This window comes from Lutjanus erythropterus, chromosome 15, assembly GCF_056507025.1.
Source record: "Lutjanus erythropterus isolate fLutEry1 chromosome 15, fLutEry1.hap2, whole genome shotgun sequence".
In the NCBI taxonomy this organism is placed as follows: Eukaryota; Metazoa; Chordata; class Actinopteri; order Lutjaniformes; family Lutjanidae; genus Lutjanus; species Lutjanus erythropterus.
Genome location: NC_139331.1, coordinates 37,390,657 through 37,677,788, shown reverse-complemented (window position 1 = coordinate 37,677,788; position 287,132 = coordinate 37,390,657). Strand labels below are relative to the sequence as shown.

The 287,132-nt window shown below is 41.0% G+C and overlaps 16 protein-coding genes, 1 long non-coding RNA gene, 1 other non-coding gene and 3 pseudogenes across 25 annotated transcripts in view; 13 read left to right on the top strand and 8 right to left on the bottom strand.

The window, feature by feature from the left end:
* Positions 1–11,860: 11,860 nt before the first annotated feature.
* On the top strand, positions 11,861–13,179 carry LOC146314906 (transcription factor Sox-11-A-like). The gene has a single exon (XM_084736796.1). The coding sequence runs from the start codon at positions 12,005–12,007 to the stop codon at positions 13,082–13,084; it is 1,080 nt and encodes a 359-aa protein (XP_084592922.1). The 5' UTR covers positions 11,861–12,004; the 3' UTR covers positions 13,085–13,179.
* Positions 13,180–27,131: 13,952 nt separating this feature from the next.
* LOC146314905 (piggyBac transposable element-derived protein 4) lies at positions 27,132–29,513 on the top strand. Its single transcript, XM_084737117.1, has 2 exons — positions 27,132–28,453; positions 29,068–29,513. Exons 1-2 carry the CDS (start codon positions 27,132–27,134, stop codon positions 29,504–29,506), a joined length of 1,761 nt encoding a protein of 586 aa, XP_084593243.1. The 3' UTR covers positions 29,507–29,513.
* Positions 29,514–31,223: 1,710 nt separating this feature from the next.
* Positions 31,224–36,652, top strand: spint1b (serine peptidase inhibitor, Kunitz type 1 b). Its single transcript, XM_084736812.1, has 10 exons — positions 31,224–31,821; positions 32,593–32,753; positions 33,155–33,296; positions 34,245–34,415; positions 34,529–34,564; positions 34,693–34,821; positions 34,917–34,967; positions 35,050–35,220; positions 35,419–35,481; positions 35,574–36,652. Exons 1-10 carry the CDS (start codon positions 31,419–31,421, stop codon positions 35,753–35,755), a joined length of 1,509 nt encoding a protein of 502 aa, XP_084592938.1. The 5' UTR covers positions 31,224–31,418; the 3' UTR covers positions 35,756–36,652.
* Positions 36,653–52,071: 15,419 nt separating this feature from the next.
* LOC146314903 (pleckstrin homology domain-containing family G member 3) lies at positions 52,072–73,929 on the top strand. Of its 2 annotated transcripts, XM_084736807.1 has the most exons (18): positions 52,072–52,392; positions 53,571–53,633; positions 55,290–55,750; positions 57,776–57,876; positions 59,172–59,241; positions 59,468–59,514; positions 60,005–60,155; positions 61,812–61,943; positions 62,405–62,587; positions 62,930–63,022; positions 64,789–64,875; positions 64,956–64,989; positions 65,726–65,827; positions 66,170–66,202; positions 67,913–68,298; positions 69,690–69,788; positions 70,546–72,067; positions 72,966–73,929. In XM_084736807.1, the coding sequence occupies exons 1-18, from the start codon at positions 52,215–52,217 to the stop codon at positions 73,862–73,864; spliced, it is 4,641 nt and encodes a 1,546-aa protein (XP_084592933.1). In that variant the 5' UTR covers positions 52,072–52,214; the 3' UTR covers positions 73,865–73,929. The 2 variants fall into 2 exon arrangements, with proteins under 2 accessions (XP_084592933.1, XP_084592934.1); XM_084736808.1 differs by lacking the exons at positions 53,571–53,633; positions 67,913–68,298 and having other exon boundaries at positions 52,081–52,392; positions 66,170–66,219.
* A 16,272-nt stretch (positions 73,930–90,201) lies between these two features.
* LOC146314902 (protein NLRC3-like) lies at positions 90,202–93,381 on the top strand. The gene is made up of 2 exons (XM_084736780.1): positions 90,202–90,484; positions 91,558–93,381. The coding sequence occupies exons 1-2, from the start codon at positions 90,208–90,210 to the stop codon at positions 93,348–93,350; spliced, it is 2,070 nt and encodes a 689-aa protein (XP_084592906.1). The 5' UTR covers positions 90,202–90,207; the 3' UTR covers positions 93,351–93,381.
* Positions 93,382–98,740: 5,359 nt separating this feature from the next.
* On the bottom strand, positions 98,741–111,211 carry LOC146314901 (protein NLRC3-like). The gene is made up of 10 exons (XM_084736810.1): positions 111,087–111,211; positions 109,793–109,909; positions 109,526–109,604; positions 108,950–109,178; positions 102,310–104,113; positions 102,045–102,218; positions 101,608–101,781; positions 101,349–101,522; positions 100,112–100,158; positions 98,741–99,913 (listed from the first exon to the last, which is right to left on the bottom strand). Exons 1-10 carry the CDS (start codon positions 111,152–111,154, stop codon positions 99,348–99,350), a joined length of 3,432 nt encoding a protein of 1,143 aa, XP_084592936.1. The 5' UTR covers positions 111,155–111,211; the 3' UTR covers positions 98,741–99,347.
* Positions 111,212–111,525: 314 nt separating this feature from the next.
* Positions 111,526–117,203, bottom strand: LOC146314900 (uncharacterized). The gene is made up of 4 exons (XM_084737116.1): positions 117,068–117,203; positions 114,947–115,063; positions 113,653–113,769; positions 111,526–111,646 (listed from the first exon to the last, which is right to left on the bottom strand). Exons 1-4 carry the CDS (start codon positions 117,133–117,135, stop codon positions 111,526–111,528), a joined length of 423 nt encoding a protein of 140 aa, XP_084593242.1. The 5' UTR covers positions 117,136–117,203.
* Positions 117,204–122,995: 5,792 nt separating this feature from the next.
* LOC146314899 (NLR family CARD domain-containing protein 3-like) lies at positions 122,996–130,367 on the bottom strand. Of its 2 annotated transcripts, XM_084736778.1 has the most exons (6): positions 130,063–130,344; positions 127,807–129,610; positions 127,548–127,721; positions 127,202–127,354; positions 123,864–123,910; positions 122,996–123,753 (listed from the first exon to the last, which is right to left on the bottom strand). In XM_084736778.1, the coding sequence occupies exons 1-6, from the start codon at positions 130,337–130,339 to the stop codon at positions 123,167–123,169; spliced, it is 3,042 nt and encodes a 1,013-aa protein (XP_084592904.1). In that variant the 5' UTR covers positions 130,340–130,344; the 3' UTR covers positions 122,996–123,166. The 2 variants fall into 2 exon arrangements, with proteins under 2 accessions (XP_084592904.1, XP_084592905.1); XM_084736779.1 differs by lacking the exons at positions 122,996–123,753; positions 123,864–123,910; positions 127,202–127,354; positions 127,548–127,721 and having other exon boundaries at positions 127,803–129,610; positions 130,063–130,367.
* A 4,238-nt stretch (positions 130,368–134,605) lies between these two features.
* On the bottom strand, positions 134,606–143,157 carry LOC146314898 (NLR family CARD domain-containing protein 3-like; annotated as a pseudogene). Its single transcript, XR_014771889.1, has 10 exons — positions 143,033–143,157; positions 142,786–142,920; positions 142,300–142,326; positions 141,648–141,746; positions 141,370–141,448; positions 140,116–140,311; positions 138,211–140,023; positions 137,400–138,119; positions 137,176–137,222; positions 134,606–136,334 (listed from the first exon to the last, which is right to left on the bottom strand). The product of XR_014771889.1 is annotated as an NLR family CARD domain-containing protein 3-like (transcript).
* A 3,514-nt stretch (positions 143,158–146,671) lies between these two features.
* LOC146314896 (stonustoxin subunit beta-like) lies at positions 146,672–149,250 on the bottom strand. Its single transcript, XM_084736803.1, has 3 exons — positions 148,880–149,250; positions 148,704–148,750; positions 146,672–147,412 (listed from the first exon to the last, which is right to left on the bottom strand). Exons 2-3 carry the CDS (start codon positions 148,711–148,713, stop codon positions 146,868–146,870), a joined length of 555 nt encoding a protein of 184 aa, XP_084592929.1. The 5' UTR covers positions 148,714–148,750; positions 148,880–149,250; the 3' UTR covers positions 146,672–146,867.
* Positions 147,947–148,554, bottom strand: LOC146314897 (uncharacterized; annotated as a pseudogene).
* Positions 149,251–150,496: 1,246 nt separating the features above from the next.
* LOC146314895 (NLR family CARD domain-containing protein 3-like) lies at positions 150,497–155,955 on the bottom strand. The gene is made up of 7 exons (XM_084736777.1): positions 155,792–155,955; positions 155,518–155,679; positions 155,110–155,229; positions 153,204–153,317; positions 152,955–153,033; positions 152,558–152,786; positions 150,497–152,298 (listed from the first exon to the last, which is right to left on the bottom strand). The coding sequence occupies exons 1-7, from the start codon at positions 155,914–155,916 to the stop codon at positions 150,497–150,499; spliced, it is 2,631 nt and encodes an 876-aa protein (XP_084592903.1). The 5' UTR covers positions 155,917–155,955.
* A 4,703-nt stretch (positions 155,956–160,658) lies between these two features.
* LOC146314894 (uncharacterized) lies at positions 160,659–162,695 on the top strand. The gene is made up of 2 exons (XR_014771892.1): positions 160,659–160,785; positions 162,593–162,695. It is a non-coding gene; the product is annotated as an uncharacterized LOC146314894 (long non-coding RNA).
* A 1,634-nt stretch (positions 162,696–164,329) lies between these two features.
* On the top strand, positions 164,330–169,642 carry LOC146314893 (protein NLRC3-like; annotated as a pseudogene). Its single transcript, XR_014771888.1, has 5 exons — positions 164,330–164,502; positions 164,584–166,695; positions 167,892–168,065; positions 168,237–168,283; positions 169,063–169,642. The product of XR_014771888.1 is annotated as a protein NLRC3-like (transcript).
* A 2,953-nt stretch (positions 169,643–172,595) lies between these two features.
* asap2b (ArfGAP with SH3 domain, ankyrin repeat and PH domain 2b) lies at positions 172,596–200,146 on the top strand. 2 transcript variants are annotated; one of them, XM_084736775.1, is made up of 29 exons: positions 172,596–172,748; positions 180,125–180,197; positions 184,264–184,409; positions 184,507–184,581; positions 185,127–185,176; positions 185,617–185,746; positions 186,291–186,376; positions 186,905–186,980; positions 187,184–187,270; positions 187,530–187,633; positions 188,578–188,647; positions 188,863–188,967; positions 189,784–189,871; positions 189,953–190,001; positions 190,099–190,265; positions 192,767–192,900; positions 193,315–193,409; positions 193,494–193,683; positions 194,039–194,124; positions 194,910–195,025; positions 195,636–195,703; positions 196,199–196,306; positions 196,379–196,613; positions 198,156–198,260; positions 198,618–198,891; positions 199,075–199,133; positions 199,279–199,343; positions 199,530–199,649; positions 199,755–200,146. In XM_084736775.1, the coding sequence occupies exons 1-29, from the start codon at positions 172,623–172,625 to the stop codon at positions 199,827–199,829; spliced, it is 3,162 nt and encodes a 1,053-aa protein (XP_084592901.1). In that variant the 5' UTR covers positions 172,596–172,622; the 3' UTR covers positions 199,830–200,146. The 2 variants fall into 2 exon arrangements, with proteins under 2 accessions (XP_084592901.1, XP_084592900.1); XM_084736774.1 differs by lacking the exon at positions 188,863–188,967.
* A 2,086-nt stretch (positions 200,147–202,232) lies between these two features.
* LOC146314891 (cleavage and polyadenylation specificity factor subunit 3-like) lies at positions 202,233–211,753 on the top strand. Its single transcript, XM_084736783.1, has 17 exons — positions 202,233–202,424; positions 203,748–203,811; positions 203,961–204,058; positions 204,312–204,440; positions 204,723–204,900; positions 205,091–205,180; positions 205,298–205,448; positions 206,970–207,145; positions 207,227–207,385; positions 207,726–207,872; positions 208,755–208,907; positions 208,996–209,104; positions 209,446–209,544; positions 210,484–210,578; positions 210,993–211,080; positions 211,327–211,393; positions 211,536–211,753. The coding sequence occupies exons 1-17, from the start codon at positions 202,354–202,356 to the stop codon at positions 211,708–211,710; spliced, it is 2,049 nt and encodes a 682-aa protein (XP_084592909.1). The 5' UTR covers positions 202,233–202,353; the 3' UTR covers positions 211,711–211,753.
* Positions 211,754–215,270: 3,517 nt separating this feature from the next.
* On the bottom strand, positions 215,271–223,726 carry adam17b (ADAM metallopeptidase domain 17b). The gene is made up of 18 exons (XM_084736811.1): positions 223,318–223,726; positions 222,755–222,887; positions 222,535–222,668; positions 222,359–222,447; positions 221,871–222,051; positions 221,259–221,389; positions 220,314–220,400; positions 220,094–220,204; positions 219,093–219,237; positions 218,903–218,994; positions 217,986–218,138; positions 217,703–217,902; positions 217,394–217,497; positions 217,173–217,307; positions 216,932–217,062; positions 216,627–216,794; positions 216,426–216,482; positions 215,271–216,214 (listed from the first exon to the last, which is right to left on the bottom strand). The coding sequence occupies exons 1-18, from the start codon at positions 223,409–223,411 to the stop codon at positions 215,819–215,821; spliced, it is 2,541 nt and encodes an 846-aa protein (XP_084592937.1). The 5' UTR covers positions 223,412–223,726; the 3' UTR covers positions 215,271–215,818.
* Positions 223,727–227,862: 4,136 nt separating this feature from the next.
* taf1b (TATA box binding protein (Tbp)-associated factor, RNA polymerase I, B) lies at positions 227,863–240,163 on the top strand (the record flags this gene model as incomplete). The annotated part of the gene is made up of 14 exons (XM_084737115.1): positions 227,863–228,111; positions 229,173–229,260; positions 229,610–229,707; positions 229,786–229,878; positions 231,637–231,736; positions 232,076–232,244; positions 232,460–232,559; positions 233,216–233,363; positions 233,823–233,997; positions 234,135–234,172; positions 235,134–235,221; positions 236,011–236,081; positions 236,894–237,122; positions 239,927–240,163. Coding segments are annotated over 14 exons (1,836 nt in total), but the record flags the coding sequence as incomplete, so codon positions are not given.
* Positions 240,164–264,026: 23,863 nt separating this feature from the next.
* Positions 264,027–272,630, top strand: klf11a (Kruppel like factor 11a). 3 transcript variants are annotated; one of them, XM_084736787.1, is made up of 5 exons: positions 264,027–264,233; positions 266,736–266,861; positions 268,842–269,063; positions 270,066–270,951; positions 271,439–272,630. In XM_084736787.1, exons 1-5 carry the CDS (start codon positions 264,201–264,203, stop codon positions 271,732–271,734), a joined length of 1,563 nt encoding a protein of 520 aa, XP_084592913.1. In that variant the 5' UTR covers positions 264,027–264,200; the 3' UTR covers positions 271,735–272,630. The 3 variants fall into 3 exon arrangements, with proteins under 3 accessions (XP_084592913.1, XP_084592914.1, XP_084592915.1); XM_084736788.1 differs by lacking the exon at positions 266,736–266,861 and having other exon boundaries at positions 264,029–264,233; XM_084736789.1 differs by lacking the exon at positions 266,736–266,861 and having other exon boundaries at positions 264,029–264,396.
* A 7,718-nt stretch (positions 272,631–280,348) lies between these two features.
* The window catches only part of LOC146314886 (ribonucleoside-diphosphate reductase subunit M2-like), a 6,953-nt gene continuing 169 nt past the window's right edge, over positions 280,349–287,132 (top strand). The window contains exons 1-10 of the mRNA XM_084736801.1: positions 280,349–280,515; positions 280,757–280,825; positions 281,740–281,886; positions 282,399–282,515; positions 282,969–283,102; positions 283,190–283,284; positions 283,394–283,527; positions 283,630–283,734; positions 284,166–284,279; positions 286,860–287,132. The exon at positions 286,860–287,132 is cut by the window's right edge and continues 169 nt beyond it. Of these exons, the coding sequence (XP_084592927.1) occupies positions 280,426–280,515; positions 280,757–280,825; positions 281,740–281,886; positions 282,399–282,515; positions 282,969–283,102; positions 283,190–283,284; positions 283,394–283,527; positions 283,630–283,734; positions 284,166–284,279; positions 286,860–287,012 (1,158 nt within the window). The 5' untranslated portion in view covers positions 280,349–280,425 and the 3' untranslated portion in view covers positions 287,013–287,132. The remainder of the gene's footprint in view (positions 280,516–280,756; positions 280,826–281,739; positions 281,887–282,398; positions 282,516–282,968; positions 283,103–283,189; positions 283,285–283,393; positions 283,528–283,629; positions 283,735–284,165; positions 284,280–286,859) is intronic.
* On the top strand, positions 284,776–284,914 carry LOC146314887 (small nucleolar RNA SNORD94). The gene has a single exon (XR_014772001.1). It is a non-coding gene; the product is annotated as a small nucleolar RNA SNORD94 (small nucleolar RNA).

The following is a 287,132-nucleotide window of genomic DNA, read 5'->3' as shown; positions in this document are numbered from 1 at the left end:
ACAAAATGGCCCAGAGAATCTCGTAAAAGAATTCTAGGACCTTCTTAAGAAACACTAGAACTTTCTCTGTGACCAGTAGAACCTCCTACAGGACCCCTCAGAACTAGTTGACCATCAAAACTCCTGCCTTATAAACAGGGTTTCCAAAAACCTCCTGTCGGACCTCTAGAACCTCCTCAGTGATTACTTAAACCTCTGAAACAACTCCTAAAATCTCTAGAACCTTCCCAACAGCAACCAAAAGTCCTGCAGTATCCTAGAACATCATCCATAGCACTAAAATCTGTAAAATGACCCCTAGAACCCTCTACAGGACCAGGAACCAAGAATAGAGGTTTGGAACTGTGCCTCTGGATGGTGGATCACCGCAGGGTCTCCCAGCTGAACCGTCCCCCTTAATCCAGATCCTGAAGAGGATGATGAGGGTGACGAAGAGCCTCTCTGGCCTAAATCCACATCCTTCCCCCTCCCTCACCCCTCCACTATAATGGAGAGGGTCTCACAGAGACGGGGGGAGGGGGTCTGACAGCTTGGTCTCAGTTTGTGTCTTTAGAAAAGCCAGCTGCTCTGCTCTCAGACCAGAGGACAGATCCATGTCCAGTTTGGACTCCAAATCAGAGGACGTGTTAGAACCAGTAAGACTGTGTTTATCCTGATGGTGGCGCTGCACACAGGAAACGTCATTAAGAACTGTCAGTTAAATGTGACTCAGTGATACCAGCCTGCTGTCCTGGGTTAATCCCTGGTCTGTCCAGGATAATCTCACATTAATGTCTGGTTTATCCTTGTTTAAACTCTCTTTTCTATATCCTGTTATTACACCCCTGTTAATCCATAATCTGTCCCGAGTTAATCCCTGATCCGTCTCTGGGTGACCACTGGTTTGTCCAAGTTTAATCCCTGATCAGTTTCCTGTTAGTCCACAGTCTATCCTGGGATAATCTTTGGTCTGTATCTGGTTTCTCTTGGTTTAATCCTTGATCAATCTTCTGTTTGTCTACAGTCTAACCTGGAATAAATATTTGGACCATCTCAGGTTACTTCATAGGTTAATCCCTGATCTGTAACTCATTAGTCTCTGTATAATCCCTGTTTTTTACCTAATATTGGCCGGTTTGTTTGTGTTTAACCTGGGAAAGACCTGAAGAATGAACAGGAACCAACCTGGGACAAATCAGGGATTATCCAAGTGAGGAATGTGGATTAAGTAAAGTAGTATTGACAGGATATAGACATGAGAAGATTAAAGACTGGTTTGTCTCAGGTTAATCTCTCGTCTGCCCTGGGTTAACAGCTGGTTTGTTCTGATCCCTAATCACTAATCTGTCTGCTGTTAGTTCACAGTCTATCCTTGGATAATCTTTGGTCTATCTTGAGTTAATCCCTGGTTTATCATTCTTTAATACAGATTTTCCGGATTAATACCTTCTTCATCCTGGTTTAATCTTGGATCAGTCCTGTTAATCCATAAATTATTCCTTGGTCAGCAATTCCCAGACTATCCTGGGATAATGTCTCTGGTTGCTTCCTGGTTTAATCCCTGATTTAATCCCTGGTGTATCCTTCTGTCTTTAGTCTTTTTGGATTAATGCTTATTTTGTCCTGGTTACACCAGGAATTAATTTGAGATGGCCCAAAGATTATCCTAGGATAATCTTGGAACTATCATAGACATAGATCAGGAAAGACTAGATTAGAATAATCCAGTACAGACTATGGATTAACAGGAGATTCGTCAAGGATAAAATAGGTATTAATCCAGAAAATCTGGATTAAAGAAGGATACAGCGGGGGTTAGGTGGGACAAATCAGGGATTGAACCAGGAATTAACCTGAGACAGACCAAAGATGATGGCAGGATAGACTGTGAACTAACTGAGCATAGATCAGGGATTAAACCAGGACATATCAGGAAGAAAGAAAGATTAGGTTAGAATAATTTGGTACAGACTGTTTTATCAGAATTGATCCCAGATTAAATCCCTGATTTGTCCAGGGTTAATCCCTGCTTTATTCTTCTGTCTTTCTGGATTAATACCTACTTTATTCTGGTTTCATCCTGAATCAATCCTGTTAATCCTGTCTGTATCAGATTAATCTCCCTCTCAGGTTAATCCATTTGTCTTTCCTGGGTTGGTTGATGTGAACATTGATTTTAGTTTAAAATCCAGCTAAAGAAAACAATAAAGACTTATTTTATGTATTGAAACAGAAACCAGATGATGTGAGAGAACAAACACGTCCTTCATTTCTGTTAGTGGAACATTTTTACAGAAGCAGATTAATTATTCTCCTTATATGAAAAGAGGAACATTTACTCGCTGCTCAGACACTCCTAAAGTAATTCATACATGTCAGTTTGGTGAGACACCTCCAATTTTCTTGATTTATTTAAATCACACACACCTTCTACCCCCAATCTCTCATTCTCCCCCGTTTTCCCGCCACTTAAAACTGACATGTCACCTCCAAAAATATCCCATCTTGTTGCAGCTGAGCAGACGGATATTAATCAGATTTTTTTCTATTTTTTCTCCTTGTGTGGTGATGGCGGCCACTGTACGGAGGCGTTTCCCGGTGTGGTTGGTGGTTAATTACAGCAGGATGAGGTCGCTCTGTCGGCGGCGTCCGTCCGGCTGCAGAAATAGATTCCGACAGCCGAATCCATCAGCGGTTCATCTGGAAACGTGGACGCTGTTCCAGCTTTGACAGCTTCTGTTTGGAGCCTGTCAGAGCTCATCATTCTGCCCTCAATCAGACACGACCACCAACGTCCTCCATCTTATTTAAACAGACACCTTTCTGATTATTGGTGGAGACTCCTGAAGGTGCTTCAGAGACGTGTGGACGTTCCAGAACAGGAACAGACTTTCAGACCTTAATCTTGTTCTCTGGTGGTTCAGATGATATCAGTTTTATTTGTCTCCAAAAAGTCTTTTTCACTTCCAACAAGTCCAAGTCTGTCTGGCATCAGGCTGGATGTTGTTCGATAACATGCTAGTCACCAGTCTGTTCCAGTCAGCTGACTAACAAGTCAGTCTGAAGCAACTGGAGCATCTTAAATTCAGAAGCTAGCATCAAGCTAACTGGGCCTTGAAGCTAGCATCAAGCTAACTGGGCCTTGAAGCTAGCATCAACGTAACTGTAACCCCAGAGGACCTAGATGCTAACTCTAAACCCAGTAGACCTTCAAGCTAACTCAAAGCTAACTGGGCCTATGTGATAACTCTAACCCCAGAGGATCTAAAAGCCCAAGTCCAGTGGACCTTGCAGCTAACTTAAAGCTAGCTGAGTCTTGAAGCTTGTTGGACAGAGACTACATGTCCCTGCTGTTGGACAGACAGTGAGTGAATAAAGGTCTGTGCTCAGCGGGGACTCGTGGCTGTGAAGGATGTGTGGGGACGAGGGGAAGTGACTTCTCCCAGCATGCCTTTGAAAGTGGTCACATGACCCTTTTGATGGTGATCCAGAGCGCAGCATCAGAGGAGCAGTGACGCAGGACACGTCCATCTGTGACGCCGCAATCAATTGATTTCATCCACATGAAGACTTTGACAGGTCATCACTCAGCAGGAGACAGACAGAGACAGACAGAGACAGACAGAAACAGACGGAGACAGAAAGAGACATACGGAGACAGAGACAGAGACAGACAGAGACAGACGGAGACAGAAAGAGATAGACGGAGACAGAGACAGTCGGAGACAGACGGAGATAGACAGAGACAGACGGAGACAGACGGAGACAGACTGAGACAGATGGACAGAGACAGAGACAGATGGAGACACACAGAGACAGATGGAGACACACAGAGACAGTAGGAGACAGACAGAGACAGAAGGAGACAGACAGAGACAGACGGAGACAGAGACAGTCGGAGACAGACGGAGATAGACAGAGACAGACGGAGACAGACGGAGACAGACAGAAACAGACGGAGACAGACAGAGACAGACAGAAACAGACGGAGACAGACAGAGACAGACGGAGATAGACAGAGACAGATGGAGACAGACAGAGACAGACAGAGACAGATGGACAGAGACAGATGGAGACACACAGAGACAGATGGAGACAGACAGAGACAGACAGAGACAGACGGAGACAGAAGGAGACAGACGGAGATAGACAGAGACAGAAGGAGACAGACGGAGACAGCAGCAGTTTTATCAATTAATTTAAACTGTAGAAACAGGAAACACTCTTTATCTGACTGAGGAGGAGAAGAACCAAACAAAAGAACTCATCATGAAACCAGAACCTCGCCACGCCACACGGGGCTCTGTGGTCGGCGAAGATTTTCTTTGGTTGATTCTGGTTTAAAGGATCAATAATTAATGTAAATCCTGAAACCAACATGACATCAACAGGAGCCACATGCAAGAACCACTTGAACAAATAGATTTTGTTTGAGTCACCAATAAATTACTGTTTGTATTTATGTTGACATCATAATGTTTGACTGCAGATCAGATGATAATATAATTCTAGATCTACACATAAACCTCTCATCATTAATTTAGTGATGTATTATTATTATTATTTTCATTTTGTTCTGTCCTGTTTTTTGTTACCATTTGTTCTGTTTCTTTTATCTTTTAGGTTTATTTTTGTCTTGTTACATCTTTTATGTTGTTTTACGCTGTTTTCATCTTTCGTCATTTTAATTTTGTTATTTCTTGTTATGTCCTGTTATGTAGCTTTTGTCTTTCAGATTATTTTTAAGTCTTTAACGTCGTCTTTGTTTTGTTAAGTCTTTTAGGCCGAAAATGAAAAATATTCGCATTTACTGCAGAGTCATGTGACCCTGGAGTGAATGCTGATTGGACCATTTCACACTGCAGACATTACTGTTTCTTTGTTGGGTGCAAAAAACAGCTTCAGAGAAGTCTTCAGTCTTCAGTCTTAATGTATCGACACATATTCATTCATACACTACACACACGTCTGTATACAGTGTGTGTGTGTGTGTGTGTGTGTGTGTGTGTGTGTGTGTGTGTGTGTGTGTGTGTGTCATCATGTCAGGTATCTGCTGCTGAATTTCAATGATCATATCATCATCCATAATGCATGATGGGGATCTCGTTGCCATGGTGACACAGATTCAAGGTTACCCAGCCCCTTCCTCCCACCTCCCCTTCCAAAAGCATAATTGGTCGCTGTGGAAACCAGACGGCTGTGATGGAGGACCACACCCCTCAGCATCCCAGTGTTCCCAGTGTGATACTGGGAGGAGTGGAGACAGTGGGAGAGACAGAAAAGGAGGGGACAAGTGAAGGCAGACAAATTTATGATTAATAATAATAATAATAATAATAATAATAATAATAATAATAATAATAATAATAATAACAACAATAATAATAATAATAATATTTTGTATTTATTTTGATTATTCATTGTGTAAATGATGATCATCTGAGAACAGTTTCAGAGATCTGCACATTTAAGGGTTTAAAGATGAGACATGAGAAGGAAAGTCATGAAATTATTCAAGATTCAAGTTGACTTTAATATTAGAATTATTGCAACTTTTATAAGTTTATAGATTTTTTCTTTATTCTTATAATATGCAGTTTTAAACCAGCTGTTAGTGACCTCAGTGACCTCACACTGAACAGGAAACAAGTCCTGACAGAATTCACTTGTTTCCTGTCACAGATCTTCTTCTTCTCCTTCCTGTCACCTTGTGTTGTCATCCTCACGGGTTCTTATTTGTTGGTGTCAACAAGTCTCTACAGTAAACAACCAAAACAATCGAGTCCCCCTGCAGGTCCCTGAGGACACCAGAACAGCTTCTGCCCCCGTCTCTCCTCCTGTCTCTCCTCCTGTCTCTCCTCCCGTCTCTCCTCCCGTCTCTCCTCCCGTCTCTCCTGAGAGCGTTCTGCACTTTATGTGACCAGTGGACTGAGAACAGTGAATACAGTTTTCCCTCTCTGCTCATCACCCCAGCAGTGGGGGAGTGGCAGGAGGGAGGAGACCAGCTGCTGTCGTTCACAACTCCTCACCTGAACAAGCTAAAGGATGCAGGGAAAAAAGCAATTTACCACGTCTGCGTCAAGGTTCTGAACCTGCAGTCTTTGGCAGGGTTGAAGGAGTCGAGGTGGACTGAGTTCTTTGGCACAGATGTTTCCCCGAAAGGCAGCTGGCGGTCCCTGTACAAGCTGCCCGTTGAAAAGCGGACAGCAGACCTCCAGTGGAGGGTTGTACATGGTGCAATAGCTACAAACATGGATCCGGGGGGGGGAGGAGTGTCTTTTCTGTGGTCAGACTGAAACTTTGAGACATTTGTTTGTACAGTGTCCTCGGCTGTCAGCTCTTTTTGAACTATTAAGAACGTTGTTCCAGGGGTTTGGTGAAGTTTTTTCTTTTGGTTTATTCATCTTTGGTCCGAAATACTGTGCCAAGAAGAAGAGTGTTCATTCCATGATAAATTTTCTCTCTGGTTCTGCTAAGTTGGTCATCTGGCTGACACGTAGGAACCGCGCTCAGAATGTCGGCAGTGTGGAGCCGGTGCCGGTTCTGGAGGGCCTGTTAAAGGCCAGACTGAGAGTGGAACATGACAGACAATATGTTTGCTTTTTGTCAAACATGGACTGTTGGGAGGTTCTGTGCTCTGAGGGAGGATGAGGATTTGATTATAAATTTCTGATTGAAGATTTTTGTTTTTCTGGTTTAATGGTGGCTGTTATTGTTGTTCATTAGGCAAAACCAAAAAAACCCTGTCTCTCCTCCTGTCTCTCCTCCTGTCTCTCCTCCTGTCTCTCCTCCTGTCTCTCCTCCCGTCCTCCCAGTCTGTGTACCTGGAGCAGACAGACGTTGACTCAGCAGCTGTCTGAACCTGACCTGGGATCAGTTTTCCGGTCTTGATGTCATCACGAGTCTGTTAATAATCTGATGTGTCAGCACTTTTTAAAATAATCCAACACAAACTTTATTTTCAGTGAAGTCTCCGTGTTTTGATTCTCTGACTGTAAAAATTAGGGCAGCATGATTTGGATCTTTTCCAGCCAATAATCGATTTAATATAAATATTAAATGTGGCGGCACATCGAGACGCAGCAGCTCTGTGCTCCTCTGATAGTGATTCTCATTGTACATGTACAGTTACAATAAAGATATTTATATTCAGATATTCAAAATCCAACTAAGATCACAATCATTTTCCTCAGACACAATAAAACTAATGAGTTTTGAATTGTAGTTCAGATATTTGTGTTTGGATATAGGGAGGAAAAAATAAAAAGTTAACACAAAAAGTAAATATTCAGGTACAGATACCTGAAAAGTACAGTAACAAAGTATTTGTACTTAGTTATTTCCCACCTCTGTGTAACACGGCACAGGGAGAACATCCAAACACAGACAGGCTGTGTGTGCGTTTGTGTTTGTGTTTATGTGTTTATGTGTATTTGTGTGCAGTCGCAGGTGAAGGTCACTGAGTTTTATCTCTCTCCTGCAGACTGCGGCTCTATCAGCTGATCAGCTGATCAGCAGTATCGATCGGTCTGATCAGAGCTGAACTGTGTGACCTCGTGCTGCTCATTGATCCTCAGGCTGCTGCTGCTGCAGGTCGCAGGTCAGAGATTCTTTAGTTCTTCAGTAAACAGACCTGAGGACAGCTGGAACACCTGGACCTCACCTGTCCTCAGCCGTCTTGGATTTTGAGGTCAGGCTCAGTGTCTGACTTCACAATCAGAAATCCAACTTCAGGAGGTGTTCAAGTCCAAATTTACAACTGGGAAATTCTGACTTCACACTTCAGATGGAACAAATTAGTTTATTATGTTTATATTAAAACTGAGAAAAGGATCATGCTGCTGCTCATACAGTGTGATATATCTGTGAAAGATATCACTCACACACACACACACACACACACACACACACACACACACACACACACACACAGCTTCAGCCAATCAGCTGGCAGTCTTTTCATATGCGAGCTGCTGCTGATAACATCTGAACTGCTACTCTGCACATGAATGCATCTCTCTCTCTCACACACACACACACACACACACACACACACACACACACACACACACACACACACACACACACAGGGATTATCACACCTTGTTGTGAAGTCAGAGCTGCCTTAAAGGCTTCAAGTTCACCCAAATTACAACACGTTTCCTGTCATGATCAGCTGTTTCTCAGCTCACAGACACAGACTGAGTTTTATTTATCCAGGATTTTGAGGGTTGTTTAACTGTATCAGTGTCCTGAAGTGTCCCCGAGGAGACAGATCTGTGCTCTGATTGGCTCCTCTTCTGAGGTCGTCTCATGTTTCCCAGCAGATGTTTAGCTTCAGGTCCAACAAAGACAGTCCTCCTCGAGTCACATCACCTCCTCTGTTTGGTCTTCATCACTCGTCATCACTCAGAGACCTGATGATCACCTGAGACCAAACTACCTGTGGAATGTCAAAATGCTGGAACCAGACCGTTACCTTAGATACCAGCAGGTGTCAACAGATGATGTTTGAAGAACACGCCAACATCACGCCATCACAACGACTTTTCACGCCGTTCAGTGCTGACTGATACTGAGACGGTGTGACGATACACACACACACCACAGGGAAATAAAGGTCAGGTGACATACAGGAGTAACAGATTACATGTAATGGGATTAAATTATTAGCATATAAAAAAGGTGAATTCAATTACAGTTGTGTAGCTAACATTAGCTACACAGAACAACTGCTAACATCAACTACACGGAACACCTGCTAACGTTAGCTACACGGAACAACTGCTAACTTCAGCTACACGGAACACCTGCTAACGTTAGCTACACGGAACAACTGCTAACTTCAGCTACACGGAACACGTGCTAACGTTAGCTACACGGAACACCTGCTAACTTCAGCTACACGGAACACCTGCTAATGTTAGCTACACGGAACAACTGCTAACGTTAGCTACACGGAACAACTGCTAACTTCAGCTACACGGAACACCTGCTAACGTTAGCTACACGGAACACCTGCTAACTTCAGCTACACGGAACACCTGCTAACGTTAGCTACACGGAACACCTGCTAACGTTAGCTACATGGAACAACTGCTAACTTCAGCTACATGGAACACCTGCTAACGTTAGCTACGCGGAACAACTGCTAACATTAGCTACACGGAACAACTGCTAACGTTAGCTACGCAGAACAACTGCTAACTTCAGCTACACGGAACACCTGCTAACATTAGCTACGCGGAACACCTGCTAACTTCAGCTACACGGAACACCTGCTAACATTAGCTACGCGGAACACCTGCTAACTTCAGCTACACGGAACACCTGCTAACGTTAGCTTCACGGAACACCTGCTAACGTCAACTACACAGAACACCTGCTAACAGTGGAGGTAATCCAAAAGTAAGTGGAAGTAATCGATTTACATTACTTGCATTGTTGCATTTTTAACAGGTAATTAGTAACTATATCTGAATACTTTTTTAAAGTAATCCTTGTACTCTGATTGAGGAGACTTTGAACGAGTATTAAGTTTGTTGTCTGGTGCCTGAAAACTGAAACAGAAGCAGGAGGTGATTTCTGAGGCTTTAGGACTTTAGATTTTAAAGATTTTATTGACATGTTGTGTCCTGATCGTCTGACAGGACGGACTTCCTGCTCTGCTGCCTGAATTAAAGCTTCGTGTGGAGGATCCAGCTGCAGATGAAGCAGCAGTTAACAGGAAGACAAAAGAAGAAGAGCTGATTGTCGACGGCTAACGAACCAAAACAGAGAAACACTGAGCTGTTAAATGTGAAAAGAAGTTTTGTTCGTGGGGTCAGGAGAACATTTAGGAGAGAACACGGCTCCTTTTCACGTGTAAACTACAACATGTGACTCAAAGCAACCTACTCAGGATGCTAAGCTAGCTGCTAAATACTGTGCAAGGTGACTCTAAGTTTAGTTGTATATTAGTAGTATATGAACATTTATCTAGCAGTCAGTGCTACACGTTACACAGATGACAGATGTGTTATTATGTTGTGTTCACTTAACATCTGGATTTCTGCACTCGTCTGGAAAACATGAGTTCACTGCAGCTTCTCTGAAATATTGTGATGCATGTTGAAATGTTTTTATCTGTTTGACAGAACGAAACTACAGACTTTTTAAAGATCAGATAAGATGATCCTGTTAAAAGAGCAAAGTGGACAGAAAAATGCACCAAGCATCACCAAAAATGATAAATAATAAACAAGTAAACAAGCAGTGTAAACAAGAGGAAAATATAAACAACGTGAATAATTTAAATGAGGAAAATCTAAAAATGTAAACAGAAAAACAGAGTTTTTATTGTATAATTTATTAAAAACTAAAATGATTTTGTGAATGGAGTTTGGTTGGTTTGTAGACAGAGACATGTGTTAAATGTCCACAGACTGTTGATGTGTCTCTGAGGACTCAGCTGCGTCTCACAGTTTTCATGTTTTAATAAAACTTAAGGACAAAAATAAGAAGAATCCGTCCTGCAGCTGCAGTCTGACTCTCTGAAGTCAGAGCTCATTAAAATGCAGCCGCTGTGTTTGAGGGTTCAGGTGTCGACAAGAAGCTTTTTGCAGATGCAAATATACCCCCCCCCCCCCCCCCCACCCACCCCACAGCCTCCATACACATGGTAAATGGTTAATGATGGGGGGGCAGAGCTCAGTGGGGTTCTAACACTGAATGTGGTGAAGAGAACAACGAGCTGCAGAACAAACCTCAATAACAAACCCACAGATAACTGACGACCAGGGTTCCTGTTAATATTCAGGAGAACCTTATTTTATGTCACACAGGGACGTTTGCAGCAGCAGAACGACCAACATATTTTATCAGTATTGTAGGTCACTCTAGGTGTGAATCTCAGGTGTCGTCCTGCTGTCGTATGAACATCGACGATCTGACCAACCGTTTCATTTCACATGATGGAGAAAATCTGGAGGGACATCAGGACATATTTCCTGTTTCCTGTCTCTGTCTCTGCCGCCGTCACAAGTTCATCTCAGAGGAACTGAAACCTCCTTCAAGATTCCTGGAACTTCCTCAAGGACTCGCAGTGTTCACTGGAGATCACCTGGAACCTCATCAGTGACTCATGTCGTCCTCCAGGAACCCTCTTCAAGGATCCCTGGAACGTCCTCGAGGACACTCAGAGGTTCCTCGAGGACACTTAGAACCATGTCAGTGATCCCTGAAGGATGTGAAGAGCACCTACAGAACGGACGAGTATTAAAGCCAAACATGAGGAGAAATAAATCTTCAAAATTTTTCTTTTGCCCCGACCGTCTTCTGTTTCCTGGAATCTGTTCTTTTTCATTTTGACTTTTAACTAATAATCCCTTAATATCAACCATTTTTCTCATATTTATGAGTTTTTATGTCATAATTTCAACTTTTAACTCATAATTACAAGTTTAATCTAATAACGATGAGTTTTTATCCCAAACTATTGACTTTCTCATAATTTTCACTTTCATTTCATAATTATTTGTTTTTAGCTCATTACTTTGCCTTTAATCTCTCATAATTTAAATTTTTATTACAGAATGAAGAGTTTTTATCCCAAACTATTGACTTAATTTCTCATATTTTTTATTTTTCTCTCATAAATGTATATATTCGACTTGTTTCACAATCATTCATTCCATCCCATGATTTTTTTTTAAATGTCACAATTTTGATTTTTATGGTGTTTTTTTTCCTCACATTTCTCGGGCCAGACGGCAGTGGGCGTGGTGGGCACGCGGGCACTGAAGGTTTTGGAGTAGCAGAGTGCTGATGGCTGAGGGCGGGACCGTCGCGTTGTGATTGGCTGAGCGCGGTAACGTCAGCCGGTTAATAAGACGCCGGTTTGGAAGTTTAAACCGAGTGAGAGATGCTGCGGGACTGAGGACGGACCCCCGGCTGAGAACACGGTAAAAACACGGATAAAAGTGACAGAGAGTCGGCGGGGCTCCGGTCAGTCCGCTCCAGTCGGTGTGACTCAGTAACTCGGATCATGGTGCAGCACTCGGAACATGGCGGACCGAGGAGTAACAGCGGCTCCCGCCAGGCGGCCGAGCCGGAGGACGGCGCTCTGCTGGCGGCCTCAGCGTGCAGCTCGGTGGCGGTGAAGCCGGACTGGTGTAAGACGGCGTCCGGTCACATCAAGCGGCCGATGAACGCGTTCATGGTGTGGTCAAAGATCGAGCGGCGGAAGATCATGGAGCAATCCCCGGACATGCACAACGCCGAGATCTCCAAGCGGCTCGGGAAGCGCTGGAAGATGTTGAAGGAGTCCGAGAAGGTCCCGTTCATCCGGGAGGCGGAGCGGCTCCGGCTCAAGCACATGGCCGACTACCCGGACTACAAGTACCGGCCCAAGAAGAAGCCTAAGACCGAGGGCGGTGTGCTGCCCGCGGGGAAGACTGCCGCTCAGTCCCCGGAGAAGAGCTCCGGAGGAAAGAGCCGGAAAGTGTCCAAACTGAAGCCGGTGAAGGCGGCGGTGTGTCCGCCCAGAGCGGGCAGCCACGTCCCGCTCAACCCGCAGCTGGACCCGCGGTACCGGTACGTGTTCACCGGCAGCTTCAAGGCCAGCAGCCCGCTCCTCAAACGGGACTTTACCGACGATGAGGAGGACGATGAAGAGGAGTCCACCGAGGAGGAGGAAGAAGAAGAGGAGGAGGAGGAGGAGGAAGGTCCCAGCTCCGCAGACCCGGAGGGGACCGAGTCCTCCGGCCGTCTCTTCTACAGCTTCAAGAACATCACGAGACAGGGCACCGGGTCCGGGTCCAGCTCCCTGTCCCCGGCCTCCTCTTCCTCCTCCTCCTCCTCCTCTTGCTGCGGGGACGACCTGGAGGAGGACTTCACCCTCAGCCTCCTGGCCGGATTCTCAGAGCCCTGGAACTCATCCCTGTCCAGCTCGGCCCCGGGGAACCTGAGCCTGTCCCTGCTGCTGGACAAAGACCTGGACCTGGACTCGTGCAGCAGCCTTGGGTCGCACTTCGAGTTCCCGGATCACTGCACCCCGGAGCTCAGCGCCATGATCGCCGGGAACTGGCTGGAGGCCAACCTGCAGGACCTGGTCTTCACTTATTGATTATCGACCCGGATTATCAGGATCCAGCTCTGAGGTGGTGTGTGTAGGGGGGGTGGGGGGTCCGGAGCTCCAGAGCCAGTCAGGGTCAGGAGTGACTGGACAGAGGGCTGTTTGTGGGGGAACCCCGGACTGAAGACACGCTGGTACTCCTGGATCCACTTTACTGTAACATTACCTTATATGGTCAAGAGTGAGTCTATTAATTATTGATTAGATTGTAAACAGAGCAGGACAGATACTGGGAGGTTAGAGACCGATACATCAATATTTAGTCATCAGATCTCATTTATACCTCATTAAATATTTAATGAGTTACAACATCTAATTAACATATTTAAATGAGATGATTTATCACTTTAATGTCCTTTAATACAAAATGATATCAGGACACTGAAACAGTAAGTTGTCACTGTAATTTTTAATAATTAATAAGTATGATTGGAATTATACATAAAGGAAAACAGAACATCTTGAATTAAGAAAAAAAGTATAGAATAAGTGCAGTTAATATAACAGATATATCCAATATATATACACACATTTATTCATCTTTTTTCTTTATTCAGCTTTAAAAATGTACACAGTTGTTCTATATTTGTTTTATTTATTATTATATTATAGTTATTCAAATCATAATTATAATATAATTATTAAAAGTTCAGGTGAAGTTTGCTGTTTCAGTGCTCTGGTTGGTTGGTTGGTTGGGTGGTTTTGGACAATAAAGTTTATTATTAAATAGTCTCCATTACCACGTTTTAGGGACAAAAAGTGTCTCTTTATTCATATATTCTGTTTATCCAAATTCTTTTATACCCCAATATCAGTATCAACATCAGCCCTCTGAATCCAGTATCTGTCTCGCTGCACAATCTGAATTTTTTCTGTTAGAAAAACATCAGATAATGAAAATATCTGCCTGGTTCTCTTTATAATTGGCTAATTAATTCTGTTGTAAACACTTGATAAATAATTAATGAGCAGTTAATGAGATATAAAGATCAGCCTCATCACATATTTAATGAGTTACCAACAGATAAGTTTAATTTAGCATCTAATTAACATTAAAGGAGCAGATTCGTGTCTGAGAGCTGTGGAAACGTTGACGAGACGTTTTCAGCAGCAGCAGTCGATTAATCGATTAGTTGTCAAGTAGGAAACGATATTTTAAAAGACAGACATGTCCAGATTTTCTTATTTTAGGTTCATAAATGTAAATATTTTCTTGAGAGTCTACAGAGCTGTAGGGCTACAACTAATGATTATTTTCATTATCAATTAATCTGTAGATCATTTTTAAGATCGATCGATTAGTTGTTTGCCTCCTAAAATGTCCAGAAATGGTGAAAATCTGATCTTGTCTCGATCGTCAGTTGAAAAATATTGGACCTATTTTTTAACTAGAGATCAATCTGGCAATAATCTTTTTCACTGATCAATTAGTTTGTTTGGTTCAGAAAATGGTGAAAAATCTTTTAAAAATGGGTCCAAACAGGCGGAGCGAACGTCTCACCAGTTTCCTGTCAGAGACGAGGACAGAAACCAGGAAATATTCACAGGTAAGAAGCTGGAATCAGAGAATTTGGGCAAAAAAAGATCCAAACTGATGAATCATTGACGACTAATCAATTGATCGGCTAATCGGTTGCAGTTTTCATTCCCTCTAATATTGTAAAGTGTTTACAGCCTAATTAATACTGAAGGCGGGTCGAGGTTACTGGATTAAAGTGGTTCCCTGAATGAACGAGCTGAGTTTCATGGACTCAGTTTTCTGTTGCTCGGGTCTGAACCAGGACCTGAACTATGCATCCCCATCCAGAAAAACAAAAAACAAAATCCAGACTGTGATGAACTGAAATCTGAATTATCAGGTTTATTTTCTTCCAAACAGCAGGACTTAAACCTTCAGGACTCACGCAGTTAATACGTTTTCTATTTTCAAGGTTTGACTCCTCAAACTGACGCAGGTATGAAGCATTATTATTATTATTATTATGTTTTTTTATATATATTTCCAGAACCAAACGTACCTCATCTTTTTTTAAAGATATAAAACTATTTTTGTACAGTTGAAAGGGTTCTTCAGGCACTTGTTCTTCTACCACTGTTCACTCCGACTGATGGATGATCTGATTTGAGGATTCCCGCCTCGCTGCGATGCCTTGCTGTTGTTTTAAACACGTGTACAGACGGACAGACAGACGGACGTTTGTTGTTCCAGTTGTTTGTTTGTTTGTTTGTTTGTTTGTTTGGGAGGATGTGTGCTGCAGATCCAGCAGGCTTGTTGTTGTATATGTTGTGTAAAATAGTTCAAGTTTAGGAGTTTCTGTATATTTGGTGTGAATGAGTCTCTGATCGCAGGAGAGAAACTGGATTCTTTCTGTTTTTTATATATCATCAAACGGCACATATTTGTTTTTTGCTCATTATTTTTGTGCAATATAAAAGAAAAGAGAAAAAAATAAAAATAAAGGACCATCCCTATGTTTTTTTTTTTTTTACTTTTGTTTTTGTAGCAGAAGGGAAACTTGTCCTTCATGATGACGTCTGTTTGTGACAACTGAATAAATCAGCTGGAACTGAGTCAGGTCACCTGATCTGTTTGGTTATTGACACTGCTTTGATTTGGAGCGCGCTTATGTTGTTGTGTGAGGTACTTCTCACTTTGATTTATTTATATATATGTGTGTGTGTGTGTGTGTGTGTGTGTGTGTGTGTGTATACATACATATAACCCCCCTAACCCCCAACCAAACTCCATTCATAAAATCAGTGATTTTTATGTCGTTGGTCTGCTGCTGCCTCCATCTGTTAGTGTGTTTGTGTTGTTGTGAGACTTCAGTGATTTGAAGGTTTAGTTCAGATTCACTGAATCTGAAGGCAGCAGCAGACCAACAACTCCTGAGTTCACTGAGATAAAAATCACTGATTTTATGAATGGAGTTTGGTGGGTTTGTACAGAGTGAGATTTGTCTGATATGACGGTGGTTTCCTGTCAGAAAGGTCTGTCTGACAGAAAAATAAAGAGGTGAAAATATTCTAAAAATATTGTACACTATAACTGAAGTTGATTTGAAAGCTCTGGAAGCTTCAGTGGCCCTTGAGTCTCTGGCTTCGTCTCTGTCTTCATTTTGTTTGTGTTACCCAGAATGCAAAGCTGGGGTGTGATTTGAAGTCTCAGCTCCATCACAGCAAAGCCTCAAGGGGTCAAAGGTCAGGAGGTCAGTGGGTCGACCAATCAGAGCTCATCGGTCTGAGAGTCTATTTTCTCAACTTCTGCTGCTCATCAGGAGGCTGATCAGAGATCAGCAGTCAGAAAAATACTTCAGACTTATTAAAACCAACACTTTATTTTACTAGAATTGATTCTGTAAGGATTTATATGTCTCTGTCTGCCTCTTGTCCCTGACAAGAATTCATAACTTCAAACAATTTAAAAATGTTTTAAAATCATTCAAAATCTCAGACTAACAATCAAGTTTAAATATAGTAAAGTAAAAAGTTTGTTTAAAAGTCACATTTATAGAAAAAAAAGTCATATTTATGGAAAAAATAGTGTGAAAAGGTCGTCATGTTTACAGAAATGTCGTCAAAACAGTCATCAGACTACAGTCTTTACTGCAGTACAAGTACAGATACTCGAGTAAAAGTAGAAGTACTGATTCAACTTGTTTACAAGTGAAAAGGTTCAGGCTCTGAAATGTCCTCAGAGTATAAAAATAAAAAGTCGTCCTCCGAAGGACATTTCTACTGACTGTTTGTGTCCAAAGACAACTGAACCTTTTCCCACAGAGTCTCCGTCTGTCTCACTGTCTGAAGACTTGTTAAGTCTTCTATAATCTTTTTTCATCTTTTACGTGTTTTTTGTTACATCTTGTCATGTTATAATGTTTTTGTATTATTGTGTCTTTCATGTCTTTCTCGTCGTGTCTCTCTTCTTACATCTTTTTCTTCTTGTATGATTTTTGTCTTTACAGCTTTGCATCTTTCACATCATGTTTGTCTTGTGTTTTTCATCTAGTTACATCTTCACATTGCATCATTTTTGTTTTTTAAAATCTTTTCCGTCACGTTACATCTTTGACATCGTCTTCGTCTCCCTGTGTATGGTACGTCTTGTGGTGTTTTTGTCTCGTTGTGTCTGCGGTGTGCGTGTGCCTGTGCGTGTGTGTGTGTGCGTGTGTGTGTGCCTGTGCGTGTGTGTGTGTGTGTGTGTGTGTCTGTCCTGGTGCATGTTCATGTTGTTGAAGTGGATCTTTACTGACTGAGAACATTAAAGACTCGAGTTCTGCAGGTCTGTGCAGGTTTGATCATACTGATACTCGAGGATTTGGATTTTATGCTCAGCTGATTTAGACTCCAGATAATAATCTGTTCTGTATTTTGACGACACAAAATATAAATCAAACCATGAAGTTTGATATATTTTTATAAATTAAGTCACCCAGCAAAGCAAAGTAAGTAGAAGTTTTATTTTTATCCGTGGGTTCATTCGTCCACTGAGAATCATCGAGGCTGCCATGGAAACCAGACGGTCACACACACACACACACACACACACACACGCACACACACACACACACAGGCACAGGCACACACACACACACACGCACAGGCACAGACACACACAGTTTGTGGTAAACTCAGACGAGGTCAGACGAGGCCAAGCGCCTGTTTCCTGTCCCTCATTTCCCACCTTCCTGTACTGACCTCAGGCTGTGTGTGTGTGTGTGTGTGTGTGTGTGTGTGTGTGTGTGTGTGTGATCCAGTCCTCCCAGTTCATTAGTTCATCAGTGTGAAGCAGAACCGAACAGGAAACTGACACACACACACACACACACACTCGTTGGGCTGAAGCAGTTCTCTTCAGCCTGATGTTGCTTCAGTTTCTTTTCTGCCTCAAACATTTTCAGAAATATATTTTGATGATTGTTGTAACACGAGAAACTTTGTAGCCAAACGGAGCTCCGCCCCCGTCGCAGTATGTCACGCAGTATGAGCTCCACGCTCTCGACGGTACTGAGCATGCTCTGGTTGCAAAAAACCAAGATGGAGACTATGTGAAGTTGAACTTGATGTTTATGTTCAAACAGCTGCAGAAGTGATGATGTTCAGCCTCAGCTAATGTTAGCATGCTAACACGGAGAACATGTTACATGTTCTACATCATCACAACATCAGCATTAACTGACAGACCAAAAGAAAACTAGTTACCAACTATTTTGATGATTTATTAAAGTTCTCAGTCAAAAATATTAATAGTTGTCTGATTCCAGCTTCTTAACTGTGAGGATTTTATGTTTGTCATTTCTGACAGAAAATGAAAAGAGGTTTTGGACTGAGGTATGACCCTTTACTTTGGGTTCTGGGTAGAACCCTCTAAAAGAGTTATAAAAGGTTCTATCAGAAACTAAAAAGGGTTCCTTTCTTACTCCTTTTACATATCAGTGTGTATGTTACTGTTAGTTTTGCAAAAACAGGGAACATTTGTGACGAAAACAGAACATTTGTAACAGCAGATGATTCAGATGATTCAAGGGGCCACCATCAGGGGCCAACACTCCCATCAGGCTTTGCTTCACACCCCAGTGAGGGGTGGAGGGGATGTTCTCGCAGATAACACGGCGATATCTTCACAGACAGCCGTGGATGAATAATGCATCCTGGGTAAGAGCACCAGGCAGGGCTTGATAATGAGCGGGGCCCCTGGGGGCCACAGGACCCCACCGGCCCCTCATAGCTGCATCCATCTATTGTTCTGATTTCATTTGATCCTCAGAAGGATTAAAGCTTCATCGAAACAGCAGTGGTGCGTTCAGGTGTAGTGGGAGCACAGAGAACTGATTTAACTGAAGCTTCACAAAGACGAAGACAGAACTTACAGAACCCATACAGAACACAGTGATGTCACACATCAACCCATGTTTTATTAACCCAACATAAAGAGTTATACCTACCCTGAACTCTTTTATCCTTTTTTAAAGATTTCATCTAGAACCCACCCAGTGAGTTCTACTGAGAACTCTTTTATATTCCAGACAGAATGGAACCCACCTGGGGGATTTGTCTGAGAACCTTTTCATGTTATGGTATAAACACTTGATGAAAGAGTTCTTGAAGGATTTCAATAATCTTTGAGGAGCTTTCTTCCAAAAAGGGTTCTTAATAGAACCTTTAGTCCTTGATGAACCCTGACTCCAAAAAAAAAGGTTCTCCAGGAGAAAATGGCTGGACGTGGACAGGATTTCCTGGGTTTCACAGTGGAATCAGTCATGGGCGTCGACGTCACGCGACGCTGCTGCTGCTAATGAAACCTTCATGGTTGGATGAGGAGGAGGAGGAGAAGGAGGAGGAGGAGAAGGAGGACGAGGAAGAAGAAGAAGAAGAAGAGGAGGAGGAGGAAGAAGAAGAGGAGGAGGAGGAGGAAGAAGAAGAGGAGGAGGAGGAGGAGGAAGAAGAGGAGGAGGAGGAGGAGGAGGAGGAGGAGGAGGAGGAGGAGGAAGAAGAAGAAGAAGAGGAGGAGGAGGAAGAAGAAGAGGAGGAGGAGGAGGATGACTCAGTGATGATGATGATGATGATGATGATGATGATGATGATGATGATGATGATGATGATAGAGGAGTTTGTGTTCACTGACTTGTTAATTGATGAAGCTGCTCAGACAGCAGATGGAGAACAGAGCTGAACTCCTGCTGTGTGTGTGTGTGTGTGTGTGTGTGTGTGTGTGTGTGTGTGTGTGTGTGTGTGTGTCTGTGTGTGTGTGTCTGTGTGTGTTTCAGGCTCTTTGATGTTTTTCATTGTTTTACTTTCAGTGTTTGTGTCTGTTATGATTTCATACACATTGATCGATCGATCGATTGATCAATGTGTATGTTAATATGAGTTTTGCCAGAATGGAACAATGTGACTTCAGTGATTTAAAGGTTTAGTTCAGATTCACTGAAGTCTCACAACACAAACACACTAACAGACCAACAACTCCTGAGTTCACTGAGATAAAATCACTGATTTTATGACTGGAGTTTGGTTGGTTTGTACAGAGTGAGATTTGTCTGATGGTGGTTTCCTGTCAGAAAGGTCTGTCTGACAGAAAGACAAAGAGGTGACAATGTTCTAAATATAATGTACTTAAAGTGATGTTAAAACAACACTACATGAAAAACATATAAACTATTCCTTAAAGGACTGGACTTTGTTTGTTTGTTTGTTTGTTTGTTTGTTTGTTTGTTTGTTTTACATGTTCACTGATCATTTTCATAAAATTAATTTAACCTTTCTTTTTTTTTTTAAATGTAGTTGATTGTCCTCATGAAGCTGACTCAGTTCTGGAGCTCTCTATCACGTCACATGAGCCTCACATGAAACATCTCTGATGTGGATTTTCACAAAATTAGTTGCAGAATTTTCCCATAAAATCAAACTCAGTATCAGGAGAGTGAACAAAAACCTAAATAACAATATTTTGGATTTGATCAAAACTTATTTCTAATAATGTTCGACCCTGAGATCCTAAATGACACAGACTCAGATTAATGTCTAATCCAGGATCAGTGACTCTCTACTGTTGGATTTATAAGAATTTTGTGAATCACAGTTTGAGGAACTACAGAGAACTGAGAAACCCCACAGACCTCAAACTGCTCCCAGAATTCTCTCTGCTCACTGTCATTTATTGACCTCCTCCTCCTCCTCCTCCTCCTCTGTGACTCCCTGCTGTTGGCTTTGTGTTGATAATTTGATGCTGGGCTGCATCATTTCCATATTTTGAAAAGGCGTTTCCTGTTTTACAGCCGAGCAGTAAAATCAGCTGCAGAGACGAGTTAACGTTTGACAGGAGCGCTCACTCCTCCGACTTCTGTGACCTTTGACCTCGGATTCATCAAACACTCAGTGTCTCCTGATTGAAACTCTCAAATCAAACCTCTGCAGAAGAGGGAAGTAACTGAGTACAAATACTCACATTTTCTAAACAGACTCGTTACTTTAGTTTGAATGACTCTGAGGTGAAATATTGATTATTGTCATTTTGCATCTTTGTGCGCCGCCTTCAGACATCAAGACTGATTTTAAACTAAAGGGACGAAACAATAAGACATATAAAAGACGATTCACTGGAGGATCCATCAGAGGACATCGCACAGGACAGACGGGACGAGACGGAAAGTTACATAAAGAATGAAAAGAACACACGACAATGACGAAAGACAAAAACAACACATGAAGATGCAACAAGGCAAAAATGATGCAAAAGACATGAGACAAAAATGATGTAAGAAGACACCAGTAACATTACAACAAAAATGCCATAAAATTATATAACAAGACAAAAACAACAAAAAAGACAACAAAATGATAACGACAAAACGAGACTATTACAATCAATAAAAATGTAAGAAGATGAAAACTGTAAAAGGTGTAAGAGGAAAACAAGGTTAACAAGATGTAAAGATGATGGGACAAAAACAGTGTCAAAGTCTTCAAACTGTGAGACGGACAGAGACGGAGACTCTAATTTTATACGCTGAGGACATTTCAGAGCCTTTTTCACTTTTACTGCAGTAAACAAGTTGATTCAGTACTTCTACTTTTACTCGAGTATCTGTACTTGTACTTGAATGTGCAGTTTTGTCTCCTCCGTCTGCTGGTAAAAACACATTTCTGACATCATCTCTTACCTCCATGACTCCTGTGTAACCTCACACTCCCATTACCCAGAAGGCCCAGCGTTGGTCTCAATTATCCGGAGCAGAATCCACAGATTTATCAGACTGGAGAGGATCCAGCTGAGAGTTAACGCCGTGTTTGATCTGCTGCCAGACGTGTGATCAGAGAGCAGCAGAGCATTTCCTCAGATATCAGGCTGATACGTGTGATTACTGAGAGAGAAAACCCAAAAACTCTGTTCCTGCAGTCCTCAGAGAAGTCAAACACATGTCATGGAGCAAAGGATTGTGGGTTTTACTTCAAAAATGTCAGTTTGTTGTTGGAGAGAAGAAAAGACATCAAACTTCCAACAGGACGCCGTTTCAACAAAAAGTGGTTATAACTTTTATTCCACGTTGTTAAATCCCACAAGAGTTTTACTGCAATCAACAGGTTCGTTTGAGATGAAGTGCGCGTCGCCTGGAGAGACGAGATCAGCAGCAGGAGGTGGAGACGAAAAGCTGCAGTCAAGTTGGACAGTTTTCAACAGACTTATGAGAGAGTAGAGGAAGAGACACGAACATCCTGTCAGATCACCTGTAGGTCACCTGTAGTCTGCAGGTCATGATCATACCTGAAGAAATAAAGTGCGTTCTTGATCGTTGATTGAAGTTAAAATAGAAGAGATCCTCCTTTTGACTCATCTGTTCTTTTATCTGCCTTGTAAAGAACCAAACTGTTCTTTTGATCAGTCATATATATAGAACCTTTATTATTATCAGACACTAAATATCTGCTTGCGATCAGGTGACAGTCAGGTGTTTGCAGTCGGTGGAGAGCAGCTGCGGCGCCTGGCTCTACAAACTGCGGCCGCCTCGATCTCGTGAGGTCATCGTTGCCCACGTGTGCATGACATCAGAGTAAGTCGGGATCAAGTCGGACACAGATCTAACCGGCATGCATTGTGTGCCGACTGCCTCTGATCGATTCTGCACAGCCTGGATCATCTCGAACGCACCTAATGACTGCTTTACACCATATTCATACGGTGGCCATTTTCTGTGATGTCACCCACAGAGTGTGAAGCTTAAAGCTCGTATAAACATAAAGAATCACATGATAACATGACCTGGGACCTGTTAGCTTTAGCATCAGTCCGTTAGCATGGTATCATGACCTGGGACCTGTTAGCTTTAGCATCAGTCCGTTAGCATGGTATCATGACCTGGGACCAGTTAGCTTTAGCATCAGTCCGTTAGCATGGTATCATGACCTGGGACCAGTTAGCTTTAGCATCAGTCCGTTAGCATGGTATCATGACCTGGGACCTGTTAGCTTTAGCATCAGTCCGTTAGCATGGTAACATGACCTGGGACCTGTTAGCTTTAGCATCAGTCCGTTAGCATGATAACATGACCTGGGACCTGTTAGCTTTAGCATCAGTCCATTAGCATGATAACATGACCTGGGACCTGTTAGCTTTAGCATCAGTCCATAAGCATGATATCATGACCTGGGACCTGTTAGCTTTAGCATCAGTCCGTTAGCATGGTAACATGACCTGGGACCTGTTAGCTTTAGCATCAGTCCATTAGCATGGTAACATGACCTGGGACCAGTTAGCTTTAGCCTCAGTCTGTAAGCATGTTATCATGACCCAGGACCTGTGATCTTTCGTCTGAGTGTAGTATGATGAACAAGCTGAGGCTAAAGCTAACAGACAGATTGATTTAGCTTTATTTTGGCTGAATTTTAAAGCAGTCTCTTCAGCTCCTAAAAAGGAAACACAGCTTCAGATTTTCCTTCCTTTCCTGTCTGGACTCAGTGAACTTGAACTTTCAGGCAAGACCTCAGAAAGCTGTGTGTCCTGGTTGTGTTTAGCAACGTTAGCTAATGGTGTTGCTAATGACGGAGCTGAGCAGCTGTGCTGCATTTTAATCCTCCCTCTCATTTCTGCCTGTTATCCTCCATCTCTGTCTGCTTCCTCTCTCAGTGATTTGCATATTTTCAGTGTACCTTAGAGTCTCTTATCTGCAGGCCGGGATGTAAAAACACAGCAAGGAGGTCGGCAACATTTTATTTGTAGAGGTCAGTTTTATCTGAAGCATCAAATCAAAACAGCAGGATGGATTTTTATTTTTAGCTCAGACAGGATGAGTTCAGTGTGTGTTCACTGGCATTAGGACAGTGATGCCTTCACTTGCTGTTGTACATACTGAAGTGCATTTGATGGTGATGCATTCACATAACCAGTTTTATCTACGTCAGACTGACTTCCTACATTTCCCATAATGCTTTTCAGCACCCTCACCCCCCACTGAACGGGTCTAAACCTGTTCCTCAGGTTGAATATTTGAATAACTCAAAGTGTCATGTCACGAAAATCCAATCTGTCCAGTGCATTCTGGTCTTTGGAGGCTGCTGCAGTGCATTGTGGTCCGTCTCCTGTCCCTTTGAGAGGTGGACAGGTATGATCCTGCAGGAACACCTGATGTCAGATCAGAGTGGTGGTTTCCTCTGCTGATGTGACCTTTACATCCTTTAATTTATGCAGGAGAACATTTTACATGTTCTTCTTTTGTCTCAACAGTTTAAATGATGTTTACATGACGACAGATCGAGACGAGCCGCTAACATCTGATCAGAGGTCAGCAGAAAACTACTGAAAAATTAAAGAGGCCGCTCCAATGTGTGTATGTGAACATCACAGGTGTCTCATTACCTCTTTTTTGTTTTGTTACACCTTGTTGTATATTTAGAAAAACATGAGGACAGGAGGACGAGTGTAAGTGCAGTGGACAGATCGATATGACCGAGGGTCACATGATTAAAGCTGCAGTGTGATTAGGAACAAACTGATCAGATTTATTGATCAGCCTGCAGTCAGACAGCAGGGATTAGAGAGCTCAGACACATCTGACTGCTGCAGACTGCAGGAGGACAAGAGACAGAGAGAGAGGGACAGACAGAGACATCAGGTTTCTGCAGCCTGGAGGTTTGAATATCCTGACTGACTGTGAACGCAGCACTGTGGGGAGAAATCAGATCCACAAGATGCTGCTTTGAAGACCCGCTGCTGCTGCTGGAAATGTCACCGCTGGTGGAGGGAGGGTTAATAATTCAACAGGAGGGAGCAGGAGCACCGCCCACACTTCCTCTGAGGTGGGGGGGGGGGGGGGTATTCTCAGGTCCTCCTGTCCACATGTTGTCCAGTGTCTTAGGGCTATTCGGTTAAAATAAATAATAATCGTGGATCACTGGGATTGATTGAAGATTGAAGTCACAAATTTATGGGAAAAAACTCTCAGAGGATATCAGTTTTTTTTTTTTTTACTTTGACAGGATTAATTAATGCTTTAATCATTTGAAGTTCTTTTTAATTTAATTAAAAAAAAAGAAAAAAGACAAAAATTCTCAGATTTCTTTTTATTATGAACCTTATGGCCCTAATATGTCATCATATATTTTTCTGGATATTTTAAAAATGTTTCATATATTACTTTTTGACTTTATTTGTCCTCATTCTTTCCCCTGTTGACCCTTTCTTTGGACTGACTCGTCATTTCCTGTCCATGTGACGCCTTCTTTAGTAACACACATCATATTTATACAGTTTTTTATTTACTGATTTTTCCACTGTTATTATTTATTATGTTACAGATTTTCTCTTTTTATGCTCCTCATATGACTCAACAACAACAACAACAACAACAACAACAACAACAACAACAACAATAATAATAATAATAACAATAATAATAATAACGGTTGATGTTAGCTGGTCTGTGTCGCCCCCTGGTGGAGAGCAGAGGTGGAGGAAGTAAATCTAAAAGGTTGAAGTCCTGTTTGGAAATATTACTTCAGTAAAAGTATGTAACTGTAATCATGAACATGTACCTAAAGTATTCACAGTACAACAATGTGTTAAAAAAAAAAAAAAAAAAAAAAAAAGTACTCTGTAGTACTCTGAGACCGTTCTTCTGTCTGATCTCATCAGAAAAAGCAGATGTTAGTGTTGGAGTTTGTTGAGCTGGAACCCATTTTCAACAATTGATTATTTTCTTTATGGATTAATCAGCTGATTGATTGATTGATTGAGTGAGTGATTGATTGATTGATTGATTGGTTTGTAATAGTTCTGCGTCACAGTGAGCCCTCAGTGACACCTTCACTACCAACAGTCAGATACTTTACATTTACAATAATAATTCAAAGGAAGGACTCAGATCCTGTCGATCGATCAGATTGATTACTGGCCTGATGATGTCAGCTGTACTTGAATAAACATCAGTTTGTTTTATGAATGAAAGATAAATGTAGTGGAGTAGAAATAGATTAACATTGTGAATGCAGTACTTTAACTTGTAACAGAGTACTGTCTCGCGAGATCTTTCACATATCTAGGGTTACCTTCTATACACGGCTTCTTCTATAGCCCGCACGCTACGCCACAGCAGCCAATCAGAGTCCTCGTTGACAGGAAGTGCCCGCCCTCCTTCTCCCCTTGACGCTTCGTGTAGCCAATGAAATCACGAGAACGAGGTCACGTGGGTGCTGCGGGCAGCTTTAAAGGTACAACAAGGAAGGCCGGGCGGAAAGCGCGCCAACGGCCTGTCGCCGGTTCTCCGGTCCCGTCTGCGGGTTCTGTCAGAGTTCTGCAGACTTCTTGAGAACACAAAATGGCGACAGAGACGCTGACGCACCTGGTGGGTTTAGAACTGCCGGAGGAAGGCAGGCGGAGAGAAAGCGACCAGTCTGAGGACGAAGAGCCGGAAGAACAGAGCGAAGTGTCATCTGAGGAGGAGGAGGAGGAGGAAGAGGAGGAGGAAGAGGAGGAAGAGGAGGAGGAGGAGGAGGAGGAGGAAGAGGAGGAAGAGGAGGAAGAGAAGGAGGAAGAGGAGGAGGAGGAAGAGGAGGAGGAGCAGAACATGTTCCTGGAGGGTCGAGACGTCACTGTACACAAGTAAACCGTTTTTATTAGTACTATTATAGCAGTTATATCTGTGGACAGAAGGCAGGTTTAGTTTGAATTATGATAAATATTTAAAATGTAATACTGACTCTGATTCCGGAAGTGAATCTCCCATCATTCACTGCGCTGATGCTTCAGAGCTTTAATCCTGGAAGTATCAAGTCATTTTACAATTTAAAAACAACAACAACAACAATATTCTCAGCTTCTTATATGACACAAATAAAGACAGAAGTAGAAGAAAAAAGTCTAAATTCTCTGATTTCAGCTTCTTAAATGTGAATATTTTCTGGTTTCTTTATTCCTCTCTGACAGTAAACTGAATATCAACATTTATCAACATTTACTGATATTTTATGGATCAAACCACTAATTGATTAATTGAGAAAACGATTGACAGATTAGTCGACGGTGGAAGTAAGCCTTAATGACAGCATGTATGGAGACGACCGTGACCTGCTGTCAGTAGATAGAAAAGTTTTGTCAACGTCTTTATTTTCACGTCACAGGCGTTCGTCTGACGGAGATGATTGGGCGCTCTGGGAGCCGGACAGTCCCGTCGGTAAGAGACAACGTACGGAGGAGGAGGAGGGGGACGGGACCCTCTCAGGACAGAAGCGTTCTGCCAGCAGGAGGACACCTAGAGGACATCAGAGTCGAGCTGAGTTATCCGGCAGCACATCTGGAGAGAGATGGAATGACATCACCGTGCCAGATGTGATGCCGCTGCAGCCCACCTTCAGACCGTGCCACTCCCCCGGACCGCGGCTCGCCCGGATGGCCGTGTACTCGCCGCTGCAGCTCTTCCAGCTGTTCTTCTCCAACTCTGTTCTGCAGACCATCGTTCAAAACACCAACGACTACGGCTCCGCCCGCCGCTCCACGCCATCCGTCCCGTGGACCGAACTCACCCTGCAGGACATGTTTTCATTCCTGTCCCTGGTCGTCTACATGGGCGTGGTCAAGTGCGCATCGCTCAGCGATTACTGGCGCGGCGGAAAGCTGTATGGCCTCCCGTTCCCCAAAGCAGTGATGACAGGCGGGAAGTTCCTGAGGATCTGTCGGAGCCTTCACCTCAGCAGCCCGGCGGTGGACGCCGACAATGAGAAGAGGAGAGGAACGGTGGGCTTCGACCGTCTCTGCAAAATCAAACCGCTGTACGAGGAGATGAGGGACGCCTGCAAACGGAACTATCAGCCCGGCCAGGAGATCTCTGTTGATGAGCGCGTGGTGGCCTCTGACGCTCGCGGTGGACTCAGACATCATGTGAAGCACAAACCTGTGAAGGGTGGCTTCAAACTGCTCGTTCTGGCCGACTCCAGCAACGGGTACGTCTGGGACTTCTTCGTCTGTGAGGGGAACGGCTTCGACTCCGAGTCGGTGACGGAGCTGCTCAACACACGGCGGCTGGGCACCGGCTACAAGCTGTTCGTGGACACCTTGTACACAAGCCCCGCCCTGTTCTGCGACCTCCTTCAGAAGAGGATCTGGGCATGTGGAACCAGCAGGAACAAGTCTGGATTCCCAAAAACGACAGGCAACGGTCTGGGCTCGAAGTCTGCCCGCGGCAGCATTCGCTGGATCAGAAGGGACTCGCTGCTCTTCGTCCAGTGGCGAGACACGAGGGACGTGTCCCTGTGTTCAACCATCCACACAGCGCACAGCGACGACACGGTGCAGAGGAGGATCAAAGGTCCAGACGGACAGTGGACGCAGAGAGACGTCCCAGTCCCGCCAGCGGTGAAGGACTACAACCGGTATGGACCTCGTGTTTAACCACGTTTGACGTCTTTGAAATGTAACAGTCTGTCTGCTTGTTCTGTTTCTACCAGGAAGCTGGAATTTCTAATCTCTGATTTCTGTCCAAGATGACGTCCTCAAATGTCTCGTTTCGTCCACAACTCAAAGATATTTAATTTACGGTCAGAGAGGAGTAAAGAAACCAGAAGATATTCACATTCAGAAGCTGAAATCAGAGAATTTTTATTCAAAAATGACTCATTAATTAATGTCACAATCTTGTCAGATGAAAAATATTGTGTGCAAATATTTGATCCATCGTGCACTTCAATTAATTTACTCAGTGATTTTTTTTTTATTAACTTTTTTGGGTTTCTAAAACTCAAAGATTTAAGTTTATCAAAAGAAGAAAACTTTTTCAAAACTTAAAAATCAGCACGTTTCCTTTCCTGAGTTTTCTCAACTCTTTTGTTTTTACAGTGTAGAACTTACAACAATGAAAATGAAAATGTAAAAATCCGGAGCTGCAGAGACGATCACCAATCAGTTCTGTGACAAAAACACACCCTGATGGGACGTCATGACCTCATGGTATATTTGTGTCCGTGCGGTGTCCTTCCTGTCCGTCCAGGTGCAGTGGTGGCGTGGACCTGTCTGACACCCTGGTCGAGTCCTACAAAGTCCTCCGGAGGACACAGAAGTGGTACAAGGCCTTCTTCTATCACCTGGTGGACGTCGCCATCGCCAACGCCTTTCTGCTGCACAGAGAACTCGCCAAAGGTAAAGGAGAGGCGCCGCTGTACCAGAAGGCATTCAGAGAGACCCTCGCCGAGCAGCTGGCGGCGGTGGGCTCCGGCTCCACGGCCCGCTACACGCCCCCCGGGCCTCCCCCTCCTCGCGGCGCTCATCACAGAGCGGTCCACATCAGCGGACACAGCACGGCCGGACGGCTCAAGTGCAGGCAGTGCCACGCCAAGACGCCAGTGAAGTGCTCGTCCTGCGATACGCCGCTGTGCTTCATCCCCGGGCGGGACTGTTACAACGAGTGGCACGTCTCCAAAAACCTGTGAAACCATCAGTCTGTAAATAATGACGCTCACAGACGAACCGTCAGCGCTGATGACACGTTTATACAAAGTACTTTTACAACGTCTACCTCTGACTTTTATTCAGTTTAAAGAAGGCAAAGTGTCAAAGTACAGATACTCGAGTAAAAGTAGAAGTACTGACTGTTTACTGCAGTAAAAGTGAAAAGTTGAGGCTCTCAAAGTAAAAAGTCAAGGACATTTCTACTGACTGTTTCTGTGCAAAGACACCTGAACCTTTTCTCCTCCCTCTCTGTCTTTTATGTCATTTTCATCTCGTCATGTCTTTTTGTCTTCTTGTATCTTTTACGTCATTTCTCACCTGTTAATTTTTCTTTGTCTTGTTACATCGTTTCATCTCATTTTGTCTTTTACGTCTCTCGTCTCGTTTGTCGTTTTCGTTGTATATTGTTACGTTTTCAACTCGTCTCTTTTCATCCTGCATTCAAACAAACGACGTTCTGAAAATGTGTAGAACGTTCAGAATATTTGTGCTCAGATTTAGAGAGGAAAAGTAAAAAGTTGTCAGAAAAATAAATATTTGAGTAAAGTACAGACACTTGAAAACTCTACTTAAGTACAGTAACAAAGTATTTGTACTTAGTTACTTCTTATCTCTGGAGAGAAGCACCATCTGTGTAGAGCTGCAACTGTCAATCAGGTTACTTAATATTAAATTAATCAACTATTTTGATAATAGAGTCATTTTTTTTTTTAAGGTTATTTTTTGGGCATTTTTGCCATTATTGACAGTGACAGCTGAAGGTATGACAGGAAAGGGGGGTGAAGAGACGGGATGACACGCAGCAAATGAGCCACAGGCGGGATTAAAACCGGCAGCCGCTGCAGAGGACTAACAGCCTCGATACGTGGTGCACACGCCCTACTGACTGAGCTATAGTGGCGTCCCATAGAGTCATTTTTTAAGACAAAAAAGTGTCCAGATTCTCTGATTTCAGCTTCTTAACTGAATATTTTCTGTTTTCTTTCCTCCTCTCTGACAGTAAACTGAATATCTTTGAGTTGTGGACAAAATAAGACATTTGAGGACGACATCTTGGACTTTGAGAGACATTTTTCAACTGGCAAGATTGTGACAGGATCAATTTTTCACCATTTTTAAAATGTTTAAATAGTTTGAAGTTGTGAATTCTTGTCTGGGATGAGGCTGTTTTCTGACAGACAGTTTAGAAATTTAGATTTTTTTTCTCAGTTCCACATTCACTCATAAAAACAAATAAAAACTGATTAATTTAATCACATATCAATAAATAAGTTTATAAATGTGTTGCAGACAAAATGCAGAATTTACAAATATCATCTGAAGTGTTGAATAATACAGACTGTCCACACACACACACACACAGTAATATTAGTATCAGTAAGAGTAGAAGTATTCCGTGTTTAGGTTTGACTGACTTAAATAAATAAAGTTTATTTCTTTAAAATCAACCAAACAAAAGTAAAGTAAATCTGTAAAGTCAGTTTAATTTATTTAACCTGGAACACAGCACTGAACGTCCCATACGTGATGTAAACATGTCAACAATAAACAGACAGTATTTGTGGGTTTTTTTTTTCTTTTCTGCTCCTCCAGGTGTCACCACACCTGTGTGACGTCAGTGTAATTGTCCTGTCAGAGGAGTGTCCTCGTGCACTTCCTGTATGTGAGCAGGTGAAGCACACCTGAGTGAGGAGCAGCACAGAGAACATCAGAACACTCACACACACACACACACTCGGTTTGTTCTGTTTTTAACTCGTTTGTTCTCTGTCACCGGACAGACGCTCGGTTCTTCTGCTGCCGCGGGAGCGTCAGACGGAGCGGTGAGACGCGGCAGGACGCGGTCACTCAGGTGTTTTCCTTCTTCTACGTTCAGTCTGACAGCAACCAGAGATGCCTCCATCTTCCTCCCTCCTCCTCCTCCTCCTCCTGCTGCTGCGCTCCGGCGCAGCGGCAGACGACGCGGCGTGCAGCGGAACTTTCCGCCCTGGTCAGGAGAACTTCGTGCTGGACGTGGAGGACGCGGTGAATGAGGGAGCGGCTCTGCTCTTCACCGCGCATGTGCGCTCCGAGGAGGCCTGTGAACGCGCGTGCTGCGAGGATCCGCGCTGCAACCTGGCGCTGCTGGAGCCGCGCGGCACCGCCGAGGAAGCGGCAGAGAACCGCACCTGCGTCATGTTCAACTGCGTCCACAGAAACCGCTTCGTGTGTAGGTTCGTGAACCGGGTCGGATACCGGAGCTACATCAGAGAGAACGTGTACCTGAAACACCTGCAGGGGCCGCAGGGGCCACCAGGTGAGTCTGTGTCGTCACTACAGGATCAATATGGATCAGTATCAAACCAATGTCAGTCAATACAGGCTATCAAATCAATATGATCAGATGATCTTTACTGAGAGAATCATTAGACTGTTTAATCTGATATAATCTCAGATTAGTTCTGATCTGAGTTTAGTAAAATCAAGTTTAAATGAAATGAAATGCTGCACAATTTAAAACTCAGTTCAGTAAATCTGAGTTTACTGATGTAAATTAAAAGTAGAATTCAATCAATATGTAGATACTGATGACTAAAACAAATAAATAAATAAATCTGAGTGCTGTCACTCAGATTTATGTTACATTGTTTGCTAGCTAGCTGGTATTTTTAATTTATTCTTGGAAAATAATTAAATTTAAGTAAATTTAAAAATTTAGTTCCACTGAAGTTCCTCATTTTATTCTTTATTTTCTGATTTTGGTGAAAGTTTCCTGATGGTCAGACAGCTTTAGTTTGGTTGTTAAAGGAGCTAATGGTTCCTGTTAGCTGTTAGCTGTTAGCTCCTCTGTTACTGTCTGTTTCTACAGAAAACACCTAAATATGCAGAAGCAATTTTTACGCTGCTCTCTGTTTCACGTGGCGGTTTATTGTCATGTGACCGTCGCTGGTCTCCAGTGGTCGTTCTGTTTATCGTCTGTGATCAATGTGTTCTGTTGTTTTGACGACATGTTGGTGAATCACATGATCAGATTGACTGAGGCTGTTTATAAAAATCGTTCTTCTGTGACATCACTGTGCATCTCCAGGTAAGCAGGCTCCGCCCATCGCCATCGCAGGTCGTGATGTCGTCGTTCAGCCCGGAGAGACGGTGACACTCAACGGCATTGAGAGTTTGGCGCTGGGTGACGCCCACATCACCGACTACAAGTGGACTCTGAAGAGCGGAGACACCCGCGTTAAGTTGGAGGTAAAAACTACTGAGTCACAGGGGGGCGGGGCTGAGCACAGGTATGGACAACCAATGGGATATCAGCTGGACGGAAACAGCTACTCTGATTCTAACAAAGTCAGGAAAATTATCTTAATGGTTTATGTTCAGTGGATCAGCGTCCATTAGACCAAAGTCTATTCAAAATTCCTCACAGTTTTTGTCTGCTTCACTTTTTGACTAAAACATTTGCTGGAATATAAAACCTGGACCGTTAATTCTGTACAGGTGAGTGTGCAGGTACGTTCAGCATGTATGTGATCAATGACAGAGCTGAGGGAGTTTTTTTCTTTTAATTTGAATGTATCTCTGAAGCAGACAGACATTATTTGGCGTCCAGCTTAATAAAGTTTTAAATAAAGTTCAATGTGACCTTTCAGAAAACAGATCTACCTGACCAGGTGCGACTCTCCGACCTGCAGCAGGGCTCGTACGTCTTCCAGCTGACCGTCACCGACTCCAACGGCCAATCACACACTGCCAAGGTCAGCGTCCTCGTCCTCAGCCCGGAGCTGTCCAGCTGTGAGTACTCATGGGAAACATTAGAGTTTTATTTAATGTTATCAGTGTTATTGATCAGTTCTGCTTTATTGACAGTTTATTAATCAGTTTGATTCTGTCTTAATGACAGTTTATCGATCAGTTAAACAGAATCAAAGTGTGTCTGTGTTCTCTGAAGTGATTCACACTGAGGATCCACACCTCGACTCAAACTGGTTAAACTGGAATACTGCACACGTGCACACACACACACTCACACACACACACACACACACACACACACAGTCTCACACACACACACACACACACACACACAGTCTCACACACACACACACACACACACACACACACAGTCTCACACACACACACACACACACACACACACACAGTCTCACACACACACACACACAGTCACACACACACACACAGTCTCACACACACACACACACACACACACACACACAGTCTCACACACACACACACACACTCACACACGCACACACACACACACACTCTTCAGCTCAGGTTGTAAAACTGTTGACGAACATGTGACCGTCTGCAGCACTGACACACTGTAAATACTACACGTTACCATGGTTACCAGACACACCCTGTGTGGGTTAAAGTTTAAATTCATCATGTGGAGAAGGATTATTCTGCTCTGAGCAGCTTCTGCATCTCATTTGTGCAGTGCATTGTGGGAGATGACATCATTACTATATTAAATTAGTTCCCATCCAAATTTGTGTGTGTGTTTGTGTGTGTGTGTGTGTGTGTGTGTGTGTGTATAGTATAGTAACTCAAGGGACACTCACAAGATTCTCCTGGAGCTTTCAGTCAGATCATGTGATCTTCATCAGTGGATCAGTTCTGTTTCTGTCTGTGTGTCACAATCAAACATGATGAAAACTTAATATACTGTCTGTCTTCTTGTCTCTCTCTCTGCCTGTCCACCTGTCTGTCTCACAGTGTACTGTCTGGCTCCAGTGAAGGTCGGCCCGTGTCGCGCTGCGTTTCCTCGTTGGCGTTACAACACTGAGACGGGCAACTGTGAGCAGTTTGTGTTTGGAGGCTGTAAACAAAACAACAACAACTTCCTGTCAAAGAAGGAGTGTGAGTCTGCCTGCAGAGGAGTGACAGGTAACACACACACCTGAACACACACACCTGAACACACACACCTGAACATACACACCTGAACATACACACCTGCAGACACACACACAGTAATGTTTGTGTGTTTTTGTCTGCAGCGTTGTCAGAGAGGAGCATCGATCCGCCTGCTACTGGTCAGTCCCACAATGCACCTCTTCATATCAGCTCTGCAGTATGTTCAGGATGTCCAGGATAAATGTGTGTGTGTGTGTGTGTGTGTGTGTGTGTGTGTGTGTGTGTGTGTGTGTGTGTTTGTGTTCAGAGGTGTGTGGCGCTACGTGTCGTCCCGATCAGCTGACCTGTGGCAGTGGCTGCTGTCTGGACAGAGGTCTGGAGTGTGATGGTGTGAAACACTGCAAGGACGGAGCGGACGAGGAGCACTGCAGCAAATGTAACACACACACACACACACACACACACACAGTAAACCTCACATCTTCCTCACGTGACCTTCCTTCTTCTCTTCCTCCTCCTCCTCTTCCTCAGTGAACCAGACCTTCACCCGGCTGCTGGACATCGACGTGAACCAGAAGAAAGGTCGGCCTCTTTGTTTATCTGAGCGCCTGCTAACACTCAGCGCTAACATGCTACATGCTAACATTGACCCTGCCCCCCTCAGCTCGGTGCTCAGAGCCCCCCCACACCGGACCGTGTCGGGCGAGTCACACCCGCTGGTACTATGACCCTCTGAACAGGAAGTGCTACCGCTTCACCTTCGGCGGCTGTGATGCCAACGGGAACAACTTCGAGGAGGAAAAGAAGTGCAGCAACACGTGTGATGGAGTCACTGGTACTACACACACTACACACACTACACACACAGTACTACACGGGACTACATATAATACACATATTACTACATACTGTACAAATGCACACTTTCAAATATACTACATATTATATTCCATGGAGTCCCATATATTTGTGTGTGTGTGTGTGTGTGTGTGTGTGTGTGTGTGTGTGTGTGTGTGTGTGTGTGTGTGCGCAGAGCAAAGTGTGTATTTCAGAGGGCTGTTTGATCGTTTTGAGAAAGAAGAAGAAAGTGACTCAGGTAAGAAAAACTCTACCCTTAAAAGACAAGATGGCTGACAGTTTGTTGTTTCTTCCTGACAGGAAGTGACCTCACTGTCTCCTCCTCCTCAGGTAACATAGCGTTGGCCGTTCTGCTGTCGGTGGCCATCTTGGCTCTGCTGGCGATCCTCACCTACTGCTTCCTCAAATCCAGAAAGGAACGCTCCCATCGGCCTGTCGCCACAGGCCCCGCCCACGAGGCGCTGTCGGAGCAGGACACGCTTGTTTATAACAGCACCACCAAACCTATATGACATCATCACTGCTATCACCATGACGACATCACCAGCTGCTGCCTGACATGCTGTTTCTCCTGTCTGTCTGCCATTAATTTAAAAAAACAGAACCAATATTTTAACTTAGAAAATTACTTCATTAATTCAGAAAAATGTTCATTTTCTTTGCCTGAAAAATGATCTTATTTATTCAAATACATTAACATATTTTTTAAACATATAAAACTAATTAAATCCAGAGAAGGAGAAGTGATTTTGTCCCATGAATTTTATCTAGTCCAGAAAAATAACCTTTTTTTTTTCACACATAAAAAATCTGATTAATCCAGAAAACAGAACCTTTTTTTCTCGGATGAATGCAAAGAGCTTCTGACCAAATACCTGCAGGACTACAGACATTCCCATCAGCCTCAGCTGCACTCACTCACTGTGTTCACTGATAACTAGCTAATGTTAGCATGCTAACATGCTAAACTGAGATGGTGAACATCTCACCTGCTAAACATCATGTTAGCATTACTGGTGTTAGCATTTAGCTCCAAGTTGTTTTCATGTAATGAAATGAATCTTTGCTGCAGTTTTTTTTTTTGTTTGTTTTGTTTTCTTCTTGTTTTCCTGATTTTTTCAGTTCAGTTTTTTTTTTTTTTGTTACTTTAACAGTGTTGGAGAAACCGTTAATAAAAGAGGCCAGGTTGAATTTTATTTTTAAAACGAGCCTCACTAACATCCCATCCTTTAAGTGGTGTATCATCATGTTTTTACAGTGCGTCGGGGTTCTGTTCTCATATATTTGTGTTGAATATATTTATGAACTGTGTGTTTGTGTGTTTGGGTCTCAGGTTTTCAGCTGTTTGTCTGTAAATATGAAGTTTTATTTGAATGATCTCAGGTTAATAAAGTGGGAACTGACTCAGACTGTTTCTACCATGTGACAGCAGCCAAGTCGTCTCCATGACAACAGAGGAAGCGGACAAACCGAGAGAGGAAATAAATTAAATTGCTGATTCATGAGAACAAGGAATGTTTGATTGATTGATTATCACTCATCAGCAAAACTCATTGATTATTCAGGTGTCACATCCCAGATTCTTTACACTAAAAACATAGTGTGTGTTTGGAGTTGAATTAAAAAACCTTTTGAAATGAAGTGATCATAGGAAGAATATGATATAACGAACATGTGACATTAATATGGAGCTGATTTCAGATGGATGGAGGAGCAGAAGCATTAATTCACACTACATGTTTGTTTTTTTAATGTAAAAAGTAAATGAAGTAGTACTCGAGTAAAGTACACGTACCTCAGACAGGTTCTTCAGTGTGTTTTCAGTCGGTGTTTGTTGTGGGACTGACAGGCTGAAACTTGTTTTCTGATGAGCTCATCATGTTCAAACTGGTTCTGTGTTTACTGACTGTCCTCTTCCTCATTCTCCTCCTCCTCTCTTCTTCCTCATTCTCCTCCTCCTCTCTTCTTCCTCCTCTCTTCTTCCTCCTCTTCTAATTCTTCTTTTTCTTCTTCAAACACATCAAACCTGAGACAGATTATGTTTTAACATGTTTGTCTCTAAACTTGTGTTGTTTTTTTCTTCTCTCATGGCAGTTTTCTTTGTGTCCAGCAGGCGGAGACAAACACACACACACACACACACACACACACAAACACACACACACACACACACACACACACACATTGAACACCACTGAAAACCCACATTTCATCCTGTTTGTGACATGATGTCACACTCGGGTGGAAGTAACTAATTGCAAATACTTAAGTTACTGTAATTAAATAAGATTTTTTGGAACATACTTTGATGAGTCGATTTTCAAATCTGTACTTTTACTTGTAGTTAAGTATCCATTACACTATGTAATCTTCTTAGTTACTTCCAAAATCATAGTTGAGTATTGAGTACAATTTGAATTAATATCTAAACCTTTCAAACTAAACACTGCGGCAGCAGCAGGCTCGGAGTGAGGATGTTAATCATTAATCATTAATCAATTAATCTGCAAGAATTTAACCAATTAAAACTGTATCCATGGATATTTAATCAATAGTCTGTAAATTAAAATAGAGTAACTGCACCTCACTTGACATTGTTTTGTCTTATGGAGCCATTTGTTGAATAATAAAACTAAAACTTTAAATGATAAAAAAAAAAAAATCAAAACAAAAAATGAAAATGAGGAAAACATGTTTTCTCTCTGATACATTATTAATGATTAATTGATTAAGCAAAACCATCAATTTGTAACCCTTGGAGTGTTGACTGTGAACCCTGAGTAATTCAGACTGAAGATTTGAAGAAACAGAGATGAATACTTTGTACTCTTACTTAAGTACTTTTCTAGCATCAGTACTTTTATTTTTAATTGAGTAATATTTTAGCAATGTAACAGTACTTGTACTTGAGTACAGACTTTCAGGACTCTCTCGTCACATTATTAAAATTTACTCGAGTACTCTACTTTACAAGTACTTTTACTTTACTTGAGTCTTTTTACTTTTACTCCACTACATCTCAGAGGGAAAGTATTGTGCTTAAGTTACTTTACAATGTCAGTGATGTCTTTATAAAGGCACAGCTGAGACGACATTTACGAAACACTGAGTCACTGATTTACTGTTTTATCCTCTGTAGGATTTACTCACAAATATTTCTCATTGTTTTGCTGCTCAAGATGTTTTACCAACAAAAAACATCAGTGTTTGACATCCTGTAAAATAACACTCAGCAAAATCTACAATAAATATAAGATGAAATACCTTTCTGGTGCATTTACAAACAGCTCAGACAATCAGCAGAACATTTTGTTCTGCTGATTGACAGAAGTTTTTACTCCTGGATGTTAAATCTGTTGGTTAATGTCATGAAATATTTATATTGATTTCAGTTTCTCAAACATGATGATTTGCTGCTTTTTCTTCATTTCATTGACAGAAAACCAAAAATGTTGATGTTGATCAGAATGTCAGCTGTGGAGCTCTGCTGCCCTCTAGTGAACAGACAGGGATTAATGCACCTTTAAATTTAAACCAAATACCATTCATCATCATCATTATTATCATTGTTCTGCCTTTCATGCACAGTGCTCACTACAGTGAACATGACTGTCTGCTCATACGCTAATGTTTGACTGCTAACATTAGCTACACAGACTATGTTAAATGTACATTATACCTTCATTAATGTGCATTCACACAGAACACGTGAAAAAATATTTGGATAAACAACTAATAAACTTAACAACGGAACATAAAAGAGTATATAGGATACAGAAAGTAATCAAGTTACATTACTTTGATACTTGTGAACTGTATCTGAATACATTTTTACAGTAACCTGCTTTAGTTACATCCATCACTGATGACTGAATCTGTAAACTAGAACCCTCTGCTGGTTTTCAATGGAACCTTCAGTCTGAACAAATTCTACTGTTCTATTGCAGTCAGTTTTTTTTCCTACTCGTTTAAATGAGGCGCATGCGCAGAGTGTTGGAGTGTGGCAGCGACAGGAGCAGTCCTGCAGACAGACAGACAGACAGACAGTGTGATGGTGTGATGCACCTATATGTTGGTTTACTGTAAATAAACCGCGAAGAAAAAGAAAAACAAGAAGAAGAAGAAGAAGAAGAGGAGGAGGAGGACAGTGTGGATGTTACTGAACACAAACTGATTTAACTTCTCTCAGGTGAGTTTCACACTTCACTCTTCATGTTTCACATCAAAAACACACGTTAAAGTGTTTGTGCTTATAGAGACAGTCGGTGTAAATGTTCCTTTAATGTTCTCGTAATGTTTCCTTTATGTTTCTGACGGTTCAGTGGCTGATGAACTGTTTGTATCTCTTGAGTTGAATCACGGAAGTGTGATTTTAATCTGCTTCACTTTCTGCTCCTGACTCTTCACACAGTGAAAAAGTTGAACTGAGGCTTTGGTTTATCTTGTTCTGCTTCTCACCGACCGTCAGTTCTGTTCACTGTCAGTTAAAACGCATCACAGAACCACAACTCAAAGTAAAGTTCGCTGCTCTGGTAATCTCAAAGGTACTGTAGGTGGGGCTGCTAATGCAGAACTCCGTTAGGAAATCATACCATTTAAGGGTTGCGTGCTTGTCTGAAAAAAATACCAAAACATTATAACATCACTGAAAGATTTTTATACTCAGATTAAATCTATGTTTAATTCGGCATGCATATTATTCACAAGAAAGCGTTTATTTTTCGAATATTTAAACTGGTTTCTCTCGCAGCCGCTCGCCACCAAAACACACCCTGAGAGCGGCAGCGAGCCAGACAGCCAGACTGAGGAGGAGGGAGACAAGTCTGAACTCTTCTATCAGATAAAGAGCAGCACGGTGAAACAGACACTGCCGAAATGAAGAGTGAATTCAGCTGATTCAGAAAAGCCAGTAAGACATGTTGGGGGATGTTTGTACCTCACATGAACAGTTAAAGAGCCTCAAATGAAGTAATTCTTAAATGGATATTCGTGTAAGAACATTAAAGGCTGCAGTAGAGAGATCACTGACTGCGGTAGTGTGTGTGTGTGTGTGTGTGTTTTATTTATCTTCAGTGAATCCAACAGACATGCGCACAACAGTCACATTAAAACAGTCTGGAGAGTTTAAAGTTAAAATAAAGTTAAATAACAAAGTTTAAACACTGACCAGAGTCACAAAATAAATACAAGTAGGAACAGGAAGTCATTCTGTGTCTGCGTGTCAGTACGTTAATGTGTTTCCATGGTAACCAGATCAGATTCCTAACCTGATCAGGACAGGCTGCACACTGAGCATGCTCAGACAGACTGCTGCTCACTGACTTCTGTCAGAGCTGTGGTTACTACGGCAACCAGAGCTGGACCACCTCCAGCCGGTGAAGAGACACTGACCGATTAGTTGATCGACAGCTGACAAATGAGAGTATTGATTTGACCATTTTCAGACTGGAAACAAAAAACATCCTGTTAAAGGGACAGTCTGATGTTTCTTTTTGCATTGTGGGCGTAGGTCAGGAGGGTCTGGAGCAGCAGGAAGCTGTCAGTCTGGTTTACAAGCTGCTGTTTTTGTTTTGCCCTCATCGTCGTCTGTCAGACGCAGACAACTGCTCAGGTGTCATCACCTGACAAACCACAGGCTGTGTTTACTCCAACGTTCTCAGCAAGAACACTGCAGTACAACCACTGAAGGACAGAAACCCCAGTTTTGACCCTTCAACAGACTGACAGTTAGCGAGGGGAATCCACCGGGTCTAAATGGTCCGATCGATCACAGTCGATTGCCTCTGAGCTCATCAATTCCTTTTACTGATGTATTTCTGACAGCTGCTGGTTGGAAAACACTGATGTCAAACTGCTAGAAACTGTCCACAGAAGTTTTCCTTCATCACTCACAGAAAAGTTAACATACTTCAGTCATCTGTTGATATGAGAGACATATATGAGCACTAATTAATTTCACATTGGTATATTTTCAATAATAAGGACTAAATAAAGACTGTAATATTCAATTTTAATATAAGAAGTCAAAGTGTTGCAACTGCCCCTGTTGCGATCACTCCTGGTTTCCCCCAGTTGTAAAGTAGTTGACAGTAGCTCGACCTTCATGTGTCTGTAGAGCAGACAGACTCGTCAGTGATCGAACCAACAACACCAAAACTCTGCATGAGACGTTCACTGACTGCAGCTTTAAATTGGAAATGTGACCTTCCAGAGCCGAACTGTGGGTCGGATTTATTAACGTGTCATAACAGACCTGTTCATCCTTCAGTAATACTGCTGCAGCTGCAGTGTCCCTGAACGCATCGCTGCCTGATGACCTGCTATAAAACACCTGCAGAGGACGAGGACACACACACACACACACACACACACACACACACACACACACAGAGTCACATTGTGTGTATTAGTTCCAGAGGAAGAAGCTTCTGCTGTTTTATTCCTCTTTATGTGTCTGTTTTTAACTTCATCTTTTAACTAAACACAAAATGTCAGATTTCACAGCTTTACTGCACTGAGCTGAAATAGTCCCAACTTGTTTACTGCAGTAAAAGTGCAAACTCTGAAATGTAATCGAGTAGCGTTCTTTCTCTAGTGCGTCACTTTCATCTTGTTACGTCTTTGCTAACTGGCTAATTACTGACACAGGTCTTTACAGACGTTAGCTCGGTCCAATAAACACACTGAATATCAACGAGTCAGAACTCCAGGTGTTGAGCCACATGATCCTGACTTCTAGTCCACAACAAAGCCAAAATACAACAGACAGCAGAGCGACAGGAAGGAAGGAAAGTATAAAAACATATAAAAATGAAGAATTCATTCAGAACAATGGTCGGGAAAATTTAACTGCTTTGGGGTCAATTCTTAATGTAAACATGATTTTTAATAATTTACCAGGTTAGAGGGGTTTTGTACAGTTTCCAGCTTGAGTCCTCTGAGAATCTCTTTTACATCAAAGAAAAATCATCTGTAACTGAAATATCCCAAAATATTTTTTTTTGTTATCAACTGTTTTATTGATATAAAGTGAAAAACATACAAACATACAAGTATGAATACAAACATTTTTACTTTTATACTCTGAGAACATTTCACACAGGTGTCTGTACTTGTACTGCAGTAAAGACTGAGAGGACGTCTGTCTCCTCTGTGTCTGCAGGTGACAGTGTGATGCCTGAAGGGTCTCACTTCTCCTCTGATGACGTCCCGATGGGTGAAGGTAAGACACTCATCTTCATCATCATCACAGACACGTGTATCACAGTTTGTTACGAGGGCGTTGTGTTTTACGAGCTCATTGAACACATCAGCAGGTCGGCTGTGATCAGTATGAAGGTGCTGATCTGGAAGCAGTTTTCTTTTTTCCAGGTGTGTTGGCTGCTGAAACATTTAGAGCTGGTCTGAGATCAGGCCACAGACCAAACAACTAATTGATTAATTTCAATAATGAAAATAATCAGTACAGACAAGACTTGAAAAATAGGACCCAACGTTTTTCAACTGACAAGCTTGTCTGTCTGTGTGCGTCCCATCAGTCTTTGTTGCTGTCTGTCTTCATGTGTGCTGTCTTTGTCTCTTGGCGGTGGAGGGAACGGCCAGCTGTCACATCACAAACACAGAGGACAATAGACATCTGTCCGTCTGTCTCTCTGTGAGTTTGTGTTGGACACGACGTCACACTGCAGTCAGACGTGTTTCCTGTTTCACACTGAGAACTGTTCTGGGGCCAGTTGTACCAACAGGACTCACACCTGGTCTTATTTTAATTAGAAGAAGTACTTTCTTTCTATGGTGGAAGCTAGTGGAACTGCATCAACACAGACCCACTGCTAATGTTAGCTACAGAAACCAACAGCTAATGTTAGCTACAGAAACCAACAGCTAATGTTAGCTACAAAAATCAACAGCTAATGTTAGCTACACCGATTTACTGCTAACTTTAGCTACACAGACCAACTGCTAATGTTAGCTACAGAAACCAACAGCTAACGTTAGCTACACCGATCTACTGCTAACTTTAGCTACACAGACCCACTGCTAATGTTAGCTACAGAAACCAACAGCTAATGTTAGCTACAGAAATCAACAGCTAACGTTAGCTACACCGATCTACTGCTAACTTTAGCTACACAGACCCACTGCTAATGTTAGCTACAGAAACCAACAGCTAATGTTAGCTACACCGATCTACTGCTAACTTTAGCTACACAGACCCACTGCTAATGTTAGCTACAGAAACCAACAGCTAATGTTAGCTACAGAAACCAACAGCTAATGTTAGCTACAGAAACCAACAGCTAATGTTAGCTACAGAAATCACAGCTAATGTTAGCTACACCGATCTACTGCTAACTGTAGATCCAGAGAAATCCTGTTAGCTAGCAAACCTGTCAGTCTCACTCCTGAAACATATTTTGTCGGTGATGGTGAAGAGTTCAGTTGAAGTCTGAATAAATGACATTTAAATATTCATAATTACTGTTTTTAATCTAAAGATTCATTTGTGGCCAACAGAGGAGGAGAAAGCTGCACAAACAGATTAATAAACCCACAACAAACATGAAATATTATATTTGTGAAAAAAAGCCAATATTTCAGCATATTTGGTGTATAAAATCATGGAAAGTAATCAGGTTACATTATTGTAATATTGTGATACTTTGATTAAGGACTACTTCTTTTTAACATGTAATTAGTAACTTAATGTGAATCGTCCCTGGTCGGAGAGACGTTGATGAGAGCTGCAGTGTGATGAGACACACCTAATCAATCAATATTAGTTTAGTTCCTCTGTGATGATGTCACTGAGTCAACAGTTTGTCACCTGGCGGCGTCCGTGTCCTCCACATGTTTAGACCTTATTCAGCTCTTTCCTGTAATGATTATTTTTCCTATCAATCAATTATCAATTAGTTGGTTGGTCTGTGTGTGACTGAATGATGTCACAGGTTCAGTCTGTTGACAAGTGTGAGTGTGAGTGTGTGTGTTTGTCTGAGACGGGAAGCAGTCGGGGGGGGGGGGGGGGGTTGTCACTCCCTCTGCTCCTTACAGTGAGGAGGCTAATTGGATTAAGCCCCGCCCCCTCCTGTCAGAGCTGCAGGTGGACTGTCTCATGCCTGATCGGTCCTGATCAGTCGAGGTCTCAGGTGGACGCTGGTCTCTTCTGTCTCTGTCCGCGCTGTGTTTAAGGTAAAATGGGATTTTACAGCTTCTAACCATCAGGTTTATTTAGTCTTGTTGTGTTATTGATCTGTCTGGTAGGAGTGTGTGTGTGTGTGTGTGTGTGTGTGTGTGTGTGTGTGTGTGTGTGTGTGTGTGTGTCATGTTTTGTTTGCTCAGGGTTGTGTGAAGAAAGGAGTGAATATCAAACTGATCAAACACTTGAATCAGCCAATCAGAAGGCTTCATGTAGGACAGTCAGTCCAGAGACGTGCTGCTTAAATGTGCTGTTTTTTGTTAGAGGTTTGGTTGGTGGTCACCCTGCAGGTCAGCACCACTTTGATCTGATCAGAGGTCTGTTCCCTCTAAATGTCATGGCTCTGGATGGTCTCCATAGCAACAGAGCCTGAGGCTCATGGGTAGTTTGCAACCCCGATTCTGAAACAGCTGGAACATTTTTTCACCTCTACTCAACTGAATCCAGCACAAAGATATTTAATGTTCTGACTGATAAACTTTATTGTTTTTTTTATAAATATACACTTACTGTATTTTCAAAAACTCCAACAACAGCTAACATTAGCACTCAACAGCTTCCTAGCTAATGCACTGGATGCAATCAAGCTACTGTAGGCTAACGTTAACGTTACCTGTCCTGCTGTCTCTTGTCCAAGTCTGTAAGGTAAGCAGCTAGAACGCAGTTAGCGGTATGTTAGCTTAAACATAAAAAAATAACATTTTTCCTCCTCAGACTTAAAGTAGTGCAACAGTTTAAGAACATTTCAACACAAAGCCAGCCGCTAACGTTAGCTACACAGACAACCACTAACAGACAAACTGCTAACAGCTGCTAACATTAGTGACACAAACTAACTGCTAACTTTAGCTACACAGAACAACCGCTAACATTAGCTAGCAGTCCTGTCCTTGAAAAACAGAAGAAACGTGGAGCACACGGACATGTTTGAACCTATTATTCAAGTTGTTTCTGTAACGATTACTTTCATTATCGATCAATCTGTTGATCGATGAGAAAGAATTTCACTGACCTCAGTTCACAAACACTGACTGATGATGGATCACAGAGAGAAACATGATCCTGAAACACAGTGACTGGAGATTTACAACAAAATACAAAGTTGAACAGGAAATATCTGCTCTTTGTTCTGGATTCAACTGAATATACGTCAAAAACTTTTTGCAGTAACCTGCAGTCTGAGGCTCCGCCCACCACACACCTGGATTCTTCTCATGGTTCAATATCGATATGTGTGTGTGTGTGTGTGTGTGTGTGTGTGTGTGTGTGTGTGTCTTCACTTGAAGCTAATCTCTGGTCACATGACAAGGCACTTATCGCCATGGAAACCAGCTGACTTTAACTGTGTTACATAAGAGATGATGTCACTCTGCTGACTTCGTCGCCACCACAGACTGTAATGGTTTATATGATGGTTTATACTGGTCTATGGTACAATTTCATTGTTCATACTGGACATACTGGACTGGACCAGTTTATGGTACAGACATAGTGCTCTATACTGGGTTATACTGGTGAATTATGATGAGGTTTTACTGGTTATGCTGGTAAACAGTGGTTTATGTTGGTTTGTGGTTTGCACTGTAGGTTTAATACTGGTTATAGAGTTGAGTTACTGGTTTATACTGGTTTATTTTGGCTTGTAATTACTTCTCATTAGTTCTGCTGGTAAAAAAAACCTAGTTAGTATTGGTTTGCATTGATCATGATTGGGCTGAAGGACCAATGCCTTGTTGCTATGACAACAGCTTCTGATGAACTTCAGCTTCAAGGAACCAAAACATCAAATGATCAGCGGTGTGATCTGATAATGAGGCCTGTTACTGATCGGAGCATCTGATTGGTCAGATCTGAGGGAGGGAGGTGTTGTGTTGTTGTCTTCTGGTTCTTCTCTCACTGTGCTGGATTAACAAACTGCTTAATCCTCATTATTACAGATTACACACACACACACACACACACACACATATTGATTACTACTACAACATCAGACAGGAAGTAGGTAATTTTTTCAGTTACATTCACCACATTCTCTGTCGCCCTGCTGTCGTATGAACATCCTGATTGGTCAGAAACTGAAAACACAATGATAGAGAAAATCTGGAGGGACTTCAGGACACATTTCAAGATACAACTCCAGACCTAAAGACACACTAGCTACCATAGCTTTTTTTTTCGGGGTGGGGTGAGTGAAACTCTCTCTCTCTCTCTCTCTCTCTCTCTCTCTCTCCATATATATATATATATATATATATATATATATACATATATATATATATATGTATGTATGTATATATATATATATATATATATATATATATATATATATATATATATATATATATATATATATATTTATTATTATTATTATTATTATTTAAGCAGTGGAACACTGTTTTTTTTCATTCATTTATTTATTTATGCATCCATCCATCCATCCATCCATCCATCTATCCATCCATCATCCATCCATCCATCCATCCATCTATCCATCCATCATCCATCCATCCATCCATCCATCCATCTATCCATCCATCATCCATCCATCCATCCATCCATCTATCCATCCATCATCCATCCATCCATCCATCCATCATCCATCCATCCATCCATCCATCCATCATCCATCCATCATCCATCCATCCATCCATCATCCATCATCCATCCATCCATCCATCCATCCATCATCCATCCATCCATCCATCTATCCATTATCCATCATCCATCCATCCATCCATCTTCATTAATCAATTCACTCAGTTCGCTCTTGTCCAGCCATGTGGAGTATCTAAAGTCTGACAGCCATGCTCGATCAAAGCCAGACTGGTGACCCGTCTGCAGCTTTTTACTGCGAACTTCGGTGGGGAGGCTGAACAGGTGTGTTTGGAGTTAGAGTTTTTTGATAAAAAAGAACACCTGTTATGGGCCCTTTTGATTAAAATAAAAATTAAATAATGGAATTATTTTAAGTAATTTACTTTAGATACTAACTCAGTATTTTGAAATGCTAAGACATTGCTTTAGAATTTAACAAAGTTTCTCATTATAATGACGTACAGGATTTTTTTTATCATATTATCATATCATATATTTTATTGTCAGAAATGTGTTTCCATAGATACAGACATTTGTAGATGAGTGTATAAGGTGGATCTGTGTGTTTGTCACTGTGAACAGACTCACACACTTTACTGATAAACTACAGAATGATAAACATTATGATCAAATACAGGTTTTATATCACGTCGATGCTTTTGTCCATATTTACTCTCTCTCTCTCTGCTGATAAGTTATTAAGTTAATCTTTTCTGTAATACTTTACCCATGTTGGTGCCCTGCACACAGCGTGTGATGCACAGTTACAGTTACAGTTACACAGTTACAGTTACACAGTTACAGTTGCACAGTTACACAGTTACAGTTACACAGTTACAGTTACAGTTGCACAGTTACAGTTGCACAGTTACACAGTTACAGTTACACAGTTACAGTTGCACAGTTACAGTTGCACAGTTACAGTTACACAGTTACAGTTGCACAGTTACACAGTTACAGTTACACAGTTACAGTTGCACAGTTACAGTTACACAGTTACAGTTACAGTTGCACAGTTACACAGTTACAGTTGCACAGTTACAGTTACACAGTTACACAGTTACAGTTACAGTTGCACAGTTACACAGTTACAGTTACACAGTTACAGTTACAGTTACACAGTTACAGTTACACACCTGCAGTGCTGTTGTTGTGTACAAAAAAAGAGTCCACTTCCACAAGAAAAGCACAGACGTGGCAGAATCAGGAGAATCTGTGCTCACACTATATGAATATATTTAAATGACGTGTAGGGCTGCAACTAATAATTATCTTCATAGTCGATTAATCGGTTGATTATTTTCGTGATTAATCAGTTAATACTCGTTTGCCTGTAAAATGGCTCCACATGTTTTTAAATAATAATTTTATTGACCTCTGAGGTGATCAACTGGTCTGTGAGGAATTCTGGGAATTCTGCACACCGACAACAACCCTGAGCGGGCTGCTGGGAGACGAGGGGTTAATTAATCCTCCCACAGCGAGGCATTCGAGGCACGCAGGAACTCTGACACTCCCTCTGATAATCCTCCTCCTCCTCCTCCTCCTCCCACAGAGGGGAGGTGAAGCAGGTAAACAGGGGGAGACACTGAGCAGCTGATTACAGGAAGTGATGCGTCAACATGTTCAGCACTGAATGTTCCTTCCTGTCTGTTACCGACCAATCATGAGTCACCGCAGAGGAGAGAGGATGAGAACTCGTGAAGACTCACTATGCGGCCATAAGTCTGTGGACGGTCCTGCTTCATGGTTCTAAACGGTACTGAAGATCTGGACTCAAGTACAAGTACTGTTACATTACTAAAATACTACTCAATTTACAAAAGTAAAAGTACTGGTGTTACAAATACACTCAAGCAAAAGTACAAAGTATTTTTTGCAAAAACTACTCAGAGTATTAGTTACTTTTTAACTGTTGATGTCACAGTCACCTCTCCAAACCAATAGTTGAAACTGATTATTAATTATTAATAATTTATAAGGTACAAAACACGTTTCTCTCCTCATTTTCATTTTTTTCTGTTTTGTTTAAGTTGAATTGTTGATGAAATTTCAGGTTCCACTGCCCTGACTTTTGATTGGTTCAGTTTTTCACAGCAATTAATCAATTAATGATTAATGATTAATATCCTCACTTTAAATGTGTGCTGCCGCCTCTGTCCCTCCCTTTGTCCCTCCGTCCGTTCCTCCGTTTGTCCCTCCCTCCGTCCCTCTGTCTGTCCCTCCCTCCATCCCTCTGTCCCTCCATCCGTCATCCCTCTGTCCCTCCGTCCATCCCTCTGCCTGTCCCTCCCTTTGTCCCTCCCTTTGTCCCTCCGTTTGTCCCTCCCTCCGTCCCTCCCTCTGTCCCTCCGTCCGTCCCTCCCTCCATCCCTCCCTCTGTCCCTCCGTCCCTCCGTCCCTCCATCCCTCCATCCATCCCTCGGTCATCCCTCTGTCCCTCCGTCCCTCCATCCCTCCATCCATCCCTCGGTCATCCCTCTGTCCCTCCGTCCATTCCTCCCTCCGTCCATCCCTCCGTCATCCCTCTGTCCCTCCGTCCGTCCCTCTGTCCGTCCGTCCATCCCTCTGCCTGTCCCTCCCTTTGTCCCTCCCTTTGTCCCTCTGTTTGTCCCTCCCTCCGTCCCTCCCTCTGTCCCTCCGTCCGTCCCTCCCTCCATCCCTCCCTCTGTCCCTCGGTCATCCCTCTGTCCCTCCGTCCATCCCTCCCTCCATCCATCCCTCGGTCATCCCTCTGTCTCTCCGTCCATCCCTCGGTCATCCCTCTGTCCCTCCGTCCATCCCTCCCTCCGTCCATCCCTCCGTCATCCCTCTGTCCCTCCGTCCGTCCCTCTGTCCGTCTCCAGGCTGCAGCTTCACTGAGCCGTCTCTCATGTTGTCTGTCTGTGTGAAGTCACAGCATGAATGTGTTGCATCAGGATGAGACGTGGCGGTTACAGAACTCTGTTGTCTCCAGAACAGGCGGCCATTATCCTGCCTCATAGCCCCGTCCTTCTGAGACGCTCCCTGACACAAACAAACAAACCCACAATCAGTCTGATTCACAGTCAGACTGACAGAGTTTCACTGTGACACACAGCTGCATAACCAAGTCTGATCATCATTATTATTAACATTAAATTAATGTATATCATTATTATTAAACATAATTATATCATAATTACTAAATATATTTATATTATCATCATTTTTATTGAATATATTATTATTACGCATCTGTATCATTCTTATTAAATATATTATTTTAAAATGTTTAAATCTGAAAATATTGTTTATTGTTTCATGAATGCATTTAATGATTGATTTCTCTGTGTGGAGAGAAACATCCACTTAATCATCGTCTGCTGTGAACATTAGAGCATCACGGGGCGGAGATTGTCCACCTCGCCATCACAGCCTCATATCGTCCCAACAACACGAACTGTGAAACACAAACCATATCAGACAAATCGCTGCAGACGCCATCTTTGTTTACACTCATGTTCCTGTCAGCCTCATGAGGAGGTGGGTGTGGTCAGCCGTCAGCTGCAGGAGAGACAGAGGTGTTGGGGGGGGCTCATAAGAGAGCTGCTTGGCTCAGCTGGTTTTCCTGATTCCGTCTCTCCCCTGGTCCTGCAGTCGTGTGCTGGTTCTCAGATGACTGCTGCTCACACTGCCTGAGTTTTGTGTTGAACGTCGCAGACTGGAGGACGAGCAGCTGCAGACACATAGTGATTTATGTTACTGTGTTCTGAGCTGTCTGACAGCTGAATCTGTGCGTCTCTGCTGGGGGAACTCATGGTGGTAGCAAGATGACCATACCAATTTTTTCCTCCAGGATGGTGAAGTCATGACCCACCCTCCTCTGCCTCTGATTGGTTAGCACTCGTGTCCTCTGTTGGTTTGTTTGGTTAGGTTTAGTCATGAGGAGTGGTGATTGGTTAGGGTTAGAGAAAGAATATCAGGGTAAGCCAATCAGAGACAGAGTAGGGCAGGGCATGCCTTTGCTTTGCCATCCTAAGAAAAAAAAAAACTTCCTAGCCCCTCCTTCCTGATGACATCACACAGGTTGGGAAAGACGGAGAGCTGTGATTGGCTGGAGGCTAACACGCAGTCTGTCATGTCTGACAGAAAGAGAGAGAAACATGCTGATGTTAGCATTACGCTAACAGCTGTGAGTCCGTTACTTTTCTCTTCGGGTTCTGTAAGGGTTCTCCCTGAAGGGCTGAGCTTCCACCCAGAACCTTTTGCTTCTGAAGAACCATTTTTATGAAGAAAGTCTTCATCACAGGCTTTCTGTACAACTAAGGGTTCTGTTGAGAACCCTTTTCATCCAGAGAACCTTTTTTAGAAGACAGACTTCTTCAAGAATTGTTGAAATCCTTGAGGAACCCTTTCTTCAGGGGTTCTTTGTACCATAATATAAAATGGTTCTCAGGAGAACCCCGTGGGTGAGTCCTAGATGAAACCTTTGGAATATAAAAAGGGTTTTCCTTAGAACACCATCAGTGGGTTCTAGATGAAACCCTTGGAATATGAAATGGATCTTGGTAGAACCCCGTGGTCAGGTTAGAGATTAAATCCTAGGAATAAAAAAGGGTAAACAGAAGAACCCCATGGGGGTTTCTAGATGAAACCCTTGGAATATGAAAAGGGTTCACAGCAGAACCCTGTGGCTGGGTTCTTGTTGGCAACCACTTAGGGTTTTCGGTGGAACCATTACACCATAGGGTTCTCCATAGAACCTCTCACAGGGGTTTCTATTTGAAACCTTTCACAGATGGTTCTAGATATAAACCTGTAATGTGGAACATTTAAAGGTTCATCCAGGAACCTGAGTGGACAAGCTGTAGAACGTACACCTTTATTTCTAAGAGCGTTGTGTGTTCTCCTGTTCTTTTCCTTTTCTTTAACAGCTCTTCATCCTGTTTTGTCCTCTGTTATCCTTGACTGACTCCTCCTCTTCCTCCTGTCTCCTCCTCCTCTTCCTCCTGTCTCCTCCTCCTCTTCCTCCTGTCTCCTCCTCCTCTCTGCAGTTTAAGGAGGTGTGTGTGTTTGTGTGTGTGTCTCAGTCTTTTCAAACCCGTGGAGCCTTCAGGTGTCTGCAGAGCTGCAGGAAAACTGGTCGTCTTCTCAGATTTTCTTCTTTTTGAATCAGTTCATTTAAAGTTGGTGTTGAGGGTTCAGAGTTGGGGTTGATGGGGTATCAGAGGAGCGGCTGGCGCAGTCTGGCCGGAGGAGGAGGAGGAGGAGGAGGAGGAGGAGGAGGTGATGCTGTGGTGAGGTGTTCATGTTCAGAGGAGGAGGTGAAGATCTCCTTCAGGAGGGTCGGGGAGGAGCGGCGGCTCAGGCCCGTCTTCGTCCGCCGCTGGTTCGGTGAGTCGCCTTCAGAGCGCTGATGATGATGTTCTTACACTTCACTTCCCTCAGAATCCTGGTTTGGAGTTTCGGAAAAAGTTCTAAGTTGATTTTAACAGAGCTGCAAAAAGTTGACAAGATTGTGACGAAAATCATTAATCAATTTTCATTATTTTCTAACATTTTATAGACCAAACAACTAAACACTTAATCAAGAAAAGATTATTCAACTATGAAAATAATCTTTTTTTTTTTTAGATTTCTTTGTTTTCATCTGTTTCTCATGATTTTTATTGTCTCTGTAACCAACAGTGGGATATTTCTGACAGTTTTTTTGTCTCTTATTTATGAATTTACATATATTTTTAAACCTTATTTCTCATATATTTTATCACAAAAAGTGACAAAGTTTAAACAGTATGAATTTTAATCTTAAAAAACATGTGCAGTTTTTCTTCTGGTTATGAAGAAAAAACTTGCTGTGATGTTTGCGTTAACGGCTGCAGAGGTCAAAGGTCACCGGCGTGTGTATTTGAATGTAACACTGAGTTCTGACTGGTCCGTCTTATCATGGTTAAGTGTCTGGGGTCATAAATTCCCTTCCTGCTGGGTCCGTGAACGCCTCGCTGACTTCACACTGGCAGGAAGCCAAACAGCTAACGGACACAGTGTGTGTGTGTGTGTGTCCAGTCTGCAGTTTGAAGTTGTTTTCATTCAAACAGCACACACACACACACACACACACACACACACACACACACACTCACACACACACACACACACACACACACACACAAACCCAGTTCCAGTAAAGTTGTTTGAAACGTAAATAAAAACAGAATGCAATGATTTTTAACTTTATTCAGGAATCCAGCACACAGACAAGATATGTAATGTTCAAACTTTATTGTTTTTTGTACATTTATAGTCACTCTGTTGGGACAGGAGGATGTTTACCACGTCATACATCAGCTTTTCTTTTAAAGTCTGTATGAACACTAACGTGCTAAACATTTTCACAGGTTAACAGCATAAATCAGTGAATTAATCCTGTCACAGTCCTGACAGTCAGAGAAGTGAACTGATGAATGCTGTTGTTCTGTAGTGTTTGCAGCTAACAGAAAAAACATTTCACAGCAGTTCTGTTTTCTTTAATAATTGTATAATTATTATGTTTCTGTTTTTTTCTGTCTCAGGTGGACTGTCAGTGTCTCTTCTGTTCAGATATTTAGCTAAGCCCTCTGAGGAGTGGTTAGCCGGTATGTTTGCTAACACCGACCCGAACCACACAGCGGCTATTTTGGAGCAGTGGGGGTGTGAAACTGCGGCGTTTTTCCACCGTGGGCAGTCAAAATGGCCGCCGTGTGAATCCATAAAATCACAGCAGAAATCAAAAGGCTGAATGTGATCAAAAAAAATTGATCGATGTTTATGATTTGATCTGATCAGCTGATCTGTGTTGGGTGGAGGGAAGCCGCCGCTTGCATGTGATTGAATGTGTGACGTGATGAGCTGTGATTGGCTGATGGGACAGTGATAAGAAGGTTGTGCGCTCAGATCCTCAGGATGTGTCTGCTGCTGCTTCTTCACGGCTCTCAAACCTGCTCTGATGGATTCTTGACATTCCTCAGGTGTTCTCAGCAGATAAAAATAACCAGATGTTTACAGATGTGGTGATTCACTGTCTGACTCCATGACTGGTACGAGGATCGCCAGTTTGAGTCATATCGGCTGTTAGGACACATTTATTTTTAGCTCAGTTTTTGATAACAATAATCTCATCATCAGTCGGTTACATCACACCCTGAAACTGACTCCAGGAACAAAAAACAAACTCCCTGAACAGCTGTTATAATATCTACTCTGCTCCAGTGTCTCTTTACTGAACTTTTATTGTGAAAGTTTACCCTCAGTGTGACACAAGAAGCAGCTCAGTGACCATAATAGGACTCTTATTGTGAAAGTCTATCCCTCAGTGACCAGTATTTTGTGTAATGTCCGACTGTATGTGCAGAGGGAAGTTGGTTTACTCACTTGATCACAGCAGCTCCTGGTGGACGTCAGAGGAACTGCAGAGTAAATGTCAGACAATGTCAGGTTTTATTTATTATTCTGTATAAAAACATGTTTTGTGCTGTTTTTGTTCAAACAATATCAGTATCAAAAGATGGAACAAGAGAAAAACGATGTCATAAAAAAAACAACACAATGAAAAAGACAAAACAACAAAAAAGACAGAACTTTTTACTTTTCCTTCTGTACTTTGAGTACGTTCCAAAGTCTGTACCTTTGCATTTTTACTGTAGTAAACAAGTTGAATCTGTATTTCTACTGCAGACTTTTTCGTCCTCTGGTGATTGGCACATGGCGTCTACATGTCACCGCGGCAACAGGAAGAGCCGCCATTAAGACTAATTTTTCTTTAAGTAAATAATTGTTTCTGTTTGTCTCAGTCTGAGTGAAGCGTTAAGCGTCTGTAGCCTCAGTGATGTGTTCAGACTCTTGTTGTTGTTGTTGTTGTTGTTGTTGTTGTTGTTGTTGTTGATGATGTGGTCTCTGTGGACTATACTGGTCTCATCACTGACTCTATCTGCTGTATGTCCAGTTTTATTCTGTTTTTATTGTCTTTAGCCTCGTAGCAGCTGCCTTGCTAGCTCACTTTATATACGGTTGGGTTTAATCTACAGCAGTGCATCATGGTCCATAAAATCATCATGTTTGGACTATTTGAGAATTCACAGTGTTATTTTAGAGTAAATATGTATATTCATATAGATCTTGTATGTCGTGTAAGAGCCTAAAAATATCTAGATATAATTTTTGAGCCGTCTCGCCACGCACTGAGCTGCTTTCATTGGTCAGTGAGCAGTGACATCATTGTGATGTAATCTTAACCTTCCAATCTTTCTCCTCAGAGTCTCCCCGCCTGTCCACCGCCTCCATCAGCAGCAATGAGCGCGCTCCCTCTGCCACGCCCTCCGACTCCTCCGACCGCCGCCCGGTGAGCCTGATCTCCACGCTGTCCTCGGGCTCCGGGTCGTCCCGAGACGACAACCTCGCCCCGCCGCCGTCCACCCAAACCCCCGACATTGACCTGGACCTGAGCCCTGCGGGGGGCGCCGCAGAGGGCGAGGAAAGGCCGTGGCCACACCCAGAGCCTGACAGGAGGGGGCGGAGCCTCGGCCTCGTACTCAACAACAACAACAACAACAAAGAGTCGACGCCGAGTCGAGCTTCCAGCCGCCGCCAGCAGACGTCGCCGTTCATCGGCAGAAGCATGGCGCCAAACCCTCAGCTGACCTACCTGGACCGCGTTGTCATGGAAATCATCGAGACGGAGAGGATGTACGTCAGAGACCTGCGCATGATCGTAGAGGTGAGTCACCGCGTCGTTTCCGGTCAGGCCCTCGTGTGTTTTCATCCAGTACAGGAATGACGGACTCCGCCCCTAACAATGACAGCTAATCATTACACGATTCATATATATATCACCGACAAGTAGTGAAAAAATCATAAACAGGATCTGATTTCATTCAGATAATTTTACTGTCACACAACAAAAACACTGAAAATGTGTTGCTTCACAGGAAATAGTCCCGAACGAGACAAACTTAAGTTAGAGGAAGTTTATTTATTTTTTATTTATTTTTATTTGTACATTTTTTTAGTTAGAGGAAGGTCATTTGTTTATTTATATATTTATTTAATTAATATATATTCTGGTAAGTAAAGTTGGGTGAATTTTATTGTTCATTTATTAATTTTGTATTTGTTTTTCAAAGTAAAATTAGAGGAAGTGTAACAGGTACAAAACAGTCAGAACTAACTAACCTCTGAAAAACAAACATGTAATAATAATATAAAAAAAAAATCCAAAAATAAACAGGAAACATAACAAGAGTAAAACTATATCCTTCAAAATAAAAGCCTCCACAAATGCAACATGTATGTATTGATTTACATTTAATTATCTGTGATTGATTAACTGAATCTGTTTCCATGAGTTGAGCCTGATGAGTTTATGGAGGCGGACGACACTGAGTGATGACTGGAGGACAGAGGACGCCGTCTCTAAATAACGCCGCTGTCGTCGTCCGTCCGTCTGTCCATCACGCGCTATAATTAAACTGGTTAAGACGATGAGGATTAGCTGCTTATGTAACAGTGAGGAGGATCAGAGTGAACCTGCAGGCTGCCGTACGAACTGAGAGGAACTCAAACATCGAGACAGAACGTTCTGGAGCAAAAAACTTTATTGACAACACAGAAGAATTAAAAATTAAAACATCAGATAATCAACAATAATACAAAAATAAACTGGAATAAATGATAAATAATGAATTGATCATGTCACAATCTAGTCAGTTGAAAAATATGTCTAAATATAGATCCAAACAGGTGGACCTATATTATATATACATATATATATATATATATATATATATATACATACATATATGTGTGTGTGTGTGTGTGTGTATATATGTATATGTACATGCGTATATTTCACTTATTTTCAGTATCAATCAATCATTTTTTTCCATTAATCAATAAGTTATTAGTTAATTTAAAAAATTACTCAAAATATTTAATCAATTAACAAAATAGTTGGTGATTAATTTAATAATTAATCTTTTTTATCAATTATTAAATATTTATATATATTTAATATGTGAAAATCTGTATAAAGTGTATTAAAAATCAATAATTAATAATTAATCTATGTGAATATATATATTTTTTAAAAACTATAAAGTGTCATGAAATCAAACATCATAACAAGTTCAGCTGTGATCACTAGTGGAAAGTAATCAGATTACTATCAGCTGCACCACAGTAATGTCAGTCTGCCCCCTGCTGGACAAACTGAGACAAAAAAACTTTATTTATACTGAGAGACAGAAAATATTTAAACTTTGAATTTCCTCATTAATTTGTGTCACTTCATTATCTTTCATTTTATTTTTAGCATTTGGATGTGATATTTAATAACAAGTGTGTTTCTCCTTCTCTCCTCCTCTCCTCTCCTCTCCTCCTCCTCTCCTCCTCCTCATCTCTCCTCTCCTCTCCTCCTCCTCTCCTCCTCCTCCTCTCTCCTCTCCTCTCCTCCTCCTCATCTCTCCTCTCCTCCTCCTCATCTCTCCTCCCCTCCTCCTCCTCTCCTCCTCTCCTCCTCTCCTCTCCTCCTCCTCTCCTCCTCCTCCTCTCTCCTCTCCTCTCCTCCTCCTCATCTCTCCTCTCCTCCTCCTCATCTCTCCTCCCCTCCTCCTCCTCTCCTCCTCTCCTCCTCTCCTCCTCCTCATCTCTCCTCCCCTCCTCCTCATCTCTCCTCTCTTCTCCTCCTCTTGTCCCCTCCTCCTCTCCTCCTCTCCTCCTCCTCCTCCTCCTCCTCCTCCTGCAGGACTACCTGGCTCACATCATTGATCAGTGTGATCTATCGATCCGTCCTGAGCAGGTCTGCGCTCTGTTTGGAAACATTGAGGACATCTACGAGTTCAACAGGTGACTCTCAATTACTGTTAATATCATCCATAAACAAATTGATCAGACAGAGTGAAGATCAATAACATACAGAGAAATGGAACAGAGACAGACTCACTTCTAAACTTTATTTATCTTCTGTGTTATCTGGAACGTCACCAACATTAAGTGTTGAAGAAGTGGAACAACGTACATGTTTAAACAACATCATATGATTTTATTTGTGGTAAAAGTTTATGGCTGTGAATCAAAATATGTCCACAGACGTTTCCATCCAGTTAAGATAAATAATGCAGTGTTTCCTCGAGGATTTTTTTCAGCAGCGTTCCGTTTCTCTTCTTAGAGAAATATTTCAATAAACTCATCTGAAAAGTGCAGTCAGTTGTTACATAATGGTGTGTACATATTAACGTTAGCCTAATACTATCAGTTTACTCACGTTAGCGACACTGAGTTGGCACCGGGCCAAATTAACTTAAACTACCGATAAGTTACGTAACGTTAGCTGGTCATCAACATGTTGTGAACGTCTGTTTAACTTGTAAAATCTATGTCCAGTTATCTCAAGCTAATAACTTACGTCTACCTCTTCTCCGGCCGGTAATTCGCTGCTTTATTGTTTATTTGTAATTCGGGAATTCGCTCGCCTAGGTGCTTGACGTGCTTGACGACCGCGCCCCCCAAACAACGCTAGCATCATGCAAATGAGCACGCGCAAGTATATTTCCATACTGAGCAAGATAGTTATCTGCAGTTTACCTTAGTGCTCGCAAGTAACCGACAGGAGTCTGTTTTGAAGGTGGAGAGATGCGGCGGTGGTGTGTTTGCGTCAACAATAAAAAAAAAAAGAAAGAAATTTGAAGGAGTGGCGGCTAGGATTTAGGAGTGGCGGGCCGCCACTCCTGAATGAATGTAGAGGAAACACTTAAGGTATAAATTACATAAAATGATTAAAATAACAATAATATTGTATAGTATTAACTTAATAAGTTGATAGTATTGTATCATTGTGGTGCATGAACATTTTTCATGAACGTCTTCTTCAGGTCCATTTAGTTCTTCAGTATGAAACAAAGATTTTCAGATTTTTATGAACAAAGTTAAAGAGCCTCACTCTGTTCTGGAGCTTTCAGTCACATGGTCTTCATCAGCAGAGACAGTCCTCATGGAGTCCGTGGTGTTTACATTGAATTCCACCTGCTGATGAAGACTGTGAGAGGAAGTCCAAAGCTCCACAGTGGTTGTTTAGTCAGCCTGTTGACGTGCAGGCTTGTTGTTGCTGTCGTCATGGTGATGGCGTTCTCGTCTCTCGACAGCGAGCTGCTTCAGGCTCTCGACCTGTGTGACAACGACCCGGTCGCCGTGGCCAGGTGCTTCGTCATGAAGGTGAGACAGAGAATTTAATCATAAAAATAAAAATAATAAAAGTTTTTTAAAACATGAAGACATTCATTAAAATATGTTTTTACTAATTTACTAATTAATTTTACTAATTAAAATGTGAAACTTCTTCTGCAAGAATCTAATGAAGCAGTCGTTAAACATGAATATTATTATAACACACTGCAACGACATCAGCTGTCACTACAGTCCTGACTTTGTCTTATTTCAGAGTGAATACTTCGAGATCTACACACAGTACTGCACCAACTACCCAAAGTAAGTACTGACACAGTTCATGATGTTCATCCATGATGTTTGTCTGGTTGTCACTGAATTCTAGATTTCAACATTTCTTTTAGTCTTGTCCATTAAAATGTTGTTCATGCTGTCTTTTGTTTCTTCTTCTATCTGTTCACACCTGGTTCTGTCTGCTCACACCTGGTTCTGTCTGCTCACACCTGGTTCTGTCTGCTCACACCTGGTTCTGTCTGCTCACACCTGGTTCTATCTGTTCACACCTGGTTCTGTCTGCTCACACCTGGTTCTATCTGCTCACACCTGGTTCTGTCTGCTCACACCTGGTTCTATCTGCTCACACCTGGTTCTATCTGCTCACACCTGGTTCTGTCTGTTCACACCTGGTTCTATCTGCTCACACCTGGTTCTGTCTGCTCACACCTGGTTCTATCTGCTCACACCTGTTTATCACCTGTTCTCACCAGTTTGTGTTTGTTCCACCTGATAACACCTGAATTGTTTCTTGCAGTTCGGTCGCAGCGTTGACGGAGTGCATGAGGAATAAATCTCTGGCGAAGTTTTTTCGGGAGCGTCAGGCGTCGCTGAAGCGTTCGCTGCCTCTGGGTTCATACCTGCTCAAACCAGTTCAGAGGATCCTGAAATACCACCTGCTGCTCCAGGTACATCTCAGCACACCTGACTGACATCACTGCCCACTGACCCGAGTGACGCCTGTCACTAAAATGTTTTTTTGCTTCTTGAAGATACATTTTAGTCACCTGACACCTGGAACAAAATGTAGCACCTGCTTAAAATCAGCACTCTTAAATCTTTTGGACAGTTTAGGAATCAGATTTCAGATCTTCTCTCCTACAAACCTAATGATCAAGGCCCAAACACATTGGATTTGCTCTGATTATTATTTTTAATAATTGTTATTTTCTGATTATTATTTATTAATTATTATTTATTCTTCTTTTCTTTATCCTAAACATGCTTGAAAGTGCATGAAATTTGGCTTAAATTTCAGTTGTGGTGAAAATTTACATGTGATGTAGATTTCAGTGATGGGCGTGGCAAAATATGTTGGCCACGCCCCCAGGAAGCAGCCCCACTGGCTCGTTTCACCGACGTGCATGAAATTTGGTGGGCATATGTGTCATGGCCAGAACAAAACAAAGCAAACAAAAAAGTCTCTTGGACCCATCGCCAAACCCAACAGGAAGTCGGACATTTTTAATTTAGTGGTCAATTTTGAGCAGAACAAACCACAGAATTCATAACAACTTCAAAACTGATGTGTGCCATCTCGGCTTGGTTGTGATCAAAAGTTCTGAAAAGATTTAGCTCCTGTTGAAGGGCGTGGTCGGGACGTGGCACTGAATTTTGATGTCTTACCTTGAAACACGAAATTGCTAGAAATAAATAATCTGATCTGCACCAAAATTCACAAGATAAGAGTCCTGGTCTGAACACATGACAACAACAAGACAACAACAAGACAACAACATGACAACAACAAGACAAATATATGACAACAACAAGACAACAACAAGACAACAACATGACACAACAAGACAACAGCAAGACAACAGCAAGACAACAACATGACAACAACAAGACAACAGCAAGACAACAACATGACAACAACAAGACAAATACATGACAACAACAAGACAACAACATGACAACAACATGACAACAACAAGACAACAACAAGACAACAACATGACGACAGCAAGACAAATACATGACAACAACAAGACAAATACATGACAACAACAAGACAACAACAAGACAACAGCAAGACAACAACATGACAACAACAAGACAACAGCAAGACAACAGCAAGACAACAACATGACAACAACAAGACAACAGCAAGACAACAACATGACAACAACAAGACAAATACATGACAACAACAAGACAACAACATGACAACAACATGACAACAACAAGACAACAACAAGACAACAACATGACGACAGCAAGACAAATACATGACAACAACAAGACAAATACATGACAACAACAAGACAACAACAAGACAACAGCAAGACAACAGCAAGACAACAACATGACAACAACAAGACAAATACATGACAACAACAAGACAACAACAAGACAACAGCAAGACAACAACATGACAACAGCAAGACAAATACATGACAATCAGGAGTCATAGTCATAGCGCCCCCCAGTGAAGACCTGAAGTGACATCGAAGTATTTGATTATTAATGATTCAGGAACATTTAGAGACTGAACTCTTAAACTTACTGTGAGGAAGAAGAAGAACATGATGAAGGTGGTGATGATGACGATGTTTGTGCAGGAGATAGCGAAGCACTTTGACCCGGAGGAGGAGGGTTATGAGGTGGTGGAGGAGGCCATCTACACCATGACGGGAGTCGCCTGGTACATCAACGACATGAAGAGGAAACACGAGCACGCCGTCAGACTGCAGGTCAGTCACATGTTCTCTACTCAAATACACATATACTTACAGATGTACTCTTTACTCCACTACATTTATCTGACAGCTTTAGTTACTTTACAAATTAAGACTTTCATATACAAAACACTATATGATGATGATGATGATGATGATGATGATAATAATAATAACAATAATATACAGTGTACTTCTGCTACTATAGTCTGCCGTATTATGATATACTATAGAACATATGATTATGAGAGCGGGCTAACAGCAGGCTAACAACAGGCTAATAGCAGGATAACAGGAAGCTAACAGTGGGCTAACCACAGGCTAACCACAGGCTAACAGCAGCCAACATTTGGATAACATCAAGGTAATAGCTGGCTAACAAGTCATGTTGCTAACAGCAGGCTAACAGCTCATGATGCTAACAGGCTAACAGCTCACAAAGCTAAGCCCAACTGAATTTGTTGTGTTTCATGCAGGAGGTTCAGTCTCTGCTGCTGAACTGGAAGGGTCCAGACCTCACCACGTACGGAGAACTGGTTCTGGAGGGAACCTTCAAAGTTCATCGAGCTAAAAACGAGAGAACGCTCTTCCTGTTCGACCGCATGCTGCTCATTACAAAACGGCGTGGAGAACACTACGTCTACAAGACGCACATCTCTGTGAGAACCAAACACATCAGACACAGAAGCTGATTTTCAGTTTGTTCTAAAGTTCTAAACTCACTGTGGGAACTTTAACTGGCACAGAACACAGTGATAATAAACCAGAGATTCACACGACCAAAGAGTCTGAGCTCATCAAACACGCCGAAGGTCAAAACGTGTCTGACAGGGTTTTGATGCAGGATTATTGATTATTGATTAGTGAATTAATTAGTCAGAGAATCTATGAAACACTGCAGAAAGCAGAAAGGTTTGTTTCCTCCAGTCTGACTGTTATAATTGATTGATGGATTGATTGATTGATTGATTGATTGATTGATTGATTTCTCTGTGTTTCAGTGCTCCACTCTCATGCTGATTGAAAGCGCCAAAGACTCTCTGAGCTTCAGTGTGACTCACTATAAACATCCCAAACAACCTCACACTGTCCAGGTGAGACCACCTGTCCTCCACCTGTCCTAAACCTGTTCTCCACCTGTCCTCCACCTGTCCTAAACCTGTTCCTCACCTGCCCTCCACCTGTCCTAAACCTGTTCCTCACCTGCCCTCCACCTGTCCTCCACCTGTCCTAAACCTGTTCTCCACCTGTCCTCCACCTGTCCTAAACCTTTTCTCCACCTGTCCTAAACCTGCCCTCCACCTGTCCTCTACCTGCCCTCCACCTGTCCTAAACCTGTCCTCCACCTGTCTTAAACCTGTCCTCCACCTGTCCTAAACCTGTCCTCCACCTGTCCTCCATCTGTCCTCCACTTGTCCTAAACCTGTTCTCCACCTGTCCTCCACCTGTCCTAAACCTGTCCTCCACCTGTCCTAAACCTGTCCTCCACCTGTCCTCCATCTGTCCTCCACTTGTCCTAAACCTGTCCTCCATATGTCATCCACCTGTCCTAAACCTGCTTTCCACCTGTCCTCCACCTGTCTTAAACCTGTCCTCCACCTGTCCTCCACCTGTCCTAAACCTGCTCTCCACCTGTCCTCCACCTGTCCTAAACCTGTCCTCCACCTGTCCCCCACCTGTCCTAAACCTGTCCTCCACCTGTCCTAAACCTGTCCTCCACCTGTCCTAAACCTGCTCTCCACCTGTCCTCCACCTGTCCTAAACCTGTCCTCCACCTGTCCTCCACCTGTCCTAAACCTGCTCTCCACCTGCCCTCCACCTGTCCTCCACCTGTCTTAAACCTGTCCTCCACCTGTCCTCCACCTGTCCTAAACCTGTTCTCCACCTGTCCTAAACCTGCCCTCCACCTGTCCTCTACCTGCCCTCCACCTGTCCTACACCTGTCCTCCACCTGTCCTAAACCTGTCCACCACCTGTCCTCAACCTGTCCTCCACCTGTCCTCCATCTGTCCTCCACTTGTCCTAAACCTGTCCACCACCTGTCCTCAACCTGCCCTCCACCTGTCCTCTACCTGCCCTCCACCTGTCCTACACCTGTCCTCCACCTGTCCTAAACCTGTTCTCCACCTGTCCTAAACCTGCCCTCCACCTGTCCTCTACCTGCCCTCCACCTGTCCTAAACCTGTCCTCCACCTGTCCTAAACCTGTCCACCACCTGTCCTAAACCTGTCCTCCACCTGTTCACACAAAGAGACACAACATACAATAAAAAATGAAAACCAGTGTGTCTTTACAGAAATCATGACCTGGTTTCTCATGATAATCCTCACACCTTCCATGAATGAACTACTTTCTTTCTGAATGTACTGGAACTATTTTCTCTCTATATTAGCGCGTGAGTCTCTGATTGGTCACAGGGAGATGTTTTTTTTTTGTCCACATCTCTTCAGTTTGGATGGATGTTACGAAACTTAATTCTGAATAATCAGTAAAACAGTTTAAATATCATCACTTAATTGACTGTGGTTCCACTGACAGACTTTGAGTGTTTTGTTTCAGTCAGTTCTGTTTAGACTGTCCTAAACTAACAGAACTGTAAACTAATCATGAGAAAATAAATAGATGAACATTCATCAGAATGTGTTTCAGGACAACTCAACCCATCATTTTACTTTATTTCAGTCATTTTCATGATTTGGTTCTTTTCTTTTGGTTGAAACCTTTTTGTATTCTTATAGATCATTTATATTCCGTCGTTTGATGCGGGACGTGATGCGTTTAATGTTCTCTGGAAAATAAAAATCTGATGATCAGACTGAGTCTGACTGATGAAACGTCTCTGTTGTTTTCCTGTTTGCAGGCGAAGACGGTGGAGGAGAAGAAGCTGTGGGCTCATCACATCAAACGCATCATCCTGGAAAACCACCACGCCATCATCCCACAGAAGGTCTGAAACCAGTACAACCAGTGTAACCAGTGTAACCAGCAGTATGAGATGTTTGATGTTTGTCGTCTTGTGTGTTTCAGGCTAAAGACGCCATCTTGGAGATGAATCCCATCTGTGAGTGTTGTTTTATGTTCAAACCAGTAAAAATGTTTTCGCCAGTTAGAACCAGACGACAGGAAACAATTTGACTTTTACAAAGTTAAATTTGTGTTTGTCATCACAACATCGACTTTTATTATCGCGTGATATTTAAAGAAACAGTTCACCCCAAAATGCAAACTACATATTTCTCCTCCCACCTGAATCCAGCATGATAGTTTTGTTGAATCAGCTGTAGACGTCTGACTTCTCTGCAGTATGATGGAACTACGTGACACTGGAGCTCGAAGAGACAAAAATACATTTAAAAAACTCAAAACTTGCATCTCTTAACAGAAATCATGACCTGGTAACTTAAGATAATCCAAACATCTTGTTGTGAGCAGTTTCATGAAGGAACTAGTTTCCGTCTGCAGTAGAATAAACCAACTGGAACTACTGTCTTTTTTCTAATTAAAAGAAAATAGTTCCTACATGAAACTGGACTGTGGGTAATCTCGAGGTCATGTACTTCCTTCATACTGTAGAGAAGTCAGACGTCTCTACTGCTGATTTGACTGAGAACAGGCCTGAGCTGAGATCAGTGGAACAGCTGATTATATCAATTATAAAGCTGATTAGTTTCATGTCGATCAATAAATATTGATCATATGTTTGATATGAAAGTCACCAGTAACCAGATGAAAAGTACAGTGACACTCAGTGTTTGTTTGTGTTTTTATTGTTGTTGTTGTTGTTTGTTCACCTGTAGATCATCCCAGGTATCGTTACAGTCCAGAGCGGCTGAAGAAAGCTCTGTCCTGTCAGTCTGACGAGTTTCCACGAGACGGTCGCCAGGGACGACGGCAGTCTGGTAAACAAACACAAACACACACAACATGAACTACTTCCTGTTCATAGATATGTGTGTGTTTCTTATGTTGATATTTTAAATACAGCTGATGTTTTATTCCTCTTCTGCTTCGTCTTCTTCTGCTGCTTCTTTTTTGTCTTCTTCGTCTTCCTCTTCTTCCTTTTTTCTTCTTCATCTTCTTCTTTGTCATTTTTGTCTTCTTCGCCTCTTTTTCTACATCTTATTCTTCTTTGTCTTCTTTTTTGCCTTCTTTGTCTCTTCATCTTTTTCTTCTTCTTTGTCGTCTTCTTTTCTGTCTTTTTCGTCTCTTCTTCTTCCTCTTCATCTCTTCTTCTTCTTCAGAACCGATCAAACAGACAGTGAAGAGCAGCAAAGGTAAACATGATGTTGTTGTTGTTGTTGTTGTTGTCACTGATGTCACTTCCTGTTTCGTGTTAGATTCACTGACCTCACTGTGCCTCAGATCCTCTGTATTTTAAATGTGTAGTTCAGGTAGATCAGGTAAATCCTGTCCTCTCCATCAGTGTAGGTTTCATCAGTTTATCTTCATGTCTGTGAGAAAAGAACCTGCAGACTGAGAATCCGTCTCCGCCACGTTTACCTTTTATTGATACTGATTGAAAAAGCTGAAAGTATTATTTGACAGGTTTTCAGGAATCACAGCCGCCATGTTTCATGGTGAGGTCACGGCCACAAACTGGCCCTGAAGGGGTGAAAGTGTTGAATATGTTGAATATCTTTCTGTGATCTGACTCACAGATGATTTTAATGATCTGCCAGTGTTTAACCAATCATCATGTCTGCTCTTCTTCTTCCTCTGCTGCTGATTGTCCTCTTCACCACACAGCCATCTTAAAGGTAAGAAACAAGACATTTATTTAACTCGTGGACTATGAGCCAGTGTAGGTCCTTGAACAGTTATAAATTCTGTTTGTGAAGGCGTTGTGTTATTGATTTATTGACCGCTGTAAACATGCTCTGAAATTTAGTCCGAACCTGAAACACCTGGACATTCAATCAATGAAAGACGAGCTGTAAAAACTGATGGATCAGTGATCAGTCCAGTCAGCATGAGGAGGATGATTCCATTCATTCTGACAACAGACCGTCTGTTGGCTCAATCCATAAACTTATTTGAACAAACGTTCTCGAACTGTCATTTTGCCCCGTAATATCGAACTGACAGTGTATGAACTCAGAGGAGGACATCTTTATTTTCACATTTGATGTTCAGCTTAATTGCTAAATGGGTCCAGGATTTAATGAAACAGTGGCATTAAAAAGTCTTGGATTTAACTTGCTGATACACGTGCACACCTGTAAAATACTGAAGGTATTTGAACTAGATATCATGACAGATTCCCTCACAGGGGCAGGTGGAGGATGAAACCCTCACTGAGCTCCAGGATGTTATTGTGATCCTGGTAAAACAACAGGAAATGGATAAAAAGATGAAAGAGAAGAGTAAAGTGTCCTCAGGGGGGCGACAGAGAGTTGAAGGGGAGGCAAAGATTCTGAAAGAGATGAGAAGACAGCCTGAAGCAAAAACACTTATTTAAAAATGATAACATCCTCAACATTCTTTCATTATTGATTTAAAAGCATTTAATGAGTTTAATTCTTTGAGTTTCTTTGAGTCACTCGGCAACATGTTTCAGCTGAAGGGACACAAAACCCAGAAGCCCTTTTTCCAGTTTCTGTCTGAGCATTTGGTACAGAGAACACAAAGAAGTCCTGAGAACACAAAGAAGTCCTGAGAACACAAAGAAGTCCTGAGAACACAAAGAGTTTAACAGCAAAAAAAAATAGCAAAAACTCATGTTTAGATTATCTATATAATAATGAATGAAAGTGGGCCTAATGTAGAGCCCTGTGATAAACCCCTGCAGACGAATGCAACGTTACAAAATAGACCATCATACTTAAAGCACTGGGTAGTCTGATGAGGTAGTCTGAAGGCCAAGAAACCGCTTGATCTCTGAGTTCAGAAGTTTTAAAACTCTCTAGTTTTGGAGCCACTGAGGGACTGAGGAGCAGCACTACTGTTACATCAACACTACATTAGTCATAGAAACCACCGATCAGCAGTGTGTGACGTCCTGCAGCACTCAGACAGTGACGGCGTGTTACCGGGGGACAGACGCTCTCTGCAGCCCACCGCCAGCAGCAGCACGCTGGGCTCCGGCCGGGCTGCTGAGGAGGAAGAGGAGGAAGAGGAGGAGGCAGAGGGGGAGCTCAGCAGCAGGAAGGACTCACTGGAGCGACTGATCTGTAGCGAGGAGGAAGAGGAGGAGGAGGAGGACGCAGCAGGGAGGGTGTCTCATCAGACGGCAGCTGAGGACAGCGAGCCGGATGAGATTCTGCTGGATGACGACCAGGTAGACGACTTCGCCAGCTCCGTGCTGGCCGCCATCTCCTGCTGGCACGACAGGGCACAGGCTCTGCTCTCGGTGGGGGTTACCATGGTGACGGTGAGGCTTTCTGCCGCCAGCCAGGGCTTGATCTTCATGTTGTCTCTAACATCTGATCACCTGCCCTCCACGCGTCCCACTCCGGCTCCATAACATATTAAAGTAGTGGATAACAGCTCATCGATAACTTACTGCCTCTCCAGAGCTCTCAGTCATCTGCTGCATGACCTTCATGTGTGAAACTAACCAACACTGAGCTGCATGTCAGGGGTCGACACGCTACAGCAGGGTGGCAGACAGAAATCTGCAGAGAGGTCAAAGAAGTCAACAGTGTCAGAAATAGAAATAGAGTGAGTGTATATTCACAATAAAGTTTATCAGTTTGAAATGTAATATCTTTGTATTTACCTGAATTTTGAAATCATTGTCATCATCGTTTTGATCTTCTTTGATCTACCATCCCAACTTTAGTTTTATTTGAGGTTTGTAAACTGACCTGGAGACAGAGAACAGGTGGATTTACTAAAACGCTGAACTGTTCCTTCAGTGTAGCTCAAACATATTCAAAAGGACCTTCAGCAGTAAACAGACCCACTTTTTCACATCATTTTTTCTTGTATGTTTTGCTTTTATGGAGCTTTGCGGGACGTCTGACCTGCAGCTTTGGCAGCATTTTGTTTGGTCCAGCTTCACTGCTGTGGGACTGAACACTGAACGGAAGTGAACGTCTTCAGGTTGTGTGTGAATGGAAGCAGAAGTTTGCTGCTGCCTCTCGCTCGGTGTTCGGTTGCTGTGTTGCTTCTTTTTATTTGCATGTGTGGTTTCAGAGACTGATCCATGAATTAGTTTGTTTGCTGATAACCAGATTTGCAAACCTGCTGCACAAAATTCATGACTTGGCCAGTGGTTATTGTCCTGTGTCAAATAAAGGGTCACTTCACTCAATAGAAAAGCAAACTTTCCTGATTCACCCATGTGGCACTTATGACATGTTATTAGGGTTAGGGTTCCTTCCTCTTCAAACTAGCGTACTGGCGTCATGGTTTCATGTGATTTTAACAACACATAAAAACATCACTGTCTTCTTCTTCTTCTCACACCACAGTACAACTGATGTGATGTGAAGTATCAAAAACTACATCTGAAAAACTGATCAGAGTTCTGTTTTTGTTCTGTGGATCATCCAGAAAAAACACAAGATGCTGATTCAGTAGGGAAACATGATTTTCTCTGGTTTGGATGAAGTGACCCTTTAAAAAGTGAGTGGATGAGTTTTTATTTGAAAGCAAACACAGCAGAGGTACCAAGAATAACATGACTGCAGTCACAGTGTGTTATTTGTGGCCTTCACTTGATGATATAAAGTGTTGAGACTCATTTGATCTGCTGATATTAAAGATCTGGTTTCATTTGAAGGTTTGTTTGACATTTTGTCCTGTTCTGTGTTGAAGCAGGAGGAAGACAGCGTCTCTTCTAACAGATGTAACAAAGAAAATGGACAAATTGCTGAGGAGGACGAGCCAGGTGGAACTAAACCGACATGTGAGCAGGTAAATTACACCTGCAGCCCTAATTTCAGTGTTTACTCCAAAGTTCTGACGAGGGATGGGAATTAGCCTGTGCCGTTATCAATTCTACTTATTGGTCCGATTCGTTATTGATTCCCTTATTTATTCCTGATCAGTTTTAGCAGCAGTCTTCCTGTCATCCAGCCTGTGCACACCTGGTATTAACATGTACCTGAGCGATCTGATCACGAGTGTTCAGTTCACACCAGGCATTACAAGGTCTCTCCAGATACATCTCATCGATGACCTGTGATGAAACAGCTGCTAAACAGCTTAATGTGTTGAATTTAATGCTGCCCAAATAATTAAGAATTTGCTGTATTTTTTTGTCCCAAATGTAAAAACAATAAAGAAAAGTCCATTTTAACATGGATTAATCTTTAAGTGTGACAGTGTGAAACTGTCGGCACACATCAGAGGATGTTGTGATGATGTGTCAGATTCTACACACTTAAACTCCATTAACTCACACGTTTTGTGTTTGTGGTTCTGCTGTAAGGATCGTGTTAGCAGTTGGACAGATCTGTAGCTGCTGGAGACTAGTTCTGTTCACTGTTTTTAGAGAACGTTGAACTAAAAGGTGTGAAGGTATGAGAATATTGGTGAATATTGATGTTGTGCTGGTGAAGGCTCTGAAGTATGTAGATAAAATTAGGCCATCAGGCCCTGGTTAATGTTGAATCCTGGTTTGGTTCCAGTTCTGATTATTTCTCCTGTATTGGACTTTCGTCTTTTCTAGGCCTCCACAGACAAGCTTCCACAGGAAAAGACATCAGAGTCTGAACCTGCAGAAAACACTGAACCACAACCCTCCTCTGACCCGGATAGTTTGTCCGCTTCGCCTCCCAAGATCTCAGGGTCTCCTCAAAGGTCCGTAGAACTGACATCTGAAAGAGATCCAGGACCCACAGAGATACCATCCTCTGCCACACCTGATTCAGATTCAAAAACTCTGAGCAGCGAAGAATCCTCTGAGGATGAGGAGGATGCAAAGGAGGCAGCAGAGAAAGAGGGGGAGGCCACCAGCATCCTTCCTTCCTCTGTCCTGGACAAAGCCAGCGCCATTGCTCAGCACTTCACCAACAGCATCAAACGAGGCAGCCTGGCCCAGGAGGACGCCCGCTCCCACGGTTTTGCCTCACCACGGCTACCCAGCAGGACCGGCAGCAGCCTCAGCCTCAGCGCCGAATCTGCCGATCGACCTTTGCAGCACAGCAGTGTCTGCTCTGATCCTGCAGACACCTTTGGTGTGACAGATCTGAGCCAGCTGTCTCCTCGGGAGGACAGCCTCTTTGACACCAACCGGAGCATTCGGCGGAGGCGGGACTCCACTCTATCCAAACAGGACCAGTTACTCATCGGCAAAATCAAGAGTTACTACGAGAACGCTGAGAACCAGGACGCCACCTTCAGCCTCCAACGCAGAGAGAGCCTGACATACATTCCGACCGGGCTGGTCAGGAGCTCCGTCAGCCGGTTCAACAGCATCCCAAAAGATGAAACCGCCCAGACACAGGCCTCCACCTCAGCCACATCCTCCAGTCTGGGGTCAAACTCAGCTTTACTCACAGATACCCAGGGTCACATGGTCTCCAGTGACTCGTTGGACTCTTTGAAGTCTGATCAGAGAAGCACAGATCCAGAAGATTCAGTAGAAAGCCAGAGGTCCAGATCTCAAAGCATGCAGGACAATCTCTCTGAGGATGAAGAGTTCAGACCTTCATCTGAAATGATCAAGATCTGGCAGACGATGGAACGAGAGATCACCAGATCGCAAAGTGAAGACAAAGGGCATGAACGATATCGAGAAGCTCTGAGAAACTCCAGAGCGACCGATATCAGCCTTTCTGACACGAGGAAGACCTCAAACAAAGATTTAGACCAAGAGAGTGGAGCATCTGACCTCAGCACCATCACAGAGGAATCCACAAGTCCTTCGCCCCTCAAGCACAAAGCCTCCACTGTGAACCAAACAGGAAGTCTGAAGGACTCTCTGAAGGTGTTCGGGGAAGAGTCCGTTGTCCTCAGGGCTCCGGTTCCTCGGGTCGCCCAGCTGAAGGCCGAGGCAGAGGGGGAAAGACCTACCGAGGATTCAAGCCAGCTGAATGAAGTAGACAAGACGAAGAGCAAAGTGCTTCATCTGGCACGTCAGTACAGCCAGCGAATCAAAACGACCAAACCGGTGGTCCGACAGCGAAGTCAGGGCCTCCTGATCAGCAAGAAGAGCTTAGCCTGTGTGGTGGAGGAGAAGGAGAGTGCAGGTACTGTCTTGTCCTGTTTACCTTCAGATTTCAGTTTGTCTTTGTCTCTTCTATTCCATCAAAGACCAACAGTCAGAGTCCGAAAAAGAGCAGAGTGACTCGCCAGTATCTGTAGCATAAGTGTACAAATTCAAACATTTCCAACTTGTATGGATGTGTCTTGACGAGGGCTGGGACGGTGTCCTTATCTCCCAGTTTGATACTTTCACAATACAGGACTGCTGATTCTATATGAGTTTGATTCTTAAGTGTATTAATTCGATCTTATGATTCATTATGATTTGTCTTTGATTTCAAACACTAGACCATGAGGAAAAAGTTGAGCCATACACTTAGAGACTATATATCAATGGTCATATTTCCAAAAACAATGCACATCACATGTCAGCCAGTCAGAGTTTCAGCAGCATCATTGTTACAGTATACTTTAGTAGTAAATAAGATATTTTTTAAAATAATCTGATGCATTTAGTTGTTCCTGCTCAGCAAACTGGTGGCAGAAGAAAATCTGTAAAATGAACAGAACCCCTGAAACTGCACATACCATAACTGTTCCAGACATCTCTTTCCACGGCTACATTAGCCTGGAGGTCAAAGTACAAAGCACGCTCCCTCTCATTGGTTTGGTCCATTGTGTACCTACAGCTGTGGATCTCTTTTTACTGCCAGAATATTTGATATATGAATTAAGCAGCAAGCAACAAATCTACCAGACACAAATGTATTATGCTGTTATTTATTTCCATGCTGTAATCTTAGTCAGCACTGCTTTGGCGGCAGCAGAGCGCCTCTCTCCGTCTGTCCTCCTGATAATGTTGGGTTTACTAACAGAAATGAATCTAATTCTTAAAAAACTGTAATCATCCTTTGAATCGATGATGTGTTTTATGTTTTGCAGGTAAACCCAACCTGACTCTGCCGCTGGTCTCTCGTAACCAGTCAACCTCTCTACCACTGAGCCCTGTGGACCAGGTCCGATCTCTGACCACCGGCCTCACCTGCAGCTCGAGGGGGTTGTCCCCAGGCCGGGCTCGTTCCCGCAGCCCCCTCAGTCCCCTCAGTCCTCTTCAGCCCTCCTCCATCGAGAGCTTCAACTGGCCCGACGTCCGAGAACTCCGCTCCAAATACTCGGACCATGCTCGCTCCCAGCAGAGTGCTGTGAGCCGGAGTCGCTCCGTCCCGGAGCAGATGTTCGACGGCGGCCTAAGGAGGCACTCCAGCTGCTCCTCCAGTCTGCATCTACCTGACGGAGCTTCAGGATCAGGAGAGCTTCCTTCACACAAGCCTGACGGTAGCCGGGATGCCGGCAGAGAAGAACGCAGAAAACGCGTTCACAGAGCCAACTCTCTGGACCCCCGGCTGAGCGGAGCACAACTGACTGAGCTGCAGAAGCTCCAGGACCAGGCTGTCAACAGCAACCACGACGGTTACTACATCACAGCTGAGGCGGCGCTACCAAACGACCCCGAACACAAGATCATTGTCATGGAGATGCTCCCCGAGCCTGAGTCTGCAGACACAGCTAAAGAATCCAAAGAAGAAGAAGAAGAAGAAGACAACTATGTTCAGATCCGTTCGCCAACCAGCAGGGAGAAGATCTCCATCATGGCCGTCATTGACCGCTGCCGCGTCTATCAGGAGTCTGACGAATATAAACAGAGGGAGGAAGCGAAGGTGCCCACAAACGATCAGGACGACGAGTTGCAGAAAACAAGCTCAAACTCTGGACAGAAGGCTGAGACCGGTCAGCAGAGCATCGTGAAAAATCTGAGAGAAAAGTTCCAGGGCCTGAGCTGAATTACCAGCTTCATAAAACTTCATGTCAACCTGCAGATATGTGATGAGAGAAAAACCAGAGTGTTGGACTCTTCACAACAAAAACATGAATTCTTCTACAGCAGAGACAACGAACAACAGCTAGAGAGGATGATTTCTGCTTCATCTCCTGTCTGTATGAAAGAATTATCTGTAATTATTCTAAAATTTATTTTCTATTGGCAAATGAAAAATGTGGCAATCATGAAAAACAACCCAAATTCTCATGGTTACATAATCATATGTAAATATAAAATAATCATTCATGTGATTTAAAGGAAACAAGCATTTAGAAGACAAAAAGTCTCTTGTTGTTACATAAAGATCCAGATCTCCTCCCAGCATCCTCTCTGGCATTTTGTAGATAAATATCTAGAAATATGTAAATATCTTTATACAGTCAGAATATTTGTCTAAAGCACCTTTTTGTACAGGATGTTGTCATGTGTTGCACAGTTTCTCCTCTTCAGTGTGTGTTGGGTCTCGTTGGCTCGTCTGCGTGGAATCCTGCTACAAGACGACTAACCACTAAATCTGACCTCCCAGAACGTCACTTTGTTCAGTCGCATTTCTAAAAACACCTCACACATTCTACAGTGGCACAGTATTAAAGGAACAGTCCAACATTTTGATCAACTCTCTTGTTCTCTGTCGGATCAGTTTCATCTCTGTGTGCATGACAGAGGTACATCCACAACATGTTTAGCTTAGCTTAGCACAAAGACTGGAAGCAGGGGGAAACTGTTAGCCTAGCTCCATCAGAGGAGAAAAAATATACCTTCAAACGGCCCTAAACAGGTTACTGACTTGAGCGAACACGATTAGGTTCCCAAAATGTTGTACTGTTCCTTTTAATCTCCAGCAGAAAACTGTGTCTGACTTTTTTTTTTTTTGGTGTTTAACATTTTGAGTGCAGCCAATCAGATTAAAGTGTGGAGGACCAAACCTGCTGTACGGGGAGAAAAATGACAAATGATTAGATTATTAAAAAAAAATACAAATACATCATGCAACATACAAAAACAGCAGTAATCTAAATAATTTTACTCTCAGCAGAACTGAAACAATAAATTGTTAATCGACTGTTAAAATAATTGGTAACTATATTGATCATCAATTAATTGTTATATAGTTGTCCTTTTGTAATATGAAAAAGTCCAAATGCTCTGATTTCTGCTTCTTAACTGTGAATATTTTCTGGTTTCTTCACTCATGAATATTTTTGAGTTGAACTGACATTTTATGGACCAAACAACAAACTGATTAATTAAGAAAATAATGACCAGATTAGTTGATGATGAAAATAATTGTTAGTTACAGCCCTAACTCTCAGTATACACGTTATGATTAATTCATTTATTTAAGTTAATAGATGTATTTTGAGATTTTGTGCCTTTTATTTTTTCTAATTCCTGTTAAGTTCATTGGAACATTTTATTTACTCTCATTATTTATTTAATTCCCAGTGAGGCAGGTTTTGTTCTCCATACACACATCAGTAATATGAGTGTTTTTAACTACTTATCAGATTTGGGACTTGAACGTGTGACTTCCCTTTAACCACTGGTCCAGGCTGCACATCGTGTTCCTCCCTCAGTCCACACTGTTAACAGTCAGGTTCTCTGCTGTTCTGTACCTCCTATTTATTTGATCTGATGTCAGTAGAAACAAATATTCTGTCTGTCTCTCTGTAACTCTGGTTATATGTGTGTGTGTGTGTGTGTGTGTGTGTGTGTGTGTGTGTGTGTGTGTGTGTGTGTGTGTGTGTGTGTGTGTACAAACATGTTTCTCTGACCTCAGTCTGTTCTGTTCCTCATTAAAACCAAACATGCACCGTCAGCACAGTGTGTGTGTGTGTGTGTGTGTGTGTAATTATTATGCATGTACAGTATGCCTTCATATGCTTTATACACACACTGTCCTCATGCAAACAATTTATTTAACAGGAATGATGGACAATCATTTAATGTCAATCAAATCTACAGTTCAGACACAGTTACTAAGATTAAAACATCATATACTTATAAAAAAGAAAAGTGAGATTGACATTTCATGCTTTAAGGTTAACGGCCACATGACTGGTTACAACAATATCATGCACATGTGTTAAATATTAAATACTATCAAACTTTTTATGATAAAGTGTGACACTGGACAGAAATAAGCAGGTTCACTCAGATGTCGTATTGATGATTGATTGATGATGGAGAGTCGGACCGCTGTGTAAAGTCTTCTCAGTGGGGTTCAGGTCTGGACTCCGTCATCTGGGAAGAACAAATGTAAAAACGATGATGTAAAATGATGTAGAAACCTGATCACTCAGTATATTCAGGTGGTGAACTGAACTCATGTTTCTGAACCTCGACCTGAGCGACTGAAGCGACCCCGGATCATAACTCCGCCCCCACAGGCTGGTACTGTAGGCACAAGGCATGATGGGAGCATCACTTCAGCACTTCAGCACTGGATTCACAGCTGCAAGATATAATATGAGGGGGTCCTGGTTTTGCTGAATAGTTGGAGCCTTTCTGTCTTTCAGGGCAGATTTTATCCTGGACTGTTAGTTAATTCTTCCAGCTACGTCTTAGAGCTGGAAACAGTAAGCAAAAAAAAAAACACTGCTGTGTCACATTTAGTTTTCTAAAGGTCTTAAATCAGCTGAGGCTCTGATGATGATGATGATGATGATGATGATGATGATGATGATGATGATGATGATGCTCTGGCAGACATAATGTTACAGACATTAATCCAGAAAGACTGAACCTTTGGACATAAAGCAAAATGATCAAGGAGGGTTTCCACAGTAGACTGGCGTTTATCACAGTGTCTCACGGGGGTTTCACCCCACTCAACCCAAACGACTGTCGTTAGGCCTCACAATAGGGAGTGAAACCATTCTTGGTCTGGAGGCGGCCTCTCTTACAGGATAAACTACTGTTCATCAGACTAGAGCTGTCCTATCTAGTCTGATGAGCATGAACTGATGAAACCTGCTCGGATGAGAGGTGAAACGTCTTCTAAGACAATTTTTCCAGTCCAGTTGCGATCGATTTAATCCCTTAAGATAACTATGACCTGGATGAATGAGAATATTCACAGGCACTTATCACAGTGAGTAAATATTCTGTAGCTTCTCCTTAATGGAGGCTGAAGATAATTTTACATTAGATAAGACAATGTTTTGCATCATTTGAACAGATATCTATGTTCTCAATGCTTCCCATAAATCATCTGGAATTGGTTCGCCAAATTCTTCTTCCCACTTGCACTTAAAATTGTCAAAGGAAGGAGACTTACTTTACTTTGACAGTTTTAAACAGTTATCTATTTTCATCTATTTTCAATTTTGTTTCAGTCTCAAAATCTTTTAAGCGTTTCCGTATGTAATCCCTAACTGGTAAACAGTGAAAAAAGTTATTATTCCTCAGTCCATATTTCTTCTATAGTTGTGTGAATGAAGCAAAAACATCTCTGCCCTGTTTTGGATTATTTTTTATTTGATCTAGATGATAAAAGTAAGATAACAGACACTGGTCAGAGAAGCCTTTCATTGTGAGGGTGAGGTTCAGACTGATACCTGAGACAGTGGAGGGAAAGGTGAGCCTGTCATCCTGGGAGAATATGTACAGAGACGGCGCTGAAAATTCACGGTTCAGGTTTGAGTACGTTAGTGAATAAAGGCTGCATTTCTCCTGCGTGTGTCGCCCCCCAGCTGTGGGAATAGTACTGCTAGTACTGCTAGTACTGCTAGTACTGCTCTGACAATCAGCTCCACCTATATTGTGGGAGTATTAAGTACTGTGGAATACAGTGTAGTTCAGCCATTTTTATATGTTTTTCACAAATACTGCCTTATATTCCTCTTAATTCTGTTCAGAGGAGGAAGCAAGTTTGAGTTAGGAAGCATATGGATCCCATAGATCTTACTGAGTGGAAATACTCATTCAAAAAAACTTAATTTTCATATTGTCATTTTGTGCTAACTTTGTGATTTTGTTATTTTTTACAGTGTATTTTGCTGACCATAATATAATCTAAGGCATTACTTAAAACATCTATCTATTAACTGATTATTAACATTAAATATACTAAGTTTCTGCTGCATTCTTCTGTCCAACAACAAGGACACTACATTTGGGTTTCCTGGTAGCTCAGTTGGTTTCATTACAGCACTCAGACCTGTGCTGCATGTCTCAACCCGTCTTTCCCCCATTTCCCGTCTCTGCTGTCCTGTCAAATGGAGTCTAAACGTCTTTTACAAGGTTACTTCAAATGTGCATCCTTCTTTTTGTTACATATTTGGTTCGTATGCTCTTTGGGTAACTGTCAGAATGTTGTGTGCTTTGCTTTGACTGACTTTGACTTTTTGGTCTGATCTATTTTCTCATGGGGTTCACCGCCCACTTGAGGAAATAAGGTGCTTCCTGTAGAGCTGCAGAAAGGAGGGACGGAGGGAAGGCAGCACTGTCACTGACCTGAACTCTTTTATTCCCTTTTAACCCTTTTATTCTCTGTTGAACACCCAGTTCTTCAGTGCAGCTACAGAGAGTCAGCCCGATAGAGGAGGATGTGAGGCAGTCATCAGGAGGCTCGGTCCATCCAAGGCTCCGGGACCCAGCCTCATTAAAGGGAGGTGAAAGACTGTACAGATCAGCTGGTCAGCGTTTCTGTCATTTCTTCAACTGCTCTCTCCAGGAGAACAGTAACCCTACACCAGGGAGGCTTTTTTAGGTTAGGCCCCAAAATCACCCCACAGCGATGAACTGAGTCGCCCCGCCTCCTCTCACAAATAATCTCCTAACCCTGTTTTTTCCTGTGAAGCATCTATTTTTCAGATTATAATGTATGTAATCTGTGTCATTACAAATGCAAAGCAAAGTAAATAATAAGCAACTGCAGATTTAAAAATTGCATGATAAATGTTTTGATATGAGGTTTTATGATTCTCTGTTCAGATCAAAAATTCTTTTTTTCATTTGAACGTCTGAAGTGAAGAAAGTTTTATGTACGAGCTGAACACAATTCAAACTGAATCTGTTGGTTAGACTGATCTGAGAACAGTTCATGTTGGTTGATACAGATGAGTTTCGGCCCAACAAATCGAGGAACACTGCTTCATGTTGAACACGTTCTTATCCCAACTCATCACCAACACTCGATTTATCACCATGCCTTCCTGTCTGATACTCAAGCAGAAGAAGTCTTTAGCAGAGCCAGAACACCATTTTTAATCTGTCATTAACCCTCTAATCTCGAACTGTAACTGTCACAGGTTTGTTTGGTTTAGGCACACAAAAACTACTTGGTTAGAGTTAGGATATGACCATGTTTGGGGTTACCATGACTATGCTACGTTAGATAGAAATCTACACGGGTTGATGTGGCAGCTCGCAGTGTTTCTCTCCGTCTGTGTCCTGTGACCTGACAGCATGGATGAACACCAACTGCAGCCTGTGCACAAGAAAAGAAAGAGAAAGAAAATTAGAATTAAAAAAAAGAATAAATCCTTCAGATGTGTCTGATGATAAACTGCTGCTGTGTTGTGTCTTTTTCTCTCCATCAGATTTCTGTGAACTCACACTGGACACAAACACAGCAAACAAAAACCTCAAACTGTCTGATGACAACAGGACGATGACACGTGTGGAGGAGGAGCAGCCATATCCTGATCATCCAGACAGATTTGACTTCTGTCAGCTGCTGTGTAGAACTGGTCTGACTGGTCGCTGTTACTGGGAGGTGGAGTGGAGAGGATGGGTTGATATAGCAGTGAGTTACAGAGGAATCAGAAGGAGTGGAAAGACTGAAAGTTGTGTGTTTGGAGGAAATGATCAGTCCTGGAGTCTGTTCTGCTCTAATGGTCGTTACTCTGTCTGGCATAAACACAAAAGAACAGTCCTCCCTGTCTCCTCCTCCTCCTCCTCCTCCTCCTCCTCTTCCTCCTCCTCCTCCTCCTCCTCCTCCTCCTCCTCCTCCTCCTCCTCCTCTTCCTCCTCCTCCTCCTCCTCCTCTTCCTCCTGAATGTTGGTGGACGAGGCTTCACTTTGGTTAACATTTGACTCACTGATTGTACCTTTAATGTTTTTTACTTACAAATGTTGAAATGACGTCTTCAGGACTGAACTTGTGTTCAAACTGTGTTGACTTTAAAGTTTTTTCGAGCAGCATCTTCTTTGTGGCAGCTGTTAATGACTGTAGAGTTGTTGAGTTCAATAAAGGTTTAAAAACAAAGAACAGAGTCGATGTGTACATGAGTTCAACACATACACTTGTTTATCAATGTAAAGCTCGACACATGAAATACCTGCACGAAAATTCTTTTTTTTTTTTAGCTGAAGTGTTCATTAGATCTTTTGACAAAATTAAAAAATATATTTTCTATACCATTTACATGATATTTTGTGTATAACATAGTTTATATGTCAGCTGTTTATGAAAAAAAACATGTTTTGATGGGTTTCTGGATGCATATTATACATAAATATATTTGTTTGTTGTGGTTTATTTAATTTTGGATTATTTAACTACTGGACTACAGTGAAACAGTTAACACTAACCTGACTGAGTAACTGGCAGCTGGGCAGCCAATCCAGAGTCAGGGGCATGACCTCAATCCACTTACAGCAGTTACAGATACAGATTTCAGACTTTAGAACTTTTTGCTGTGAGGCTGCAGGACTGAGGAACAGAGATCCACCCTGCTGCTTCAGTCCATCTGTCAGTGCTGAGCTGCTCTTTAGTTCAGTAGATGGTCAGTCAGCACCATCTAGTGGACAGACAGTAGAACTACATCATGTGACTGGGTTTGTGCCACAGGTTGGACTGGTTTTGATGTCACTCTGAAGTGTTTGTAGACTTGGACTGTGATGTCATGAGGGTGTGACGGCGTCCTCAGATCAGATGTTCACAGACAGCAGGACTGATGAGGAAGAGATGAGCAGCTTCTTCTCTCCCAGTGTTTCCTCCACACATGAAGCTGGAAAGTGTCTGTAAGTTGACCTGAAGTGACTTCAGCAGGTGAGAATCCTACCAGAGAAATCTGGAACTGTTTGATCATCACATTGATCACTTTGATCACATTCTGCTGTGTCACTGTTTAACTGTAGAAATGTTTCTGGATGCTCATTGGCTGTTTCTAAATATCTATTAGAAAGTTAAAGTTAAAGAACAATGATTTTAGAAAGAGTTACACGTCTTATTGTGAGTGTTTCTTCAGTAGAATCAGCAGCAGTTTGACTGTAATCTGAGCTCACGTCTTCAGTAAAAACTGTGTCTGAACTGGTCTGAACTGGTCTGAACTGGTCTGGAAAGTCTTACCTTCACATTGTTTCTGTATCACATAAACTATAGAAGTATTTCTGGATGCTGACTGGTTCATTTGTTTATTTGTATTCCTTTTAATTTAAGATCAGTCTCCCCACAGTCCATATTTAAATCACAGTGAAAAATATTTCCTGAAATACTACATGGAACAAATAGACATCATATACATATGATAATAAATACCTGCACACGTGGAGGGATTACTGAACGGGCCTCGGCGCTTCCACAGGTCCACGGGGGTCAGAGGACTGTGGGTCAGACCCCAGACTGAAGTGACTGGTATCATATCAAAAACCACAAAGAGACTTAAAAGGATGATAACAATGCTGGACTGTCTTATTTGGACATGTCTGTCCCCAGAGGCCCACAGTCTCACTTCAAGTACACACAGGCTCGGGGAGTAATGGATTACATGTAACAGGATTATGTGATCTAGATATAAAAAGTAACAGTATTTCATCACAGTTACAGATTTTAAAAAAGACATAATCAGATTACAGATGCATTTAGTAAAAATGATTAGTAGGATCACAGTTTTAAAAAGTATCATTGATTTGGTTTGTATCCTGTTACGTCTCTGCTGTGTTTGTTGCTTTAATAATAACTTCTCCTCTTTGGTGAATAAAAGTTTTTCTTTGGCAAGATACTCTACAAACAATGCTTTGTAGTCATTGTGTTTTTTTCTGTTGTAGTTTTATGTCTCTGTGTATAAATGTTAATGTTAACAGCAGTGGTGGAAATTGTACTGAAACTTGTGCTCAAGTACAAGTATTGTTACATTACTAAAATATTACTGAATTACAAGTTAAACTACTGGGGTTAGAAAAAGACTTCAGTTACAGTACAAAGTATTCATGTCTAATATTCAGAGTATTAGTTACTTTTTAACCAGTGATGTTTAATACGTTATCTATAGCAGTGTTCAGAGGTTTCTTTAAATCCTCCTGCTCTGTTCTGCTCAGTCACGTCTCCAGATGTTCTGCATTTCAGTTAAAATTGCTCACAAGTGATTAATCATGAATTATTTATCATTTATATTTTTTTATATTTATATTCTTTTCTCATTTGAGATCTGCTTTTTTATTTCTCATTTTAAGTTTTAATGTCCTTATTCAACAAACAGCTGTCAGACAAAACAGTCAAATGAGGTGCAGTTGCTGCCATTTCTAGACTATTGATTAAAAGTACATGAATTCATTTTTAATTGGTTAAATTCTTAATGGCGATTAATAATTAACATCCTCACTCCAAACCTGCTGCTGCAGCATTTATTTTTTTGTCCATATGTCCTGGTTTTCATTGGCCTGTTTGTGATCAGATCACCTGATTGGCTGTTAAAATGCAGATGAAAAGTTTGGATGTTAATTCAAATTACTCAGTATTTAATTATGATTTTAAAGGTAACTAAGTAGATTATATAGTGTAATTCATTGGTTCCCAACCTGGGGTCCAGGCCCCCCTTATGTGGGCGCCAGATGTCACAGGGGCTCCTCGAGACTCTGTTTGCTCTCAGGTCATCAAAATTACATTTCCACATGTCGACTAAAATCACAGTTTATACAAAAGTCTGTATGCAAAGCTTTTTAAAAAGATACATTTCATTGTCCTCCATTAAAAATAGTGGGTTTCTTTGTAGTCCACAAGTCTGTGAGCTGTGAAGATCTAAGATAATAAATCATTATTGTTCTTCTGAGTGTATCAACTCTGTCAGGTTGTGAACAGAAAAACATGATTCTGGAAATGATACATTTATCAAAGGTAAAGTTTCTAAGAGAGGAAACAGTGTTTGTGTTGGACAGTAAAGCTTTGGAGTGAATCACTCTTTGTTTTGGTGTGTGTTCATGTGTGTGCAGGCTGGAGGGGTTCAGCTTTTCTTAAACACAAACAGGCGGAGCTCTGAGGAAAACAGCTTGGGAACCACTGGTGTAATGCATACTGAAGTATGAGTGAAAGTAAAGACTTTAAAATCTACTCAAATCTACTCATAAAAGTACAGGTACCCAAAAAAAACTGCTTCCACCTCTGGTTAACAGTCACTGAAAACAAAAGTTCTGGTCCCTTTAACTTAAAAAGAAATGGTTTGCACTTTGCCAACGAAAACACATCAGAGTAACCATCTTCTTAGCAATAGAGCAGCTCTGTAGCTTCTCCAGCAGCTGGTCAGAGGTCAGTCGGTCGGTCGGTCTGTCGGTGGTTTTCTGCTGTTGAACGTGTCGGGAGGCTGGCTGGGTGTTGGCGGGTTGTTGTTTGGAACAAATGCAGAATGAGAAAGTCTGACTTCGTACCTGTGGACAGGTGTTTGTACCTTCTGTGAGAAGGTGAGTGGTGACACTGGATTACACAGAGCAGGTGAGTACTGCACGGAGAATTAAACCAGAACCGCCGAGAAAATATGAAACAAAACCATTTTATATAATAGAGTAGAATAAATTAAAACGACACATAATAGACACAAACAGACTCAGATGTGTTTGACAGCAGAGTTTTGGCTTTTCATGCTTTTTCTTAGAGGACAGAACCGTTTCTCACACGGTATCAGTGTGTATCATTACCGCTGAAGCGTTGCTGATTCTTTTCCACCTTTAGACCTCTGAACATGAAAAATCATCTTACCATCAGTTAGATGTAATAAACTCCTCTTGGAGTTACTTCCTGGTTGAGTGGAATATTTACTTTAGCATTAAAACTTATAATTCATGTCAGTAAACAATATAAATTATTTGTTTGTATCAAGGGTGTGATGTCTGCTGGACATTTAATAGAACGAAGAACAACTTTGTAAGTTTGAATCTCCAGTGGCGTTTATTGACCAGCTGCGGCCGCCATGAAAACCGCTCCTTGTTCACTGAGCTTGTAAAACCTCACGACATCCACATTGATGCGTTCATGGTCACCTATCACTGTAGGAATTTCCATACATTGCAAAGGGTTGTCGTAGGCAACTGGACTTGAAGATGTTTCATCTCTCATCCAAGAAGCTTCTTCAGTTCTGACTGACTGGTTTGAGAGTTCAGGTATTAAACCTCTGTGGGGTCGTTAACACCTGGAGGGTCATGTGACTCATGATCCCGCCCTTCCATTGTGTGACCCTTCAGTTTCACCTGAGTGAAGGTGTGAATGGGAGTCATTAAGGTCCCTGCCATCATGTGACTTGTTAGGGTCACATGATTTCAGGTGGGTATCCAGCTGTAAGTGGCAGATAAATTGTGCCTCAGACCTCCTCCTCTGTTGAGAGATGGTCGTTCCAGGTTAACAAAAATGGCCTCTTTCACTCCTCTCTCAAACCATCTGTCTTCCCTGGCCAAAATACGGACATTGTCATCTTCAAAGGAGTGTCCTTTGTCTTTCAGGTGTAGATGGACTGCTGAGTCCTGACCTGAGGAACTGGTTCTCCTGGTTCTCCTGTGTTGTGTCGTGTGTTTATTCAGTGGTTGTTTGGTCTCTTCAGTGTTCAGGTCTGAGTTCTCCTCACTACACTGGACTGAATACACTACGTTCTCCAGCTTGTCTCTGGGTGTTCTGTCCTTGGGGTGGATCAGTTTTTGCCTCAGGGTGTTGCTGGACTTGAAATGGACAGAGATGTGATGTTTGTTAAAAATCCTCCTGTAATGTAAGAACTAACAATGTTTTTCCTTTGGATGTAGTTTTCTTCTCTCAGACGTGTTTCTTTTGTTGGTTTTGATGAAGGTCCAGTTTGGGTTTCCACAGGTTTTGAGAGCTGCCCTGATGTTATTTTGTTCCTTATCCTTCATGCTGGATGACTGAGAATATTCACAGACATAAATTATTTATTCTCACAATTCTGAACACCCATCTAGGTTGTTCATAATATTCATCAGTCAGCTGCTGCTTTCCTTAATACTGCGTTTTATTTGACTTTCTGTCTTTGTCCCTCACAGTGTTTATGTCATTTCCTGTTGGATAATTCATATGAAATAAAAGCCACCACTGTCATTTCACACATCAGCCTAATTAATTTGATTGGGTGAATGTATCGTCTATCGACGACTGGCTGAATTCATCGCAGATTGCGTTTTTGGCTGATTTTTAGGGCGATATTTGTCATTTTATTCTGCTAATGTAAGAGTCTGCAGAGTGACGGCCTCTTTTCTGCACCGCGTTCTCATCCAGCGACGCAGTTCACACACAATCAGCCAACCATGAGTTTTACATGATTTTCTGTCGAGTTTGAATTAAGTGTGTTTTCTAAGGAGTTAATGAGCCAATTAAGGTCATCTTAGTCATCTTAGTCATCTCAGGAGGTGTACGGTTGTATTTCTCTGTTTAAATTGGAAAGTAAGTGTGAGAACATGTCATTTCTAGACAGTTTGTGAGTGTATTTTGTCTATTAGATGTAGTGAGCGCACACAGTTACATGTGTAACATAGTGAAGTCGCTGCTTGTGCACATCTCCCAGCTGAGACCCGGCAGGATGGGAGGAGGTGGGAGTGGGGGAAAGATATCGCCAACCGACCATGGATGGGCTGACAATGATCATTTGGAAAATTTTGACATATCACCCGACTCTATTGCTATTTTCACTTGTTCCCAAAATTTCTTAGCAGTAAACACCTAAGAAAATCACAGCATGCATTGCTTTTTTTTTTTTAACTCTTTCTGTGGCAGCATTTTTTAATAAAGTTGCCAGCCAGCACCAGCATTTCTGACAAAATTCACTGATATTTCAACACCCACAGAATATTCAGTTCTATGAATATGTTTACATGGAAAATAACCAAAGAAAGAACAGATCTTGTAGTTTCAGACACAAAAAGGCATTTTGCTCTAGCTTCATTCATTCTTTTTTATGAGCTCATGGTTGGTGGTTAGTTGGTCGCATCCACTTTTCAGACAAAAAAACAGAAAATGACGTTTTTGTGAAAGAGACATTTTTAGGCATAATAGCAACATCACATTTTTGTTATTAATAATAATAATAATGCATTTTATTTATAGGCGCCTTTCTTGACACTAAAGGTGACCTTACATCATCAAACATAAAAGCAGACACAATATTAAAAGAGACAATAAAAAAATAAAATACAATTTAAAATTAGCCAAAGCAGTTGTGATCAGAGGGAGTAAGCCAGTTTAAACAGACGGGTTTTGAGTTTGGATTTGAAGTGTGGGATGAGTCTGTGTTACGGAGGTCAGGTGGGATGAGTCTGTGTTACGGAGGTCAGGTGGGATGAGTCTGTGTCACGGAGGTCAGGTGGGATGAGTCTGTGTTACGGAGGTCTAGTGGGATGAGTCTGTGTTACAGAGGACAGGTGGAGTCAGTCTGTGTTACAGAGGTCAGGTGGGAGTGAGTCTGTGTTACGGAGGTCAGGTGGGATGAGTCTGTGTTACGGAGGTCAGGTGGGAGTGAGTCTGTGTTACGGAGGTCAGGTGGGAGTGAGTCTGTGTTACAGAGGACAGGTGGAGTGAGTCTGTGTTACAGAGGTCAGGTGGGATGAGTCTGTGTTACAGAGGACAGGTGGAGTCAGTCTGTGTTACGGAGGTCAGGTGGGAGTGAGTCTGTGTTATGGAGGTCAGGTGGAATGAGTCTGTGTTACGGAGGTCAGGTGGAATGAGTCTGTGTCACGGAGGTGGGAGTGAGTCTGTGTTACGGAGGTCAGGTGGGATGAGTCTGTGTTACGGAGGTCTAGTGGGATGAGTCTGTGTTACAGAGGACAGGTGGAGTCAGTCTGTGTTACAGAGGTCAGGTGGGATGAGTCTGTGTTACGGAGGTCTAGTGGGATGAGTCTGTGTTACAGAGGACAGGTGGAGTCAGTCTGTGTTACAGAGGTCAGGTGGGAGTGAGTCTGTGTTACGGAGGTCAGGTGGGATGAGTCTGTGTTACGGAGGTCAGGTGGGAGTGAGTCTGTGTTACGGAGGTCAGGTGGGAGTGAGTCTGTGTTACGGAGGTCAGGTGGGAGTGAGTCTGTGTTACGGAGGTCAGGTGGGATGAGTCTGTGTTACGGAGGTCAGGTGGGAGTGAGTCTGTGTTACGGAGGTCAGGTGGGAGTGAGTCTGTGTTACGGAGGACAGGTGGGATGAGTCTGTGTTACGGAGGTCAGGTGGGAGTGAGTCTGTGTTACGGAGGTCAGGTGGGATGAGTCTGTGTTACGGAGGTCAGGTGGGATGAGTCTGTGTTACGGAGGTCAAGTGGGATGAGTCTGTGTTACGGAGGTCAGGTGGGATGAGTCTGTGTTACGGAGGTCAGGTGGGATGAGTCTGTGTTACGGAGGTCAGGTGGGAGTGAGTCTGTGTTACGGAGGTCAGGTGGGATGAGTCTGTGTTACGGAGGTCAGGTGGGATGAGTCTGTGTTACGGAGGTCAGGTGGGATGAGTCTGTGTTACGGAGGTCAGGTGGGATGAGTCTGTGTCACGGAGGTCAGGTGGGATGAGTCTGTGTCACGGAGGTCAGGTGGGAGTGAGTCTGTGTTACGGAGGTCAGGTGGGATGAATCTGTGTCACAGAGGTCAGGTGGGAGTGAGTCTGTGTTACGGAGGTCAGGTGGGAGTGAGTCTGTGTTACGGAGGTGGGAGTGAGTCTGTGTTACGGAGGTCAGGTGGGATGAATCTGTGTCACGGAGGTCAGGTGGAGTGAGTCTGTGTTACGGAGGTCAGGTGGGATGAGTCTGTGTTACGGAGGTCAGGTGGGAGTGAGTCTGTGTTACGGAGGTCAGGTGGGATGAGTCTGTGTTACGGAGGTCAGGTGGGAGTGAGTCTGTGTTACGGAGGTCAGGTGGGAGTGAGTCTGTTACGGAGGTCAGGTGGGAGTGAGTCTGTGTTACGGAGGTCAGGCGGGATGAGTCTGTGTTACGGAGGTCAGGTGGGAGTGAGTCTGTTACAGAGGTCAGGTGGGATGAGTCTGTGTTACGGAGGTCAGGCGGGATGAGTCTGTGTTACGGAGGTCAGGTGGGAGTGAGTCTGTTACAGAGGTCAGGTGGGATGAGTCTGTGTTACGGAGGTCAGGCGGGATGAGTCTGTGTTACGGAGGTCAGGTGGAGTGAGTCTGTGTTACGGAGGTCAGGTGGGAGTGAGTCTGTGTTACGGAGGTCAGGTGGAGTGAGTCTGTGTTACGGAGGTGGGAGTGAGTCTGTGTTACGGAGGTCAGGTGGAGTGAGTCTGTGTTACGGAGGTCAGGTGGGAGTGAGTCTGTGTTACGGAGGTCAGGTGGGAGTGAGTCTGTGTTACGGAGGTCAGGTGGGAGTGAGTCTGTGTTACGGAGGTCAGGTGGGAGTGAGTCTGTGTTACGGAGGTCAGGTGGGAGTGAGTCTGTGTTACGGAGGTCAGGTGGAGTGAGTCTGTGTTACAGAGGACAGGTGGAGTGAGTCTGTGTTACAGAGGACAGGTGGAGTGAGTCTGTGTTACAGAGGTCAGGTGGGATCAGTCTGTGTTACAGAGGTCAGGTGGGATCAGTCTGTGTTACGGAGGTCAGGTGGGAGTGAGTCTGTGTTACGGAGGTCAGGTGGGATCAGCCTGTGTTACGGAGGTCAGGTGGAGTGAGTCTGTGTTACGGAGGTCAGGTGGGATCAGCCTGTGTTACGGAGGTCAGGTGGAGTGAGTCTGTGTTACAGAGGTCAGGTGGGATCAGCCTGTGTTACGGAGGTCAGGTGGAGTGAGTCTGTGTTACGGAGGTCAGGTGGGATGAGTCTGTGTTACGGAGGTCAGGTGGGAGTGAGTCTGTGTTACGGAGGTCAGGTGGGATGAGTCTGTGTTACAGAGGACAGGTGGAGTGAGTCTGTGTTACAGAGGTCAGGTGGAGTGAGTCTGTTACGGAGGTCAGGTGGGATGAGTCTGTGTCACGGAGGTCAGGTGGGAGTGAGTCTGTGTTACGGAGGTCAGGTGGGAGTGAGTCTGTGTTACGGAGGTCAGGTGGGATGAGTCTGTGTTACGGAGGTCAGGTGGAGTGAGTCTGTGTCACGGAGGTCAGGTGGGAGTGAGTCTGTGTTACGGAGGTCAGGTGGGATGAGTCTGTGTCACGGAGGTCAGGTGGGATCGGTCTGTGTTACGGAGGTCAGGTGGGATGAGTCTGTGTTACGGAGGTCAGGTGGGATGAGTCTGTGTTACGGAGGGGACGGGTTATTTGAGCTGTGTGATTTAGGAGAAGTTGAGAGTGAATTACATTTTCTTTTGTATTGTCCTTTTTATGATGAGTTAAGAAAACCTATATTTAATGAAATGTCTGTTCAAAATCCAGAAATGTTCTGGTGCTCTGATGATGACAGAATGGAATGGCTGTTTAATTCTAATGTTTATAAGTTGGCCAATTCTGTTTCTTGGAAAAAGCGTCAGGAAAGGTTATTTAATAACATTAACATTAATTGTGAGCTATGCTGTGTTCTTGTTTTGTTTTGTTTTTGTTTTTCTGGTTTCTGGTCTGTTTTATCTAAATAATGCTGTCTTGTAAGCCTGTTTGGGCTGGACACTTGTTGGTGCATGACGATTTACATATGCTTTTGTAAGCATATGTAAATCGCCGATGGAGGGGGACGCCATATAAAATCTCGCCTAGGACGCCACATTGGGTAGGGCCGTCTCTGAGTTGAAGCATTTCACAGTTATGGAGGTCAGTACAACAGAGCAGTAGTCAGGACAAGCAGGTAGGCACTCTAGCTTGTGCCAAGGACTCACTGAAAATCCCAGAGTGTCTTTCTCAGGTTGTCAAATACAGGCTCTTTGGGTCTCCTGTCACAGGTTAGATGTGAAGTACAATATGCTGAAAGGTTGTTAGGGACTTTTTGCTCAATGATACCAAAAATAAACTTCCTGTCACAAACTTTAATAATCAAACAGGACTTGCACCATGTCTCATTTTACACTCCTTTGAGTTAATGATAATGTCTAGTAATTATGTGCAGCATACAGGATACTGTTCTTGCTCTTATTTTCTTGTCACTGACTACGATTTCATTAAATTACTATGATTTCATGAAATGATTACAATAAATACCGTTACAGAATGTAGTATCTTTAAACAATCTATCTTTTGTGTCTTGGCAGGAGGGGCAGATGGCGACACCTAAAGAGGTCCTCCTGGGAACTTTGGAAGATTTGGGAGCTGAGGACTTTGAAACTTTCAAGTGGTACCTGCAGCAGCAGGAAGTCCTCGAAGGCTTCCCAGCAATCCGAAAGAGTCGACTGGAGAATGCCAGCAGGGTGAACACAGTGGATCTGATGGCACAGACCTACTGTATAAACAGTATTAAAGTGACCAGAATGGTTTTGGAGAAGATGAATCAGAATAATCTAGCGAAAAAATTATTTGATGTCACCCCAGAACCTACAGGTAGGTCATTAAAAAGGAATCTGACAAAGACATTGCAAATTACACAATCGTACAACACATAACATTTTTATACTGCAATTAAGTTATTTACATGACATTGACAGCAGATACAGTAGAAATACTGATCCACCATCTAGGGTTGGGTAGTTGGACGAATATATCATGTATCGGCTATGAGCTGCTACCTAGCTGGTTGTTTTTTGGCGTATTTTTGGGGTGGTATTTGGTTTATTATTTTGCTAATGTAATGGTGTGCAGATTGATAGCTGCTGCTCTGCAATGTGCTTTCATCCAGCAGTAGAGTACAGACCCAGTCAGCACGAGCCGAGTGCACTGAGCTGGACGAGGACAGATGGATAAATAGCTCTCAACTCTTTGCACTCTCTTCATGCAGTAAATTAAGCATTTAATTTGACCAAACCTAAGAGTGGATAGGCTAACAAAGACAGTTTGACATGTTTTTTTGTGTTGGTTAAATGAATTCTGATTTATGATGCATTAATTAACCAATCAAGCTCACTTTAGATTGGTTTATTTTATTTACTGAATCTAGTGAACGTAAGTTACGAGCGTACGTAACATAGTGATTTCACCGTTTGCACACATCTCCCAGCAGAGACTTGAGAGGATGGGAGGTGGTGGGAGGGAGGGGCATTTTAGCTCGTCGCTCATAATACTTACCAGTTTAGCAGGATAGGGTTATACTACAGGAAGGATCACACTAAACATGATCTCAGAGTGAGATCTGAAGACGAGCAACTTTGATAGTAGGCTACTCCTCCAGAAATACACACAGATACAGATTGTATCTTACCTTAAGATACAGTGTTTTGCACCAAGGACATGGATTACTAGATTTTGCTTGGAGGCAGCCACTTTTGCTGAGTCGAGGATCAAGGAATATTCCGGGTTGCCTTAAGATATATTTTGTATCCATATAAACAATATCTTGATCTGAGGCAAATTAAATGAAGGAAGAAATTAATTAGGAATTTGCACACTGATCTGCTTTTGATAACTTATATTTACTGAGACATCCTCTAAATTATGACATCTCATTTTCATTCATTCAGAGATTCTTGCTGAGTGCCAGAATAAACTCAAATCCAACCTGAAGAAGAGGTTTGAATGTGTTTTTGAGAAAATCACAAAAGCTGGAAATCCAAAACTGCTCCATGAGATCTACACTGAGATCTACATCATGATGGAAGAGACAGGAGAGGTCAACATGGAACATGAGGTCAGACAGATTGAAACATCCTGGAAACCAGCAACACTGGAAACAACAACCAAATGTGAAGACATCTTTAAACACTTGTCTGTCACAGATGAACCAATCAGAAGAGTGATGACAAAGGGAGTGGCTGGCATCGGGAAAACAGTCTTAACACAGAAGTTCACTCTGGACTGGACTGAAGACAAAACCAACCCGGACATACAGTTCATGTTTCCATTCACTTTCAGAGAGCTGAATGTGCTGAAAGAGAAAAAGTTCAGCTTGGTGGAACTTGTTCATCACTTCTTTAGTGAAACCAAAGAAGCAGGAATCTGCAGGTTTGAAGAGTTCCAGGTTGTGTTCATCTTTGATGGTCTGGATGAGTGTCGACTTCCTCTGGACTTCCACAACAATGAGATCCTGACTGATGTTACAGAGTCCACCTCAGTGGATGTGCTGCTGACAAACCTCATCAGGGGGAAACTGCTTCCCTCTGCTCGCCTCTGGATAACCACACGACCTGCAGCAGCCAATCAGATCCCTCTTGAGCGTGTTGGCATGGTGACAGAGGTCAGAGGGTTCACTGATGAACAGAAGGAGGAGTACTTCAGGAAGAGATTCAGAGACAAGAAGCAGGCCAGCAGAATCATCTCCCACATCAAGACATCACGAAGCCTCCACATCATGTGTCACATCCCAGTCTTCTGCTGGATCACTGCTACAGTTCTGGACAAAGTGTTGAAGACCAGAGAGGGAGGAGAGCTGCCCAAGACCCTGACTGAGATGTACATCCACTTCCTGGTGGTTCAGTTGAAACTGAAGAATGTCAAATATCATGGAAAATGCGAGAGAGACCCACACTGGAGTCCAGAGAACAGGAAGATGATTGAGTCTCTGGGAAAACTGGCTTTTGATCAGCTGCAGAAAGGAAACCTGATCTTCTATGAATCAGACCTGACAGAGTGTGGCATCGATATCACAGCAGCCTCAGTGTACTCAGGAGTGTTCACAGAGATCTTTAAAGAGGAGAGTGGACTGTACCAGGACAAGGTGTTCTGCTTCGTCCATCTGAGTGTTCAGGAGTTTCTGGCTGCTCTTCATGTCCATCTGACATTCATCAACTCTGGAGTCAATCTGCTGTCAGAAAGACAGTCAACATCCTTGTGGGCTAAAGTATTCAAGAGGAAATGTAAATTCAAACATCTCCACCAGACTGCTGTGGACCAGGCCTTACAGAGTCCAAATGGACACCTGGACTTGTTCCTCCGCTTCCTTCTGGGTCTTTCACTGATGACCAATCAGGATCTCCTACGAGGTCTGCTGAAGCAGACAGGAAGTATCTCAGAGGAAACAGTTGAGTACATCAAGCAGAAGATCAGTAAGAATCTGTCTCCAGAGAGAAGCATCAATCTGTTCTACTGTCTGAATGAACTGAATGATGGTTCTCTAGTGGAGGAGATCCAACAGTACCTGAGTTCACGAAGTCTGTCCACAGATAAACTGTCTCCTGCTCAGTGGTCAGCTCTGGTCTTCATCTTACTGTCATCAGAAAAAGATCTGGACGTGTTTGACCTGAAGAAGTTCTCTGCTTCAGAGGAGGCTCTTCTGAGGCTGCTGCCAGTGGTCAAAGCCTCCAACAAAGCTCTGTAAGTGGATCGATCACTGGATTCATTTATTGACCTTATAAAGAAAAGAGAAACAGTAAGTAACAGTAAGTTTTCTTCATCACTAAATTTTCTCCAGGCTGAGTGGCTGTAACCTGTCAGAGAGGAGCTGTGAAGCTCTGTCCTCAGTTCTCAGCTCTCAGTCCTCGAGTCTGAGAGACCTGGACCTGAGTAACAACGACCTGCAGGATTCAGGAGTGAAGCTTCTCTCTGTTGGACTGGAGAGTCGACACTGTAAACTGAAAACTCTCAGGTCAGAATTCAGCATGTTTGTTAAACAACTGTCCTTCTAAATCCTGTTCATCCAGCTTTTGGATCATGTTAGTGAAGATGTTCAACATCTGTAGGGTTTTTCTGCTGACATGATTTTCTGAATCACTGAGTTTATGATGTTTTCCTAATTCCAGTCTGTCAGCCTGTGGGATCACAGAAGAAGGCTGTGGTTCTCTGGCCTCAGCTCTGACCTCCAACACCTCCCGTCTGAAAGACCTGGACTTCACTGACAACGACCTGCAGGACTCAGGAGTGAAGCTTCTCTCTGTTGGACTGGAGAGTCAGCACTGTAAACTGGAAACTCTCAGGTCAGGATTCAACGTGTGTTAAACAGTTGACCTTTTAAATCCTGCTGATCCAGTTTTTGCTTCATGTTAGTAAAGATGTTCAACATCTGTAGGTTTTTAATGATGTTTTTTTTATGTCAGCCTGTCAGGTTGTCTGATCACAGAGGAAGGCTGTTCATCTCTGGCCTCAGCTCTGAGCTCCAACCCCTCCCATCTGAGAGAGCTGGACCTGAGCTACAATCATCCAGGAGACTCAGGAGTGAAGCTTCTGTCTGCTGGACTTGAGGATCCACAGTGGAGACTAGAGACTCTCAGGTATGAACAGACAACAACAAACAACAAGAGCTCACACTGCAGGTATCTCTAATTTCTCTAATGTCATGTCTTTCTGCTCTGGTCCATTCCTATGAAGGACATGTCATTTCTTTAAACTCTGCTCAGAGGAGTGTGTAGACCTCAGTCAGGAAACACATCGATCCCCAGAAGTCTGATCTAATAAAAACACACATTCATTAGAAACATCCAGAAAAATGGATGTAAATTATTCTCACTTATGCAGCAAGGCTCCAGTGTTGCTAATGTTGTACACTAATTGTGTTGAGATTAAATTTGGTTCACACATTTTCAGACACTGGAGCTGTGAGTGGCAGAAATCAGAAAGTTAAATGAGAAGGTTTTTTCTGAAGATAGATGATTTGTTCATGTTACGGTGATCTAAAGAGATTGTAGCAGATGGTGAAAACACTGAATTCATGTGACCAAATATCTAAACACATCTTCCATTTGACTCTGCGATCTTGGATGTAAGTAGAAAAGGAGGAGTATTGAGAAAACTGAAGATGTGCAGTGTGCGTGGCACACCTGAGAAATCAACTAGGTTTTAAATAAGATTCAGTAACTTTGATAGTGCGGGTTTCTTAAAAATATAATATTACCTTTGAGTAATGCCCACATTAAATATTATTTCCAAGGCTCCTAACATTTGATGAGGCTCCTTATAGATAGAGCTTTAAATGGTATCCATCTGTTGTGCACTTTAAAACTGTTAGACTACAATGCAAACATGTATATTCATGTAATAATACGTTAGAAAGCTTAGATGTTTATGTGTTGATCTCTGCAAACCATGTGCAGATATAGTCACTGTAGCAGGTACAAACAGCACCTCAAATACACTTTTAAAAAAAATACCTTTTCAAATTCAACAGTAACCCCAAAGATCAATAATATTCAACACAAACTGTTTTTGCACTGGAAAGTCAAAGTCAAATAAATCCAGTCACATTTTCAGCCCAGAACACACAATCAGATCCATAAATACACAATGCACAAAACAAGTAATACAATTTTTATATCTACACATATATTTACCAAAACTACCATCCAAGCATATACATGCAACACATCATTAGAAAACAGAGATTTCTGAGCTTCCATTGATGCTAAGCATGTCCTGATAGAGTCACAACAGCAGCTACAGTCAGTGTGACAACCCAGCAAACATCACATGTCAGAAACTTACTGTGTGATGTCTTCCAGCCTCTCAGTCAGTCAAATGTTGTTTCAAACGGATTGTTTTAATCCCAAAGTTCCAGTTGATCCAATCCAGTAACACACCTAGTCCAGAACACGATTTCTGTCAGTCAGTCCACACAAGCTGAAAAAAACCCAGTTGGCAGAAGTTGTAATCCTCCACTACGATCATCTCTCTCCGGCTCAGTACCAAACACACTCTGTTTGGAGGGTGTCTGTCATGGAGTGTCCACCATATTGAGGGTCATCCCAAACCCAAACCAGTCAGTCTACAGGAGGAGTGGCTTAAAAAAGCCCTCCAACAGCGAGTTTGCAGTGATGCATGCTCACAAACCAGCATTCCTCTCAGGTGCAGCATCTCTGTTGGATATAAACTCATTGTGACTGTGTTTGTTCCTCCAGGATGGACCATGGTGGAGAGCAGAGGTTAAAACCTGGTCTGAGGAAGTGTAAGTGTGGATTCAATTTGACTCATGATGACAAAACAGGACACAGTCAGTTTGTCTTTAAATACAAAGATGATAGTTGTGTATTTATTCATTAAAACTTAACAAACTGCATCATAATATACATAACACATCAGTAAACAGAGAATAAATCCTTCAGATGTGTCTGATGATAAACTGCTGCTGTGTTGTGTCTTTTTCTCTCCATCAGATTTCTGTGAACTCACACTGGACACAAACACAGTAAACAGCGAACTCAAACTGTCTGATGACAACAGGACGGTGACATGTGTGAGAGACGAGCAGCCATATCCTGAAATTCTAAGTTCATCTGACTTCTGGCAGCTGCTGTGTACAACTGGTCTGACTGGTCGCTGTTACTGGGAGGTCGAGTGGAGAGGAGGAGTTTATATAGCAGTGACTTACAGAGGAATCAGAGGGAAAGGACACGAGGTGTTTGGAAGGAATGATCATTCCTGGAGTCTGGACTGCTCTAGTAATGGTTATTGTGTCTGGCACAGGAACAGAGAAACAGTCCTCACCTCCTCCTCCTCCTCCTCCTCCTCCTCCTCCTCCTCTGGTAGAGTAGCAGTGTATGTGGACTGTCCTGCTGGCTCTCTGTCCTTCTACAGAGTCTCCTCTGAAAGACTGATCCACCTCCACACCTTCAACACCACATTCACTGAACCTGTGTATCCTGGGTTTGGGTTCTGGTCTTGGTTATCTGGTGGCTCAGTGTCTCTGTGTCCTCTGTAGGACAGAGACAACCTCTGGTCCTGTGGTTTAAATGTTGGTGGACGAGGCTTCACTTTGGTCAACATTTGACTCACTGATTGTACCTTTAATGTCAAAATGTTATTCAATTGTCAAATGACGTCTTCAGGACTGAACTTGTTGTGTTCAAACTGTGTTGACTTTTCATTTTGATAAAGTTTTTAGATGATGACTGAAGAGAATGAATGAGTTTAATAAAGGTTTAATAAGAAAGTATAGAGCTGATGTGTACGTGACTTCAACACATATACTTGTTTAACCCTGTAAAGCCTCACACATGAAATAATTGTTGTTGTAAATAATTTTTTAAATTGGTGTTTATTAGAATTTTTGCCAAATTCAAAAAAACACATATTCTACATCATTTCCAAAATTGTTGTTGTTGAGCCTTTATGAAAATTCTTTGAATTAAAATCATTTTGATTTTTAGAAACAATAACAAGTCTTGTTCATTGCTTTTGGGAAATTTCACACATTTCAGCTGATTTGGTTCTTTTTCTTCCAACCAGAAACCATTTTTGCTTTTTGTTTGGCAAAAACAGCTCATACAATGTAAACTAAACTGGTCAATGTAACATAAAATTGTGACAGCCAAGCAATTGTTTTAGTGAAAATCAATTAAAAACACAATTATTAGCAAGTGTCGCCTTGCTCATAACCAATCAGAAGAGTGACGACCCAGGGAGCAGCCAACATTGAGAAAACAGTCTTTCTTTCTTTCTTTCTTTTCTTTCTTTCTTTCTTTCTTTCTTTCTTTCTTTTATTATTTTTATTGCATTTATGATGTATTTCTTCTGATATTCAATAATTTTGAGAACAGCAGAACTGAGACTGAGGGAAAAGCAAAGTTCAACAGATCTCACTATCTTACCAGTTTAAGTTCTGCTTTACCGACATTCAGGATTTATTACATTTATAGTTATAACTGTTGGCCACTTTCACCGTGTCTCCAAACCAAACCATGTATTTTTGAAATGAGCACTGAGATTTTGTCTCAGAATCTTTATTGAACAAAATATGCAAACAAGACAGTGATGAGGTCATTTATATTTTTGATTCAGTGTTTCAGGTCTTGGCACATCACAAACAGATAAATGCTGCATTATGTTACATCATCTTGTTAATGTTTCGTGCTGAAACACTGATGCTTGGATAACAGTTCAAAAAGAAAGTAAGCAGAATGAAAAGCTGACAAATTCTTCTCATTCTCTAACAAATATTCCAATTACAGAGCATGTTACTCCAAAATATGAAAATAAAAATATTTAAAAAACATAAAAAATATATTTTCATCCTTTCCAACCTGTGATTATGAAACATAGTTGTACATTATTCCATATTTACATGATGATGTGTTCATGTCCTGACTGAATGCTGCTGTACACTGTCCACACTGTACTGAAATGAACTTATAGTATTAATTGTTGGAGACTAGAAAAGAATTAATGTCCTCTGATTATTTACATCAGAAATGTGTAGATTTTTCTGTTAACTGTCTTGGAAAACATACATTTATCCAGATCTTTTTCATGTTCATGGTTTTGGTTAAATGTCGATGTAGCAAACACATCACGCCTCATGCTTCAAGTCACCGTGGAACTTTTCTACAAATTAGACCATAATCTTTCTGCAACATTAGCCAAGTGCCACAGACTCAACATAACCAGAGTTCACATCTGAAAGTCAACTAAATCGTTCATTATTGAGAGAAGAGTATTGTGGTGCTTTCACACTGGTAGTTTGGCTCCTGTGATCCACTTCCTGTTCACCCTGAGTACAAACAAACAAACAAACAAACCAAGAGGACTAAACATGAAGTTTTACAGACTGACAGGCAACTCATTGATTGGATAGTTTGTCATCCTGCATCATAGCACGTCATCAGGACCCACACAGGGAAATAAAATTGCATTTTTTCGTTGTTGTTGTTGTTTGGAGATTTTTTTCACTTCTTTGCCTTTTTATTGACAGGACAGCATTAAACAGACAGGAAATGGAGAAAGAAGTGGGAAGTCATGCAGCAAAGGGCCACAGTGGCCACTGCTGAGGACTGATGGGACCAACTGAGCCACCCGAGCGTTTGAGCAGGACTTTAATACGTAGGACATTTATATTTATGTTTTTCTTGTCACAATGAGCCTATGAAGAAATAATAAGCATTATTTAGCAAATTGGCCGCATGTTATGGAGGAGGACAGGAGTGACCGGACAGGGAGGGATCTGTGGGATGTCTGTCACACATTTCTTAATGGACTTATACACACCATTTTCTGATGCCCCCTAAAATATATATTTAAATAATTAAAGTAATATCATCAACTTGCGATGTCAAGTCAGCCAGTGGTTTGAACTAACTACTAATTAAGTGAGAAACTCGGCAGCCTGAAACATAACCATAAACACTTTCACAATGCTGTAGTTGCTTCAAGCAAACACCATCACACACCACACCAAGACAAGATATTTTGGCAGAAAACAAATTTAACATGTTGTCAGCAAACATTTTACCAATAAATTCAAAATCAAAATTTTACAACTTGCCTTGTTTTGATTTTTAATTTGCATAGCATTGCATTTCCTCTAAAAGTTAGCAGTATGATTGTAACTGCTAACATTGCTGCTAAATGCTGCTAACTGCTAAGACTGTTTCATCTAGCAGAGTGAGGCTTTCTATAATGAACACAGAGACACTGAGGACTCTCGTGACAACATCAAAGACTCCACCCCAAACCCAAATCCAAATCCAAACCCAGGATACAGAGGTTCAGTGAATGTGGTGTTGAAGGTGTGGAGGTGGATCAGTTTTTCAGAGGAGACTCTGTAGAAGGACAGAGAGCCAGCAGGACAGTCCACATACACTGCTACTCTACCAGAGGAGGAGGAGGAGGAAGGGACAGGTGTTTTTCTGTTATTGTGCCAGACGGAGTAACCACCGTCAGAGCAGTTCAGACTCCAGGACTGATCATTCCTTCCAAACCTGCTGTCAGCACGGTCTCCTTTCCTTTTGATTCCTCTGTAAGTCACTGTTATATCAACCTCTCCTCTCCACTCCACCTCCCAGTAACAGCGACCAGTCAGATCATTTCCACAAAGCAGCTGGCAGCAGCGGTCAAATCTGTCTGGATGATCAGGATATGGCTGCTCTTTCTCTCCCACCAGCGTCGCTTTCCTGTTGTTTTCAGACAGTTTGAGCTTTTTATGTGCTGTATTCGGGTCCAGTTTGAGTTCACAGGCATCTGACAAAAAGAACAAGACCAATGGCAATAGTTTATAATCCAACCTTTTATTTATCAAGAAATCGATAAGTTGCATGAAGATTTCAAGATTTAAATATTACAAAATAAGAAATACAGATGACAAAATAAATTAAAATGAAATGAGAAAATAATGAGGATTGTTGTAAAGATTCATAATGTGATGTTTTCCACACTTACACTTCCTCAGCCCTGGTTTTAACCACCGCTCTCCATCATGGTCCATCCTGAAAGAAGAAACACAATCAGTCCGATGTAATCTCTTTGACTATGGAAACAAACATTTGATAACCTTCCCTCTAATTGTATCCATTGTAACTCCTAATGCAAAGTTGTCCTCAGCTTGTCAGTATAACAGAAAAACATGCTGCTTCTTATTTATTGTAGCACAAGGGCTGCTTCACCCCCTACAAATTTCTAGGATGCACTATTGAGCCATTTTGCCACGTCCATGCCCAAGACCCATATCTATGAGTTTTTGCCATGTCCAAGTTCAATTATAATCTCCAACTGAAGTATTTATCACTTCATCCATGGGTGAAAGGTTTTGTGCTCTTTAGAGTCCTAAAGGCCTCAAAAATGCGCTTAGAAAATTAAAATCCTTGCACAAAATCTAAAATGGCTGATGCTTGGGCCCTAATTAGATCGGGCCCCTGGAGTTTAGTTGATGGTAATGGACTGAGTTGGACCTCATACCCAGGATGAAAGAAGGAAGCAGAACTGGAACATGTGTTGACCATAAACCCAGTTGAGTAATGGTGCCATGATAGTTCGATTTCGAAAACTAGACAAGGACCTGCTGGGTTTAGAGAATCACCTGAATAAATTATGACATTGTCATGGTTCTACCCCCAACAATACATCAATACATTTTGTTTGGGGGATAAATCTGGTCATATAGGGTAAGCTGTTGCTATCTTCATTGCTTTGTTTATGGCCTGTTACAGCTCCTTTTCCAGATGGTTCAACAGCAGCATTGAATGTTGAAAGACAGCATTAAGATATAGAGAAAACAATGGTCATACAAGGAATTACTCCTAATTGTTTCAGGAGCAACCAAACAGGTGCAAAGGGAGGGTGAGAAATATTTGGGGAGGTTACAGAAGACCCCTGTGTAGAAAGCACTTGCTAGCTGTTTTCTGTGGTCAGTCAGGATCTTGGTTTAAATACTAACCGTGAGAGCAACCATTTCTCCCCTGCATTGTGGAATCAGGCATTGCCAAGTACACGAGCCTGTGCACCTTTCATTACGCAATCCTTCTCACTTCTTCAAGCAATTTCAGGGAATTGAGGAATTCATGATGTTGCTGAACTCAATGGATTTTTACATAACAGAAGGACTTAATGCTGAGTATACATGTCTTACAATGGTTGGGATACAACTCAAGTGTGCAGTCTCTTTTCTGTCTGGTCATACCTGAGAGTTTCCAGGCTCCAGTTTAAATCCTCCAGTCCAGATGATAGCTGCCTCGCTCCTGAGTCTCCTGGGTGATTGTAGCTCAGGTCCAGTTCTTTCAGATGGGAGGGGTTTGACCTCAGAGCTGAGGCCAAAGAGGCGCAGCCTTCCTTTGTGATCAGACAGCCTGACAGACTGGAGTTCAGAAAAAGTTGATACAGCAACATTTAGGCAGGAATATTTAAATGCTAATCTTTTGAACAAACTGCAAATTTCTTACCTGAAAGTTTCTACTTTACAGTGTGAACTCTTCAGTCCAACAGAGAGCTCTTTCACTCCTGAATCCTTCAGGTCATTGTTACTCAGGTCCAGCTTTCTCAGTTTACAGGACTGACAGCTAAGAACTGAGGACAGAGCTCCACAGCTTTGCCATGACAGTTTACACATACAAAGCCTTTAAGGAGATGGAAATTTGAAATAATTAATTTTATTATTTAATGGTCTGTATACCTACTGTATGTGTGTGAGGATTTTTATTTCAATCATCCTAATAAACCTAAACTTACTACAAAACTGCAGTAATGCTCTGCTTTTATGTGTCAAAAATAAGTGAATTTAAAAACAATTTTGACTTAAACAGTACATTAATTGTATCCGAAATACTTTTGTTATGATGTTATGTTTAGTGTCCTACTTTACAGATATCTTATACTTGACCTGAGAGTTTCCAGCGTACAGTGTGGACTCTTCAGTCCATCAAAAAGCAGGTTCAACCCTGAATCTTGCAGATCGTTGTTACTCAGATCCAGCTCTCTCATGCTGGAGGAGTGGTCGCTGAAAACTGAAGACAGAGCTCTGCAGCTTCTCCCAGATAAATTACAACCACTCAGCCTAAAAAGAAAGAAGTGATAAAAATTAAACACTTTATATGGTTTCTCCTCTAAAAACAATCACATATTTCCACATTCAGTGATTCACCTACAGAGCTTCCTTAGAGGCTTTGACCACTGGCAGCAGCCTCAGAAGAGCCTCCTCTGAAGCAGAGTATTTCTTCAGGTCAAACACGTCCAGATCTTTTTCTGATGACAGTAAGATGAAGACCAGAGCTGACCACTGAGCAGGAGACAGTTTATCTGTGGACAGACTTCCTGAACTCAGGTACTGTTGGATCTCCTCCACTAGAGAACCATCATTCATTTCATTCAGACAGTGGAACAGATTGATGCTTCTCTCTGGAGAAGCATTCTCACTGATTTTATCCTTGATGTACTTGGCTGTTTTCTGATTGGTCTCTGGGATTCGTCCTGTCTGTGTCAGCAGACCTCTGAGGTGAGTCTGATTGGTCTCCAGTGAAAGACCCAGGAGGAAGCGGAGTAACAAGTCCAGGTGTCCATCTGGACTTTCTAAGGCTTTGTCCACAGCACTCTGGTAGAGATGCCTTAGTTTAGGTTTCTCTTTGAAGACTTTAGCCAAACGCCTCATTGATTGTACTTCTGCCAGCAGATTGACTCCAGAGTTGATGAATGTCAGATGGACATGAAGAGCAGCCAGAAACTCTTGAACAGTCAGATGGACGAAGCAGAACACCTTGTCCTGGTACAGTCCCTTCTCCTCTTTAAAGATCTCTGTAAAGACTCCTGACTGCAATGACGCTGCTTTGATATCAATGTCACACTCTGTCAGGTCTGATTCATAGAAGATCAGGTTTCTTTTCTGCAGCTGATCAAAAGCCAGTTTTCCCAGAGACTCAATTGTCTTGCTGCTCTCTGGACTCCAGTGTGAATCTGTCTCATATTTTCCATGATATTTGATGTTCTTCAGTTTCAACTGAACCACCAGGAAGTGGATGTACATCTCAGTCAGGGTCTTGGGCAGCTCTCCTCCCTCTCTGGTCTTCAACACTTTGTCCAGAACTGTAGCAGTGATCCAGCAGAAGACTGGGATGTGACACATGATGTGGAGGCTTCGTGATGTCTTGATGTGGGAGATGATTCTGCTGGCCTGCTCCTTATCTCTGAATCTCTTCCTGAAGTACTCCTCCTTCTGTGGGTCAGTGAACCCTCTGACCTCTGTCACCATGTCAACACACTCAGGAGGGATCTTATTGGCTGCTGCAGGTCGTGTGGTTATCCAGAGGCGAGCAGAGGGAAGCAGTTTCCCCCTAATGAGGTTTGTCAGCAGCACATCCACTGAGGTGGACTTTGTAACATCAGTCAGTGTCTCATGGCCATCAAAGTCCAGATGAAGTCGACACTCATCCAGACCATCAAAGATGAACACAACCTGGAACTCTTCAAACCTGCAGATTCCTGCTTCTTTGGTTTCACTAAAGAAGTGATGAACAAGTTCCACCAAGCTGAACTTCTCTTTCAGCAGATTCAGCCCCCTGAAAGTGAATGGAAACATGAACTGTATGTCCTGGTTGGTTTTGCCTTCAGTCCAGTCCAGAGTGAACTTCTGTGTTAAGACTGTTTTCCCGATGCCAGCCACTCCCTTTGTCATCACTGTTCTGATTGGTTTATTTCTTCCAGATGAGCTAAATATGTCTTCTTGTCTGATTGTTGTTTCTGGTCTGTCTGGTTTCCTGGATGCTGTTTCAATCTGTCTGAACTCATGTTTATCATTGACCTCTGAAGCCCCTCCCTCTGTGATGTAGAGCTCTGTGTAGATCTGATTCAGGAGAGTTGAGGTCCCTGCTTTAGCGATCCCCTCAAACACACACTGGAACTTGTTCTTTAGGCTTGACTTCAGTTTATGCTGGCATAAGAGAGCGTCACCACCAGTTCCTGAATGGGAAAAAAAAATGGTGCTAGTAAACCTGATTTATGGCAACATTAGAATTCAGATAAAGATTTTTTTTGTTTTACTGTGAGCATCTATTTGACTGTGTACACTTTTAATCACATGTGAAGTAAAGGCCACCACCCGCTGAATGTCATGTCCCCTCTCATATCTTAAATTACTGAGTACACTACAGGAACAACTGACATTGAGAATACAGCTAGCTTAGGCGACTGAAAATGTTGACCATAGGGTCCATTGGGTAGTTTGCGCCGATGAGAGTTGTGGTCAGTGTATTCTGAATGTTTAGAGCAGTTTTTTGTGGCTAACAACATTGTGGAAGAACAGCAAGTGCTTCTTTTTACATAACATGACAGTAGCATGATAGTAGTTGACTACTATTGAACCTAGTGTTGCTGCACAAGTTTATTTAGAAAGGTTTTACAATGATATTGTGAACATTTTGAGGACTAATTTTAAGCTTAGGCCAAACTATGTGGCTGAACTCACACAAAAAAGTCACGGTTCGGATCGTATCAGTTTTGAGTCACGGATCGGATCATTTTTCTGCTCAGCAAAACAGAAAAAAGTGGTGGGATTAGGGTTAAATTATTTTAAAAATGCACTTGTCTTTGATCTTTGTCTGTCTGTAATTATCACCATAGTTATGTAATGTAATAATAATGATAATAGTAATGATAATGGTAATAATATTAAAAACTTCAAACACTGGAAACCAGTTCTCAACAAGAACCGGTTTTCGATTCCCATCCCTATTGGAGACAGAGGATACTGTATTGCCGATCTTTCCATTAGTAAGTAACAAAGAAGGTAAACAAACAAATTCGAAAAAGATGGCGGCGCATGTAGACGCAGCGACCCCGTGCTCTTCACCTAGCAACTACACATTGAGAAGGACTTACACCCGAACAGAACTTATAAGCCTGAAACAACACTGGACCGGCTGGACCCCCTCAGAAGGGTTCGACTCATTCCCGGAGAGGATATGCCGGCGAGAATGGACATAAAGGAGGCGACGGCAGCGCTGCAAAAGACGTCATCAGAGCCGGCATCAGAGCTAGGCTAACTGCAACTCTGCATAAACCAGCAGTTCCAAGCATCTTTCTCGCCAACGTCCACTCCCTGGTTAACAAGATGGACGAGATTAAACTACGGGACATTAACAACCAGATAGACAGCTGTATCATGGTGATAACAGAGACCTGGCTGCATGAAAACATCCCGGACCTAGCCGTGGAGCTAGCAGGACGTACAATCTTCCGGGCAGACCGCACATCGGTGTCCGGTAAGAGGAGAGGAGGAGGTGTGTGCGTCTATATTAACAACAGTTGGTGCACGGACACCGTTTTATTTGCCCAGGGAAATAACCTAAGTGCTTGTAGCTGCCGTGAGCTGATGCTAACGTAGCTATGAGCAGGCTGCATGACAGCATCACTAGGCAACAGAACAAACACCCAGGGGGCTTCTTCATCGTGGCTGGAGACTTTAACCACACCAACTTAAAGACTGTGCTCCCCAGATTCTACAAGAATGTTGACATTCAAACACGGAAGGGCAGAACACTAGACCAGGTCTATACCAACATCTCTGGAGCCTTCAAAGCCCGCCCCTCCCCCCACCTCAGACACTCAGACCATCAATCCCTGTTCCTGACACCAGCTTACAAGCCCCTCATCTGCAGGTCTAAGCCACAGTACAAGCTAGTGCAGTGCTGGACTGAGGAGGCCACATTATCCTTGCAGGACTGTTTTGAGGACACCATATGGGAGCTCTTTGAAGACCCAGACATTGAGCTCCACACCTCCTCTGTACTATCATACATCAGTTTCTGCATGGACAAGGTAACATCAAGGAAACAGGTGAAAACATTCCCCAACCAAAAACCCTGGTTTAACACCAATATCAGAGCACTCCTCCAGGCCAGGGATTCAGCACTGAGGACAGGGGACAGGGAAGCCTACAGGAAGGGTAGAGCGGACCTGAACAGAGGTATCAAGGCTGCTAAAACAAAGTACCAGCTTAACACCTTTTTCTCCCGCTTTGAAGAGGACAATAGACAGGCAGAGGACACACAGCTGACATCATCAGAGCATGACCGGCCCCCCACCATCCAACAACACCAGGTACTGCGAGTCCTGCGTGGCATTGACACCAAGAAAGCACCGGGACCGGATGGAGTACCAGGGAGGGTGCTAAAATCATGTGCTCATCAGCTTGCTGCAGTATTCACTAACATCTTTTACCGTTCACTGCAGCAAGCCACAGTCCCCACCTGCCTGAAAACTGCCACCATAATCCCTGTGCCTAAATCCTCTGCCATCACAGGGTTGAATGATTACTGGCCTGTGGCCCTGACACCGGTGATCATGAAATGTATGGAGAGACTGGTGTTACAGCATGTCAAGGCCCACATCTCACCTGGCTTTGATCAGCATCAGTTCGCCTATAGGACTAACAGATCCACAGACGACGCTATCGCCCTCCACACTGCTCTCAGCCACATTGAAAGCCCGAACACATATATCAGGATGCTGTTTGTTGACTTCAGCTCGGCATTTAACTCCATCAGCCCCAGCCAACTCATCAACAAACTGCAGTCACTACAACTTGGAACCTCCCTTTGTCTGTGGATCAAGGACTTCCTGACTAACAGCCAGCATGTCAGAATCCACATCCTCCACCATCGTCCTCAATACTGGTGTTCCTCGGGGCTGTGTGCTGAGTCCAGTCTTGTACACACTGTACACTCATGACTGCGTCGCTACTCATGGCTCCAACACCCTCATCAAATTTGTGGATGATATAACTGTTGTGGGGTTCATCAACAACGGTGACGAGGCACCATACAGGGAGGAGGTCCAAGCACTGGCGGCCTGGTGCAGTGACAACCACCTCAGCCTCAACACCAAGAAGACAAACAAAGTCAACATTGACTTCCGGAAGTCGAGGACCACACTGCACTCAGGCCTGAGCATCAATGGGGAGGAAGTAGAACAGGTCACCAGCTTTAAGCTTCTTGGCCTGCACATCTCCTGGACCTTGGCTGGACTGAGAACACCACCCACATCATCAAAAAGGCCCAGCAGCATCTCTTTTTTCTGAGAATGCTGAGGAGGAACAAACTCCCTCCACCCCTGCTGAAAAACGTCTACCACTGCACAACAGAGAGTGTCCTCACCTATGGATGTACGGTGTGGTATGCCAGCTGCACTGCATCTGAAAAGAAACAACCGCAGCGTGTCATCAAGACGGCTCAGTAGATTATCGGCTGCCCACTTCCATGCCGAGAGGAGATCGACTCCAGCTGTCTCCTCCGATGGGCCACAAAGATCCGACTTTGTGACTACTGACTGACTGTCTTGCGCTCTTGATACAGACTATTACAGTCTGTATCTGTTGTAAATATTCTAACTGCACCTTATTTTACTTACTTATTTTTACTATTTATATTATATTTTATGACCAGGACATTGTAGCTGCTACAAGAGATGTTGCCAAATGGAATTTCACTGTACCCCTTGCAATGACAATAAAGCTTCTTAAATCTTAAACATACAAAACAAACTTTGTGGTTTATGACCAAGGAATTGAATTGACATTGACACAGGCTGCCATGACCATAATTTCAGAAGAACTGTTTCATGCCACATTCCCAGAAGGACCAGCAGTTGTCCCTATGAAGACTTCCACAGGGGAAGTGATACCTGTGTTTGGACACTCTGAAGCCACTGTGTGCTATTGTGGCTAAAGGGACAGGTCCAGCATTTATGTCAGAAACTGGTGGCAAATGCTCACTCTGAACTGGCAAGAAAACATGTCAGTGAAAGGTCTCAACTGAAATCAATAGAGGCTGTGCTGGAACTGCACTCTAGTGTGTTTAAACATGAACTTCTGCTTATAACTATCACATTGAGTCAGTCAGTCAAAGAGACGTAGTAATGTAGATGGCCTGTTGAGAGCTCTGGTACACTCTGTGTCCCCCTCCATCTCCAACACTCCTCCCCGCAGGAAGGATTCCTTGATAATCAGCCATTGTCTCATCAAAAGAACGAGATATCCTCTTTCCTCCACATGGTCACAAACTACCTGTGGCTCTGCACTCGCACCGCTTCTTTTTTGTTTCATTTCTGTCTGATCTTGTGAGGTCTTCACAGCATCTGACAGATGCTGCCTCTCTGACACTGTTTTGGTATTTAATGTGCACACTGTCTCCGCCAAATAACATTTTTTTGGGTTCTAAACCTCCACAACAAAAATGCTGATTTCAGAATGTATGAGATTTCTTTTCCTCGCTTCTTGTTTGTTACCATGGTCTTTATGCCGTCAGTCCGAATGAATATTAATTCACTTCATTTCACTGAGCATTTATAGGTAATTCTGGGCATTACATGACATTTGCAAAATGTGCAAATCATAAAGGGAAACCCACATAGGACGTGTTTATGCCCTGTTTTATACAGCAGAATGTTCTTGTGGGTAAGCACTTTCTGCCCGTCTGTCTGTACACCAGCTTTTAAGATAATCCTATACATAGTTTTATAAATGAGGCCCCAGGGGAATGATACTTCAGAAATGGTATTACAAGAGTTGCATTCTGTTCATCAGGGGACTGTGAAAATGACGTTTCGGGGCAAAGGTGGAAAAGACTGCACTGGTCAACATTTAAGTTCAACCACAGATATTTCCTCTAGATTCAATCTATATAATCTGTATAATTCACATGTGCTGTATATTTACAGCAAAGTCTAGAAATGAAAAATTCTCCCATTTTGCTCCTGTTTTTGCTCCCTGTTATGTTAAATCTGTTAAAATCATCTTACTCATCTGCAGACAGTCAGCCAACGTCTCCAACTTCAGTCTTCTCAGAAAATTTACTGTAATCTTCAGAAATGCCTGTCTGCTGCTCCGCCTCTTCTCTTCTTCTTCACTGTCCAACACCTCCTCATCCTCATTCTGACCCTCAGAGTCTTTTGGGCAATCTGAGCTCAAAATCCTCTTGAATGTATGCAGCTCATTCTTCACAAAACTGACAATGTTCTCCTCCAGCAACTAGGGAACAGAGTAGAATATTGCCATTGAAATTAGCAGAACACAGTCACATAATTTGAAAGGCAAATTTACATTTGATTTAACAAACACAGCCACTTAGTAGTCGTATGCAGCATTCATCACTTGGTGATATTAAAACATCTGTCTTGTTGTTTTCTATAATGTAGGTTCATGGGAGGTTTTAGATGTTAAACAGGAGAGGCTTGAGAATTGAGCCTTGGTGAACTCCACATGTCATTTCTGTCAACCACATGACAAGGCTGCTGCTCTACAAGGTGCAACATGGAGACTGGTAGTTTGTGGTTGTTTAAGTCAGAACTACCAGCTGGATTTGTTTATTTACACACCATGAATATGGAGTCCAGGTCTCTTTGAGGCCTTTGGGAAGACTGACCACCAGGAACCACTGACTTCTCCTTTTCAAGTCTGTGGGGGGAAAAAATTGTTGGACATATAAATTTAATACACACAATCTCTTGAGTTGTTTTATCATTATGATTTATGGTAAAAACACAAGATGAACACAATAAATGCAACTGTTGAGTATAAAACTCTTCACTAAAATGTATATTCTTCTCAGAACTAACAATTAACAGATCTGTTTTCATTCTTACCTTCGCTTATCAGATTTCTTTTCATGTTTGAAGTCAATGAGTAGACCATGTGAGCTGTCACTCTGCATGGACACACAACTGGAGACAGGAGAGTCTGATCTGTGCTGATGGATCCTCCTACAAACACAGGAGACACACACACACACACACACACACACACATATATATATATATATATAAACATATATAAAATACTGCTGATGATATGGATGGATATGATCAGTGGTGGACAGTAGTGAAGTACATTTACTTGAGTACTGTACTTAAGTACATTTTTTGAGAATCTGTACTTTACTTGAGTATTTGTTTTTTTGGAAACTTATTACTTTCGCTCCACTACATTTCAAAGACAAATATTGTACTTTTGACTCCACTACATTTCTAGGAAGGTTGTTGTTACTTTTCCACTAAGCGCAGCTTTGAAGTCAGCTGTTGGTGTTTTTTTCTTTTCTAAAATGCAGTTGGTCACATGACGTGTTCCTCACAAAAGAAAACCAATCACAGAGCTCCTCTCAAATAGGATTGATGTAAAAGTGGAAATACATCATCCAGGCGTCTGTAACAAGAACAAACTCTCCCTCTGTCATTCAAACAAAAAGCTGTAATGGTGACGGCAGGAGAAAGACAAAATTAAATCTCAAGATGTTATTATAATTATTAATTATTCCAGGTAGCTTTTAAAGTTGGATTGTTTTTATTGGGGTGAAAAATACCACATAATTCATGTATATATACTGCCTCTGAAGACAGAAAGAAATCTGTTATTTAACAGACTTGGAGAAATCCTTACAGTCGACTTCAATCTGATTTAATGATGTGATTTTAATACAGTTACATCAGAAAATGACAACAGCTGTCTCTTTTGTTTCTGATTGTATTTCTATGCTGAAGTTTTTATAGGTGGTAGACTTTGAGTATCAGAGAGGTTCTACAAGCATCAGTGCATCATTAGATGGTTTCAGAAAGTTACAAGCTTCTGTAAATGCATCATGAAAACAATACAGCATGTATTGATATTAGAAAATGTACTTTGTAATTTGTACTTTTGAATACTTAAGTATTTTTAAAAACATGTACTTTTGAATACTTAAGTATTTTTAAAAGCAAGTACTCTAGTACTTTAACTTAAGTAAAAATTTGACTGCGCAACTTTCACTTGTAGTTGAGTAATATTTGACCAGGAGTATCTGTACTTTGACTCAAATACTGGGGTTGAGTACTTTGTCCACCACTGGATATGATATGGAATACTTCATGTCAGACAAATCCTGTACTCTCAGTTTTGAATTCTTACCTCGGCTTATCAGATTTGTTTTCATGTTTGAAGTCAATGAGTAGACCATGTGAGCTGTCACTCTGCATGGACACACAGCTGGAGACAGGAGAGTCTGATCTGTGCTGATGGATCCTCCTACAAACACAGGAGACACACACACACACACACACACACACACATATATATATATATTTAAGGCCGACATGTCCATTATAAACAGTTGAACAGTTATCAAATACCTTTTAACTTGCTCATAAAAAAAACTGAATCATAGAAAGTCTTTTCTTTTAATTGTTTATGTAATAACTTGTCATGTGTTGTTGTGTGTTCATGGAAGCATTTATAAATGAATATCCTCAGAATCTTTCTTTCTGGATAAAATACTGCTGATCACATGGATGGATATGATATGGAATACTTCATGTCAGACAAATCCTGTACTCTCAGTTTTGAATTCTTACCTCGGCTTATCAGATTTGTTTTCATGTTTGAAGTCAATGAGTAGACCATGTGAGCTGTCACTCTGCATGGACACACAGCTGGAGACAGGAGAGTCTGATCTGTGCTGATGGATCCTCCTACAAACACAGGAGACACACACACACACACACACACACACACACACACACACACACACACACACACACACACACACACACACACACACACACACATACAGTTAGGTCCATATATATTTGGACACTGACACAAGTTTTGTTATTTTAGCTGTTTACCCAAACATATTCAAGCTACAGTTATATAATCAATATTTATTTACATCCAAATTGGAGGAAGGGTTCAGGAATTACAGCTCTTTATTATGTGTATATGTGTATTTTTCAAGGGACCAAAAGTAATTGGACAATTGACTCAAAAGCTCTTTCATGTCCTGCATGGGCTATTCCCTCATTAATCCATCATCGCTTCAGCAGTTAAAAGGTCTGGAGTTGATTCCAGGTGTGGCATTTGCATTTGGAAGGTGTTGCTGTGAACCCAAAACATGCGATCAAAGGAGCTCTCAATGGAAGTGAAACAGACCATCTTTAGGCTGAAAAAAAGAAGAAATCCATCAGAGAGATGGTGGAAATGTTAGGAGAGGCCAAATCAACAGTTTGGTACATTCTGAGAAAAAAAGAGCGCACTGGTGAGCTCGGGAACTCAAAAAGGCCTGGACGTGTACAGAAGACAATAATGGTTAATGATCGCAGGATCCTTTCCATGGTGAAGAAAAACCCCTTCGCAACATCCACCCAAGTGAAGAACACTCTCCAGGAAGTAGGTGTATCAGTATCTAAGTCTACCATAAAGAGAAGACTTCATGAGAGCAAATACAGAGGGTTCACCTCAAGGCATAAACCATTAATCAGCCTCAAAAACAGAAATGCCAGATTAGACTTTGCCAAAAACATCTAAAGAAGCCAGCCCAGTTCTGGAACAGCGTTCTTTGGACAGATGAAACTAAGATCAACCAGTACCAGAATGATGGGAAGAAGAAAATATAGAGAAGGGTTGGAACAGCTCAAGATCCAGAGCACACCACATCTTCTGTAAAACATGGTGGAGGCAGTGTGATGGTATGGGCATGCATGGCTTCCAGTGACACTGAGTCACTAGTGTTTATTGATGATGTGACCGAAGACAGAAGCAGCCAGATGAATTCTGAAGTGTACAGGGATATACTTTGTGTTCAGATTCAGCCAAATGCAGCAAAGTTGGTTGGACGGTGCTTCACAGTACAGATAGACAGTGACCCAAAACATAGTGCGAAAGCAACCCAGGAGTTTTTTAAGGCAAAGAAGTGGAATATTCTGCCATGGCCAAGTCAATCACCACATCTCAACTCGATCGAACATGCATTTCACTTGTTAAAGACAAAACCTAAGGCAGAAAGACCCACAAACAAGCAAACTCTGAAGACAGCTGCAGTAAAAGCCTGGCAAAACATCATGAATGAGGAAACCCAGCATTTGGTGATGTCCATGGGCTCCAGACTTGAGGCAGTCATTGCCTGCAAAGGATTCTCAACAAAGTATTAAAAATGAACATTTTATTTATCGTAATGTTAATTTGTCCAATTACTTTTGAGCCCCTGCAATTAAGAAACTTTGTATAAAAATGGTTGCAATCCCTAAATGTTTTATAGGATATTTTTGTTTAACCCCTTGAATTAAACCTGAAAGTCTGCACTTCAGTTGCATCTCAGTTGTTTCATTTCAAATCCGATGTGGTGGCATGCAGAGCCCAAATCATGAAGACTGGGTCACTGTCCAAATATTTCTGGCCCTGACTGTACATATATATAAATATATATATATATAAGGCCTACATGTCCATTATAAACAGTTGAACAGTTATCAAATACCTTTTAACTTGCTCATAAAAAAAACTGAATCATAGAAAGTCTTTTCTTTTAATTGTTTATGTAATAACTTGTCATGTGTTGTTGTGTGTTCATGGAAGCATTTATAAATGAATATCCTCAGAATCTTTCTTTCTGGATAAAATACTGCTGATGATATGGATGGATATGATATGGAATACTTCATGTCAGACAAATCCTGTACTCTCAGTTTTGAATTCTTACCTCGGCTTATCAGATTTCTTTTCATGTTTGAAGTCAATGAGTAGACCATGTGAGCTGTCACTCTGCATGGACACACAACTGGAGACAGGAGAGTCTGATCTGTGCTGATGGATCCTCCTACAAACACAGGAGACACACACACACACACACACACACACATATATATATATATATATATAAACATATATAAAATACTGCTGATGATATGGATGGATATGATCAGTGGTGGACAGTAGTGAAGTACATTTACTTGAGTACTGTACTTAAGTACATTTTTTGAGAATCTGTACTTTACTTGAGTATTTGTTTTTTTGGAAACTTATTACTTTCGCTCCACTACATTTCAAAGACAAATATTGTACTTTTGACTCCACTACATTTCTAGGAAGGTTGTTGTTACTTTTCCACTAAGCGCAGCTTTGAAGTCAGCTGTTGGTGTTTTTTTCTTTTCTAAAATGCAGTTGGTCACATGACGTGTTCCTCACAAAAGAAAACCAATCACAGAGCTCCTCTCAAATAGGATTGATGTAAAAGTGGAAATACATCATCCAGGCGTCTGTAACAAGAACAAACTCTCCCTCTGTCATTCAAACAAAAAGCTGTAATGGTGACGGCAGGAGAAAGACAAAATTAAATCTCAAGATGTTATTATAATTATTAATTATTCCAGGTAGCTTTTAAAGTTGGATTGTTTTTATTGGGGTGAAAAATACCACATAATTCATGTATATATACTGCCTCCGAAGACAGAAAGAAATCTGTTATTTAACAGACTTGGAGAAATCCTTACAGTCGACTTCAATCTGATTTAATGATGTGATTTTAATACAGTTACATCAGAAAATGACAACAGCTGTCTCTTTTGTTTCTGATTGTATTTCTATGCTGAAGTTTTTATAGGTGGTAGACTTTGAGTATCAGAGAGGTTCTACAAGCATCAGTGCATCATTAGATGGTTTCAGAAAGTTACAAGCTTCTGTAAATGCATCATGAAAACAATACAGCATGTATTGATATTAGAAAATGTACTTTGTAATTTGTACTTTTGAATACTTAAGTATTTTTAAAAACATGTACTTTTGAATACTTAAGTATTTTTAAAAGCAAGTACTCTAGTACTTTAACTTAAGTAAAAATTTGACTGCGCAACTTTCACTTGTAGTTGAGTAATATTTGACCAGGAGTATCTGTACTTTGACTCAAATACTGGGGTTGAGTACTTTGTCCACCACTGGATATGATATGGAATACTTCATGTCAGACAAATCCTGTACTCTCAGTTTTGAATTCTTACCTCGGCTTATCAGATTTGTTTTCATGTTTGAAGTCAATGAGTAGACCATGTGAGCTGTCACTCTGCATGGACACACAGCTGGAGACAGGAGAGTCTGATCTGTGCTGATGGATCCTCCTACAAACACAGGAGACACACACACACACACACACACACACACACACACACACACACACACACACACACACACACACACACACACACACACACATACAGTTAGGTCCATATATATTTGGACACTGACACAAGTTTTGTTATTTTAGCTGTTTACCCAAACATATTCAAGCTACAGTTATATAATCAATATTTATTTACATCCAAATTGGAGGAAGGGTTCAGGAATTACAGCTCTTTATTATGTGTATATGTGTATTTTTCAAGGGACCAAAAGTAATTGGACAATTGACTCAAAAGCTCTTTCATGTCCTGCATGGGCTATTCCCTCATTAATCCATCATCGCTTCAGCAGTTAAAAGGTCTGGAGTTGATTCCAGGTGTGGCATTTGCATTTGGAAGGTGTTGCTGTGAACCCAAAACATGCGATCAAAGGAGCTCTCAATGGAAGTGAAACAGACCATCTTTAGGCTGAAAAAAAGAAGAAATCCATCAGAGAGATGGTGGAAATGTTAGGAGAGGCCAAATCAACAGTTTGGTACATTCTGAGAAAAAAAGAGCGCACTGGTGAGCTCGGGAACTCAAAAAGGCCTGGACGTGTACAGAAGACAATAATGGTTAATGATCGCAGGATCCTTTCCATGGTGAAGAAAAACCCCTTCGCAACATCCACCCAAGTGAAGAACACTCTCCAGGAAGTAGGTGTATCAGTATCTAAGTCTACCATAAAGAGAAGACTTCATGAGAGCAAATACAGAGGGTTCACCTCAAGGCATAAACCATTAATCAGCCTCAAAAACAGAAATGCCAGATTAGACTTTGCCAAAAACATCTAAAGAAGCCAGCCCAGTTCTGGAACAGCGTTCTTTGGACAGATGAAACTAAGATCAACCAGTACCAGAATGATGGGAAGAAGAAAATATAGAGAAGGGTTGGAACAGCTCAAGATCCAGAGCACACCACATCTTCTGTAAAACATGGTGGAGGCAGTGTGATGGTATGGGCATGCATGGCTTCCAGTGACACTGAGTCACTAGTGTTTATTGATGATGTGACCGAAGACAGAAGCAGCCAGATGAATTCTGAAGTGTACAGGGATATACTTTGTGTTCAGATTCAGCCAAATGCAGCAAAGTTGGTTGGACGGTGCTTCACAGTACAGATAGACAGTGACCCAAAACATAGTGCGAAAGCAACCCAGGAGTTTTTTAAGGCAAAGAAGTGGAATATTCTGCCATGGCCAAGTCAATCACCACATCTCAACTCGATCGAACATGCATTTCACTTGTTAAAGACAAAACCTAAGGCAGAAAGACCCACAAACAAGCAAACTCTGAAGACAGCTGCAGTAAAAGCCTGGCAAAACATCATGAATGAGGAAACCCAGCATTTGGTGATGTCCATGGGCTCCAGACTTGAGGCAGTCATTGCCTGCAAAGGATTCTCAACAAAGTATTAAAAATGAACATTTTATTTATCGTAATGTTAATTTGTCCAATTACTTTTGAGCCCCTGCAATTAAGAAACTTTGTATAAAAATGGTTGCAATCCCTAAATGTTTTATAGGATATTTTTGTTTAACCCCTTGAATTAAACCTGAAAGTCTGCACTTCAGTTGCATCTCAGTTGTTTCATTTCAAATCCGATGTGGTGGCATGCAGAGCCCAAATCATGAAGACTGGGTCACTGTCCAAATATTTCTGGCCCTGACTGTACATATATATAAATATATATATATATAAGGCCTACATGTCCATTATAAACAGTTGAACAGTTATCAAATACCTTTTAACTTGCTCATAAAAAAAACTGAATCATAGAAAGTCTTTTCTTTTAATTGTTTATGTAATAACTTGTCATGTGTTGTTGTGTGTTCATGGAAGCATTTATAAATGAATATCCTCAGAATCTTTCTTTCTGGATAAAATACTGCTGATGATATGGATGGATATGATATGGAATACTTCATGTCAGACAAATCCTGTACTCTCAGTTTTGAATTCTTACCTCGGCTTATCAGATTTCTTTTCATGTTTGAAGTCAATGAGTAGACCATGTGAGCTGTCACTCTGCATGGACACACAACTGGAGACAGGAGAGTCTGATCTGTGCTGATGGATCCTCCTACAAACACAGGAGACACACACACACACACACACACACACATATATATATATATATATAAACATATATAAAATACTGCTGATGATATGGATGGATATGATCAGTGGTGGACAGTAGTGAAGTACATTTACTTGAGTACTGTACTTAAGTACATTTTTTGAGAATCTGTACTTTACTTGAGTATTTGTTTTTTTGGAAACTTATTACTTTCGCTCCACTACATTTCAAAGACAAATATTGTACTTTTGACTCCACTACATTTCTAGGAAGGTTGTTGTTACTTTTCCACTAAGCGCAGCTTTGAAGTCAGCTGTTGGTGTTTTTTTCTTTTCTAAAATGCAGTTGGTCACATGACGTGTTCCTCACAAAAGAAAACCAATCACAGAGCTCCTCTCAAATAGGATTGATGTAAAAGTGGAAATACATCATCCAGGCGTCTGTAACAAGAACAAACTCTCCCTCTGTCATTCAAACAAAAAGCTGTAATGGTGACGGCAGGAGAAAGACAAAATTAAATCTCAAGATGTTATTATAATTATTAATTATTCCAGGTAGCTTTTAAAGTTGGATTGTTTTTATTGGGGTGAAAAATACCACATAATTCATGTATATATACTGCCTCCGAAGACAGAAAGAAATCTGTTATTTAACAGACTTGGAGAAATCCTTACAGTCGACTTCAATCTGATTTAATGATGTGATTTTAATACAGTTACATCAGAAAATGACAACAGCTGTCTCTTTTGTTTCTGATTGTATTTCTATGCTGAAGTTTTTATAGGTGGTAGACTTTGAGTATCAGAGAGGTTCTACAAGCATCAGTGCATCATTAGATGGTTTCAGAAAGTTACAAGCTTCTGTAAATGCATCATGAAAACAATACAGCATGTATTGATATTAGAAAATGTACTTTGTAATTTGTACTTTTGAATACTTAAGTATTTTTAAAAACATGTACTTTTGAATACTTAAGTATTTTTAAAAGCAAGTACTCTAGTACTTTAACTTAAGTAAAAATTTGACTGCGCAACTTTCACTTGTAGTTGAGTAATATTTGACCAGGAGTATCTGTACTTTGACTCAAATACTGGGGTTGAGTACTTTGTCCACCACTGGATATGATATGGAATACTTCATGTCAGACAAATCCTGTACTCTCAGTTTTGAATTCTTACCTCGGCTTATCAGATTTGTTTTCATGTTTGAAGTCAATGAGTAGACCATGTGAGCTGTCACTCTGCATGGACACACAGCTGGAGACAGGAGAGTCTGGGCTGTGCTGATGGATCCTCCTACAAACACAGGAGACACACACACACACACACACACATACACACACACACACACACACACACATATATATATATATTTAAGGCCGACATGTCCATTATAAACAGTTGAACAGTTATCAAATACCTTTTAACTTGCTCATAAAAAAAACTGAATCATAGAAAGTCTTTTCTTTTAATTGTTTATGTAATAACTTGTCATGTGTTGTTGTGTGTTCATGGAAGCATTTATAAATGAATATCCTCAGAATCTTTCTTTCTGGATAAAATACTGCTGATCACATGGATGGATATGATATGGAATACTTCATGTCAGACAAATCCTGTACTCTCAGTTTTGAATTCTTACCTCGGCTTATCAGATTTGTTTTCATGTTTGAAGTCAATGAGTAGACCATGTGAGCTGTCACTCTGCATGGACACACAGCTGGAGACAGGAGAGTCTGATCTGTGCCGCTGCTTTTTTCTTCAACACAACACACACAGAGGTTTGAGTGTGAATAATGATGGTGGAGTGATTTGAGTGCTGAGCTCTGACATGGAGAAGAGTCATGGACAGTTAGAGATCCTCATCTCACCTCTGATCTTTGTTCTGGCTGTCATGTTCCACACACAGAGTGGTTCTAGAGGGAGGGACTCCCTCCTCTCTGTCCTCACACTGATTCATAGCAGAGTCCACACCTTCACACAAACACAACAACATGCATGATTCATTATAACACGCTTTACATCACAGGACACATGAGTCCAAATAACACGTTACAAATATTCAGAGTACTCAGACTAAGACAGGTTTGCGGAGCCATTTTGTAATTTATTGGCTTTAAACTACATTCAAGAACTCCACTATAGTCTGTTTATGTTTGAATAAATATGTAATCTATATGCATTTTTACACAGATTACTTTCATTTAAAAACTGACATTAAGACAGACTATCATGGTTTGGGATTTTCTTAGTCACTTCCTGTTTTATCTTGGCATGTTTTCTCTTGTGTGTCTTGGTTGCTTTTACTTCCTGTCTTTGTCTGTTTCCTGTTCTGTTTGATCACTGATTATTTTCACCTGTGTCTTGTTATCCTCTCCTCTCTGGTGAATTTAATCCCATCTTCACTGTGTTAGTTGTTAGTTCATCCTCATCAGTTTGCTTGAGCTCCCAGTGTCTTTTCCTGTGGATTTTTGAACGGTGCTCTGGTCTGTGGATTCTTTATTTATTTTTTGGTTTTGCCTTGTTTTGTTTGAGGACCGACTCACATTCTACCATGAGCCTTTTGTATGGTTTTGTTTTTGTTCATTAAATATCATTGAAATGCTCCCATCTGTCTCCATTGGGTCCAAACCTGTTAACTCTTGAACTGTGACACAGGCAGCAGTAACAGTGTGGAAATAACATGTAAACCATAAAACATACAACCTAAAGTCTGTCACAAGATCAGAATTAAACAAAATTTTATTTAACAAAAACCAGAAATAACATTCCTAAAACCTGAAGGGAAAGTATGAAATGGACTGAACCGTTTAGACTCCAGCAGGACAGTACTTTTTGATATCATAATACTGTCAATCATAATAATCTTATCCAAATTAACTTCATTTATTTTATCTTCTGGAGCAAAAGCATTGTTTAACTCTTATTTTAGAAACAAGAGTCAACAGGTTGATCGACAGGATGTCAAATCTAAATACCATGAAAGTGAAAGTGAGTGCAAGGATCAGTGCTTGGACTGTTGTTGTTTAGTTTATATTAATTTGTATCATTTAAAGTAAGACGTTTATAAATTATATGTTGTATCATAGCTGATATAAGATCATAATTATGTTTATTGTTGCACACATAACATTTTATATTCTACAGGTCATTGTTATAATGATTACCAAATCATTTATAAACTTTTAGGAAATCATTACATAGAGAGATTAAACGTTTGTAAACCACCTATAAACAGTATTTGGATGACTATTGGTGATAAGGATGTTAATGATAAAAAAATAAAAACATGAACCTGGATGTTGTGCTTTAATAAGATAAACCATAATTTAAAAAAAGATAAGTGAGAGATTGTGAGTGCAGTTGAGAATAAAGTTGGACTGTGGACAGTGAATGTCCTTGGCAAACATACAAGACAATAAGTGACCCTTGAAAGAGTCATAAAACAGATTACATGATAAAATTAATGGCTGATGGAAGTCATCCAGAAAATACTTTCCAAAAACTTTTAGAAATTAAGCAAATTTCAAACGTTTTGGTTAATTTTATGTTAAATATATCAATCATGAATATTACTTCTTGTTGTTCTGTGCTATATAAACTTGATTTGTGTGCATCTTTATATCATTTTATTTAGCTACTTTGATAAATGCAGTACCATCATTCCTTGACCGTTCAGAATCCAGTCTGAGTTGTATACTGACATATTGTTATCACAGAGAATTCTTTTTAAGAAACGAGACCAAAATCACTATAAAAACAGCAAATATGCAAGTGCACTGCACACAAACCCTGGAAACATGGAGTCAAAAGTCCTGAGCTTTGGATGGAAACCACCTCAACCGTGTCTCTACGTCTCTAGAACTTCAGTCAAAAATCATTCGCTCTGATCATTAAATAGGCAGCGATTACAACATGAAGGGGAAAGCAGTTTGATAGTATGGAAATGTAATATCTAGGAGAAATGACTGAACTCGTCATGGTACCAGCAGTTATTAATGTTCTACAGACAGACTTTCAACAGAAATACAAAATCAGCCTCGTACCACCTTAAAACTATTTAGAGGTCTCACGTCTCAACAAGACTTAGATAAACTTGTAGCTACCAATGCTAGCATCTGATTACGTTCATGTGAATTATTGTCTCTTAAGTTGGAACGGGCAAAAAACAGAGTGACTAGAAAAACTACTAAACTAGTAAATTAATTAGTAGTTTCATCCAAAAATCTCTCATTAGAGAAAGAACAAATATTTAACTCACACCAGGATGTTTTCAAAGGTCTGTTGATTCCCTCATTCCTGACTCTCTGTGTTCATCTTCACGCTGAAGTGTTCTTTGAGGAAATGTGTTAACAAAGCCGCTCTGAACTCTGGAACAAGTCAAACATTAACAGTATATAATGCTTATCTAAGGATCATAAACATCTAAACACACTGATCTTTTAACTTCAGTGTACGTTTTGTATTTTTTTTACAGCTTTTATGGGCAGTGATATCGTCCTCAGAGCTCAAACTATCTATCATCAGCTGCTGTCAGTCTTTTCTGGCCAATAACAGGACTCAGAGTGAATAAGTGGACTCTGTCACTCGGGCTGCAACTAATGATTGCTTTTATTATTGATTAATTTGACAGTTATTTTCTCAATGGCTCAATTAATAATTTGGTTCCTCAAACATCAGAAAAAACTCTTTAAAATATACTGTGCAGTTTCATAGAGCCCATGCTGTGATTATAAACAATAGTCCAAAATCCAAAAATATTCATTTTACTGAGATGTGAGACAAAGAAAAGCAGCAGAAACATCACTTTCAAGAAGCTGGAGGAAATATTCTTTCCTGGAAAAAAGGCAGATCGAATCACCACATATTTTTGGACATGTACACACAGACTCAGTTTTTGTCTCATGAACTTTATTGAAGAAAATATCCAGACATTACAATGATAATGATTAATTTATATTTTGGATCAAAGTCTCATGTGGGGCGCCATGGTGGTTCACCGAGCCGCGGGTGGGGAGTTTGTGGCTGGGGCAGGGCCTTTCTCTGCAGAGTTTGCATGTTCTCCTCGTGTCCATGTGGGTTGTCTCACAGTCCAAACATGTGTTAATTGGTGACTCTAAACTGCCCGTTTGTCTCTGTGTGTCAGCCCTGCGATGAACTGGCGACTTGTCCAAGGTGAACCCCGCCTCTGGCCCAACATCAGCTGGGATAGGCTCCACCCCCCATGACCCATCAAGGATAAGCGTGATGAGTGAGTCTCATGTGTTGACTCAGTTGCAACGCCACATGTGATTCAGTAGATATTAGCATTTAGACTGTATCAAGCACTTTAAAACAATTAATATTTTAAAGCTCATTTCTAAAATAAGTAATTCATAATGAATAATTAAAAACAAATATAATCACCTAAATGAAGGTTTGGTGTGATAGCAACTTTACCTTACAGGTAAGAATAACATTTTGTAACATCTGTTTTTTGAACACGAGCTGAAACAAAGTGAAACTGAACACTGGAAAAATAAGGGATGCACACAAATCCAAATTCAAAGGAAGATATTTCTATTATATTATTATTTGAAAAAGTCAAAGCCATGATGACTTTGGTGTGACGTCCAGTATAAACCATTTCTTCTATCCAAGTACAGAAACAGAGACAGATAATTTTGTTGGTTGAACAAATACAGATACAAATAATGACGTCTCTGTGCACCTCTATTAAAAATGGGAAGAGGTATCCACATTACATTTAAAGAGTGTGTTGATCCTTGAGAGCTAGCTGAGGTGTAAGCAAGATTGTTCTGTCTAAACTCTGTTGTGGTGATCGCAATATCAAGACTTCCTTGAGAGACTGAAGATTTAAATCACATTATTAAAATCTGCTATTAGTCCCAAATTGATTGATATGTCTTTAAAAACTGGGACTTACAGTTAATAAAAATGACTAAATTCCATCTCAGAAGCTATCGTTAGCAGTGTGACTGTTTCTTTACTGAAGAGACTCTCCAACCTGGAGAGGACACAGAGACACTGAGGAGTTGAATGACTGGAATCCAAACCCAGGATACAGAGGTTCAGTGAATGTGGTGTTGAAGGTGTGGAGGTGGATCAGTTTTTCAGAGGAGACTCTGTAGAAGGACAGAGAGCCAGCAGGACAGTCCACATACACTGCTACTCTACCAGAGGAGGAGGAGGAGGAGGAGGAGGAGGAGGAGGAGGAGGAGGAGGAGGAACGGATGGGTGTCACACTATTATTGTGAGAGACAAAGTAACCACGATCAGAGCAGCTCAGACTCCAGGACTGATCGCTCATTCCGAACCTGCTGACATGAAGGTAGCCTCTCCTGCTGATTCCTTTGTAAGTCACTGCCACATAAACAGAATCTTTCCACTCGACCTCCCAGTAACAGCGACCTGTCAGACCATCTCTGCACAGCAGGTGGCAGGAGTCGTCAAATCTCTCTGGATGATCAGGATATGGCTGCTTCTCTGTCACCCGTGTCACCGTCCTGTTGTTGTCAGACAGTTTGAGGAATCTGTTTGTTGTGTTTGTGTCCAGTGTGAGTTCACAGAAATCTGATGGTGAAAAAAAAGACACAACACAGCAGAAGATTATCAGCTAACGTGACAGATTAGTTTATTACTTGATGTGTTCTTTATTTGAACAGTGTCATTTACACACTTACATTTTCTCAGTCCAGGTTGCAGTCTTTGTTCTCCTCCGTTGTCCACCCTAAAGGAAGAAACACAGTCAGACTAGCATACTGTTTGCAAGGGCCCTATCTGGCCCTCATCTTCCCAGATACTGAGTCACAGAAAGAGATCAAGAAAATGTCATTTTAGTTAATTGAGATGTCCTTTCCTTTCAGGGTTCATGGAGACATCACTGTCAGTGGGATAACAGGTTTTGTATCTACACAGATGGTGTGACTTCTTTCATATTCTTGTCTTTTCCATTAATGTCTTTGCACTTGGTAAAGTCCTTGCACTTGGCTAGCTGAAATGTGCGCTGCTTTGTCCTGAAAAAACATAACCACCTGGACAAAATGCTGAGGTTTTAGGCAGTTTGACAACTTCTCCACAGCTAATCTGAATACACTGATCTTACAGGGACAGCCCTCTCCAATTACCAGTCATACTTTTCCAACAGGGAACCCTTTAGCACCATCAGACACTCCAGTTCAACACCATCCCCAGTCAACTAGGGTTTCCATCAAGGTTCTGTGTTTGGACCCCTCTTCTTTACCATCTACTGGTTCCCACTCACTCAGATCATCTGTTTTCATGGTCTGAGTTTCCACTGCGATGCTGAGGACACCCAGCTGTATGTCAGCACTAAATCATCCACTCAGCTCCCTCCACAGTCCTGCCTGCAGTCCTGTCCTGTCAACTGCCTACATGACATAAAAATGTGGATGTCATCCAATCCACTCATATTAAACAGCGTAGTAATGAAACTGAGCTCTTGACTTCCCAGCCCGGTAAATCCACAACCTAGATGTCATTCTGATTTCAATCTCACATCAGTTCTATCACCCAATCCACTTTCTACCACCTTAAATACATCTCCAGACACTATCACTATCACTCTCAGACTCTGTGCCTTAAGACTCCTACATAATTTAATGTTCTTAATAAGATGCTGTTTGGAATGATTTTCAATATAATAAATGCTGAAGACTAAGAGTACGTTTAAAGTGTGTTTTCTATATTTAATCTTAACGATAAAGTTGAGGTACAGTGTGACAAAAATTTGTGCGCCCCCGGCAACTAATGCATTTTCTATTTGCTTGATTGTGCTTCTATAACAGTCACATCCTGACATCCCCATTAAGGTCACATTTTCCTTGGTTTTGTCAGTATTTTCTGTTTTATTTTGATACTCATCCTTGTCTCTCGTTTCAGGTACTTTATTTCCTGCCCCTGTGTTTCCCTCCTTTGTGATTACCTGCCCCACCCCCAGTTGGCTTCACCTGTCCCTCATTACCCCTCTTCCGTTGTGTATTTAGTCCTTGTGCTGCCCTTTGTCTCTTGCCAGTTTGTCTCAGGTTCTTTAGTGTGTTGTTCTAGCCATATTCCTTACAGTTCTCTGTTGGTGTGGACCAGATTTTTGCATACTTGACTCTGTTTAAGACTACTGTCTTTTAGATACATCCATCCATCCATTGTCTTCCGCTTATCTGGGGCCGAATCGCAGGGGCAGCAGTCTGAGCAGGGACGCCCAGACTTCCCTCTCCCTGGACACTTCCTCCAGGTCTTCTGGAGGGACCCCAAGGCGTTCCCAGGCCAGCAGAGTGACATAGTCACTCCAGCATGTCCTGGGTCTTCCTCGGGGCCTCCTCCCAGTGGGGCATGTCCAGAACACCTCCCCAGGGAGGCGCCCAGGAGGCATCCGATATAGATGCCGGAGCCACGTCAGCTGGCTCATCTCGACGTGGAGGAGCAGCGGCTCTACTCCGAGCTCCTCCCGGGTGACAGAGCTCCTCACCCTATCTCTAAGGGAGCGCCCCGCCACCCTGTGGAGGAAACTCATTTCAGCCGCTTGTATCCAAGATCTTGTTTGCTTCCTCAGTCATGACCCAAAGTTCATGACCATAGGTGAAGTTAGGAACGTAGACTGACCAGAAAATCGAGAGCTTCACCTTTCGGCTCAGCTCCTTCTTTCCCACGACAGACCGGTGCAACGACTGCAATACTGCTGCCGCTGCACCAATCTGTCTATCAATCTCCCGCTCCATCCTCCCCTCACTCGTGAACAAGACCCCAAGATACTTGAACTCTTGACTCTTCTCTGACCCGGAGGGAGCAAGCCACCTTTTTCCGGTCGAGAACCATGGCCTCGGACTTGAAGGTGCTGATTCTCATCCCAACTGCTTTGCACTCAGCTGCAAACCACCCCAGTACATGCTGAAGGTCCTGGTTCGAAGGAGCCAACACGACAACATCGTCCGCAAAAAGCATAGAGAGAGAAAGATGATGAGATCCTGTGGCCCCGAAACTGAACTCCCTCTGGCCCCTGGCTGCGCCTAGAAATTCTGTTCATAAAAATAATGAACAGAACCAGAAACAAAGGGCAGCCCTGCCAGAGTCCAACATGCACTGGGAACAGGTCTGACTAACTGCTGGCAATGCGAACCAAGCTCCTGCTCTGGTCATACAGAGATTGTACGGCCCTTAGCAAAGAGCCCCAAACTCCATACTCCCAAAGCACCTCCCACAGAATGCCACGAGGGACACGGTCGAATGCCTTCTCCAAGTCCACAAAACACATGTGGACTGGTTGGGCAAACTCCCATGAACCCTCAAGCACCCTGGTCCAGTGTTCCAGGACGAAAACCGCATTGTTCCTCCTGGATCTGAGGTTCGACTATCAGCCAAATTCTCCTCTCCAGTACCCTGGAATAGACTTTACCAGGGAGGCTGAGGAGTGTGATCCCCCTATAGTTGGAGCACACCCTCCGGTCCCCGTTCTTGAAAAGAGGGACCACCACCCTGGTCTGCCAGTCCAGAGGCACTGTCCCTAACTGCCACGTGACATTGCAGAGGCGTGTCAACCAAGACAACCCTACAACATCTAGAGACTTGAGGTACTTTTAGATACCTTAGTTTGTTTTTTGGACTGATTATCTGTGCACTGAATTCTTTTTTCCAGTAAAAGACCTTGTTTTGTTGAGTCCTGCATCTGAGTCTGGTGCTCATTGGCTCCAGTCTGATAGTAACATGCACTACTTGACTTAAATGTGTATCTCTTCTGTATTTTTCAGCTTTACATTATTTTTGAGAGTCAACAAATAGACAGCCTAACTTTTGGACTGGTAAACAACCTTCCTTCCACATCAGACATCAATGTTTAAGGAGTGGAGAGAATTTTCACTTAGAGGGTTACTGTCCAATAGAAGACCTCAGACTTATTGCACCCACAATTAGAATTACAGGAATTAAAACGTCCTTCCAGTTGATAAGCTCCATTAACTGCTGGGCAGCCCACAGTATCACATAGGAAAATAACATTGTCTGTCCATACCTGAGAGTCTTGAGTTCAGCAGCCAGCAACTTCGCTCCAGAGTCTCCTGGATGATTGTAGGTCAGGTCCAGCTCTTTTAGACAGGAGGGGTTGGACCTCAAAGCTGAGGCCAGCGAGGCGCTGCCTTCCTTTGTCACCAGACAGCCTGACAGACTGGAATTTGTTGTAAAAATTAAAATGGATAGCAAACATTGACTGAATTAAAAAAAAAAAAAAAAAACATATGCATCATCTACAATAAAAGTCACAGTCAGTTCAAAATGTTATTGCAAAATGAACTAAAATGACACTTTTATTGAAGTGTGTTCATAAAAAGTAGCCTCAAAACGGTCATTTAAATCCTAACCTGAGAGTTTCCAGTGCACAGTGGGGACTCTGAAGTCCTGCACAGAGCAGCCTCACTCCTGAATCTTGCAGGTCGTTGTTACTGAGGTCCAGCTCTTTCAGACTAGATGAGTGGGAGCTGAGAACTGAGGAGAGAGCTTCACAGCTTCTCTCTGAGAGGTTACAGCCACTCAGCCTGAAGAAAAGTAATCAAGGAAATCGGTAAACTATTAAAGATATTACAAATTAATAAAATACTATCTGTTTATCGATCCACTTACAGAGCTTTCTTAGAGGCTTTGACCACTGGCAGCAGCCTCAGAAGAGCCTCCTCTGAAGCAGAGTATTTCTTCAGGTCAAACACGTCCAGATCTTTTTGTGATGACAGTAAGATGAAGACCAGAGCTGACCACTGAGCAGGAGACAGTTTATCTGTGGAGAGACTTCCTGAACTCAGGTACCATCGAATTTCATTCACAAGAGATCGGTCCTGCAGTTCATTCAGACAGTGAAACAGATTGATGCTTCTCTCTGGAGAGAAATTGCCATTGGCCTTCTTCTTTATGTACTGGATTGTTTCCCGATTGGTCTGTGAGCTATTTCCTGTTGGTTTCAGAAGGCCTCGCAAGAGCTTCTGATTGCTCTCTAATGAAAGACCCAGGAGGAAGCGGAGAAACAAGTCCAGGTGTCCATTTGGACTCTGTAAGGCCTTGTCCACAGCACTCTGGTAGAAAGGAAATAGTTCAGCTTTGTTTATTTGTACCTCAGCCCCACTGTCCTCTGTTTCAGCCAGCAGATTGACACCAGAGTTGATGAATGTCAGATGGACATGAAGAGCAGCCAGAAACTCTTGAATGCTCAGATGGACGAAGCAGAACACCTTGTCCTGGTACAGTCCACTCTCCTCTTTAAAGAACTCTGTGAACATGCCTGAGTACACTGAGGCTGCTCTGATATCGATGCCACACTCTGTCAGGTCTGATTCATAGAAGATCAGGTTTCCTTTCTGCAGCTGATCAAAAGCCAGTTTTCCCAGAGACTCAATCATCTTCCTGTTCTCTGGACTCCAGTGTCGATCGGCCTCAGCTCTTCCATCATATTTGATGCTCTTTAGTTTCAACTGAACCACCAAGAAGTGGATGTACATCTCCGTCAGGGTCTTGGGCAGCTGCCCTTCCTTCTTCTCCCTGTCTTTTTTAAAAACCTTCTCCAGAACTGTAGCAGTGATCCAGCAGAAGACTGGGATGTGACACATGATGTGGAGGCTTTGAGTTATCTTTATGTGGGAGATGATTCTGCTGGCCTGCTCTTCATCTGTGAACCTCTTCCTGAAGTACTCCTCCTTCTGTGGGTCAGTGAACCCTCTGACCTCTGTCACCATGTCAACATACTCATGAGGGATCTGATTGGCTGCTGCAGGTCGTGTGGTTATCCAGAGGCGAGCAGAGGGAAGCAGTTTCCCCCTGATGAGGTTTGTCAGCAGCACATCCACTGAGGTGGACTCTGTAACATCAGTCAGGATCTCATTGTTGTGGAAGTCCAGAGGAGGTCGACACTCATCCAGACCATCAAAGATGAACACAACCTGGAACTCTTCAAACCTGCAGATTTCTGCTTCCTCTGTTTCAGTAAAGAAGTGATGAACAAGTTCCACCAAGCTGAACTTTTTCTTTTTCAGCACATTCAGCTCTCTGAAAGTGAATGGAAACATGAACTGTATGTCCTGGTTGGTTTTGTCTTCAGTCCAGTCCAGAGTGAACTTCTGTGTTAAGACTGTTTTCCCGATGCCAGCCACTCCCTTTGTCATCACTGTTCTGATTGGTTTGTCTCTTCCAGGTGAGGGTTTAAAGATGTCTTCTTGTCTGATTGTTGTTTCTGGTCCATCTGGTTTTCTGGTTGCTGTTTCAATCTGTCTGACCTCATGTTCTGCGTTGTCCTCTCCAGTCTCTTCCCTTGTGATGTAGATCTCAGTGTAGATCTGATTTAGAAGTTTTGAATTTCCTGTGTTTGTGATTTTTTCTAATACATACTGATACTTATTCTGTAAGCTTGATTTGAGTTTTCGCCGGCATGTGTCAAGAATCTCTGAATGACAAAAAAAAAAGTAAATTCATGAAGTCATTTTCATGTACACGTCTATATTCATGGAATCTATTGAGCTCATTTGACATATAGATTCTAGTAACTTTTGTAAAACAACAACTGATATGCATTCAAGTTATACATCCATGAACTCTGGTACCCAACAAAACAGAAAGTGTGTGACTTAAATAAAGAGGGATCCAGTTGAGGCAACAAAAGCCAGACTGTCTGCCTTTTAGTCACAAGTGTTTGGTCACTGTTACATTTTTGTAATATTCTAGATGTTTGGTTACTCGTTCTGAAAGCCACCGTGCAACACAAGATATCTGTATTTGTAGATAAAGTGAAGATATTAGCTACAAAACTGTTTGTTTGTTTTTCATAATAACTCTAAAAACTAAAAAATAAAGCTTGATATTTGTTACAGTCATTTTAAAATTCTAAGAATTACTTACTTGAAGGTTGTATGGTGTTTTTTGATAAATTCTCTGCCAAGTCGTTCATATTCATCTTCCTCAAAATCATTATGGTCACTTTAGCAGTGTTTATACAGTAGGTCTGCACCATCTTATCCACTGTGTCTGTGGGGTCTGCTTTTTCCAGGTGACACTTTGGGATTGGTTGGAAGCCTTCCAGGTCGCCCCGCTGCTGTAGGAGCCACTTGAATTTTTTTAAGTCAGCATCACCCAAATCCTCCAAAATTTCCAAGAGGGCCATTTTAGATGTCGCCATCTTTTCTCGCTGCCAAGATCCAAAACATGACCAGAGAGATTTTTAACTTGAAAAAACTATTACACCATTAAACACTTGCTAAACCCCAGTCACTTACTGTTGCTACACTTGTGGTTGGATTTTAACATTTTACACTTTATTTATTTATTTAAAGTTTATTTGTAAAGGGACAACTATGTAGCATAAATCAATGCTACATACTATAGCATTTATAGCCTAAGCTAATTCACAATGCCTCGCTGGAGCTTAAGATACAAAAGACTCTGCAACAAAAACACAAGTAACAGTACAAAGTACAAACAAGGAGACATTCAAAACGATACAAGATACAAACTACAAAACATAATTAGCAGCATAGAAGAGGAAACACCAAATCATTCATGACTACATGACTGATTCCTCTTCAAAAACTGATTCAATTAGAATTTAAAGTGATTTAGATCAGAATCCAGTTTGAGTTCTACAGGTAAAGAAGATTTACACAAGAGAACCTTACAATTCCCACTGGATGTTCCACGTGTTACTGAGCCTGAAGCTCTAAGTGGAACCACAAGGTCACTGAGCACCTGAGGAACCTGATTATGTAGACATTTATGGATGAGTTTGAGATTAGCGAGATTAATGAAATTATCAAAACTTAACATATTTAGTTTCTGAAGAACATGGCAATGATGTGATCTTATTGGTTTCCTGTCTAAAATTTGAATTGTTCGATTGTATATCATCATGAGAGGTTTGGTTATTGTAGATGCTGCTTGTGACCGAGAGGTCACACAGTAACAACATGAAATGAGAGACAATCTCTGATAAGTCTAAGTTATGTAAGTTTGCTTTTGCAACCATCTTAACATGCTTGTCGAATTTTAGGTTGGAATCTAATATGAGGCCGAGGTATTTTACCTCTGAGACCTGTTCACCATGCTGTCCATTAATATTCAGATTTAACACATTAGCTTCTGCTGATGACCGAGAAAGCAAACTGACACCGTTTTCTTTCAACATTAAGTGTGAGGTGTGATTTTTCAAACCGTGCTGTGATGGACTGTAGGTGGGATGACAGCTGTGTGGAAGCTGCCAGAGCAGTTTTACCAGACACATGTATAACTGTATCATCATCACACATGTGAAAACCTGCTCCAGCACATGACTGTGGTAAATCATTAATGTATAAACTAAAGAACCAAGAACACAAGAAGCTTCCTGTCTCCTCCTGTCTCTGTGGTCTGGTTAATCACTGTCATGTCAGTGTCGGCCACCGGGTTCGGCAGAGGTGAAGCAGAGTGACACGTAGTCAAACGTCCCAGTGATGTTCAAGTGGAACATCTCTCATCCAGTCAAATGACTTTTTCTGACAACTCTTCCTTAAACATAGTTTTGTAGTGTTCTGGAAACTTTAATTCTTGTTGAGAATTTGAGCCGATTTGTTGTGTTGTATTGGTTTTCTTGCAGGTTCTTCTAATGTTCTGCCAACACCACCAATAAGCTCAAACTTATGCTGTGGTATAATATGAAATTCATATATGACAGGTTCTTTGATGTTCTCTCTTTTTTTACGCAAGAGAAAGTGGGACTGATTGCCAGAAAGTGAAAAAATGCCAATGTCATGCTGATCACATATAAGTATAAAGATCCACTCTGTAAACTACATGTTATTATTGATCATATTAGTTGTCTTGACATTAACTGATATGAAGCATCATAATCTCGCTTTACATTTTTTTTGGCTGCTCAGTCTTGATTCATGAGTCTTGTTCAACAAAACAACACATCTCATCACCTACATCATGACCTGTATGGATCAACAGTGACACACAGTGAGGCAACATGATGAAAAGATGTTTGCTACGTTACCTTTTCAAGGTGAAAATAATCTGCATGAAGCCGACGAGTGAAGATGAGAGAGAATAAGCAGCCGGAGGATTTTAAAGTTGAGGCAAGTCAACGACAGTTCAAACTCTTACTAAGAGACGACGAGTTGATAACAGAACAGCTGTGAACTGAGGAATGGAGAACCTTGGACTCTTTAAATCAAACATTAACAATATAAATCCTTATCAGTTTGACCATAAAGTTCTGATGATATACTTCATTTTCCAACAGATAAGAACAGACTCTGGGTTGGGGATCTAAAATAAAATCTAACTAAATTATGTAATTAAAAATATATATTAAATATATATGGAATATATATAGAAAGAGAATATTAAATATATTTTGTGTATCTTACAGAAATCTGCTTCACAGCATCCTGGCTCAAGCTGTTGAACTTGATGGGTGGAACCGTTCTGAGCTGATAAGATACGACAAGTTAAACTCCAGCCGGATGAGAGAAGGCGTGTTTATGATTTATGTTCTTTATTATATTTATGATTCTTTGTGCTGTTGATGGACAATGTCTCCCAAACGTGGAACATTTCAGGTTTCAACCATATTAACATCACCATCGTGTGAATAATGTTCATAAATGACCTTTGTAGTTTGAAACAAACAGTAACACTGACAAGATGAACAACTTTGTATCAAAGAACAGTTTCATTGAACTTTGAACCAAGTCCAGGTAACGTGACACGCTGGATCTACGGGAGTGAGGCTGAAGCTGGAGCAGATCCTGGATCAGTGAATTTACCAACATGATTTGAGACTTTAATATCACAGTTTTGGTTCCGTCAGTCTAAACCCTCTCTGTGTCCTGCTGCCAAGCTAAACTTCTGGTGTCAAACACTTCTGCTTTGTAGGTTAAACATGTTTTAACAGGTTTTATGCAGATTTATTTTGCTGTTATTTTCTTTTCGAAGTCATTACTACAGCAGCTGACCAGATGTACGTCACTGTGTTGCTCAAAGACATCGCAGCGGGTTTTAAATGTAAATAAACACGTATTTACATTTTCTTAGGCAACAGTGTTCCACAGCTGTCATGAAAATAATTTTGTATGCCGAAACGTTTTCTGAAATGCAGTTTGGACAAAGTAGAATTTATGGACACTTTTTGAACATCTGTAAAGTGCAGCGTTGTAAGACATCGCAAACTACTTACCATTATTATGTGAAATAAAAGGCAAAAGAATAGAATTTCAGGAAGTTTATTGTAAGTCATTTTGTGATAACAGATATTTGAGAGAGAGAACAAAGTTTTATTTATTTGGTGTTGTTTGTGTTTTGTTTCATTTTTAGAGAAGATCATTGGTGTCACACCATCAACGATTTGAACTGTATACTTTCTGACTTTGTCATCACACATACACAGAAAAACTAGTGACAGTCCACCAAATCCTGTCTCCTCCTCCTCCTCTCTGTTATAACTCTGTTTTAATTTATCATATAGTGGTCCTCATCTACATCTTTCCTGTTCTCAGACAGCAGAACTTGTACAGAAAAGTGATTTGTTTGTTGATCATTAGCACTTTGTGTTGACCACCAGTCATTTCCAAGCTGCTGCTGATTATATCAATATTTTATCATCACAGTATCATCTGAAAAAATCTAATCAAGCAACAAAACGTCTTCATGCCACAAAGCTCCTGACTCTCACTGGAGAGGTCTGTCATCATTTTGGATGAGAAAACATTTGATCAGCTTTAATCCATAAACACATAAAGCGTCTGTTATCACGTCTAAATGAGCAACAAACAACGTTGAAAAAACAACTCAAAAGTATATTCTACTGAAAAACAGAAGCCAAGGTTGCAACAGATCAGAAAACTCACAGTTCAGATTGTATCACAGCTTTGAGTCATGAGTTGGATCATTTTTCAGATCAGCAAAAAAACAGGTAAAGGTGCAATATGTTAGAATCTGAAGCAATATACATGTATTAATCACTCTGAGTCGTCAAAGAGACTTTCCCCGACTTTCTGGTTTGTCTGAAACAGCCTGAGGACTGATTTCTATGTGAAGGACTAAATCTTCTTGATGTGGCACTCGTTCTCATCAGTGCCTTTTCTTCCACCACCAGCAGTGTGCAACACTAACTTAGCTAACATTAGCTCAGAAATGGACTCTCTTACCAAATGGCCAGCAACACAACTCAAAGTCCAAAGTCAGAGCTGGCATCACTGGAAAGCAGGTGATATAATATAAATTGTATAAAGAAGCTCAATCACTCTCCTTCTTTTTGGTCCAGTTTGAACTGTGTCATGAATTACAAATATGATGTCTGTAAATTTAAAAGATCATTTTACAAGTCAAAAAGGTCACCATTTGTGGAAGGTTTGTCGCAGTTTAGTTTTGTGTAAAAACTTTCAGTGCATATATCATTATCACATCTCAAACACCAATATCACTGTCCCTGTATGAAAACACACAGGCATCATAGCTTCAGTGGCTAACGTTAGCTTTTGGAGGGGGGAAGTCAGTGTGGCTTAGCATGACCTCTGGGTGTGTCTTCTTTCTAATTATGTCTCTTCACAGTCTGATACTTCAACAGTTATACAACAAACGACATATGATGCAAAACATTATTTCACTACCATTTATATTTTTTCGACTGGAGAGGAAGTGTGCCTCTATATTGTGATTATGTTGTTTTGACTGGCTAATTTTAGTTAACAATGGCTGCTTGCTAATGCAGACACATTTCTGGCTAGCTAACATAGCAAAATAATGCCATGAATAGATAATGTCAGCTAATTCATTCCAAACTTCCGAGGCTGATCTGACTGGTAGATTGGCTGTTTTTTTGGTTTTTTTTTGCAGGTTGCTTTAACAGCTGGCATCACAGGGCAGCCGGCAGCAGATCCATACAGTGTGGCTGGGTTGCAGTTGGTTTGCTAACCTTAGCTTTGTGGCTTGCTATCTTACATATCTCTCACTTTTTTTTGAGAAGAGACACATGGCCAAGACGGGTCTGGACCTCATAAAATGTATTTATATGTGAAAGAAAATTCAACATTGGTGAATGTGACAAGTTCTCCTAAATCACTTATATAGACACATAAGAACAAATCTGTTTGTACAAGTAGTTCTTTTGTTTTGGTACCACTACCAAAATACTGAGTGGATGTAGTAGTTGGCTAACTTGCCAAACTACTTCACCATGATCCATGACACTAACTTATGTATGTATGTTATGAAAGACAAACTGTTGATTTTAGCATACAATAAATTACATAGCATTACAAAACAAAGGTGTATAACTGATGATTGCTTGCCACTAGCCAAGAGAGATGCAAGGCAGGGTGGCAGTTAGCTAACTGGAACCTAAACCATGCTGGGTTGGCCAGCTGATGTAGTTTGGCTGTGCTGCGTGGATGTGCTGTCAGTGACCCAAATCAACCAAAGGAACATTATTCTTAATAAGTTAAGCCACTAACAGAATCTCTGATACGTTTCCTGAGGACATAGAAACTGTCACAGAGATGAGACACAGCTGGTACACATCTGGAACATGACACAGCCAGATCATGTGGACTTTCAGCGTTGGCACTAACTAGATTGGTCCTCCTACAGCTCGCACAGAGACACAGAACCAGATGACCGAATGCCAAACCCGATCCCGATCCCAAACCCGGGATACAGAGGTTCAGTGAATGTGGTGTTGAAGGTGTGGAGGTGGATCAGTTTTTCAGAGGAGACTCTGTAGAAGGACAGAGAGCCAGCAGGACAGTCCACATACACTGCTACTCTGTGAGAGACGGAGGAGGAGGAGTGGAACGGGAGGTCTGTTACTTGATTATTGTGCCAGACGGCGTAACCGCCAGCAGAGCAGCTCAGACTCCAGGACTGATTATTCATTCCAAACCTGCAGTCGGCGCTGTTTCCTTTCCTTCTGATTCCTCTGTAAGTCACTGCGATGTGAACTGCTCCATTCCACTCGACCTCCCAGTAACAGCAACCAGTCAGACCATCTCGACACAGCAGCTGACAGAAGCAGTCAAATCTCTCTGGATGATCAGGATATGGTTGGTACTCTCTCACAGTTGTCACGTTCTTGTTGTCGTCAGACAGTTTGAGCTTTCTGTATGCTGTGTCTGGGTCCAGTTCAACTTCACAGGCAACTGATGGAGAAGACAGGACACAACACAGGAGCAATTAATTATTTATTTTTCCAAAATATCATCAGATTCATGTTACCGGACAACTATGAGTTTACTGATTCAAAAGAAAAAATGAAAATTTGTGGTTTGTGAAGTTGGGAGTGTATCTCTTTTACCGAGGACCTAAAATCAATGCTAACCCCTAACCCTAACTCAAAGAGTGTATCTTGAGCATAGCAGCGAGATGAGAAACCATGGGGTTATTGCACCAAGTGAGGTGGTGTATAATGAGTAAAGAAGACCTTTAAGTTGTGCAGGTTGGACACTTCTCCTCTCCAAGATACACAAAATATCTCCTTGAGAGGTAGGACACGAACATCCAACAGCAGTAGAGCTGAGGACTGACCAGCATCTTTAGCTGAACGCAGTGATTCTATTACAGTGACCCTGTTTAAAGTCAGACTGATGCGGCTCATACAACTTGTTCTCAGAAAGGAACACAGAGACTTGACTTCAGACTGTGCTTTCAAGTATTTTAGACATGTGGGGAGAAATGGTCTGTAGCAGCTTGGATGTATCAGGTCCAGGGGACAGGAATGAGAATCCAGCAGTAGTTTAGAGACTTCTTCCTCAGTAAGAATGGGAGAACAAGGAAGGTGTGACAATAAACGCTTATCTTATCTAGGCTAGTATTCTGTTGAGAATTTACCTCTTTTCAGTTCCTTCCAGTCTGAAATATTCAGAAAAAAACGTGAAAAGAAAACCTGCCTCAGTCTCCCGTTTTCTTATTATGCTTTGGTCATTGATAGAAATTCCAAAATAGAAAAGTTTTGCTTTTAACTAAAAAACCATACACACTTACACTTCCTCACACCAGGTTTCAGCCTCTGCTCTCCACAATTTTCCATCCTAGAGGAGGAAACAGAATATTGTGTTTGATTGTGGAAACCCATATTTTATAACCTGGTTAACACTGGCTGATCTTCTGTCCAAAAAGAGTTCTAACTGCTGTTCAACATGAAACAGGGTTCTTGAGCTCGTCAGCGTGTCAGCAGCACTGTGTAAGCTGTTGTTGTCAGTCTCTACCTCAGTGTCTCCAGTCTCCAGTGTGGATCCTCCAGTCCAGACAGCAGTTCCACTCCTGAGTCTCCTGGATGATTGTAGCTCAGGTCCAGCTCTCTCAGGTGAGAGGGATTGGACCTCAGAGCTGAGGCCAGAGAAGAACAGCCTTCTCCCGTGACCAGACAACCTGAAAGCCTGGAAATAATTTGCAAAACTCTGAGCAGAGGAAACAGTGGACGCAGTGAAAATAAGTGTTTCCTTTTGGCTTTATTCAGTTACATAAAACAGGCACAATTGTTAAAAACTTTACAAAACCTTTCAAAACTCATGAAAGCATAAAAATGTACTATCTAACAAAAATTTCTGTTTAAACAATAAATAAGTCGTCATTGTGTTGTATTCAAATGGATATAGGTTGAAATGGATGTGCAGATCGTTCCATTCTGTTTTCAGTTACAATTTACAGATTGTCCCAACTTTTCGGGGATTGGTGTTGTACATTATCATTCCTGACATAATCATGAATTTAAAGCAGTATAAAGTCTGGTTGAGAAGTTGCAGATCTCTGACCTGAGAGTTTCCAATGCACAGAAGTTACTCCGCAGTCCTGCAGAGAGCAGCATGACACCTGAATCCTGCAGATCGTTGTTACTCAGGTCCAGCTCTCTAAGACGAGAGGAGTGGGAGCTGAGAACTGAGGACAGAGCTTCACAGCTTCTCCACGACAGGTTGCAGCCACTAAGCCTGAAGGAAAAATGTGACAAATACAAAAGTAAAAATGTTCCTCCTTTATTACAGTTCACAGATTAATATAACTTGTGATTTGTCCACCTACACAGATTTGTTGGAGGCTTTGACCACTGGCAGCAGCCTCAGAAGAGCCTCCTCTGAAGCAGAGTATTTCTTCAGGTCAAACACGTCCAGATCTTTTTGTGATGACAGTAAGATGAAGACCAGAGCTGACCACTGAGCAGGAGACAGTTCATCTGTGGTAAGGCTTCCCACTCTTCTTCCTGATCTCAGGTACTGTTGGATCTCCTCCTCTAGTGAACAGTCCTTCAGTTCATTCAGACAGTGGAACAGGTTGATGGTTCTCTCTGAGGAATTCTCCCTGATTATGTTCTTGATGTACTTGACTGTCTTCTGGTTAGTCTGCGAGCTCCTCCTTGTCTGCTTCAGCAGGCCTCGTAGGAGAGTCTGATTGGTCTTCAGTGAAAGACCCAGGAGGAAGCGGAGGAACAAGTCCAGGTGTCCATTTGGACTCTGTAAGGCCTTGTCCACAGCACTCTGGTAGAAGTGTGTTAATTTAGTTTTGGTTTTTATGACAATAGACCACCGAGACGTTGATAGTTCTTCAGCCAGCAGATTGACTCCAGAGTTGATGAATGTCAGATGGACATGAAGAGCAGCCAGAAACTCCTGAACACTCAGATGGACGAAGCAGAACACCTTGTCCTGGTACAGTCCTCTCTCCTCTTTAAAGATCTCTGTGAACACTCCTGAGTACACTGAGGCTGCTGTGATATCGATGCCACACTCTGTCAGGTCTGATTCATAGAAGATCAGGTTTCCTTTCTGCAGCTGATCAAAAGCCAGTTTTCCCAGAGACTCAATCATCTTCCTGCTCTCTGGACTCCAGTGTGGATCTGTCTCAGATCCTTCATCATACTTGACGTTCTTCAGTTTGGACTGAACCACCAGGAAGTGGATGTACATCTCAGTCAGGGTCTTGGGCAGCTCTCCTCCCTCTCTGGTCTTCAACACTTTGTCCAGAACTGTAGCAGTGATCCAGCAGAAGACTGGGATGTGACACATGATGTGGAGGCTTCGTGATGTCTTGATGTGGGAGATGATTCTGCTGCTCTGCTTCTTGTCTCTGAATCTCTTCCTGAAGTACTCCTCCTTCTGTGGGTCAGTGAACCCTCTGACCTCTGTCACCATGTCAACACAGTCAGGAGGGATCTGATTGGCTGCTGCAGGTCGTGTGGTTATCCAGAGGCGAGCAGAGGGAAGCAGTTTCCCCCTGATGAGGTTTGTCAGCAGCACATCCACTGAGGTGGACTCTGTAACATCAGTCAGGATCTCATTGTTGTGGAAGTCCAGAGGAAGTCGACACTCATCCAGACCATCAAAGATGAACACAACCTGGAACTCTTCAAACCTGCAGATTCCTGCTTCTTTGGTTTCAGTGAAGAAGTGATGAACAAGTTCCACCAAGCTGAACTTTTTCTTTTTCAGCACATTCAGCTCTCTGAAAGTGAATGGAAACATGAACTGTATGTCCTGGTTGGTTTTGTCTTCAGTCCAGTCCAGAGTGAACTTCTGTGTTAAGACTGTTTTCCCGATGCCAGCCACTCCCTTTGTCATCACTCTTCTGATTGGTTCATCTCTTCCAGGTGAGGGTTTAAAAATGTCTTCACATCTGATTGGTGTTTCTGGTCTGTCTGATTTCCTGGATGCTGTTTCAATCTGTCTGACCTCATGTTCTGCGTTGACCTCTGAAGCCCCTCCCTCTGTGATGTAGAGCTCTGTGTAGATCTGATTCAGAAGAGTTGGGTTTCCTGCTTTAGCGATCCCCTCAAACACACACTGGAACTTCTTCTGCAGGTTAGATTTCAGTTTGCACTGGCATTCTGGGGCAGAGGTCCCTGAAAAGGCAATTAAATCAAGAAGTGGATGATGCAGCACTTCTGATAAATTTCAGCTCTTCATTATGTAAAATCTGTTCAAATCCTCTTACTCTTCTGCAGACAGTCAGCCAGCTGCTCCTGCTTCATTTTCCTCAGGAATTCCAGTGTGATCTTCAGGAAGGCCTCTCTACTGCTGCACCTCTGCTCTACATCTTCACCCTGACTCTCTAAATAATCTGGACTGAGAACCCTCTGGAACCTTCCAAGTTCGTTCTTCACAAAAGCAACAATGTTCTTCTCAAGCAGCTAAAAAGAGCCAAATGCAAATTCACAATTTAGTTTAAGCTTTTGAACAAAACAGAAAATCTGCCACAATGGAAGGCCATGCATCTTGAATAGAGCTTGATGTGATCCCATAACTGGTTAGTTTGTTTCAGGGTTGACCTGTATCTTTCTGTGACATCAAAAAGAAACCTCTGTCATTAAGTCATCCCTTATTGAACACAACGATTTCAGCATAGAGGGCCGTTTAGATGGGCTCAGTGCTAACTGAGTGATAACTTTTATCTCACTGTAACATATTCTCAGTGGCTGACCAGCAACTCCAGCCTCATACTGGGTCCACCTACTCACCAACCAGCACTCATGAGTCAAGTCATGAAAGTCACAGTTTATCATAAAACCCTTGAAGTATGAGACTCCAGATACATAATTAGAAAGAATATACACCTAGAGGTCACGTGAGTGATGTCATGATTTTCTCCCTCCTCAAGTTAACGTTATCTGCTGAAGCTACGATGTCTGTGTGTTTTCATACCAGGATGTAGTCACACAATAACAGGTTTTACACATTCTTTCTCTTCCCAGCTGATAAAAAGACCAGGAGTCGCTAAATAAAACTCTTCAGGTAAGATAATGTTTCAAGGGACAGCCATGTTTTTGTTGGTGATGTATTTTATACAAGTTGAGAGACATAGTTCACTGAGTGGTTTCACATGATACTAAACTACAACCAAGTGACAACAAATAACATGAATCCATGTAGCTAATTAATCACTGAAGTAGTCCACTCTGTAATCCCTAACCTGGGAAATGGAACATGGGTTGATGTGGCCAACAGCTGAAGACACACCATCATGCATCATATTTGGCTTTTCAGGAAAAGACATGATTGGATTTTGATGTTAAAATACAAATGTATTCATTTTAAATCTTTTGACATGTACTAGGTGCAAAATGTAACTGGGGATGTGGTTTGAAAGGGTTAAAAAGGCATCTTTAATTTCATTTTGACTTTAAGTGTGCATTGTAAATGAAAAAATAAACTACTTTTAAAAAGCAGCAGTGCTTGTGTATCTACACACCAGAAATATGGAGCCCAGGTCTGTGAGATGCTGCAGGGTAGGTTGACCACTGGGAGAGTCTGAGTTATCCTGATGAACTCTGTGGACACGAGAACACAAGAACATATATAAATAAAAACATGTTGAATGATGTATTGAGATACCATTATGAATCTTAACAAACAGTTGATATGAAATGTTGTTTTTTTTATGTTGGAGACCTGATTTTCACACCTGCAAAACTCTGCTTAAAACAGAATGAATAAAAAAACCAAAAAATATTAGTTTTAATTACTCACGTTTGAATGATAGAGGGGTGTCCAGTTTTGAATGCATCAGGGAGCAACATAGATCGATCGCTACTCATTGACACACAGCTGGGAACAGGAGAGTCTGGTCTCTGCTGCCGTGGACTTGAACACAACATACACACACATGCACACAAAGCTTTGACTGCTTACTTCCAAGATGGAAATATGGGCAAAGAAATATCAGGAATATATTATATGTGATAGTGATATATGCAATTTATCTAATGTATTTGATGTATGGAGTCCAGCAGGATGAGGGGAGGCCGACTCTGTGTGTGACGGCAGTGTCCCTTCCAGAAATCATGACGCAGTTACTCAAGTTAAACCTTTCATGCAGGAACTATTTTGCAGAAAACTACTCGTGACAGCTGAAAACAAAGGTTGGATGAGCTGTAACATCTCGTTCATGAGTAGATGCACCTTTCTTTCTGTGCCGTGATACGGTTAGAAGATGTAGTTCAGTAGACAGGAAGTAGTTCCTACATGAAACTGCTCACAACAAGGTTTGTGGATTATCTTGAGCAGATTGGTCATTATTTCTGTAAAGAGACACCACAAGCTGAGTGTCACTGAGCCCCAGTAAATTGGAGATAGACATCTCTACAGTCGACATCTCAAAAACTCACACTCACATCAAAACTGTCTCGATGGAAAAACAGCACTACAGGTAAGAGGAAAAATGTGTATTTTTTTATTCAGATGTCAACCATATTATCGTCACTTTCTTGTTGCTGCCGTTTACATTCCCTCTGACACAAATTTAAAAAATGTGCATGACAGAATTATTTCCTGTACATTTGCAAATGCCTAAAATATATATTTATTTTAGATTTAAATCTGTTTCATTGTATTAATTATTTCTCTGTATATTTGATGTGTGTTTAGCGCGAAGGAACTACATGAAACATGGAACATTTTCTTGTTCAACCTTTAGTTGTATCCTGTCAAATTAAATGAACTTTATTTCTTCACACCTTTCCCTGGAAAGACAGCACAGTGATAATATCAATAATGCTGTCAATCATGCAACTGAATGTTAATGTTCCTAAAAATATTCCCCTCTCTGTCATGTCCAGTTATATTCTGTAGTAACATAATGCTGACTTACTGTGTTTCAGAAGAAAATCGTCTCCTGAAAGCAAGAGGAAGCTCCTTAGACTGGTCACTTTTAATGGACACACAGCTGGGTTCAGGTTCAGGTTCAGGTTCAGGTTCAGGTTCAGGTTCAGCTTCAGGTTCAGGTCTCTGTTGCTGCTCCGGGCTTCAACACAACACACACAGAGGTTTGAGTGTGAATAATGATGGTGGAGAGATTTGAGTGCTGAGCTCTGACATGGAGAAGAGTCATGGACAGTTAGAGATCCTCATCTCACCTCTGATCTTTGTTCTGGCTGTCATGTTCCACACACAGAGTGGTTCTAGAGGGAGGGACTCCCTCCTCTCTGTCCTCACACTGATTCATAGCAGAGTCCACACCTTCACACAAACACAACAACATGCATGATTTATTACGACAACATTTCAACAACTTCCAACCAATGCAAAGTGGTGCACAGAGCTCCACAACTGTCATTGATGGTGTAGCACATGTATACAACTGCATGACTTATCACTAAGACACTTGGCATTTCAGCTGAATGGACACTGTGACTGACTGTGATACAACAGGTCTCTGGTTTGATTCCCAGTCTGCACATCCTGGTATTTCATGGTGGGCTCTAACCAAGCTCAGACATTTTACTAGTCACTGACTGATGCAGTTGTCATTTTCTCAGATGTACTGGCACCCATCTGTGTGTTCAGGGGTGTGGGGCTCTTAAAATGAGGTGTCATCAGGTGCATTATTGCAGCATTTCTGTCTAAAGGCAGCAGAAAGCAAATGAACCATAAACCAACAAAAACTTGGTCTAAAGTCATTGGTGCAATGTTTTCCTGCTATTTAAAGGACTCATTATTCAGATTCTAAGATGTTCCCACATAGGCAGGTTCAGAATTTGCATTCTTCTAGGACACTGCAGTTAATACACAGATCATAAAAATGAACATTATGAATACAGTATAGATGTGGTCCTGACATGCTACAAACATATCAGGAGATAAATAAGCAGTAAAAAAAAACAGGTCTGAGCATTTCTTGCTTTGAAACTGCAGTGAGGAAGAGCCGTCTAAAAAAGGGTGCGGGGCTGTGCGAGAAGATGGATGTAGCTAGTTACCATGATTAACTAGCAAAACAGAGGAGAAGCTAGGTGCAGCTATACAGAGGGCAGGGCTGGAGGTCAGGGGTGTGGACGGGGGGTGTGGACGGGGGGGGGGGGCTATTTGCATATTCATGACCACCTGAATATTAAATGAAATCAAGGTGAGGAGCTACATGTGAGCCATTTTAACAAGGTATTTCAACTTATTTTGCAAAAATAAAACATATCAGTGACAATTTATTACTTCTCGCAAATTATTTTATATTATTTAAAACATGACTGGAGCTGCACTTTAAAATATATGCTGTGGGCTTTTATACACAAGGCACAGCAGTTCAAAAATCTGAGCTTAATCATGAATCATCTTAATCATCATCATCTTTTAAATGATGTCAAGCAGCATGAACTTACCAAGCCATTTCATTATCGTGTGTTTTATTAACTATCAACTATCAACTTTTACTTTTTATTCATTTTAAATGTTTTTTTATGTGCTCAGTGATGTTGCTGCAGGAAATATCATTTCACTGTTTGAACCTGGATGGTGTGATGTTTTGGATGTGTAGAAGAACAAAAAACATTCAATTCTGTCAGCATGTCGGGAAATTAAAGTAATTATTGCAGTTAAAGCTGAGTCTTACATGTAAATGTGTCTCTCTTTGCACCATACTTTGCCAAGAGTTGAACACGCTGTAAATGAGTAGGGTACTGTAGTGCTCAAATTCACTAACAAGTCCTAAACACTGTACAAAATACTTGGAGCGGTAACTAACAAGCTGTCCAACCAGTTCCTACATTCTCTGAATATTCTGTTGCTGCTACCAGGTAGGGTCTACCTGTGATTACACAGCATTACAGGACACACCTACTAATGACACACCCTCAAAAAACAGTGGCAGATTTTTAGGTTTGTTGACAAAAACTACTTGGGTAAATTTACGAAAAGATTGTTGTTTGGTTTCAAATAAGAATGTCAATCCAGGACAGTATCTCAGAGGGTGTGTCATGTAGTAAAGTGGGTGTGTGGGCTGCAGCAGAAAGACCCCTGCAGCTGCTGCTGCTTCTTCCTGTAAGCACTAACATTTATAATCATAATAATAATAACATACAAATCATTTACTTTTAATTCAGATAGAAATTATTGGCAATATTTGCACATAGCAGCAAAAAATGAAACAGGCAGTCAGCATCAAGAAACATTTCTGCTGTACAGTTAAACACTGATAGAGAACAATGTGATCAAAGTGATCAATGTGATGATCAAACAGTTCCAGATTTCTCTGGTAGGATTCTCACCTGCTGAAGTCACTTCAGGTCAACTTACAGACACTTTCCAGCTTCATGTGTGGAGGAAACACTGGGAGAGAAGAAGCTGCTCATCTCTTCTTCGTCACCTCTGGTGTCTGTGTGCATCTGATCTGAGGACGTCGTCACACACTCATAACTTCAGTCCAGGTGTTTCAAAAAAAAAGCCTGACATTACAACCAGTCCAACAGGTAAATTCTGTAAACGGAGATGGGAATTTGTTTCCTCATGTTTTCTCCCTAAACTGCCTGAGGCGACTGACTGAATTTATGTTAACGTTATGAAAGTGTGCTGATTGTTGTTGAGAGGTTTACTTTGTCTGATTCATACATACACAGTCAGTGTCAGAGATTACACAGGTGTGATGATGTAGTTCTGCCGTCTGTCCATTAGGTGGTGCTAATTAACAATCTAATGAACTAAAGATCAGCTCAGAATCATCAGCTGCTCTCAATTAGTTTTAACCACCAACAGGTCAGAGTGAACCAGATATTATCTGAGCTGAAGATCAACATGGCTGTAAGTTATTCTTGCATAAGTGTAATTGTGGCGCTGATGTGGTGAAACTGTGAACTGTTAAAATCAAGATATTTGTTATTCCTAAAATTAGAGAAATTCAGGTTAATTATGATCACTGGGAAACTCACTAAACCTTCCAGATTAAATGTTTATGAAAATTATTACTTGTGTTTCTCAATCTGATGTTACATTTATGATTAAGAGCTTGAATCTAATAATAGATAATATTTTAAGGGATATTTAATCACCTTGTCTCCTCACAAAGTAAATTATCAGAATAAAACACTTAAAATAAAAACTCTGAACTTGTCAAAAATCAAATCATACTCACCACAAGTTGTTGGTGCTTGTAAACAGTGAGTTTGTTCTCGTCTCATCATATTTTTTGAAGTACATATTTAAACCTGACCTTCATATTTTGCCTACAAATAGAAATGTATGTAGTTGCAATACCAGGTGTGGACCAGCAGATGTCAGCATTTAGACGTTTAAAACACTGAAAGAATGACTCTTGTCTGGCTCAGCTGCCTCAAAATGGTTCATTATTTCAGGGATTTTTATTTGTTCATCTCTACTTTGTTATTCATTTAGTTCCATTTTTAATACAATATTAAATAAAGGAAAACAGAGAACTAAATTTAGTACAGGATTTGACTCAGGTGATTCAACTATTATTGGATTTAAAAAAAAAAAAACGGTATTGTTGTAGGGAAAACGTAGCATTCAGCCAGAGGATATGATTAGAACAAATGATAATACAAAAAAAAATTAAAAAGTGCTGAAACACACTGACACAGAGATCCATCAAAGAGAAAGACAGTAGACAGACAAACAGTTGAGTTTCTTGCAGCATCACACTCTGACACAGCATCTGTTCCTCAGCTGCCACAATTATGATATAGTTTAGACTGATGTTGCCAAGATTTTGTGTTATACGAGCATAAATATGTTTGCACCAAATTTAGATGAGAACCAGACTTCCTCTTCTGTGCTGTGTTCTTTAGTCTTAGCCTTTTACATATTTTTACACAGGTTTAACTCTCAAAATATAATTTCGCTTCCTCTAATATACAAAAACAGATCAACAAAAATACAAAACATAGGTACATTTAATGTACATGTGTGGATGATTCTCTACAAATCCGTTTCAGCCACTCTTTTCTGTCAGCTGTGTCTTTCTTTGTCTTACGGCTCGCAAAGAGACACTGAAGACCTGGAATTAAATCCAATACCAAACCCAAAACCAAATGCAGGATACAGAGGTTCAGTGAACGTGGTGTTGAAGGTGTGGAGGTGGATCAGTTTTTCAGAGGAGACTCTGTAGAAGGACAGAGAGCCAGCAGGACAGTCCACATACACTGCTACTCTGTCAGAAGATGGAGGGTGGGAGATGCGTGTTACTGTCGTGTTGTGACAAACAGAGTAACATTTCTTTGAGCAGCACAGACTCCAGGACTGATCGTTCCATCCAAGCCTGCAATCATCATCCTTTCCTCTTCTACCGATTCGTTGGTAAGTCACAGCAATGATAGCCTTTCCTCTCCACTCGACCTCCCAGTAAGAACGACCAGTCAGATCGTTTTTACACAGCAGCTGCCAGCAGTAATCAAATCTTTCTGGGTTATCATGGTATGGTTGGTCCTGTCTTGACCGTGTCACCCTCCTGTTGTTATTAGTCAGTTTGAGCTGTCGGTGTGCTGTGTTTGTGTCCAGTGTGAGTTCACAGAAATCTGATGGAGAGAAAAAGACATTACGCAGATTGAGGTTCATCATGAAACACTGTAATGTGTTCAACATGTGTTCGTTAATATTGACGGATGAACTGTACATCTCTAAGATGGTATTGTAAGGACACATTTCATTTTCTCTTATCAGGTAGATTTTTGAGGTGGAAACATACAACTTCTTAGCTCCCTAGCATTTCCAAGTGGTTTTAAGTTGTGGCAGAGACAACGGGTGCTGGAGTTGTATGTAGGCAACTGGTATGTTTGAGGTCTTTAAAGAAGTTTCATCTCTCATCTGAGAGTCGTGCACATGAGACACTGGAGGGTTGACAAACCAGCACCGGTGTTCATCAAGCTGGGATGAGAATGTGTTGGTGTAGCAGTGTACGACAAGGGGAAACACATGTTGATAAGGAAACAGATCATGACACAACACCTGTTGTCATGACATTTCACCTTTCATCTAAGAGGTTTCTTCTTCAGCTCAAAACTGTGGTGCAGCCGTGACATGGCGCAGCTGCACCTGGTGTAAATTATGGGTTACTCTGCAGTTGGAATGCATGTAAATAGAGAGTTAACATCGTAGGACACCATGGTTTCCTCTGGGTCCAGTTTTACTTCCCTGATCTTAGTGGCAGAATCCTGTGAGTTCTTGATGTGGTGTGGAGTGTTTCCAACCAAAGGAGCCAAAATCGTGGCCAGGTGTTTAGCAATGTTGTAAGTGACAGAGTTGATACTGCTGATGATGGGTCTGAGTGGGGCTCTCTCTTTTTGTATCTTAGGGAGTCCATAGATGTGAGGAATAGCTTCTCCCAGGTATAGACAGTAGTACACCTGTCTGTCAATGGCTTGATCCTTTTCCAGTTGTTGTAAACAGCAGACTACTTTCTTCTGGTGGGGTCCTGCTTAACGGTTTCATAGGTGGATGTGTCACTGAGTAGACTGTTCAACTTGAAATGGTAGTCTGTTTTGTTTAGCACCACAGTCCATGTCTCTTTGTCTGCAGGAAGAATAGTGATGTCTCGGTCTCTCTGAAGAGACGTCAAAGCCTTCCTTTCTTGGATGGTCAGATTGGAAGGGGGTGCCTTTGCACTGGCAAGAGCAGCTGAGACTTTTAACCTGAGCTGCTCAGCCTCAGTGATAGCAATGAAAAGTTAAAGCACAAACATTGTCTAGTTTCACTTTAATTCGTAAAGAGTCACAGCCACTGCATTTATAATTAAACAGACATTTTTAGTGGCTCGTGGTTCATTTATGTGGTGTTCTTTTCTCATTATATAAATGAATCCACACTTACACTTCCTCATGCCAGGTGCCAGCCTCTTTTCACCACAGCAGTCCAGCCTGGAGATAGAAACACAGTCAGAGAACAATGTCTCTCTATGCAAAAGGAACATGTAACAACCTTCACGCTGAATAATTTCCTAGTCCTGTTTGCTGTTCAACTGTTGATTTTTTTTTTTTTTTTTCAACCTGAGAACATCCAGTGACGAGTGCGGATCCTGCAGTCCAACAGACAGCAAATTTATTCCCAAGTCTCCTGGATGATTGTAGCTCAGGTCCAGCTCTCTGAGATGGGAGTGGTTGGACCTCAGAGCTGAGGCCAGAGAAGAACAGCCTTCTGCTGTGATCAGACAAGCTGACAGCCTGTAAGGACACACAACCTTTAGATGATCAAGGAAGACGTTTCTGTTTCACAGGTACTTTCTGACCACACTCACATTGCAGACACACAGCAGCTTCCCAGCACAACTATATTGTGACTTTCTAAACAAACTAACAGACGAAACTATCAAAGAGTCTAACTGCTTACCCTGAAACACAACTATACAGACATTTAAATATTGATGAGAACCTCCAGTTCTTGACACTTGGAAATGCTGTGATGACTTTGTATGTCCTTCTCCTGCTTTGTGAGAATCAACAATTCTTTTTCTCAAGTCTAAACTGATTTCTTTTGTTTTTGGCATGATACTTTCTCAAGTGACAGCTCAAATCCTTACTGAAGTTTTTATACTGTGTGTAAATTGGAAGATAACCCTCAGTTTTCACTTGATTTTAAAAGCTTTGAGCATTATAAAGTTAAAGCACATCATTGCACAACAGTGGTTTGTGCTATGACTCAATAAAAAGGTCAGTTCTTAAGGGAGGTAATAATATTGACCCTGCTAAATTTTGTTTTTTTTCTGAAAGAATTCTGTTATTGTATGCAAAAAGAAATAATTTGTGTTTTCTAAGGAAAACTATTATATTTAGAAATGATATGCTATGCTATGTTATCCTTTGCTCTGTTAAAAAAAAAGCACTTAGGAAAATTTTGAAAAAATACTTTAAAGGGGGGGGGGGGTAATAATTTTGTCCTCAACTGCATGAGTGGGAGGATGCACACTTTTATGTTCTTTGAAATAAGGGCATTAAAATCCAGGCCAAACTGGTAAAACATTCTAATGTTGGGCACTGAACTGAAAAATAGAACAAAGCACTGAAGATTCATATTAAAGAGCCAAAGCCAAATCAACTGACAGAAGTCATGTACAACCCTAGACTTTAGGTACCTTCATTCATCATGCCAAAATGTTTTTAAAAAATCAGACATCATACAAAGCTAGCTAAATCCTGACCTGAGAGTTTCCAGTTTACAGTGTGGACTCTGCAATCCAGCAGAGAGGATCTTCACTCCTGAATCCTGAAGGTTGTTGTCACTCAAATCAAGTTCTGTCAGACTCGAGGACTGGGAGCTGAGAATTGAGGCCAGAGCTTCACAGCTTCTCTCTGACAGATTACAGCCACTCAGCCTGAAGAATTAATCAAAAACACAAGATCATTTAAATCATGTTCTAATTCTCCAGGATATTATATAAAGGTTATTTGATATTGGTAAATAGTGGTGAGCTGCAATTGTATCAAACATTTATGCAAAGTGCTTTGCCTCCCATTCACCGAAGAATGCAAGGAATTGGCCAGCAATGTGGGGTTCACTGTCCTACTCAAAGATAGTCTGACATGTGAACTAGAGGAGCCAGTGATAAAATCACCGACCTTGGAATCAACAAACAACCATCTCTACCAGCTAAACCACTATTCATCAACCTACACAGATTTGTTGGAGGCTTTGACCACTGGCAGCAGCCTCAGAAGAGCCTCCTCTGAAGCAGAGTATTTCTTCAGGTCAAACACGTCCAGATCTTTTTCTGATGACAGTAAGATGAAGACCAGAGCTGACCACTGAGCAGGAGACAGTTTCTCTGTGGACAGACGTCCTGAACTCAGGTACTGTTGGATCTCCTCCACCAGAGAACCATCATTCAGTTCATTCAGACAGTGGAACAGGTTGATGCTTCTCTCTGGAGACAGATTCTCCCTGATCTTCTCCTTGATGTATTCGACTGTTGTCTTCTTGGTCTCTGAGTTACTTGTTGTCTCTGACAGAATGCCTAGTAAGTAGGTCTGGTTGGTCTTGAGTGAAAGACCCAGTAGAAAACGCAGGAACAAATCCAGGTGTCCATTTGGACTCTGTAAGGCCTGGTCCACAGCACTCTGGTACAGATGTGTGAACTCAGGTTTGTCTCTTACTGCTTGAGACTGATGAGTTTTCGGTGTTGCTTTTGACAGCAGACTGACACCAGAGTTGATGAATGTCAGATGGACATGAAGAGCAGCCAGAAACTCCTGAACACTCAGATGGACGAAGCAGAACACCTTGTCCTGGTACAGTCCTCTCTCCTCTTTAAAGATCTCTGTGAACACTCCTGAGTACACTGAGGCTGCTGTGATATCGATGCCACACTCTGTCAGGTCTGATTCATAGAAGATCAGGTTTCCTTTCTGCAGCTGATCAAAAGCCAGTTTTCCCAGAGACTCAATCATCTTCCTGCTCTCTGGACTCCAGTGTGGGTCTGTCTCAGATCCTTCATCATACTTGACGTTCTTCAGTTTGGACTGAACCACCAGGAAGTGGATGTACATCTCAGTCAGGGTCTTGGGCAGCTCTCCTCCCTCTCTGGTCTTCAACACGTCCTCCAGAACTGTAGCAGTGATCCAGCAGAAGACTGGGATGTGACACATGATGTGGAGGCTTCGTGATGTCTTGATGTGGGAGATGATTCTGCTGCTCTGCTTCTTGTCTCTGAATCTCTTCCTGAAGTACTCCTCCTTCTGTGGGTCAGTGAACCCTCTGATCTCTGTCACCATGTCAACACACTCAGGAGGGATCTGATTGGCTGCTGCAGGTCGTGTGGTTATCCAGAGGCGAGCAGAGGGAAGCAGTTTCCCCCTGATGAGGTTTGTCAGCAGCACATCCACTGAGGTGGACTCTGTAACATCAGTCAGGATCTCATTGTTGTGGAAGTCCAGAGGAAGTCGACACTCATCCAGACCATCAAAGATGAACACAACCTGGAACTCTTCAAACCTGCAGATTCCTGCTTCTTTGGTTTCAGTAAAGAAGTGATGAACAAGTTCCACCAAGCTGAACTTTTTCTCTTTCAGCACATTCAGCTCTCTGAAAGTGAATGGAAACATGAATTGTATGTCCTGGTTGGTTTTGTCTTCAGTCCAGTCCAGAGTGAACTTCTGTGTTAAGACTGTTTTCCCGATGCCAGCCACTCCCTTTGTCATCACTGTTCTGATTGGTTCATCTCTTCCAGGTGAGGGTTTAAAGATGTCTTCACATCTGATTGGTGTTTCTGGTCTGTCTGGTTTCCTGGATGCTGTTTCAATCTGTCTGACCTCATGTTCTGCGTTGACCTCTGAAGCCCCTCCCTCTGTGATGTAGAGCTCTGTGTAGATCTGATTCAGAAGAGTTGGGTTTCCTGCTTTAGCGATCCCCTCAAACACACACTGGAACTTCTTCTGCAGGTTAGATTTCAGTTTGCACTGGTACAGCTGATCTTCTGAAGAAAGGGAAAAGAAATGGATGCTACAGAAAATCTTACTGATGTAATGTTCTTTATAGTGGCATTAAATATTTTCTCCAATAAATCTAATCAGCTCATCAGTGGAAGTGAATAGCTTCTCAGCACAACCTCAAATAATTCATAGATCAGATGCAAACATGTGGCATATTTACAACATAGTTTGGAGGCATACATTTCTTCCATGTTGCCTCCAGTTCTCTTTCTATCATGTTTAAGTTGGCAAAAATCCTCTTACTGCTCTGCAGACAGTCAGCCAGCTCCTCCTGTTTCATCCTCCTCAGGAAGTGCTGCGTGATCTTCAGAAATGATGCTCTGCTGCTCCTCATATGTTCTTCAGTCTCACCATCCAACACCTCCTCATCCTCCTTCTGACTCCATGCACATTGTGGGTAAATGGGACTCAGAACCTTCTGAAACCTTTTCAATTCGTTTTTCACAAAAGTGACAATATTGTCCTCAAGCAGCTGAAACAGAACAATATGTGAATCAGTCTACAACAAATCAGATCATCTGACACAGACTGAAAGCCTGCTGTTCCAATGAAGGCAGTGCTGTGACAGTTACAGTTACAGTAGGATATTTTTGTGGTGGTTTAAGGTAGCAGCAGCATCCATGCTTATACATTCACACACCATGAATATGGAGTCCAGGTCTGTTTGATGCAGCTGTGCAGACTGACCACCGGGAACACTTGAATTTTCCTGATGAACTCTGTGGAGTTTTAAAATATATGAGAACAAAGACGAGACATATTTAAAAGATGTTCTGTCCCATCATGGAAAATCCCATAATGGACTCTGAATCAGCTCAGAGATACGAAACTTCAGCATGACACATCAAGAGGGTTAAAGAAAATAAACTCTTTGGCTTTAAATTCTTACCTTTGCTTGTCAGAAGTTTCCTTATCTTTGAAGTAAAGACGTTCACCCATAGAGCAGTCACTCTTTGTGGACACAAAGGTGGGCACAAACCAGCCTTGTCTCTGCTGTTGGACCCTGTGAGAGGCAATATAGTAACAATGAAGTGTAACCATAAGTGTTCATTTTTAATTTTGGTGACAAAAATCCAGTGCCCTAAACCAAATGTACAAACATGTAAGCTATTAGTTTCATGTTTTTCTCTGGAGAAAGAATTTCCCTGATCATCTTCTTGATGTAGTCAACTGTTGTCTCATTGATCTCTCTGCTACTTGTCTCAGCTGCTTGATGTCTCTGTCAGAATATCTTCTTTAACTGAAAGACCTGGTAGGAGATGCAGGAACAAGTCCTGCTGTCCATTTGGACTCTGTCAGGCCTTGTCCACAGCACTCTGGGGTTTGAACCAACTTAGATTTGTCCCTTATTACCTGCAACTGCTGAGATTCTAATGTTGCTTTTGACATTATTCTATATATTAATATTAATATTGATCCCACACTCTGTCAGGTCTGATTCAGAGAAGATTGGGTCACTGTATTTCAGAAGTTTGTTGCCCATTAAAATAATATGGGTGGTGCATAGACCAGTTACTCTTGATTGACACACAGCTGGGTACAGCAGAATCACGTCTCTGAAAGCTGATAGAAACTAAGAATTACCAAAAGAAAAAAAAAAACAACAACAGGGTTTTGAGCAGTGACCAGTTTAAATTTCAAAGAGCTGAAAAAGTATAGCAAGCTGAACAAACATAACAAACAGACACTAGAGAAAAATCAATGTCATGCACTGTTAAAAACAAATTTTCTGCTTGAATCTCATAGTTCTAGAATGGGGAGTACTGTACTGTTAAATAAAATATAATTCTCTAAGTGAAGACAACATCTTGCTCACTGGACATTATTCACTGGAATCATGTTTGTCAATATGGTGATAATTTCAATTTTACCAAAAAAAAAAAAACAGTCCATAACTTTTATTAAACTCCTACACAGTTAGAGATCAATATAGTGGTAACTTTCATATTCAGTTCCTTTATACAAATGTATTAGTGTCTTCTGAACCGGCTGCTAGAGGCTAAAAGTGATCAACAGCTGCTTCAGTATGAAATACTGTTTCACCAGGTACAATGCATGTTCAGCTCATATTAATTTTGGCAAAGCAGTTGGTGTCTCACTGTTGCTGGATGGATATATATACATATGACTAAATGACATCTTCTAGTTAACTGACAGTAATAAGTTTCTGACAGGATATTATGGTTTGGTTGTTTATTTAATCATTTATTTGGCCCTGCCAACACAAATAGTTTCACAAGTCGACTGTTACTAAGCAACACATGAAGAATTGTCCTGCACATTAATGTAAGCTGAGAGCTACTTTATGGAGGTCTACATGTAACCACACTAGAGCTCTCCTTTAAATGACCAGATGGATCCACAGACCAGCCTCAAGACTGTATCCAGCCTGACCTTCTTAACAGACTGGATGTTTTTGAGACTTGGTGCAGTTCAGTTTGAACCAACCACAGGATTTCATGATAGCATGAAAGTATGTGACTTTGGCACGATTTCAACAGCTGAACTACTAATTCATCTGTTAAAAATGTTGTTCTTGTATCCTGCTGCATGTCATTTATGGCAGTGATCCCACAGTAACAAGCCCAGAGTCATTACTGTACACGACTCTTCTGTTTCATTCTGTCTCTACTGTCTCTACCTGTTAGTTATTGTACCTTTAATGTGACGGTTGTTAGAACACCTGTAAAGAGGAGTCATACATGTAGTTAAAAGTCTCAGTGCTGTTATACTCTATATCAGCACTCAATCAAATTACGTGGTCAAAATGTCACCATTTTAACATTATGACTCACTGTGTTTCTGAAGTATGTTGCCCTTTAAAATGACAAAGAGGGTCCATGGATTCTTCACTCTTGATGGACAGACAGCTGGGTTCAGGTCCAGTAGAGTCTGCTCTGTGCTGCTGCTCTGGACTTCAACACAACACACACAGGTGCAGTGGTTTAGGTGGCGTTTTAGGGAAGAAACAACATCTACTCCATTACAGCGCCCCTGTTCACCTCCAGTCTTACACTTTCTTGAACCAGCTGAGTTTCTATTTTAATTGAGAGTTTTGAAATTTGTGATGATAGATTTGACAAAAGTTGTAATTAAGTGTAAGATCTGCAAAATGTGACAAACAGGAAAGAGTAAAGAACATGAAGTGATCATGACATCAAACTCAAGACGGACAGTAACATATAAACATTTTACGTTCTTACCTTTGATGAGCAGAGTGGTGTCCATCTGTGAAGTCATTAGGTTTGTCCATAGACCGATCACTCTCGATGGACACACAGCTGGGTTCAGGTTCAGGTTCAGGTTCAGGTTCAGCTTCAGGTTCAGGTTCAGGTTCAGGTTCAGGTCTTTGTTGCTGCTCCGGGCTTCAACACAACACACACAGAGGTCTGAGTGTGAATAATGATGGTGGAGAGATTTGAGTGCTGAGCTCTGACATGGAGAAGAGTCATGGACAGTTAGAGATCCTCATCTCACCTCTGATCTTTGTTCTGGCTGTCATGTTCCACACACAGAGTGGTTCTAGAGGGAGGGACTCCCTCCTCTCTGTCCTCACACTGATTCATAGCAGAGTCCACACCTTCACACAAACACAACAACATGCATGATTCATTATAACACGCTTTACATCACAGGACACATGACTTATAGGCAGATATCAGTGTACAGCAATAATTTGGATTCTCTGAAGAGGAAGTTTCTAGTATGTTCATGTTTGCGTCACTTCTGTGGAAATTCTTCTGTGTGTCACTTAAATGGAAATTATGGATTTAAGCAGAACTGAAACTGATGAAGCTCTGACAATTTTTATGTCTGAGGTTTGGTTGAAGAAGAAAGTTGTCAAAATAAAACGCGTCATGGTTTGAGTTTTCTTGGTTATTTCCTGTTTTATTTTGTAGTTCTGGTCTTCCCTCAGGTGTTTTGTCTTTACTTCCTGTCTTTGTCCTTTTCCTGCCCTTTTGATTGCCATTTGTTTCACCTGTCCTGTCCACCTGTGTCTGTTCTTCCTCGTTGTCTGTTTAGTCCCTGTGTTTCTCTGTTTCTTTGTCAGTTGGTTGTTTCTCGTTCGTGTCATCCTGCCGTCTCCTGTTGTTTTGTCTTCCTCTGTTTGGACTTTGTTTCATTTTTCCCAGTTTTTGTGTTTTGTCCTCTTGTGGATTCTTTTGTTTCTTTGGACCCTGGATTTTACCCTCCTGTGTTTTTGTAAGCCTTTGTTTTATTTGTTCTCTTTATTAAATTATTTTCAACTGGTTCTCCTGTGTAATCTGCATTTTGGGTCCTAAACAACCGCCCATAACAACATGAAAGAATTAAAAATAAATAAATATATTTAAAAAAAAAATCAGCTAGTGCAATACAACATATCCATTAATCTTATTTTACTCCTCATTCTTGTTGTCCTCTAATTTATATATTTTCCTGTCAGTCTCCTTTTTAAACATCCCTTTTCGATATATTTGCTACAGAGCGAGGAAAGTTTAGCAGTGAAGTCATGATAGTAAATGTACAGTTTTCTGTTGAATTAACGTTACAGAATAAGTTCAAGAAGCTCCTGTGTGTTTCTTCCAGCTGCTGAGTAAAGTGAAGGCAGAGTCTGTGGGATCAGTGAGCTGCTCAAACTCTGCTCAGTGTAAAACACAATTTACTGGCAAAAATCTCCATACTAACTCGTAATTATGGGATGTAAAAAAGTCAAATGTTCAAAAAAAAAAAAAGGAAACAGTTGTAATTATGAGATAAAAAGTTGAACTTAGTGAGGGATATGTGGACAGTTTGAGGGCAGGTTGGGACAGTCGGTATGGAGGCCTGGAACATTTCCCTTATTGTCAAAATTTTAACAGGTAGGGAATAGAACTTTACCGCACAATCAAAAACTCTTTGTTTTGCTATATAAAGCTCCAGAAAAGAAACAAAACAAAAAAGAAACGGATTTAATGATGAACCCTTGTGTCATGTATTTAAGTGTAAGTTCAGTGCACTTTCCTTAAACACACTGAACTTTATTTAATCAAAAATATATTTACTACCTTTGAGCAAAAATGTAAAACAATTAAATGTAAAACTGAACCCAAATGAATGAAAAATAATGATTTTCCCTTTAAATTTGTACATGTATGACATTTTTGAATTAGTTTAATACATTTTATTAAGATATTTTGTGCTTGTGGAACTTTCATCCCAGCAAATTCATTCAGCCACAGTAGCACACCTGGTTAGACAGCAGGCTTCATTAAACCTTAACTTTACACATCAGTTAATTAATTACATTATCATCGGAACATATTTACCTCACAGCATTGAAAATGATTGTAGTTTTACTCACCAGAGGACAAACGGTGTTTTCGTCTGTAACTTCACTCAAACCTGTCAGATTTTCAGTTAAGATACAAAGACTTGAGTTTTCTACTGGCTGACATGTGAGCTTTCACTTTGTCCTCAGAGGAAGTGATCGTGTTGTTGTTGTGGCGTGTCAGCTGCCGCCGCCTGTATTCAGCCATCTGACACACGTTCAGGGCAACAAACACAAATCCTTTAAAGCATCTGGAAATCAACTTTGGTTTGAATAATATGAATATAAATGATATCAAAGCATCCACAAAATGAAACCTTCATAACTGTTAGAAAACCTTGGTCAAAAAGCGTTTTTCTGTTTCTGTGTAAGTGTGGCAGACCGTGTTTTGATTGACATCTGCTTCAGGAGAACCAACACAGAAGATAAGTAATGTACCACTCGATTGGATTTAGAATATTTTCACTGCTTCACTTTGCTTTCTGACGGGAAACTCATCAAAGTCACCAAGACTCATTTAACAGAAACTGTCATTTGACCCTGCAGGACTCAGTTGCTCGACTTCCACCTACAGTCTTTGTTCGTGTCACTTCAGTGTTTGAACACGTTGGTTCAGATTTGAACTTCAGTCGCTGTGGCTCAAGTTAGCAGAAGACCTGCAACTCCTGTACTCTGCAAAATTACTGTTTTTTTGCAAAGGACACTTGGTGACTTCAAAGAGTGCATAAACAGCAGCCTCTGATTGGTTTGTGAAAATTAATTGCATAATTTTTGTCATGAATGTCTGAGCACAAGAACACCCGATTCAAACCCATTATCAGAGAGTGAATGTTTCAGATTTAGATTAAAACTCATTTGTAATAATTTTTAGATGCTTATGAAAATGTATATAACAATTAAATTACATAGAAGATTGTCATTACAGGAGAAAAAAATCAGCCCATGTTATAAAATAACTATTAGCCCCTGCAGAACCCTTGTGTCAATATTAATGAAATAATAACAGCACAGGAATATGTTAGCTTTTGTTACAGGATACAAAAGATTTCTAGACTTGATAAACACAAACTTACCTGTTCAGATTATCACGTCTGGATTGTTGGAAAGCAGAGTGTCGACTTCTTGTAAAGGTTAACAGCAGCAACACTAAAAGCTGCTTAAAATAAAAATGTTCATGTGAAAAAATGTGAAGTGAAATTAACTCCAGTGCTGCTTGTTGTCTGAAACAGGAAACAATGTTTCCTGTTTTCTTGCAGAAAATAAGGATTCAGCAGAAATGCGGAGAAAAAAAACACTAATCTAAAAATCTATGCAGATGTCAGAACAATTCACTCAGTCAGTTTAATGAAGAATGTGTTTATATAATGTGTTTATTACACACCTGAAACACACCTGTGATTAATGAAGAGGCTAAATACAAGGCCTTTACTTCTTACTTTGTTGTTAAATACATGCACCATCAACATTAGACCATCTGCTATAGATCATCTGAAAAAGACCCCGAAGCCTTTCCTCACTGTGTATGAAGGCAATTTATATACAATCACTGTGTGTGAGGACACGTGTGTGTTTATGTGTGTGTGTCATTACATTCCTCATATTTAGATGACTGACTGATGACAGGTGATGACAGTCGTATGTCTGTCGTCTGCTGAATCCTTATTTTGTGAAAGAAGAGAGGACATGTGTCATGCACTGCCTTTAAATGATGATTCAGCAAGTTGGAGAAGAGAACAAAGACGCAGAAATGACTCGTCTGTAGTGATGCAGGCGCTGGGATCAACCTGAGGGTTATAGCAGATGGAGAAAATACAGTGAGTTTGCCTTGTGTATCCTGTATCCACGTATCTGCAAGATGCAATACACACATGACTGATGGGTCAGTTTAGGGGCAGAATGCAGTGACGGGGTCAGAGGTCAGGAGATGAGACAAACTGCCACAACAGCTGGTGACTGATAAGTTCAGTTTTGGAAGTCGACATATGAATTAATGTGTGAACTTGGATGACTTGTGTTTGTGAAGAACACAGAACATTAATTGACATCGATCCTGACGATCCTCTGCAGAAGCGGAGTGTGTGTGCAGGGTGAACCTGCCTGTGTAGGCGCATATTACTACCTGAATAATGTGTCATTTAAAAAGCAGAATAATACTGAGTTGGTCAAAAAGTAGCAACGACAGCTGTGCTGCACTGTGCAGCACCAGGCGTGTAATAGGTCATCCAGTGTCATGGTGGCACAGTGGTTAGCAGCTTCCTCTCAGAGCAGAAAGTCATGGTTTCAAAGGCAGATTTTCAACAAGGCCGTTCTGTGTCCAGTCTGCATCTCCTCCCTGTTCTTGTGTGAGTTTCCTCTGGGTGCTCCAGTTAATTCTCCACTCTCTGACCAAGTAATGATATTAGGGTGGAATAAATACAGAGACTGAATCTCAGTGTATAATTGTACTTTGTGTGACTATTTATGTGACAGTAAATCTGACCTTTACCTTTCTAGTGCTCCAGGATCAGAGCTGATCCAGTTGAATCCGGTGTCTTGTGTAACCTGGACTTTGTATTTGAAACAGTTTCATGGAACAGTGAGTTTGATCAACTCTTTCAGCTTGATGATGATGTGTTTGTGACAGCAGGAGATATCGAGTTTTCTCTGTCTTGTCTACTTACATGTTCTCATTTGATGTTTTGGTTATTTGACAGGTTCATGTAGCAGCTCATCACATGTTCACTTAACGCCATCTAGTGGAGAGATTCATGAACTACATGCTTGATCACTGACGTCTCTGACACTGGGTGTGGATGTTGAGGAAAGATGCAACAATGTCACTGCTGACAAATTGTCCAAAAAATAAAAGCATCTGAAGCTTTCATCAGTTACAATAACAAATCAATAAAAACAACAACAACAACAATATATACACACTGTCAACGCTCAGACAGGTCAGGAGGGAGGAAAAATACCTTTGATAGGCTGCAGTCTGCCACAGGTTGGACTGGTTTTGACGTCACTCTGATGTGTTTGAAGACTTGGACTCTGATGTTATGAGGGTGTGACGGCGTCCTCAGATCAGATGTTCACAGACAGCAGGACTGATGAGGAAGAAACCAGCAGCTTCTTCTCTCCCAATGTTTCCTCCACACATGAAGATGGAAAGTTTCTGTGGACTGACCTGACGTGAGTTCAGCAGGTGAGAGTCCTACCAGAGAAATCTGGAAATGTTGTTTAATTTTAAATGTTTATTGGTGATGATGACCACTGATAAACTGTGAAAATTCAAAATACAAGAAAATTGGTTAATGCTACAACTCATAAATGACTTCGTACAAGTAGTTCTTGCATGAGGCCTGTTGTCTATTAAGCTATTTGCCATTAATAAGCCATTGCAGTATTAATGTTGTTTCCTGGCCTACAGTGTTGTGTGTCTTCTGTTGGCTCAGTCACCTTTATCACTGGGATAAAGCCCACAGTATTCAGAGGCAGTATTTGTTATTAGTACTGTAATATAAGAGGAGTATCTGTATGTGTGTATATTGAAAATCATACCTCTGGAATATCTAAACACCCTGTTTTTACTGTGGTATCTTGATGGTGACCAGCCTGTTTGATCAGTACATACATTTATCCAACACTCGTCCAGGTGAGGGACAGAAAAAGGACATTAAATAGTTCTGATTTGCTGGCATCTGCCTCTTGTTGAGCAGGTTTTCATGTTGCTCTGTTTTTGTAGACTTGGACTCTGAAGTTATGGTTTTATGACAACTTCCTGATGCACACAGACACCTGATGAGGGAGAAATGAGCAGCTTTGTTTCCTGAACACATTACAGTGAAAAGTGTATAAATCTGTGAGTGTGTTGTTTCACTGTTTGACTGGACAAACTGCTGGTAACTGACTCTTCCCAAATGTTTAAGTCCTCTTAAAAGTTTCTATTCAAGTTAAATGAAAGAATTTTGAAAAGTATTTGCATGTATAACTGGTAGTGCCTCAATACAATCAGTGACATTTAGATTTTAATTTGAGTTCACGTCATTAGTCTAAAAGAGAATCTCAGATCCAGTCAGACAGCTTTGATCATCCTGGTAGATTATAATTACTGCTTAAATTACAGGTGTTCAAAAGTTCTGTCTCCCTACACTGATGTGGTTTTACTGAATCTTACAGTCTGTTTCTTAACACTCAGAATCCCTTTTTTAAACTCACCTGTTCACGGTGTTTGCTGGCGACAGCAGATATTTTAAGTATTTTGTACAAAATTTACAAATCTGCTACAGGGGACAAATGAATTAAGGTCCTAAAGTTTTAATTGTTCAACTTCATGGTATGATTTAACATTTAAAACATTAGGACGTCATTCACCAAATATAATCACTGAACCTGAACAGGATGTTTTAGCAAATAACAATTTGGGATTATGAAAAAAATATGTTCTTAAATTGCATCACATGTTTCAGGATTTGTTAAAAAATACATGTAACCCCAAAACATGGTTTCATCCTAAATCTAACCATGTAGCTGTAGTGTCTGGATCTGACAGCATTAATCATGTGTTAAAAGGCTGTTTCACATATTAAGTGTGTCTCAAAAACGTCTTTCTGACCGCATGAGATACTGCAAGTAAAAGTACCTTCAGACCATGACAGACACTGGAGCCAAAACGTACCTTCTGCCTCAATAAACACCAACGGTGACATTTTGTCGGTACATAAAGAGTTTGAATGACAACGCATCTGTGACTCACATATCACGTATCGAATCAGACAAGAAAGAAATATTTGGAGTGTTTGGGTGTAAATTTTGACAATCTAACAAATATATTTTATGGTCAAATACTATCATGTGTGAATCTGGTTACACACTTTGGGGTTATCAGATCCTGGTTCCAACAGAGTTTCAGTCAGCTCTGAATATTTGCGTCATTCAAAGAACTTATGTGTCCTGTGATGTAAAACATGTTGTGATTAATAATCTTGGCATGTTGTTGTGTTTGTGTGAAGGTGTGGACTCTGCTATGAATCAGTGTGAGGACAGAGAGGAGGGAGTCCCTCCCTCTAGAACCACTCTGTGTGGGGAACATGACAGCCAGAACAAAGATCAGAGGTGAGATGAGGATCTCTAACTGTCCATGACTCTTCTCCATGTCAGAGCTCAGCACTCAAATCTCTCCACCATCATTATTCACACTCAAACCTCTGTGTGTGTTGTGTTGAAGCCCGGAGCAGCAGCAGTACACACCAGACTCTGCTGGACCTGAACCTGGACCTGGACCTGAACCTGAACCTAAACCTAAGCCTGAGCTTGAACCTGAACCTGGATTTAGTTCCAAAAGCAGCGTGTCCCTCCAGAGTGAAATGTCCATGGAGGCTCCTCTTATGTTAAAAGGGAAACACCGTCCATCAGAAACACAGTATGTTAATATCTAATGTTTTGTGTTTAAAGATGGATATCAAAGACAAAATTTTCCTGGTTTCTCAGATATGTGTCAATGAGGAATCGCAACAACAGAGAGCTGTAGACTCTATATGTTCTTTATTTGCATGGTTTATCAGAACATGAGATAGAATCAGGCCCCACCTGTTTTCTTTAGGCTTCATTAAGATAAAATACAACATACAACCTGTATGTCTCTTTTTCCTACAGACACGAGCAGAATAATTCAGAGGTTCCCGGTGACGAGTTTGTCCAACAAAAAGACGTGCACTCAATATTTAAGGTGTGTGAATGTACAAAAAACCCAGCTCCTTAAAAAATTACATTACATGACTAATCACTCCTCAGCATAAATAATTAGTTATCTCACCTGTTAGTTTGCTCTCCACTACTCAGCCTAGAAAGTGTTCAACCAGGTTACTGGACTTGGCAGAAACCAGGGGACTCTACAGGAGAAGACAGAGCAGGAAATGAAAACAAATCTACATGAGAGCCAGTAAATTTAAAAATGTATGACAGCAAGAAAAATATTTGAAGTGTGGTCCTGGTCCTGAAAAATTATTTCTAATTCACAAGCAAAGACCACACAAAAAACCACAGGGGCAGAGGCCTTCAAATCCAGAGTGGATGTACAGGTGGACTTGGGACGGATGGCAGGGCATGATTTTAAGGGAATGATGTGGGACGGCTGGGCTGGGAGGTGAAGTGGCTTTGATAAGAAAGGAGCGACCAGAGATGGAGAGAGTCCAGATGTAGAACCTACTGAAGTGAGAGACCAGCCAGAGTTGGTCCATCTGGCAGGGCTCTGTCACAAAAAAGGGGCAAACAGACAGAAAACAAAGCTTGCCAAGCTGGTTGACTGGTTTCTTCACCCAAACAGAAAGTCCTGAAATAAAGCAGGTCTAAAATGCCTGTATGGTAAAATAAATGGTTTTGATAGATGTTGAGGAAAACTGAGAAAGACAGAAGGAACTAAAAAAGCCAGACAGCACAGGATGAGTATAGCTGCTCACAGATTGATTTGGCTTTAGTTAAAGACACTGATGATAGCTGGGTTGGTGGAATTGCCTGTGAACTTTATGTCTGTCAGATTTAAGTAAATTGTGTTTGTTTCAATGACCCATTATTCCAAAATCTACATAATTAAAAACTGTTCCACTGGATAGAATCAAATTTTTCTGACAGCAGGTTATCCTGAAAATTTTAAATTTAAATTTACTGTATATGTTTATTAATATTATGTTCCAGGAGCTGGAGGAGAACATTATCACTTTTGTGAAGAATGAGTTGGGGAAGTTCCAAAAGGTTTTGAGTCGAGATTACCCAGAAAGCTTTGACATCCAGAATGAGGATGAGGAGGTGTTGATCAGTGAAGACGAAGAGCAGAGGAGGAGGAGCAGAGAGGCGTTTCTGAAGATCACACTGAACTTCCTGAAGACAATGAAGGAGGAGGAGCTGGCTGACTGTCTGCAGAGCAGTAAGAGGATTTTAACAGAATTATCATGAAATAGGGGAACAGACACACAATTAATTTCATTAATTTGTTTATTCATTTCAGAAACCAGGGCTCCACTGTGTCAGCAAAAACTGAAATCTAACCTGCAGAAGAAGTTCCAGTGTGTGTTTGAGGGGATCGCTAAAGCAGGAAACCCAACTCTTCTGAATCAGATCTACACAGAGCTCTACATCACAGAGGGAGGGGCTTCAGAGGTCAACGCAGAACATGAGGTCAGACAGATTGAAACAGCATCCAGGAAACCAGACAGACCAGAAACAACAATCAGATGTGAAGACATCTTTAAACCCTCACCTGAAAGAGATGAACCAATCAGAACAGTGATGACAAAGGGAGTGGCTGGCATCGGGAAAACAGTCTTAACACAGAAGTTCACTCTGGACTGGACTGAAGACAAAACCAACCAGGACATACAGTTCATGTTTCCATTCACTTTCAGAGAGCTGAATGTGCTGAAAAAGAAAAAGTTCAGCTTGGTGGAACTTGTTCATCACTTCTTCACTGAAACCAAAGAAGCAGGAATCTGCAGGTTTGAAGAGTTCCAGGTTGTGTTCATCTTTGATGGTCTGGATGAGTGTCGACTTCCTCTGGACTTCCACAACAATGAGATCCTGACTGATGTTACAGAGTCCACCTCAGTGGATGTGCTGCTGACAAACCTCATCAGGGGGAAACTGCTTCCCTCTGCTCGCCTCTGGATAACCACACGACCTGCAGCAGCCAATCAGATCCCTCCTGAGTGTGTTGACATGGTGACAGAGGTCAGAGGGTTCACTGACCCACAGAAGGAGGAGTACTTCAGGAAGAGATTCAGAGACAAGAAGCAGAGCAGCAGAATCATCTCCCACATCAAGACATCACGAAGCCTCCACATCATGTGTCACATCCCAGTCTTCTGCTGGATCACTGCTACAGTTCTGGAGGATGAGTTGAAGACCAGTGAAGAAGATGATGATGATGATGATGATGATGATGAAGAAGAGGAAGATGAAGAGCTGCCCAAGACCCTGACTGAGATGTATATCCACTTCCTGGTGGTTCAGTTGAAACTGAGGAATTCAAAATATGATGGAGAAGCTGAGTCAGACTCACTGTGGAATAACAATAACAAGAAGATGATTGAGTCTCTGGGAAAACTGGCTTTTGATCAGCTGCAGAAAGGAAACCTGATCTTCTATGAATCAGACCTGACAGAGTGTGGCATCGATATCACAGCAGCCTCAGTGTACTCAGGAGTGTTCACACAGATCTTTAAAGAGGAGAGAGGACTGTACCAGGACAAGGTGTTCTGCTTCGTCCATCTGAGTGTTCAGGAGTTTCTGGCTGCTCTTCATGTCCATCTGACATTCATCAACTCTGGAGTCAATCTGCTGTCAGAAGAACAGACACCTAATTGGCCTAACTTATTAAGAAACAAATCTAAACCAACACATCTCTATCAGAGTGCTGTGGACAAGGCCTTACAGAGTCCAAATGGACACCTGGACCTGTTCCTCCGCTTCCTCCTGGGTCTTTCGCTTCAGACAAATCAGTTTCTTCTACGAGGCCTGCTGACCCAGACAAGGAGGAGCTCTCAGATCAACCAGAAGACAATCAAGTACATCAAGAACATAATCAGGGAGAATTCCTCAGAGAGAACCATCAATCTGTTCTACTGTCTGAATGAACTGAATGATGGTTCTCTAGTGGAGGAGATGCAACAGTACCTGAGATCAGGAAGTCTGTCCACAGAAGAACAGTCTCCTGCTCAGTGGTCAGCTCTGGCTTTCATTCTACTGTCACGAGAAAAAGATCTGGACGTGTTTGACCTGAAGAAATACTCTGCTTCAGAGGAGGCTCTTCTGAGGCTGCTGCCAGTGGTCAAAGCCTCCAACAAAGCTCTGTAAGTGGATGAGTATTTGCTTATATTGTACTATGACCTTTAGGTCTTAGATCCATATAATGTAAACATCACTCTGTCCATTACCATTTTTTCTCCAGGTTGAGTGACTGTAATCTCTCAGAAAAAAGCTGTGCAGCTCTGTCTTCACTCCTCAGCTCACAGTCCTCAAACCTGAGAGACCTGGACCTGAGTAACAACGACCTGCACGATTCAGGAGTGAAGCTTCTCTCTGTTGGACTGGAAAGTCCACATTGTACACTGGAAACTCTCAGGTCAGAACACAGATTCATGATGAAGATAGTAAGAGAACATTTAAATGTTATACTTCCACATGGTGTCCTATAAACTGAAGATACCCCTGGGTGCCAGCTGGTGCAGGGTACGTCACAGGAGACAAACAGCATCTACGTATTTTTCTTTTTCTTTTTTTTTTCTTTCTTTGTTTAAGGTACAAATTTCTCTTATAGGATTTTTGTTGATTGAGTTTTCCTTAAAGGGATAGTTCACCCAAAAAGTAAACTTCATTCAGTCATTATCTACTCATCCTCATGCTGACTGAAGTTTGGGTTTAATTTTTTCAGTCCACAAAACACAGGTGGAGTTTCACACAGTCGAGGTGAATGGTGACCAGTTTTCAAATGTAAAAAAAACAACAACAGTGACAACAACAACAACAACAACAAAAAGAAATGCCTCCATACTGCTCAACATGCCAAGCTGAGTTGAAAGAAGTCATTTACATTATGATTTTAACCTAAATCTTCACTGTAGATCCTTAGTTTGGAGCCACATTCAAATACAGGTGCACACTGTCTGAAGTGGGAGTGTGTGGTGTGACAGTGTGCACATATAAATGAGAGGCATGTCAGGGCTGTAGGAGACTTGGATTACACCAGCTGAGCAGAATGGAGGCATTTTGGGGGTTTTTAGTTCCATTCCAAAAAGTAGTACTGGGTTTGTAGGTTAGGTTTTGCCTTAAATGTTAGATATTTGAATGTAAGTGCAAATCAATGTTAGAACCTGTTTGACTGCAAGTCTAAGATGTGTGAAATTTGAAATCATAGATCTAAAGTAATATGAAATGAGAATGCTGCTTTTATCCAGTCTGTAGGTAAGGTAAGTAATCTGAGGTGTGTTGTGTTTCTAGGTGCCCCAGTCGTACCATGAGCAAGACTAGAGATTGGATCAAAACTGCAGAAGGACTGCTTAAGTTATTTAACCTAATTCACCTGTAACTAGCTTATTATGAAAGCCAAAATATTACAAAATGTATTTCAGTGCAAACTGGCCCACAAATGTGAATACAACAAATGGCATATGGTGACCTGTAAGTCCAATATGATTCCTGCAAGATATCTCACATATAATCAAAATGTAGAGTTACGTGTGTGTGTGTGTGTGTGTGTGTGTGTGTGTGTGTGTGTGTGTGTGTGTGTGTGTGTGTGTGTGTGTGTGTGTGTGTGTGTAGGCTGTCAGGTTGTCTGATCACAGAGGAAGGCTGTTCTTCTCTGGCCTCAGCTCTGAGATCCAACCCCTCCCATCTGAGAGAGCTGGACCTGAGCTACAATCATCCAGGAGACTCGGGAGTGAAGCTTCTGTCTGCTGGACTCGAGGATCCACAGTGGAGACTAGAGACTCTCAGGTATGAACAGACAACAAGAAAACACACACCGGTTGTCTGGCCTGCTGAAAGGCCAACACTGGTCCACAGTGCTTCAGCATGAACTCATGTTGAATGGAAAATCACTCAGAAGAGATCTTGATAAATGCTCCTGTTTCCATACAAAGAGAATATGTACATTTGTTCCTCCAGGGTGGACAGCTGTGGAGCGCAGAGGCTGAAACCTGGTCTGAAAAAGTGTAAGTGTATCCAGATTGAGTCATTAGAAAGAATAGACTGGTTACTCATTGCTCATAACACACTAAAAATGTTAAATCATTTCTCATCATCAGTATTTTGCTCATATGTCTGAACTTGTCATTTATATTATGTTTAAAATCTGCCTGATGGTGATTTACAGGTGAGAGTAATGGGATTACATGTTGAACAAGCTCCCACTCTGGATGTTACAAATACAAACATATCATATTAAAATCTGTGTTTAACATTTGTAAATTAATTCATTAATTAATTAATGAGACTTTCTGTCTCAAAGAGACGACCTGGACAAATGCCTCACCAGAAACACCTGGATATTCAAATGACAATATAAAAAGATTTTTCTGTATTCTTATTTGTGAATCAGTTTCTTGACATTTTCATAATGAATGTTGGACATAGAAAAACCTTTAAAAGATATTTTCAGAGACCCACCAAAATTCTGCTGTTAAGTGACTCACCTCAGTAGACGTGTTTCCACGTGTCTGATAGGGTTTGATGTGGTGATTCAGCAGCATTTATTTTGAGAGACAGCAGTTGTTCCTCAAGACAAACTGCTGTACATCAAACGGTGAAGCTGATGTCAGAGACACAGCAGATTTTATAGGAGGATAAACTCTTGTTCATGATAACACACTCACACAGCGATGCACACAGAGCTGGTGATTTCTCCCTGTAAGAATTTCACAGGTAATCGGTAAAGAAACATAAGTGTCATTACATATTATGCTGCTCTGTTTTGTCTTCTTCTGTCACTTAGTCGCCTGTGAACTCACTCTGGATCAGAACACAGCAAAGAGAGAGCTCAGACTGTCTAACAAGACTAAAGTGAAACTGGTGGCACAAAATCAGCCATATCCTGATCATCCAGAGAGATTTGACTGCTGCCAGCTGCTGTGTAGAACTGGTCTGACTGGTCGCTGTTACTGGGAGGTGGACTGGAAAGGACTGGTTGATATAGCAGTGACTTACAGAGGAATCAAAAGGAAAGGAAACGGCTCTGACAGCCATTTTGGAAAGAATAATCAGTCTTGGAGTTTGAGCTGTTCTGCTGGCAGTTTCTCCGTCTGGCACAACAACAGGATGACAATCGTCCCCCTGCATGCAGCCTTCCAGCCCGCATCCGACCCGAAGAGAGTAGCAGTGTATGTGGACTGTCCTGCTGGCTCTCTGTCCTTCTACAGAGTCTCCTCTGAAAAACTGATCCACCTCCACACCTTCAACACCACGTTCACTGAACCTGTGTATCCTGGGTTCGGGTTTGGGTACTGGTTCGGTTCCTCTGTGTCTCTGTGTCCTCTGTAGGATGAGGAGTCCACCCACAGAAATAGAACAAAGATGTCTTATATGTTTTTTTGTCCAGCGCTCTCATCGGCAGGATAATCAGGAGTGACTTGGAAAATTAGTCCAACGTACAGGAGAGCACCCAGAGTGAAGCCACGAATTTGATTCAGTGATTAACTTTTCAATCACACCGTCCTCTTCTCATCCCTCTCAGTCTGAAGACAACAGACACGTCCCTGGGATGCAAATAAATGGACAGTATTGATGTTATTATCTACTCATTTAATATGCAGTTCTTATGTATAAGTATAGATGATATATAATGCACTTAACAGAGGTTCTAACATTATGATATTTAAACCTGAGTTACCTCTGTCCATTACTCTTATCATTAAGGATGATTTCCTGTGTTTTCATAATGATGTTTAGTATCTTTAAGCAACGATGAGACACACTTTACTCACACAGTGTGTAAGTTCTGCCACCAGGGGTCTCTCACGTTAAAAACTGACCTGATGTTGTGAGGTAGTGTTGGATCATGGAAGTTGTTGTCATCACTGTTAGACAAACATCACTGCCACTGACTCAGCAGAGGTCACGTTATGTTTCCTCACATTAATCTTTCACTGAATAAAATGCACATGCCACTTTTTTCAAGCTCCATATTTTTTGTCTTTGTCATAAAGCAGTATTTTGTTTACAGCATGGTGATCAAGTGTATTGAACAGTATTGAAATACATTTCACACTAAATGAAAAAGGACACTGACAACAACTGAACTGAAAACACTGAAATGATAAATGGATCCCATGATAAAGAAATATAGAACGTGACAGAGTGATTTTGCTTTAGTATTATTTTTATTGATGATTTTATATTTCCATACTAACATACAAGCCACCGCAAAAATCCCTACCCAAAACCCAACACACACACACACACACACACACACACACACACACACACGGGGGATCCTAACACCTGCATTCATCATAATCAAAGATTAATAACACAAAAACACGTAACAGTTCATATCCTTCATAAATAAGGATATGATAAATCAGAAAAGGACAAAACAAAATCAAAAATCAAAAATCAAAATCCTCATTCAGACGCACTCACTGAGTCCAAAGATTGTAAAAATGGACTCCAAACTTCTTCCCGCTCCGGTGCACATTCTGGATGATTGAATCGCAGCTTTTCCATGTGAATAACTGAAACACAGCTGATTTCTGAAGCATGATGGAGTTGATGTCTTCCAGAGTGATGTCTGCCATCAAGAGAGCTGTTTGAAGGTATGACAGTAGAAGATGAACCGTTTGTAAAGAGTTAGGAAGATAATAAGACATGTTTTTTTAAGAGACATAAGTTCTAGTTTTAACCAAAGAGGCACAGAATGAAGTGATACATGGTCTGTGGAGCCCCAGCTTTAGCTGCCAGTAATAATCTTTAAACACTGGAAGACCCAGACCTCCATCTGATGTAGGCCTTAATAGATGCTTTTTGGATAATCTGTGTTTTTATAATCCCAAATAAAATCTAGATTCAATATTAATTCAGAAAAACTGAGCATAAATGCTTTTCTCAAGTGAATGCTGTATGAACCTACAGTATGAAAGTATATCAAGTATTTAAGATTCACCATGAATTTGTTAAAGCTTGTAATATCAACCCCAAATCTCACAAAATCAAAATATAATAATAATGACAAATAAAAACAACTGCAACAAATGCCACGATCAAACGAAACAAGCGCTCCCTCCTCCCTTCCTGTGTCTCCTCTTCATTTCATCAAAACAGACGGCGCTGAAAACAGCGACAGAAGTAAAACCATCAGGATTTCTTTATGCAACTAACAGCACTTTACAAACGTAGCATAAATCGAATCAAAATGTAAAGACTCACACATTGCATCGTATCGTTGCAGAGCTGAATCGAATCGAAGCAAATCACTGACCATTTAAGTTTAGGATATCTCGTATCGTTGAACATGTATCGAGATACTTATCGAATCAGTCTCAGTCAGTGAGATACACACCTCTAATATATATGTGTGTGTATATATCATCATCTGTTTGATGACATTGTGGTGTATCACTGTTTAAATGTATAGGAGTCATATTTCTTGATGCTGATTGGCTCAGACTTTAACATCATGTATCACTCTGCTTTACAGGAACTCTAATATATTAACTCATGAAAAAAACTGCATCTTCACAGCAGCAAAATCCCAAAATGATAACTTCCTGTCTTGTATGACTCTACACTCCATGTTCACTGCAGGTGGTAAGAAGACCACGCTGCAGTTTTATGGATCCATGTAAACTTTGACAATCTAACAAATATATTTTGTGGTTAACATATAATTATGTGTGAATCTGTTAACAGTGTTAGACATTTTGGTTTATTCAGATCCTGGTTCCAACAAGATTTCAGTCAGTTCTGAATATTTCAGCTCATGTGTCCTGTGAGATGAAGCCTGTTGTAGTGAATGAATGCAGCTCTCTCAGCTGTGTAGTCAAAATTATAATTTCGACTTTTTATCTCATCATTTGGGCATTTTTCATCTCATAATTATAACTTCCCATGGGGATACTTTTTTCTTTCAGTGGCGGAAACGGGCTTCCACAGAACTCGGTGTTTAATTTTCAAAGAAAGAAACTTCCTGTATTTTACAGTCAGTCTGTGGTTTTTGGTCCCTGGAAACAGCAGCAGAGTGAGAGCTCTGTCCGCTCCGCCTCTCTGTGTCTCCGCCCTGCTCGGTGGAGTTTCCTCAGGTGGTTTCAGCGGAATGTGACGGGACTGTCCGTGAGCTCCAGGCCTCACCTCTGCGGGACAAATCATGGGACAAAACCCCTGAATGTCCCCCGCAGTCTGACCCAAACCCGACCCAAGACTTGAGCAGCGATGAGGAGGATCTCTGGTGGCTGTTTGTGACGCTCTGGATCGCCGTGAGTCCGTCCAGGTGTGGCTCTTCGTACCTGAGCTCGTGTGTTCGGAAAGTTTAGGACAGTTTGTGTCGTTAATGAACTCAACATGCCGGAGCTCATCACCGTGACCGAGTTCATCTCAGAGACTAATGAGGACTACAAAGCTCCGACCACGTCCAGCTTCACCACCAGGATGTCCCACTGCAGGAACGCGGTGGCAGCTCTGGAGGAGGTGAACACGCACACACACACACACACACACACACACACACACACACACACACACACACACACACACACACACACACACACACACACAGGGAAATAAACTGTCAGGTGCATTTATTTTGTTGTTGCCACTTCCTGTCATGAAAACTACAGGTTGAAGTTATTATGTTTAGAATTTTAACATAATAGTTCCAATAGTTTTAATGCTTCAGATGATGAACTTTGTCTTTGATAAACAAGTTTCAGTCTGTCTTTGAGCAGGAAAGTGAAGGTGAAGTGTGTTTCTTCACATTTCCAGGCAGCAAAAGGCAACAAATTTGTCAGTTTTTCAGTGAAAAGAGGAACAGAGAGAAGCACTTCCTCATGGTGAAACAGCTCAGCCTGAATCTTGTGCAGCTCAACATTTTGTAAGAGTTCAGAGCTGCTACATTGTTTTGCAACACTGCAGCAGCAGGATGATGATGATGATGATGATGATACATGTATGTTGATATGAGGAAGCAGTGGTAAAAGGTCAAAGGTTGCCTGCTGTAGAGCTGCAGAGTGAAGTTTCAGAAGTCCAGTGTTTTAAGAGCATGTTGTCAGAAATTTAATATAAAATTCATAATCAGAAGAAAATGAGAATGAGTCCTTTACATCTGCAGAGGGAGCAGCTCCTCTGCATGGAGGCCTGCCATGTTCAACCATAAACGTTTTATTTTTTACATATACATTTTATTTAGAATGGACATAACAAGACCGGAGCAGGAAATGATATTGCAGGAACCAAACAAACATGAAACAAAGAGGAGTCGTACTGAAAATCAGATAAGGAAATACAAAAACAACAAGAGACAGAAAGGACAGAAAAGTAAGAGACATTAGAAAAACAGGGATTGAGAAATAGACGTGTATCCTTCATGGTTCTTATTTTCTATAATGTTCAGTGACCTAAAATAATTGGCAAAATTACACATGAACACTGTGAGAGAGCTTCTGTTACATTTACACGTATGAATATGATATTTAATCAACACAAGACTGACGGTATCAGAAATGTCTAAGTGCTCTATAAAATGAATAATATCATTGTAGGTAAATGTTAAGTTATGGATTTCAGATCAGAACAAAGTGACAGGAACATTTAAGAAATAGATGTTCAACATTTTCAGCCTCTGAAGAGCAAAAGACTCATAGATGAACGGAAAATTAAATCTTCTGTGCAGAAAGTCACTGACAGGGTAAACTGCTGATATTATTTTAAAATGGGTTTCTTTAACTTTGGGAGCAGCAGGGTAAAATATCTGAAAAGAAAAGGTCTGTCTCTTCGTCTACATCATCCTGGACAGAGCATGAATTAAAATCACCAAAACTGATTGGTTTAAAAAACAGACTTATTCATTTGTGTGCAGAGAATCACAAGGACAGACGAGACGAAGACCCTCTGCTGGACACAAGAACTCTGTCCAGTATAGATAAGTCCTGTGTGAGCCAATGATTTAACAACTTCTGTGCTGCTTTCAATCTGGAAATAACATTCAGATCATATCGATCATGTACTTTCTCAGTAATTATTAAAACGAGGTATTTTACCTTGTTTTTGACTGGGATATTTTAACCAGATGCTTTCGAGAAAAGACCTATTTTATCACTTTTGAAACCATATTTTTGTTGCTCAGTCATCTGAAAACTGGCTTATTATGAATTCCTATGATATTTCAGTACCAGTCAGGGGAATCTTTAAGATAAATCACCATCAACTCTGCAGCTAAAAGAAACAGTAGGAGGCTGATGGGGCGCCGCTGCCAAATGCCCCTTTTAACTGGGAGCGTTGCTGCGAAACCACACAGAGAGAAAAAACTACTGTTTATGATATTATAAATCATTCCAGTAACATTACAGAAGCTTGTGACAAAACCCAACATTTCCAAGGATTTAAATAAAGAAGGATGTTCTAACTGTAGAACCACAGACGAGAACGTAGATGTTCACACTGAATTTAACAGGTCTGGACCGACCTGTGGATGATTGGACACTTCAATACCATACCTGAAAAAATATTCAAGAAATCAATACATTTTGTTATTAAAACATGAATTAAGAGTCCTTGGGATATTTTTAGTAAAAATAAAAGCAATAAAATATTTTTTCAAAATTGTTCAGCCCTAAGATACATGTAAGTAAAACACAAATAGAACAATTATATTTGCATATATTGCAAGTCACATAGGAAATCCTGTGTATTTCCAACCTCAGTGTGTAAATAAAAATAGAATGCAATCATTTGCAAATTCTTTTCAGTTTTTAATCAACAGAATCCAAAATATTTAATGTTGTTAAACTTGTGTTTTGTGAATATAAAGTCATTTTCAGTTTGATGCAACACATTTCCACAAAGTTGGTTCAGGATCAACAGAAGACTGAAAACTGTTGAACGCTCCAGAAACAGCTGTTTGGAACGTTCCACAGGTGAACAGGTGAGCTGGTAACAGGTGACAGGATCATGATGGTTATTAAAGTCCTGGAAAGACTCAGAGGTTCGTTAATATGGATGAGGTGAGATTCAACACTTTATGAAAAACTGCACGGGTCAGATTGTTTCCAAAAATCCAGATCATCATTAACACTGAAAGCTACATTCAGGGACTCAGAGAGACACATGCTGCCGTCACTGACGTCTTCTTCAGAGACGTCCCCGATTATTTCAGAGAGACGATGCTGAGACACATTGTGGACGTGTTCCAACAGCGTGTCTTCATAGTAAAAGAGTTCAGGTCCTAGACTGACCTGGACCTGCAGTCCAGACCTGGACCTGCAGTCCAGACGTGTCTCCCATTGAAAATGTGTGGTGCATCATGAAGGACAAAACAGGACAACAGAGACTGAGGACTGTTGATCAGCTGAAGACGAACATCAAATAAGAATGAGACAGAATTGACCTTTAAAACTTCAACAGTTAGTGTCTCAGTTCACAAACACTGACTGAGTGTTAGAAGAAAAGATGATGGATCACAGAGAGAAACATGATCCTGAAACACAATGACTGCAGATTTACTACAAACATTAAAGTTGATCAGTCTGATCAGGAAATATCTGATCTTTGTTCTGATTCACATGAATACGGGTCGAAAAAAGATTGAAAATCATTGCGTTCTGTTTTTATTTACATTCAGTCTAAATGAGAAACAGTTTGAGAACATCAGTATTTTGTTCCTGCTCAGAATAATAATCACACCTGAAACTGAGATGTCTGTACAGTGTGTTGTGTCCTCCTCCTGTTGCATGCTGGGACGTCCCACCCAGCAGACCCGGGGCGATGACAGAGCCTCACCCGTCTGATCGAGTCCCAACAAGACCTGTCTCACCCCGTCTCTCCCACTGCGGTGTCTTAAACTGTCTCTAATGGATCCTTCCTCTCTCTGCTGAATCCTCTCTCCTCCACCTCTGTCCTCTTCTCTCCTCTCCTCTCCTCTCCTCTCCTCTCCTCTCCTCTCCTCTCCTCTCCTCTTCTCTTCTCTTCTCCTCTCTTCTCTTCTCTTCTCTTCTCTTCTCTCCTCTCCTCTCCTCTCCTCTCCTCTCCTCTCCTCTCCTCTTCTCTTCTCTCCTCTTCTCTTCTCTTCTCTTCTCTTCTCTTCTCTTCTCTTCTCTTCTCTTATCTTCTCTTCTTCTCTTTGTTTAGAGTTAAAGCTCCTCTTGTCCTGTCTTGTCCAAACATGTCTGTCTGAAGTCTAATCTGAGGGCAGTTCAAGCTGCAGTGAGTTCCTTTTTGAGACTCATCAATCAGCAGCATAATAATCTTCAGATAATAGTGTGATTACTATGAACAGATCACAGATCAGACTTTCTATTTTCTGAGAAGCTTAAACTTCTAAAAAAGTAACTGAATATTTTGTGCATGTAAATGTAGTCAGTCAAGAAACAAGAACCAGAAAATGTTTGATCGATAAATGATTTGTTAATTAGTTGTTGATTGACTAATTTACTCACAGTTTATTGTGATTATTGTAGATCTTTATCTTCTTGTATTCAGGACTAAAAATCCAGATGCAGAGATTTGAAAAGCTTGCTTTATGTTTTTTGTTTGTTCACGACTCTTCCTTCATTGTGTTAGAATCACTGCAGAGGTTTAACACAGATGATGAAAAACGTCTCAGCATGAAGCTGCAGCGTCTTTGTCAAACAGTAACTGAGCAGCTGGACTTTCTGCCTGTTTCACTCACTGAGTCACTGAGCTGTGACTCGGCTGTCAGTCTGCTGTGAGTCGGCTGTGACTCGGCTGTCAGTCGGCTGTGACTCGGCTGTGACTCGGCTGTGACTCGGCTGTGAGTCGGCTGTGACTCGGCTGTGACTCGGCTGTCAGTTGGCTGTGACTCGGCTGTGACTCAGCTGTGAGTCGGCTGTGACTCGGCTGTGACTCGGCTGTGACCAGGCTGTGACTCGGCTGTGACTTGGCTGTGACTCGGCTGTGAGTCAGTTGTGAGTCAGCTGTGACTCGGCTGTGACTCGGCTGTGACTAGGCTGTGACCAGACTGTGACCAGGCTGTGACCAGGCTGTGACTCGGCTGTGACTCGGCTGTGACAGTGTGGACGAGGGAAGCGAGCGGGAGTCTGACTTTCTGTTTCACATCAGGTGACATGAAACCGTTGAGACGCTGAACTGAGACTGAGTTCTGTAGATTTTAGATTCATTTTGGACGATGCTGCAGCTGCTGAGGCTCATGGGAACTGTAGTATTGTTGGTGTTCTTGTCCTTGTGACAGAGTGATGGTGTGTTTACAGAATCATCGTTGGTTTGTGGTGCTGATATCATCTTCATGGGAATCACCGTCTGTTAGTTGTAGACTTTCACAACTTGATGCTCCCCTGCTCTCCTTTTGTCAACATTGTCAGCGATGCATTCATCTTGTTTGGATAAACTTTATTGGTACTGTCACGAGACAAAATCAGCTGGGGGTTTCCTTGTTCAGAACGTCCACGTCCTGGTCGATCAGCTGATCTGTACAGTGAAACCTCTTCCACTGCACCCCTCGCCACCATAGACTGACTTCTGTCATTTTTAGAGATGAGCAGTAAAGAAGAGGTGAACATCATCTGAGAGCTGAAGATTAATTTGAGCTGCAGCTCAGCACTGTTTCATAAATATTAATAATAATAATACAGAGATAACTATACAGATGTTGTGCTGAGAACATTATGATGAAAGTATATGATCGTCTTTTACATGATGCTCTGTCATGTCCCAGAAGTTGTTTTTGGGTTGATTCTGTTTATTATACAGAATAGGTGCAAAATTTAACAATTTTTGACCTCTGGAGAATTTATAAATTCAGTCAGAAATCCCTCGAAGTCAAGTCAGTGTATATAATAATACGCCGAGGGGATTGTTGATCACTCTGCTGCTAACCGTCTGTACCACGTAACAGCAGGTGGTGATAATCCTCTGCCAGATAGCAAGTCTCCATTAAAAGAAGAAGAACACCTGTGCTGTAGCTGCCATTAGCAAGTTAGCTCAGTTAGCGCTCCTATAGGATACAATCAATGGAGGCCAGTTGACAGTGAACGCAGCAGCTCCGGACTCTGACTCCGAAGACGCTGAAGACACGGTGAGTTCAGGAGGCGTGAAGCAGCCGAGTCCTACACTACAGCTGAAAAATTTATCATGATGTTTCATATCCATCGCTATCGATAATTATTGATCATGTTACTGCAAGTGGTGGAAGTGGCTGAGATGATATTTTTGACGGGATACCTTGATACTGCAGAATCATTGTTGGGATGCCTGTTGGTGCTTTCACAGAATATTAACCAAACAAAATGTTTGTTCAGTCTCCTGCTGGTTGTTCAGAGTCATCAGACTTTTGACATTAACCTTTGGTGGCTCACACTTTGCCCCAAAATATATATTTAAACATGAGAGTGAAAAACTGCAGCTGATCCAGAGATTAAAAAAATAAACGAATAAATAAAATGCACACATCACACATAACATCACATATCTATAAAAACTAGTAGCAGTGTGCAGTTTAATATTACTGAGTGTTTGTAAACCTGAAGACGGCTGCAGTGCAGAAAGACTGATTCACTCTCATTCTGCTGATAATGTGGGACAGAGCTGCGTGTTTCTCTGGAATAGCCGACCACTTACAGCTCCTGGATCCTAACCTACAAATCTGGGTGTCATCTTTGATCCAACTATAAAATTTGTCTAAAGGTTGTTTTTTTCCAGCTCAGAAATCTCACCAAGCTCAAACCATTCCTGTCTTTCACGACGCCTTGATTCACTCTCACCTGGATAAATGCAACTCCCTCTATTTGGGAATCAACCAGTCATCCATGTCCCACCTGCAGCTGGTGCAGAACGCCGCTGCCAGATTACTGACTGTTACCGAGAAGCACGACAGCATCACACCGGTTCTGGCGGACAGAATTTAATGTTCTTGTATTTGCTTTTAAAGCTCTGCACCCGAGTTCATAGCTGAGCCGCTCTGCCCTCTCCAACCCCCGATCGCTCAGATCCTCAGACCAGCTGCTCTCAGCTGTCAGGTGATCGAGGCTGAAGGGGAGGGGCAGTCAGGTGTTCGCTGTAGCCGCCCCGAAGCTCTCGAACAGCCGACCTTTTAAATTAAGTTTCCACCTTCTGTTGACATTTTTCTTTTCTCACACTGCACTGCTGAGTCTCCAGTCAGCTGTTTAATGTTCCCACCAGACACATTTTAAAACAAGAACCCTGTGAAAGCCTCCGAAATATTTAAAGTTACATTTTTAGCATTAAAGTTACTATAATGCTAATGCTAACAGGCTGATGCTAATGCTACATCCCAGCAAACTTTGGTCAGATGGTGGAATCTGACATATAGGATGAGGGGCGGGATAAGAGCTAGGCTAACACAGCTAATAGACGTCAGAGCGTGAGAAGAGAGAGGCCCCGCCCTCCTCCTCAGTGTGGCCCCGGGAACAGATGCAGTGGTATCTAACACAGGTTTATCTAGTTACTGAAGTTTAATCCATTCCTCACATGTTTGCTCTCCTTGTTGTTTTTCGTTTCATCGACATGTCGAGAAATACAAAGCTGTTCAGGCCTCTGTTGCCTGGTTACAGTTGCTACTCTGTGACTGGATGGTTGCAGTTTGTAGGAGGTGCTTAACAAAGGGTCGATTGATGGTTAAAAGCGTTTAACTCCTTCAGTGATGTGTGTCAGTTGAATAAACTACTCTCCAGTCTGATTTGCATGAAATCAGCTGTTCAGAGAAACTCCTTTACATTTTGACTCAACCTGTGTCTCTCAGCTCAGTCAGCCTGCAGGACACTCAAACTTCATTATATTTTACAAACTGTGACTTGTTAAATTGTGCTCAGTGCAGATGTTTACAGCTGTGGTCTGTCTGTCTTTGTCCTCCTCAGGCTCTGGACGTGGACAGATCAGTCCTGTACAAGATCAAGAAGTCGGTGAAGGCCATCAACACGTCTGGTCTGGGTGAGTGACAGTTTCACCTCAGCATATCCAAAAATACAGACGTGTCTCACCACAGTGTCACATGTCACGTCCTGTCTGTGTCTGTTCACACACACACACACACACACACACACACACACACACACACACACACACACACACACACATTTCCTCGTAATGATCTACTGACTGCTGTGCGTCTGCAGATTCACCAAACTATCAACAAGATAAACAGCTTTAAAAAGCTCCATGCAAACATTATACTTCCTGTTCACGTCACCCACAGCATGATGGGAAATGTAGTCCTAAAAGTGGGAAATAGGAGAGACAAAAACATGAAAAGTGAGAGTTAGAAGCAGCTGAAACAGTCGACTGAGTGTAGTGGAGAAAGTGTTGAAGTGTCCAGAGGACAGGTGGTGATGAAGAGGAGGAGGACAGTGTGGACATGGACGGATTATGAGACAGTAGGCCCCCCAAGACCCCTCCCAGTTCTCCTTCACACAGGAACACGCCTAGATTGAAAGTGACACTGTGTCGTTTCATGTCTCCTCTTAAGAGTTTTTGTCTCCTTGCGGTGGTTTTATAATTCACTGTGGTACTTTTGTGTCTCTAGAGTCAGTTTGTGTCTCTTTGCTGTAGTTTTGTGTCTCTTTATGGTAGTTTTGTGTCTGTGATATTTCTGTCCCTTAACACCGTCGCTGCACACTGGGTTTAGCTCCGCCCAAGATGTTTGTAGTGGGTTTAAAGAAATGCAAACGAGGCAGGGCGTTTTTTTTCCCCGTAGCAGAATGTGTGTGTTTTTGTTTTGACGTGTGGTTTGGTTTGGTGCAGCTTTATTGTTGTCCGGGTGGAAACAGTAGATCTTTTTCTGTACAGTGTCAGAAACACTTTGTGATAATGAAAAGAAAAAAACCAGATGTGATCCCGCGAGCGGGGCGGAGCTCCAGGGGACAAAGGTTGGGACCCGCTGTTGTAACCGATCCGTTGGGAACCCAGCCGGCGGTGCGTTCAGTTCGTCTGTGTCAGTGTGGCGGGTTTGTGTTCAGGCAGGTGGAGTCTCACCTCCAAACATTCCTGTCATGCCGCTCTCCTGTCCCAGCATGCCGAGGGGGGAGACGCCCGCATGGACGACCAACAGTAACTGTCTGTCTCCTGACATGGAGACAAAAAAGACACCAGATCACACAGAAAGTCCTCATGTTTGACAGAAAACAACCAAAACAACCTGCAATGAACACGTCCTGATTTAAAAATCATAAACAAACAAACAAACAAACAAACAAACAGTGATCATTCATGTCAGACAGTGATGATGAGCTTTATTAATCCTGACAAGTAGGTCCAAACACTGACGATTCCAGCAAGATGAATGAATCTATTAATCATTTTAAAAAAAGTCTTAAATGTGAATATTTTCTGGTTTCTTTCCTCGTCTCTGACAGTAAACTGAAGATCTTTGATCTTTGACATTTGAGGACGTCATCTTGGACTTTGAGAGACATTTTCTGAACCAAACAACTGATCGATTAATTGAGAAAGTAACTGATACAAAAATAGGTCCAAACACAGATGTACTTCAGTTATTTCCATTATCGATCTGTTGATCATTGATTTTTCCATTAATTCTTTGTTCCACAATCAATTAACCGTTAATAATTCATACATGACATTTATACTTTTTGTCATTTTTTATTTTCTCTTTTTTCTCCTCAACAAACGCCTCAGCCTGATAAACAAATTACTCTCCAGACCGCTGATTAATTATCAATGAATATGTTTTTAATGTTTAATGTTTTTAAACATGACAACATGAAAACATGAAAACATGACGACATGAAAACATGACGACATGAAAACATGACGACATGAAAACATGAAAACATGATGACATGAAAACATGAAAACATGATGACATGAAAACATGACGACATGAAAACATGAAAACATGAAAACATGACGACATGAAAACATGACGACATGAAAACATGACGACATGAAAACATGACGACATGAAAACATGAAAACATGATGACATGAAAACATGAAAACATGATGACATGAAAACATGACGACATGAAAACATGAAAACATGAAAACATGACGACATGAAAACATGACGACATGAAAACATGAAAACATGATGACATGAAAACATGAAAACATGATGACATGAAAACATGACGACATGAAAACATGAAAACATGACGACATGAAAACATGACGACATGAAAACATGAAAACATGACGACATGAAAACATGAAAACATGACAACATGAAAACATGAAAACATGACGACATGAAAACATGAAAACATGATGACATGAAAACATGACGACATGAAAACATGAAAACATGACGACATGAAAACATGACGACATGAAAACATGAAAACATGACGACATGAAAACATGAAAACATGACGACATGAAAACATGACGACATGAAAACATGAAAACATGACGACATGAAAACATGAAAACATGAAAACATGACGACATGAAAACATGACGACATGAAAACATGACGACATGAAAACATGACAACATGAAAACATGACGACATGAAAACATGAAAACATGATGACATGAAAACATGACGACATGAAAACATGAAAACATGACGACATGAAAACATGACGACATGAAAACATGAAAACATGACGACATGAAAACGTGAAAACATGACGACATGAAAACATGACGACATGAAAACATGAAAACATGACGACATGAAAACATGAAAACATGAAAACATGACGACATGAAAACATGACGACATGAAAACATGACGACATGAAAACATGACGATGTGACGCAGGAGGAATTAGGATTAGGAGCTAAAACGATTGTTGTTCTGCTTCTGAGTAAAATACATTTTCATTTCCTGACAGAACTGAAAGCTTTATTGAGTCTGAATATTAACTGGACATGTTGTTATATTTTCTATTTATCTCATTAATAAAACCAGCGTTTATTCATTTACTAACTGATATTTACAGACATATTTTCTTTTTTTAAACTGTATATTTCAGTACACATATTTGAGTTTGCATTTGCAAAACAAAAATGAAGATATTTAGATGTTTCAAAATTCAATTGTTATCATATAATTTAAATACAGATGAGGAAATTACTTTGTTACTTTGGAACAATAAGAGTGTGTTCTTGTTGATCAATAACAAAACAAAGATCCATCATTAATTGTCAACTTTAATTCTCATTTTTTTCTTGTACTTCTATCATGCATTATGTAAATATTAATTTAATTATTCCATTTATAATAGTTCTTTTAATTCATGTAATTAGCCATCGATTATAATTAAATTAAAACATTAAAACACTAGAATTAATCTGGTCTAATACAGATGAAAACAGGAGCAGATCAGGAATATTAGGATTGAATTTTAACTGCAGGTTTATTTCTGCTGCACTGTTTAAAATAAAAAAGTTACCATGTACTTAAAATGATTTAATAAGGAGGACGGTAACAACAAAACAACAAAGCATCAGTTTACATGCATCATTTCTGTTTGTTATTTTTACCAACTGTAAAACTTCATTTCCAATAATAACTCATGTGGAACAAACAGAGAAATAATTAAGAATTTGTCAAAGACGTGTTTGATGAAGGTTCTCCTCAGTCAACAAGTCAGAAAATTTCACATTTTTTAAACAGAGTCTGGTGACTTTCTACACAGGTGATATAAAAGCAGCCTGTATTGGTTATTGATTATTGTATATGTAAAATTTGACATTTAATGTCAATAAAATGTTGCTTTGTTTTTGATAAATTGAGTGTGAATGTTGAAATCTGTGTGAAAAGTGTCAGCATCCACCTGTACAGAAATCACACACTGTTTTTTACACAGAAAGAAAAAACTTAATGTGTTGAATTTAAAGCTGAATTTAAAAGAAGACGCGATTGATTAAGAATTTATCATAGCTGTTTCATAAAGTTTATTTTAAGTGTCTTCTCTCCCATTAACTCTCAAAATGATGTATTTTTTTAATGGAGTCTGGTGACGTTGCGGTTTCCAGTTGATGAGTGTAAACAGTGTGTTCTGTGTTCCTGTTCTCTGTGTCTCAGCTCATGTGGACAACGAGGAGCAGTACATCCAGTCCATGGAGAAATTCGGAGACAACTTCGTGTCCAGAGAGAACGCCGAGGTCGGCTCCGCCTTCCTCAAGTTTGCCGTTTTCACCAAAGAGCTGACGGCGCTCTTCAAGAACCTGGTGAGGGTCCGAGTTCTCCACACAATGAGGAACATACGGATCATTAGAACATCAGGGGAACTCGGATTCAGGTCTCATGAGAACTTTGTGTTTGCAGATGCAGAACATGAACAACATCATCACGTTCCCTCTGGACAGTCTGCTGAAGGGAGACCTGAAGGGAGTCAAAGGGGTTTGTGTTTAAAACAGTTTCAAACTTTTAATATCAGAGGCAAAGGGAACTTTTTGTTTGCTGGTGTTTTCATCGAACGCTCCGTAGTAAAATCCAAAGTGACGTCTTCAGGTGTGTTAAACAAAATAGATTCAGTTCACCGTCACAGAAGACAAAGAAAAACAGGGGAATGTTTCTTTATTTTGGCTTAAAAAATGAAATAATTCATGACTGGACCAACTAAAGCTATTCACTGTGGCTCCTCCAGGTGAAACTTCTATTTCTACTCTTTTTCTAACTAACTACATGAGTTTTATATGAAATATTAAATAAAAGGACATAAAGAAAGGAGCCGTTCAGCCTGAGAAGTTTGGATTCGAGTTCTCTTCTGTGTTTTATCAGTAATAAAACTCCTCACACACACACGTTATCGTCTTGACATGTTTCCTGACTGACTCACAGGTCAAAGTCCTCCCTCTGTCTCAGTGTGTGTGTGTGTGAATCAGTGCTGTGCTGTGATTGGTCAGAGGTCAGTCTAATCATGTGACGTCTCTTCCTCTCCTCAGGATCTGAAGAAGCCGTTCGACAAAGCCTGGAAGGATTATGAGACCAAACTGTAAGAACAACAACAAAACAAAAACAGTCTGTTCACTGAAACTTCTGACATTTTTAATAAAGTTAAAATAAAATAAAATGTGACACAGATGACCCTGAGAGGATCAGTAAATCCTGATCTTGACATGAGGACAGAACTTCATCTGTTCGCTCTGCAGACGACACGGTCGAGCTGCACCCTGATGGTCAAAGATTCAATCATCAGTCAGATTCATATCAAAGATGAAGAAGAAGGACATTAAAAACAAAAGTCTAACTGGTAAAACATATAGGAGTTTAGGTGGTGCAATACACCATTAAAAAAAAATGATATCAGACGGCCAAATCTGATTAGACTAAAAAAAATCTTATTTTTGGGACAACCCTACTTCTAAGATGAACTTTTGACAGTATTTCTGTTTTTCGTGGAGCCCCTCTTGACTCGACCTTTGACCTCTGCAGAGCGAAGATCGAGAAGGAGAAGAGGGAGCACGCCAAGCAGCACGGGATGATTCGTACCGAGTTCAGCGGAGGCGAGATCGCCGAGGAGATGGAGAAGGAGAGGCGACTCTTCCAGCTGCAGATGTGTGAGGTGAAAAAAAAAAACATGACATGTGAAGTCATGTTTGGGATCTCCACAATTTAAATCTAAAGAGATAGTTAAGGGTTTTTTTAATCACTTTACGTGTACGCAATATTTAGAATAATTTCACCTCTTTATCTTTCTGTCAGAAAGACTTTTCTGACAGGAAACCACCATTACATCAGACAAATATCTCTCTACAACCCAACCAAACTCCATTGAAAAAAACAGCAATTTTATCTCAGAACACAGGAGTTGTTGGTCTGCTGCTGCCTCCATCTGTTAGTGTGTTTGTGTTGTTGTGTGACTTTAGTTTTAAAAGGTTGGATGGGATTCACCAAAGTCACACAACAACACAAACAAACTAACAGATGGAGGCAGCGATAGTCTAACAAACTCCTGTGTTCTGTGAGATAAAATTAGAGAGAGTTCAGTTTCCAATCATATTAACAAACAAACAAACAAAAAAAATACAAACTATCTCTTCAAGTTCTGTGAGTTTAAATACAACTCAGAACAAATAGAAATAATAAATGTTTTTCTCATGTTTTAGTATCTGCTGAAAGTCAACGAGATCAAAGTGAAGAAAGGCGTCGACTTCCTCCAGAACCTCATCAAGTATTTTCATGCTCAGTGCAAGTACGTCTATCTTACATAGTCTCATACACACACACATATATATATATGTATATACACACACACACACACACACACACACACACACACACACACACATACATATATATATATATATATATATATATATTCATATAAAAACAGGACTTCAGTTTCTGAGCCTAAATATTCAGACCCCAAATCATAATCAGTGATTGTAATTGAATTTTAGTTCAGTTGAAAACTGGGGTCGACCCTCAGGAAGCCTTGTCTCCTTCACACATTCATGTTATTTTTTACATTGTTTTGTTTGTCTTTTTTTAATATGTGTCAATCAGATCAAATCAAGTTAAAAGAATTCAGCATAATCTCGTGTGAACATGTGAATCTGCAAAATGACTTTAAGACATTTGTGTGTTATTCATCAGCCTTTTGATGAGACCAGGTTGTAAAAAGAAATAACTTATTTTCTCATTTTGATTTATTATAATATTTGGTTGTAAATATTTAAACTGCATTTCTTTATTCCATGTCTCTGTTTTGTGTGTTCAGTTTTTTCCAGGACGGACTGAAGGCTGTGGAGAGTCTGAGACCCTCCGTAGAGAAACTGGCCACAGACCTGACGGCGGTGAGGACGGACATATTTAGTGCAGCGTTAAAGGGTCATTTCATCCAAAATGTCTCTGCTTATCTCTTTTCTTTTACTGATATTTCAATGAAATGACCCTGAAGCAGGAAAATACAAAAAAACATGTGACTCTGCAGTGTGCCTCAGACAGCAGCCGTCACTAATGTCTGTATCACCTGCGTCTCTTCTTCTGTGGTGTTCAGATTAAACAGACTCAGGATGGAGAGAGGAAACAGCTGTCTCAGCTCCGAGACGTCCTGAAAGCGTCTCTGCAGTCTGAGAACAAAGAGGTGAGAAACTTCAGACTCATAATTACAACATTTTACCATTATTGAACCAAAGAAGAAGAAGAAGAGGTTTCTTCTTCATCCTTCAGTCCGAACGTGTGATTGACAGCTGGGGCGGTCGTCATGGGCAACCAGACATGACGTAATCATCTTGTGGTCATCGACTGCAACTGTATCATAAAAAGGTCAAACTCAAATATTCAAACTGGTCTGAAGTGGAGCAGCTGTTAACGTGCTGTGTGTGCTTCCTGGTTCTCCGCAGGACGCTCAGGCCAAACAGAACGCAGGTTACAGCCTCCATCAGCTGCAGGGCAACAAGGCGCACGGCACCGAACGCTCCGGAGTCCTCTACAAGAAAAGTGAGGGGTGAGTCAACTCCATGTCCCAGAATTCCACAGGAAAATAACTTCCTGCAGATTTTAACTCCGGGGGCAGATGTGTTCACGCTGCTGCTGGTGCACCTCGTTACTGGACTGAAGTAGATTATTCAGTATTTTCATACGTTCACTTCCCACCTTTCAACACAAATATCTGCACTTTGTACTCTTTACATTTTCAAAACAAGTTTGTTACTTTAGTTTAAATGCAAGACAAAAACGTAACAAGACGAAAACAACGTAACGAGACAGAAATTATGTAAAAGACATAACAATGAAAATGATGTAACAAGTTAAAACAGAAGAAAACGGCGTAAAAAGTATAACAAGACACATCAAGACGGAAATGACAGAACAAGATGTAAGAAGATGTACATGACATAAAACAAGACATAGACAAGATATAAGGCGTAATAAGCTGAGACGGACAGAGACGGAGACTCTGTGGTGGAGAAAAGCTGAGCTTCAGTTGTCTTTGGACAGAAACAGTCAGTAGAAATGTCCTTCAGAAGACAACTTTTTACTTTTATACTCTGAGGACATTTCAGAGCCTGAACTTTTTCACTTTTACTGCAGTAAAGACGTTGAATCAGTACTTCTACTTTCACACAGGTGTCTGTACTTCTACTGGAGAACAGGACGTGTGGACGTGTCTCTCTTGTCTCTCGTCTAAAACGTGATCTGCTCCACCAGAGCTTCAAACACTGAACTGCTCATAAAGAAACTGCTCTGTCTGACTGGAGCTGTACTTTAAATTTGAATATTAAATTGAAATAATAAACTTGTGCTCTGAGGGTGTCGCCGTGTTCTCATATTAACATTTCTGTTTTTTAACGGGTTAAAATGCCACAAAGTCCTGGTTTTAGTTCACTTTGGACGGTTTCATGATCTGAAAATGATCCGTCCAGTGATTTGTGTTTGTCTCGTCCTCAGCCTGAGGAAAGTGTGGCAGAAGAGGAAGTGTTCGGTGAGGAACGGTTTCCTGACCATCTGCCACGGCACGGTAAGACCCCAGATCCTCTTCTCCTATTGGTCCACCTGCATGAGAAGCTCCGCCCTCCTGCCTGCCTGCATGCTCATCAGCCAATAAAAAAATCTCTCTCTGGGTTTTTATTTTTGATTTTTAATTGGGGAAACATGCGATTTTAATTTTAGCTTTTTTATTTAGTTTCTTATTTTTTTTCTTTCTTTTTGTTCCTTCTTTCTTTTATTTTGAAGTTTTTACATGAAGAGTCAAACGGCCAATCAGGACAGAGCATGAAGCAGAGGAAGAGAAAAAGGAGGAGAAGGAAGAGCATAAGGAAAAGGATGACAGAGAGAAGGGTGGGAACAGGACCAGTTTGGACTGGGGGGGCGGGGGGGGGGGGGCAGCCTGTTTCTGCTTCAGCTCTCAGAAATAATGAGGTTTTATTCACAACACAAACAGAAGAAAAGGCCACATAACGTACAACATCACGTTCCAGTGTCTCGTTAACACCACCTTAACTGTGATTTTGGTCTTTAGTCAAAACTAAGAGACGTGTTTCTGTCGCGGATCCACAGAGTTTAGACGATTCAACCTGAAGAGAACAAATAGAAAGAAACACACAGAACCTCAGAGAGACACGAGAGAAAATAAACTCTGGTGATCAATTTTCTACATCTGATCAAAACTTTTTTATTTCCTGTTTATGACTTGAGAACAGGTGAAGAACAGTTTTTGACAGAACAGTAAGTTCTGTTCAGAGAAATAACATATAAGACCCGACACTCTTCATCCAAAGAACCCTGTCTGTCAAAGATAATCCTTTAAGAACTCTTTTTCCATCTTTTCTAGAATCATAAACACGGAGAGAAAACTTTTTACATCAGATGTAGAAAATGGATCAACACAATAATTTTTTTCATCACTTGTCTCTTGGGGTTTCCGTAGCAACATGAACCTGACTTCATCAGAATCTTTATGTTCATTTTGAAACAAGTCAACCTTAAAGTCAGGTGACCACCAAAGTCATTATTCATCATCTGGTCACCATGGATACAGATCCAGATCCACTCAGTCCACACCAGTATTTCCTTCATTAAGTCTAACTCTTGTTCTGGATGTTGAACACTCAGTGTGTCCTCTAACGCCTCTGTCCCCCGCGTCTTGTCTCTCAGGCTAACAGACCTCCAGCCAAACTCAACCTGCTCACCTGCCAGGTGAAGAGGAACCCAGACGAGAAGAAGAGCTTCGACCTGTTCTCACGTAAGCTGCAGACGCACGCTCACCTGTCGGAATAACACCTTAAACACGTCATCAAAAACACCTGTCTGTTTCCCTCCTCAGACGACCGGACGTATCACTTCCAGGCCGAGGACGAAGCCGAGTGTCAGATGTGAGTAGGAAGCTTCACCGACACCTGTCACCTGTTATAACAGCTGACGTGACGCTCTGTTGTCACGTTCCGATGTGATGTTGTGGTGTTTTTCCAGCTGGGTGTCGGTTCTGCAGAACAGTAAAGAGGAGGCTCTGAACAAAGCGTTTAAAGGCGACCAGAACGAAGGAGAGAACAACATCGTGCAGGAGCTGACCAAAGCCATCGTCGGAGAGGTGAAGAGGATGAGCGGCAACGACAGCTGCTGCGACTGTGGAGCGCCCGGTCAGTACTGCTGATGCATACTACTGCTAGTACTTCTACTAATACTGCGACTGTGGAGCGCCTGGTCAGTACTGCTGATACATACTACTGCTAGTACTTCTACTAATACTGCGACTGTGGAGCGCCTGGTCAGTACTGCTGATACATACTACTGCTAGTACTTCTACTAATACTGCGACTGTGGAGCGCCTGGTCAGTACTGCTGATACATACTACTGCTAGTACTTCTACTAATACTGCGACTGTGGAGCGCCTGGTCAGTACTGCTGATACATACCACTGCTAGTACTTCTACTAATACTGCGACTGTGGAGCTCCCGGTCAGTACTGCTGATACATACCACTGCTAGTACTTCTACTAATACTGCGACTGTGGAGCGCCTGGTCAGTACTGCTGATACATACTACTGCTAGTACTTCTACTAATACTGCGACTGTGGAGCGCCTGGTCAGTACTGCTGATACATACCACTGCTAGTACTTCTACTAATACTGCGACTGTGGAGCTCCCGGTCAGTACTGCTGATACATACCACTGCTAGTACTTCTACTAATACTGCGACTGTGGAGCGCCCGGTCAGTACTGCTGATACATACTACTGCTAGTACTTCTACTAATACTGCGACTGTGGAGCCCCTGGTCAGTACTGCTGATACATACCACTGCTAGTTCTTCTACTAATACTGCGACTGTGGAGCTCCCGGTCAGTACTGCTGATGCATACTACTGCTAGTACTTCTACTAATACTGCGACTGTGGAGCGCCCGGTCAGTACTGCTGATACATACTACTGCTAGTACTTGTACTAATACTGCGACTGTGGAGCGCCCGGTCAGTACTGCTGATACATACTACTGCTAGTACTTGTACTAATACTGCGACTGTGGAGCGCCTGGTCAGTAATGCTAGTACTACAACAACTGCTGCTACTGATGCTAATGTTGCTACTGTTGTTACAGCTGAGCTGTTGAACAACTCATTAGTTGCTGGTTGGTCTGTGTAGCCAAAGTTAGCGGTTGGTCTGTGTAGCTAAAGTTAGCGGTTGGTCTGTGTAGCTAAAGTTAGCGGTTGGTCTGTGTAGCCAAAGTTAGCGGTTGGTCTGTGTAGCTAAAGTTAGCGGTTGGTCTGTGTAGCTAAAGTTAGCGGTTGGTCCAACCAGTAAATGGTGAATTAAATTAGATGTTGAGACAAGATAATAGTGAAAATTCCATCCTGTGAAAACCTTTTGTTAAGAGATAATGAACTGACATCTGTCAGATTAGCTGGTTTCTCTCAGAACAGAGCTGTTGTGAGCCTTGTGAAGTGTTATAACATGTGAACATTGCACATGGCAGTATAACTTTTTTTTTAAATTGTATTTGAAAATTGTAGTCTTGCTAATAATCCCCGTTTTTACTAAATGTAATAAAATAATATCTAATCAACTCATGTTTAACACATTTATGTTCAATGATGCTACTAGTAACTGTTGCTGTTATCATCAGTACTGCTGCTGCTAATTTACTGCAAACATTGAAGCATTCACTACAACTGTTATCATTACTATTGCTGTCACTACTACTGCTGCAAGTACTGCTCCCAGTACTGTTACTACTACTACTATTGCTTCTGCCACTGCTGCTACTACTAATGCTACTCCTACAGCTACTACAGCTACTACAGCTACTACTGCTACTCGTAGTAACTCTGTTGTAACTGCCAGCAGTTTCTCTGTACCTGAGGTGAACTGTGAGTCTCGGTGTACTTTTATTTGAACTGAGGTAACATTCCTCAGCTGTTGGTCGTGCCGGTCAGATGAGTTTCTGCAGGAAGAAGAAAATACTGCAGAGTTTCAGCTGCTGCAGGAAGGAAACTGTTCTGTTGTCAGTGATTGAGAAATCAACAGTTATGCAAGTTCACACATCACAAGAGCTCAAAGTCCCATCAGCGATCCGTTGGGCCTGCAGAATTAACCAGCCTCTGGCAGCCACGGTTTTCACCCCACGAGGCTCAAATTTGGCACAGAGGTTGTGTGTGTGTGTGTGTGTGTGTGTGTGTGTGTGTGTGTGTGTGCCAGCCAACTTGCAGAAAGGGGGCGTGGCAGCAGGCGTGGGCTGTAACAAACAGGTGCATAACTTTAAAAAGGATTCAGTTAACAGGATCAGACTAGTGCCTTAAAAGTTGAGCCTGTCGAGGCCCGATGCCCGTCTGAAACCGACCCGAACTCAACCCTCATTAGCATATTTCAGCCCAAACCCGATTACAGCCCGACATTTTTCTTAACCAGCTTCCCTCTATGTACCAAGCAGCAGAAGTTTTCAGTGACAGATAAATAAGAGCGCACAGACGTACGTAGAAGTTTGGGAAACACTGATGTACCTCAATAAATATTACATCGTCACTATTTTCATTTTTTTTCCAATGAATATGAAAATTTTAATGCAAAACTGTTTGCTTCCACTAATCGTATCAAAATAGCCAAATTGATGCAGTTAAACCCTCCTCTGTCTCGTCCCGTCAGCTCCCACCTGGCTGTCCACCAACCTGGGGGTGCTGATCTGTATCGAGTGCTCGGGGATCCACAGGGAGATGGGGGTCCACTACTCCAGGATCCAGAGTCTGGACCTGGATGTCCTGGGAACCTCCGAACTGCTGGTGAGTGTTTTTGGCCGTCGAATCCCAGTTTTCTGTCTGTGGGTTCCAGTTTAGTTTTTTCAGGAAAGTTTAGATTAATTTGAACTAGAAAACTGTTTGGAAAAGGGCAGGTACTTTGAAAGATACTTGGCTGATTGTTACTATTATAGAACACTTGTTGTGTTGAATAGGACTGCAACTAACAATTATTTTCATTGTTGATTAATCTGTCGATCATTTTCTCAATTAATCGATTAATTAATCCTGTCACAGTCATGTCAATTGATCAAAAGGTCCAAACATGTGAAAACAGGTGGTTCCACGTGTTTTCATGTTTGGATCCATTTTTCAGCTAGCGATCAATCTGCCAATAATTTTCCCACTAATCGATTAGCTGTTTGATCCATAAAGACCTGACCTGATGTTGTGTTTTAGTTGGCGAAGAACGTGGGAAATGCCAGCTTCAACGAGATCATGGAGGCAGATCTGTCAGCGCAGGACGTCACCAAACCTGATCCGAGCAGCGACATGTGAGTGACGGCCACGCCCCCACACCATGTGACTGCAGGTGTCACACAAAGAGGAAATGACGTAAAGTCTCTGTTGTTTTCCAGGCAGATGAGGAAGGACTACATCACTGCTAAGTACACAGAGAAGCGTTTCGCCAAGCGGCTTTCAGGCGACGGCGCGTCCAGACTGCAGCGTCTGTACGAGGCGGTCAGGAACAGAGACATCCTGTCTCTGATCCAGGTGTACGCTGAGGGGGTGGACCTGATGGAGGCCAGCCCGCAGCCCAGCGAACACGTACGACTGCACACATTACTCCTACACTTTTAGACTGGTAGACTTTTATCACAGAATTTTTAACTTTTTTAACTTTAATTTCATAATTAAAGTTTTAATCTCATAATTTAGACTTTTTCCCATATTTTCAACATTCTTTATCTCATAATTTCAATATGTCATATTTTCAGTTTAGTTTAGTTTAGTTTTATGTCATAATTTTACCTCATAAATTCAACTTTTATTCCATATAATTCACCTGTTACTTCTGTCAAATGTCAGATTCTGTTGCACATGAAATAAGTCAGTTTATGATCGTCTCCGTCTGATCAGGTGATGTTTTTACTGAAGCTCTGTGTTTGTTTGTTTCCTTCAGGAACCTGGAGAGACAGTTCTCCACCTGGCGGTTCGTATGGGCGACAGGAACTCGCTCCATATCATCGACTTCCTCGCCCAGAACAGGTAACGGTTTGTACAGGTGCTGGAAATCCTTGAAAACATGATTTCATGGTTTGAAAATTGCTTGGATTTAAGATAAAGTGCTTGAAACAGCTTGAAATTGTAATTGCAGTACATTCATAATTAAGAAATAAAATAAGTTGGAGATGTTTTTACAGTTGGATCTGTCAGCGTGTCAAAATTATTGACGTATTGATTGTTGAGTGATGGTTTTCTATCGGCTCAGTCAGGTTACATAGACGAAGAGTTTAATGATCATTCAGAACATATATATGTATATAAATATGTGAACACCTTAATAAAAGGTAACACACATCATGACCAGACACACAGTAACCACAGATATCATTATCAATTCATCTGTCAACCATTTTCTTCATTGATTAATTAATTATTTGGTCCATTTTAATATCAGAAAAGAGTCCAAGGTGACGGAAACTTAAGAACACAACGTACCGTTTTAAATCTGAAAGTCTTCTTTGGTCGAGTCAAACCTTTAATCACAGATCTGATCGACACATGAGACGGATCGAACCGATGAGGAGACATAAGATACCTTCTGATATTACTGTCACACGTTACCATAGTAACAGCATGAAGGATGACACGTCATTTAAATCAAGTGGTTTTGCTTAATCAGATCTGATTACTTATATAGAATTAATCATAAATAATTTATGGTCATTTCAAATTAAAACTGACTGTGCGCGTGTGTGTGTGTGTGTGTGTGTGTGTGTGTGTGTGTGTGTGTGTGTGTGTGTGTGTGTGTGTGTGTGTGTGTGTTTCAGTGGTAACCTGGATAAGCAGACAGCCAGAGGCAGCACGGCGCTTCATTACTGCTGTCTGACAGACAACAGCGAGTGTCTCAAACTGCTGCTGAGAGGAAAAGCTTCAGTGTCCATCAGTAAGACACAGACAGACAGACAGACAGACAGTCTGTCTCCATCACTGCACAGGACATTAAACTGACCCCTGACCTTTGATCTTTAAAGAATTTAGAAAAAAACTCATTTAAAAATGGACAAAAATCCAAATCCAAGAAAATGATGTGATTAATAAAAAAATGAAATAAAACATGGGATGAAAAAAAACTTGATATACTCAAATATGGATAAACACAAACTATACAAAAACATATTTTCTTGTTCTTTAAATCATAACATTATATATTATTTTAACAGACTTCAGAACAGCCAGCAGAGAGGAACTGATGATCTTTTAAACCTTTTATTTATTTTATTTTAACAGACTTAACTAGAGTGTTACGTTTGACTCCTACCAAACCCTACAATGTAATGATCAGCGTTATGAGGACTTTTGTCCCCATAAGGAAGTCGTGTCTCCACACTGTGAGCGTGTAAACAGACTTCTGTCAACATCCAGCAGCTTTATATTTTCTGCTTTGACAGATTTGAAGCAGTTTGGTTTCATCATGTGAGTGAACACACAACTTTAGTCTCCTTCCTAAATGTCTCAGCAAAAGTCTTCATTTGACCGTGAATTCGTCTCCACAGCAAACGAAGCAGGAGAGACGCCGCTGGACATCGCCAAACGTCTCCGACACACCCAGTGTGAAGAACTGGTAAAATTCAGATGTGATGCATTTGTTGTGAGACCGGATGAGCTTTTTGTCTCATTTCTCTCATTTTAGCTTTATGATTCATACATTTATACATACAGGTAAATTTACCTGAACTGAGCTGAATTAACAAATTTAACATCTTCACATTAAAATAAACATGTTATTCATACATCTTAAGACTGAAATTATAGAATTAATACACTCCTTGAGGTTTTTGTGACAAAAAAAAATCTTAATTTAAAGATCCGTTTCAGAAAAAGCCAATAAATGGACTTTTTTTTTTAACCCACAAACCTTAAAGTGTAGTAATTCTATAATTTCAGTCTGAAATAATATAGAATACATATATAATCAACATGCATATAATATAATATAATAGTTTTTATTGCCTGTTATCCGTTTTATTTTGAAACATTTATCCATTTGTTCTTCCACGTTTATTAGTTTCAGATTGTTTAACTGATAATTCATCTGGTATTTTTGTGTTTGTTTCAGTTGACTCAGGCTCAGACAGGAAAGTTTAACGTCCACGTCCACGTTGAGTACGAGTGGCGTCTGCAGAACGAGGACCTGGACGAGAGTGAGGACGAGATGGAGGACAAGGTCAGCTGCTGTTATGTTGAACAACATGTAGACATGTGGCGGTTCAGATGACTGACAGTCTGTTCTCCGCAGCCCATCCCGAACCGCCGCGAGGAGCGTCCTGTCAGCTGCTTCGTGTCGGGCAGCGGCCCCATGCAGCCCAACCTGGCGGCGTTGGCGCGGGATGCAGCCTGCCTGGTGCGGGACAAACAGAGGCCTCAGGTCCCCAGCATGATGATCAGCAACGAGACGTACGGCACCATGCTGGACCTCAACCTGCCGCCGCCGGGACCAACGCCGCCGCTGCCGCCCAGAGCGCCCAACAGAGGTCAGAGGCTGGCGAGTCTTCAGGGGGTCCTGAGCATCTTTACATCAGAAATATCAGATTTAATTCTATTTATATTATTTACAATATAAAAATATTCAGTCCAAAATATTAAAGGTGCAATATGTAAGAAGTTTAGTTTCAAACATTCACGCTAATTAAAAAATTAACTCAAAATTTAGCAGCGAGCAGCAGTGAACGAGTCCACGCAGACTGTGAATGTTTGGATGTTTGTAAGAAAGAGGAAGTCCAGAAACACATGAACTGTTTCCTTACATATATATAAACCTTCAGAAACAGGATTTTGATGAAAACTGATTAAAAGTCATACAAGTTGATATTTTTAAAGCAGAAAATTAATAACGATTAAAATGGTGAAAGAATTTTGAGTCTACGCCAAACTGTTCTTAAGATATTTGTGAAAACACAAACTTTATCATTACAGCTCCACCTTGTGGTCAGTCAGTGTCATGAATTTGCAACCCACCTACCAGTTTTTGTGGGTTTTTGTCCTGTGATTTTTGCTCCACAAACACTTTTAGCAAAGAAAGAAAAATAACCATCAGAATAAAATAATTAGCGGTCGTCAGCAAGCGACGCTGTTTTGACGCTTAATAATCATCAGAATATGAAGAAATTACAGTCCTGACGTTATGTTCAAGACGTCTTCGCATTGTGTTGCAGAAATATCTGCTGATTTTAGCAGGATAACCAGCTAGCCTCGGTCAGCCCTGCCTCATAATAACACTGTGTACCTCAGGAGGTGAGAGTACGATGGTGTGACTCGGGCGTCCCTCAGAGTTTCAGCTGACGGAGATGTGGACAAACATGAGTTCACTAGAATCCATGAGCTCACAGGCGTTTTTAATCAAATAAATAAACAATAAGAACTCACAAAATATCCATAAAGGAAATACACTTATTTTCTTAAACAGAAAAAGATGTTAAAAACCAACACTCCTCCAGCGCTCAGACATCACGGCGTCAGGCAGTCAGCACAGACTGCTGGGTGTAAAGCTAACTGAGCTAACTAGCTAACCATGGCTACAGTTAGCAGCAGTTAGCATTCACTCTGGTGATTTGTTTGGAATATAAATTCACCTTAAGTAACACTTTTTGTACAGTCCTCAACTATTAATTTATTGATTTACAAAATAAACAATTAACCTCTAAAGATTAATCATCCCATTTTAGCCATGTTAGCATTGTGGCTCTATGAATAGAAATATCTCAGCATCTTTATCTTCATCTAGCGCCATCATCAGGTCAACATGTGAATGTGTCCAATACTTTGTTTTTTGACCAAACACCTGCAGAACTACAGGCAATTCCATCATCCTCAGCTGGACTTTGTGTTTATTGGTAGTTAGCTAGTGTTAGCATGCTAGCACACACAACTAACATGGTGAACATTAGCATGTTAGCATTGTCACTGTGAGTGTTGTGTTTCAGTTAGCACAGCCGCTCAGAGCTGCTAGCATGACTGCAGACTCTCAGTGAATTAGTTTTTGTTTTTTGATTTTGAGATGTTTTGTCTCCCTGCAGGTTCTGGACTCAGTAAACCTGCTGCCATAGAAACGGTAGGAAGACAGCGGTCATCCTCCGACCCCCCCAACCCTCAAACCCCTGAGAGGAACTCCTCCATGTACGGTGAGCGGAGCCTGCTGAAACTCAACACCTGGAAATCTGCACTGACGTAGACGTGGTCATGTGATGTTAGGTCTTCAGTCACCTGTCTCAAGTCTCCATCTTAGTCCTCCTGTGACCAGAGTTCAGCAAAAACTGTGTCAAAAAAATTCACAAGTAAAACTAAACTAAAACTAAATAAGAAGAATCCTTTTAAAATGAGAACCAACCAGCAAACAATACAACGTTTCCTTTCTTTTTTAGCTCGCTAGCAAACAGTTCCTCCTCTCTGATTTAGTGAAATATATTTTGTTCTGTGTGAACAAAGATTTTAGATTTTAATGTTTCCCAGTTACCAGTTCTTCTGTCGTCCTCTCCCAGTGCTCCCAGCAGCTCCTCCTCCTCCAGTAAACAAGAGGTCCAGCATGTTGGACACCAAGACCCTGTCAGCCAGAAACACCCCCCTCCCCCCTCTGCCTCCCCCACCAGCAGCAGGACTGCTCCCAGTCATCCCAGTGCCTCCAGTCCCACCGGCACCCGCCATCCCACCACCGCCCCACTTCAAGGCTCCGTCCCTCCCCCCACCGGTCCCCAGTCACCAGACCAGCAGACCACCAGGACCACCAGGACCAAAGTCCCCTAAATCACCCACTGGGTACGTACTGGTTTGTACTGGTTTGTACTGGTCAGTACTGCTGATTTCTCTTTCTACTGGTTGGTGTTAACTGTTCTGTACTGGTATATACTGGTTTTCACCAGCTGTTACAAGACTGAACTGGTCTGTACTGGTTTTACATTAAGTTATAATCAGTCTGTTCATTATTGTGTCTGATTTCAGATCAGTGAAGGGTCCTCCTCAGAGACCTCCTGTCAGGACTGCATCTGTGGACAAACGAGGTCCTCACACACTGACATCTGCTTCTTGACTTTAGTGTGAAAGAATCAGCAGACAAACAATCCAACATTTACACTTTCATCACATGAAGTCACGTGTTTCTGTTCACACCCGAGGATATGATGATGTCATATGTTTTCTCTGTAGGGTCGCAGCCCAAATCTCCACAAAGTCCCTCTCCTCCAACACCCAAACCCAGAAGCACCTTCACTGTAAGTCCTCAAACACAACAGCACCGACACAGAGGTCAGAGGTCAACAGACAGTCTCAAATTTTAGGTTTTTGTTAATATGTATATATATTGCATAAACAGTATAATAATTTGTGTGTGTGTGTGTGTGTGTGTGTGTGTGTGTGTGTGTGTGTGTGTGTGTGTGTGTGTGTGTGTGTGTGTGCAGAAGCAGAAGCCTCAGAGGGTGAAGGCCATCTACAACTGTTCGGCTGATAATCCTGACGAGCTGACGTTCACTGAGGGGGAGGTGATCGTGGTGGAGGGGGAGGAGGACAGCGAGTGGTGGGTAAGTGACCTCACAGACAGGAAATGCATCATCACTCTGCTCTGACAGCCTGTCTAACAGAGACGCGCTCACATCTGACCCGGCAGTCCTCTGTGTGTGTTTCAGATCGGTCACGTTGAAGGAGAGCCGAGCAGGCGAGGAGCGTTTCCTGTCACCTTCGTTCATTTCATTACAGAGTGACGTCATCACAGGTGTGAGCGGACACGAGTCACAACCCCTGGTCTCCAACTGCACGCCGCGGTCCGAGTGGACACCCTCAGGACCAAAAGATTCAAAGAGACACAAATGTGACAGCAGCACAAACTCAGCGGAGACAAACGCTGAAGTTTGTCCAGAGCTCCGTTCAGGCTCCTCCTCTCAGACGTGTGAAACATCAGAGCTGTTTTTAATCTGAGCCTCGTTCAGACACACAGAACTTTATTTTAAACTGGAACCTTTAAAAAGCTCCAGCAGAGTCTTTTACATTTGAAGATTTCACTTCATGGAAACATCATAGAGTCCAGTGTGCGGCTGTACAGGACTTCTGCTCTGTTTTTGATGTTTTAACTTTGGTATTTTTCAACCTGGACTCTGTTTTCCCACGTTTTTGTGTCTTTTACATTGGACAAAAAGTCCAGCGTGCGCCTCATGTCCACCCTGCTGTAGTGTTTAGGACTCCGAAAATGGAGACGTTTGGAAACGCTGCTGGTGTCGTTTCAGTTTTAAAAGCTTGCATTTTGTTAGCTAATGGAGCTTGTGACTATTTACAAAGTTAGCATGCCCATGCACATGCTGCTAGCTTTGCTTAGCCCATTGTTAGTTTGGTTACCACATTTTAGCAGCTAGCTTTGGTTAGCCTGCTGTTAGTGTTACTGCTACATGTTAGCGGCTAGCTTCAGTTAGCCTGCTGTTAGTGTTACTGCTGCATGTTAGCACTTAGCTTTGGTTAGCCTGCTGTCAGTGTGTTCTCTGTCTTTAGACACTAACGGACACTGAAACTACAATAATGAAAAAAACACAATGCCATTGACAGTATTTTAATAAAGATATCTTTATCCTGGAGGATTATGGGAAGAGCAGTCATGTTTCTGTGTAGTTGTAGTCTTAGAATAAGGCTGGGAAAACAAACACTTTAAGTGCAGCGTCTCCATCAGTACTGGACACATTTCGACAGCTCCTCATTGGTCACTAAGACACAGAAACATGGGAAATGAGTCCAGGTAAAAAAAAAAAACACCAAAGTTTGAAATGTTTTTCCCAGTTTGATGTGGAAGATCCTGACTTGTCTGCTCGAGTTGCAGCATCTGGAGGAACGACTGGAACGAGCAGAATCACAGTCTCATGTCACACTGTTACATATAGAGCTGTCCACATACTTTTGGCCGTGTTGTGTATCTGATACTGTTGATCACAGTGACACAAACAGGTGCTGCTGGGATCAAACGTGTGACGCTGCAGCCTCTCATGTGTCCTGTTTTTAAATGTTTTAAACTCAGATGGAAACATGATAAAAAATGATGATTATTATTTTAATATGTTGGCTGAAGGGAAACTACTGAACGTCCACTTTGATTTGATTTTACTCTTTCTGTCTCATAACGCACAGTGACATTAAAAATGACTCCATCACACAGGAAACGTGTGCATTTTCCTCTTTCCATCTTTCCATTATCTCCATCTGTCGTCTTTTATTTCTTCTATTGTTTGTTTATTCTGTCCTTCAGCAATTTCACCATCATCTCTTTTCAACATCTAATTTAAAAAAAAAAAACATTTACAGGTAAGCCCAACCGCTAATGTTAGCTACACATAAAGGTAGCTAGCTAACCTGTCAGTACTACTACAACTGATATTACTGCAGTATATTGTGGGTCTGTAGGTGGTGAAGCTGTGGGGAAACAATAAACCAACAACAAACATAAGAAATATTAGGCTAAACAATTTCACCATATTTGGTAATAAGGCAATCTAGCAGTAATGGAAAGTAATCAAATTACATTACGTTACTGGAGAGAATTTTTCCTCAAATGACTGATTAATTTGATCAAAATATTGCTGTCTTGCCAATTATTTTAATTTCCTTCCTTCCATAGTACATATAGTCAGTCAGGATTAGGGAGTAACAAATTACATTGAACAGGATTACATGATTAGGAAAAAAAGTAACTGTATTCCATTAAAGTTACTAAAACTAAGACATAATCAGATTACAGTTAGATTCAGCAAAAATTTGATGATTAGCAGTATTACAATTTTAAAATACATTGTAAAGTACAGAACGATTTATTACCATGGGCAGTGTTCAGTGTCCTCGAAGGGAATTCCGGACCCGCGAAAGATCTCGCGAGAGTTGATCGTTTTAATACAAATTACGATATGTCTTCGGTCTTAACCGATTGTTTTCTGTCCCTAAACCTACTTCAATCTGAACCACGACAGTATCTCATTCTAAAATATAATTAGTTTGTACAACGTACACAATGAAGAAACATCGCGTACAAATCTCGCGAGAGTTTCGCAAATCAAGGGTTCCTTTCTATACACAACTACGTTGAGAAGGTGGAACTGATGTTCCAGCTCTTTGTCTTACACGGAGATATTTCGGTAGGAACAGGAAGTGACGCAATAGCCAAATTTGGGGAAACGCGGGTAGAAAGTTAGTAGCAGAAGCAGACATGAATTAATCTGTATTTGTGACATAACTGTAGGATTTATCGAAGTCAACATGGCCGCTAAACGTAAATCTGACGTGACGGTTCCCGCGGAGGAAAGTGACCAGCTGCTGATCCGCCCGCTGTGAGTTCAATACAACTTCTACCTGCTGCTCTCACACCAAAGTACATTCAAAAATATCTTTTATTGATCAACAAAGGCAAACACACGGTTAACATTGTCTTTTAAGAGTGTTAATGAACACTTACATGCAACTCTTTATTTCGGCATAGACTAAATTTACCAAAATCCATTCATAAAATATCTTTTATTGATCAAAAGGTAAAAACGCTGTTAACATTGTTCTTCATAACGAAACCTTAGAGGAGCTTTTCATAGACCAAATGTACCAAACTCCATTCATAAAATAGACTCTTCTTTTGTAGTGGTGTATTTAGATCCTTTACAAGTAAAAAAAAAAAAAAAACACACACATAATGAAAACAATAAGTAAAAGTATTGCATTCAAAGCCTTACTGAAGTAAAAGTATGTGAGTATTGTCAGCAAATGGACGAATCAAATAGAAGCAGTCACTGTGTGTGGAATGCCATTTTAGTCAATATTTAATAAATAAAAGTAAACAAAAACAATGTGAATTTTATTCTGGAAAAAAAAACAATCTGACAACATATACGTAGATACCAATACAGACCGACGATGCTGTGCCATGATCAGGCTGATAATATTGACTGGCTGATATGTTTGTCTGGTTTCTAACTTAAACACAACACAACATGAACAACTGCCATGAATCTTTACATCACAGTGTCATGACACAGTGCTTTTAAGAATCAATACAGCATCACAAAACGTAATATCACAATAATCAAGTATACTGATATTTCATTACACCCTTATTTAATGTACTGTCGGCTTGTTTAATCCTCAGAGGCAACTCTTCATTTCAGCACAGACCAAATGTACCAAACAACATTTATTAATGAGGGTTTTCAACTTGTAGGTAAAACTAAATGATAGTTTGATTATTTATTGCAACCACGTGCTTCTCAGTAGATTGTATAGGTTCATAATTAATAATTAATTAATCTATGAAATCAAATAACTAATATTTGGTATCTTTTATGTGTTTTAAACTTGCTCATTTTATGAATAGAGTTTGGTTTTTGTTCTTCAGGGGTCAGAGTGTATCTGGGGCAGAGATCTGGGCTGATTCTTAAGTTATTTTTTGTTCTAGTTGCAGGTATGAGTTTAATTAATTAATTTTACTTGGAAGAGTTTTAGCTTTAAAGGGAGAATTCACCTCAAAATGAGAAGAACAGAGTTTTGGAGAGACGTCTGCCTTCTCTCCAGTATGATGGGACTAGATGACACTTGACTTGTGGTGCTCAAAGACACAAAAACTTTTAAAAAGATTAACAGCAGTGTTGCAATTTGTTTGTGTCCAGAGGAGCAGGACAGGAGGTGGGACGATCATGCATCATCCTGGAGTTCAAAGGACGGAAGATTATGGTATGTTTGGTTCATCACGTCAGCTGTGAAGGTTAACCTCTGTGTGTCTGTAGAGTCACTTCACTGTGTACTAACGTGTGTGTGTGTGTGTGTGTGTGTGTGTGTGTGTGTGTGTGTGTGTGTGTGTGTGTCTGTGCGTTGTGGTTTAGTTGGACTGTGGGATCCATCCTGGTCTGGAGGGAATGGATGCTCTGCCATTCATCGACCTGATTGATCCGGCTGAGATTGACCTGCTGCTCATCAGCCAGTGAGTTCAGAAAGTGTATCATATCACCATAGAAACCAGGAAAGGTTTCTCCTCCAAACACCAACCACAGCTATTAAATTTTTATTCAGTGATTTGTTAAAATGATTTCTGGCCATATGATGATGAAAACAAGACGATGCAGTCGTGACAGGAGACACTCAGGTGTGAAGCTCATCATATCTGAGGTATCATAATGATCAGGGTCGATGTAGCGCTGGGAGCTCCTCAGTAACATACCTGTGTTCCCTCTCAGCTTCCACCTGGATCACTGTGGAGCTCTGCCCTGGTTCCTGCAGAAGACCAGCTTTAAAGGACGCACCTTCATGACTCACGCCACCAAAGCCATCTACCGCTGGCTGCTGTCCGACTACGTCAAAGTCAGGTAGGACTGTGTCAGAGTCCTGTAGGACTCCTGTAGGACTATCGTTTAAGAGTTTAAGGTTAGTCAGGTTATTTATCTGGTGGTTGTTGAGGTTAATTTCTCACACACTGACCTACCTGGACAGTTTTGGTGAATTGTGTTTAATACGTCAGTATATCTGTGATGCAGCTGTGATGCAGCTGTGATGCAGTGTTTCTTCTATGATCTCTCACATCTGTCTGTGTGAACTGTGATATCTGAGTGTGTGTAGGATGTGTAGTAATGCAGGTGTGTTTTCTGCAGTAACATCTCAGCAGACGACATGTTGTACACGGAAACAGACCTGGAGGAGAGCATGGAGAAGATCGAGACCATCAACTTCCACGAGGTGAAGGAAGTGGCCGGCATCAAGTTCTGGTGTTACCACGCCGGCCACGTCCTCGGAGCCGCCATGTTCATGATCGAGATTGCGGGAGTCAAGGTCTGTCCAAAACAACGAGTGCTTTTCTCTGCTCGATCCCTCCATAATCTGAATATCTGTAGGCTGTGGTCAGATTGTACAGTGAAAGGACTGAATAAGAAGGTAAAGAGTTTAATGTTTATTGTCTTGTGTGTGTGTGTGTGTGTGTGTGTGTGTGTGTGTGTGTGTGTGTGTGTGTGTGTGTGTGTAGTTGTTGTACACAGGAGATTTCTCCCGTCAGGAGGACAGACATCTGATGGCAGCAGAGATCCCCAGTGTCAAACCAGACATCCTCATCACTGTGAGCAGAGAGTCACTTCAAGTTCAACTTTATTTAAACACTGAGCAGAACGTGGAGCAGTTGAAAACTGAAGCCTGTCTGTCTGTCTGTCTGTCTGTCTGTCTGTCTGTCTGTCAGGAGTCCACCTACGGGACTCACATCCATGAGAAACGAGAGGAGCGGGAGGCTCGTTTCTGTAACACGGTCCACGACATCGTGAACAGGGAGGGCCGCTGTCTGATCCCTGTCTTCGCTCTGGGTCGAGCCCAGGAGCTGCTGCTCATCCTGGGTGAGACGACACACTGTGGACCTCTGTCAGTCTCTGCACCTTCACACACATTCCAAAGAAGATGAGATGTCGAGTAAAATGTTTGTATTGTTGTTTGCAAATGTACAAACAGAGCAACAACAGACTGTGAAAGTTGTGTAACGCTCCAGAAACAGCTGTTTGGAACGTTCCACAGGTAAACAGGTGAGTTGGTGACAGGATCATGATTGGGTATTAAAGTCCTGGAAAAACTCAGTGGTTCATAAACATGGATGAGGTGAGATTCAACATTTTGTGAAAAACAGTTTAAGAACATTTGTCAACACAAAACTGCAGGAATTTATAGATTTCATCATCTACAATAATATCATTAAAAGATTCAGAGAATCCAGAGAAATCTCTGAAAACCAACACGGACTGTCTGTGACCTTTGACCCCTCAGGCAGCACTGCATTAAAAACCCTCATCATTGTATAAAGGACACTACATGGACTCAGGGACACTTTGGAAAACCGTTGTCAGTAAACACAGTTTGTCTCTGCATCTACAAATGTAAGTTCAGACTCAAAGAGAAAGACAGATATCAACAACATCCAGAGACACTGCAGACGTCTCTGGACCAGAGCTCAGCTGAGATGGACGGACGCAAAGTGGAAAAGTGTCCTGTGGTCTGACGAGTCCACATTTCAGACTGTTTTCACTAATCATGGACGTCATGTCCTCCGGGCTGAAGAGGAAAAGGACCATCCAGATTGTTCCCAGCACTGACTTCAACAGACAGCAGCTGTGATGTTTGGACGGATTCAGAGAGACATATGCTGCCATCACTGACGTCTTCTTCAGAGACGTCCCTGATTATTTCAGAGACGATGCTGAGACACATTGTGGACGTGTTCCAACAGCGTGTCTTCATAGTAAAAGAGTTCAGGTCCTAGACTGACCTGGACCTGCAGTCCAGACCTGGACCTGCAGTCCAGACCTGGACCTGCAGGCCAGACCTGGACCTGCAGTCCAGACGTGTCTCCCATTGAAAATGTGTGGTGCATTATGAAGGACAAAACAGGACAACAGAGACTGTGGACTGTTGATCAGCTGAAGACGAATATGAAGAAAGAATGAGACAGAATTGACCTTTAAAACTTCAACAGTTAGTGTCTCAGTTCACAAACACTGACTGAGTGTTAGAAGAAAAGATGATGGATCACAGAGAGAAACATGAAACACAATGACTGCAGATTTACTACAAACATTAAAGTTGATCAGTCTGATCAGGAAATATCTGATCTTTGTTCTGATTCAGATGAATACGGGTCGAAAAAAGATTGAAAATCATTGCGTTCTGTTTTACTCGACGTCCACGTTTCTGTGCTGCTCAGCGCAAAACTTGTCGTCTGTATTTATCATTCAGGAAAGTCGTGGTTCAAACATCAGTCGAAGAGAACATGAAACTAAATTTAACAAAGTGTGTGTGTGTGTGTGTGTGTGTGTGTGTGTGTGTGTGTGTGTGTGTGTGTGTGTGTGTGTGTGTGTGTGACGATGAAGATGAGTACTGGCAGAACCACCCGGAGCTCCATGACATCCCCATCTACTACGCCTCGTCTCTGGCCAGGAAGTGCATGGCCGTCTACCAGACCTACATCAACGCCATGAACGACAAGATCCGCAAGGCCATCAACATCAACAACCCCTTCGTCTTCAAACACATCAGCAACCTGAAGGTCAGTGAGCGCGCTCTGTGGGCCATCCCATCATATGTTTGACCCCCGTACGTAGTTTCTCACTTCCCCCGTGTGTTTCAGAGCATGGACCACTTTGACGACATCGGGCCCAGCGTGGTGATGGCGTCTCCGGGTATGATGCAGAGCGGTCTGTCCAGAGAGCTGTTCGAGAGCTGGTGCACCGACAAGAGGAACGGAGTCATCATCGCCGGGTACTGCGTGGAGGGAACGCTCGCCAAGGTGGGTTCAGCTCAGCATCTGACTGGAACTGAGGCATGCTGGGAAACTGTGTATCCAAGAAAAAAAGATATAACAAGGTGATAAAGACGTAACAAGACAAAAAACAGTGGAAAAGATGATGAACTTTACTTTTATACTTTGATTTCAGAGCCTGAATGTTTTCACTTTTACTGCAGTAAACAAATTGATCAGTACTTCTACTTTTACTTGAGTTTTTTTGTACTTTTACTCGAGAACAGAATGTGTGGACCTCAGACACCTCTGATTTTCAGTGGGATTTTTCCTGGAGGATTTTTGTTTCTCCGTGTAGAAACACTGACTCAGCATGTTTGTGTTCCAGCACATCATGACGGAGCCTGATGAGATCACCACCATGTCGGGTCAGAAGCTCCCTCTGAAGATGTCTGTGGACTACATCTCCTTCTCTGCTCACACCGACTACCAGCAGACCAGCGAGTTCATCAGAGCGCTCAAACCTCCTCACGTGGTGATCACATGACCCAGACACACACAGTTCATCACGCTGACATTATAACAGTTAAAGCATCGAGGGTTTGAAACGCAGAACGAGGATAATACTGGATTTTTGGGGCCAATACCAACATTATATTAGATATTCTGATATCAATATATCAGCCAATATCTTTATATAGATTATAATCAAAACATCAAGTCTCTCCTGAAGTGAATCAACTTTTTATTCTGTCTACTTTTATTATGATGGAAAACTGACAGATATAGACTTAAAATACAGCGATTTTCAAAATAAAATACAGTGATTTTCAAAATAAAAGCAATGTTTCTCGAAACGAAAGACAGTACTTTTCAAAATAAAACATGATGTTTTTCAAAATAAAAGGCAGTGCTTTTCGAAATGAAAGCTTTTCAAAATGGACACATTCATTGTGAAAAATAAGATAACTACTGCTGCCAGTTTCTTTTCTCTTTTCTTTGTTGTAATGATCGTGATGACACCTCTCAAGATGGACAAGACATTTGTAGTGTTGAAGTAACGTGATTGGTTCCTTCTCATGTGACCAACACTGAGAAATTACTGCAAACAGACACTTTGATACCTGATTTAAACGCTTCATAAAACCTCCACACTGCAGGCGGACTGATGTCACAGTCTTCTTATCAGGCTGTCATATCTGCAGAAATGTTTGTTACATTTCAATACGATATTTCATTTTAAAGCATTTATCAGCCGATACTGATGACAATATTCTTGTGCATCTCTAATAAATAAATATTTTTTGCAATTAATTATTTTACTGTTCACTATAATAAAATTGGTTCAGGAATCACGAAGGTAAAACGGTACCAGAACATCTCTACTGACTGATACATTGACACTTTGTGTGTCCAGATTCTGGTGCACGGCGAGCAGAACGAGATGGCGCGTCTGAAAGCAGCTCTGATCCGCGAATACGAAGACAACGACGAGGTCCACATTGAAGTCCACAACCCGAAGAACACCGAGGCCGTGACGCTCAACTTCAGAGGAGAGAAGCTGGCCAAGGTTGGTGTGAATCCACAGAAGCCTGAAACATGTGGCTGCCTGACTGTGTTGTACGGCCTTGTTAAACTCCCAGCATGCTCTGCTGCAGGTGATGGGCTCGCTGACCGACAGGAAGTGTGTTCAGGGTCAGAGGGTCTCTGGGATCCTCATCAAAAGAAACTTCAACTATCACATTGTGACGCCGTCCGACCTCTCCAGTCAGTAACACCAACTCTGTGTTTGTATGTCTGTGTTTGTGAGGACCGTGTTTTTTGCCAGCACAGTGAGGACGTTTGTGTTTTCTGAGGACATTTAGGACTGAGGACTGAAGGACTTTGATTAGGGGGGTTGTTTGGTTTAAGATTTTGTCATTTTAATTGATCATTGATTTGACGAATGATCAATTAAGGAAAGAGCTGACCGTTTCGACCCTGATACTAAGTGCTTGAGTTATAAAGTCGACCTCTTAATGTCACTTCTGTAGATTATTTTTCCTGAATAATAATGAGAAACTTCAGATTGGACAAATGTTCCCCTCAGTGTTTGTCTCTCTGTTCAGACTACACAGATCTGAGTATGGGCACGGTGACACAGACCCAGGCCATCCCCTACACCGGACCCATCTCTCTGCTCGTCAGCCAGCTCCGCAGCCTAGCAGGTCAGTCGACCAATCAGAACGCTGCGGCTCACCTGAACGCACCTCAAACATCACGTGACAGTTTCTTTACTTGTTCTAACCAGCTACACTTCAAAACCTAAAAGTTTTTCTTATTTTCATTTTTACTTTGTTTGTATAATCCCTGTTTTATATTTTCTGTTGGTCTAATTTCTCCTAAAGCACTTTAAAGTCATTAAATCTTAAATTAAATTATACACTACAGCTGCAACCAATAATTGATTATTGTTCAACTATTAAATTAATCAGCAACTATGTGATAATCAATTAATTGTTTTGGGACATTTTTTAATAAAAAAAAAGCTAAATTCTTTTTATAAACTATTTTTTGTGTCAGTGTCTTGGTTCTTCACCATTTGAAGCCTTTATATCTGGATTCTTAACCGTTTAATGTCAATCTGCATCAGGAAATGTTCTCAATCTGTGTCTGTGTGTGTGTGTGTGTGTGTGTGTGTGTGTGTGTGTGTCTGTCTGCCTCTGTGTGTGTGTCTGTCTGTGTGTGTGTGTGTGTGTGTGTGTGTCTGTCTGTCTGCCTCTGTGTGTGTGTGTCTGTCTGTCTGTCTCCGTGTGTGTGTGTGTGTGTCTGTCTGCCTCTGTGTGTGTGTGTCTGTCTGTCTGTCTCCGTGTGTGTGTGTGTGTGTCTGTCTGCCTCTGTGTGTGTGTGTGTCTGTCTGTCTGTCTGTCTCCGTGTGTGTGTGTCTGTCTGTCTGCCTCTGTGTGTGTGTGTCTGTCTGTCTCCGTGTGTGTGTGTGTGTGTGTGTGTGTGTGTGTGTGTGTGTGTGTCTGTCTGTCTGTCTGTCTGTCTGTCTGTCTGTCTGTCTGTCTGTCTGTCTCCGTGTGTGTGTGTGTCTGTCTCTGTGTGTGTGTGTGTGTGTGTGTGTGTGTGTGTGTGTGTGTGTGTGTGTGTGTGTGTGTTTCCAGGAGACGTGGAGCAGGTGGACGGAGCAGAGAAGATCACCATCAGGATCTTTAAGAACATCACTCTGGTCCACGAGGCGGGGACGGTGCGACTGGAGGTCAGAGACGACAGATTGTTTCCGTCTGTGTTTTTAATGGAGGAGCAATAAAACCTTCACTCAACAAGAGATTTTAGACATTTTAAAGGTTTTATTTCCAACATTCTCTGTTCAGGATGCATCTTTACTGCATCATATCTTTAAATAACACTAATGTTTGTCTGAGTGAACTAATCAACTGATCAGAATTATGATATTTCTAATTTAATACCAAGTTAGGAATCCTACAATCCTACCTTTGAGCTAAATGCTAACATGCTAATGTTTAGCAGGTATACTCTCTTTACTGTTAGCATGCTAACATCCTGCAAATTAGCATTAAACAGAAATCGCAGCTGAGGCTGATGGGAACGTCAGCCGCTCTGTGCACAATGTTTTTAACAGCAACTTTTTATTTATTTGTTTTGTCCTCAGTGGATCGCCAACCCGCTCAACGACATGTATGCTGATGCCGTCACTACGGTGGTCCTGGAGGTCCAATCCAACCCCAACGCCCAGAAATGTCCGTAAACAAAATATTAAACATTGTGACAGGATTAATTAACACTGTCACAAGTTTGTCAGTTGAAAAATAGGTGCAAACCTGAAAACAGGTGGCGCGTCTGTGTCCATCACCTGTTTTCACATTTGCACCTATTTTTCAATCTGGCAATAATTTTTCCACTAATCAATTAGTTGTTTGGTCCATGAAATATCAGAAAATGGTGTAAAATGTCCTCAAATGCCAATGTTCGTTTGTCTGTTTCAGTTCTCGAGGGGAAGAGAGAAACGTTTGACATGGACGTGTTCGTGGAGAGACTGGAGCTCATGCTGCAGTAAGTGTGGTCACACACCTGGTGGACGTTTGGTTTACTCTTGTCTTCAACGCCAGCCGGGTGGAGTCTGACTGTAAATAAGAGCAGGTCAAAGTGGTTCCTGTAAAAGGAGTCGTGTTGTTAATGTCTGTTTGTGTCACAGCGACATGTTTGGAGACGACTGCGTCAACTTCAAAGATGGTAAAAACCTGAGCGTGACCGTGGACGGAGTCACCGCGCTCATCGACCCAGAGACCAGAGTGAGTACAATGATTAAGTGTACGTTATATTTAGAATATCTTCTCCTCTTTATCTTTCTGTCAGACAGACGTTTCTGACAGGAAACCACCGTTATATAAGACAAATATCACTCTTTCCAAACCAACCAACCTCCATTGATAAAATCAGTCGTTTTAGTTCACAGGTCTGCTGCTGCCTCCATCTGTTAGTGTGTTTGTGTCGTGTTACTTTGGTGAATCTGGACAAACATTTAAAACAGTGGAGGCAACAACAGACCAACAGCTCCTGTGTTCTGTGAACTAAAACGACTGATTTTATCACTGGAGTTTGGTTGGTTTGGAGAGAGACTGATTGAAGATATATCAGGCTGTGACACACACACACAACTCTTAGTGGAAAAATGTATGACTTATTCTTTAAAACACAAAATATATGAATGAGAATGTGGAGCAGCTCAGTGTGACCTCACTGTAAAGGTAATAACTGACGTAATGTCCCTTTAATGTGCTGACCTCTGACCTCTGACCTGTGTCTCGTCCTCTAGTCGGTGGCGTGTGCAGAGGACGAGTCTCTGCGGGAGATGGTGGAGGTCGCCGTCCACCGGCTCTACGACGCCCTCAGCCCCACCTGTGATGTCACCAGCAGGAGGCGGCCGGCACCGGTCATGTGACGTCGGTCATGTGACGCCGGTCATGTGACGTCCTTGTGAGAGGAAACATTCTTATTTGACAAAGACTTAAAATCTTTGTTTAAACCTGATTCCAAAGGAATCCCCTTCAGGAGCGTCTGCAGCTGTTTTTGTACCTGATCCATCTGGAAAACAATCGTCATGGCAACAATTATTCATCATGAGACAAATAAACGTTTGTATAGTGAGACTGTCGTTTGTTCCTTTATCATCTTCAAAGCTGTAGTTCAATAAAACAAGCTTTTTCCGGAGCTTTCAATCAAATGACAACTACGTTAGAATGTTAAGGACAAGAAGAAGGTTTGTTTATGTTTTTGTTTGTTTGTTTGTTTGCATTTAAGAATAAAGTTGAAAATAGTCAAAATGGTGCGAATAAAATAGAAATGTTGAAATTAAAGTCTTAAACAGTTGAAATATTAATAAAGTCAAAATGGTGAAAATAAAGTCAAAATTTTATTTCAACATTCTTGAAGTTTTTAATTCTCAAATTGGAAGAAAAAATCCTCCTTTCAACTTAATTTGTGAAATGCTAAATTTAAAAACACTCTTCAGTACATAACCGATAATAAATAAAAACATAAAATCTGGACTTACAGCTACAGACATCAGCAGATCTTTCTCCTTAACAGCCGACTGAAGCCTCTGATGAAAACTTTAAAATGTTTGAAAGTTCTGACTTATAATTATTAATTTATGACTTATTTCTCTTTATATGTTCAAATTATTTTTTTTATTCTTTTATATTTCCAGTTATTCTTTCACAGATCTGCTCTTTTCATGAACTCTTTATGACTCCAAACTCTAAAACAACATAAACAAAGAAGTTTTCACTGAATGTAAATCTGTTTTTCAGTTGATTTGGACGTGAAAATAAATAAAAACACAGTGAAGGTAATGATGACTTTGGTCACATGACCAGAGTCAGTCAAACGTTTTATTTTGAAAGAGCAGACTGACTGACAGTCAACACATTAAACGGATCAATACTCAGTGAACGCAACATGTTTGACACAATATGATCACATGATCGTCTGCGTACAACAACAACACACACACACACACACACAACATTAACAATACTGACTAGTGCATTTGAATACCACAGAAGAAGAAAAGGCACAGAGTTCTGATTGTCTTTTAAGATTAAAAAAAAGTTTGGCTTTCAGTTACAAAAATAAAACGACACAAAAAAATTAACACTTATTAAAAACAACAGCAGCCTGAGCTCCCAAAACAGCTGCAAACACATCTGTTTTTAACCGCGGTTTGGTTTTAACTGAAGTATATTTATATTATACTGAATAACATTTATACTAAAGTGGTATTTATCAAAAGAAGAGACTCATTTACATATATTTTTGCTAAAAATGAACAGTCTCAATTTACTACAAATAAAAACCTGTGTCATACAAATATTTAAAAAATATGGAAGCCTGAATCAGCCTGAACAAATATCTACACGGTAAATCAGAATTATGAGATAACAAGTCGAAGTTACGAGATATAAAGTTCTATTTTTGCCTTTTTTTAATCTCATAATTAAAACTCACCAGGAGATATTTTTTTTTATTTCAGTGGACCTGATTATCAGACTGAAGTGTTTCTTCACCAATCAGATTTCTCCATTTGATTCATCTTAGGGTCAATAAAACATTAGAAAACAGTGAAAAAATAAAATATTCTCGAGCCCAAAGTGACTCCATCAAATGTTTTGTTTTGTTTTGTTTTGTTTTGTTTTGTTTTGTTTTGTTTGATCTGTTGTTTGAACAGACCAAAACAAAACAAAACAAAAACCTGGAACATCACATTGGCTTTTTTTCTTTTCTTTTTTTTTTTGCTTGAAAAATGATTCAAACAAATATTTTATACACAAAATGTCTTCAGAAGAAATGAACCAGCTGGACATGAATATTTTTTGCAGCATGAAGAGCGAGGCACGAACACTGTCAGGGTCTGAGTCTTAAAACAGATTTTACTTCCTGATATTTAAAATATTTAAAGGGTTTTATTTGTTAGTTTGAGGGACGGAGGCACTTTTTAAAAATATCTCTACATTTCTCTTCAACTTTCCCTTTAATATTATCGGTTATGGCATCAGTATCGTCGTAACAACTACATGATTATTGGTTCCATATCCATATCAGTGTGTCTCCATGGCGACTGGTTGAAAAGCTGTTGATCATGTGATCAGACCTGAGTTTGACTGCAGAAACAAAACAACACTGCAGCAGTCAGCAAGAACCTGATGTCAGAGCAGAGACTGCACCTGTCCACACCTGTCTCCTGATGTGGACAGGTGTCTCCACACTGTAAAAAAAAATAAAAAATAAAAAATAGTTGAGAAAACTCAGAATTTCAAGGTAACTGCCTTCACTGGATTCTTGTGTTTGGAATCAAACTTTGAAGTTTTGAAATAAACTGATCAGATTTTCTTCAGTTGAGATAATTAACTAAGTGATCAGTTTTTATTTTGGTGGCTGAAAATTAAATGGTTGCAAATGAAAATTATTAAACATCATTTACTTTTGAGTTTATTCAACAATTTTTCAAATATAAATATTTTGGGTTTTTTTTAAACTGAAAGATTAAAATTTTTCTATAAATTTTGTCAACAAAAGATTATCAGCTGGCAGAGATATGAAGTAACTAAGTACAAATACTTTGTTATTGTACTTAAGTAGAGTTTTTAGCTATCTATACTTGAGTATTTATTTTTCTGACTCTTTACTTTTACTCTACATTTGAACACAGATATCTGAACTTTCCTCACATTTTCTAAATAAGCTCTTTATGTTATACTTTAGTTTGAACTCAGGACGAAAACAACGTAAAGGATGAAGCAAAACAAATACGACAGGACAAAAAAGACAAAAACGACTTAGCCATACAAAAACAACGTAACAAGATATAAAAAGACAAAAATGATGTCAAAGATAAAAATAACATAAAAGGTGTAACACAACAAATACGACATAACTGCAAAAAAAAAAACACAGCAAGACAAAAAAACGACGTAAAAGTCGATGAAAACGATGTAACAGCAAAAATGACGTAATGAAGAAAATGGCTTTAAAGACGAGACGAAAACAGTGCAAAAAATGTAACACGACAAAAACAACAAAACAAGACAAAAATGATGTAAAAGATGTGACGAGACGAAAATGACAGCAATGTGAAAAACTACAAAAATATTAACAAATCTAAAGTGACTACAAAAGAAAAGGTTCAGTTTTCTTTTGCACAGAAACAAAATGTCCTTCAGAGGACGACTTTTTTCTTTTATACTCTGAGGACATTTCAGAGCCTGAACTTTTTCACTTTTACTGCAGTAAACAAGTTGAATCAGTACTTTTACTCGAGTATCTGTACTTGTACTGCAGTAAAGACTCGGAGGACTTTTCTGTCAGCTGATAAAACTTTTTCAGAACTTAAGAGTTTGAATTTGGTTCCAAACTAAAAATCTCTACTTGAGTAAGTTTCCTTGTGAGTTTTCTCATGTGTTTCCTGTTGCCTTCGTCTCAGCACTGCGTCTCCTTGGTGTCGATCTGATGTTGTCTCTGCAGTCTGAACATCATCGCCTTCTCGCTGCGACTCGTCACATTTTTCTCCGTCAGGTCCTCGAAGGAGCGTGGAGCCGAGCCCGCCGGCCGCCCGAACGCCTCCTCCAGCGCCTCCTCGTCCAGGTGCGAGTCAAAGCTGGGGTCCTCCTGGATGGTGGCCATGCGGGGGCTGTCCAGGGGCAGGTGGGCGGGGCCGGGGGCCGGTGGATCGGGACCGGAGATCGGAGGGGTGCTGGTCTGTTGGGGGCCGGACGACTGGAAACGCAGGCCGACGGGGTTGGCGGTGGTAGGAAAGGTTGGAGGTTTGAAGATCCGTACAGATGCAGACTCCAGGCTGCTCAGGAGCTCGGCATTCTGGGAAAATAACAGTCACAGTCAGAATGAGCCACAATTAAAGGTACAGACTGCTGTTTTTTTCATGCTTTATTTCATGAACTTTTATTGTTTAAATCCAGCTGGAGATATTTTCTGATTATATTTACAGTACAGTATAAATATAAATATATTATATATACATATATACATATATATATATATATATATATATATATATAAATCTACTCACACTGGGGAAGAACAGAGACTTGGTGGTCTGTTCGTACTGTTGATCCAGCTTCTTGTCCTGAAAATAAAAGAGATGAAGAGACAACAAAAAATCATTTTAATGACTTCATCCACCTTTTCTTCCTTCATCAGACTGATGGTAATATTGTTCCAGAGGTTTGACTGTTACGTGTATAAGAATCATATGAGGTGTAGAACCCACCACACAGTGAACCAGGATGCTGAAGGGAACCCAGAAGAGCAGAGAGAACGCCACCACAGAACCCACGATGTTATCAGCCAGGAACTTCCCAAACGTGTTGATGTCCAGTTTATCGATGAAGTCCCACAGACGCTCCACCACGTCCTGAACCTGCTTCATACACTTCCCCTGCAGACACACACACACACACACACACACACACACACACACACACACACACACACACACACACACCATGCACAGATTTATTATTCAGTATCAGGTCTGTGTTGGACAGCAGGAGACGACATGTTGAAGAAACGTACCGCTCCGTCACAGAAGCCCACGGTGCAGGGTTTGCCTTTCCGCAGGAACAGGAAGTTGCCTGTTTTATCCTGGTAGGGGGCGCAGACGCCGCTGCTGCTCCGACAGCAGACCTTACATGAAGAGTGTGTTTCTACAAAGACAGAAACAGATGAAGTGACACTTTACTGCAGCTGCACTCAGACCTGAGACAGAGAGGAGTGTGTGTGTTTGTGTGTTTAAAGGTCAAACTGTCCATCGTACCGTTACAGGCGCAGGGCTGCAGCTTTAAGACGACCTGACAGAAAGGAATGCACTCTCCGTTCTGACACTCTCCGCTGTCCAGACAGCCCGTCGAATTTAGAGCGTTCTCTGGAGGAGGACACTCGCTGCTGTTTCCTGTCAACACACACACCACGGTCACCACACAACCTGTAATAATCACACACCTGTGAGGACATGTGACCTCTGACCCGTCAGCTGACCTGTGCAGTACGAGTGTCCTTTACAGGTGGCGTTGATGGGCTCCTGACAGACTTCACCTTCAATCTCAAATTTGCAGTTTTTACAGCAGGCACTGTTCCTGTCACTGAACACAGACAGAGACGGATGAAGAGGACGGACACCTTCTGCTCTTTTTCTCTAAACGTTCATGTTTTATTCGATTAAAGTGTTAAACACTTTGTTCCGACGGTTGCGGAGGTTCTCTCTGTTCCACACCGAGTGAATCTCTCAATAACGATCATGAACAAGAGCAGAACAGAAGCAGCTGATTGGTTCGTGGTGTCTCTGACCTGCACTGAGCTCCGGGTCTCAGCCTGCAGTCGGTGGTGCAGCAGCGGTCGGAGTTGATGTGCAGCAGTCCGGGGTCACACTCCTCGCCCTGCTCCACCCGAGAGTTCCCGCACACATTAATGTTCCTCTGCTTGAAGCAGGACGGAGCCTTGGACCTGAGACGCTTCACGATGGAGCGTTTACTGCAGTTAGAGAAGAGCTGGACACAGACGGGACAGAAAGGAGACACAGTCCATCGTTCTGTTGGAAATAAATGAGCTTTAGAAAGGTAAGAGTCCTCACCTTGTTGTTGACGTGGTCTCCGCTCACAGCGATGGGGTACATGACGTATTTCCCCCCCTGGTCCTCTCGGGGGGCGCAGTACGGGATGTTGTCGGGGTCGTGTTCCGCTCCGAAGTTATGACCGAGCTCGTGAGTCGTCACCAGGTCGGCTTCCTGCGGAGACGACACCGAACGGATCAGAGAACTGAGACGAGGACAGTCACCGAACTGCATCCATTCAAAAACTTTCAGTGTGGGTGAGACGTTTTCCTGAGTCGACCGCAACATCAACGTTCTCTGAGGAACTTTCAGAAGATCTCAGTGAAACTGTTTGGAGTAAAGCAGAATAAAAATCCTGACCTCCATCAGAGCTTCTAAAAATAGTTTTCTGTCAACTTTAAACCTGCAGTTTTTAGTTTTGATGCTTAAATATTTGCTGCAGTAACATTTTACTGCAAACGTATAAATGTCTTAAATGACTGAAAGCAGCGTCTCTGATCATTAAATCATTTTTTAAATGACGTCGAGCAGCACGAGCTGCCAGGTGATTTCCTCACTGAGTGTTGTACTGATGTCTGAGTGTTTTCTTCAGAGGCTGCTTTCAGTCATTAGTGTAACATTTCCATGAGCTAACCAGGACGAGTTAACGTGCTCTTCTCGTCCTGAACGGAGCCACAGTCACAGCTCGATCACTTCCTGTGACTGTCATTGTTGCAGAAACAGACAGTGAACACATGGGGGAGCCCCACCAACTCAAAACACTGTTAAGGTGGAATGATGCTCATATTTGATATAAGTTTGAGTGAAAATGTTCACTGAACTTTTTTGTGTCCAAACATTCAGTGAAAGTGGACAGGACAGTTTATGATCTGTGTGGACAAAGAGACAATAACTTCAGCTCAGTAAACTAAACGTCACCATGAGGACAGTTTTCGTGCCTTGGTCAGGATGGTCTTCCCATAGTTCTTGGTGCTGGTCAGTCCTGTGTTGAGGTAGATCGCTCTGTGTTCGTTTGAAGAGGACGGACAGGCTGCAGAACAAAAAAGAAAACAGCCAGAGTTACTCTCTCTGGCTGTTTCTGGTGTCTGAAGAGAACTGGGGACGGGGGACGCCTCAGTGAGACGTTACCTTTGGAGCAGAGACCTCCGGGGATGTCGGGTTTGGACGGGGCGACGTAGGCCAGACCCAGAGTGCCCTCATCAAAGTCCTGATAGGTGAAGAGGTGGGCGAGGCAGACGTTGGACGCTTTCTCTGCCATGTCCATGCTGAACTGCTGCAGGGACACCAGACAGCAGAGGACACAGACAGTCAGGGGTTAAAAGAAAACTCTGGAGACGTTTTTATTTTCCCATTAAAGCACATCAGTGACTGACTCAGTCCCACACACACGTCCCGCTGCGACTCTGTCTATAAACCAGAACTCTACAAACAGCTCCTGTGTTCTGTGAGCTAAAATGACTGATTTTTTCAGTGGAGTTTGGTTGGTTTGGAGAGAGTGACGTTTGACTCGTATACCAGCAGTTCCCCTTCAGAAAAGTGTGTTATGCTGGTAGCAGCTAAAGTGTCCTGCAGCAGAGATGATCAGACGCCACACAGCTGCGTTTGGAGACACTACAGACTTTATCCTGCTGTGAAACTCCCTGCAAACATCAGTGATAATGAACCTTTTAACACATCAGGCGGGTCAGGTGGGTCAGGTGGGTCAGGTGAATCAGGTGGGTCAGGTGAGTCAGGTGGGTCAGGTGAATCAGGTGAATCAGGTGGGTCAGGTGAGTCAGGTGGGTCAGGTGGGTCAGGTGGGTCAGGTGGGTCAGGTGAGTCAGGTGGGTCAGGTGAATCAGGTGAATCAGGTGGGTCAGGTGGGTCAGGTGGGTCAGGTGAGTCAGGTGGGTCAGGTGGGTCAGGTGAATCAGGTGGGTCAGGTGGGTCAGGTGGGTCAGGTGGGTCAGGTGAATCAGGTGGGTCAGGTGGGTCAGGTGGGTCAGGTGAATCAGGTGGGTCAGGTGAGTCAGGTGGGTCAGGTGGGTCAGGTGGGTCAGGTGAATCAGGTGGGTCAGGTGGGTCAGGTGGGTCAGGTGAGTCAGGTGGGTCAGGTGAGTCAGGTGGGTCAGGTGAGTCAGGTGGGTTACCTCCAGCAGCTTCTTGACGTCCCACACGTCTCGACCCTCCACTGGACTTCCTTTCATGTTGAAGTGAGTTTTTCCTGAAGCCACAGGGGTCGGAGTTTTCTCTATGATGATCTGACAAGACACACACACACACACACACACACACACACACACACACACACAGCGTCAGCGTCTCACAGCCTCCAAAACAAGAGTTTCACTTTCCCATCATGCCCCTCACCTGCTGGATCTGAACTCCGTAACCAATGAACTCATCGTCCCACGACGTGTTTCTGTAGATGTCGTCCACGCGGTCGATCAGCTCGATCTGTCAGGGTGGTGGAGGTGACGGAGGTTAGATTCAAGCTGCGTGTGTGTTTACCTACAGTAAAACAAGCTAAAGCTAGGCTAGGCTAAGATAAAGCTAAGCTAAGGCAGACCAAAATAAGCTAGTTAAGCTGAGCTAGACCTGAATAAATGTCTCAAAATTCAAACTTTTCTCAATGAAATTACATAAAACAGCTGCAATAAATGAAGCAAAATTAGGCTAGGCTAAGCTATGCTGCTGGCCACAACTCCCATGATTCAGCGTTCCTTCATGACATCATCAAACTATGTCAAATGTTATTATTTTACTGTGAGGGACCCCTAGTGGCTGAAATTACACAGTAAAATAAGCTAAAGCTAGGCTAGGCTAAGATAAAGCTAAAGCTAAATCAGACTAAAATAAACTACTGCTAGTTAAACTGAAGTGGACCTGAATAAATGACACAAAACTTAAACTTCACAATAAAATGTAAAGATCCGTTTACTGTCTAGTGTGTGTGTGTGTGTGTGTGTCTGTGTGTGTGTGTGTGTGTGTGTGTCTGTGTGTGTGTGTGTGTGTGTCTGTGTGTCTGTGTGTGTGTGTGTGTGTGTCTGTGTGTGTGTGTGTGTGTGTGTGTGTGTGTGTGTCTGTGTGTGTGTGTGTGTGTGTGTGTGTGTCTGTGTGTGTGTGTGTGTGTCTGTGTGTCTGTGTGTGTGTGTGTGTGTGTGTGTGTGTGTGTGTGTCTGTGTGTGTGTGTGTGTGTGTGTGTGTGTGTGTGTCTGTGTGTGTGTGTGTGTGTGTGTGTGTGTGTGTGTGTGTCTGTGTGTGTGTGTGTGTGTGTGTGTGTGTCTGTGTGTGTGTGTGTGTGTGTGTCCTGACCAGGTAGTTGAGTGTGGTGCTCTCCTCCTTTCTGCCCATGTGTTCGAAGAAGCGATGGTCGGCCACCAGCAGCAGAGGACAGGTGTTCTTCAGGTGATCGTGGACCTGACGCTTCCCTCTGGACACAGACTCTGGACAGGAAGAGACAGAAAAACACAATTAAAGCTCCTTTATTTCACATTAAACAGAGACTGAACAGGCATTTAAAACACCGTCAGGACAAAAACATTAAATTAAATCAAACCATCACAACATTAATGTAAAATAATACACTTTTCAAATTAAAATAACTTTGTTTCACAATAAATTCTCCTTTTATAAAAATATTATAAGCTCTTTTTCTCACACGTAGAACTTTATTTTACTTTACAAGCTAATTTTTCACACTTTTAAAATAAAAGCTCTTTATACACTGACATTAAAAGCTCTTTTTCACACTAAACGCTAAAAGCAGTTTTTTCAAATTAAAAGCTCTGTATTTCACACCAAAAGCGTACCATAGGTTAATCATGTTGAGGTTTTATTGTGAAGCAGCAACAGGAAATAAATCTGTATTTGTTTCTGTTACACCTGGAGTCTCTTCATCAGAGTTCAGAGTTGAGATCTACTGACCCTCTTCCTCTCGCTCCTCGAACATGGCCGCTTGAATGCTGTCAGGGAGGAGGTGGGCGGGGTCAGACTTCACGTAACCGCAGACTGAAGGCTGGTGCAGTCGGCTGAGGTTCCTGATGTCCTCTGAGCGGTAGATCAGCAGACGACCATCGGGGGGCGCCGACGTGAACCTCCACAGAGGCTGAACACAGAGACCAGAGCAAGAATTACAGAAGGAGACGATGGTGACGTACAAAAAACATCCTGTCAGGATTATTTCTCTGAATTATTTTTTATCCTCTGTGAAAACATGGTGATTTAAAAAAAAAGTTTTGGCATTTTTCACATTAAAAGCTCTTTATTTCAAATTAAAAGCTCTTTTTTTCAAATTAAAAGCTCTTTATTTCAAATTATAAGCACTTTATTTTACATTAGAAGCGCTTTATTTTGTGTTGAAGGCTCTTTTATGGACCAATAAAATCCCTCTTCCCCCCATCTTGATGTTTTACCTCGATGTTGTACTCGGCCTCATCAGTCAGGATGTGGGCGGAGAACTCGTGGTCGTCGATATGAGCCTGAACACGAGAGTTTTCCTCCCCTGCAACAGAAGAAACAGAAAGACAGTCTTTTTTTTCTGTCGTCTCCTCGTTGACGGTGTTTTGGTTTCAGTTCTGCTCCGTGTTACCGATGACGTGTCCCGTGAAGTAGTTGTGTCTGTTGATGGCGTAGCTCCGCTCTCGTCCGTCCTCGTCCACAATCACGGCTCTGAAGTCCTCGGTGAAGAGCTCGTCGTTGGTCCTCAGGTACAGTCTGAAGTGCCTACAGACACACACACAGACAGACAGACACACTGTGAGCTCATGAACCCTCTGAGTCACTGACCTGTGTGAGACGTGACCTCTGACCTCTGAAGGGCGTTGAAGCTCAGCAGTTTCTCCACGTGAGTCTGTGTTTGGACGTCACGGCGGCGGACAGAGTGAGTCTGCAGGCTGGACAGAGGCAGCATGTCGAAGTCGTCCAGCATCGACCTGAGAGACGCTGCAGAGGGAACAGAGAACCGGCAGACAGTTACTGAACATCCTGGTTTTTAACAGCCAATAATCAATAATTCAATGTTTTTTATCTAATACATTCTACAGTTATGAGCAGCTATGACATAATAATGAATGAATGACTTACTCTCACATTCTGATTTATTATCAATTATAACATAAAAAAAAATCTAAAGTCCTCATTTTAACTCACTCAAACTCAAATATCTGATATAATCTGATTAACATGACTCATCAAGACTTTTTTCATTTCATCATTTCTAACTTTTCATTTAATTTTTGTGTGTAATGTTGGCAGATGTGAGCTTCCGTACATTCTGCAGTAACTTTGACTGATAACTGCAGTCAGGTTTGTTTCTTTAGTTCACATGAAACCAGACATTAAACATGGTTATAAACGCGTTATGAACACTCACTGTACTCCTCCTCCTCTGTGTGTGCGGGCGGAGAAATGGCGGCCTCCGTTAAAACGATAAAACCAGTAAAAAGAGTCAAAAGTTGTTGTCGCATGTTTGATTTGACTGATGGAGATTTAATCCACAGGACGAAAACTCGTCGCTGCTTCTTTCAGTTTTCAGATTTTAAACAGTTTAACGACAGTTTGGATGAAAAGTTGAGTTTAAAAAAACATTTCTGGAGTCATTTGAGTGAATCTGTTCCAGCTGAAGTCTTTGTTGTGTTTAAAAAACAGGCAGAGAAACGCGTCCAGTCCGCAAAACCAGGAAGACAGACAGCGGCCATGTTAAGACGGATACAACACAGAGAGGCAGGGCGGAAACACGGCGCAGTGCCTTCACAATAAAAGCATAAGCGAATAAAACGACTATAATGAAAAAGATAAAATGTTTTAAATGTGACAAAAATTATCAACTTTGAAAGGAAAATAACCAAGGAAAAAATCAGAGGAAAAAAGTATAACGATTTAAAGTAAAGACTTACTCATTCAACCAGGGGATGCATGACTTTAGCCAAGATTTTAAAGCTAATAAAAAACTGAATTGTGTTAAATCTATGCATACAGCAATATATATATGTATATATATATATATATATATATATATATATATATATATATATATATATATATATATATATATATATATATATATATATATATATATCAGTGTTTCACACTCCAGATTTAATATTATTGTCCTTTTAAAATAAAAACTCTTTTTGCTAAAAATCATTTTTCCTGCAATGTGCTTTATTTTGAATGTCCGTCGTTGAGTTGTATTCTCATAAATTTAAAAATGTTAACTCTGACAATACATGAATATCAGTGTTTTATGCTACGTGTTTATTATCATTGCTGTTGTTGTAAAATATAATTCTTCGTGGCTGCTAGAATCAGATTTCCCAGAATGTGCTTTACTTTGAAAATGCATTGTTGTGTTGTAATCTCAACATGTTAACACGTTAAGCAATATATATCAGTGTTTTGTCTTTCAGATTTTATATTGTTATTGCTGTTGTTGTTGTTGTAAAATATAATTTCCCGACTGCTAAAATCACATGTGCTTTATTTTGAAAATCCGTTGCCGTGTTGTGCTCTTATTGTTGTAAATTGACGCTCTGGTGAGTCAAACACGCTGGAATCCAAAAAAAGGGGGGTGCCATAAAAAACGTCACGTTATTTGACGTGATTATTTTTTTTACAGTGTCGCGTGTTAATTCAGTTAAAATTTGCAAAACAAACGTGTGAATAAAAAGAAGACGGAAGTAAAAGACGTCGTCGTCCATCTTATGTAAGAGAATAACAGAGAGACATCTGGCAGCTCTATTTATAACATCTGATCTCATCACAATCCGCTTCTACATGATGACACACAACCAGGAAAAGTGAACAAATATCACCACAAACTCTGAACACAACAGCCTGACCACCGGAAACTTTTTATCTAACAACTGAGAAACATGTAACGAAGTACTCTCACTCAAATAATGTACTATTTCACTGTACTTTTCAAGTTACCTGTAGTTTATTTACTTTACTTTTTTCAGTTTAATAATAGAAAATAAAATCAACGTTTAAATTATGAAATAATAACATCAATAAGAGTTTTTACAAACTAAAAACATAAATTAAAAAATATTTGACGTCATTAAAATCTCCATCTCTACCAGCTGCAAAATTTAAGTGGCAAACACGTTAATGTGTCAATAATTATGATTATAATACAGTAATATAATATATTCTGAAATGGGCCTTTCTGTATCATGAGTACTTTTACTTTTTGTTTTGATTTAAAGTATAATTTGAATTCAGGATTATTTCTTCACACTGGTTTCTGAAGATCTCAACACTTTTGCAGAGTCGACGTGTTTCCTGTGCAGAGGACAGGAAATGAAGTGTGCTGCTGTTTTCACACCTCTGGTTTATTTATTTGTTTGTTTGTTTATTTATTCAGAACGACAGACGAAACGATATACATATACTGTACAGTGGAAAAAGAAAAGAAATGTGCAACTATAAAGATGAATACAGTTTTAAAAAAGAAATGAATAAATGCTGCAGTAAATTAATTAGTAAATAACAAATGATAAATGTAATAAAGAAATATGGAAATTCTCCATTCAGTGCCCATTTGTACTTTGTGGTTGTAGTGTCACAATAAATTTGGCATTTATTCTGTATTTTCTCATTTATTAATTCATTTATTTGTGTATATTTTATTTATTTATTTTTACATAGAAATATTTTTCCTGTATGCTTTTTGTATTTTAAATACATTTGTTTATTTTTATCCCTTTATTTTTTACCTCATATTTTTCACTGTTGCTTTCTGTTGAGAGACAGTCTCACGGTCAGCTGACTTGAGGTGACCTTCCTGTTTGTCTTAATATTTCCACATGTATTCATTCTTTTATTTATTTCTCTTCATATGTCCACATTTATTTTCTTATTCTTTTTTGAGACAGATTTTTTCAGGTACTCCTGTGACTCCATATGATGGTGACCAGTAATAAGAATAATGATGTATGTATATGTAAAAAAGAAATGTATATGTATATGTTAAAAAAAAAACTCAAAAACATTAAAAAGAATAAGAAATGATAACCATGACTGATTTTTAAAATTAGAAGAAAAAAAAAATTACTCTGTAAATGTTTCAGTTCATTGAATATTTTATTTCATGGCTTTTGGAGATAAAGTCAAAATGACTGTATGAACATGATGGTAAAATTTCTTAGATTAATGTGTTCAAGTGTTATAAAACGTAGCTAAAACATGTTTGATGGAAGAGCAAACAGTTGTAGTTCCTGGTCCAGACCGTTGGTGGCAGCAGAGAGCGGCAGAACGGTCAGACTACCGGAAATGACAGAAGAAGAAGAACAACCCAAACAAATCTGCTCCATGTGGATCTGAAGACGGACTTCAGATATTATTTAAAACTATTAAATAAAAACGGCTGTTTTACCACAAAATGGACGAAGAACACACGGTAATGAAAGCTGCACGGTCACGTTACTTTGACATAGATGTTTGCGAACGTTAGCGACGTAACAACGACCGCGAACTTGGTGTTAGCTTGTCGGTCCATACCAAACTCCATTTAAAATGTTGTTGGAATTGGCCCATCAGAGAGATTAGAACATTTAACACAATTTAAGATATTTTTTCAGATTTCACACGAGACAATTTAACAATCGGCGTGTGTGTGTGTGTGTGTCTTAGTCCAAGCTAATTTTTAATAATGTGTTTAATCAGCGTTAGATTGTCCCACAGTTTACTTCACTGTCAAGTTGAGAAAAGCAATTCAAGACTTTTTCGACAAGCAAGAAAAAGTAAATTTTCATGTTCTGGCTGAAGTCTTGTAGTAGTTCATGTAAAGCAGGTCAGGGGGAGGAGCCTTTAATCAACCTGAACAAACCCAGTATTTTAACATAAAATGTATTAATTTTAATATGATTCTTAGTGATAATTGTGTTGTTCATCCGGAGTCTGTGATCAGAACTGAGTCCATAGTAACGACGTGCTATACAGAAATAGCACGGCGTAGAACGCCGTAACTGACCAATCAGAGACGAGTATTTAATAAGGATGATAAATAATAAATAGATATTTATTGTATCTACGATTCAAGACCCCTCCACTCTGCTTACTGTCCGTTATCCTGTACATCCTGAGAGTGACTCACTGATGACAGGTGTTTGTCCAGCAGCAGACCGCAGGACAGAGGGACAGACAAAAAGACAACACGGAGTGAAAGATGAAATATTTAACACAAAGTTTTACTGTAGTTGGTTCTGTCCTTTTATGTAAAACTGAACGCTTTGTTATCACCTACATATTTCTGTACATTTACTTTATCTGTGTGTGTGTGTGTGTGTGTGTGTGTGTGTGTGTGTGTGTGTCTGTGTGTGTGTGTGTCTGTCTGTCTGTGTGTGTCTGTGTGTCTCCCTCTGTGTGTGTGTGTGTGTGTGTGTGTCTGTCTGTCTGTCTGTGTGTCTCCCTCTGTGTGTGTGTGTGTGTGTCTGTCTGTGTGTGTCTGTGTGTCTGTGTGTCTCCCTCTGTGTGTGTGTGTGTGTGTGTCTCCCTCTGTGTGTGTGTGTGTGTGTCTCCCTCTGTGTGTGTGTGTCTCCCTCTGTCTGTGTGTGTGTGTGTGTGTGTGTCTCTGTGTGTGTGTGTGTCTCTGTGTGTGTGTGTGTCTCTGTGTGTGTCTCTGTGTGTGTGTGTGTCTCTGTGTGTGTGTGTGTCTCTGTGTGTGTGTGTGTGTGTGTGTGTGTGTGTGTGTGTGTCTGTGTGTCTCTCTGTGTGTGTGTGTGTGTGTGTGTGTGTGTCTCTGTGTCTGTGTCTCTGTGTCTGTGTCTGTGTGTCTCTCTGTGTCTCTCTGTGTGTGTGTGTGTGTGTGTGTGTGTGTGTGTCTCTGTGTCTCTGTGTGTGTGTGTGTGTGTGTGTGTGTCTCTGTGTGTGTGTGTGTGTGTGTGTGTGTGTGTGTCTGTGTGTGTGTGTGTGTGTGTGTGTGTGTGTGTGTGTCTGTGTGTGTGTGTGTGTGTGTGTGTGTGTGTGTGTGTGTGTCTCTGTGTCTCTGTGTGTGTGTGTGTGTGTGTGTGTCTCTGTGTGTGTGTGTGTGTGTGTGTGTGTGTGTGTGTGTGTGTGTGTCCAGGCCGGGTTCAGGGAGCCCTGTGCTCAGTGTTCAGCGGTGGATTGGGGAGTTTCAGATGAGGGTCGCTTCTACTGCCGATCCTGTCACAATATCATCGAGGTAAACAACAACAATAACAACAACAACAACAACAACAACAGGAAGCAGCAGATTTTCTGTTTCAGGAGATGTAAATAGAAAATTCATTCATTTTCAGTGTTTCACAGTTACTGAGACACATTTCCCAGCAGAGTTTGGACAAAATTGCAAGGTCACACAGAATTCATGGGGATTGGAGCGACTGAAGAACCAGAACCAGATCAGAATTATAATGAAGTCCTGTCGAGCCGCAGAGACATCCTGATGTACAAATCTTATTCTTCAGATGTAAGAAGACATGTTTGTTTGATTCAGACCTCAGCAAACGTCACATTTTAAAGGGACAGTTCACCCAAAATCTGGTGTTTTGATCTGATATGAATCAAAGTTCAACTGGAGACAGAAACTGATGTTATGACGTGCAGAAAGAAGCGCAGCAGAGTTCAGTTAAGATTTTGATCCATTTATTTTTGTTGATATGATCTGTTATCAGTCCAGTATTGATCCTTAATCTTTGCTTTTTAAGTAAATATGAAAATGATCATTTCCACTAATCATATTGCATATCGTGCCATTAAAACAATCAGCAATATGACTTTTTTTTTTTAACCAAATCATGTTTGGATGTTCGTGCTTTTTAAAACTTTTATGCAAAAAATGAAATAAAGGCCATATAAACAGAGCTTCGAAGAGAAGAACCCTGTTGATAAGCCTGCAGGTTCTCTGGTGTTCTGTTGTGTTGAAGGAGGAGAACAGCTCTGAATCTCTGGCTGATGCTGAAACACTCACATATCTGGATTCTGTTCTAGTGAACCGGTTTAGTGACGTCGTTAGAAACCAGTGTGAACAGTCGTGTGTAAATGATGACAGTGTGAACAGAAGTGCATCACAGTGAGTTTGAAGTTTTACCAAAAGAGTGAAGTGTGTGATAAATGGTTTTGTTGCTGAGTGTTTGGTTCAGAGGACAGAGTTTAGTGTTTCAGCTCTGGCTGCAGTTCTGCTGTGTGTCAGCAGGTGGCAGCACCGTCTTTAACATGGAGTTAAATCTGTTCTAACATGAGAATGTGTCCAAATGTCCTCAGAGAACCCAAGAGGTGGTGGACCCCACCTTCACTCCAGGTTCCAACAGGATCTCCACCATCAGCAAAGGACCCAGAACCAAGAGAACCGGTCCGTATCTCTGCCTCTGACTTGTATTACTTTGGTTTCCTGTCAGAAAAAGCTGTCTGACAGAAAGATAAAGTGGATTTTTGTCTTTTTCTGTCCCAGAAAACTGAATGTTTTTAGTGTTTTTGACAGTTAATCAAACAAAAATAGACCTTAGAGGACATCTTGAGCTCTTTTATTGAAATTTTTATCATTTAAACAAATAATCATTAGTTGGAGCTCTAAAATTTAAAATAAAAAGAAACTCGATTCATTTGAATCAGCTGATGGAAAAGTGAACAAATCGAGCAACAGTTTCTATAGTTTTGATGGCTGGTTGTGTGAAGTGAAATGTTTCCTTGTTGTTTTTCAGAGCGCGGCCGTCAGTGGATGGTCTGCGAGGGTTTCCAGTTCATCCTGAGGAACCAGGCCGACGCTCTGCTCAGACTGGGAGTCAGTCCTCACTTTAAGGTCAGTTTGTCTTTCATCAGACGTGCAGGCAGAGTCGGTCACCAGCAGCCTGCTCTGATTGTCAGCGTGTCGTTTCAGGACGAGCTGCTGTGTCCTCTGTGGAGACTCTACCTGCAGCACAGTCGACAGGCCTACACACACAACCCAGTGAGGAGCTCCAACTTCAGCGTGGTCAGTTCACAGACATCTTCATAACTACAGACAGTCCAAGTACTGAACATCCTGATGAACAGACCTCAAGTTTATCAGCTCTGGTTTGAGTTCAGCTGTGGAGCTCCACGTTTTCACGTTTCGATCTATTTTTCAACTACTGATTAATCTGGCAATCATTCTTCCACTAATCGATCAGTTGTTTGGTCCATAAAATGTCTCTCGAAGTCCAAGATGACGTCCTCAAATGTCTCGTTTTATCCACAACTCAAAGATATTCAGTTTCCTGTCAGAGACGAGGAAAGAAACCAGAAAATATTCACATTTAAGAAACTGAAATCAGAGAACTTTGACTTTTTTTTCAGAAAAAAATGAGACAGATTGATTAATCAATCATCAAATTAGTTACTGATTAATTTAGTAATTGATTAATTGTTGCAGCTCTAACAGGGAGAAAAGGAGAGACGTTGTTTGTTCACATGTTTGCAGGACGGTTTCAAACTGTCAACTCTGTCCTTAATCAATCATTGATCAAATTAACGATCGATGAATCGATTAATCAGACTGACAAAATCTTAAAAATGTTTCATTTACCAAACAACTCCTCAGTGTAAGTTTTATCTCCATGGCAACATGTTCCACGTTCTCAGACAGCGTTTCATACACCCTGAGAAATAAAGCTGTTAAGTAGAACCATTTAGGGTTCTTGTCCCCACAGGAGAACCATTTTTGGTCCCTGTTAGAACTTTTTATTAAAAGTCCACTTAGAAGCCTCTCAAAGAGTTCTACCTAGAACCCAACATAAAGGGTTATAATCTAGAACAATTTGTGAAAGGTTTCAGCTAGAACCCCCTCTGGAGGTTCTATACAGAACTTTTCCACCTTTCTAACAGCGCTAACAAGAATCCGACTAGGAGGTTCTACTGAGAACCATTTTATATTCCAAGGGTTTTATCTCGAATCAAACCAGGGGGTTCTACTGAGAACCGTATGATATTATAGCATAAAAGAGTTGGATTTTCAACAATCCTTGAAGAACTCTTTCTTCTAAACAGGTTCTTTGAATGAAAAAGGTTCTTCATAGAACCCCTCAGTATTAATAAAGAACAATGTAAAAAAAAAAAACTCATCATTGTTAGTTTTAGTTTTTCAGTTTTGTGATCACAAACAACTTTTCACAATTTTTTTTGGCAAAATTGACGAATGATCATAGCTTCCTGTGAGTTCAACCAATCACAGCGCTCCCCCTCACCCACACCATACATACACGTTTCGTTTTATTATTCGCCTTATTTTGTCACAGTAACTGTAAAAACATGATAATCAGCGGTCTGTGCACTTTTATTTTAGATATTGTTCAACTTGTGTATCTGAGTTTGAGCTCTAAAAAGATTCTGCTTCTTTGTGTAAAATCTCCCAGATACACGTCGTCTTTACAGATAAATCAGATGTTTTATATTTTTTGTAATTCTGAGCCTTTTTGGTGAAATTATTGATTCTCCCTGGAAAAAGCTGCCTTTCATTTTTAAATGAATTATAGGAAACAAATTGCACTTTTTTTGTCCCACAGTTTGATTCCAAAAAAGCTGAAAAACTTTGCAACACGTATCACAATATTTTAGAAAAGCTGCTGTGAAATCAGACATTTTAGGTCACAACAGTCCCGCCCCCCCAAATTTATGGAAGAACTGATTATTGAATATTAAGTTCTTCAAACCTAAATAAATTTGTTTTTAGGTGATTGAATGTTGTTGAATTGTCTCTGTCTCTGTGTCTCAGCGAGGTCCGGACTCGGACAGTGCAGCCGAGTCGGGCGTCACGTCGGCCAGTGACACGGACGGAGAGACGAAGCCGTCCAGCACCGCCGCGTCAAACGCAGGTGAAATCACAGACAGGAAAAGACGCGTTAAATAAGTAATAAACTGAGTTACGGCTGCAAGAACAATTATTTTCATGGTCGATTAATCTGTGAAAGCTCTTCTCTTTAAACTTAACATTTATCAATTCATCAATTAGTTGTTTGATCAACATTTTCTGACATTTTATGGACCAAAGTCCAAGATGACGTCCTCAAATGTCTCGTTTTGTCCACAACCCAAAAATATTCAGTTAACTGTCAAAGAAGAGGAAAGAAACCAGAAAATATTCACATTTGAGAAACTGAAATCAGAGAAATTATGTATTTAAAAGAGTTGAAATGCTCCTTTTACCTGCACAGAGAGCGGCAGCAATTGTTCGCAGCATTCGGGCGCGGTGGACGGCACCTACTACATGTCGCCGCGGATGAGGAAGGTCCGCGCCCTGATGAGCATGAGGAAGACTCTGGCTCTGATCCACCTCGCTCTGGTCTGGAGCCGCGAGGCGCTGACGCTCAGCGACCTGCTCAGGTAACACTACACATCTGGAAATCTGAACATCCAGCTGTTTTTAAAATGAACTCCTGCTACATAAACCTCGAAAACTGATTGAATTTATTTTGAACATTTAAGAAAATTATATATATATGTACACACACACACACACACACACACACACACACACACATATGTATGTATATATATATGTGTTTGTTTATATGTTTGTTTATATGTTTGTTTTTCAGGTTGGTGAACGACGGCCACGTCCCATACATCAACGCTTACGAGGAACTTCCTAACGAGATGAAGCTCAAAGGCAAAGACGGTCTCATCTTCAGAGTCGAGGTCAGAAATCCATCAGTTCCTGATCAATACTGAGCCAATACTGTGATCGATCGTATGTTTAAGGGTCAGTTCAGTGTCTGTCTGCCGTCCCTTTAACACGGAGGAGATGAAGAGAATTTAGTTTGTGCTGCTCACAGCTTTAAAAAAAAACATGATAACACTTTATATTAAGAAGTCTGTAATGAGTTAATGTGTTATAAGGCTCTTATAACACGCTTATAAACATTTATGTGTGTTAATAAGACTGTATACAAAAGTATAGTTAACATGTTCATTGATAGATTGTAAGACATTTATAAGCACTTACAAGAAGCATGTTAACAAGTGCTTATTCAGGTTAATTAATCCTTTATTATCCACTTATTAACAGTTAATTTTGCATTTTGAAGGTACCAGATCTGAAGTATGAACCAGATATATTAAGCTAATTAATGATAGCTGGCATAATCAAATATAATTAATTAACCTTAATGAGCATTGATCACATTGATCACATTGATCTGGTATCCCCAAAATACATTAGTTAATGGTTAATAAATGCATAGTAAAAAGATTAATTAACCATAATTAGCATTGTTACCTTTCTTATGAAGTACTTCTAAATGTTATGTATGTATATATATGTATATATGTATGTATTTATATATTCTCCGCAGAGCGTCCCGTCCCACCAGGCCGTTCATAAGGAGGCGGAGACTCTGGCTCTGTTCTTGCAGCTTCCTGCTTTTCCTCCAATCAGCCGCCAGACTCTGCTGCACCCGGCTCTGCTCAGCCTGCGATACCTGACTGACGCTAATCTGCCCGGTAACAAGAACAACAATAACAACATTTTACACTAATTGATTAGTGGAAAACTTATTGCCAGATTGATCACTGCGTATGTACGTGCACTCTATCTGTTTTCACATGTTTGGATCTATTTTACCGTACAGGATTAATTTTTCATTCATTTCATTTTTCATTGACCCCGTCAGATTTAAAGGGACACTTCAGTGTGTGTATTGATCAGGTTAATCATCAGCTAACTGTCCTCGGTCTCAGTGACCCTCTGTGTGTGTTTTTGTTACTCACAGCTGAAAGTACAGAATACGATGAAATCTGATATTTTAATAAATAATAATAGAAACAGATCGATTGATCAGGATCGAAGGCTTCATTTTGCACATGTTAAGTAAAAACACAACACTGACACCTCTGAGCATTTACAGGTGAAACTCAGCAGGTCTGATTGATTACTGATCGATTATTCTCCCTGTTCCTCAGATGAGCTCCACCTCTGGGTCTGCAGGCTGATGGAACGCGCCGGTATGGCGGATGAAACACTGCACACGTTCAACCGCCTGTCTCATCCTGTCCTGCCTCGCTACGACGTCCAGGCGGCCGCCCACATCATCGTCACCATGAAGCTGCTCTTCGGCCTGGACGACCACACCGAATGGTAAACGGAACAGTGTCTGATCGATCAGCCGCTCAGGATGATGCACCTCTTCTCAAACATACAGAAGAGTTTCTACAGAACGTTCTCATGTTTTTCTTTCTGAACGTAAACAGTCACTTTGTTTTTTTATCTTTTAGGGATTTATCCAATCAAACAAGCGACCAGGACGTCGCAGGTGAGTCCTTCACATTTAAATATGGACTCTTTATTCTGACTGACGTTTTACACGTCGAGCTGCACGACTCCATTCAGAACCCACAGAACCGACTCTGTTCAGAACCCACAGAACCGACTCTGTTCAGAACACACAGAACCGACTCTGTTCAGAACACACAGAACCGACTCCGTTCAGAACCCACAGAACCGACTCTGTTCAGAACACACAGAACCGACTCCGTTCAGAACACACAGAACTGACTACAACTCCGTTCAGAACCCACAGAACCGACTCCGTTCAGAACACACAGAACCGACTCCGTTCAGAACACACAGAACCGACTACAACTCCGTTCAGAACCCACAGAACCGACTCCGTTCAGAACACACAGAACCGACTACAACTCCATTCAGAACCCACAGAACTGACTCCGTTCAGAACACACAGAACCGACTCTGTTCAGAACTCACAGAACCGACTACAACTCCGTTCAGAACCCACAGAACCGACTACAACTCCGTTCAGAACCCACAGAACCGACTCCGTTCAGAACCCACAGAACCGACTCCGTTCAGAACCCACAGAACCGACTCCGTTCAGAACACACAGAACCGACGAACAACTGTACAAGTAGAGACGAAAAAACCTTGAAAATAAAGAATAAAAGATGAAGAATTTTAAAAAAGGTGCTTCACTTCTTATCGACGCTTCGTTTCATGTTAAATATTGTCAGTTTGTTTTCTGATCTTCAAATTAAATGTAATGTGAATTTCTTTTTGACAGTTGAACTTTGTTTGGTTTTTACGTCTCCACATGTTTGGACCCTTTTTTCAAGTCTCTTCTTTCCTTTCTAATAAAATCCTTTTCTTCTTCTTCAGTGTTTAAACAAACTCACTCCTATAAAATCTGAGTTTTTTATGTAAGAGAATGGAGGGTTTTGATTTGAAGACTGACGGGTGTTTTGTGTGACTGTGAACAGGAGACATGTTCAGTTTCAGGAGGTGGTACCGTCAGCTGCAGGCCGCTCTGATCTCAGCTCAGCAGAGGAGGGACCACGACGTGTCCAGGTGAGACGTGAACACCTGCAGAGGCTGAACTCGCCTCCGCAGGTTTATCACTTCAGTCTTTTTACACTTTAAATTATCAGCAGCTGATAACGATGGAACAATATATCAAATATGTCAATCAGAAAACGTCTCAGTTCTGGACAGTGAGGTTTTATAGAGAATCATTTAAATATTTTTCTGGACTGCTGTGTAGTTTTTGTTTTGCAGTTTGTAAAGACAGAATTCAAACATTCATCACCAAAGAAACGTCATGTTTTACGTGTTCAGACTGACTGTTTTTATTTGTTTTATTAAAGAAGAAAAAAACTTTCAGCTCCTTCAGGTTTTAAGTTTGCTTCATTTTTATTCTCCTTTTTTCTCTTTTTTTATTTAATACATGGTTAATTGGTTAAATTCATAAACACAGCGATTAATTCACTAATGAGGAATAACATCCCAGAAAAAAAAAACATTTTATATGGACAAAAAATAATAATTATTATTTTGATGATAAATATCATATCCTGGTTTTATCGAAGCGTGAGCTTTTTTTTTTTTTCATTACATCCCCAGGAGTTTTTGTTCGTTTTAGATTTTAAAGGATTTTAATACATTTTTAAATTGTTTGAAATTCAGAATTCTTGTCTGTAACATGGATTTATATATACTTTATATATATAAATTCTTATAGAGTAACTTTTCTGTAATAACTTTGAATCAGTGTTGGTATTTTTTTTTTTTAGAACGTAGAATTCATCACACTTCTTAAGAATGTGATGAATTCTTTCTTTCTTTCTTTCTCGTTTACAGGAAACAGTGGAAATCTGACAAACCTATTTTCCAGGACCAGGCGGACAAATGTATCATGACGAAAAGGAAAAGTAAGAATCTGACTTATTTACAGAAAACACTTATTGATTAATGGAAAACTTATTGCCTGATTGATTTCTAGTTGAAAAATAGATTCAAACATGTTTCACGTGTGAATCTGATGTGTGTGTGTGTGTGTGTGTGTGTGTGTGTGTGTGTGTGTGTGTTTCTGTGTGTGTGTGTGTCTGTGTGTGTGTGTGTCTGTCTGTGTGTGTGTGTGTTTCTGTGTGTGTGTGTGTCTGTGTGTGTGTGTGTCTCTGTGTGTGTGTGTGTGTGTCTGTGTGTGTGTCTCTGTGTGTGTGTGTGTGTGTCTGTGTGTGTGTCTGTGTGTGTGTCTCTGTGTCTGTGTGTGTGTGTCTGTGTGTGTGTCTCTGTGTGTGTGTGTGTGTGTCTCTGTGTGTGTGTGTGTGTGTGTGTGTGTGTGTGTGTGTGTGTGTTTCTGTGTGTGTGTGTGTGTGTGTGTGTGTGTGTGTGTGTGTGTGTGTGTGTGTGTCTGTCTGTGTGTGTGTGTGTTTCTGTGTGTGTGTGTGTCTGTGTGTGTGTGTGTCTCTGTGTGTGTGTGTGTGTGTCTGTGTGTGTGTGTGTGTGTGTCTCTGTGTGTGTGTGTGTGTGTGTGTGTGTGTGTGTGTGTGTGTGTGTGTGTGTGTGTCTGTCTGTCTGTGTGTCTGTGTCTGTGTGTCTGTGTGTGTCTCTGTGTGTCTCTGTGTGTCTCTGTGTGTGTGTGTGTGTGTGTGTCTGTGTGTGTGTGTTTCTGTGTGTGTGTGTGTGTGTGTGTGTGTGTGTGTGTGTGTGTGTGTGTGTGTGTGTGTGTGTGTGTGTGCAGGAATAGCGGAGCAGGTGAAGATCTGTTTCGAGAAGTTGTCCTCTCGCCCGGCGGGCGTCGAGCGTCAGGCTCCGTCCAGCTTCAGGTTCTGCTGGGGGGACGAGGACGGAGCAGATGGTCCCAGTCTGCACCAGAAGAGGCTGGACGGAGTCATGACCCTGAAACGCAACGTCCCGACTCCATCGAACGCCACATATTGGCACCCAGCGCTCAGACCCTGCCAAAGCTGGTGAGAAGACACAGAAACGTGAGACAGTTTCCACAGGAACATAAATAGTCTTAAAAAGTTCAAAAAAAAAAATCTGAATTTAAGGCCTTAAAAAATGACGGGGTTCTGATGTCAGGCTTCTTTTTAATTATGTTATTGGAAAATATCTATTGATCTCAACAAAACAAACCCAACATGGAGGTAATATCCACTGTCGTCTCATCTGATCCAAAGTTGATCTACCTCCAGATGTAATACTGTCAGTACAAATTGAACAAGTAATTGATTTAGTGGAAAAATGATTAATTAATTAATTAATTTAATTACTGTTTTTTTTTATCAACAACTGATCAATTAATGGTGAATATAATGGACAGATTGATTGGCAATAAATTATTTGCAGCCCTAATCTTTTGTCCTGTTTGTGCCAGTATGGATATAAAACAGGTGTTAAATCTAAAGAATCTAACTTGTTGAAACGTGCAGAACCTCTGATCAGATTCTTATAATTAGGGGGCCAAGCCCGCGGGGACTGGGGAACGCGGATGCAAGCATACGCGTTTCCCAGTACCAGCGGTGCTGGGAACCCTATTGTTTTTGTTCAGATTTTTATTATTATTCATCTTTTCTATTTTTATTCTTCTCCCGATAAAACTCATGCTGCAGCCTAAACCGTACAAGTTTGGACGATGAAAATTTGAGGGCTGGCCCACACCCCCGCACGTACCTCAGACGCCAAAAATTGCACATGTCCGCCTGCAGGGGGCGCTACAAGCAAGGACAACGCGTTTTGGCCTATAACTCCCACACCGTATGTCGCACATTCAAAAACCTTATATCCCCACATTCCTTGAATAGAGCTGAGTCACTTTGCAATTGGCCACGCCCACTTCCGCCTGGACGTCTTTTCCCGAAAAATCGCAAAAACTGGAAAACCTACTTTTTCGAACTCCTCCTAGGGATTTTGTTCGATCTGCACGAAAATTGGCCCGGACACTCTTCTGCTCCTCCTGACCTAAAGTTATCAAAAGATTTTTTTTGGGTTGAAAATTCCGCGAATTATTAACGAACAAATTTCTGTAGCTAGCCGTAAAAATGGAAAATGTTGCATATCTCGGTCAAAGTAAATGCTATCGACCCCAAATCAGAGATCCTTGGTTGGCATGAGACTGGGAGCCTATGAGCTGAATTTGGCGAATGTTGGCCCATAGGGGGCGCTAGAGATATGGGAAGTTTATATCTCTAGAACGGCTGCACCGATTTCGACGAAATTTGGTCCGTACGACGTAGGGCCGGTCCTGAGGCCATATCTTCAAGGGGGTCATGACAGGTCAATGTGGGCGGGGCTTATTACAAGATAAACAAAAAAATTTAATTTCTGCCAAAGTATAATACTTAGGGTTTTGAAATTTTATGGCTACATGTAAAATAGGACTCAGATCCCGCCTACCGAAAATCGCGTTCGTGCTCCACTAGGGGGCGCTATAACGCATTTTTGCCTATAACTTCCACATTTTAAATGACACGTTGAAAATTCTTATATTGCCGTATTCCCCGAATAGCGCTGGATTTTCTGACGTAGGCCCCGCCCACTTTCGCCGAAAATTCCCGTCGCTAAGTCGCCACATGTCCGAAACCTACTTTTTCGAACTCCTCCTACAGTTTAAGCGCCATCTGCGCCAAACTTTGCACATACGATGTCTAGACGTGTCTGATCTAAAGTTATCAAAGGAATTGTTGAACGACAAAAAATTCGCTAATTATAACCGAACGATTTTTTGGCTAGCTCAAAAAACGCATGTTGTGTCATATTTCGGTCAAACTAAAGTCTTTTGACTTCAAACTTAACACGCTCGTTCCAGAGGTCATCCGCAGACTCGGTGCCAAATTTGGTGCGGATCGGCCAATAGGGGGCGCTACAAACCCAACTAGGTGGCGCTATAACGCATTTTTGCCTATAACTTCCACATTTTAAATGAGACGTTGAAAAATCTCATATTGCCGTGTTCCCTGAAAAGCGCTGGATTTTCTGACGTAGGCCACGCCCACTTTTGCCGAAAATTCCCGTCGCTAAGTCGCCAGATGTCCGAAACCTACTTTTTCGAACTCCTCCTACAGTTTAAGCGCCATCTGCGCCAAACTTTGCACTTACGATGTCTAGACGTGTCTGACGAAAAGTTATCAAAAGAATTGTTGCACTCCAAAAAATGCGCTAATTATAACCGAACGATTTTTTGGCTAGCTCAAAAAATGCATGTTGTGTCATATTTAGGTCAAACTAAAGTCTTTTGACTTCAAACTTAACACACTCGTTCCAGAGGTCATCCACAGACTCTGTGCCAAATTTGGTGCGGATCGGCCAATAGGGGGCGCTACAAACCCAAAAACATCAGGTTTCCCAAAAGTTGCTCAGAGTCGTCCTAAATTCGCTGTGCATGATGTGGGTTCCCTCCTGAGGCCGACCGCAAAGTTACCTAATGATTGGTCATGAATACCGCAGCTCAGACGACAGCGCGCGTCCCCACGATCGCCCCGAGCCCCGCGACCCTCGGGGCCCGCAGCGGCGGGTTCCGAGGGCCGCTGGGACCGGGTCGCGCGGGGAGGCTTGGCCCCCGTTCATAACTGCTTGCAGTTCTAGTTCTAATCTGTTTTTGTCTCGTGGGTAAAATCAAATAACATTGTTAAAAAGACATTAAAGGTGCCCAGAAACACTGTTTTTAGTCAAACAGTAACATAAATCAATTATATCTGTGACAAACGTCGACCTTTGAGACCCTGCGGTACGGTTTGAAGACTCTTCTTGTCTGATTTCTTCTTCTCTCCAGGAAATGCAAGAATCATTACCCGGAGGTGGAGCCGACGCTGCCGCGCTCGTTCGTCTGGCTGCTGCAGCTCTTCTGCTTCCTGTTGGACGTGGAGGCGGCGTACCTGTTCGAGGAGGTGCTGAGCGTGGAGAGACGCCTCATCACCATCAAGAAGGAGCCCTTCAGGAAGAGGATGAGGACCAGCCTGTAAGAGAGAGGACAAGAAACAAGATGAAAAACTTTCAAGTAACATCAGCTGAGTGAAGAATTTATTACCATGTTGCCATCGGTGCATTCAAGGACACTCTGAAATCACAGTTGAGTGAAGATCAAACCCTGAGGACAAACAGGGACAGTGTGTGTGAAGCCTGAAAGTCAAGACACAGTTTCAAAGTTATTATCTTGGATTAGATGTTATCTAAAATCCCTCTTTACTGTTAAAATATCAGGTCAAAACTCTGTCATCACAGACAAAAGACATCAAGGAAAATGGACGTTAGTCTGGACAGAGCTGCAAGTTATTCATCAACAGGAAAAAATATGTTTTTGTTGTTTTTGTTTTTATTATGATTTTTTAATGTTGCAGATATTTTGCAAATAAAGATATAAGTGGGAAAAAACAGTCGATTGATGTTAATAATTATTAATGGACAATGAAAATGAATTATTTGTCATGTCCTGAAGCAAATCTGTCCTGCAGATGTTGCCAGACGTTGTTAATATTAACTGTGTCCAGAGTGAGAACAGTTGTATTGGTTTCTTTTTTCTTTATCACGTCTTTGTTTTTGAGTCACAGATCTGCTGAAAACACTGAAGACAAAGAAAGACGAGAGCTGCAGTGACAGAAAGTGAGCAGCAGGGGGAGACAGACACAGAGAGAAGCCTCACTTTCATTCATACTGACAGACCGAAACCAAACAGTGCAGTGATTCAACCACAGGTATCAGAACTACACAGAGCAGACACAGACATCATGTTTGTTTGTTTATTATTTATGCACCAATAAGTGTCCACATGGAGCTCATTATAAGGCACCAAACAGTCCAGCTGCAGCGGTGAAACATCTGTCAGACATCAACTGAACAACTACAAGTCAACTTTCTTATAACCCTTCATAAAGAACTCATGAGGATCAGTTTACTAAAAACCATCTTCACTCTCACTTAAATCAAAAGTCTTTTCTCTTCAGGGAGACATTGAACCTGTTTCTGTTTCTCATCATAATGAACCTGAACTGACTTTTGATTTAATTAGACTTCAAATCCAGACTTTTTTCCATCAGGTTCTACCCTGGAAACTTGTTTTTGTAAGTTAATTTGTTGAACTTTTTCTTTTTTTAAAAATTACTTTTTGGGCTTTTGCCTTTATTTTGATAGAGACAGCTGAAGATATGACAGGAAAGGGGGAAGACAGAGGGGGACTGACATGCAGCAAATGTGTCACAGGTGGAAATCGAACCAGCGACCGCTGCAGAGGACCAGCAGCCTCAGTACATGAGGCGAACGCTCTACCAACTGAGCTGTGGGAGGAGCCCCGATATGTTGAACTTTTTAACAAACAGTTGTTTATTTCCACATCGAGCAGTTATGGAGTAACATGATCATTTATTTGGAGTCGTGTTTGTGTCACATGATGAACATCTGTTCAGTATTCACTGTCTTTTAGCTCTGTTTTTGGTCTCTGCCACCTCCTGATGTGAACAGTTTACTCTCTGGCTGCTAAATGCTCCACTGTGTTCACTATGTCGGCTCTAACTGTGTCTGTTTGCTGCTCTGCAGGAGGTGTGCAGCAGCTTTTTACACCTATTTCTTTGAAATCAAGCGCTGAGAGTGAACCAAAATGGTGAAGTTGTGTCCTGACCTGTAAAAATCTATAACACCTACCTTGTTCATGTGAAAACATTTCATGGTTCCACCTTCACAAATGTGAAGATTTGCTGCAAGAAGTAGAACTTAAATCGCACCTGAAAAGTTGAACCTGAAAAGGACCATGCCTGACAAAATTCTATCCCAACGCGACACAAATCCGTCCCTCTTTAGCAAATTTCAGCCCGAACCCGATCACAGCCTGTCAAGCTTCCCTCTGTGCACCAGGCAGTCAGAGTTGGTAGTGACAGGAACAATACAGGGGGGTAATTTGAAGTGCCATTGACAAAAATGGGGAGAAAAATAAAATAATAATAATAATAATAATAATATTATAACCCAAACCCGACATTAGCACATGAAATATGTGAGAAATTTGGCCCGACCAGACACACACCCATCAGGTCCCGTTGCGTTTGGGCACAGATCTCAAGCTCTTGCCAGAAGTCAACAGAACCATGTTATCTGCGAAGAAGCTGAGACCTAAGTCTGAGGTTCCCAACCTGGAACGCCTCCTCACCCACTGGCCAAGTCTAAAGATCTTGTTCATGAAGATCACAGTCAGGATCAGGGACGGGGGACAGCCTGGAGTCCAACATCTGCTGAGAACATGTTTGACTTTGTGCCGAGGACACGGACACAGCCGTCACTTTGGATATATGAGGACCAGATGGCTCAAAGCAACAGGCCCGGTACCCCAACTCCTCTGGTGCCCTCCACAGGATTCCTTGAGGAACACGGGACAAACTCTGCATGGTTCTCTTCTGAATCTCATTGGTTGGTTGGAGCTTCCTGTCCAGCATCCTGGAGTAAACTTTTCCGGGGAAGCTGAGCAGTGTGATACCCCAATAACTGGAGCTCACCCTCCAGTCCCCCTTTTTAATAATGTGAACCACAGGCACCACCCTCAAGTTCCACGTGACACTGAAGAGACGTGTCAGTCAAGACAGTCCAACAGTGTCCAGATCCTTCAGCATCTCAGAGGCAAGGCACCAGGTGAGGTTCAGATTCACCCTGAGGAGCTTCTGAATATCCTCAGAGACCTCTGCCAGGGATGGGGATGCGATTTCTCCCACATCTTGAGATTCTGCCTTCTCCACAGAGGAGGTCAGGTTCAGGAGTCCCTCCTTCAGCCTAACAACACCTGCAGTCCGGGTCAGTAGTTCTCCTTCCCAGCTGAATACAGTCACTTTCTCTTCTTGTGCTGTCAAATGGTTTGCCAGAACTTCCTCAAGGCCAACTGAAAGTCATGCATAACTTCCCCAAAATGGAGACTTTGAACTTGGCTGAATCTAATTCCGTGTCCACAGCCTCCCATTGGCTGCACAAGAAACCCCTCTGGAGGTGTGAGTGGAAGTCCTCATGGACAGGTGCCTCTGCCAGACATTTCCAGTTCACCCAAACTACATTTTTGGGTTTGCTCGGTCTGTCCAGCTGCCTCCCTCACCCTCTGATCCAACTCACCTCCAGGTGGTGATCAGCTGACAGCTCCGCTCCTCTCATCACCTGAGTGGCCAAGACATACAACCACAGGTCTGATGATACGACCACAGAAGTCGATCGTCAGCCTCGCGCTCCAACATCGGCCAGTCCACGACCGGCACAGAAGTCCAAAGACACCACGCTTGTTCAGATGACGCAGGCTGTTCCTCCCAGTCACCCCACCTCAGGGCTTCTTCATCACCACCCACACCAGCCCTGAAGCCTCACACCCGTTCCAGGACGCCAACCAGAGACTTCAAGAAGGCTGGATACTCTGATCTGCTTCTTGGTGCATAACAACAAACCTCTGTCAGAACCTTCACCTCAGAAACTCACAATCACATTCCAGCAAAACACACAAACTTGTATCTCCACACCCGCCTGGTGCCTCGCACCCTCAGACGACTCCATAAACCAGGACACTCCAGCTCCTCTCCAGAAGTTCACTTGTGTGTAGACGCCAGTCCAACTATATCTAGTTGGTACCACACCAGCTCCGTCCCCGCCAGAGAGGTGACATTCCACGTTCCGAGGACCAGTCTGCGATGCCGAGAGTCAACCCACCGAGGTCCCGACCTTTGTCTGATTCCCAGGATGCAAAGCTCCCGACCCCAGTGCCCGCCCCTGTGGGAGGAGGGTCCACGTGAGTGAAAACATTTCCCTCAGAAACAGTTTCAGAACATCATGTTTTCTTCTTTAAAGCCACATGAGGTGAAATGTTTTCAGAGGACACGAGTCGTCTGAGGACACTGAGTCTGTCTGGATGTTTGACTCAACCAGACGAATGTAAATGCGTCTCTGTGCTGTTTTCCCTCGGCTGAGGTGACGGGAGGTAAAGCTGCTGTCTATAGTATCACCATGGCAACATGCCAACTCTCTGAAGTTACAAGCTGAAACTCAGTATAAAGCTGCGTAAAGTCGAGGGCAGCTGCAGATTCAGCTGATGATTCTGACACAACCAGAGACACCCGAACACATCGTTACCTCCATCATTAATATAAACATATTGATTAGAAAAATATTGATTATACCTGCTTTACATTCTGGTGGACAGTTTACAAAGGTACTAACATGTCAGACAAAGACAAATAATTAAAACATCATTTTATAAAGTGTTATGATCACATTATAATGCATTATAAGTTATTATAATGTGTTATAAAATGGTTATAATGTATCCAAGCTTAATAATAAGTTCTGATTACTGTTAAACATCATGAATATGTGAGTGCTTAACTATAATTATGCATTTCTGTAAGACCAGTAAAATGCATCATGTTTATAATGCGTTATAGACATGAGTGTCATAATGACTTATGATTATTGTTATAAAGCATTCTTAGATTCATAAGCATGTGATTATAGATTGTTTTAAGAGCACTATAACACCGTGGTTCAGTAATCAGAAAGCAGCTGATGAAAAATGAGTTTAATCTGACTGAAACCTGAAAGGTTATAATGACATCATCAGAGCAAACTGTCATATTTCATTTCTCTCCTGGTCGTCTGTGTGACTTTACTCTGATCTCAGTTATTGAACATCAGACATTTATGTGTAATGAGTATTTTTGATTCTTTATTTTGCAGTAGTACACAGTGTTACTTCTCCTCATCTCTTTATTTATGTCTCGTATATTTCTATATTTTAAAATGGCGCTGTCAGTTTTTTTGATTGTGATGCAGTCAGAGCAGAAGACAAAGGAAGAATCTCATCCTGCAGGGAAACTTATTTTTAAGTTGCTTTGACTTTGAATAATGATCATTTTTCACATTTAAACATTTGATGGGTCAGATTTGCGGCATTTAATAATTAATAATAATAAATAATAACTGATGTATGTGAGATAATGGTGAGGTTTGGACAAAACTGTGAAGGTGCCACAATCAGTCAATTGATTAATGGAGACAGTAATAAGTCCATAATGGAAATAATCATTAGTTCAGTACAGAATAGTTGAACAGTGATGTTCTGCCTCTGTGTTACTCAGTGAGTGACAGTAATCTGAAGATACCATATATGATGGGATAGAGTATATTTTTGTATATTTGTATGAACATCAGCAGGACTTTGAGAACAAAATGTTTTCTTCTTAAAGCCACTCGAGGTAAAACGTCCAGCAGGAGGACACGAGTTCATCTGAGGACACGGTAAAAATAATCTGTCTGGATACTGGAATCAACCAGCTGCATGTGAATGCATCACATGTGCTTTTTTTTTTTTTTTTTTTTTCAGCTGAGGTGACGGGAGGTAACGCTGCTCTCTATAGTATCGCCATGGCAACATGCCCAACGCTCTGAAGTTACCTAGCAACAGCCGCAGCATATAACGGAGGGAAGAACATGGCAGCCGCCAAAATCCCCCCACGACTCTCTGAGTGTGTGTGTGTGTGTGTGTGTGTGTGTGTGTGTGTGTGTGTGTGTGTGTGTGTGTGTGTGTGTGTGTGTGAGGCTGAGCTGAAGTGACAGTTTATGTAACGAGATGCTGGACGGCAGATGATACATTTCACCATCAGATCTGTGTTTTTATTTTCATTTTCTTCAGTTTTATTTTCAGCTGTGAGTGAGATAAAAAAAATCCAGTTACCTTAAATGACCTGAGGAGAGAAAATCAGGTCACTGCAGCATCTGAGAGAACAAAGAGAGACTCGAATAAAACTTCAAAATGATTTTAAAAACACAGTTAACGAAAATAACATTTTACAATATTACAGCAGTGTTTCAAAGATGGTGACGTCAGATAAATGTTACAGTGGATCAGATTCTGTGGTCAGAAGAGTTTCTTCTTCTTTGTCTTTTCAGTGGATGAGCAGCAGAAGCAGGATGGATCCTCCTGGATCTGAGCTTCAGCCGTCCTCTGAAGTCTCCTCTTCATCATCCAGTAACACGTCCTCCTCCCGGGTCGCTGTCGCCACCCTGCGGCGTCTCACACCGTCTCACAAGGTACCTTCACTGTCCATATGAGACGCTGAGACTTTTCAACACAGTGGTCACAGTTTGGTTCAGTTTAGGCAACAGAAAAAGATCCTGGTTTGACATGAGACACAGAACCACAGGAGACAACTGTCCTCTGAGTCTTCACTGCAGTACAGTACAGATACCTGAGTAAAAAGTACTGATTCAACTTGTTTACTGCAGTAAAGGAGAAAAAGTTCAAGTTGTCCTCTGAAGGACATTTCTGCTGAACCTCACCTTTTGTCCATCAGACTGTCTTCCTCTCTGTGTCTCAGATTTTTACGTCTTTACGTTGTCTTTGTCATGTTGCACCTCAAGTTTTTGGTTTTGTTGTTTTCATCTTGTCAGGTTGTTTATGTCTTTTATGTTGTTTCCATCTTGTTTACCTTTTGTTCTGTTTTTTTCTGTCACATCGTTTTCGTCCTGTTCTGTCTCGTGACATTGTTTATATCGTCCTCGTCTCGTCCCGTCTGTCCTGTGTGATGTCCTCTGATGGATCCTCCAGTCAATCGTCTTTTCTGTCTTATTGTTTCGTCCCTTTAGTTTAAAATCAGTCTTGATGTTTGAAGACGGAGCACAATGATGCAAAATAACAATAATCAATAATTCACCTCAGAGTCATTCAAACTAAAGTAACGAGTCTGTTTAGAAAATGTGAGAAAGTTCAGATGAAACAATGAATCAAAACTTCAAATGTCAGAACTTTTAAATGAATGAATGAGGACAGACGGAGACGTTTTGTCCGTCAGCTTCAACAGACTTCAGTAAAAACGTCTGCATTTGATTCAGATTCCTGGAAAAAATCATTTTAACATGTTTTCAATCAAAATAAGAATTAATAAAATCTCTGTCTCAGATCTCAAACTCATGAAAACTACTAAATTACTAAACTAAAATAAACTAAACTAAATTACTGATTATTACTCTGTTTGTGTTTGTGTTGATTTGTTTGTTTGTTTGTTTGTTTGTTTGTGTGTTTACATCACTCCTCTGTTTTACTGTTTCGTGTCTTCATTATGGTCTTTTTTCTTTTCTGTAGTTTTTGTCTAAATACAATCTATTACTTTTTCATTTATCTTTTGTTTGTTTTCTCTAATTTCTCTGTTTATTTATTCATGTTTGTTTGTTTGTTTGTTTGTTTGTTATCTCTGCTGTTCAGCTCTTGTTCTCAGATGTGATTTATCTTTGTGTTTTCTTGATGATCTACAATTTTGTCTGTTTCTTCTTGTACTTTGTCAAAAAATTATCGATCACAAAAACAAAAGAAAAACTGATGAAGTTCATCTCTTCTGAACACAGGAGCAACTTTAACCAGTAAAACCAGTAAAACTGGTCTGAAACCATCAACCATCAGCCCAAAGTAATTAGTTCTTATAATAATAAAGAGTTCTTTATTGTGTTCATCGTATTATTAATCATGTTTGAAGATAAAATAATTAGAAACTATAAATCTGAATCATTTTCTCTGCTGTGAAATCATATTTAAACAAACTGACGTGTTTCATTCTGTGTTTTCCTTCGTTCCTGTGTTTCTGTCGGCTTAAAGGAAATCATCTCATATTCAAAAAGATGAAATAAACTCTGAGAAGAACTTTTAGTCTCTGACTTGTCGATGATTGGATCAGAGAGCAGATGATGATGATGATGATGATGATGATGATGAATCATTACTCATCTTCACCTCTGCTCTTTGTTTTTTCTCATGTATTTTATAAATTACTTCTCTGTGTCTCTGAGTCGATATAAAGTTTGTTTGAAGGACAGAAACGACACTTCAGGGGTTTTAATTGTTTAAAAAAGCGTCTCCTGGAGTTTTCTGCTGATTTTTGTTTCCTTTTCCAAAGAGAAAAGTTTCTGTTTGTCCTAAAACAACAAAATAAAGTCAACATGGAGTCAAAGTGCACAGACAGAGTTCCTCCTCTGCAGTGAAGACACAGCTGAGCTGTTTCACACTAAATCTGCACAGATTTTTGTGCCAGAATTGACTTGAAATATATTTTAAATTACATCCATAATGATCTTAAATCATCTCACAAAACTGAAACTGAAATTTAACTCGAAGCTCCTCAGACAAACTGGATTTAAACTCCAGAAACGAAACATTTGTTAAACTTTTTCTTTGTTTTAAGTTTGTTTAATTAATACAGACCAATAATACACACATCACCATGGAAACAAAAATGATCCTCATGTTAAGAAATAATCATGAGATAAAAAGCTGAAATATCTGATGTTCTCATAACGTTTTATTTGAACGGTGTTTCTTTGCTCCTGTGTGTCTGAACGAAGCTGCAGAGATAAAAACTCAATGATCAATAATCAGGACGAGGTCACGTCTTTTATAACTTGTTAGAGTTTCTGTGTTTCCTGTTTTAGTCACAGCGATTTATTTTTTATATTAAGGATATATGCATCATGTGGTCATTTATTTATTTTCTAATTAAGATCTGTTAAAATCACATTCTGTTTTTATTTATATTGTTTAGTTCAGGGCTCTGCAGCTTTTACTGTTAGGAAACATTTTTGGCTTTAAAGAAAGTCAGAAAACTCTGGAGCTGCAAGTGTTTCTATATTTTCTCCTGAAGATTTCTCTTTTTTATGGATTCAGAATCCAGAATCTACTGAGGCTCCGTCTGTAAAAATGAGAGGAAAAGGCAGCAGAAAGCAGAATTCTTCAGGTCTGACTGTGACGTTACAATAATAAAGACATTTAAATAGTTTTAAAAGAGAGCTTCTGTCCAAAGATCCCCTCAAACCCCAAACAACTCTTTTATTATTATTATTATTATTATTTTATAATCAAGGAACACAAGAATCACTTTACACCTACAGCACTGATGAGTAAAATTTAAATGTTAAAAAATACACCTTTATTTGTTTCCATCTCTTTTTTTGTCAAAGCAGAAGAGCTGCAGGTTTAGTTAAGGCTCTTTTTTGTGATATTAATATATAGTTTGTTTATTATTCAGGAAAACTTGACTGAGATCATACAGACTAAAAATATACAATATATGATAATAACAATATTAATAATAACAATAAAATCATGAAGAATCAAATCAAATAAACAGATCAGAAAATATCTGTTTAGAATAACATGGAGCAACAAAAACAACAACACAAACAACAACACAAACAACAACACAAACAACAACAATAAATGTTTAAATAAATGATTTTGTTTTCAGGAATGTTTCCCTGCAGAGCTGTGATGCGGTTTCTTTCTTTCTTTCTTTCTTTCTTTCTTTCTTTTTGTTTGTTTTTTGTTTTTTGCTTGTCAGGAACTCGGCGAGAAAGAAAATGTGAATGTGTTTTTCAGAGTGAATCATCGTCCGTCTGAATCAGAAAACAACGACAACACGCTCACCTTCTTTTAAAAACTCCTGCTTTCTTTTCAGGATGTAGAAAAAGGCGACAGCGTGTCGAACTGTTGATCTGATGGAGCCTTTCAGAATAAAGCTGCTGCAGCTTCATTACCGTCGTCCAGCTGCTGCTGCTCCTCCACAATAAAACCAATAAATCAGAATTCAATAAAGGAAGAAAAAGTGTAATAGAGAAGTTATGATGCTAAAGGTTGGATATTTATGAGAATATTTAGTGTCGTTGTCGTCTCTTTAGATTTTTTTTAAGTTGCTGTGAAACCTTCAGACGGTCGACTGAATCCTTCTGACAAACCTGAACTAATCTGTTTCTGCGCAGAGTCGAGTTTTATCCATTAATAAAAGAAAATAAAGTTCTACAAATGTTCTTGTTTTGTCCACAAACTCAAAGATATTCAGTTTACTGTCAGAGAGGAGTGAAGAAAGCAGAAAATATTCACATTTAAGAATCTGAAATCAGAGAATTTAGATGGAATTAATGGATTTATTAATCCTGTCAGTTGAAACGTATCAGTGAACTCAAACAAATATAAAGAAGAAGAAGTCGTGTGTCTCCTTCAGGAAACAGTCAGTCAAACTGATCGGACTGTTTCAGGTGTTCAGGAAGTTCAGCAGAGAAACTAAAGGCTGCTTCAGTTTGAAAGTAAAGAACGATATCCTGCCACAGTGAACACTCATAACCTCTGCTGAAAATATATTTTCTAATCAATCAATTGATCAGAACGAAGGAAGGAACAGCTGGACGAACAAATAATGTAACAAGGAACAGAAAACACTGAGAGCTGCAACGACTTTTAAATTCATCTGCATCTATTCTGAGTCATTTTTTCATTTAAAAAAGTCAAAATTCTCTGATTTCAGCTTCTTAAATGTCATAAAATGTAAAAATAATCACAAACTTTAAGGATCAAACTTTTATGTTTTGATGGTTTATAATTTTATTATCATCACAAAACAAACCCGAGAGGAAAACTTCATTATATATTTAATATATAGAAGATAATACAGGAGATGCTGATATAAATAATGAAGGTGTTCAGACTGAATCTTTACAGAATGAGAAGGTTCAGACGAAAAGATCAATCAGATCTCAGATCAGTGTTACACTACATCATGTAAGGATAAATTCAACTGTAATAAAAAATGAAAATAATATTTTTACAGACAAACTCTGTTATTTAAATGTTCATTATTTTATCCTCTGTGCCTCCTGATGAATTTAATACAAGGAATCTCAATTATTTCAATATCGTCTTTTTCCTTTTGTCTACTTTTTTATTTGTGAGTAGCAGTCCTGCAAATCAAACAAATAAAAATAAAAATAGAAATACAATACATTACAGATAAAATATATATGAAAAACCTATATTTTCTGTTACTGTTAGAACAGAAGAAAACATGGAATATTGTTTTTTCATTCAACAGTTTTTGTTTTCTAACTCTTGACTTCTTTTTGAAGTAATTTATCAAAAAGACAAAAACTAAATGTTTTTTTTTATCCCTGATTTCTTTATGTTGTATGTGTTCATATTTAAATATAACAGAAGATTATAAATAAACCAAATCAGAAATAATTCTGAGATCAAATTAAATCCTGATGTTAAAAGTGGATCTCTGTTGTTTTTATGAAGAAAATATGTTGCCAAGTAAAATATTATAAACTGAAAAAACACCAAATAATTCTGTTTAACTGAAGAAGAAGAACTGTTCTACGTTTGTTTTTATTTTTCTGTGGTTTAAATGATGTGTATTTATGAAATCTCGTGTTCATTTGTGGCTCCTCTCTTCTCCTCTTCCTCGTCTTCTTCCTCTCTGCTGTTTCCTCACAGTCCAATCATCAACAGCAGATAATAAAAGTGTTAATATTCAGTTTTTAGACAGATTCACTGCATCATAATATTTTTATGTTAGTAATAATAATCTGTCTGTAATGTGACAGTAACACAGAAACTCAGACTTTATGACACCTGGTGCAAAAAAAAGTAAAATGTTCAAATTAATTAAAATTCATTTATTGTAATTAGAAGTGAAAACTTACAACTTAAAGTCATAATTTTTTGATTGATAGGAAATTTACTGAATGTTAAATATTTGTTTTTATTCTTAAAATGAATCAGTTCTGTCCTGTAAAAGAAAAAAAAAAGATTTGAATCAAACTCAAACTCTCAAGACTAAAAGTTCTGAAAAAAACGAACCAAACTTTTGCCGACCTTTAATCTTTTGTTGAGACAGTTTATCTTCCTCCTTTAGATAAAATTGGATCTTTGAGTTTTAGAAACGTTGTAAAAATTGTTCTCAGTGAACTTTGAACCTGATTCGTCTTTATTCAGGTGCTTGAAAATTAAATTGTTGCATCTGAAAATATTGAATTATTCACTTGAACAATTTTTGAAATACACATTTTTTTGTTTCTAAAACTCAAAGTTTATCTAAAGAAGAAAAGAAAATGATCTGAACAAATTATTGTCAGTTTTAGTTCAAAACGGAAGAATCTGTTAAATGAACTCTTTTTATTTTAGTGTGTTGACTTGTGAAGACAGAGATGAATGAAAATATTTGACTTGTCTTAATCATTTTAATTGAACTGTAATCAAAGAGTTCATGTGACACAAACTATATTTAAGTTCTGAGAACCTCCAACTTTTAACTTCATCAAATGAAACAAAATGTGGAAACTGATTGCCTCCATTTTTGTTTTTTTTAGTATTTCAAACTTATTTAGTGTCACAGTGTTTTTCACTTAAGAAAAATGTCTGATTTTAGTTTAAATTTTTGTCCCATTTTACCTGAATGCATCACTAAAAACCAGTTTCCATTAAAAACACTGTATTGTGAAAATATTTTAATTTGAAGTCAGACAACATCTTGTTTTTATCGTCCTCATCCGTCCCTCCAGGATTTTGGTTTCTGAGGTTGTTGTGGTCTGATTTCACTGCAGCTTTTCTAAAAGATTGTGATGCATGTTGCAACGTTTCAGGTTTTTGTTGCAGTGATATTGTTGGATCAAGTGAAAATTGCAAAAGAAAGTTGCATTTTTTATATATATATGTATATATATATATATATATATATATATATATATATATATATAATTCATTATAGTCAAAGACAACTTGTTGCAGAAGACTCTAAGACTTTATCAACAACAAACCTTCTGTTCTTTTCGGACCTGAGACAAAATAAAGAAGATAAATGTAAAAAAGTTGTGAAAAATAATAATGATGATAATAATAATAATAATAATAATAATAATAATAATAATAATAATAATAATAATAAAACACTGACTGGATTCAGTCAGACGAACCTGTATGATGTGTAATTTACAGAAAAGTTGTTTGTTTAGACAAAATTTCAAGTTTGTGCAGAATTCACAGGGATTGGTTGAATTTTTCTGAATTGTTGTGATCATAACGTCTCGATTAATTGATCAATCGATCAATTGATTGATTGATTGATTGATTCAGCTGCAGCAGCAGCTGTCTCTGATCTTAAAGGATGTAAAGACTCAGACAGAACAGAGATGTTTTTAGACGTTCATCAGTTTGCTCCTGTTCAGGATGATCTGGGTTTGACTCCTGATTCAATAAGGTGAAAATATGAAATGATCAGACTGATTAATATGTCAGAAAATAGGATCAATAAGAAGGTTTTGGAGTAAATTGTGAGAGAAAGATATTCATGATATGTTTGAGTAATAATTTAACACACAGCATGAAAACAATGAGAAGAAAGTTAATTGTTTGATTTGAGGCAAAACGGTTGGATGATATTTTGTTAAAAGTAAAATCATAAATTGAAATCAAACATTTCTGTCTCTGAATCTGATGATTCAGCAGCTGAGAGCAGGAACATCAGGAGAACGACGGGTTCTGTCAGTAATGTTCTGTTGCTCTGATGATGACAGGATGCAGCGGCTCTTTAACTTCAATGTCTTTAATTTTGTTTGTAAAGTTTAGAAAAAGCATGAGGATGTTTTATTTATTTAATATTAATTTAAATTATGATTTATGTCTCTGCTCTGATTCTCTAAATAAAGGCGTCTTGTTTGTGCTGAACACAATAATAAAGATTCATTCATTCATTCATCATTAATTTAATGATCAAAGTTGTTAATCCTGTAAATTAGTTGTCAGATTTGTCAAATGAAATGTTAATTACTTCTTTACCTAAATGATCAGTTTGAACCCTGAAGTTACTGATTACTCGTCATCTTCATCAAAAAGTATCCAAAGTATCACAGAAAACAAATGAAACCATCAGTCTGACATATTTGGACTTTTATTTTATTTTTATAGTAGAAACTTTTCAATTATCTGCAGCTGCTGTTTGATCGAACATCAAAATATTAAAATGATTTTAACCACAAAAAACCCTCAGAAATCCAAAAGATGAAATAATTCTGTTTAATTAACTAATTAGATAAGAAAAGTTAATTGTGCACAAGTTCTTGTCTTTTGTCTCGAATGATCACCACTCAGGGACCATCGAGAACCCTTTTACATTACAAGGGTTTCTGTCTAGAACCCAGCCAGGAGGTTCTACCAAGAACCTTCTCATATTATAGTACAAAGAACATTTGACAAAAGAGTTGAATCCTTGAAGAACTCTTTCTTCCACAGAGGGTTCTTGGGATCAAAGGATTCTTTTTTATTTAGTTTTTATTTTAGTCTTAAAAAAAAAAAAACATGAGGAACCGTTACTTCACATCAGGAGGCAAATGGCTCAGGGTAGAACCTCAGCCCTTCAGGAAGAACCCTGCTGGAACCCAGTTTTACCTTTGTGTTTTCTCAGATAGATGGTGTGAGCTGCAGGTGCAGAGTATCAGTCAGGCTAACAGTTTCCCTTTGTTTCCAGTCTTTATGCTAAGCTAAGCTAATCAGCAGCAGACTCATGTTGAATGTGAACTCAGTGACTCCACCTGCAGCTCCACATGTGACCAGAGAGAACCTGAAACCTGAGGGGCGGGGCTTAGCTACACGCTGCACGTGTCATCTTGTTTACAAACGTTCAGCCAGCTCTCGCTCTCTCTCTCTCTCTCTCTCTCTCTCTCTCTCTCTCTCTCTCTCTCTCTCTCTGTCTCTCTCTCTCTCTCTCACACACACACACACACACACACACTCTCTCTCTCTCTGTCTCTCTCTCTCTCTCTCTCTCTCTGTCTGGAGAATAGAAGCTCATCTCTGCCAGTTAAAGACAAAAATATTCCTTTGGTAAATCAGAATTATGAGAAAAAAAGTTTTTAATAATTTAGATTTGTTTCTCAATTATTACTTTTATAATTTCTACTTTCTTACATCTAATGTCTCAAAACATTTTAGTTTTAGCTCATTAAATAACTTCCTTCCTTCCTCCCACACACACACACACACACACACACACACACAACACACACACACACACACACACACACACAAACACAGAGTACAGAGGTTTGTTTCCTGTTTGTGTCTGACAGGAAGTGGTCGTCCATCAGTGTAAGGCCTCGCTCAGGTCAGCAGACAGGTTCAGTCCTCACAAACAGAAGACTTTACAGACAGACAGGCAGACAGACAGACAGACAGGCAGACAGACAGACAGACAGGCAGACAGACAGACAGATTGGTGTGTTTTTGGTTCAGGAGGGAGGAATTATTTTGAAAAAGGTCGAATCTAAAAACTCTTTAATCCTCAGCTCTGTATGTTCCAAATGTTCTCATGGTTCTCAGGGGTTCTCAACCTTTCTGTAACTGAAGGCCAAGTGCTGATTGTCAGAACATTTCTGAGAACCTTCCACAATAAAACAACTGCCACTTTATAAAACATCCAATCTTTACAAAAATGTTGTAATTTTTCTAAAATGGCTTCACAAAAATGTCCACATTTACTAAAGAAGCTTTATGTTCATAAAAAGATCCACTGTTTCCAAATTATATTTTCATCATTATGTTTTTTATGTCATGTTCCCTCACATTTTATTATGACATTAAATCTTGCTACATTATTTTCATCTTGTTACATTTTTATGTTCTTTTCATCTTCTTATGTACTGTTATGTCATCTTCATCTTGTTATGTCTTGTTATGTCATTTTTGTCAGTATGACTTGTTATGTTTTTTTCTTCCTGTTACATCTCATTAGGTTGTTTTCATCTCACATTGAAACTAAAGTAACGAGTCTGTTTAGAAAATGTGAGGAGAAAGTTCAGATATTTTTGTTCAGATGTCAAAAAAATAAATACTCAAGTAAAGTACAGATGCCTGAAAATTTTACATAAGTACAGTATTTGTTACTTAGTTACTTAGTTACTTTCCACCTCTGTACATTGTGGAGGGGAAACTGAATTAAGGTTAATCTGGATTTCTGACAGTGAGAAATAATATCTGAACAAAACTTCACTTTTTCAACATAAAAAACTTTTTATTTTAATGTAACTGAAGCAGAGTGTTTCTCCTCTCTTCAACTTATTGAATCCAGAGTGGAACCGTGTGTGTGTGTGTGTGTGTGTGTGTGTGTGTGTGTGTGTGTGTGTGTGTGTGTGTGGTTTTGGATGAACTTGTGGAAAAGTATTATTTTTTGATGACACATTATTTGTGGACAGGAAATGAGAGCAGAGCGATACAGGAAGTGTTTGTTGACGTTTGACTGCTGGTCTGGAATCAGCCACTTCAGCACAAAAAAAAGAACTCCCATCATCCTTTTCACTGAAGTCAGCTTAAACAGACTCAGTGTGAAGAGTTCGACACCATCATCAGGTTCAGGATCAGAGCAGGAAGATGTGATCAGTCTGAGGAGGAACATGGAGGAACATACGGCAGGAGAACATCTAAACTGAGGCAGATCTTTAAGTGATTACTGTCCAGGTCTGGACGCTCATGCAGGGACGGAGTGAGCGCTCCGTCCACACTGATGATCACATGACCACATGTGTCCAAACAACAGCTGGACGTTCTGTGTTTTCATTTCTGCTGTTGAAAGAAAAGAAAAAACTTCTTCAGAGTTTCAGCGACGGCGCGCTCGCTGCACCACCCACCTCGTCCTGCATGGCGGACAGAGTCTGACCTACATTCCAGTGACCCCACCCACCCTGGACATCCCCCTCCCCCCCCCCTCACACAAACACACACATACATGCTCAGTGTGGGTGTGTCCCTGGTTGGTGAGGTCGATGCTGTTTGCTTTGGAGGGAAGTCACATCTGCTGCCCCGATCAGACTCAAGTGTTTCAACCAAACAGTCCCACAAACTTCATTTAGGACTCAAACAAAGTCAGGAACTCATCTTAAAGAACTGGGGACTAAACTTTGAGTCTAAACTCAGAGAGTACAGATCAAACTCTGGCCTAAACTCAGAACTAAACTGGGAAACTAAACTCAGGCTTTACAATTATGGTCTCCAGGACTAAACTCAAGGACCAATCTCAAGAATTACATTTGGGGCTAAACTCTCAAATTTAGAGCCTACACTCAGGGACTAAATTGGGTAACTAAACTCAAAGGCTTTACTTGAGATTTAAACCCGGTAGTGAAAACTCAGGAACTAAACTTTGGGACTATATATCAGGTCTAAACTGTAGGCCTAATGTTAGGATCTAAATTCTGGGACTAAACTCAAAGACCAAACTCAAAAATTACACTTAGGGCTAAACTCAGGACTAAACTGGGAAACTAAACTCATGGACTTTGGGACTAAATAGTGGAAATAAACTTGGGAGTCAAACTCAAGGACAACACTGAGGGCTAAACCTGGAGCCTAAACTCAGGGACTCATTAGGGGGCTAAACTTAAGACCTAAACTCTGGGACTATACTTCAGGACTAAACTATAGGGCTAACCTTGGCTCTAAACTCTCTCTGGAACAAAAGATGGGAATTACATGAGAACATGGGAACCATAGGGTTAAAGGAGACTAAATTCAGTGACTTAACTCTGGAATTAAACTATGGGAACTAATCTCAAGGACTAAATCTGGACTAAGATCATGAGCCTGCAATTGATGACCAAAGTCAGGCTTTAAGGACTAATTTCATGGCAAGTCTTCTGAATTATTCTGTGGGACTGAAGTCAGCAGCTGCAGTCACGTCTGAAGACAAAGAGTAAATCAGCCTAAATCAGGTGCATTAACCTGCACGTAACCATGGCAACAGAAGTGATTCTTCAGGGTCTGTTAGCGGTTAACTGAGGTGTGAAACTAACCTAAACATGATGTTAAAGTGACTGCACTGTAAAACACAGAGGAGGACTTTAAACACAGCCTGTCTCTGGTCAGTGGACGTGGAAGAAGAGACGGCGGGGGAGGGGCGTCGGGGGAAACACTACAACATAAAAACAGCTGTATGGTCCTTTAACGTGAGACGTGAGAAATGTGAGTGTGTGTGAGTTTGTGCTGGGAGGGTTTGTAGTTCCTGGAGGTCTGATTCCTGGAAGTCTTGAAGGAGGAACGACCTTTGACCCTGCTGAAATGTGTGAGGTCACCACCTCACACACACACACACACACACACACACACACACACACACGAAGCACAGCAGAGGATTTATTTCTGTCTTTCCGTTTTTTAGTTTTTACATTTTGTGGAGATTTAACTGAAGCTCTGATCCCGACAGACTGATGACGAGCAGCAGACACATCTGTAGTTATATAAACGTTCCCTGGATGTTAATTTAACATTATATTAAACCTAATTCCAGCCTTTGCTCTTAAACCAATTCTGAACCCTCAAAATGCACTTTGAAAAGCTGAGAACGAGACAAAATTATTCTCAAAACATCCTCATTTTATGAAATGTCCTTTTTTTAAAAAATGTCCTCATTTTCCAGCTGTCTTTTTCAAAAATATTCTCGCTTTACCAAAATGTCCACAGTGTTCAGAAACATCAGAAACATCCCAAAAACAAATGTTCTTCACAGAATCTTCTTACCAGAAACGTCTTTCCTCTCCAGAATGGCTTCATTCATAAAAAAATGCTCCCAGTTACTTAGAATGTCCTCACTTCTCAAAGTGTCCCAATTTGTCCAACATGTCCACACTCACCAAAAATGTCCTTACTTTTCTGAACAGGCACTTGATAAAACATCCTATATTTCCAGAAATGTCCTAATTCCTGTAAAAACACATTTGACTTCTCAAAAAATCTCCAAATTTGCCAACAGTGTCCCCACTTTTACAAAAAGATCAACTGTTTCCAAACAAATGTCCTCATTTTCCAAAGATGTCCTCATTCCTCAGAATATCTTTGACTATCTAAACTTTGTCCTCACTGCACAAAATTGTCCAGACTTATCAAAAATGTCTTTACATTTAAATATCTAAACTTTTCCCCAAACATCCACACCTCCCCCTCACCCTGACACTCACAGAAAGATTGTCTGTTTCCAAAAATGTCCAACGGTTTTAAAAATGTCTTTACTCTCCAAAATGGCCCTATCCCCCCCAAATGTCCTCAGTTTTTAAAAATGTCCCAACAGCTCAAAATGTCCTGATTTTTCCAAAATGTCCGCAGTAACCAAAAACATCTGCACTTTTCAACACTGTCACTTTAAACGTCCTCACTGTCCAGGTCTAAATTACACGTCACACAATCAGACAGTTCTACTGAGTTTTCTACTCTTTTCTACTCTGTTGGTTCAGTCTTGTTGGTTGGACTCAGGTTGGAGGTATTTCCCCGCCCATCCCTTGTTTCCATGACAACGGACAGCCAATTATCACCTCAGATAGCTGTGTGATTTAGAGTAATTAAGGGATGCTGGTTCATTTTTCCTTTTTTTTCATGGACAAAGACGTCATGATCCATAAATGCAGCACGTGAGATTGAGAAGTGAGACGATATAAATCACTCTGACAGACGTCTGTCACTCTTTTACACCTCTCTTCTATATTTTTATCCTTCTTTCACAGCTGTGTGTTTTATTTTTTTATTTTAGACACAATCCAGAGAAGCAGTGACCGTTTGTATCCTGTCTGTCTCTGTGTTCATGATCTAAGAGCTCAGTGAGTATTAAATAACTAACACTTAAACATTTTAACTTGTAATAATGTGTAATAAGATACATTTGTTCATTTCAAATTAACTTAGCTGTTACCTATAAATGCTGTGTGGCACTGATTCATGTTAAATACTTGTCCCCATACAAACGCACCTGTAGCATTTGAGAGCAGAGAGAACTGATCGTGCTTTCAAGGTTTTAAGACCTAATTTCATATACTAATATATAGTAATTTTGTTAATCATTCAAATTTGGGTGGATGGTTAATAACACATGTTTCTGTAGTGTGACAAACACAGAACAAACATTTAATGTTGCTTTACAGCATCTTTAAAGTAAAAAAAAAAAACACTCAGACAGCAACACAACAAAAAAAATCACCTGGAAATCTTGCACTGCTCAAAAATTATTTCAAAGATAATTAAATGATTGGAGAGGCTGCTTTCAGTTTCATTTCTATGCATGCAGTAATGTCACTGCAGCAAATATTAATATTTAAGTTATAAACTGAGGGAAGCTCAGATGGAGGACAGGATGTATACGGCTGCTTCACTCCAAACAATTTCACTGTATGAACAGAATCTGCCAGGATCTTCTCATACATAGTCTGACTACATGTGAGAAGATCCTGGCAGATTCTGTCAGATTTAAACAATCAATAAGGTTACAGCTGCTGCATTAATGCACACCTTATTTCCCCTCAAATGCATCCTTTATTAATCAGAATGTTCACTTTTCTAGCTGGTGGATTAACTTCAGTGTACATGAGTTGTGAACATTTCTATGAAGACACATCTTACTGACTGAATAATCCTTTAAATAGCAGGAAGAACGTGCACCATTGACTTTAGATCAGGTTTTTGTTGATGGATTAATCAATCATTTTCTGCTGCCTCAAGACGGCAACGCGCCTGACCACACCTCATATTAAGACTAGTGTGCCCACAGATTGGTGCAAGTACATTTACTTCTTACAAAAAGTGGGCATGAAAATTACAGGTGCACTGGTCAGAAAATAGCAGTGACATCTGAGCTGCGTGTCACTTTCCACCAGGCAGAAGGTGGAGTCTTCACTTCCACTGCTGTTTAGAGACTTTAACACATCAACAATGAGCTTGGAAGAGATTTGGAGACGCTGCACCAAAAGTAAAGAGCGCGTCTTTAACTGTATACAGAAACTTTCCAGCAGCTCGACCTGCAGCCTCATTCTGGACACAGTGAAGTGTCTCTGTAACATCCTGGAGGTGCTGCAGCGTCTGCTGGTGATCAGATTCTGCTGCAGGTTCTTTGCTCTGACTTCATCCTGCAAACAGCTGCTGAGCCGAGCTGAGCTCCGTCTTTTTCCTCCTGCTGAAGTCTGGCTCTGTTTTCTGCCTGGAAACCGTTTTTCATGCACGGACCGCCTGTGTGTTTTTCTTTTCCCTTCTTTTTTTTTTATTTCACAACCTCACTGAACTTGAAAATGAAAATGAACTCACGTCACCCCTGCCTGCTGCCAGATCCTGCTTTTGTCCCAGTTTTTCTGAGTTTACTCTCTGCAGACAGTTATACCAGCAGCATGTTGAGTTAATTCACTTTGAATAAAGACGCTGTTTGTCAGGTCTGTGTGGAGCTGCTGCACGGCGGGCCGGGCAGCCGCCGCCGCCACCACGGAGGGGTGTTTCTAGGCAAGAGGGTGAGCTGAGGCCAGTTTTCTCCTGTCAATCAAACACTGATATGAAGCATCACATCATCAATGAGCTCTTTGTCTGCCTCTATCTCAGACAGGATGACGTACCATCACCTCCACCTCCACCTTCCCTCCTCCCCCCTCCTCCCCCTGTTGGCTCATGTCACACTGATGAAGATGGTGATGATGATGATGATGATGGTGGTGGCAGTGTGGCTCGACCTACAGCCTCCCGCTGCAGCTTAAAGGGTTAACACACAGCCACAACAAAGGAGCCGGTGCTGGGCCGGCTGTGTGTGCACAACTGTGTGTGTGTGTGTGTGTGTGTGTGTGTGTGTGTGTGTGTGTGTGTGTGTGTTTGAGGGAATGGGGGAGGAAACGGGAAGGGGGGAGGACGGTGGAGGTGGGGTGCTCCGGCTGCCTTTCTAGCCCCGCCCTGGACTTCTTCATTGGAGAGGCTGTTTACAACCTCGACGCATAGGAGTCCCCGGGTTCATCGGCCCGGCGGGGAGGGGGGGGGGGGCGGTGGACTCACAAGAGAGCAGAGAGGAAAATGGTACAGGAAGAAGACAATAAGGAAATATGTTGAGGGCCTCTGAGCTGCAGGATCGCAGCTTTTCTTTCTGCCTTTGTTCCCGTCTGTGTCTTCTTGATTCTTCACCTCTTTCTCTTCTTCTTTGTTTCTGTCTTTAACTGTGTTTAACGTGCACATGTCTGAGGCCACGCTGCACGTGAAGGCAAAAATGCCCAGCCAAAAAAAAGGAAAAAAAAGAAAAAAGAAAAACCCTGTGGACTTTCTGCTGCAGCCAATCCCACATTTCCACTATGTAAAGACATGCAGCAGGGTGGCTGCTTTACTTTCCTTTTCAGCTTCAGGAACAAAAACACAAAAACAACACAGTCATTTACAGTTTTCTTGAGTCTTATCTCACGCAGGTCAGTCTCTTCAGCCTGTAGTCATTCCTGACCTGTCCAGCAGCTACAGCTTCATGGTCTGTCTCTCAGCTGTCTGTGTGTGTGTGTGTGTGTGTGTGTGTGTGTGTAAGTGTAGGAAGACATGCATGTTGTTTATAATCTCCAAAAAAAGAAGAGAAAAATCTTGTGCTTCTGTGGTTCACACACCCCTCCCATCTCCTCCTCCACACACTCGTGTTTACATCTACATTTTGCATGAGCCTCGTATCAGCGTCAGTCGAGAGCAACAGTAGAATCTATTCATACTCTCAGAAAAAAAAGATAAACTACATCGTGACATATTTAAATGGCTTCTTTTCCATGATGGTCATATAAAATATTTAACTTACTCTCATAGGAAAGTAACAAAATCAAAGATAATTCACTTTTGAGAAGATTTTTTTGGCATATGACCTCCAAAAATAACTGAAATTACTATTAAAATAGTTGACTATTATTGATCAGGAGCTAATTCAGTTTTTCCATAAAACCCTTGCTTCTACATGAGAAGGCACAGAAAAAACTATATATATATTAAGTAAGGCATAATGTACACTGAGCAGGTTGTTTATTTCACAGTAATGACCTGCTCACTGTACATTATCTTGCTTATACTATATTATATATTATATTAATAATTTGGCACAAAATATTATTTTTTAATTCATATTGTTTTTATTGTTCCTCCTGAGAACTGTGTCCATGATAATAGTCGGTTATAAGTAAATAACAGATCTTGGAATGCTGTAATTGACCAATCAGAATTTCAGCAAACCCACGTAATAACTATATATGTGTGTATATATGTATGTGTACATTTATAAATACATTATATAAAAATAAGAGCTAATTTGGATGACAACACAGATATATTTTCATTAATATCTTGCAGTGTCCATGATGGCTGTTACAGTTTAACTTAATTTGTCCTTTAAACAAAAGCTTTTAACTATAGTAAGCATTGTATAACATGTAAAACCATCAATATAATTGTTTACGAATAACTTTTATAAAATATAAGAGCTAACTGAGTTGACAAGACATACATTTTTAATATTTTATATTTTGGGTGACCATGACAATCCAATAAGATGTGGTCTGGAAAAGTTTATTTGACATTCAAACTATAGAAACATCTTAAAAACATTAAAAAATATATTAAGATACTTGTGTTTATGAACACATTTGTATAAAAATAGGAGCTAGTTAAGTTGACAACACATATTTTCATTAATATAATAATATAATTATGTCATTTCAGAAATAAAACATTTTACACACATTATAAACCACTGAGACTATAGTGTTTCTGAATACATTTTTATAAAAAAAATATTATTAATACCTTATGTTTTGGGTGAACTTAATATTAAAATATAATATAGGTGTTGAAAGTTCGAGTGTATTTGTCATTTCAACAATAAAACATCTTAAAAACATAAATAAATCGAGATGTTTGTGTTTGTGGATATCATTTACGAGATAATTATGTGTATTTCATTCTGTTTTAGTTGATAAATTCATATATTTTGTGTGTATATATACTGTACATCGTTCAGTTGTTCACTGAATGCCTCCTCTTCTTGTTCCCGCGCGTCCTCGCGGGTATCGCGGTCCCGCCCGCCTCGCGCCTGTCTGCTCCAACCTTTCCCCCAGTTCGAGCGCGCTGCCGGGTTCACCGGGTTTACTCTGACACCGCTGACTCCCCGGACACGCCCCCCGACAGCCACGCACCCCGCGTCGGGCCAATCCCGGCGCGACCACGTCCTGATCACGCACCGCCTCGCCTGCGATTGGCCGCGGCCCGCTACACCTTTGCGTGTGATTGGCTGCGTGTTACCACCCGCCAGACTGCTCTGAATTTTGTTTCTGTGTTTTTTTCTCGTCTTTTTTGTTTTTTTGGCCGCTCTCAGCTGAAGGCAGCAGACTGCTGGCAGAGACTCAGCTCCGGCTCGTTACTGACGGACTGACTGACCGCTCACACCGCTCCTCCTCCCCGCCGCCGTCTCCACAACCTGCCGCTCCGCTTCATGCTCAGCTCACCGGCCGAGCGCTCCGGCCAGGTGAGTCCTCCTGCACGGACACCAGCGGCGGCTGTTCCCCGGCTGTCCGGACCGGGTTCCACTCAAACTTGTGTCTGTTTTTGTACCTGAGCCGTTTACCTGCAGCTTCACGGCACCAGTCGGCGGGTTCACGGAACCTCCGGACGCTTCGAACGGGCTCCAGGTGAGCCGGAGAGCCGCTGTTTTTGTCTGATTTTGGCGCTGTCGGCTGGTTCATTTGAGGTCATACTGAACCCACTGTCTCCTGTGTGTGTGTGTGTGTGTGTGTGTGTGTGTGTGTGTGTGTGTGTGTTCACAACAGTTGCATCACTGCGGTGTGATAAAGTTTAAAGATGCTGTCAGCTCGTCTTTATTCCGATTTCAGCTGCTTTTTATTGTTTGTCAGTAGAATCAGGTTCTACTTGCTCGTCTTTGTTGTTGGAGGCTGTGAGCAGAGGAGGTCCGACCTGTTCAACTACAGCTCATCATTCTTACCACTACATCACTGAGAGCATCGACTATGATCAATGTCAGCGGTCTGTTATCGATTAATCAATAATCTGAGTGATTATGAGAGAAAAAAAATCTAAATGATCTGACAGTTTTACAGTTTAAACCTGTTTAACCAATGCTTTGATTGTTTTATTGTGTTGTTTTATTTGTTTGACCATTTTTAACATTGATATCTGGGTTTTTGACTATTTTTAGAGTTGATATTTAGGTTCTTGTCTATTTTTATCATCAGTGTCTCCAGGGGTGCTTGACATTTTTTTATGTTGCTGTCTGGGTTCTTAAGCGTTTGTGATATTTATCTGGGTTCGTCAGTGTTACCAGGGTTCATATCTGGCTTCTTGGAAATGTTTATTGTTGATACTCAGGTTGTTGATTTTTAGTGATGATATCTGAGGCTGACCTCTTCATCGACTCACATTATACTGCAACTAATAATCAATTTCAATATCGATTCATGTGCTGATTATTTTTCTTTAGTCAATCAAATCTCAAATAATTGTGAAAAATGCTTGTCATGATTTTCTGGAGCTCAACATGTCTTCTTTTGTCAAACCAACAGTCCAAAACCCAAAGACTCTTCATTTACTGTCAGAAATCACAAAGAAAAGCAGCAAATCCTCACAGTTAAGAAACTGAAAGCAGACATTTGAGCTTGACCAAATAACTGAGAAATGAGTAATCGATCAAAATAGTTGCCAACTAATTTTCTTTCGATCAACTAATTGATTAATTGGCTAATAATTGCAACTTTACTAATTATTTTGCTCACTGTAGATGAGTTAAGACATCAAATATGTTAACTGTCATATTATGATTGAGACCAGAGTTTAAACTAATTAAAGTTATCATCAGTCAAAAATGCTCAATTTAAAATAATATGAAACATAAAAGCATGTTCATGTTGATATCTGTGAAAAATGTAACAAAAACCTGTTTTTTTTAAAGAATGTTCATGTCCAATATTTATGTTTTGGTCCTTAAATTAGTGAAAAAATAATGCCTGTCTCAGTTGTTTAAAGCCAAAGTTGGCAGTTTTATATTGTATGTTTTGCAAAAACCAAGATGTATTCAAGTTACTATAGAAGACAAAAAACACAGCAAATATTCACATTTTTTAATAGTATACTGATTTTTTTTTATTCAAACAATTAATTATGTATGAGGCTGTTGATCAAAATTGTAATATCAGTATTAGAATGGATACATTTTCTATCGATGAACTGATTGATTAACAGCAGCTGATCATAACAAAGAGACAACAGAGGAAACAACACAAAGAGGGACAACAACACAAACTAAAATCACATCAAATAAAAAGGAAAATTACAGTCAAATTCTGGACAATAGTCAGGTTCAATCTACAAATATGTTTTGGTTAATTCATATGTTTTTTTGCTGTCAGTAAACATGTTTTATCATTATTTTAATTATTAATATACGAGTAAAGACACATTATTAACTGAGGCTGGTACTGATGGTGAATAAATATCTTGAGCTCTGCATTGTTTCTTGCTGCTGTAATCTCATTATGTGTTGCTGTGTGATGTGTTTGTGTGATCTTGTGCGTGGGAAATCACAGCGCCGGAGCACGATACTGTGTGTGTGTGTGTGTGTGTGTGTGTGTGTGTGTGTGTGTGTGTTGCTTGCAACAGATTGACTTTGTTTTCTCCAACTACACTTCCTGTTGGGAGCTTCCTCTCTCTCTCTCTCTCTCTCTCTCTCTCTCTCTCTCTCTCTCTCTCTCTCTCTCTCTCTCTCTCTGGGGCGAGTCGGTGCATGTTAATAAGGGAGGAGGAGGAGGAGGGGGCGGGGCTTGTTTCTTTTTTGTTAAGGGGGGTGTAATATCTGGCACGCCACCTCCCGTCATCTATTCTGGGTGCAGGGGAGGTTCCCCGTCGGCTGGGTGTACCCGCTGCAGTGGGGCCCCTCTCTCTCGCTCTGTGTATCTATATAGCTAAGTCTCTCACCCCTTGCTCGCTCTCCCTCCCTCCACCCTTCTTGTACGTGCAGAGGAGCAGTCGCCAGATGCCAGCCAACTCAGCCGAGCACCCAGGAGCCCTTTGTCCCCTGGTCACCTCCCACCTACATTTATTTATTTATTCTCCTGGGTGTAATTTTTCACCCCGCCTGCCTCCAGTGAATGACCACACTTATATATTTTTATTATTATAATTATTTATTTCTTCTCCTGTGGTGGTACGGTTCAGGAGGAAGTGGGAAAACAGTGACATCGTTGGTAATTAAATGAGTGCTGTGCACTTTTGTTCCTAAAGGAGGAAGAAAAAAAGGGGAATAGATGGTCAGTAAATGACCAGCTGATGATCAGTTGACCTCTGACACGTCATCATTATGAAGTCGTTACTGTAAATGTCACCAGCAGCAATAGATGAGTCCCCATAAACATTTGGCATCCCAGCTGCTGTTTGTTGCCAAGTCAGTGTCAGATTTTCTGGACACAAAAGATCTTTAAAAAGTGCATTGAAGAGTGCCAAGACAGTTTCATTACTGTCAGCCAGGCCGAATCATATCCAGAAAACCATTTGGGATCCCCATGAAATGAAGGAGGACATATTTGTTAGCTGGTGAATTTTGTGGACTATTATTGTTTGAATAAATCAGGACCTCAGCCACACACATTTGGAATCCCAACTCATTTGAAGTTGCCATGAAAAGAAGAAGATACTTTATGAAATTAAAGTGAACATATAAACAACACTGTAGAGCATGGAACTCAGCCGATTACATTTGGGATCCCTATTATTTAATCCACAATTGTTTTTTCAAGTAATTGTGAAAATGAGAAGGCAACTTACAAAGTGCGTTACAGAACATCAAAACTATTAGAGAACGAAGAGTCCCTAACTTCGGCCAGGCTGAATCATGTCCATAAAGCCATTTGGAATCCCCATGAAATGACGCGGAATATATTTGTTTGTCTCATTAGCAGTCAAACTCCACTGGACATGGAAAACAAAACTATCATTATTCAGATCATCAGGGGACTCAAACATATTTGGGATCCCAACTCATTTGAACTTGCTGTGAAAGAAGTTGCCTTTTTATTGATTTTGTTGTGAAATGAAACAGAACAACTAAACAACATTGCAGAGTTGTATCAGGCTGAATTATATCTAAAATTATATCTAAAAAGCCATTTTGGATCCCAACTCATATTTGAAGTTGCAGTAAAAGGAAGTAGAAGACATTTGTTTGTCTCATTTACTGTCAACTAATATGGACAAAAAGAAAACTCAGCCCAACATATTTGGGATCCCAACACATTTGAAGTTGCTGTGAAAAAAAATAAGATCTCTTTTCATCAACTTGTAAGGAAGTTGTTACAGTAAATGTCACTAGCTGCACTGGATGAGTCTGTAAACATTTTGCATCCCTGCAGGTGTTGTAAGTTTGTTGTGAAGTCAAACAGATTTGCACAACACAACTTAGAATCTACATTGCAGAGCATCAAGACAGTTTCATTACAGGATCAACAGCTGAATCAAAGCCATTTGGGATCCCAACACTTTTGAGGTTACTGTGAAATAAAACCATTAAACATTATAGATCACAGGACAGCTTCAGTCTGAATCAGAATACATTTATTTTCTGGACATTTTCATGTTTGAAATACAGAATCATAATAACACAGCAGAACACATTTGGGATCCCAACTGATACTTTAAGGCTGCTATTTATTACTTCCTTTCTGAGTGGCTGTTGTGTTAGGGATGACCTCATGCTGTAGAAAGATATATTTAATATATATTTAACATTAACCTCGCCCCATTAATCAAATAAAACCTGGAACCTGACCCATCTAACAGTGACATCATGGAGTAAACATGGTTAAAACCTGGCTGAGGTTCTCTGGAACGTCACACTGGATTATTTGAAAGAACTGAAAGTTTGACGACTTGTTTTTGGAAACAGTTTTATGGAAGCAAAATTGTGCCAAAAAGTTTTTGACCTGCCATGTTAAAGAATTCCATCAATCCTGTTATTATACTGAAGTTTCATATCATTTAGATTTTAGTGATTTTTGTTTCAAGTCTGCGTCATATTTGAGGGAGAAAAGTAAAAATAAAATAAATTTGGCATCATGTGGTCTTCCCTCAGGTTGACTATATGGACGTCCGGCAGGTGACGACCATGGAGCTGAAGCCGTGCGTCGAGTACCATGACCTGGAGGCCGCCGAGGCGCTCGTCAGCATGAGCTTCTGGGGTCAAAGGTCGCACAAACCCCGCCCACTGACTCCCACCTCCGACTCCTGTGACTCCATCCATCTCCACCCGGAGGGGGGGGACACTCCCAAAGACCTGATCGCTCTGTCCTCACTGGTAAGGGACATTTATTATTTACTCTACGTTCAGGTTAAAGACTGAAAAATTAGTTAACAGCACTAAAACCCTGCTTGAATATGACTCAAGATCTATTGTTTGCGTAATAATATTTATAAAATGTAGTAATTTACTTCCTCTTGATGTCTATTATTTTAAAATACAATTAATACATATAATATTACATATATAACCCATAATTTATTAGAAAATAAAGTATAAAATGCTACCACAAACAAGTTAAAATTCTAATGGTAACAGTACAGAAGCTTGAAACGGCCAACAGTGCAAATAAAAAACTTACCTTGAACTCATAAGTTAATGTATCAGTATTTTGGGATAACAAAGCTCCTTCTCTCATTTCTTGTTATCTTGAGAAAACAAAAGGCTGTTGTCTCCAGGTAACCAGGTAAATTCACCCATTATCACAAGGAAACAAGCTTTGTTATATTGAAATAACTAAATATTTAACTTATCACAGGAAAATTTGCTTTCTTATCTCAAGATAATGAAATAATTAACTTGTTATCATGACAAAACAAACTTGGTTATGCAAAGATAACAATTTAATGAACTTGTTATCACAAGAAAGATTGTTATCTCGAGATAATGAAATAATTGTGATCAGCAGAAAACTAGCTTCGTTATCTTAAGATAATGAAAACATTAAAGCATTATGATAAAACAAGCTTTTTTTAATCTCAAGATAAAATGATCAATGTGTTATCACAAGAAAATTAACTTTGTTATCCTGAGATAACGCGACAATTATAATTGTAATAATTTATATGCAAATAATAAATTATATTAATTAGATTAAATGTGGCCATGTAGAAAAACTTGAGTTAATATTGAAACAGTCGTTACAAAAACAGCTGGAACCAGAGAATTCTTGACATTTTTGTTAATCAACTTCCTGTTGATTTATGAAGTGAGTAATTAATTAAATCTGTTTTATATTATTATAAACTGATCCTGTTTTAATCTTCCCCCCTTCGTCAGTGTATGACTCCACCTCACAGTCCGAGCTTCGCCGAGGCCTCCACCACCGCTGTCCTCACCACCACCTCCGCTCTGAGCCCCACCTCCAGACCAGTCTTACCACGCCCCAGCCCCGCCCCCTTCACTGACTCCCACAGCTGCCTGCCACGGCCCTCCGCCTCCTCCCCCGTCACCTCAGAGACCTCAGCACTTCCACCTCACACAGAGTCGTCCTGCGTGGCTCCGCCCGGCCGAGCCATGGCCACCAGCGTCATCCGCCACACCGCCGACCGCCTCAGCATTCCTCCTCCTCCTCCTCCTTCCTCCAGCCAGCTGACAGAAACTTCCACGCTGCCGCCTCAGCTGGGACCACCACAGACACTTCCAGAGGAGAGGGACAACAGCCCGTCCTCTCTTCCCTCCTCAGCATCGCCTCCTCACTCCTCCCCGCTGTCTTCCTCCTCCTCTTCCTCTCCGGTCTCCTCCTCACCGCTCCTCTGCCAGGTGTTCCCGGTGAGCGGACGGACGGGGATGATCTCCGCCTTTGTCCAGGCTCCGGTTCAGATGCAGACTCAGGGGGGGCCAAAGCCCATCCTGCCCCAGTCCCCTTCCAGCTTCGCTCAGCCCTTGCTGGTGGGCTCCGCCGTGCCGCAGGGCACCGTCATGTTCGTGGTCCCCCAGCCGGCCGTATCCCAGCCACCGCAGGGCCCGCAGACTGTCATGACCCTGGGCAACACCAAGCTCCTCCCCCTGGCCCCGGCGCCCGTTTACATGCCGACGGGGGCGAGCGGCGGCGCATCACAGGCTGACTTCTCCCGTAGACGAAATTACGTCTGCAACTTCCCCGGTTGCAAGAAGACATATTTCAAGAGCTCCCACCTGAAGGCTCACCTGCGCACACACACAGGTACGTCCACTGAAAAACACTCGTCTCCACGTTTACTTGACTTTGTCTTTCCAGATTTTTCCTCGTCTAAGCTAAATTAACCATTTAAAGAGTCTGCAGCCATGCTAACAGCTCTGCTAACAACAGCAAACTAAAGAGGCAGACCAGTGGTGTGCCATGAGAGGTCCTGAAAAATAAAACAAATAAATAATAATTATTATCTAAAAATACATGTGAACATGTGAAAACATGTTTGGACCTATTTTTCAATTGACAAGATTGTGACAGGATCAATTTTCCCACATTTTCTGACATTTTCTGGATCAAACAACTTATCAATTAAGAGACAAAATGATCAACAGATTAATCGAGAAAGAAATTAGTTGCAGCCATGTTGAGCGCACGGACACACGTATCACTAAACACGATTATTATGTGATGTTGTGTGACGTTTTGTTTGTACACTAACAGTCCCTCGCTTCCTCTTCTTCTTCTTCTCCTCCTGCAGGCGAGAAGCCGTTCAGCTGTCACTGGGAGGGCTGCGACAAAAAGTTTGCCCGCTCTGACGAGCTCTCCCGCCACCGCCGGACTCACACCGGCGAGAAGAAGTTCGTCTGTAATGTGTGCGACCGGCGCTTCATGCGCAGCGACCACTTGACCAAACACGCCCGGCGGCACATGACCACCAAGAGGGCGTCGTCATGGCCAGCCGAAACCCGAGACCTCAGTAAAGTGGCCCTGCCCAAAGGCCAGAGCAGAGGCTCCGCACTTCCTGTTGGCATGCTGGTCCCCACAGCCAACTAACAGACTCAGTTAGGAGCCACAGGGCCAACTCAGGACCCCGCCAACCCAGACACTTCCAGGTGTTTCAATCAGCTCCGCATCGGGAGGAACTTTTCTACAAATCAGACTCGGCTGGTGAACTCAGCGAAGGCCATCCGTTACGGAGCTCCGGCTGCGTCTGTATGAACAACATCGTTAAAACTCACTCAATTCTGGTCAGGAAAGTTAAGATGGCTGCCTTATTCTTATATTAGACAAGTTACTGTGACATGAAACTGTCGACAGCGATCATTGTCACTCATGAGCTGCGCTTCCACCCAAAGTACCCAGAACGTTCTAGTCCCAGGAACTAAAAGGTCCCTACAGCTGGTTGTTGTCAAGGAGACCCGCGAAGATGAGGCAGATGAGTTCTCTGACCTATTAAAAAGCGATGGGGTTGGGTATTATTTGGGTTTTTTATGTTATGATGTAAAACGATGCTTTTAAAATGATACCGGTGCCTGAACTGCTGATAAAGAAGCACAAAATGATGGTGGACAATATTGAAGAACGGCTTTATTTGACCTCGAATTTGAGCAATATAAATGTTAACAGTTTAAAATACACCTGAATAAATAAATATCAATAAATACAAAACATTTAGAAAATGTACCCGCCCGATGTTGGGATACTTTCGAGTGAAATGCAGCCGCGTGTTTTAGGTCACAACTATTAATCTCCGCAGCTCTACACTGTTTTCATCGACAGCTCGAGTATGTGGCGCTTAAACGCTGTTTTTATGCATCATTTTGTACGTGACTGTACAACAATGATCATCGACAGTCCACCTGCTGTATGCTTTCTTCTGTAGCTCCATGTTGATGTCAAAGCACAATGAACTAGTAACAAACTGGTTTGCAGCTGCAGATTTTTAGGAATGGCGGCTGAAATACAGAACTGTCAGTACTTGACCAATCAGAAATGTTGATCGCTGTATTTCCTGTGCTTTGGAAAGTACTAAAAAGGGACTTTTTGGGGAGTAAAATAATGTCTTTGGGACTTAATTTAGACCCTCATGCCAGCTGTGGAAATACACAGAGTTCCTCCAAAGTTTCATTGTCTTTAAGGAAAGTTCCTGCTGTGGAAATGCGGCTCTCATCTGTTTCTTCCGTGTCAGGTTTAGTTTTTACTTTGGCAACAACTTTAGTAACGGACAGTATCTGTTTCTTTAATATTCACCAGACTGAAAGTCTGCAGACACACCAGCGACCCCCTGAGGCTGAAATGTTCACTACACAAATATAGACTTAAAAAAAAGAAGGATCTTTAAAACAAAGTTTGTCCTGAAGGTGGCACCAGAGGAAAAAGACCTGTTCAGCTCTTACCAGCCCCAACTGGAGCTGCATGCTAACATTAGCATATTAGCATGAAAACATGTTAACTATTTATTGATTGTCAACATGCTGCTGTTTAGCAGCAAACATGACAACTTTGATATGCTGTGATATGCTAGCTAAACATGCCAATGTTAGCATATAGCTTTGTAGTTATCCTGTCCTGAATTTAGGTGTTTATATAGTGGAAACTGTGGCCTGCTGGTGGCGCTAGAGGGACAGTCAAAAGAGGATTCATCATCTGGGAACCATCAACATATGAACCAAAATTCAGAACAAACCATTCAGACGTTTACGTGCAGCTTTGTTAGCGTGTACTTCTGACTCGCGGTAAATCCAGGGACCAGCCAATCATCAGCTTTGACACAGCAGTTTAAAAGTTTATAACTGGAGTGATAAGTGTCATTTTACTTCAGAGTTCAAGTCTGTTTGTGTAGGGCTGCCCCTAACCATAATTTTTTTTTAACAATCTAATGTTTATTCTTTGGATTAAACTAACAACTAATTTATTGATTATTTGAAAGGTTATTTTTATCACTCAATTATTGTACCAATTAATTTACCCCTAATGAATAGCAAACTTTTCAATATTTTATTCAGTCATAATCATAAGTATTTTCGTTTAAGTATGTAACTGCCGCAGCTCCTTGCGATGCCTCAATGCATGTTAATGCAAATCAACGTATGTCCATAATTGATTACGTCGACAAATCGCCTCAGCTGCAGTTTTTCCAACATTTAAACTGTTGGAAAGTTCTTCTGCCTGTTTACTGTTCAGTTTCAAAACACATACATCAGAATAAAGCATAAACGTGCCACAGGTCTGCTGATTTTAAGATGAAGGTAAAACGGCTGAAATAAATCTAAGATATGAAATGTAGACGGAGGCGGAGCAGCCGGCGGAGGGCAGAGCGAGTTTCACCGGCCTGCTCAGGACATTTTATTCCCACCAACCACAAACTCACCAGAGGAGGAAGAGGAGGAACACGAAGGCGACAGGCTGCTACTCATCCACGGACAGAAACCAACAAAAACCTGACATTGCACTGGATTTTTTAAAAAAAAAATCTTGCTCGTTTTTGTACTCTCTCTCCGTGTATAATCATGTTTACTTCATGTGTAAAATGTCATGTTTAGCAAAATGTATGCACTCTTTTTATTTTTTGCCAAAGCCTCTGTATTGTGCTTCTATTATTAGCCTACTTCTGTTCAATTTGTGTGTGACTGTAAATATTGTAAATATATTGATATCTATATGAATGTTACGTGTATTCCAATCTGCATTTATTGACAGTACGAGTTATTGATATTTTAAAAATGTCGGTGGACAGTATTCCTCACTGTGATACTACCTATTATCTTTGCTTTACACATTATTATTATTATTATTTAATAAACATTTGTTGAGGAAAAAGTGCTGTTTTTGATATCTTGATTTGGCCCATAGTGTAGCCAGTAAGAAAATACCTCATGTTATTAAATGTTATTCTTAATAATAACGGCTTATATCGAAATAATCCCATTTCTGAACATTTGCCTGTAAGCGATGGTGAAGAATATGGCTTTTATAATAAAACTTTACCACGATAAAATAAAAGTGTTTGTAGTTTGTTCTTTCTCAATGGACTACATGACATAAAGTGACGTTTTGTTTTATTTTTTCTAAATTTTGAGGAATGCTGCCTTCACATGGGGTCGTCTGTATTCACCACCTCTGAAGTGGAAATTTTTGTAAAACTCTCCCATATATTTCAAAACGACGTTCCAAAATAATTTTTGGAAGTTGATTTTTTTGGTGAATGTCACTTAATAAATTGTAACTTTAGGCTCAGGATGATGTTGATATTCCCAACAGCTAACGGCTTTGCATTTCCTGCATTACATAACCTGCTTGCTAGCTTGCTAAAATGCTACGCTATGTAGCTTCTTGATGCTGAAAGTTTTGGCGTCCATGTTGCTGTTGCCTAGCAGCCGTGTTCTCACCACTTAACCACTTGAAAGTGAAGCAAATCGTGTACATGACTCACCGTGACTCCCCATAAACTGTTCAGGGACAAGAGATTAGCATAATTGCTATGCTACTTGTTGCTAAATCTGTTGATAACAAATAGCAGTTTTCTCAGGGAAAGTTAAAGGAATAGTTCAACATTGTCTAAGAGTGTGGCATTAAAATGGATTAGTCAGGACAAGCTTAGCCTAGCTTAGCATAAAGACTGGAAGCAGGTGCAAACAGCTAGCCTGGCTCTGTTCAAAGTTCAAATATCCACCTTTAAACTTCACTTATAAACATGTTTTATCTTGTTTGTTGAATCTGTAGCAAACATTAATTTTATTGGCAGGGTTGTGTGTTTTATGCTAAGCTAGGCTAACTATCCACACATTGAGCATCACGTTTGGGAATAAAGCAAATAAACGTATTTCTCAAAATGTTGAATCAAATTATACAGCAACTAAGTACACTGTTCTCAGGTACTGATCTTTTCTGTATCTTCATTTTAATCTACTCTGTACTTTATAGTTTTTTATATGACACTAATCCCACTCTTTAAATCTGGCAGATTACTTTTCCGTTAAACATTTTACAACTAAAACAAGATTAGAATTAAAAATATGATGATACAACCCAGAAATATATAAAGCATTTAAAATAATCTCCTCGACCAGCTGTAACATTTTAAAGTTTCGAACTTAAAGCTGCTAAAATTAAAGTTCTGTTTATATCTTAATTCATCAGTAATAATGATATTTATATTATGATTTGAGTACACTTTGCTGACAATACATTTGTACTTTATTTCTTACTATGTCGTCAATGGTGGTGGAAAGTAACTAAGTATATTTACTCAAGTACACTTATGAAATTGTGGTACCTGTACATTACTACATTGTTTCCATTTTCTTCTACTTTGCACTTCTACTGCACCACACCTCAGAGGTAAATACTGCACATTTAACTCCACTACATGAATTAAATACCTTGATTTACTTTACAGATTCAGATCCAACAATACAAAATATTATTACAATGTATTATTTAGAACCAGACAGATGCATTGTTTTGGCCAATATTAATGGCCCAGTATCGGCCTGTTGCAGGTATATCAGTCTATATCGGTATTGGCATACATGTTGTCCCACATGAACACTTTTTCTTTTTAAACAAAACATAATGGAGATTGTTTTTATTTATTTAATTTCATAGTGTATTAATATATTTTAAATTTATTTATAGTTATTAAAAATAGCAAGGAATAAAATCAGATATAAAATGTATTTTCTAAAGAGTCTTTTAAAACATAGTAACAAAGTACTTCACGACAGCAAAATAAAAACAGTATTCAAGAAAATGACAATAAAATAAAGTGATTTTTTTTCTTCTTAATATCAGTACTGGCATCAGCCTCGCGAGTCCGGTATTGGTGGGGCTCTAGTATTATTATCGGCTTGGATAAACACTGATCAACATTAAAGTGACGAACTCATGAAGACACCAATAATTATAATTTAGTAAAAGTATTCAGAAATAATGAGTACTTATACTTAAACCGTTTTATTTTTATTTTATTGATTGATTGGTTGATTTATTTATTTGCTTTTGTAATGTAAAACGTTCGATGCAGGATTTTTACTTGTAACAAAGTATTTCTACACTGTATACATACTCAAGATAACACAAAATACAGTTTAATCAAAAGCTTTAACAGTGTAAATGCTGGTTAAAGTTGAGTTACAGGACAGTTTTATTGCACATTTTTACAGTGCAGTGTGTCAGAAGTTGGTTGATTCTGATAAATAAACTCCTTTTAGCGATAGTTTGTTGTTTATTCAGGTCACAGACGTGAATTTGAGTGGAAAAAGGCGGGTTCTTATATAAACACATACATTATCCCGTATATCAGCGGGAAGTTTCTGCTCGACGACAGCGACCCTGTTACGTGTGGTGTTATACAACCGCTCTCTCTCTCCTCACACCACCCGGTAACAACGATCAGCCAATCAGCGGCCTGCGCTCAGGGGGTGTGACCAATGAGAGAGGACGACGAGGCCCGCGTCACTGGCTGCTGAAGTGCCCGCCCACTTGCCTTACTGACCGACATTCAGCAGAAGCCAAAGAAAATGAATAAAAAGATCAAAATAAATAAATAAAAAGAGAAGAGAGGCGGAGGCGGAGAGAACGGAGCAACACTGACACCATGAGGCCGGAAGTGGTACTGCACAACATGAAACTGGAGTTCTATACTTAAATTTGATTCAGTTCTGATAACTTATTGTAATGAAAGCAATGACTGAAAATGCATTTACTGAAATATTTAAGTTGGCTTAATCAATAGTTTTAATTTAGCTCTTATAAAAGAGCACATGTAACAAGAAATCCAAATATTTAAGCTCTGAAAACCTAATATTTCTGGGTTTATAAACTTAAGAAACTGAGGTGACTAATTAGTTCAATTTGTTTTAAGCCGAGCTGATTTATTTAGATTTACAGTACACGTCTTCAGCTGCTCAACAGTCCACAGGCTCTGTTGTCCTGTTTTGTGCTTCATAATGCACCACACATTTTCAATGGGAGACAGGTCTGGACTGCAGGTCCAGGTCAGTCTAGAACCTGAACTCTTTTACTATGAAGACACACTGTTGGAACACGTCCACACTGTTTGAACACGTCCACACTGTTGGAACACGTCCACACTGTTGGAACACGTCCACACTGTCTTGGCTTCGTCAGATGGCAGCATATGTTGCTCTAAATCCTGCGTGTAGCTTTCAGCATTAATGGAGCCTTCACAGACGTCACAGTCTGTCAGGGCCCTGAAATGTGGACTCATCAGACTGCAGCACACTTTTTCACCTTGTTACTGTCCGGCTCAGATTTGCAAATCTTTACATTTGACACAGTGTCCTAACTTTTTTTGGTTTGTGTATAAAGAGAATGAACATGAATGTAAAAAGAGGATGAAGACAAGAATAATTAACTCATTTACGTTGAGAATCGGGACAGTTGGACTGATTAAGTTAATTGATTGAGAAAGACAAAATAAGTACCATATTAAGACATTATATTGTTTATTGAAAATGTACTGTATGTAACTACTGTTATTTTATTTTTATTTATTTATTTATTTAAAAAAAAAAAATCCTTTTTAATAAAACTACACTTACTCAAGTTCATAACTGAAATACAAATGTGAGGTACTTGTACTAAGTATTTCCATACTTAGCACACACTACAGTTTTTAAATCAATGTGGTACTTTTCACTCCACTACATTTATTTTGATAATTTAAGTTATTTTGCAGATTCACATATTTAATATGAAACATAATCAATAGATAAATTATCATGTGTTTTGTCCTACAGTAACCAACAGAATATAAAGCAATGAAAATTAGCTCTAGCTTTACCTGTTGCAAAATTGAAGTGAAGAAACACATTAATGCATAAATAACTAATAAGTTTCACCTGTAACAGTGTTATTGTTCACTGTAGTATTAATACTTTTATTACAGTGAAAGGTTTGAGAACTTCTTCCATCGTTTTACCAATCTGAAGTTCGAATATATTTACAATCTACCTGTCATACTATATTTTATTGTGTTGTTCTGTTTTGTACCCACATCTGTTTCTTGCATTCTTCTTCTTACATTGTTGGTATGTGTACTGCTATATCACAATTAAAAAATAAAACATTTTTTTTTAAAATAAATGGCTAGAAAAAAAATGTGACAAACGTGTTAAAAATATATATTTGAAAAAATATGTCAAAGAAATAATTCAGCTAATTAAGTTTAGTTTTCCTTTTCTTCTTTCTATCATTATTTTTATGAATAATGTTGCAGTTTGTGACAGACGTTTTTTAATCATTCTGACGGAAAGGTCCAAACTTGTCCCGACTTGTTCTATGTTCCCCCTGTTTATGAGAGATAAGCGTCAGTATCCATTCCTGCCGCTGGGGGGCGACTCTTACAGTTGACCTACATTTACACACTGTGTTGTTGTCTGTCCGGGCAGCCAATCAGAGCGCTACATTCCGGAAACAGCTGATCAGTCCTCTTCGCCGGTTTAGAGGGAAAATGAGACGATTATTTGTTCTTCAGAATCTAACACGACCGAATAAAAGGTACAAAAACACAACACATGTAGATAAACATCCGCAACACAAGAATTCAGCCTTTAGATCTTTGTTCATCATATCAAAGTGGCAGCAAACAAACCGTTAAATTACCGGGATGTATTCCTTTGTTCTTTTCTATTTTTTGGTTGTTTTAAGGCTAAAACATTAATGCCTTTTCAAGTCCTCATATCTGAAAATACATACGACACTAATAAATGTAGACGTAGTAAAACACGTTGTGTCTAAACAGATTTTTGGCGCTAACTTGTCAAAGTGACAACACGAAAATGGCGGCAGCGGGAAACAGAGCAGATATACCAGAAATAAATAATGTAAACACAATCACATACATGTTAATTTAAACTAAAATAAATGTTGTAATAGGAGGTTACAGAAATACCAACAAAAGGTTTACACACGTTCGTCCACTTTTAGTGGAAACACGATGTGTCAAAATGAATAGTTAACTATGCAGATCTATTGTTTACATGACATTTTAACATATCGAGACTCATTTAAATGCAAATGTTGCAAACACCCTTACTTGTTCCTTACTTGTTGCGATTTCAACATAGTCTTTCACGTTTGCATAATTTTAGAATGACAGTTTAATGGCTTTTAATGTAAAGTAAACATGCATTTCTGGTTAAAATTGGAAATATTGTGCAACGGTCGTTTTTAACAGTTTTATAATATCACTTTGGGGCTGTTTCAGATTTCATGTCCTCAATAAAAGGAAAAAGTTATGGCGCTAATATTTAATTACGGAAGTCACTTTTTCTTTTCGCTGTTATTTTTAACTGTATTGCTCTGTTTTAGGATCTCGGTTTAACGGGGTTTAAGTAAAATAACTGTGTGTTTTGTGTCTAAATGAGAGATGTTGTGTAAAGGCTCATTTTTAACAGTTTTGTAACATCGGTTTCGGACAGTTTTGTAACCCTGCACAGACAAAGCCTTTTGAATTTCCCGCAGCTGTTCAGGCGGCACGTGAGCGCGGCTCGCAACCCGATTGGCTCCGTCGCAGCGTCAGTTTAAAGAGCCATCACGAGCTGCTTTCCTATTGGCCCGCTGCGTTCTAGCGCCAAGATTTCAATAAAAAGGCGAGCGGACAAGAGAAGACGCTTCAGTCTGTCTCTGCTGCCCGTCCGGTCCGTTGCTCTTAGTTTACGCTTTCTTCTTCTTTTTTTTACTCTTTTATTCGTTAACTTATCTTTTATTTGTGTGAAAATGCTTTCTGCCCGCTCTCCTCTGTCCGTCAACAACGAGAAGACACTCAGCAGCGAGATGAACAAGATGGCGCTGGACAAAGAAAACACGGTGAGAGCAGAAAGAAAAGCTGACAAACTGTCACTTTAACGTTAGGACAGAGATAAAATGTTAAACTGATGTTTAACGTGTCAGTTTAACGTTATTAAAGAGTCGGTTCAGAGCCGGTTCAGTCTGACTCTGATAAAACGTGTATTTCAGCTCTAATCAAACCTATTGATTCAGTATAAAAAGTGTTTTTGCTGACTGAGGAGATAGTTAATTTCTTCTTCTGTGGTGGTTTCTCTTGCAGCCTCCGAGTCTGAACAACAGCCGCATCCTGGCGTCTAAAACGGCGCGTAAAATCTTCGCTGATCCTGCGGTGAGTGAATGAGATGTGATCAAACCTTCATCACGTAACAGACACGTTATTATCAGTGTTGATGTTCCGGTCGGTGATGAGCTGTTGGGGTGTTTGAGCTCATGTGGCGCCGAAAATGTTCACTTCTGGCGCCAACATGGACCATCAGCTGTCACTGTGTCACTGTTAATATCACCTGATACTTTCATGACAGAATATCTGACAGATTCGTGTTTAACTCGTATTTATGCACTAATGTGACTTTGTGGCATTTTTAAAGTAACTTTTACGCAAAATGTTGAACGTTATAAACTTCATCCTGTGACGTGTTCATAACTGTTAGTGTTTAGATTCTTGACGTCATCTTCCTGCTTTAAACGTGAGCTTCAGTAAATGTGATTTTATCTTTAACATCTGGATCCATCAGACACAACATCAGCATGATGCACAGTTAAAGTCATTTGCAGGGTTGGGAGGATTACTTTAAATATGTAATCACTAATGTAATCCAGTTATCACATGTTAAAGTAATGTAACTTGGATTACACTGTTAGTTTTGGATTACCTCAATATGAAATATGGTGAAATTGTTGAGTGTGATGTAGGATTTCTAGAGCTGCAAGTAATAATTATTTTCTCACTTAATGTGTTGGTAGTTTGGTTCAGAAAAATGTTGATCAAAGTCCAAGATGACGTCCTCAAATGTCTCACTTTGTCCACAACTCAAAGATATTCAGTTTACTGTCGGAGAGAAACAGAATTTTGACTTTGTCCTTAAAAAAAAATTACTCAAACGATTAATTGATTGCCAAAATAGTTGGTGACTAATCAATTAATTAATGATTAATAATCAATTTCAGTGGTGCGCCCATTAATCATTGCAGCTCTAACTGTGTGTAAAATGTGTACTGATGTGTGTGTTTCTTGTGTTTCAGTCCAAAGTTGTGAAGAAGAGCAGCAGTGAGGAGGAGGAGCCTCTGCTGAAGGAGAACCCTCGTCGCTTTGTCATCTTCCCCATCCAGTACCACGACATCTGGCAGATGTACAAGAAGGCGGAGGCGTCTTTCTGGACCGCAGAGGAGGTAAAGAGACACCAGCCTGATATATACTAATATAAAACACAGAATTTTATATCATGATTAAAAAAAAGGTCTCAACATTACTGTGACATGATTATTTTACAAAAGGACTGCTGTAGTTTTTTTTTCTGCAGTCGTACACAATTCAAACCTTCATTATCAAAAACTATTCATGTCAATTTTTTTGCACATCTTGACGTCACAGCTGATACTTTTGTTTTATTAAAGAAAAGCAGAAGCACTTGAAGACAAAAGGAAAACTATAGAAATGCTGTGACTCTGGAGTCGTCATTTTTCAATCATAATAAATATCGTATCCTGAGTTTTTGGTTTCGTCTCTCTGCTCCGACTGCACCACATGTTAACAGCTGGATTTTAAAAATCTACCAGGAAGTGTTGAGTTTCTAAATGTAAAATGTTTCTGAACGTGTTAAAATGTGCTGTGATGAATGAAACATGATCACATGATCAGACGAGGTGCTGATGGGATATGAACGTCTCCTCTGTGTCTTCAGGTGGATCTGTCCAAGGACCTGCAGCACTGGGAGTCTCTGAAGGACGAGGAGCGGTACTTCATCTCTCACGTGTTGGCCTTCTTTGCTGCCAGCGACGGCATCGTCAACGAGAACCTGGTGAGGAACGGCTGCGGGTTCTGATGTTCTTTAGATTGAACTTGCGTCACTCGAGTCGGTGATCAGAAATACAGCTAATCTTTATTGATTATATTGAAGCTGAATTAATCAGAAGACTGTCGACATGTGACGTCTTTGATCTTGTGTTTCTATGGTTACGTGTTTTTATGGACACCGATGATTTGTTAAAATGTCGTATTTTTTAAAGGGAGTTTGGTACAGGGATGTTTATTTTATCACCACGACTGAAACTTGAGGAAACCGCTACAGTCTGATCAGTTTGTCTGCTGTTATTGATTTGATCAGTGGTTTAATAATGTGTGTATTGATTACTGGCAGCAGCTGATCAGGCCAATCATCAGATAATTGTTTTAATCCTGTTTTTGTTTTCATCCAACTTAAATGAATCTGCTCTGATCAGTTTCCGCCTGTCGTTCTCTGTGTGTCCACCAGGTGGAGCGTTTCACTCAGGAGGTTCAGGTGACGGAGGCCAGGTGTTTCTATGGTTTCCAGATCGCCATGGAGAACATCCACTCAGAGATGTACAGCCTCCTGATCGACACCTACATCAGAGAGCCCAAAGAGAGGTGAGACACTGGACTGGGACACTGGTTTACTGGACTCTTACTGGTCTGTACTGGTGTGTGACTGGTGTTGTGTTCACTGACCCTCAGAGAATACCTGTTCAACGCCATCGAGACTCTGCCGTGTGTGAAGAAGAAGGCCGACTGGGCGCTCAACTGGATCGGCAACAAGAACGCCAACTACGGTAAACACCTGACCTCCGTGTTCCCGCTCGTCAGCTCTAATATTGATCTTGTATTGGGTATATTGGTCTTGTATTGGGTGTTGACGGTGTGACTCTGTGGTTCCTCCAGGAGAACGTGTGGTGGCCTTCGCCGCCGTGGAGGGAATCTTCTTCTCTGGTTCCTTCGCTGCCATCTTCTGGCTGAAGAAGAGAGGCCTGATGCCTGGCCTGACCTTCTCCAACGAGCTCATCAGCAGAGATGAGGTGATTATTGATCGCTGATCAGCTCCGTGTGATACTGTCAGTAACTGTGTGTGTGTGTGTGTGTTTCAGTGTGTTAACAGTGTGTCTCTCTCTGTGTTTCAGGGTCTTCACTGTGACTTTGCGTGTCTGATGTTCAAACATCTGGTGAAGAAGCCGTCAAAAGAAACCGTAACCAGCATCATCAAGAACGCCGTGGAGATCGAGCAGGTTGGTCATCGTGAACGTCACATCACAGCCTTCTAACTGTTATTTATGATCTCATGTGCAGAACAATAAACATCTTAACATTAGAATTTAATTTGAATCCACTGACGACTTTTTGTTCACTTTCCTGATTTCTGCTGTTGAATTGGGCGTGTTTGTGCTCAGATATTTATTACGGAAATTACTCAAGTAATTCCACAAACCATAAAACAATCTAACAAAATGTCTCTGCTAATGATGATAAAAACAGTCCTTTATCTCCCAGAACACAGCTTCAGTCTGGACACAATGAGCTGTTTTTAATAGTTATGAATCTTTATTTTCACTCAGATGTTTGTGGCTGATTAATGATAAACTCAGCTGTCATATCAGTATTTTAACTGTTTGAAGCCAGATGTGCAGAGGTTTGAACATGTGTGTTTGTTGTTGTTCAGGAGTTCCTGACGAAGGCTCTGCCGGTGAAGCTGATCGGGATGAACTGTGAGCTGATGAAGCAGTACATCGAGTTCGTAGCTGACAGACTGATGCTGGAGCTCGGCTTCAACAAGGTAAACATCCCAGTGAAACCAGTGCTCCCAGTAAGGCTGGAGATATACTTGCTGTTTAACCATGCGTTTGCGTATGCATAGCATTAATTTCTGAGGACGTGCACAACCATCGCTCCAAATGGACACAGGATACGCGAGGCAGCCATGAAGCGTAGGGATGTGTAGGGGTGCGTATGCAAACGCGTAGTTAAAAGCAAGTATATTTCCAGCATAAAGCTGCAGTTTGAGTGTTTTCTCCGTTGTGATAGTGAAGTCAAACGAGTCTACACACTGAGACCTGATGAGCTCCAGCTCACGTGTTCTGTATGTTTTCTGAAACTGGGTTTTCATCAGCAGGTTCAACATGTGATCATTTTGGTTTGTTTGACTTTAACCTGGACTCTCCTGTTGGACACTCCTCCTGTTGGACCCTGTGTGGTGTCTGTAGATTATGATCAAGGGACAAATTCAGAATTTCTTTAAGGATCAGATGATGTAAGTGAGGATGAGGTTCAGGTCTGTGGTGATGAGAGGCGCAGGGGTACGGACCTCAGCCAGTGATGGGGGCTGAGTGCTGCTGCTGACGCTCTGATTGGAGGACAAGTGGTTCACTGACAGACCAACAGCAGCACGAGACAGACGCCTGACTGAACAGACCGTCTGAACTGGTTTGGTCTCTAATTCCTCTGAAACAGTTCTCAGTTTTTTTCAGTTCAGTGAAACGTTCACTTCTGCTTTTTAAAAAGGCGCTCCAGTTTCTCAACCAGCGATGAGTCACCTGAACACGTCAGACTTCAGTCAGCTGAGAACATGTACATTAAATCAGCATTTAAATTGGGCAGCGATGCAGCAGGATGTGGGAATCCTTTTAAACCCCGACTGTATTGATCTCTTGACGATAATCAGTTGCAGCTTTACTTTGAAAGTCCAAGATGACATCTTCAAATGTCTTGTTTTGTTGATATGTTTGAACTATTTTTCAAGTAGTGATCAATCTGATAAATTTAACAGATGTTGAGTGCAGGACACTGAAAATGAGACAAATTTTTTCTTTGTGGAGATGAATGAAATATGATCAGCTTATCCAGATATTTCACCATTTGATTTTAGTTTGTTTTTTATAGAGCATTTTGCCAAAGAACTCAAGTTTCAAGTTGTTTTTTTTTTTTTTTTTTTTTTTTTTTTTTTTTTTTTTTTTTTTGTGAACTTTAGTATAAACTAAACTAAACATTTTCAGCCAGAACTGCTCTTTGTTTTTGTTGTAATGGTGACGGCAGTTAGATTTTGAACCAGTGATGATAATTGAAGCAATAGTTCACCCAAAAATGAAATTTCACTCAGTATCTCCTCCCCCCTGTGCTGAAGTGAGGATGGGTGAAGATCTCAGTTCACAAAACACTCCTGGAGCTTCAGTGGCAAACAGTGATGCAGCAAAATCCACTACAATCGAATGGTGACCACTTTTAAAATGTGAAAAAAGAAAAAGTGTAAATGGCATCTTTTTAGCTCAAAGTCTAATGTTGTGACACGGACACTTGGATTACAGCAGACGGGCAGTATGGAGACATTTTGTGTCTTTTTTTTTTGGTGTTTGTTTTTTTTTTTTTTACATTTTAAAACTGGTCACCGTTCACTTCAGTTGTACTGGATTTGGCTTTAATTAATTGGTTGTTGAGAACTGAATTGATCTACTATCAAACATCTGTAACATGTAGCTCTTTATAAATTTCATAGACTACACTCTTAGAAATAAGGGTTCTTCTTGAAGGGCTGTGGTTCCACTCAGAACAGTTTGCTTCTGAAAAACCCTTTTTGGAAGAAAGGGTTTTTCAAGGGTTCTTTGGATGAAAAAAGTTCTTAATGGACCCTTTAGTCTTACAAAGGACCGTTTTTAGAAGAAAGAGTTGTTTAAGGATTGTTGAAATCCTTGAGGAACTCTTTCATCAAGGGTTCCTTGTACCACCATATAAAACAGTTCTTGGTAGAACCCTGCTGGTCAAATTTTTGTTGCCACCCTTAGACGGGTAGAAAAGTTCTGGATAGAACCTCCAGAGAACCTTTCTGTTGGGTTCTCGGTAGAATGCTCTGAAAGGGTTTCAGGGGAACTTTTATAAAAAGTTCCAACAGGAACCAAAAATGGTTCTACTATGGGGACAAGCTAAAGAACCCGTTCTGATTCTAGTTAGCAGCGTTATTACTAAGGGTGTATGTAGGGCTTTCAGAGAACGTGGAACATGTAGCTGTGGAAACAAAAGACAAAATGTTACATTCACCAAACAACCCCCTCAGTCTGATTGATGGTTGATTTTACCAATGAAGGAGATTGATTAAGGAAAAGACTGATAATTTTCAGGCCTGTTTTGAATAATAATCATCTTTGATCGCTACACCTGAGCCTCTTTACTCTCAGGTGTGCACTGACTACAGCTCACATACACAAATTAATTTTAAAATACAAAAATGTGAAATGATCATTTTGAGCTGTGTAAAGATGCACATCATGCGTCCTTAGTTCAGTTCTTTGTTTAGAGGTTTTGAGGAAACAAAACAGATGTCAGATCTAGATAATGAGAGACTGACTTGAGTTCCGTATGTGTGCAGATCTACCGGGTGGAGAACCCCTTTGACTTCATGGAGAACATTTCTCTGGAGGGAAAGACCAACTTCTTTGAGAAGCGGGTGGGCGAGTATCAGAGGATGGGCGTCATGTCGGGTCCCACAGACAACACCTTCAGGCTGGACGCCGACTTCTGAGGACAGACACTGCAGGACGACGCTGGTGTCCACATGAAAACACTTCAACTCTCCGAATCGACCTCATACTGATAGATGTCACCCAGTGCATGCTGGGATTGCACTTCAGAAGATCACAAT

Excerpts from the sequence above, each read along its gene's own strand:
- LOC146314901 (XM_084736810.1), bottom strand. The coding sequence starts at position 111,154 with ATGCAGAGTGACAGCTCACATGGTCTACTCATTGACTTCAAACATGAA. Across the intron at positions 104,114-108,949 it reads GGCTGACTGTCTGCAGATGA|GAACTGGTGGTGACGCTCTC; the intron begins GTAAGATGATTT and ends TTTCCCATTCAG. Across the intron at positions 102,219-102,309 it reads AAAGCCTCTAAGGAAGCTCT|GCTGAGTGGTTGTAATTTAT; the intron begins GTAGGTGAATCA and ends CTTTCTTTTTAG.
- LOC146314903 (XM_084736807.1), top strand. The coding sequence starts at position 52,215 with ATGGGGTATCAGAGGAGCGGCTGGCGCAGTCTGGCCGGAGGAGGAGGA. Across the intron at positions 61,944-62,404 it reads AGCACGCCGTCAGACTGCAG|GAGGTTCAGTCTCTGCTGCT; the intron begins GTCAGTCACATG and ends TGTTTCATGCAG. Across the intron at positions 63,023-64,788 it reads AACAACCTCACACTGTCCAG|GCGAAGACGGTGGAGGAGAA; the intron begins GTGAGACCACCT and ends TCCTGTTTGCAG.
- adam17b (XM_084736811.1), bottom strand. The coding sequence starts at position 223,411 with ATGCGACAACAACTTTTGACTCTTTTTACTGGTTTTATCGTTTTAACG. Across the intron at positions 222,052-222,358 it reads AGGCCGAGTACAACATCGAG|CCTCTGTGGAGGTTCACGTC; the intron begins GTAAAACATCAA and ends CTCTGTGTTCAG. Across the intron at positions 219,238-220,093 it reads ACGTCAAGAAGCTGCTGGAG|CAGTTCAGCATGGACATGGC; the intron begins GTAACCCACCTG and ends GTGTCCCTGCAG.
- LOC146314895 (XM_084736777.1), bottom strand. The coding sequence starts at position 155,916 with ATGTTGTTGTGTTTGTGTGAAGGTGTGGACTCTGCTATGAATCAGTGT. Across the intron at positions 155,230-155,517 it reads CACCACTCTGCTCATCAAAG|TCCAGAGCAGCAGCACAGAG; the intron begins GTAAGAACGTAA and ends GTTGTGTTGAAG. Across the intron at positions 153,318-155,109 it reads CAACATACTTCAGAAACACA|GGTCCAACAGCAGAGACAAG; the intron begins GTGAGTCATAAT and ends TGCCTCTCACAG.
- spint1b (XM_084736812.1), top strand. The coding sequence starts at position 31,419 with ATGCCTCCATCTTCCTCCCTCCTCCTCCTCCTCCTCCTGCTGCTGCGC. Across the intron at positions 34,416-34,528 it reads TGCCTGCAGAGGAGTGACAG|CGTTGTCAGAGAGGAGCATC; the intron begins GTAACACACACA and ends TTTTGTCTGCAG. Across the intron at positions 35,221-35,418 it reads CACGTGTGATGGAGTCACTG|AGCAAAGTGTGTATTTCAGA; the intron begins GTACTACACACA and ends GTGTGTGCGCAG.
- LOC146314899 (XM_084736778.1), bottom strand. The coding sequence starts at position 130,339 with ATGGCGACATCTAAAATGGCCCTCTTGGAAATTTTGGAGGATTTGGGT. Across the intron at positions 129,611-130,062 it reads AAACACCATACAACCTTCAA|AGATTCTTGACACATGCCGG; the intron begins GTAAGTAATTCT and ends TTTGTCATTCAG. Across the intron at positions 123,911-127,201 it reads GCTGAACTCAAGACTCTCAG|GGTGGACAACGGAGGAGAAC; the intron begins GTATGGACAGAC and ends TTCTTCCTTTAG.
- LOC146314905 (XM_084737117.1), top strand. The coding sequence starts at position 27,132 with ATGTATGGAGACGACCGTGACCTGCTGTCAGTAGATAGAAAAGTTTTG. Across the intron at positions 28,454-29,067 it reads GCGGTGAAGGACTACAACCG|GTGCAGTGGTGGCGTGGACC; the intron begins GTATGGACCTCG and ends CTGTCCGTCCAG.
- LOC146314902 (XM_084736780.1), top strand. The coding sequence starts at position 90,208 with ATGGCGACACCTAAAGAGGTCCTCCTGGGAACTTTGGAAGATTTGGGA. Across the intron at positions 90,485-91,557 it reads TGTCACCCCAGAACCTACAG|AGATTCTTGCTGAGTGCCAG; the intron begins GTAGGTCATTAA and ends TCATTCATTCAG.
- LOC146314906 (XM_084736796.1), top strand. The coding sequence starts at position 12,005 with ATGGTGCAGCACTCGGAACATGGCGGACCGAGGAGTAACAGCGGCTCC.
- LOC146314891 (XM_084736783.1), top strand. The coding sequence starts at position 202,354 with ATGGCCGCTAAACGTAAATCTGACGTGACGGTTCCCGCGGAGGAAAGT. Across the intron at positions 204,441-204,722 it reads TCCGACTACGTCAAAGTCAG|TAACATCTCAGCAGACGACA; the intron begins GTAGGACTGTGT and ends TGTTTTCTGCAG. Across the intron at positions 211,394-211,535 it reads AGACTGGAGCTCATGCTGCA|CGACATGTTTGGAGACGACT; the intron begins GTAAGTGTGGTC and ends TTTGTGTCACAG.
- asap2b (XM_084736775.1), top strand. The coding sequence starts at position 172,623 with ATGCCGGAGCTCATCACCGTGACCGAGTTCATCTCAGAGACTAATGAG. Across the intron at positions 188,968-189,783 it reads AAAGGATGACAGAGAGAAGG|GCTAACAGACCTCCAGCCAA; the intron begins GTGGGAACAGGA and ends CTTGTCTCTCAG. Across the intron at positions 195,704-196,198 it reads ACACCCAGTGTGAAGAACTG|TTGACTCAGGCTCAGACAGG; the intron begins GTAAAATTCAGA and ends TGTTTGTTTCAG.
- LOC146314900 (XM_084737116.1), bottom strand. The coding sequence starts at position 117,135 with ATGCAGAGTGACAGCTCACATGGTCTACTCATTGACTTCAAACATGAA. Across the intron at positions 115,064-117,067 it reads AAGAAATCTGATAAGCCGAG|GAGGATCCATCAGCACAGAT; the intron begins GTAAGAATTCAA and ends CTGTGTTTGTAG. Across the intron at positions 113,770-114,946 it reads AACAAATCTGATAAGCCGAG|GAGGATCCATCAGCACAGAT; the intron begins GTAAGAATTCAA and ends CTGTGTTTGTAG.
- klf11a (XM_084736787.1), top strand. The coding sequence starts at position 264,201 with ATGCTCAGCTCACCGGCCGAGCGCTCCGGCCAG. Across the intron at positions 264,234-266,735 it reads CGGCCGAGCGCTCCGGCCAG|AGGAGCAGTCGCCAGATGCC; the intron begins GTGAGTCCTCCT and ends TTGTACGTGCAG. Across the intron at positions 266,862-268,841 it reads TTTCACCCCGCCTGCCTCCA|GTTGACTATATGGACGTCCG; the intron begins GTGAATGACCAC and ends GTCTTCCCTCAG.